The sequence below is a fragment of the Cupressus sempervirens genome, chromosome 8 (assembly GCF_028749045.1).
Source record: "Cupressus sempervirens isolate cs-2001-9-10 chromosome 8, ASM2874904v1, whole genome shotgun sequence".
Classification (NCBI taxonomy): domain Eukaryota; kingdom Viridiplantae; phylum Streptophyta; class Pinopsida; order Cupressales; family Cupressaceae; genus Cupressus; species Cupressus sempervirens.
Window position 1 is genome coordinate 475,452,736 of NC_143125.1, and position 288,358 is coordinate 475,741,093.

The window sequence follows — 288,358 nt, forward strand, 5'->3', positions numbered from 1 at the left end:
CATCTAAAACCTCTAATCAAAAAATATTTATTTGTTGATAAGGGATTTTCCCTAGTCAAACCCCAATTTAGGAATTAACCTTGAATTGAAATAACTAAATTGCAAAAATGTAAAGCAAATGTATAGATGCACGATACAATAGTTGGATCTCTCAAATCAAATGCAATGAGCTCTCTTTACCAATTGGATTACATCAAGAATGCAGATGAATGGATATATAGTATGCAACAAAGGACCATGAATAGATTGAGGGAGATCTTGATGATAAACTCCTTCAATTGCTTGAATGCTTGAATCCTAATGGAGGAATTCAATTGAAAATTCTTAAAGGCCTAAATGCTTGAGAACTTGAGTGCTTGAGTGTTAGTGTGTGTGAATGCTTGTGTGTACTTCATAGATGCAAAATGGATCAAATGGATGGGTTTATAAAGGGCTCATAATTAACTTTCTCTTTAAGGATAACTTACCTCAAATTTTGCACCATGCATAAACCTAGACTCAGGATATAAGAAGGGGAACCAAGATAGGGCCTATATCCTTGATAGGGAAAGGATGCACTATGTCTCTTATAGGGAAGGGATGTACTATTTCTCTAACAATTAGGGCCCCAAACCCTAGGAGCACCCTCATGGTCCCAAAATAGGTCCTAAATTATAGAAATTAGGTACAATTTACAAGATATGATCATTATAGTGTGAAAAATATATTTTGAAGTATTGGATGAAGGAAAGCGAGGACCTAAGTGGTTAGTTCCTACCTCGATCTGTATACCATGAAAATAGGAGCATTAAAGAGAATTAATTAGGTCTTACACAAATTTCACCTACAAGAAAAGAGAAGAAATGGGAAGAAAAAAGGAGAGATGCAAGGAGATGATGATCTTACATTAAATAGGTGTTGAATTGTCATTATGTTGAAGTTATTCCAATTTAAGAGCATACATTTATCCCCCACTTTAGCAAGAGTGTGGATTCAATCCAAACTATTGGTAAAGTAGAGTAAAAAAAAAAAGATAACCTTATCATAATCAAGGAGAAAAAGGATCCATCAAACCCCCAAGGGTTCCAATCTTTGCTAACTCCAAGATTATAACTGTCATTATGTTGAAGTTCTTCCAATTTAAGAGCATACAATTACCCCCCACTTTAGCAAGAGTGTGGATTCAATCCAAACTATTGGTAAAGTAGAGTAAAAAAAAAAAGATAACCTTATCATAATCAAGGAGAAAAAGGATCCATCAAACCCCTAAGGGTTTCAGTCTTTGCTAACTCCAAGATCATAATAAGAGAGAGATCAATGAGATCATAATAAGAGAGAGATGAATGACTGAAAGAAGTAGAGAGAGAAGTCATGTAATTAATTCACCAATAAGAAATGTAAATCTCATTGTGAATCATAAAGAGAAAAAAAATGAAAAATGTGTTACCCATGTATGGGACATAGTATGTTAGCTTAAATGTATTACCTATATACAAGATTTAGAAAAATCTTATGCATTGCCTATAAATAAGATTTATCATATATGTGTCTAGATGTGTTACCAATATATTATATTTAGTGAGCTTTTATACATTACCATATATGAGATTTAGCATGTGCTTTTAAAAAGAGGGATAAAGTAGCAATGAATATAGTTAAGGATAATCTAGGAAGAATACCAAACATCTAGGGATAAAGTCTCTAATCCATACTTATAATTCATGTGTACTACTCCATGAGAATTATTTTAGAATGTACAAGGTTTGGTCAAATGGTCTAGCAAGTGTATATATCATGCTAATCAACCAAATCCAAGACTTGAAGAGTAATTGGCCCTAGAAAGATTTGGTATGCTAGTGTACTCTACATGAAAAATATATGAGAATAAGGGGACCATTTATTCCCCCCTCCCTACCCCTTAAGATGGAATAATAATTTCTTATTTTGGAATCTTAGGAAAATAATGAAGAAGGATAGAACAATTCCAATATCAAGATAGTATCCACAAGAAACACCAGTCTAGACCAAAGAGGTAACAACTATTAGAAATGTTTAGAATAACTGAGAGGGGGGGTGAATTAGTTACTCAAGATCAATATGTACCACTTGAACCACTTGAAAAATTAAACAATAAACACTTCACTATTCTTCTTATCCTTCTATTGCTCGATCTAAACTATAAAACTATCATAAACATAACTTGAATTAGATAATGAAAACATTATCAAATGTAAACACACAATGAGCATTCATCATAGTTTTGACACTAGGATTTTACATGAAAACCCAATTTGGGAAAAACCACCAGCAACATGTTACTCTTTTTCACTCTTTTGAAGTGAGCTCTATTAGGATCCAACCCTATTAAAGGTTACAAAACACATTGTTTAATGTGACCTGGTTAGAGGATTTAATCACCCTATTAGGAGTGGTCTTGTAAGAGGACTTTGATCATTCCATTAAGAATGTCACATAGTTAAAGGATTTACACATACTATTTTGTCTTCAAATGATTGTTAGGGCAAACTCTATTAAAAGGATTTCAATAAAAATTGTTTACACGTAAAGAAAATAATAGGTTTTGGTTTGTGTGATTATAATTCACTTTTGTAGGTTCATATTTATGTTTAGTCCTTATGTTGGTTTACTAATAATCCTTTCATTGATATCTCTGATCTTGATTTTCTTGGACACCATTCAAGCAGTTAGTCCACTCCTCTCATCAACACTTAATCCTTATACTCTAATGTACTTATCAATAATATCATCTTATCTGCAAGCTTTCTTTATTAGCCTCGCATTCACTCACACTCTTATGCATTTCTGATCAACCTTGCTCTATGTGTCTCTTTTCACATACAAGATTTGTACATATACACTCATACACACTACACCCACCCACCCACCCACACACACACACACAGAGATTGTTTAGCTTTGTATCTCTTTAAATAGGTAATTCTTCCTTTACTATTTTCTATATCCACCGTAGATCTTAGGGTTTATGATCAGGTTCAACTCGATTCACTATATCCATCCATCTTCTTGATCTTCTTCTAGAAACTTCTCTAGAATTTCTCTGTTAGGTCTTTATCTAATCTTCTCCTTGAATTTAATGATCCAAGTCATCAATCTTATCTTCAACATGGTTTATATCTCCCAATAAATCAACTAAGTCATCTTGATCTCATGATTTCCTTCAATTCATTCTTATACTGTCATTCAGTAATCTCTAAATGCTGGCACTCCATCATCACCGAAATACTTGGTCAATGTAAAGCTTTCAGACTCAGCATCCACTGTCTTGTTTGGTTGATGCTAATTCTTAGTCAATACTATATTTTATTGGCACTAACTATAGCTCAATTGACACTAGCATTACTCGAAACTAATTGTATTTTATACTTCTGCTCGGCTCGGCTTAGCTTTCTTGACATAAATAATCACTTTTCTTTATGAAAGGTTATCTAATCAAACGTCCATTTTAACTTCCTTTTTATAACTCAACCTTTCCTCTAGGTGCTATTGTTATGATAAATTTCGCAAATCCTCTTCATCAATCAAATAGATATGACATTTAGATTAGGTAACAATATATCTTATCATTAGATTTGACATCAATGACAAAACAATGATTGTTCCAATTGTAAGTTTTCAACAACAACTCCTATGAGGCCATGGAAGGGTAGAATTCAATGAGACATCATGCAAGAAGTGAAAAATATAACTCCTTGAAAAGGATATCTTACTATTATGAGGATCCAAGGTAAGCAATCCATTTACCAAGAAAACCCACTTGGCAATAATACAAGATTAGATGTGACATGGTAAACAAATAATACACACCCAAAGGAAATAGTGGATCCTTGAGAAAATGAGAAAGATAGATAGGGTTCCCTTCCCCCCAAGTGATAAACAAAGGGAAAATATGACCTATTGTGCCACTCACAAACTTAGAGCAACATAATAGGTACCTTGATTTTATTTAAAGAAATGAGAATTAACATAAATCTCATCATACAGATATATTTGAATAACCTTATTATTAATGAGTTATTGAGTCTTGTAATATAAAGCATGAGAATCATTAGTAGAGTGATAATGGTAATGATGATACATGCAAAATGGAATATTTATAAATTGTTGAGTATGTTTATTTCTATGTTTAGGTCTAGTAATTACCTTAGCATAAAGAAGCTAGGGGGAAAAAAATTCAAGATTAATAGAAAATAAAAAAGGAGAGGATGTGGAAAAAGAATCACTTTGTTGCACACATCCTAATGTATGAGAGAGAATGGTATTTAAAGAATGTTTATGGCCACCATCACCTAGGGGTGTACAATTTTTACCATTAGGTTTGGTAGATTCCTCGTGAATGGTAGTAGAAACTATATTAATAAAAGAGGAGTTGGTTAATTTATCATGAATGAAATTTCATTAACACTATACTCTAAAATTAAAGTTAGATTATAACCTAATGTACCCAAATAATCTTGATATAGAATGAAAGATGAAGGGTCATTTTTAGTTTCAGGTTCCTTTTCTTCCTATATAGGAGGAGAAACCCAATCATATTCCATATTTAAATAAGGATCAAGTGCATCATCATCATAAAGAGTATACATATGATTGTTATAAACAAACCTAACCTTTAAATGAAAAGTTGAAGGAATATTATGCATAGATTATGGCCCAGGTATTCTTAAGAGATGGTTATAAGTGAGATGTATAGGCATAACATGTATTGGAGTATTCAATATCACAAAACCAACTTTCTTAGGTAGCATTGTAATACCAAAATATATCTTAGAAATGTTATCAAATCCTCAAACATGAATGTTATATATTTGAATAGTAGAAAGATCAATGTCCATAACCTTTAACATATCCATACTACAAATATTCAAACCAAATCCATTATCAATCAAAGTCTAATATACGGTAGTTGTGTTACCAATTACCAAAGATTTTCACAATTACATAATACCCCCACCAAGATTTCTCTTTGGTAATTGTGATACCAAATAATAATCCAACCAAGATCATAAAAAACATGAGGTGGAGGAGGAAGAATCTATTGAGAAGGTGGAAGAAAAGTAGTAGGTTGATGATTATTCCTTTTACAAAAGGTGTGAGAAACCACTTGATAATATAAAGGAGCACTAGATTTTGCATTAATATTTCTTTGAGGGCACCCTTTTGTTGGAAATATGGTTAGTTAGATATCTAGTGAGTTTTCAATTATGGCAACATGTATTCAACATTTAATTTATGCATTTATAGATAGAAAATTGTCTAAGAGTTAGACAGTTTGTAGCAGTACAAAGACAAATATGATGTGTATGGATGACACACTTTGAGCTAGCTTATGCACATTTGAGGATAGCTTTATGACAATGTCATAATGACATGGTTAAGTGTGTGGATGTGTATGGTCAATATGACACAAGTTATAGTCAAAATAAGTATGCCTTAAGGAATTATTTTGGTAACAAAATAATTACTAAGTCATGATGACCTAACTTTGCAGATATTAATCTATAAGATATTTTATATTATGTCAAGCATGTGAAGACATGAAGGCCAATTGAGCATAGAATTATTAATTTATGATGAATAAGTAAAGATCTTATCTTGCGCAAAGAATGTGGAAGTTGATGTGGTGACATATGATATGTGAACTATTGTACAAACAACTTGAAAGATATATGAGCCTTATGTGATGCGAGATCTGATGTATAATTAGAGAAAGTGTGAATTATAGCAATGAGAAAGTATTGCATGTATATCTATTCTTATGAAGAGCTTTATTGTATAATTGCATGTTAGGGTAGTGAGCTCTTCTTGCATACATTTTATTTTTTCTACCAACTCTTAATAGGGTTGAGGCTTCTAACAAGACCTAGTCCTTTAACAAGGACTTGAGACACTATATGTACTTCATAGACTCCTAATAGGGTCAAGATCCTTAACATGATTCTTTTGTTTAGTAGAGCATATAGTGGGTATTGTCCCCACTGGGGGTTTCCCTAGTTAACAAATAATGGTGTTATGAGTTATCTATGTGTATGGTTATATTTACTATTAAAAATTATTAGTTTACTTTCATATGGAAGTTATAACGTAATTAACAATATTTAGTTGTGCGAAAAAGTTTGTGGAATATCGATTCACCCCCCCACTCTCAGTATTAGCTATTTCTAACAATTGGTATCAGAGCATAGTTACTCTAAAGATGCTTAATAGCTTGAGTAAGATCCCTATAGATATGGAATGGTTAAAGATAAAACTTAAAGAAGCTCTTGAATAGATTGACCTTCTTAAGGAAGAAAGAGATAACCTGACCTGAAAGATAGGTACGAAGATGCAAAATTTACGTTGGGAAACTGAAGGACAAGATTGATGATCTGAAATATAATAAGGAATCAAATGTGTAGACTAGTGATAATGATGAAGTAGGAAATCTCAAGAAAGAAAGTGAGATCTTGAAGCATGAGTTGAAAATTATGGAACTTAAGTTGAGTCTTAAGAAAGATGGTAGTAAGAGTGCACCTATCTGAAATATGAGAATGCCAACCTTAGATCCCAGTTGAATCAAGTAAGATCTGAATTAAATTCTATTAAGATTGAACATGCAAAATTAGAAAAGTACAATACCATTGTGAAAGGAGAATTGACACAAGCTAAGCAGCAGTTAGAGAAACTTTATTCTAGTAGTGAGAAAATTTATGAACGAATATTTCACTAGAGACCTTCTTATGATAAGACAAGACTTAGATATCTTATTGGAGAGAAATCAACCAAGAAAGTAAATTAGAAGAGAACTAGATCCAGTTGTTAAATCCCCTAAAGAATCTGATATGAGTAAAGTAGAATCAAGCACAACTACTGAAGTATCAAAGGAGATTGAATTGGTTGATTTGTCTATGAAACATGATGAGCCTAAGAAAATAGAGCAAGTTAATAAACCTAACCAAGATGAACCACCCAAGGAATTCAAACATGAGTTTAGAGGTAGAGGTTTCATATGCAATGAATTTGGTCATATGAAAAGAGATTGCATAGGTAAGTCTTTTACACCTATTACTAATTTCTATTGTTATAATTATCATGGTTACGGTCAAGCAGTAGATTGTAAGAAACCTAAGTTTGATGGCAATAATGAAACTAGTAGAATGTTTAGGAATACTAACCTTGCAGGTAATGAAAGAGGAAGATCACAAAGTAGATATAATGATGGAGGAAGATTAGATGGAGAAAATAAACAATTTGTATGTTACAAGTGTAACAATATTAGACACATTGCAAGGAATTACAAAGCACTTGATAGTTAGAATAGAACTAATCAAAGGAGGAATGCACCTATATGTTAGTTATGTAATAACTTTAGACACACAACAAGATATTGTAAAATGGGCAGAAGGAACTTTAACAAGAATCTAACACAGTGCAAGGTAGGAGAATCTCCAAAGGAGATGTCCAAACCCCCAACAAATAACCACACACCAGAAACACAACAAAAAAGTAACAACAATGCAAGATCTGATACTAAATCACAACTCTTTATTCATAAATAACTAATTACATGCAATATGCCTAGTTGTAAGGCCTTTCAGGTTAGGTCAAAATATAGAAAACAATTATAATATTAGTTCTGCAGGATCCCACAAGATCCAACTTACAATCCCAATCCCAACTAGTTCAAATCCACAACTGGTTAAGAACATAAAGAAGAATCCACACTTGTAGCCTTAGGTCTGTATATGAGCAATGTTAGTATGCTAATAGAAACCAAATTTAAATAAAGCTTCTACAAACTAAACAAAATTCATAAACTTCAAGATAGACTAAGATAAGCTCTCAATTGAGAATATGAGCCATTAATGGGCTCTCTCAATAAGAAGCTCTCTTGTTGAGTGGTTTTGTCTAAATAGATAGGATGTATGCTCAAGCTTATGCTTCAAAAAGGGCTTCAAATGGAGTTGTAATTTGGGTGTGAGTGTATGGTTTTGATGTAAAATGGCTTCTTAAAATGGCATTATGACTTTACTTCATGGATTGTGTTATTTTGCAAAGGGGAAGGATCCAATTTATAGGCAAGAGGCTTGAGGGATTGAGGGCTAAGATGCAAGGATGGGAAAAAGCTCATGGAGGGCTCAGATTGCATGAGAAGAGAGCACATGGATTGTGCTTCCTTACAGCCAATCAGGGAGTGACACATGTCATAGGGTGAGAGGATGGAGGAAAGGGGAATGATGAGTCAACAAAGGAGGCTTAATGGGATAAAATATTCATAAAGACCCTCATAATGGCTTGTAAGAGCAATAAAAGGGCTTGGAAGAGTCATTTATGGCCTAGTGGGCTTCATAAAGTTTTATGGTTGGGATATTTTGAAGGAGATGAGAGGAATTTCGACTTGGGCTTGATTAGAAAGGTTTTAAGCTTGCTTAGGATTGTGCAAATGATTAGAGGATGGATTAAGATGGTTTAGGATTAGCTTAGGGATAGGCAAGTGGATGGCATTTAATGAGGGTGGGTGAAGGAGGAGATATTTGTTAACTTTGGCTTGGGTTAGTAAGTTTTAACCCATGTTTAGGGAATGTGACAAGGTTAGGAGGGGATTAGGATTAGGTTTAAAGACATCTTCTAGAAGAGTCTAGACTTTGGATGAGGATAAAGACTTTTTAGAAGAGTCTAGAACTTCCTAGGATGAGGATGAAGACTTTCTAGAAGAGTCTAGAACTTTCTTAGGATGAGGATAAATTAGATTTTTAGGAAATAAATAAAGTTTTATTTATTTCAAGGGTTTGGGTTGTGGAGATATTTATTAAAACTTTTTTAATAAACATGAGGATTAATATTTAATCTTAATTAAATATTTTGAGTTGGGATTAGGGGTAGGAAATGATGGGATTAGCCTTTAATCAAAATTAAAGAAGGATTAGAAGATTTTGGAAGAGGTTAGTGGTCTTAAAGAAATTGGCCAAGTTTTGGGCAAAAAATAAATTTTTTATTTATTTTGGGTTTTTTGGTCAATTTATTAATTAAATAATTAATAAATAAGGAAATAATGTTTAAATAAGATTTAAACATTTTTGGGAGGGATTCCTTAATTAAATATTTTTAATTAAGATAAAAGGATTTAATGGCATAAAAATAAATTAATTAATTAAATAAACAATTAATTAATAAATGATGATGTCATCAAAAAAATTTCAAAAAATAAAAATACTTTATTTTCTAAAGGTTTTTAGGTGTCTACAAGGTCCACTAAGGAATCCTCTAGTTCTCAAGTCATAGCCCTAGCTCTTCAAAATTTGCATCTACACTTCATCCCCTTCTCCAAAATGGATGATCACAATGCTCCTCCTACTCTACCTAAAGACTCCACAAGACCCCCTACTTATACGAGCAACTAAGCCACAAGTCAGCCTAGTTCATTACAAGCTAAATTAAATCCCTTACATTAAATATATGTTGAGCCACAATTTGGCTACAACACAAATTAAATACCCCTACATAAGTTAAATACTAAAAGTCAGCTCATAGACAACTCAAAACCAATAAAAACCAAGACAATGTCGAGTGTCCGCAAAACCAAGCTGAGCACCAGTAAATTCACAAGCACCGTCGAGCTCCAAGACCTTGCCGAGCTCCAAGACCATGTCAAGATCCCAAGCATTGCTAAGCATCACAGTTTATGTTGAGCTCCCATGCATAAACCGTGTCCAATAGCTATCGAGTACCACTCCTTTGGTGATCGATTCCACAACTTATAAACCAAATGCCCCCAACATGCATGATTGCAAGAAAGACTAGGATGCTCCTGCATCATTTCTCCATGTGGAGACTCTATAAATCTATTCTGGATAGTTAAGGGGTGATTCATCACATTGCTTTTATACTAATTGACAATAGTGCTTGTAGCAAGGATATGCACATCTTTTAACAAGGAGAGGTTGAGAGAAAAGCTATTTTTCTATCTCTTTCGAGTGGGGGGTCCACTATCAAGAGAAAAATAAGTTGTAACATGACAATGGTGTTAGAATTCTTTGGAATAACTAAGAGGGGGGGTGAATTAGTTATCCAAGGTGCAGATGTACAAATAAACTTTTCACATCTTAGTGAACCCATATCTATAAAATCTTATTATGCATATATCCATTAGATCATACAATACATAAACATTGTAAGTTACTATCCTAGGTCAAAATAAAATTTGCAAAAATGTAAACATGAAACATAAGAGATTCAATAACACATTTGACACATGGATTTTACATGGAAACCCAATTTGGGAAAAACCAAACATGCTACTAATTCTCACTCTTTTGAAGTGATGCCCTATAGAAGGCCAACCCTGTTAAAGGTTACAATACACACAGTTAAATGTGACCTAGTTAGAGAATTTTAATCACCCTATTAGGAGTGAGCCTTGTTAGAGGACTTTAGAGAATTCAAACTCTTAAGCCTTCTTGCTTTGCATGCCAATTGTAGTCTCTTATTTTTAGCTACTGAATGAAGAAAATGCCCAGACTCCTTGTCTTTCTTAGGTTCTCACACATGACAACCTTTACTTTTGACCAACTCTCTTTATAAGTAGAGATTTAAGATCGTTTTTCATTTAACCTCAATTGTTCATTTGGTAGGATACAATGAATCTATCCACTTTTCCATTTGGCTCCTCTAGAAACTTCTTCTTCAATCCTTTTTCAATTCACCACAAAAATAGTTTACCTTTAATTTTGTGTCGTCAACTCATCATTGTTATCTTTTGCATGCTTCACACAGTTCAAGAAAACAAAATAGTCAGCTCAGATTCATCAAATCTATGATTTAACATGAATAATGGCACTTGACATCAATATGCTATCACTTGGATTCCATACTATTCTTCCATTAGTTTACTCGGCAAACACTAAAGTTTATTGATGCTTGACATCAACTAAACTTTACTCGACTTATGCTAAGTTCACTCGGCATACACTGAATCTTCACTTTGTTTGGCTCCAACTGATTTTTTGCTTAGCTTGCACTAACTTTTCTCGGCACCTACAATCCACTCGATCAAGCTTTGCAAACACAATTCTTCTTACTTGTTCTTTTAGACTTAATTAGTCCATCCAACCTTTGTAGCCTTAAGTGGATAAACAATACACTATATCATCACTATCTTAATTGATCTTTGTACTCCTTTTTCATACGATAACTCAACCTTTCCTCTAGGTGTTCTTGTTATCTTATTTGATGAAATCCTCTCCATTAATCAAACAAATGATAGTATTCAAATCAACTAAGTAGTTGTCTTAGCAGAAAATAACAGGTTTGACATCAGTGACAAGACAATGATTATTCCATTATAGGTTCTTCTCTTCAAAACAATCTCATATCAACAATCTCCCTCTTTGGCATTGATGGCAAAACAATATCAACAACAATACAAAAAATAAAATAATTCCTTGTATTGAAATTTCTCCCTCTATCAGCTTTTGTATAGGCTACAAAATTTTGTTCTGATCAACAAACAATCAACTCTTTATGTTCCTATATCTCCCTTTTACTAGGCAGATGTATTTCTTTTCTATCTTTTCTCCCTCTTTGGTAAACAATAGGTACACTATCTCCCTCAAAGTAGATATTACAAATATTTCTCATTCTTTCTCCCTTTTCTATCTCTTCTCCCTTCTGTTATATCTCCCTCTTTGACAACAATGCTAAAGACTTGTCATCTCAACATGCATATGTTAACAATTTTAGTTTCTCCCCTTGTCACCTTACTTGTGACTGATCTATTGTTCCAGCTCTTTGATTACTTTAGGCAGCTCCTAAAGTAAGATCCACTGCATCAAGTTGTAAGACACAACATCTAGCTTGGTTGATGCAAGGCACTACTTATGCTTCTTAAGTAGCTTTGGATAGGGGTATTAGCCATAGTTTACCTCTTAGATACTCATGAGCATCCTTAGGTAATGCTTTTGTGAAGATATAAGCTATCTTCTCCTTTGTATTCACATATTCCATCTTCACTTCTTTGTCTTGAACTGAGTCTTTCAAGTAGTGATACTTGATTGCAATGTGCTTAGTATTTGCATGCATCACAGGGTTCTTTGGTATACTTATAACATTTGTATTATCACAAGTTCAATGATTTCTTCCTTCATACCTTTGAGTAGCTATTTGATCCATACAATGTTTGCACAATTTACTATAGCAACCACATATTTAGCTCCAGTAGTAGATTGAGATGCAATTTTGTTTCTTGTTGGTCCAGGCAACCAACCTCTTTCCAAAGAAAAATACTCCTCCACTAGTGCTCTTTCTATCATCAATGTTTCCAGCCCAATCAACATCAGTGTAGGCTCTTAACTCAAACTTCTCATTTTTATTATAGTATAAACCATAGTCTTTTGTTCCTTTCAGATATCTCATCATTCTCTTAAAAACCAACAAATGATTCTCCTTAGGATAAGCAGATAATCTTGCAAAAATCCCAATAGATAATGTAATATCAAGTCTTCTATGTACTACATATTCCAATTTTCCAATCATAGACCCGTACAATGTTTGATTCACATTAGATGATCATCATTCTTTGACAACTTGTGTCCTATCACCATGGGTGTGCTAATTGGTTTGAATCTTCCAATCCAAAAAAATTCAATATTTCCTTCACATACTTAGACTGAGTGATGTATATACCATATTTCATCTGATATACTTACAAAACAACAAAGAACTTAATCTCTCCAAACATATACATCTCAAATTATTTCTTCATTTTATTTGCAAATGCTTTACATAATCCATCTTGACCTCCAAATATGATATTATCAACAAAAATATCAGTGAGCTATCAGATTTCCACAATCCATCAATGTTGAAATTTGCTATCTGGATTTGATTGTGTGACCAATTTTTTACATCAACATTTCGAATCACACTCTGTGATCCATCATCAGGATGCATAGAATAGTAAAATATCTTTACCTCCTTCTATCTTCAAGTACAGATTGTTGTTATCATCAGTCTTCTCAAATCCAATCTTCACGAGATAATTGTGAAGCCTTTCATACCATGCTCTTGGAGCTTGCTTTAAACCATATAAACCTTTGTGTAGTCTTCATACAATGTTCTTGTTGTTAGCACCAAAAAATCCTTATGACTATTCTATAGAGACCACTTCTTCTAATATTTCATTTAGAAATGCTAACTTCACATTTGTTTGATAAACTTTGAAACCTTTGTATGCAGAGTAAGCTAGAAGAGTTCTTCCTTCTTCTAATCTTGCAACAGGGGCAAGTGTTTCTCCATAGTCTATCCCTTCTTCTTGTGCATACCCCTTGCAAACTAATCTTACCTTATTTCTCGTGACTTCACTATTTTCATCTAACTTATTTCTGTACACCCACTTGGTTCCAATCACATTCTTATCCTTTGGTCTAGGAACTACAGTCCATGTCTTGTTCTTCTCAATCTATTCATCTCTTCTTCCATGGCTTTACTCCAGCCCATAATGTCTAAGGCATCTTTTACTGAATTAGGTTCATGCATGTTCAAAAAACATGTGTCACTTCTTATCATTTTTCTTATCATTGGTCTAGCATCTCTATCTCCAATAATTTGTTTAGCAGGGTGATGTCTTTTGACATTCTTTGACAATCTTGGTTCTACTCTACTTTCCTAATTAGGTCTATCAACTTCTGAATTACTGTGTACTTCTCTATTAGGTAATTCAACATTTCTTTCATGTACACTAATCTTAGAATCAGAATGTGTCTCAGCTTCCACATGCAACTCGACACCTAATTGTAGCTCGGTTCTTGAATGCAACTTGGAAATCATTGAAACTTGTTGATTTGCAACTTGATTTACAACATCTTCATCAGTAGGCACACCTTCGTAAAAGTATACAAAAGATTTGTATTCCTCTGGTTCCTTCATAGGTTCAACCTCATGTACCTCTGTATATTCATCAAACTTCACATTTGCACTTTCCACAACTTTGTTAGTGTTAGTATTTAAACAATTATAAGCTTTACTTCTTGTGGAATAGACAAGGAATATACCTTCTTTACTTTTAGCATCTAATTTACCATTCCTCAAATCTTTAAGACTGTGGCACTTGTTTCCAAATGCCTTAAAATATTTTACATTGGGTGAGCATTCATACCATAATTCAAAAGGTGTTGAATGAGTACCTTTCTTGACTTGCACACGGTTCAAGGTATAGATAGTTGTGGTTATAGCCTCTCTCCAACATTTCAAAGCAACATTCTTCTCCATCATGAGTGTCCTAGCACAGTCCATTATAGATCTCTTCCTCCTTTCAATAATCCCATTTTGTGGAGGGGTCCTAGGTGTAGATGTCTGTCTTTTGATTCCTATGTCATTACAAAACATCTCAAACTCATTTGATGTAAATTCTCCTCCTCTGTCAGATCTCAGACATTTTAAGCTTTTTCCTGTCTCCTTCTCAAATCTTGCTAAGTACCCCTTAAACATTTGAAAAGCATTAGATTTTTGTTTTAGAACCATAATTGCCATCATCCTAGAATAATCATCAACAAATTACATAATGTGCTAGTCACCCTTGTAGCTTTTCACTTCAATTGGTCCACACAATTCAGTATGAACAATCTCCAAAATTCCCTTAGAGGTGCAAGTCTTACTTTTAAAACTAGATTTTGTCATCTTGCCTAATTGACATTGTTTGCACATTATATTGCCAAGTTTCTTCAGTTTAGGAAAACCTCTGACTCTCTTCATGTTACTGGTACTAACCAAGTTATGAAAATTAACATGACATAATCTCTTGTGCCATAACCACACATCATCAAATTCTACAAAAAGACAAGTAGCATCATTCATATCAAGATAAAATAGATTACCTCTAGTTTGACCACCTTTCCCAATTAGTTTCTCATCAGTGTCATAGATCTTAGCTATCTTGTTCTCAAACTCAACCTTGCAACCTGAACTATTTAGTTATGACACACTCAACAAATTATAGTTAAGTCCTTCAACATAATAAGCATTGCCACACAAAATGTTTTATGTGAGCTTGATAGATCCGTTTCCTTTTATCAGACATGGTGCATCATTACCAAACCTTACACTATTTCCATTATAATGATTTAGGGTAATGGACTTACTTTTATCTCTAGTCATATTATGTGAACACCCACTATCAATGATCCATCTATCACTTTTGTTCACATAAGACACTAGTGCAATTGCCTCGTCAAAATCAGAATCATCCTTCATCGCAACATACACCACATCATCATCATCATCATCAAATCCATCTTTTGTTTCCTCCTCTACAATGTAGCTAGACTTCTTGCCTTTGTCTTTGTAATCTTTTTTGTCCTCATCTCTTTTACTTCTATATATGTCTCCACTTCTATTGTTCTTCTTCTTTGGACATCTAGCAACAATATGACTAACCTCATTACAATTAAAACACATGATAGGTAACTTACCTTTAAATTTTCCTTTGCCTCTATGAAATCTCCTTACTAGCAGTGCTTCAAGTTGTTCTACATCCTCCTCATCTGTGTCACTATCATTGGAAACATATTTGACCTTTTTTTTCTCCTCCTTAGGTTCCTTTGATGAGAACTTAGCTTTTGAAGCAAATTCAACATTGTCAGGTTTGAAATTATCAAAATTAGAGAGGTCAAAAGTAATGATCCTACCTACCAAAGCTTCCAGAGTTAGATTTGAACCTAGTATTCATCTCAATCCTTGTATGGTAGAAACTCTAATAGCATAGATGGGTAGCTATGTTCTCGGTACTTTACTCAGTACAATATCATCATCAATAATACCATTAGATCCTCTTATAAAATTAACAATATCTTTTTATTCTAGATCAATATTGAGCAACATTCTCACCTTCTTGCATTCTCATATCATCAAATTTACCTCTAAGACTTTCAGATTTGGCTCTTAAGACATTTGTGTCTCCTCCATGAATGGTGCATAGAGTATCCCACATCTCCTTTGCAAAATCACAATCCTTGATGTCATCAAACTTAGCATAACTTAGGGTAGAGGCAATCTCCAACATTGCATAATTTGTTCTTTCTTCTTTTTTAGATCATCAACAGTTAGGGCTCCAACAGGATCAACATGCTCAGTGATGAGGTAGATTGTGCATGGTCTCCAAGACCTCTTAGATGTAGCTTCATCAGACTTTTCCATGCAGGGAAGTTCTCCTTGTTAAGCTTGGGTACCTCTCTTTTTGACATATTGATCTTTTGCTTCTAGTACCTTCAAACTAGTCCTCTCAAGCAGATGACTCTAATAGAAATTGTTGAAATTCTTTAGAATAACTGAGAGTGGGGGGGGGTGTGTTGAATCAATTATCCAAGGTCTAGATATAAAACTTTTCACAACTTAGTGAACCCATATACATAAAACCTTATTATGTATGCATCCATTAGATCATACAATACTTAAACTTTGTAGGTTACCATCCTAGGTCAAAATAACTTTGCAAAAATGTAAACATGAAACATAATAGATTCAATAACACATTTGACACATGGATTTTATGTGGAAACCCAATTTGGGAAAAACCACCAATAACATGCTACTAATTCCCACTCTTTTGAAGTGATGCCCCGTGAAAGGGCAACCCTGTTAAAGGTTACAATACACACTGTTAAACGTAACCTAGTTAGAGGATTTCAATCACTTTGTTAGGAGTGAGCCTTGTTAGAGGACTATTGACCATTCACTTTGAATGTCACTCGGTTAAAGGATTTATAAATAACTGTTAGGTGTTGCAACCTTAATCTAAAGGATTTACCCTCGACTGATATAATGACTCAAAAGTAACATTAAGGCTTGATCTAACAATAAATTACAACTCACTTCTAGATTATAGATCTTTATTTCAGTCATCCATTTTTCTTAGCTTTCACACACTTAGCTCTGATAGCTTGTTCACCCTTCAAACATTCATACTCTAAAGCCTTCTTGCTTTGTATGCCAATTGTAGTCTCTTCTGTTTGGCCATTGAATGAAGCAAATACCCTAGACTCCTTGTCTTTCTTAGGTTCTTGCACATGACAACCTTTTCTTTTGACCAACTCTCTCTATAAATAGAGATTTAAGATCTTTTACCATTTAACCTCAATCGTCCATTTTAGGATTAGGTAGGATACAATGAATCTACTCACTTTTCTATTTGGTTCCTCTAGAAACATCTTCTTCAATCCTCTTTGAATTCACCATAAAATGATTTACCTTGAATGTTGTGCCACCAACTCATCATAGTTATCTTCCACATGCTTCACACAGTTCAAGAAAATAAAATAGTTAGCTGAGATTTGTCAAATCTATGATTTAACATGAATATTGGCACTCAACATCAATATGTTGTCACTTGGCTTCCATATTGTTCTTTCACTCATCTTCCATTAGTTTACTTGGCAAACACTAAAGTTTACTGATTTTTGACATCAACTAAACTTTACTCGGCTTACACTAAGTTGACTCGGCATACATTGAATCTTTACTTTGCTCAGCTCCAACTGTTTTTGCTTGACTTGCACTAACTTTGCTTGGCACCTACTGTCCACTCAATCAAGCTTGACAAACACAATTCTTCTTACTTGTTCTTCTAGACTTAATTAGTGCATCAAACCTTTGCAGCCTTAAGTAGATAAACAATAAACTATATCATCACTGCCTTAACTGATCTTTGTACTCCTTTTTCATACCATAACTCAACCTTTCCTCTAGGTGCTCTTGTTATCTTATTTGATCAGTCCCTCTCCATTAATCAAACAAATGATAGTACTCAAATCAATTAAGCAATTGTCTTACCAACAAATAGTAGGTTTGACATCAGTGACAAGACAATGATTTTTCAATTACAGGTTCTTCTCTTCAAAATAATCTCATATCAACATACGACCAGAGAGTGAAAATGGTACAAATCTCACCGTATCCCCATTAGGATCCTTTTCACATCTAACAATTTTTTTGTTCATATGTAACCTATCTAGTCTGCAATAAATTCTTTTGTCCCTCATTTGAAAATTAGATCATGTATACCATATGCTATACTGGTCTCCTTTTGTCTTGTAGTGGGATCAGAGAGTTTTAGTTTATTAATCATTCTATTCTAATAGAACTATTTATTACCTTTCCATTTAAATTTGACACCTTCAATTTTGTCCCGAGCCCTTTTAATCATGTTAAAGTCATCGAAAATCAATGAAGGAACATCTTTAAGCTAAAACTTTTTTTCCATAACTCTATCCTTTCATTGTAATTGTTGGGGCAGTAGACTGAGAAAATATAAAACTACTCTCCATTATGATTAAAGATAATCCAAATATCCCTATTACAAGAGGACACTCCTCATTCCTTTAAAAACTTACTCCATTTAGGTCCTACAAGGATGGATATGCTTCCTATCCCTTTAGGGTGGGAAGAAAAATAGGTCTTAACATCTTTCCAAATACACTTCAAGGCAATCGCAAGGGAAAATCCTACAACCTTGACCTCTTGCATCGTGAAAATGTCAATATCCTTACTCATCATAAGAAATTTTTTTATAATATATTTCCTGGCAATAGACTCTTGTCCTCTAACATTCCAAGTAGCACACTTTAGGTTCCACATGTTTCTAATCTGTTACTCAGTATCTATGAGGGTTCATAAGTTCTTGAAGCACTCTAAGATCTTTGTTCTAGGGATCTTAGTAAGCTTGGAGTTCCCACTTGTCAATTTAGGCCTCCCTCTTTTCCTTCTAGAGATTCTACCTTCCACTATGTTTTTATCTTCACTAGGTCTAATATTGCTCAAACTTTTCTTTTTTACTTCTACTGTTGAGATTAGATGCACTAAAAATAAAGGGACCCCTTTCATAATCAGGTTTCAACAATCATCAATTTAACCTTAATAGGTACAAGATTAGGATTAGGGGCATCATCCATACCTAAACTTACAAGGGCACTACTTTTGACTTGATATTGCCATAGGTTAGGAGGTGGTGGGAGAGGAGAAGGTGCAAGGATTACTACCATAGAAAAACCACTATCATTTAAAGCATTGCTCTTAATCTCTATCACTTCCTCCAACTCCTTGATGACCAATTCTTTCATTTTATCACAAGATTGAAGTCTATCATCCTTGACTATATTAACTACAATAGATTCACATCCATATTTATCATTTAATTTGACACCATCACTTAGTCGATCTCATTTTAGGTTCTTTGTGGCATTATCTAGGGTAGCAACCCGCCCTTCATAATCAAGTGCTATGTCTAGCATTTCACTTGAGGTTTGTATGGTGTTCCCAATCCTAAACTTCTGTAAATGGGAAATGACATGTTTGTTTGCATTCAATTGCGGGGGATCATTCTTCCTTATAAGATAAGCTTTCTTGCTAATCCTTATAAGGGAGATTTGTTGCGCATTCTACACTCTGTACCTGGGCATTCGAGGACGTAGAATAATCCTGAAATCAATCTCATCAGGGGGAGGGAGGTTATTCAACTACTCATGGATAGGAGGGGTTGAGTATTTCACCACATAGGGGTGAGAAAATTGGACTTTAAGGGCATTTAGAAAGGCTCAAAGAGCGTTTGCATTCTCAACTTGGAGTTGTCCAGAATGGAAAGTTTCCAAAGCAATTTTTTTTTACAAAGGCCTCGAACTGTTAGCACCTTTGAGTGGGATTAGTTTATGTTTGTCAACCAAATCATCTTTTATTTTGGGTAGAGGGGGAGGTTTCCTTTTAAGAATGAAGCAATCTACTCTTCTATATCCCTCTTTTTTACAAATTAAACATGCATTGAGACCCCCCAAAAAGGTAAGAGGGCAGTAGATAAGGTTCTCTTTCAAGTCTAACCATAAATTATCATGGATATTAAGACCTAGGTAGATATAGAATAGAACTCCAATGTCCATATTCAAAATGAGGGTATTAGATTCGTCAATGTGCAACACATTCCCAATTGGTTCCGAAGCACAAGGGAGGATATTTCATAAGAAAGGCGAAAGGTTCCCCATAGTCAACCATCTAGGACAAGAAAGCACTAAAATTTCATTATTTACAACATCAATGACCAAGGGAGAGCCTCAACTCATATCTCCCAACTTTCTAGAATTGCCTCTCAACGATAAGTTTTTACGAGTTAGGGTTAGTAAAAAGTAATAAAAAAGCCCTTTTTGTAACATTTGGTAGTAAAAAAATGATAACCAAACTTTTTACCCCAGACAAAATGAAACCATTCATTTAGAAAATTTCTTGATGGTAGTTTAGATACGTCCACACAACCAAAAAGATTGTTGTGCTTCTTAATTTACCTATTTCCTCTTCTATCGCTAGAACCATTTGTGGGTTTGGATGAATGATAATGTCAACAACATGGTTAGATACTTTACCTCCACCTCCTATCCTGGTTTAGATCCATCCATTTCTGCCTCCTTTTTGATAAATTTGACACATACTGGAATATCTTTTCAACCCTCAACTGCTTGCTTGAAAGATTTTGCTCCGTCGTTTCCTATCAATTGCGATACCGGTTGGTTAGGATTTTCCCAATTAGTAGGTTTATCATCTCCAACAACTTGTTTGCTCTGCGAATTAGATTGAATGATAGGGGCATTAAACTCACCTATTAATGGCGGTCTCCAGTTGGCACTTGGAAACATTGTACTTATGATTGGATGAAAAGTGTGGAGGATAACTCTACTTTGTCATAATTGTAGAGCCACCTTCCACGATTTCTCCATTTTATAACATATTAGTAAAATAATAATAAATATTTATAATAAAAGATAAAAATAATACATTAATAAATTTTAGGTTAATAAAAGTTTGTATAAACCAAAAACAATTTTATTCATTTTTATTGTTATTTTTAATCATATAACGTATTATTATTTAAATAATAATAAAGAAATACAATTAAAGATTAAAAAAAGTAGACTAAAAATTTATATTACATAAAAATTGATGTAAAAGTCCTCGGTTAGTTTAATGAAAAAGGAAAGTGACAAATACGATCACAATACAAAAAATAATACGATCATTTTATCGGTTAGTTTAAGGGATCTTATGGTGGTCCTTTAGACTGAAAAGATCTTTTATTTCGAAAGTGCAAACACACGTAGAATGGTGGGAATATGTTCCGATTTTCCCAGGGGCAACATTAATTTGGACCAGCCAAAACTTGAGCTGGCAACTATGCAACTATTATAATATTGTTTAACGCCTGCACCTAAAGAAGTTCGAGTAAAATCAGAAGAAACTTCAACGACTCCTGCTGACCCAGTAATATGGCATTTTTCTTTATAAAAATGACTCAACTGCAGACTGAAAAGGCCAAAGGAGTCAACTCCAACTTTTCCTCAATTGAATGTATGCCTGGAATGAGATCCCCGAAGTCTGCTCTTACGCTAGTTTCTAGCATTATGTTTCTGTGAGAAGGCGAATAAAGAGTATGAGGTAGCAATAGATTTCAAGGAAGAAAAATGGGCGAGGTTGATGTGGGAGAGAGGTCTCTGGCCTTGACACCAACATGGTCTCTGGCCACTGTCTTCACAGTTTTTGTGGCTCTTTCTCTCTTGGTGGAACGTTCTATATACCATTTAAGCCAGGTAAGTAATGCTTTGGAAAATTTACTTTAATCAGCAGCGTTGTCAGGTTATGTATTAATGGCATTACTAGAAAATAGCTCAATACCAGTACCCACATTGATTCAGAAATGGCCCAATTTGATGGGCATCGAGAGTTTGGAGTGCCTTAGTGGGGTGTGGGGCTGAACAAGGGACACATGTTCATCCGTGTGCCCCAACTAACATCTAGCTAATATACCCGATTTTCAGTACTCCGCAACTCCACTTACCCATTTTTGTTTGTAGTCCACGGTTTCATTTTCATGACAAGCTTTCTGGTATTTATGAACTTCATTGTGGTGTTGAGATTTGAACCAGGTCACTCTCATGGGAAGAGGGCCCTTTATCTTCAAACCTCAACTCTTTGGACAGACAGATTGTAAATTAATTGTAGCTCCTGGTTTCTAAATTTTTGGGATAGAGTATAAGACTTGTTTTTTGTAGGATTGGATCGGAGCTTGTTCAGATTTCCTCACAGCTGTATGGTAGGGACAGGAACAAGGGAAGAGCCAAATTGTTTTACTCGAAGCCAGAAGTAATTGAACTGATCTGGTGAATGCTATGGTGGGTTGGAAGTTTGTCTGGATATCCTTTGGCTTAGAAGCAATACCAGAATCAGGATTTAATTTCACTGCGGCGGGATTAAAAAATTAAAGCATTTCCTTCCTTTTTAACTCTCCATATAATCTCAGTGGTCTCAATACTCCACAACCTCTGGCTTGCTTTCTTGTTGCATCACACTTGTTCTTGGGTTACTCTGATACCGATGAGTCCTTCAGTATTACGCTATAAAGCTTTCAATTACGTATTCTAACGACTCATTTTTTCTTTTCCGTTATTTTTCGTTCAGATTTTTTTTTTAATGCTAGAAGTGATATATTTCTAAATCATTGGACTGTGAAGGCTGACTATATATTCCTTCGTATCTGCTAACGAATGCGAGCTTTCTGCGCGCACACAGTTAAAAGTAAACAAAAATCAATGTGCTAAACTACGGAAATGTTCAGCAACTTAACACTCTTACGTTGGGACTTGAAAGTATCTGAGAATTCATCACGACGAAATAAAAAAAATATGTTTCAAATCTCGTGAAACAACTTATCAGATTGTCAGTGCGTACTACCACATTAGTAATGACTCTATCCTAAAGCTCTTCCAGCTGCTACATCATTAGTTGCTTGACCACAACTGATCATGCACCATTTGTAATCGTAGGTCTCTGTGCATGCTCAGTTGCACTTCATTTGCAGTCAAAGCTCCTCCTTTCTGGAGGTGATGAATTTCCATAGATTCATGAAGCTAGTGTCGACACCTTTGCTAGTTTCCTTTACATAGAGCTGCAGACGGAGCTGGGCGGCCTTTGTATTTGTTGTTTGTATGCCATGACTCTTCCTGTGAAGTGAGAAACTGCCTGCTTTTTGCTCTGCTCGTTGCGGTTGCTCAGCAAAACTTGTGATGCGTGCTGCACTGTTATTACCTTCTTCGATAACTAGAATGCGTGGTAACTTTTTCACCTAATACTGAGAACAGGATACTTTATAGTTTGGAGACATCCACCAATCATTGGTTTTAGAAGGTCAGCTTTAATATTTTGAAAATTTTATATACAGTGGCCATTTTTTCAAAGATGTGAGATTCCTGGATTCAAGGAATTGTGGAAAAGACATTTGAAGTCTTCAAGTCTTATCTTGGTGCTAAGACTTTCAATTCATTTCAGCGAGATGGTAGAGTCAATTCAGTGTTGGAATTGATGTTATCTAAAAGTATCTACAATATCAATAGATACTGACAAACAAGGAAGCTTAATAAGTAGAATGATATTAGTCTTAGCCAGTGCTGGAATTCCTTAGATTGTATTCTCTCGGATGCCATCTGATTTTGAATTTGTTTGGTTTCATCTTCAAGGTTCAATCCTAATTTATGGTTATCAAGTTGCCTGAGCTCAAACTCAACTGCAGAGAAGTCTCTAGCAGGGGTTGTATACCAGCCACTGGAGGCCAGACAATCTTGGTGACCTGGGAATTACTCCTATTTGGGGGAGTCATGACAGCAGCCCTGTAATTGCAAAATCTTAATAGTCTCATCTCTAGACACACCTGACGAGAGTGTTTTCCATTACCAAGTAGGAATTGGTTTGAAGATAGAATCAAACCCATTTTAATAGTTAATACTAATACTCTGCCTCATATGCTTGGCCACTGGCTCTTGTTTATTTCTCTATGGCTGGAGGCCCTATGTTATAGTACAAGTCTGTGATACTTTTACTTTTCCCGATGTCTCTCTACGGACTTTGTGCCAAATATTTTCAATCATTTTTATTCAATGATCGAATCAAATGATTTTAAGTGCTTTTATAATGCCAATAGAAATTCAGTCAAGCTCTTTTGCTTATAACTGTTTACCCAGCATCAAAATGGTCCGCATCAACTGGGTATTTTTTTCCTATAAGGATATAACCTGTAATGTGGACCATTTTTAACAATGGGGAAGTTTCTTTCTTTTTATCATTCTTCATGTCACCAAGGTTTCTATTGTGTGTTATTGAGTAAATTGATCATTCTCCCGGATTTACTCTTTTTGAAAGCATCTTACAGATTTTTTCGTTCTTGCAGTGGTTGCATAAAAGCAAACGGAAGCCTCTGTTTGAAGCAGTGGAGAAGATGAAAGCAGGTTTGATTCATCAAAAAAATAGTTTGAGTCTTGAACAATATTCTAAAAAATCTATCTTCCCCATTGAACTGATTATATGTTTAAAATCTCCACGTATGAGGGAGATTAAATTCAGATATCTGATTTTATGATAGCCCAAAAAAGAATGGCTTGCCCATTTTAATTGGAGATGTTACCATGTCAGTGTAGAAATCCTATATATTATTTTTATTATGATATTCTACTCATTATATTAGTTTGTATCATTAATATTGCTTACTTCCCTTTCATTGATGGCTTCTTGTGGAACAGAGCTAATGTTATTGGGCTTTATATCTCTGATGCTGACTGTCACATCAAGTTCAATTACAAACTTTTGCATTGAATCAAAGTACTATAATACCAACTTCTCTCCATGCACACGATCTGAGATTGAAGGAAGTGACATATCTAATGGGTCTACATCCCATGGACACAAGCAGCTGGATTATACTGTTCACAGTTCATCGAGGCGTGTTCTGAGTAGTGCAATGCAAAATAACTGCAAACACGTAAAACATCATTAATTGATCTTATTTCTGCAATCAGGATATATTGAGTGATTCTTGGACTCTATAAATAAATTTCATGCAATAAGACATTACTCAGCGCAATGTATAATTCAACCAAGCATATAGGATAAGTATTTCAGATGTTTTGCTGCATTTGTACTGATACAATGTGGTAAGGGAGAAATATTAGTTTCAAAAATTGCTTGGTTATGCTTTCATCTATTTCTAACATTAACTTCATTCTTTGTGCATGCTTCTGAATGGAATCAAGTGACCTGACGAAAACAATTTACAGTTGTTGTCTTTAAGAACATTGCATTGTAAACATGCTTATTCATATTTGTTCTTTATAATGCAGGGTTATGAGCCTTTTGTTTCATTTGAAGGTCTTGAGCAACTGCATCGATTTATATTTATCATGGCAATCACACACGTATTTTATAGTTGCTTGACCATGCTTCTGGCTGTAGTCAAGGTTCGGGTGCTCATCTGTTTACTAAATGCAACTGAAGAGAAAATATAATTCCTCTTTGTCTTGACTGATCATTTTATTCAAAACATTCCAATTTTTTTTTTTAATTGTATCATGTAAAATTATCTTACGTTGGTTAAGGATGGAATATATATTTTCAATATATTATGATTAGATAAAATTTTCAGCTATTTCCCTGCCAAAACAAAGAATCATGTTTTAACAAAGTTATAGATTTCCACTATCCCATTTATCATATTCTCCAAGTTAAAAGATCACCTTTTTAGAAAAAAAGTAAAGCCAGATAAATTATTATACACAGTAAAACATTATAAAATAAAATGGTTCAACTGTCTTAGCTTGCACCTAGACAGGCATCCATTATTTTGTGCTCCTCTTTTTATCTCTTGAACGGTTCTCTGTGATGACCTGACCTGCAACCTCTCAGGTTTGCATTTCAGGCCCCAACGATTTTTCACTTCTTTTCTTCTCCTGCTTTGTAAGAGTGTCTCCCTGAAAAGTAAAGTTGTAACTTTAGCCTTTATTGTGGAAGCTTAAATTTTGTGACTAATGTCTGGCCATGATAGATGAAATAATCTAAGAGCGTCTTCGCGTACTATTGTTTCTATAATTCCTCTTCGTTCCTCTCAAATGATCCCTGGAAAACATTTTTCCACTTCCACAACCATTAATTTTTCTCAATTTCGTAATGTATTAAGGAAGCTATTTTGGCCTGAAGGGAACTATCTGTTTTTTGTTTTTTTTGTTTTGAACCATTATGTAACATACCAAATCCAACTACCCAAAAAATAATAGGCTATTAATGAAATTTTTTAAGGAAAAAAGGAAATTATATTAAAATAACAGAAGTAACTGCTAAAATGAACGATAAATCCTGCTTTCCTTTGCTTTCCAACTTAATGTGTCTCTTTGCATTTATTGCTGTTACTATTAGGTGTGAATGTTTCCTGTACTCTTTACCTAAATGTATTTTTTATAATGGTCTGTTTATAAAAAGACTGAATTTTGCCTTTTCCATAATGCAGCATATCTTTCCGTAAGTAGCTTTAATAGATGTACTTATCAATTAGGCCTTTTGTTTTCTATTTCAAGGTGTGTATCCAATCACTCTAGAGTCTACGCTCCAAATTAATTTGAAATTAATTTTGAGAAGTCTCTTCTTTTTAATTTTTCATTGTTTAATCATTTGGCTAATAAATTTTCATTGAGGTTCTTCACAATCCTGCATACTCAACTTGTAGTTCCAACAATGTTTTGCACCCTCAGAACTCTAGATAAATTCTTATTATGGGTGTCTTCTGCTAAGGCATACTCTTAAGGTCAATAAATCCTTTCTTCTATAAGCATCTTGCTAATTATTGTGTGGACTATGAAGGTATATTATGCATGCTGTCCAATATAATCTGTTTTTTAGAGTTCTTTTACAATTTGTTAAATTACATTACACCATGAGTTGTAAATGACATATTGATGGTTTACTTCAGATTTAATGAATCAAGAACCTATATACTAGCGCCCAACTCCTTAATTTTCTAATATCTAAAATTGATGTGCCTAATCAAGAGCTAGTTTACTTTAGCTTGAAATCTTATCAATAGAAGATTGTATCTATGTATAAATTGTATGGAACAGACAATTTATCCTGTATATTTGAAAATGGCTAATGCTATGTGGTATCTTGAATTTTAGTCTTCACTATCTGAGTTTTCTCAAATACAAGGTTTCTAATGATTATCACAAATATTGCTATCAGAATCAGATTTGTGAGTGTACTTAAAGTAGTAAATAAATTGCCCCGATTCTTTTTTTTCCCTACATTTTCCAGTGGCGATTCTTAGATGCGAAAGCCTAGATTAATTCATCAAGGAATGTTTATTTGCAGATATATACATGGAGGCAATGGGAAAATGAAGCCCATTTTGAAACATATAATAGTTTGACAGGTACTTTTAGACATTTCATTGGAACTTATTTAAGGTTGCTAAGTATTTAGTATACTGTATATTATATAAGTTAAATTGGCAAAAGTTTCATTTTACATGCTTTTGTCAGTTTACCTTTAGAATGACAGGAACAATGGGTTATTTTACATTTGTATGTTTTCAGAATATTTACTTTCATTTTAACATTTTAAATTTCTTATTCTAGCAATAATGCTTTTCCAACATTTTGAATTCATAGGCAGAAAGTGAATACAATTTGTTAAGGACAGGAAGCATTTTGCAGTTGGAATCCAAAACCATTTTCCTTCTTGAATGTAACAACAGATACTGATCACCACATAAACTAAAATTACGCATTCGAATGGCAATGAAGGCATATAACAAGCCACTGCTTTTGGAAAGCTGATGATCATCAGGTGTCGCAGATAATAGTGAACAGATGGCTATCTTATGAACTTATCTTGGAACATTTATTAACATTCTGCTATCTCAATGGTGTGTTTAAGAGGCATGGCCACAAAGTACTTAACTATTGCATTCATCTGACACTTGAGAAGGATTTTCATCTTTTTTTAAGATAAAGCAGTGAGGATTCTATTGGGGCCTGCTTCCTTGAAATGCAAAGCACAATTCATTACAATTACTGGCAAAAATAAAAGCAACAAGCTACAAACATAGGGGCAAAAAGAACTAAAAATGTGTCTTTAGTCTGTCTCAGATCATCTCAGACAAGCACTAAAATGAAATGGAAATGAGAACTCATTAGCAACACTGCTACAGAGTTCAATATTAAAAATGGGATCTCAGCGCCATTCTCATTGATATTTTACATTATATATTGTATTCTATAAACTTTTTGTTTTGGAGAGAACTGGTTAGAATCATCCTCTCCAAAATTCTTGTTATTTGTCCTGATCTCTGAGGTGAATTCTCCCTCTGATTTAGAATGGACCTGGCTCTAGGAGCCCCAGCTTTTCTGAATATTCTACCTGATTGTTAGATGATATGGCTAACAGGTTCAGTGTTTTCTCTTTATTGAAATTTTCTGAAACAGCATCTTGTGAGGTATCAACACCTTTCTAAATATACTCATCCTTGTTGTGCACATCATTTGTTGTTTTACCATTTCCAGAATCACTAAACTGTTGTGCTTCAGCTATAGAGCTGTGTTCCTTTCCTTTTCTGTTTCTTCTTCGTTGCTGTTTTGAGCACAACCTAGAAAACATCCAATCAGCTGGTGTTGAGGATTTGTATTCTTCCACCGTGTATTACACCCCGAGGGTCTTTTGGGACTTACATTCCACAGCCATGTTTCCTGCATAAAAACAATTCCAGCAATAAAATGGGAATTTTTTTGTTATCATAAGCTGATTCCAGACTTCATTTCCTACTTTCAGCCCAATTCTTTTAGGCAGGTCGTTAGAGAAATCCATCTCTACTAGAATCCTGGATGTGACTGTAAATGTGTGCCTTGGTGTTGCTAGCCCCACTTAAGTTCACTTGCCTACAGTAACACCTATATTATTTAATGTAGATTGCAACATTGTTCTTGTTGAGAAGAGATCGAACATAGATATGGCATGATTTTTTACCATTTAAAATATTGGTTGATACAATCAAGCATTGGGCTTCCCGTACAACTTGACTATAGTATAAAGTATTCTCCATCATTTGAAGGAAACAATTTTTAAAAGCCATTAGACATTTTGTAAAGTAGCAGTTTTTACCACCTGAATGGGGCTTGAGTTCACAGTTATAAAGTTTGCATAATTTCTCCCAAAGAATGCAGCCTTTTAAGTCAAGACTGTTTTAGTATTTTCTATGCTCATTGCTGACAACATAGAAGTCATCTTTTACCTTATAATTTTCTAAGAAACTCACTTTCGGAATCTTTCTTGTGCATTGAATTGTAAACTCACTAGCAACCATTACATTAAGGCCTTCCAGTGTCTTTAGTTTTTTATGTATATTTTTGCAACAACTCCTTCATCAATGAATTATCAGTTGCTCTAGAGTCATTGTGCACAATAATCCATTGTCTGCATAGAACTTCATAGACTTATGAAAGTTTATGTTTTGGACTCTTGGAGCAATAAAAAGTTTGGCAAGAGCACCTTCTGAAGTATCTTTTCTTCTCCTTCTTCTTGTAAAGGCTCTTCTTCGTCGCTTTCTTGTTCTAACAGTCCACCTCTTGATTATTCATCTGAAACTACCTCATATAATGTATTTGTCCCTCTTTGAGACATCTATGGCTTTTTACCCATGACTCTTTGCATGAGAATCAAAATTTCTTACTCAATTTATTTTTGCCTATCTTCTTTCCTTCAAGGAATTTTCTTACCTCTTTGGGAAGGCTTCTTTCGAAGGAATGTTTTTTTTCTGGAATTTGCTCTTCAAAATGAAAGACTCAAGGGCTAAGAATCATTTTATAGCTTTTTGTAGAGATGGAGGCTCATAGGGTTTGAGTCTTTTGACTAAACCTTTAAGGGTTTAATCAATCCTTAAATGAGCAACACAATGTTCTTTCAATAATGTTATGTAATGATGCATTCCTTGAGCTTTTTCAACTCTTGAAAATGAACTACAGGGACATTCGGATCAAATCTAGCAATAAGTCTTTTGTTGAATTTATCACAGGAGTTGATAAGTTTGTGCCCTTGAGTAATTAGCATTTGATACCACCATTTATTTTCTGTACCCTCAAGAAGGAAAATGAGAAATTTGGTTGCCTTATCTTCCATCATTGGCCCAAGTGGCAGGCACATGTCAAACTTCTAAAATCCAAGTTCTACTTGTACACCTGCTACATTCATCAAAAGTAGGAAATGAACCTGTTTAAGTATGTTTCAAATCTCTCTAGGTAGCTCGAGGTCGTCCAAAGGAGGAAATGATAACTTATTCAAGGATGTTATAATCTCTCTAAACAGCATGATCAAGGCCTATTTCAAGACCTCCATATTCATAAAATTTGTGACTGACATTTACTTTGGATCTCCTCTGGAAGAGCTCTGTACTTAAGCATAGTAAAGTGCAATTTATTCCACAACCAGATTCTAAGCTTCAATATCAAGAACCTCTTCCTCTCTACGAAGGTGACATATTATTCTTTACCTCCTTTGGAAGAGTTCTTTACTGGAGTATAACAAGCTCTGATGTCATCCACAATTGGATTCTAAGCATCAACATCAAAACTCTCTTCTTCCTTGTCAAGGAAAGTAAGTTGGAAAGGTTTAGAAGCTGAATCAGTGATAGTCCTTTGAGTGTAACTGATATTGGGATACCTAGTCCGAAAAGTGCTTCCTTTACCATTTTGATGTCTAGGCTGTAAAGTTCAATGCTCGTTATTGGTGGAGAGTAACTAAACTAGTAATCTGTATATGTAAGTATCTTGAACAATCTTCAATTCAATTTCTTATAAATATATATGTATTTCTGATCTGAAATAAATGCCTTATATTATAAGTATTGATTTTCCTTTTGTCTTTGTACTGATACAGTTATATATGTATGTGCAGATCTGAATTAGTCTGAGATGCAATTGCCTTTTTAATTGATTGATTCAGAATTGAAAAAAATTCATGCAATATATATAAGTATGCATTGAGATATGTTTATGTAGGGGTATGACCCTACGTAACCATACCCCAATGCATAACTTAGTAAGCACTGATCAAGATACCGATTCACTTCATTATAATCACAGCCTTAACTAATGATTGGTGACAGTTCATGGTATCCGTTATACTCAACACCCGATACTGATCTCATTCGATACATATTATCTCATTCGATATATAGATTCGATCGGTTAGTATTACAAGGTTTTGATATTACATATTTATATGTGTGTGTGTGTGTGTGAATAATCGGATTAAATATACATCAAATATATGTATATATATTGCTTCAATTAGCATGAAGCTAATATATTTAACACTCCCTCTTTAACAAGAAGGGAATTGAAGGAATTATAACACAAGGTTATACACCGCTTAAAATGTGGTCAATTATGGTGTTCGGCGAAATCCGCCCTGAAGAACAAGATAACACTTACTTTAACACTTTTGGTGTTAGAAGATAGATCAAATATAAATAAGGTTGTCACCTTATAATAGTGATCTTACACAAGAAAGATCGTCACCTTTCATAACACAAGTTTGCAAACAATCTAATTTCAATTAGTCAAGAATATATTAATTTACAAATGTACTTACAAATTTGTCATATCAAGTTTACCTTTGAAGTACACTATTTTCAACTTTGCCAGAGGCTTGGTGAAAATGTTTGCATTTGCTCATTTGTGCTGATATAAATCAGCTTGATAACATTTCTGTCAACCATGTCTCTTATATAATGATAAGGAGTCTTGATGTGCTTCGATCGATTGTGGAAAATAGGATTTGTAGAAAGCTTGAGGCAACTCTAGTAATCACAATGAATCACTGTAGGACTTAGTTGTTTTCCAAAGAGTCCAAATAATAGCTTTCTCAGCGATATTGCTTTGGGTGCTCCCATGGAGGCTGCCATGTACTCAGCTTTGGTAGAACTCAAGAGGACTGTTGGTTGTTTTCTATTGAACCAACCCAATCAGAATCAATATATCCTTCAAGTTTGATCTCTACATTTTTGTACTTCAAACCAAGACCAATAGTGCCACGTACATATCTCAAGATATGTTTGGCAGCCATCAAATGAGTCTTCTTTGGTTTAGACATAAAATGACTTAAAACATTTGTGGCATAGCAGATATCAAGTCTAGTATTTACAAGATACATAAATGATCGAATGATCTGTCTCTAAAGAGTGGGGTCAATAGGATTTGAATTCACAACTTCTTCTTTTAGTTTGTGTAGATTAGTTTCCATTGGAGTTGTTAGAGGTTTCTTGTCCATCATTCCAAATCTAGTCAAGATGTCCTGAGTGTACTTCCCTTGATTTAGAAAAATACGATCTTTCTTTTGACAGATTTTTAGGCCTAAAAAATAGTGTAGTAGGCCTAAATCCTTCATTTCAAATTCAGCTATAAAATCTTGTTTGCATCTTTCAATCAAGTGATCATTACCTGTTATCAATAGATCATCAACGTATAAAACAAGTATTAACATGTCATCATTAGAAATTTTGAAGTAGATGTTAGGATCAGCTTCATTCTTTGAGTATCCTTGTTTGGTGAGGTAGCTATCTATCCTTTCATACCAAGCTTGAGGTGCTTGTTTGAGGCCATAGAGAGATTTCTTGAGTTTACATACATATTTATCCTTATCTTTTATAGCAAAATTTTCAGGTTGTCCAATATATACTTCTTCATTTATGACACCATTTAGGAATGCGGTCTTGGCATTTATTTGATGTATCTTCCATCTTTTGGATGCTGCAATTTCAATAATTGTTCTTATGGAAGTGTAGCAAGCAACTGGAGCAAAAGTTTCCTTATAATCAATACTTGCCTTCTAAGAAAAGCCCCGAGCAACAAACCTTGCTATATGCTTTTCAATCTGCCATTAGAAGCGTATTTTATTTTGTATAACCATTTTGATGAAACAACTGATTTGTCTTTTGGTCTATTTACAATATCCCAAACATCATTTTGTAATGTAGATTGATATTCCTCAACCGTAGCATCTTTCCAAGCTTGATAGGTTAGAGCTTCAATAGTTGACCATTCAGATTTAGTAAGCTCAGTTACTAACGAGGTGTAACAAGATTTGTTTCTAGTTTTCTTGCTTTCCCTGGAAATTTCCTCTGCTTCAACATTATTTTCTTCAATCATTTTCCTTGCCCATAATGGCCTTATCTTGATATTAATGATGTCTCTATTATCTATATCTGGTAATGATTCATTCTCTTCTAATATGTTCTCCCTCTGAATTTCAGTTTGTAGATTTTCATCTAAGTCTGTGATGTGCTCATCTTTTGTACTTGTAGATAGTTTTAAAGCAGTGTTTTCTTCAAATATGATATCTCTGCTCACTTCAACTGATCTTTGTCCAGGTACATAGACTCTATACCCTTTGAAGTTCTCATTGTACCCAACAAATATTCCTTTCTTCTCGAATGGTTCTAACTTGGTACTTTTTTCTTTAGGTATGTGAATGTAAACAAAGCAACCGAATATTCTAAGATGACTTAAGTCAAGTTTAGTTCCTGTAAAAAATTCTTCAGGAGTCATGATTTCTAGTATTGAGTGTGGACATCTATTTTGAATGTATACGGCTGTATTGGTGGCCTCTACCCAAAATGAGAAATGTAAATTTTGATCATGAAGCATGGCTTTTGTTGCTTCAACAATGGTTCTATTTTTTCTTTCTACTACCCCATTCTGTTGAGGATTATAAGTTACTGTATACTCCCTCTTAATCCCAACAGAGATCCAATAAGATTTGAAATTTTCAAAAGTATATTCTTCTCCATTGTTTGATAGTAGCGTTTTAATTCGTTTTTGATGTTTGATTTTCCACTATTTCTTTGAACTCTTTAAATTTTGATAGCACCTCATTTGATTCTTTGACCTTTAAAAAATAGATCTAGGTTTTCCTAGAGAGATCATCAATGAATATTATGTAGTAAGAGATTTAGATTTGTGTTCACTAGGAGGAAAAGGTCTTTTTATATTCTTTCCTAAAGCAAATTTTTAACAAGTGCCTATATGTTTTGACTTTAAGCTAGGTGTTCCAGTGGTGATTTTTTCTGTATTTGGAAGTGAACTGAATCCAGTATGTCCAAGCCTTCTATGCCATACTTCATTGGAATTTGTCACTTAATGGCTTAGAGCTTGCTTTTGAATGTTGCATAGTTTATATAGGGTCCCGTCTCTAGTCCCTATGGTGATAGCATTCTTGGGATTAGTGTTTTTAGGCTAGTACAATACTTTCTCTTCATTGAAGGTGACTAGAAACCCTTTATCAACAAGTCCAGAGATCGATACTAGATTTCTTTTTATGCCTGGTACGAAAATAAGATCTTTCAATTTTAGTGTAACCCCAGTTCTTAGTTGTATAGAATAGGTCCCAATTCCTTTTATTGGATATGCGGAGTTGTCTCCAATGGTGACTCCTTCAGTGAGATAATTTCCAAAAGTTTCAAAGTTATCTCTGAATCCTGTTATATGTCGGGATGCACCGCTATCTATTATCTACTATAATGTTCCCGATTTTGGCAAGTCTATGCAGTTGATGGAGTTAGCTCATCATAGCGACCCTCGTGAGTTGACGGGGTGTTTTGGGGTTCCCAGTTGTGGAATTATTATTTTTAGTAAGTCTATTTTTGGCAGTGCAGTGGATGGCTTTGGCAGTTGGTCGTCATGTGCAGTAAATAAGGTTAATAATTGCATGAGCTCTTATTTATTCAAGTTGCATTATTATGATGATATTTATATTATTATAATAATGACATTAAGAGATATTTCTAAAAAGTATGTTGGAAAGTTTCAAGTGGTGAGTTCTTTTGGGAAACTTCCACAATTTCAGAAGTGAATTTTTTTAGGAAACTTTGGCCAATGAAAGATTATAAATGAGAGCTCATTTCATTGGGAAAGGGCGCTTGGATATATATTTGCTTTTGTTACCTTTGTGGCTTTCCTAAGTTCTGAATTGTGTGCCCTTGTTGAAGTATAAGGGTTTTTGAGTTTTTGAAGATTGTTTGAAATCACTGTTGAGGTAAAGTGATTTGGTCATTGGTTGGATCTCCTTACTGTATTTATCTGTGGCCAGGAGATATCATTTGTGCAAAATAATCTTGATTATCATATCTTCTTGATTGGTTGACTGGCCAAGGGTTTGTGAGATTCTGGGATTTATCTCTGAATATTGCTACTGTATAGCAATTTGTCAACTTCTCCAACTGTTTGATTTGTGTCTTAAGGAGAATTGTGTGAAGGAAGAATTTAATGAATGGTGAAGAGAGATAGGGGTTGAAAATCTGTTATTAATTTGCTGTGACAGTAAAGAAAATCAGCATTGGGAATTTAGAAGTTGCCGATAGATATTTGGGAGCAGCGTTCTTGTTTGTGGTGATCAAACTGGGTGCATCTTGAGCTGATACCATTATCCTAGGTCTAGAGGCATCATATATCAGGTCTGCAATTCGTAGCCAATTGCCTGAGGACTGTCCTAACAGCTGCACGCAATCCCGTAACCCAGGCGCCCATCACTCACCTGCGATCTGCCATTATTGATCAGTGTTTAACTCATTTCATAGACGTCAGACCTCTTGCGATATCGGTCTCATCCAACAATCAAGTGGGTCAACATCCAATTTGTGTGAGGGTCAATGTGCTGTGTGGGCAGTTATCATGCGACCTCTTTACCAGGTTATACATTGTTTTTTTTTAATAAAAAAAACAGAAAGTATTTTGTGGCTGTGTATCTTTCTTCCCTCTACCGTGATATTGAGAATAAAGGGAAAAGATTATTAGAATAATACCATCTGTTGCCACTTTTTAATAATTAAATAAATCGGTCAACAATTGTATAGCTGGCAACATACAAGGAAATAAGAGAAGTGTTCTTGTACATTGATTAGATAAATTCTGTTTGTCTATGTGCATTTAATTGTTATAAGAAATCAAAGGAATTTGTATGTTTCAAGGAACCAAGGAGTTAAACTATAAATTTTTTTAAGAAACATAGACGAAATTCTTTACACCTAGCTAGTTATCAGATTGAGCCAGGTTGGGCTTTTTAAATCTAAACATTTTCGTTGGATTTCATCTCACTTGATAGAGCAGCATAAAATAACAAACTTTCATCTTTTGTTTCATCTAAGGAAGCTAGGATTTTTTCCCTTTCTGGACAATTTCTGAAAGTAATTCCGAATTTCATACACTAATAATATTGAACTTTAGAGAAGTCATTTCTTTTCTAATTATTATTTCCTTTCCTTTGTTGTTGGAGACTGAGAAAAGAGCTTGATTTTCTCCCTCTTGATTTGAAATGATCACTGTCGAAATTAGACTTGATTCTTCTAATGTACAATCATTCTTTAGTTGATCAAAGGCTGGTATTGAGGGTTTGCTAACAACTTGAATGAATTCTTCCCAAGATATAGGTAATCCTCTAAGTGTTATTATGGATAGTTCTTTGTCTTCTACTTTGCTTCCAATAGAAGATAGATGATTCTTTATTTCAGACCTTTTTCCAAAATAGGATGAAATTGACTCTCCTTTATTCATTTTTGTATTTGTTAGTTGATTTTATAATGTAATTGATTTGCTAGAGTTGTTGATTTCAAACATATCCTTAATTGTCTTGAATACTTCAAATGCCTTTTTAAGATTTGAGATGGATGGAAGAATATGATCTTTTAGTCAATCAACAATGATTTTCATGGCTTTATTATTTCGTCTTTTCCAAGTGGCCTTTTCTGCCTCATCTTCAGGTATTGGAATATCTGATTCAATAAATGATTCTAGTTCTAATTCTTTGAGAATTGTTATAATTCAAATTTTCCATGAGAAGAAATTTGCTGCTCCTTCCAGCCTATCCTCTACTCTAACATTGTTTGACATGTTTGTCACTTTTGTTTCAAAAATTTACATTTAGAAGTCTCTCTACCAATTAGGCTCCGATACCATGTAAAGTTGAATGATCGTTTATTGGTGGAGACTAACTAAACTAATAATCTGTATATCTAAGTATCTTGAACAATCTTCAATTCAATTTCTTATAAATATATATGTATTTCTGATCTGAAATAAATGTTCTTATATAATAAGTATTGATTTTCCTTTTGTCTTCGTACTGATACAGTTTTATATGTATGTGTAGATCTGAATTAGTCTGAGATGCAATTGCCTTTTTAATTGATTGATTCAGAATTCAGAAATTCATGCAATATATATATATATATATATCTATATGTATGCGTTGAGATATGTTTACGTAGGGTTATGTAGGGGCATGACCCTACGTAACCATACCCCAATGCATAACTTAGTAAGCATCGGTCAAGATACAGATTCACTTCATTATAATCACTGCCTTAACTATGACTGGTGGACAGTTCATGGTATCGGTTGTACTCAACACTTGATAGTAATCTCATTCGATACATATTATCTCATTCAGTATATTATCTCATTCGATATATAGATTAGTGTTACAAGGTTTTGATATATATATATATATATGAGAGACTATGAAAGCATACGAGTTAAATATGTTGTCTGGCGAACTGGGTAGTTGGATGGTTATGGGTACAGGTATGGCTGTGTCGCTTCATTGGCACCGTGTTGGATGTTATAAATATCACATACAGTTATGTAATTGGCATCATGTTGGTATTGAATATTATTACTTTGTACGGAAGCATTTGATGAAAGAATAATACTTTATTTTGTTAAGTTATATGTTTATTACCTATTCACCTACATGCTGAACATTTGGCATCGTTGCTATTTCAAATCCAGAGTGGTAGTGAATGAAGCCGAGGATAAATGGGAATATCTATACCAGACAACCGAAAAACTAATGATGAGGATGAGACAAAATTCTTGGAAGGCGAGCATGAGGCGATTGAGAACTTCCAAATCCTGTACCGTGTAAGCCTCAAAACCTTCGTACAGAGAGAAGCCATGGAAAACGAGGTTACACAGGATACTGTGTGGGATGCCATGCATGTGTTAGTTCGGGATTTTTTTTCCTTAGAGTTGCCATCTCTTTTCTTTAGTTTTGGTTCACTCGTGTTTTCAAATGGTTATTATGAACCATTGGTTCTGCTAAGTGTCAAATGCAATTTGAGGTCCAATAACCCCTTTTTTAGTTGTCCATCCACGAACCTTGGTCCTTTCCATCCCTCAAAGCCTATTGTTGACCAAGTTTGTTCCTCAGTTCTCCTTTGTAAGCATAGTGATTGAGGTCATGTTTCAAGTTTTGATTTTTTTTAATAACTCTTGAACCTCTTGTACCCTTTGTACCATTTGAACTAAGTTCAAAAGGTTCAACACTTGAACTCATTTTTCGGTCTTCATGCAATATTATTGGTGGGCCCTAGCCTTACGTGCCACGGAGTTCAATTCTTAGAAGATGTGCTACAACTAAACACCTCGTCAGGTCTGATACACTCGTGTGTGACTTCATTTATGAAGAAGTAGTAAATTGGAGTAAGGCAATCATTAAATATCATGCCGAGATTTATTTTTAAAGGGCAAAAATGGAAATTTGGCACATGCGGAGGTAACATATCATTTAAGTTACTCGCTTTATATTTAATGACAAGCATCACATCATCCTATTCTTGCGGCATGTGTATTTTATATTTTCCTTCCCATGATTAATGCCTTGTCTTTGTTGTGGAGTATGTTTGAGTAAGATTTCCCTTTTTCGAAAACACAATTTCTTCAGTTGGTTAAGTGTCAGCAACAGGAAACTGAGGAAGGAGAACCACCTTTCGTAGTTGTCATAATTTCTGCTCTTCAGGTAAGTCTTGTATTCTTTGACTCTTTTTTCACCTGTTAGTAAAAAGATTGTGTTTTGCTTCTTTAATTTTCAAGCAACGAGAAGGAATTTTGAATCATGAAGTCAACTCTGCACATTTTTGGGAATACTTGCAGTCTGTATAGTAAGTCACCCATTGTATCAGACACAGACCTTTTAGGAGTGGACCTAGGAGTGGTAACAAAAAGATTGTGTGAGAAACTTGCAGAGCCCTTTTCCACCAAAGTCTTGGATACTAATTTTCTCATGGCCTCCACCTTCCCGCTTGCATACCCATGTCCGAAACTTGTTCAGGAATGTATTCAGAGGTATGATATCCCTAGTGGAAATATTCTGAGGAAGGATAGAAGTATATTGTTGAGTATCTCTAGGGAAACCGTGTCCAAATTGATTCATCTTGAAGAGTAAGAATTTGCAGATTCGCCTCCTGCTTTATCATTGGCTAGATTCTTAGAAAAGTCCAATGTTTGTAGAAATATCATTGTGAAGAGCTGGACTGAAAATCCTTACAAAGGTGGCTCGAGGTTGCCTAAAATTCTCAAGAAAGGTCAAATGACCTCACAGGTTCATGATGTCATGGTCTTGCTACACCAAATTTGTGGTTCTCTGGATGTGTCTTCTTTTGAAGAATGGATGTATTTTTATGTTCAGATTGTTTTGAGAGGGTCTCAATTCCTAGACTGGGTCGAATTGATTGCTAGCTCTGTGAGAAACCAGCTCAGAGGAGCTTTAAGCACGAAGAAACATTTCTATATGTCTTCATACTTAATATATATGCTGGCCAGTATTCAAGATTTGAAGTATCTACCTCATGAACCTTGGACAGAAAACATCACTATATATAGCTACTACCCTGTGTTACATAGGGACAAGGTCTTGGAAATTTTTAGGAAAGTTCACAACATTTTCTCAAGAAAATTGTGTTTTGAAATAAAAGGTTCTCCTCACCGTATATTCTCTTCTGAATCTCGGAAATTTGTTCAATCTTTTGGTAGCATTTACATCCAATTCCCTAAGTTCACTTACGTAAGGGTAGGTGGTTTTGATGAAGAACCTTTAAGACTGTAGTCGGAATAAAGTAACTATTACGTTTAGTACTTGTTAAAGCTAGTCGAGTTGGGTAGTTAGGAGGTGAGGGAATGCATTGGTTGGTTGGAAACCAATCGAGCCTTCTATAAGTACTTGGAATATTGTCAATGTACTCATGTTGATTTTTGGTATTAATAAAGAAACCATTTCCTTGCCTATGGTATTATGGTATGAATGGCATATCCTATGTTTTACTTCATATGTATCTTGATTGGGTTATTCTATATGGTTAGCATAGCATATCTCTGTGAACTTGAGTGATATTTCCACTCTACATTTTTGGTACCATTGCCTAAGTTTGAACCTGGAGGTCGGCAGGATGGAGTAATGGGAAGGCCCTTTGTGTTGCTCATCCAAGTAAGAAATAGTGATGGGGAAGAGGAGGAAATAACTAGGGAAGATCAATTGACATGTGATCTGGTAACAACCTGGGAAGTTGTGGTCGATCAATACGTACAGAGGGAAGTCCGTGAGAGAATAGTCCTTGAAGGTATGGTACGCGACGAACTTTTGATGCCACCAACAGTGTACGATCTCCTGGGAGAGATCCCTCATCTGTTAGCATGCAATTTGTTACGAGTGGAAGAGGAAAGAGCCGAGACACAAATGGAACGGAGGAGACAACAAGTACTACAACAATTTGCGGAAAGGAGGACCAGGGAACGCGAAGAACGTGAAAATTCCAAAAAAGGAAACAAACAATAAAACTATTCATGCCGCTGATTCCAAACATATATCCCAGGCGGGTACAAGGAGAAGAAACAGAGGAAGTCGCCTTGAGGATACTACGTCTCCAAAAGTAGGAGGAGAGACGTCGTGACTTGAAGAAAGGACAAGGGGATTCGACGAGAATCCAAGAAGTGTTGATTGAGCATACAATCAAAGGTATAAAAAATCTGGTTATCTCGGAGAACTAGGAAGGAAGTTGGGATATAGAAATCCAGAGACACTTGCAGGGAGAGATCTCCGACAGGAGCAAAGGAAGAAGAGGATACTTTCAATAGTTCCTCCTCAAGAACGAACTTCCAGTCAGGAGGCAGTGTTCCATGGGGAGGAGGTGTTCCATCCGGAAGAAGTGTTTCGACAGGAGGGAAAAAGCTTCACATAATGGCAATAGACAAACAAAAATTACCAAGGTTCACAAGGGACGGCTCGGAGGACCCTGCTTGTTACTGTAAAACATGTATAACCATATGGCAAGCAAATGGACAAAGTGACGCAGCAGAATGGTTAAAAGCCTTCTCGGCCACAGTAAGGGGTATTGCCATTGATTGGTATACTGATTTGGAGGCAACAAAGAAAAGCACATGGAATAATATCCGCACAACCTTTGATGAAGAATTCAAAATCCTGAGGGATGATGATGAAATAGTAATGGAGATTTATAACACGAGAGAAGGGAAAAGTGAATTCGTTAAAGCCTATAGTAGAAGAATGAAAGAGCTGATAGGGATGCTAGACAACAAGCTGGCATATGGACTAAAGAAACGATGGTTCATCGAAGGATTAACACCGTCCCTCAGGAAAAAGATGAAGAGAGTCCCACCATCGACCTTTGGGGATGTGTGTACCCGTGCCATGGACATAGAAAGCGAGAGTAAAACTTCCAAGGCAAGAAGGCATGGAAGTGTGAGTGAAAGTTTGGAGAAGAGCGAAGAAGAATCCAAAACCATTTAAGCCTTGAGAAAAGACCTGAGGCGATTGATGAAGGAAGTGGTAGGGAGTAAAGAAGAAAAGAAAGAAGGGAGAGAACTTTGGTGTATCGAGTGTGAAAAAGGCCATACAAAAGGAGCATTCCCGAAGAAAGCATTTTGTGAGATTTGTCAGGTACTAGGGTACACAATTAAAGATTACCCCTACAATTTAAAAACAAGGAGCGCTCAAGTATTCTTGACCCAAGAGGGGCAATCTACACCCCTCTCCACTCCGCTGAAGAACACAAATACAAAAGCCTCACCAGGAGGATACAAAAATAACAGGCGAGGAAGTAATAATAATAGCAACAATAACAACAACAACAATACACCATGACGGCCACTCTAGTATGATTCTAAGGGGAGGCCGATGATTCAATATAGTAGATGCAATGAATGGGGACATTTTGCATGAGATTGTCAAAGTGAAGGTGGACAAAATGGAGGAATGCTCTGTAAATGGTGTGGGCCAGGCAATTGTGAGGATACAAATTGCCCGAGACAGAAGGGGGTAAATATGCTAGACATTAAAGATCCAGAAGGTGAGATTCTTGTAGTCACTAGGATGCAAGCTAGAAAATTAACCTATCTAGATGCTACTACGGAGACCGAAAGATTTCAGGAAGCAAAGAAAGGCATTCAAGATAGCATGGGAGAGGAAGGAAAGACAAAGCTGGAAAAGCCTACTTCCAGTAGGGGTGTAGCAAATATTGTGCGACAAGTACTAGAAACTACTATGCGAGTGAAAATAGGTGATTTATTAGAAACATTACCCCAATTGTAGGTAGCACTAACACAAGGGGCAAACCCGGAAGGGATAACCTCAAAGAAAGAGAAGGAAGGAGAAGAATGGACAGAAGACAATACCCTGTTCACCATAGGAATGGGGAGAACACTAGCGGTAGTAGAGATGGAGATACTAGGGTGCAAGCTCTCAAATACTATTCTTGATGGAGGTTCCAGCGTAAATGTCTTATCAGAAGAAACATGAAAGGAAATAGGGAAACCTACACTCTAGCCATTGACATTTCAACTAGTGGGAGCGAACCAAAATGGAATCAAGAGTATAGGAACGTTGATGGGACAAAAAGTCATAGTTGGTACACAACAATTTTTTCTCGATTTTGTGGTCATCACCTTGGAGAAGAAAGGGTACGATGCTCTATTAGGAAGAGGATGGTTGGTTGCAGCAAAAGCTCCCCATAACTGGAAACATAACACTCTATCTGTTGAGTCCGAAGGTAGAAAGTATATCATAGATCTCAAGAACCAGTCAGTAAGTCAGGACTTGGCATCATACTCCAAAGGATAAGACTATGGAGGGATGGAACTAGATGAGGAAGGAGTACTTAGATTAGGGCAATGCTCAGAAAACGACACAAGTTCCCTTAATGGATTATTTCACTGGCAGATGGGAGATTATGAAGTTTTCCATGAGGAATGTAATATGCTGGAAGACCAAGAATCTAAGTCGGAGGAACGATACCCAGAAGGGCGTACATAGAGTATAAGGAAGGGGTGACAACCCTCAACAAGATACCTGCACACATTTTTGAAAAAAAGGTGGAATATGGAGAGGCCAAACTCCAGGCTCTAAACCTCGAAGAAGCAGATCAACCTAAAGAAATATGGATAGGAGATGAGTGGGACCTAGTGTTGAAGGCGGCAACCCTTAGAATCTTCTTGGAGTATAAGGACGTCTTTGCTTGGACGTACAAGGACTTGAAGGGAGTACCCTCAGAACTATGTGTCCATTGGATTCCATTGGTACATAGAGCAAGACCAGTGCAAAAAAGGCCTTATAGAATGAATAAAAACTATGCAGAAAGGGTCGGGGAAGAAATCACAAAGATGTTAGAAACAGGGATAATATTCAAAGTACAAACAAGTGAATGGGTATCTCCTATAGTCATATCACTCAAGGATGGTGCTCAAATTCAGATAGGTGTAAATTTCAGATGTTTGAATGCGGTGACAATAAAAGACCCATTCCCCATTTCGTTTACTAATAGGCTAATAGCATTTTGGAGGAGGTAGCTGGCCATGAGATGTAATCCTTCATGAATAGATTTTCAGGATACAATCAGATTAGAATTGTAGAGGAAGATAGGCTAAAAACTACATTTGTGGTTGAAGACGGGGTATATGCCTATAATAGGATGCCCTTTAGACTATGCAATGCACTAGTCATGTTCCAGAGGATCATACTACATATCTTCGATGGCATGTCTGTGGGGAATTTTAAAGCATTCTTAGATTACTAGTCGGTTTATAGTGGGCAGGAGCAACACCTTAAAATTCTTGGAGAATGCACGAAGAAATGTCGAAGAGCAAGATTAGCCCTAAATCCGAAAAAGTGCAAGTTCATGGTTTCACATGGGAGACTTCTTGGGCATATTGTGTGCAAAGAAGGATTGAAGACAGATCTTGATAAGATCAAGGTGATTTTGGAAATGGAAGTGCCGTCCAATATAACAGGGATCAAATCATTCCTGGGTCATGTAGGATACTATAGAAGGTTTATAAAAGGATTTGCCAAAGTATCAGTGCCACCGGAGAAGTTAACCAGGAAAGGAGAGCAGTTTGGGTGGAAGGAAGAGCAGGAAGACACCTTCCAAGAACTGAAGAAAGATTAGTTGGGGCCCCTATCCTCATATATCTCGACTAGGACAAAGAATTCCGTGTCCATGTGGATGCCTCCAATTATGCAATAGGTGCCACCTTGGCACAAACAGGGAATGAAAGGCTGGATCATCCTATATATTTTGCAAGTAGGCTTCTATCTAAAGTAGAGCATAACTACAATACCACGGAGCGAGAAGCATTAGGTATGGTGTGTGCAGTACATAAATTAAGACATTACTTACTAGCTACACCCTTTACATTTTTTGTTGACCACCAAGCACTAATGTACTTAGTAAACAAAACTGATGATCCAAGGGAGAGTAAGTGGATGGCTAATTCTACTACAAGAGTTTACATTTAAAATCATACTTCGGCCAAGAAAAACTCGTGATTGCTGATCAATTGTCAAGGATCAAGTCAGAAGAAGCCTCGGGTAATGGGGTGTGAGGATTTTCCAGATGCACACTTATTTCAGATTGCAGCGTTACCTCAATGGTATGAAAAAATTGGACAGTACTTATCAACAACAACCTTTCCAAAAGAAATGCCTACAATGGAAAGAAGAAAAGTTTCCTTAAAAAGCAACACATTCCAACTAATTGAAGGGTTATTGTACAAAATGGGACCGGACGAAATATTGAGGAGATGTGTGATGGAGGAAGAAATTCCAGGTGTTCTAAATGAATCCCATGAAGGGATGGCAGGAGGTCACATGGGACCATATACTATGGTGAGGAAGGTACTCTTGGCAGTACTCTGGTGGCCGACATTGTTTGCAGATGTGAGGGAATGGGTATTGAGTTGTGACATTTGTCAGAGAGTAGGAAAACCACTCAAAAGAGTCTTCATGCCACTATTTCTGTCACAACCACAAGAATTATTTGAACGGTGGGGACTAGACTTTGTAGGACCCTTATCGGTAAGCAAAAGTCATCGGTGTAAGTACATAGTGGTGGCAACAAAGTACTTAACGAAATGGGCTGAAGTACGGATCCTTCCAGATAACACGGCTTTCAGCACTGGCAGATTTCTGTATGAGCAAATAGTCACGAGATTCGAGATTCCACTCCAGCTGACAAGTGATAGAGGAGTACATTTTGTGAATCATACCATCAGGAGGATGACAAGTGAGTATAAAAATTTTCATTACTTCTCGAGTCCTTATTATCCAAAAGAAAATGGCCAAGTAGAGGCCACAAACAAAGTAATAGTGTCAATCCTATATAAAACTTGTGGAGTAGAAGGGCAAGATTGGGAAGAACGAATTTCAACGGTAGTCTGGGCATACAAGACTACGTATAAGGCCACTATTGGACACACTCCCTTTTATTTTATGTACAAATGGGAGGCCATGGTGCCGATGGAACATATAGTACCAAGTTTACGAGTAGCAATCCAAAACAGATTGGGTGATGAGGAGAGCCTCAAGGAAAGACTATGTACTTTACTCAAATTGGATGAAAGGAGAACATTTGCTCAATGGAGTATAGAGGTGACCTAGCGAAGGCAAAATTTTTGGCATGACAAGCATTTGAAGAAAATGAATTTTAAACAAGGACAACTGGTACTAAGATATAATGGAAAAAAATGAAATAATGGCTAGGACCATTTAGAATATCAGAAATAAAGGAGAATGGAGCAATAAAGTTATCTACTTTAGAGAATAAACCTATTAGAGACCTAGTAAATGGGTCTAAGTTAAAAACATGAGAAAAGAAATAAATTGGCAAGTAGCTATTTTATAAGTACGGAAGAGGAACAAGTACGAAAAGCAAAAAGTGCAAGTGACAAAGGAGAAAAAATTAAACCAAGTCCTTATAAAGAGATAGAGTCACAAAACATCACCATACTTGACGGAGAAGTAGAGGAAGAAGCAGCTGAGAGAACAACCGTATGGACTTTCGTACAACAAGAGCAAAGGGTGGACAAACAAAGATATTCCAGACAATAGCCATACGAAAGAATTGGTTACGGAAGAAGGCGTCCGTACGCCATATGACAACAGGCATCAGGTGGTGACTCCGTACGGTAGACATAGACATCTGTGCAAGGACATTCAGAATCCATACAAGAGGTAGAAAAGGTTGTACGACAGGTATCCATATGGCAGTAGGCACCCATAGCTGTACGACAACCATAGACATCCATACAAGTACGAGAGAAATCCGTACAGGAGGCAGACATAGACATTCGTACAAGTACAAGGGGACAAAAGGCAGAAGAGTTTGTATGTGAGGAGTTCGTAGAAGCATCCATATGTGAGGAGTTTGTATGATAGGAGTGTGTAGTGGAAGCATCCGTACGAAATTCTGTGCTAGGGAGGTTATCTGTACTCGTGGAAGATTCTGTATAGTTTGTATGACAGGAGACATTAAAAGGAAAAGCTACTGCTGCACTTCTCATCTCTGAGACAGGAAGAAACTTAGGGTCTTACGGTGACAATCTATATACACGTACTTCAGTGCTATATGTGGAAGTTTGTTACAAGCAATCACATCACAAGAAAAGTTGGTACAGGTGGCATATACAAACAGTTAAAGAAATCTTGGAATTGATGCCTCAACACACAATGGTGAAATTAAGCATAGGAAATCCAAGCAGAGGAAACATTATTGACTCCAAAAAGAAGAAACTTGTAGCACTGAAAGCAAAAAAGGAGATAAGGAAGACGACAAAAAGCAAAGGGAAAATGACACAGAAAATCATAATCACGGCTGAGAATATTACATTTGAAAGTGTGATGGGAAGCGAGTGCAGGGCTTGGTGGGAGAAAGCAGAAGCAGATCATCCTTTGGAAAGGGCGTTGTGCACAGCAGAGGTAGACAAAATAATTTTCATGCCAGTTTTTGAATTAAAAGAGTTTGAACCTATACTATAGAATTTAGTCACAGGTTACGAGAAATCATGTCATAAATATATAGTATAGTATTTCTAGCAATAGTGATAGTTTCTTATTCAACAGAAGAAATAAGTAGGGTTTTTGGAATTCCCAATAGAGGACAGGAACTAGAAAAAAACCCCTATGACAGTAGAAGACAAGAAGTGGTTGAAACTAATGTACGGAAAAGATCTTACAAGTCTGGAATGGGAAGGAATTTTGAAGAATAGTAGGGGTCTCAAGAAATTTTTTATTGCAAATGATGAATGGCGATGTATTGTAGATTTGGTGAAAAGTAAGCTCACTGCGGGCAGCCGCACTTCTGACATTGCCCTTTGGATGTTGCTTGTAGTGGATGGACTGTATAAAGGACATGCGTATAACTGGGCTAAATTCCTTTCTGATAGACTTCGGAATTCATAGAGTTGAAACACAAAGCCTTTTACATGCCTTATCATGCTGTGTCCTTATTTTTAGAAGCAGTACGCACTCAGGTGAGTAGTGAGCACTGAGGGACACTGGTATCGGCTAATAGAGTAGAACCCTACAAGTCGGCTATGACATACTGGCTCCGTTTGGATACCATGGGCGCAGGATCTCACAATGGAGCAAACCAAAGAAAAAGAAACTGAAACAAACAGTGGTGATTGAAGAGGATGAAGAGAGTTTAGAAGAGGAGGGCAACGATATAGAGTCATCTTCCTCAAACTCATAGGAGGTAGAAATCCGCCTAAGTCTCCTGTAGAGTGGCCACTTCCAATTCAGATATTAGAATCCCTAGAGATTTACCATAACATGACTAGTGATCCCAAAAGAGCTACTATGGCAGATATTTCTGAACCAAATCAAGGAAGAGTTGAGGAAGGAGCTGGCGACAGGCAAAAAGTTCCGACGGGGGAGCTTCCAAAATGTCACTTTCAAGGTTAGCACCATTAATTTATCCAGAACAACAGTCCTGTACTAAAGTAATAGATTTGAGATGCCAAACAAAGTGTGCACATAAAGTGAGGTTGCAAACACCTCTCGGCCTGGAGGTAGTACATCTAGTTACTCTCGTGGTACAGCCAATAAGAGCAGTAGTAGGAGCAATGGATAAATAGCAAGGGGAAATTCACACTCAGGAAAGTATGACGGTTGGGGCTATGGCGAATAAGGTCTTGGAGGAGGTTGATAGGTTACTTGAGGAAGAAGGCATGGTGTCTTCCCCTTTACTAGTAGTTGCTGAGGAACAAGTAGAGATACAAAGCGAGCGTGGGGAACCTTCGGACACGGCTTCTTTTGTAGCCAAGGCAGAGTTGTGTCTCACAGAGTTGCAGGCCATGGAACATTCTACTAGAGAGCTCATACAGCAGGCTAGGTCTTCAAATCTGGAGGCTGTCATAATAGAAGCAAAAGCATTGGCCGTGTTTATGCAGATTGGCTACCATACAGAGCGGGGACTATTGGGGCCTCCCCAAGAGTGCAGGCCCTAGTTGGCTTGCCAACTTGATTCTCACTGAGATACACACCACACATATTTATCATTTCACTTGAGATTCAAAGCATCGATGTCCACTAATTGTGGGCCTAGTAAACTAGTAGCCTCCACTTCCTCCAATGCATGCCGAACCTACCTTGCACCTGAGTGAATAGCCTACGATAGTACTAAGATATCGAGGCGGGTGAGATAGGTGGGTGGGAAATCCTAATCTATGCATGCCTAGGGCCTACCATTCTATAGGCTACAAGATCAATCCCCTACTTTCTCTATAGGCGACTTCAACTGGTCCTGCAGAGGCATAAGAAATCTTGATCAACCGGGAGAACAACTATAGATAGTTGCCCTACAGGCCAAAACCTACCTATCATTAGCGGGGCCGGTTTCATCACCACCATATTTCTTCGCCTCCCCCTAAATATATAAATTGGTCCCCCCTTTCCATCAATAGGGCAAATTCTCTGGAGGGTGGATATTCAAAGGACATAGCCACTACGTAGACAAGTAGTTTTATCATTTCCAGTGGATAGGAACACTCATCGCCGCTCATGGAAACTCTTGCAGCTATAGAAGTTGTCTTTTGAGGAACCTTCTTGGAACTTCAACAGAAAAAAAAGCCTGGCTAAAGCATGGGGGTTGGAAAGGCAGAATCTTCAACATCAATGGGAAGCCAAGAAAGTTGCAATGTAGGAAGCCTAGAAAACAGAGAAAGCTGAATTGGAAGGCAAGATCCCCAAATCGGAAGCCAAGAAGATGGATGCTTTAAGGGTATTGTAGGGTGTTCGTGCAAAACAAAAGACAGCTGAAAGGGATCTGCAATGGCTACGGGGAGCTCTGAGCATAGGGATGTCCTCCCATCCTTATTCTTCTTGAAGTCAAAGTTCTTTTTGTTGTTTTCATGTTTAGCAAATGACTTCTTTTTTTTGGGGGATAGATGTAGTCGGAATAAAGTAACTATTACATTTAGTACTTGTTAAAGCTAGTTGGGCTGGGTAGTTAGGAGGTGAGGGAATGTGTCGGTTGGTTTCCAACCAACCGACCCTTCTATAAGTACTTGGAATATTGTCAATGTCCTCATGTTGATTGTTGGTTTTAATAAAAAAATCATTTCCTCGCCTATGGTATTATGGTCTGAATGATATATCCTATGTTTTACTTCATACGTATCTTGATTGGGTTATTCTGTATGGTTAGCATAGCATATTCTATGAACTTGAGTGATATTTCCACTCTACAAAGACTCCCTAGATTTGCCCTTGATTGTTTCATTTGGCGGAGGTATCTCAACAATTAATTTCAGTCATAAACAAGTTTTCTATTGATGAGGTTTTTGATGTCATTTTCCAGCTCAAACTAGGCAAATTAACCTGCAGGAGCATGGAGGATGCTACATGCATAAGCTTAGATTTAATAAACTTTCATCTTGGGTCATATCATGCTAGGCAAAACTTTGATAGTACAAGGATTTCTCATGTCCTTGATATTGAAGACTTTTGGGAGGACTGTGCAGATGAACTAGAGGTTTGGAGGAGAGAATATAGCATGCTCACCATTTCTCAAATTAAGCTCTTCCATTTAGATTTGAATATAGATCTTTTCGATATTAAAGAAGACAAAGTAGATTCAATGGGCACTCAAATAACCGAGTCTTTGATTTCTAGCAAAGCTATTATAAAATGTGATTCTGAGGAAGAAGACAATATTATTGAAAGAACAAAGACTGTGCTTGAGAGAACAAATTCTTGGTTAATAATGAAAAAGACCCAACATGCTGGAAAATCAATTGACTCCTGTTCTAATGTTCATTCCAAATCTGCAGGTAGTAGGAGATCAACAAGGATTAACAGGACGCAGGTCAATAACCCTCCCCTGGTGCAAAAAGCTTGTTCTAAAAATCGAACCAAGATGGCAATGCCTATTGGGTCCAGTGAAGCTATTCAGGTTGATAGTGAACTTGACAAGGATTTGGGGGGTATGCTCATTGATAATCTTCAACGGGTCCAAATGACTGTGGGAACCTCTCCTCAAAGGATAGAAAATTTGAATACTCCAATTAAAGGCAGTGAATCTCAAAAAGTTCTTGATTCCACTCCAAATTGTTTGGTGGCCTCAGTAAACAAAAAGAGGAGCCTAGTTCCAGTTTGCTTTCCTGTCGACAACATTGTGAGTAGATATACTACCAGAACCTCAAAATCCAAAAGAACTAAGAGTTTAGCCCGGTTAGTGTTTGACTAGGAAACAGGCAACGACATTGCTGAGGTAGCCATTTATAATCACAAAGGCGATATAGGTGCGTTGGATTTGAATAATTTTGAGATTACTCGCACCAATTTGGGAGTGATAAATCGGGAGATAAAGGAGCATTGGGTAGAATCATCCGCTAAGCAAATTATCCTGCAATCACAGAAGGATGGTATTGAAAAGAGGAAATTGAAGGCAAAAATCCATACCTTGGCGGAATATATAAGATCATTAACAGGGCAGGGTTCAGCAACTGATGGTTCATCTTAGCCCACATTTGATCCCAGTGCACCCGAAAATCAACAATTGATGAATGATCTAAAGGGGAAAGTCATAATTTTTGTCATCCATAATTGGATAGACTATGTGATGAATCTGCTTACCAAGTTTATACGAGAAATATATACTCTTGTTGAAGTTGTGATGGGTGAGGCTCGTATACAAATGACAGTATGGAAAGTAGAATCCAAAAGATTATCGGTTATGGTTACTCAGCTAGCAGATGTGGAAGAATATGGTCTAGATAAATTCCTGGAGGAAAACCCATTACAGTTGGTGGATGCAGGGCTGATCTATATTTTGTGAAAGAACATAGCTTGTCGAGTCTCTAATTATAGTTTTGCCATCTCCCATATACAGTCTTTCGAAAAGGAGTTCAAGGCGATTCAGGACGATGTGAATAAAGATTTGTAGACCATCAGTTCGACTCCTTTGGCACCTTTCAAAGAAGGAGGTTTAGATGTAGAAGCATTGGTTAAGCACTATGAAGAACCCCTAAAGGCGATAAAAGATGGGGTTGACTTGACCATGGCAGACCTTACTAAACTTGCTAAAATAGAAACTATGATCAACATGTGCAACCCCAACTCCCAGAATATCTAGATGGAGTCACCAAAATGAAACAGGATAGGGACACATGGAAGAACCGCTTGCAAAGCATAAAGAGCCCAAACAAGAATGCCATGTCAAAATTCATAGGTACATACAGAGTCTGGAAGCTTGCACAAGAACCTTCTACCCAGGATGATGATGAGGAAGAAGAATAGTCGCTAAAGAAGTACGATGATCATTCTCTTTAGAGAATCTTTGCCTTATGTTCTTTTAAAGTTCTAGTTTTAAATTAGTTACTTCTGGGGTCTGCGTACCCATTGAAAAACTTAGTTATTTTAATTGTTCTTTCTAAACTGTCTGAGAATCGGGTTTTAATGGAGATTCTTGGACATCACTTTATTTAAGCTAGAAACTCAATAGTGTTAGAGGTTGGCAGTTTTTGATGGATATCATACTGTGAACTATAAATCTATTTTAGTCATTGTGTGAATGTGGTTTGGAGTTTTCCAGCATTATATTTGAACAGGATTTTTTTTGGATGAAAAAGATATATATATATTCAAGGATTGTATGCTTTGGATTGTTCTCTCTCAATTTAGTACTGAATTGGTATTGTAGTATTGGGTCTCTTTTTGATGTTGGATACTTATATGGTGCATATGTTAGATAATCCTTTTATTACATATTTCTTTCAAATAAGTAATTGATAGAGAAACTATGTGTTCTCTCTGTTTTATCCAGTTTTTGATTTATTTAGTTGCTACTATTTGATTATCCCTCTATCCAAGAATAGATGGGAAGCCTTATAACTTTGTGGTCAAAAGTAATCCTTGTTTAAGAGAATGTTTTCATTGAAAATCTAATAAGGGAGCTGAACCTTACTAAAATTCAGAGAGGAATTAAAGAAGATAGTATTCCTCAACTGTTGGAAGATTCTATTTGTCTTATGAATTTGGGATTAGAGGCTTTTGATTATTTGTTTTCTTAAAAGACAAATTTGTTCACCAACAACATGCAAGCCCAACAATGAGCAGGTTCCTAGACCAAGTCCCCTGTTTAATTGCACAAGCATTCCTATCGCAGAAGAGACGCAGGGAAGAAGTGGAGCAAGAGGAAAGTCGTCAACAAATCCTTGAGAATTTCTATGTGGAGAGAGATGCACGGCATTGCAAAACTAAACCATGAGCTTTTGAGCCATGGTACCAAGAGCATTCAAGAGTCTGTAACTGTCGCATGAGTCGACCACATGATGTATACAAAGTGAATAAATAAGAGTGTTCTGTTTTTTTAGTAATGGTTATGTCAAATGCCCAACCTCTAAATAAAAATAGGAACTTAAGGAAGAATATCCAAGCTGAACGAAGGCGGCGACCAAGACAACTTGCTGAAGAGGACTGTGGGGTAGTTGGAAGAATCGCCAAGTGTGGTAGAAGGCAACCAAGTGAGTGGCGCAGGAACCACCGAAGGGTACCACAGTTCGCCTGAACGATGGGTACGGAGCAACGAGGAGTTGCTTGAGGAAACACGACATAGATTAAATGTGTTCGAGGAGACAAGGAAACAATTTCTACATTCATCCCGTACACCATTGCGAGAGGGAACCCGTAAAGTAGGAAAGGAAGTGAGGCCAACAAGGACATCGGGGCACAAGTGTGTGTTAGAGGGACACTACACGGTAGTCAGAGTAACCCACTGGGACCAATTCCCAACAGTTCTAGGACACAATCGAGTGGTAGACACGCAAATGGTCATCAGAGGACGAGAAACACAATGTCTTAGAAACAAAAACTCCCGAAGTTCATAGGCAATAGGAAGGAAGACCTCGTACGACATTGCTGTACATGTGAAACCATATGGACCGCTAACTCGGTCATAGATGTGGACGAGTGGTTGCAACAGTTTCCAGCCAACCTATGGGGTGATGGATTGGTTTTTTGATATGGACAAGGCGAAGATCAACAAATGGGACAATCTCAAAAAAGAATTCAAGCAGAATTTCGACTGCTGCGGGATGACAATGAGGTTGTCGCCGAGATCTACAATTGCAAACAAGGGAAAAAGGAAAACATATGAGCCTACAATCAAAGGCTCAAGGATCTTCTTAGTAGGATGGGTACTCAACCCGTCAATGAATTAAAGAAATGGTGGTTCATAGGACTTCGGGGGCACTGAGAAGGAAGATGAAGATAGTCCCACCTACATCGTACACATATGCCTATGATCGTGCCATGAACTTGGAAAGTAAGGGCAAGACGAAAAAGAAAAAGAAAAAGAAGAGTAAATCCTCATCCTCCTCTGAGAGCAATGAGTCCTTTGAAGAGGAAAGTAGTGCCGACAACAACGAAGAACCCAACAAGAAGGTACATACCCTCCAAAAGGACATGGAGCGGATGATGAAGGAGTTCAAGTCCATGAAGGGAACCACTAGCCATACAAAGAAGGAAGAAATATGGTGTACTGATTGTAAAGAGAAAGGACACACAAGGGGAGCATGTCCTAAGAAGGCGATGTGCGATATTTGTTAGGTTTTGGGTCATTCTACAAAGGAGTGCCCCTATAACATAAAGCTACGGAGCCAACAAATACTCTTCACACAGGAACAACCATCCACCTCTAGCACTAATAATGAGATGCAGGGGAACAACAACAATGCCACATCCAATGGCTACAGAAACAACTGCTTTGTGTTTTGTGTTTGCTTGCCAATTTTCTCCTCTTTGGAGAAGTCACAAGTTCTTTCCCAAGAACTTGTTGCTTCACTTGATGCGAAACCATCATCACGTTTCACATTCTGTTTTCGTGTCACAACACCTCACCTCTCATTCAATGAATGCGATTACATGTTTATCATCTCATTCACCATTCGCACATGCATGTAATCTCATTTTTCATTTCCATTTTCACTCATCTCACTTTTTGCATCCATTTGCATGACACGATTACACGAAATGCCTTACTTGTAATTGCATCCAAAAGGTCCGATTTTGATTAAAAGTTACTTTTTGAAAAGTCAAAAAGATGCCACTTTCATCTCCCATGTACTTTGACTTCCTCTTTTCACCAAAAGTGATTGTAAAGCTCATTATCCCTTTTCCATTTTCCATTTCCATTCCTCCATATGCGTTTGTCCCTCCATGAGAAAATACATGTTTCCGCATCTTTCCGTGCTTTCCATCTCATCCTCCATTCACATTTACATGTGAAGTGAATCCTCCATCTGCATTTGCATGTCATCCCACCTTTCATCTCCCGTTACATGTTGCACTTACATGTACTCATTTTTCATGCAATAATGCCTTGAAAACCCTAAGTCACGTTTGCAAATCAGCAATTTTCATTTGCTGCTATTCCCATGCATTCCACCTTCACACATTCTCATTTCATTCCATTTCATTCCATCTTCCATTCTTCCACCTTCATAACACTTCATTTCTCTTTCCGTTCATTTCATTTTCATCCATTGCATATGCATATGAATTCTTTGAGATCATTTCGTTGGATCTACTAAGTCTCCAGTTTGTTTCAAAATCTTTGTTGATCACAAATCAACTTGTATGGTGATTTCATCTAATGATGTATTTATGTTTTGGGATTTTTGTGTTGTAGTACAATCACAAGAAATGTCCTCACTGTCAAAATCCAAAGGCAAAATGAAATATCAATATGATAAAGAATTGGCTCATGCAGCTCCTTCATTAGTCATATCTATTTTCGATAACGTGATGGACACAAAAATTGGTCATGTGGGCGTGGCTGATTTTCTACAAAGAGTTGAAACTCCAGTTGGTCAAGAAATGAAGCGTATCAAGAGAAGCAACATTCACCTGATGTCTACATTTCGTATGGTGGCCATAGAACCTGATTTCGTTTATGGATGTGCATGGCGGTTTACTCCAAAGACGAAGACTATCAAAGACGTTAACGACAAGGTTATTATTAGCCTTGATCCTGAAGTCATTGAACAAATCTTCATAGTTCCACATAAAGAAGAATGTGCATATTTGACTAAGGAATCATCTTTGGCATGCTGGAATGGGAAAACAGGTGATTATCAGAAGTATGTCAGCCTTTAATGGTTAGACAATAAAAGAAGCAACTTCTCCAGATGGCCAAAGATTATTCATCGGTCTAACTTCAAGCAAGAATATAAGGATATCATCATCCTTCTTAGCAAAATTTGTGGTCTTAAAGATTCTACTGATTTCGAACCATGGATGTATAAGTTCATGTTTCAAATCATGGAGAATAAAGAACACATCTTTTGGGGAGAGCTCATCAGCACTGCACTTTGCCAACAGATATGCAATGTGGGAACTTAGGTACCCTTCTACATGAATTCTTACCTTGTTTACATTGCTGCTGCTATGGGATCTTTCTCTGGTCTTTCAACCAAGGGAGATCATCTTCAAGTTCTTGCTTGGGATTACTATGACCAAATCACTTTGGCAAATAGTAAATTTCATTACAGAAGAGTCCAAGATGCTTTCTTTGGGCATTTCCGGTGCTTGTTGAATAAACAGTTATATGTCAAAAGAGTATTTGATGCAACATGGAAGAAGGTGAACCAATACGGCTGTATTTTTATTCAGTTTCCCACTTTCACATACTTGAGAGTCGGATATTTCAAAGGTGAGCCATATACCTTACCTAGGTATGCTACAGATCGAATTATCTTGATGGAGCTGCTAGATAGCTCATGGATGGGCAAAGTGATCAAGATGCTATGCATAGGCCTGATTTTGACATTACCTCAACTAAACCTTTATATATTGGCAACTATTCGATCATTTCTATGCCTAAAGCAAAGAACATGGAAGCAGAGTTGCAATTGATCACCTCGAAGAAGTTCAAGGCTAGATTTGACTTTGACTATTGTGAGATGAATTCTCAAATAAAAAGAGCTTACACTCATCTTCATTGCAATGAAGACATCTGGATTGATATGAGGACAGAGTTTGACATCATGAAGATGGACTATTGTAGATTAACCCTACAATAGATAATCGATCTTAACATGTTGGAGATCCTTTTAGATTTTCAAGTTGAAGATGATGGCAACATCTTTGATCTGGAATTTCATCAAGCCGGCTTTGATAAGAAGTGTCCTTTTCTTATTCAATGGCAACAAGAGGAAGGTACATCTATCATGGATAGATTTCAATCCATTTTAGCAAACACCAACAAATGGTTGAAAAATAAAGACCTTAAAAGAGTAAATCCTAAGATGGGCTTGGATTGTAGAAGTTTTGGTCCTCCTGGCAGGAAGGCACAGCTGGAAATCACATGGAAAGATGGTGCTTCATCTTCTGATGCTAAGGGTTTCCTCAAATTCAAATTGAAGGGCGGAAAAGGAGCTAAAACATCTCAAATCTCAGAACCAATTCAAGAATCAGAGGAAGAATCAGAAGAAGAATTGGAAACAGAATCTGATAAAGAAGATTCAGATGAAGAAGGGGAAATCATGATCATATCTTCTCCAAAGTCTGCACAAACTTGTGCACCGTCTATACATGAAGAGCCATTTTTGCATGAAGTAGATGACGATGTGGATTCATTTTCCACGATTTTCACTCCTATTCCAGTCTTGGAAGTCAATACAAAGGCTCTTCCTATTTTTTCTGCTACTCCTTGCATTCCTGCAAATGAACAATATGAACATTTAGCAAATGTGTTTGAGGATTTTCCGACTCTTACCAGTGGTTTCCCAACTTGATACATCTTTGATAGGTTTTGAGCTTTTCATGATAGTCTTCTCAGCATATTCCTATGCCTTCAGTTGTGCAAACTGAATTTTGTTCTATTACAACGGAAATACAATCAGGATCAATGCCAATGATCTCTACTGTCTCTACTTCTACGGATGAGGGCTTCAACCTGCCTACATGGTTGAGCAAAATAACAACGAAGAGGAGAAAAGTGGTTGTTTCTCCAAACAATCTCCTTGTTAAGAAGACCAAATCAAATCTTTGAAAGATAAGATTGTTTCCCGAATTTTGGTTGATTTAGATAAAACCAAATTTGTTGAAGTTGTTGAGCCCCTGGTGCACAAACCTGTTGAGGAACTTACTCGTTTTGATTACAAGTTTACTAAGGTTGAAATCGGAAAGCAATCATGTTTGAGTTGTTTGCAAGATGATCAAGATGCATTGTCTAATGTAGCAAAGAGTAATCATGAGCTCTGGGAAAAGAAAAATCAACTGAAACAGGAGGTCTCTCGTCTGAACGAAGTCATTCGACAACAATCCTCTCAGAGTGTTGTTATGTCTCAAACATCTAAGGAGAGAAGGTTGATTGAAGCCGCCAAGTCTTGGATACAAGAAATCATTTCTAAAGGAGTTCGAGCCATCACAGAGACATTTGCAGTTCTTAGGTGCGTCAAAGAGATGAATGAAATGGAGCGAAACTTAATTTCTTCTTTGACTCAAGAAGTGGATAACTTGAAGGAAATCTTTGATGATTGGGATGAAATGGTAAAATTTGATCTGCATGCCATGGTCTCATGTGACATTCTTCAATCATGTGAAATGTTCTTTAGATTTCAAGGGCTCATTGGTTACAAAGAGGAAACATTGAGGAAGTTGATCAAAAAGTTGCAGGTGGCCTTTGGAGATTGTCAAGCAGTTGAAACAAGTGTTACCTGTTAAGAAAATAACTTGTATAATCTACAGGTCGATAGGTATAGATCGTGCCTTATTTCTTCTTGTTTTTACATCCTCTATTGAATGACATTTGTATTATTTAAATTCTCTAAGTCGGCGTTTAGTAATTAGTCACAGGTCTTAACTAAAGTTTAGTTAACTGTCAAACTAATTAGTCTTATCTTGATCGTCGGCACCTGTATAGAGAATATAAATAGTACAAATGTCATTCAATAGAGGATGTAAAAACAAGAAGAAATAAGGCACGATTTGTACCTATCGACCTATAGATTATTTTTGATAGGTCTTTCTTGGACTTTCCATTCTTCTGATTTCCTTTATTTTTCTTGAAATGCTTTTTCTTGCCTTTATATGAGTTGGTATTAAGAACATGAAGTTCTTCATCTTCCACTTTAGGTTTACCTCCTTTCTTTAATTTTCTTGATTCTTTCTGAAGATAATCATTCTTAAGTCTGTTAAAATTCGGAAGCTGATCTCGAGCACTTATTCCTTGTGCAAATGTTTCCCATGATTCTGGCAGTCCATCTAAGGCCACGAGTGTTAGTTCGGTGTCATTTATGATGGTTTCTATGCTTGCCAATTCATCTCTAATACCAACAACTCTTAGAAAACAGGAGTTGATTGATTCTCCTTTCTTTATTTGGATGTGATTTAGTTGTCTCTTTAGTGCAAGGACCATCGTTTCATTATTTACTTCAAATGCATTTCGTAATGCATTCATCATATCGTAGGCAGTTAGGTGTTTTGTAAGCATAGGTACGATGTTATTCTTAACTCCATCCAAGATGATTTGAATGGCTTTCCTATTTCCATTGGACCATATGGATTTGTGAGGTTCAACAGGTGGCTGTTTGGATGCTCCATCAACAAATTGTCCAGAAAACTCCAAACAACAAGCAAATTGCACAAATATTGTTAGAGAAGAAGAAACTTATGATCTGGAGAATCGTGTTTTGTATTCTTCCTTATCAAATGAAATCTCAAATAAGGCATGGGTAATAGATAGTGGATCCTCCAGGCATATAACAGGATACAAAGAAACTCTAGATTTCTTGTCCGAGAAAGTCAATGGTGAAGTTACTATTGGTGATAACTCCGCACATTCAATTAAAGGGATTGGTAGCTGCACTTTGAAGCTAAAAACAGGAAATACTCTCCTTCTGAAAGATGTACTATATGTACCAGGAATAAAAAGGAATCTAATATCAATTACAGCGTTAGAAGGTCATGGTCACAATGTTGCATTCATGGATGGCAAAGTACTAACTTGGGCTAAGAATTCTTCCATCAAGAAAGCTAAAGTAACTGGTCAATGAAAGGGATATTTGTATGAACTAAATATAGAACCCATTCAAGCTCTTGTTCACAAAGCAAAAGATTCAAACGAAATATGGCACAGAAGATTAGGGCACCTAAACTTTAAAACCTTATCTACTATGGAAAAGATGGTTCCCGTATTACCAAAATTAAAACAAGATCACCTTAGTATTTGCAAAGGGTGTGCCCTAGGTAAAAGTACTAGAAGACTTTTTCATGATAGTACTAAAAAAACAAATAATGTACTTGAATTAATTCATTTAGATTTATGTGGATCCATGTCTGTTCCCTCTCTTGGAGGATTTTGGTATTATGTCTTGTTCATAGATGACTTCTCTAGGAAGACATGGATTTACTTTTTAAAATGCAAAGAATCAGAAGAAATCTTACAAAGATTTAAGGAATTCAAAGCATTAACTGAAAATTTTTCAGGACATAAAATTAAAACCCTTAAAACAGATAATGGAGGAGAATATACCTCAGATTTGTTTAAATTTTTTTATAAAGAATCAGGGATCAAGAGGTAGTATACTGTTCCTTATAACCCTGAACAAAATGGGGTAGCTAAAAGGAAAAACATGACAATTATAGAAGCTGCTAGGGCTATGATTTTTGACCAAAATCTAGAATACTATCTTTGGGTAAAAGCCTCTTGTATTGCTGTATACATCCAAAACAGAAGCCCTCACTCCTATCTTAAAGATAAGACCCCCGAAGAAGTATTTACTAAAATAAAACCTAATATAAGTCATCTCAGAATCTTTGGATGTCCTGTATACATTCATGTGCCAAAAGAAAAGAGAACCAAATTGGAACCATCTGGGAGGAAGTGTATCTTTGTAGGGTATAGTGAAATTTCTAAAGCATATAGAATTTTCATACCTGGACAGAAAACTATTGAACTGAGCAGGGATGTAGTCTTTGAGGAAGATCTTGCATTTAAAAAGGCAATAAATTCTTATGAACCCTCTCCTTTAGCAAATTCTGAAAGCATAAGTGAGTTTGAATCCCAGAGGGAGAACTTAGAAGAGGTTGAAGATGAAGTAAACCTTGAAGAAAGTTCAAAGAAAAGGACACTTTGGGCCACTAAAACAGTTGAAGCAGCTCAAGATTTTGCTGCACCTTTAGGATCAGTCAGAGAAAGTAAAAGACCTAAAAGATTTTCTGGTTATACAGCAAATATGATTGATTTATCCAAAACAGAGCCAATAATCCTTTTGATGCTATTAAACATCCCGCCTGGAAAGAAGCTATGATAGAAGAATATCAATCAATTATGAAGAACGATGTTTGGGAAATAGTTCCAAGGCCAAAAGGAAAATCCATTGTTTCTTCAAAATGGATATTCAAAATAAAGCATGCTGCTGATGGAAGTATTGAGAAATATAAAGTTAGATTTGTAGCCAGAGGTTTTTCTTAGAAAGAAGGAATTGATTATGAAGAAACCTTTGCTCCTATCGCTAGATATACTACTGTTAGAGCTGTCTTAGCAATTGCCGCATCTAAGGGATGGAAGGTACATCAAATGGATGTAAAGACAACATTTCTCAATGGAAAGATTTCAGAAGAAGTCTATATAGAGCAACCTGAAGGATTTGAAACCCATGATCCAAATGCCTTTGTCTGTCGACTCAAGAAAGCTCTTTATGGGCTTAAACAGGTTCCCAGGGCTTGGTATGAAAGGATTGATAAATATCTCATTGGCTTAGGATTCTCTAAGAATGAAGCCGATCCAAACTTGTATTATAAAAGGGATAAAGATGGTATGGTAATATTGATATTGTATGTTGATGATTTATTAATCACAGGTGATGATCATCTTATAGATCAGTGCAAGAAAGATCTTATCAAAGAATTCGAGATGAAAGACTTGGGTCTTCTCCATTATTTCCTAGGATTGGAAGTGCAACAGAATGCTGATAGTATCATACTGAATCAAAGGAAGTACACTTTAGATATCTCGAAGAAATTCGGAATGTAGAACTGCAAGTCCATGTCCTCTCCAATGGAGACCAATTTGCATAAACTTAAAGAAGGAGCTGCAGAATCACCTCCAATAGATTCTACTCTCTACAGGCAGATAATTGGGTCTCTGATGTACCTAGTAAATACAAGACCTGATATTTGCTATGCGGTTAATGCTTTAAGTCAGTTTATGTGTGAACCTAAGGAGATTCACCTAGTTGCTGTTAAACACATTATGAGATACCTACAAGGTACTCTTAATTATGGACTCAAGTATGAGAGAGTTGCTTTAGATTTGTATGGATTCACCGATTCAGATTGGGGTGGAAGTGTTAAAGACAGGAAAAGTACTTCAGGATGTTGTTTCAGTTTAGTATCAGCCACGATTTCATGGATATGCAGAAAACAGTCTTCAGTAGCTCAGAGCTCCACATATGCTGAATACATTGCTGCAGCAATGTCTTCTCGAGAAGCAGTATGGTTGAGAAAGTTGCTTGTGGGATTCTTTGGGCAAGCCATGAATCCTACGATCATTCATTGTGATAATCAAAGTTCCATCAAGCTCTCGGTGAATCCAGTTTTTCATGATAGATCATAGCATATTGAAATTCCTTACCATTATGTAAGAGATATGGTAGATAGGAATTTTGTGAAATAGGAATACATTTGTACTGTAGATCAGACAGCAGATATACTCACCGAACCCCTATCTAGAGTAAAGATAGAACATTTCAGAAAGAGACTTGGTATGGTTGAGTTGTAATTCATTTTTGTACTATTTGATTATTAATAAAATGATAAATTTTATTTTGTCAGGCTATTGACTGTTATGGGCTCCACCATATGTAATCATTATTTAAGAGGTGACGATCTTTGAAATAATGAATACTTGTACAATAGGCATTATGAGAGGTGACGATCTCTTAGATAATGTCCTAACAATAGATTTTACTGTAAGATCCAGGGGAATTTTAGATCGTCTTGTGGCATTGACATGTTCATGGGTCACAAATTGGATAAAGAAAGAATTTTAGAAATTCTTTAGTTTTATCTTGTATTCTGGTAGATCTTAAATTCAGGATCTAGTTGTGATTTAGAAATACCAGTTTCTATGAGTCACGACGTGTGTCTTATCACTAGTAGCAGTGATTTATCATATTATGGGTTTAGTAATATGACTTTGTATCATGTGTTTTATGATACTATGTATTAAAAAGAAATAGACAGATATAGAGTATTAATTCTTGCCTAACATTTGTATTGATGTTGCTCGATATAATATCTCTCTGTAGGATTATCACGTTAAGAGAGAGTGTTAAGAAAATAACCTGTATAATCTATAGGTCGTTAGGTACAAATCGTGCCTTATTTCTTCTTGTTTTTACATCCTCTATTGAATGACATTTGTATTATTTATATTCTCTATACAGGTGCTGGTGATCAGGATAAGACTAATTAGTTTGACAGTTAACTAAACTTTAGTTAAGACCTGTGACTAATTACTAGACCTTGACTTAGAGAATTTAAACTAATAGGTGTATGTCAAGGGTTATGTCCCTTAAGGGACACACCCTTCAATGAGGATATTTAGGCAGGTAATGTATGCAGTTTTAGAACACACAGAATATAACCAGTCTAGACTAAAAGCATATATAACCTATCGGGTTCATTACATTGATTTCACAAATCAGGTTGAGATTATCTCAGTAATACAGTCTTCTCAGTATTCAGCATATTCAGACCTGTACATCAGTATTTGATCAGGGTTGAGTCTCAACTAGTTTTAGATCCTTATCCTAGAATTTTGTCATAAGAATCTGCAGAAAAATTTACATTACTTGTGATTTGGAATAGATGGGATGCCATGTTACTGATGAATCTGGTAATCTTATTGCAGCAGAGAGAGTAAACTCAGAATATACAATCAGGATCAATGCTGATGTAGATTTTGAAGACTTTGGTTTGCATACAATGAACACGTTTCTCTTGTATAAATCCTTGATAAAACATTTGTTGGATACTATGGCAGCAAATTCCAAAGTTGTGCAATCAGCGTATGCAAATGTAGTGAGAGTAGAAGCCATATCAAAGACCATGAAAATTGTTGAATTTCCCATAGTGCGTGACATCATTGTCAAATTCAAGGCATTGAGAAAAAATCTCTAAGATTGTTGTTTTTGTTTTTATTTCATATTAGTAGTTGTAAAGAATGCATTACATGAAAAAGTGTAATTACATGTAATGCGAGTTACATGTATGTAAAAGGATGTAATGCAAGTCGCATGTAACCCTTTATTTTCTCTTGTAGTTAGACTAGGTCAAAGTTTGTTGAGTTGCTTCCACTCTTTCCTCCACCTTTTTCTTAACTCTTGTGCCTATATAAAGGAGTGCCTCCTCATTGTAAAATTATCTTTATGCAAGAGAGCTCTGGAGAAATTGTGCCAGTAGAACTTTCTTTGTGTAAGCACTATTTTGAGAGAAAGTGAATACAAAGGAGCATTTGGTACTTAACTTTGATTAAGTGAGATTGTTGATAGCATGAGTTATAAGCTTTGTTTATAATTCATCTAAGTTGTCTTTGATTCATGTTATCTTGTGTTCTTGATAATTGTATCTCGTGAATTGGATAGAAAAGAGTTAAGAAGCAATTGGAGCCAGAGCTTTGACCAGGAGCAATTGTGAAAGTATATAGCTAGAAGCTTTGTCTATAGCTTATATATTCTTTTTAATTCGCAAAATAGTTAAGTTATTTTCCCTTTTAGGAGTCTTTGTGCCCTAATTGTAAAGCTTTTCCATATAGAAGTACGACCAGACTTAGAGCCAAATTGGTACATTTTTAGCTAGCCTTTGAGTTAGTGAAAGTTTATCAGTATCACTATTTTCAGCTCTTGATAGAAGTGTAGTTAGAGATTCACCCTTCCCATTACTCACTCCATGAGTAAGTGATTCTTTTTTGAAATTTAAGAAGGAAGGATATTGGTAACATCCATTTTACAAAATCTCTCGACTTCTTCCTTACCTTGAGTTGATCTAAGGAACGGTGAGAAGGGGGAGCCTTCCCTTTAAGGTAGGAGAGACTTTATCTCATACGCTGTGGTTGGTCATCCTATTTTGCGACTAAATTTTTATCCAAAATTGTCGGCTGCAAAATATCCACCCAACAGACAACATTAATGTTGATGGATTGGTGCACGTGTAAGGTGATGGAGGATGTTCAGGCCGATGGAGATGGAGATAACAATGTTGAACTCTCAATATTGTTGTTAGGCTAGGAGTGCTCGTGGACCCCGTGTCGGACCCATGTTGGGAGTGTGTTGGTTTTGCCCCTTGGGCTTGGAGTCCTTGTTGGGCTTCCGTGTTTGCCATTCTTGGGTGTTGGATTTGGGGACGAGGTCCCCTAGATTTGTGTCTTCACTAGTTTGTAGCTTCAGTCAAAAGATAAATATGACCTATCAAAAAATACCGTAAAATTCTCCTTCTCTGATCATAATTATCCATGAGCTATAAGCTGGCCTTCGTTAAATAATCATTCTTCTTAAGTGACTTCACTTTTTTGGGAATGGAAACTAAATCTTTCCATATGTTCATTTGATTTGTATTAATGCTAAAGCTTGCTAAAGCGCTGATGAGTTTATTGCCTTTAGTAAACACATGCTTAAAAACAACTGTGTCAATATGATTAGCAACAATGATGGCATCTTTTATGAAACTTTTTTCTAATTAATTTCCCTTTTTCCATTGCCTCATTTACCTATAGAAAAAAGGCTAATGGTCATCAATGAACTTACACGTGAGAAGAGTTTATAACATGATTATTATCAATTTCTATTTTGCTACAACAAAGTTATGTTTAGTGTGTTGCATTCATGCTACACAAAATACATTGATTAGTTTTTTTGTGAAGGCTCTTTTTATTGAGGTAGTAGGTGGCATGGAAAGCCAAAAGCTTTGGTTTGGAGTGCTTTTGGTTAGTTACAGGGCTTTGTGAAGAGTGCGACAAGCATCAATGGAGTTCTCAATGTAGTGTAGAATGAAGTGAGGTTTCTTAAATAGGTTTTCTCTCTACATTGTTGGATTTGCTAGGAGACTTAAGCAGACATTTGCAATTGAATATTTTTCTGCCCTTTTTTTTGTCAAAGTTTAGGGAGTAGATGGGCTGAACAATACTAGTATATTGCACATAGTTCTTATATCCTAGATGACGAAGCTTAGAAATTGGAAGGTATCATTGTAGATCCTATGGTGCGGGAACAAGTAGGTTTGCATAAAGTTTTTCTTTTGAAGGAAATGTATCCATGTAATGTCCCCATTTTTAGCAGGTTCCTACAGTTGGCCAAGTCAGTTCACCATCGCAACCCTCATGAGCTAGCAGTGGGATTTGAGGGTCTTAGTTGTGTGGTTATAGGCTTTCCAACAGCCTATGATGTGTTTTGGCTTTGTTTGAGGGACTTACTATTTATAGTAAGTCAATCTGTTGGTTCCGATGAGCTCAGTTGAGTTAGAGGAGGTGGAGGATGCTCTTAGTTTTTATTTTGGGCTTCCAGTTTGAGCTCCAAAAATCTTGGAGGGAGCGTCTATTTATAGTAAGTCACCCCATCAGGTTCATTCATCATCTTTCATCATTAGGATCACTTTGGTGTTGTCATATTTTGATTCTGATGCCTCTTTAGTTGTTTTCGCAAGACGGGTGAATTATTATTATTATTCATATAAATACGTTGAGGTTGCTATTTTTGATAGTGTTGTTGGTTGGTCACCTCAGTATTATAGCTCGTTGGAACCGGGACAAAATTTTATAAATCGTGGGAACAAGAAATAGTGGCCTTACAGATCAGAATTTTAAGTTATGGTGGAAAAGGTCATTTTCAGAGCCAAAAGCAATTAATAAATCAGATTTTATGGCACTTTATTATATTTTAATGTTGTGTGTGGGAAGCTTCTTAAGTGAAGTTCATTTGGGAAACTTTGTGCCATTTGGAGATTATAAATATGAGCCCATTTGATGAGTAAAGCATCCAATTATTTGATTATCTTATTTTGCTCTTGTTGTCTTTGTGACATTTCTGAGTCTGAAGTTTGTACCGTTGCTGAAGTATAAGGGTTTGAGATCTATAGCTGAAGTATTGTAGATTTAATTCTGAGAATCCACAACTGAGGTATTGTGGACTTTTGAGTTTTGTTATCATCTCCTCTTTCTGTATTAACTGTGGCTAAGGAGCATTTATACAATTGAAAATTATAATTTCTCTGTTGTTGGATGAGGGTTTAGTTTGTAGATTGGAGTTTGTTTTGGGAAGCATTTGTAAGGGTAGATTGTGAACGCTAGATTGAAATTGGACAAAGCGGCTTTTAGTTTGACTTTGCAATTACATTCTATGGCAAAGACCAGTTTTTTAATTTGTTAAATTCAATAGATATTACATAATTTGAAAGTAAACAGGCTTGCTTCAAATTCTTATTTATAATTAGCCAACTAAATTCCATTTTCATTATATTGCTATATGGTTTGTTGATGAATGAATTCAGAGGCTGGTGTGAATCATTTCAGAATTGTTTATTGGCATTTGGTATTTATTTATGCAAAACTTATAAGGCCAAAATTAAATGAATTTGTAATCAATTTCTTGTACATCTTGATATTGTGTTTGAAAATTTAAGACATCATATATTCAGTGGTAATTGGGTTGCTTGTCGAATGTTTGACAAAATGTCAAACCATTGAAATGTGAAAGAAATTGATGTTTGATTTTGCTATAACCAGAGAGGGTTATTACAATGGTATCAGAGTGGTTTCCTGCCAGCCTACAGGAATTGGGCTTAGTTTTCATTTTGTTCGGTGCTGACTTTGAATATTTTCAAATTTGATTACTAGAGTGACCCACACTTTAATTTCTCCAGCTATGGATAGACATAGGACTGACAGTTCTAGAGATCAATGGAGGAATGAGGAATTTAGCATAAAAATGAATGCTTTGCAGGAGAGCATGGAGAAACTTAAGCTTCATCAACAGAGGTTGGCGAAGAGCTTGTCAGATCCAGTGACAGTTGAGAGGGCGACAAGGTATATGGTTTCTGCCTTTAGAAGGTCAACATTGAGGTTGCAGGGAAAGAAGCTTGAGTTTTCCTCGACAGGTATCTGTGATGATGACGTTCCTTCATTTAGTATGACACCTGCTAGTCCTATCCGCAGTATAGATGATGGACTAGTTTTGCAGGGACATGTGGTTGTGCTTGTGATGGATAGGAGCACTGAGCTTCAACAGGTTGAGGCTCCCAAAGTAGTCACTATGGTTAGTTTAGAGGTAGTTGATGATGTTGTTATTGACTTGTCAAACTCACCGGAGGAGGGAGTTGTTATTGGCGACTTATATGTCAGCTATTGTAGTGTTGCTCCAGTACATGAGGCAGTTGCTTCCTTAGGTGGGACTAAGGCACGTATGGAGTCACTCAACTATGATGTTGGTGATATAGGTGTCACAACGAAGTCGGGAGATGTGGATGCATATGGTATGGACACATCTGATGATACTATGAGCTGCATTGGGTATGGCTTCGAGGAGGTTTTTGATGAGTCCCAGGATTGATGTTTACATGATCTTACATTTGAGGTGGAAGCTGAGACATGCGAGGAAATTGATATTGCGAGGGCTTCCATTTCTTCGGATGAGGAGTTGGTTGAGGTACCTAGTAGTTGTATCTTGCATGTGGAGTTGTGCAAGGTTGATGGCACACGTATGAGTGATCTTGTGGTGGGCAGTTCTGATTCAGTTTCTTATCACAGTGCAGTTAGTGAGACAGAGAGATTGCATAGGAGTCAGGGGTTACAAAGACATCATGTGACTAGTCAGCTGAAGGAGAGTGATAGTGACATTTCTTCATCTCTTGGGCATCATGATGTTGTCTATTAGATGCTAGCTACATCTAATTGGGGTGCTCCTATTACTGATGAGCACGGTGATAGTACTCTTTCTCTAGTAGAGGTTCATACACTTCAAGAAGCTGTTAGGATCTTGAAGCATAATTACTCGCGGCTAGTTGCTGGTCGGGATTACCTTCTGGAGTGGGGTAGCACCTATCATGAGACATTGTTAGAGAAAGAGGAGGTGGTGGAGCTCACCCAAGAGCTTGAGGTGACTGTGGACTCTCTTCAATGTACTCAGTGGGCTCTTCAAGAGTCATAGTCACGATTGGATGAGGTGACCGTGGAGTTGGAGCATGTTTGTACCACACCAGCCCCAGATCCAGTTCTATTGCATATTGTGGCTGGTGGTGAGTTTGCTTCTACAGTTGGGGATGATGGACGTGATGATGTGGCCGACACATCTATGGGTGCAGTAGATACAGATGAGATGAGAGTATCAGGGGAGTTGGACTCCCATGCTGATTCGCTTCCTTCTACTGGAAGCGAATCTATTTCTTCATCTCATACAGCTAATAGCATTGGATAGTTGGAAGTGCCACATTTTCAGAGGGATCAACTATGGGTCGTAGGGGAGCAGGTTGATGCTTCCATATATAATTTCTACTGCATAGAGTTCTTCATGGAGTATTTGTTGGAGAGTTCAGATGTGAGGGAGGATTCATACAGAATGTTTGAGGGTACTCTCTCTGAGGCTCTCGTACTATTTAGAGGTTGGTGGGAAAGATTGTAGAGACTCTGTCTACTATTTTTCCCCATAGGAATTTCGAGGTTGGGTTTGCTGAGAGGGTTGCTCAGGATCCTTCTCGACCAATAGTTCGGAGTCAGAGATTGGGGCCATCTTCTAATTCCTTATTTGATGATGATGAGCCCTTGATAGAGGTCGGGAGTTTTTATCGGCATTACACTATAAGGAGTGCTCATCACTTTTCTTTTGACCCATAGGTAGAGGACTTGGTTTCATGTCGGTGTGGGTTGGCTCCAGTTTCATACCATCCATTATGGCATGGGTTAGCACCATCTTTTGTAGATGGGATTGATAGCTGCAAGTTAGACCCCTTGCAGTATCTACACACCCGAGACAGTTTGGCAGAGGTTAGTGTTGGTGGTAGTGTTTCAATTACCTATGGTTGTTACCATCTCCACAATGCAGTTGGGTGTGAGTATTAGTTTGATGGGGACTTAGGTGTGGACAAAGTTGGTATTTTAGTTGGATTGAGTTTCGATGGTTTGTCATTATCATCAACGTCTACAGTTAGTTTCCAAATGATTCTGTCATTCATATCAGTTATTTGGGTGTTGATGCTACAAGAGTTTCTTGTACACAACAGGGATACGCAGTTCTACCTTTGGGATCCAAGGCGATTGTGATGTTCATTTTGCTTCGGGATTGCTTTGGGACAAGCAATCTTAGGGAGGGAGGACTGTAATGTCCCCATTTTTAGCAGGTTCCTACAGTTGGCCAGGTCAGTTCACCATTGCGACCCTCGTGAGCTGGCAATGGGATTTGAGGGTCTCAGTTGTGTGGTTATAGGTTTTCCAGTAGCCTATGGTGTGTTTTGGCTCTGTTTGAGGGACTTACTATTTATAGTAAGTCAATCTGTTGGTTCCGATGAGTTCAGTTGAGTTAGAGTTGGAGGATGCTCTCAATTTTTATTTCGGGCTTCCAGTTTGAGCTCTAAGAATCTTGGAGGGAGCGTCTATTTATAGTAAGTCACCCCGTCAAGTTCATTCATCATCTTTCATCATCAAGATCACTTTGTTGTTGTCAGATTTTGATTCTAATGCCTCTTTAGTTGTTTTCGCAAGATGAGTGAATTATTATTTTTACTCATATAAATACACTGAGGTTGCTATTTTTGATAGTGTTGTTGGTTGGTCACCTCAGTATCATAGCTCGTTGGAACCAGGACAAAAAGTTTTAAATTATGGTAACAAGAGACAATGGCCTTACGTGTCAAAACTTTAAGTTATGGTGGAAAAGGTCATTTTCAAAGCCAAAAGCAATTAATAAATCAGATTATAATGGCACTTTATTATATTTTCATGTTGTGTGTAGGAAGCTTCTTAAGTGAAGTTCATTTGGGAAACTTTGTGCCATTTTGAGATTATAAATATGAGCCCATTTGATGAGTAAAGCATCCAATTATTTTATTATCTTATTTTGCTTTTGTTGTCTTTGTGACATTTCTGAGTTTGAAGTTTGTGCCCTTGCTGAAGTATAAGGGTTTGGGATCTACAATTGAAGTATTGTAGATTTAATTTCGAGAATCCACAACTGAGGTATTGTGGACTTTTGAGTTTTATTATCATCTCCTCTTTCTATATTAATTGTGTTTGAGGAGCATTTATACAATTGAATATTATAATTTCTCTGTTGCTGGACGAGGGTTTAGTCTGCAGATTGGAGTTTGTTTTGGGCAGCATTTGTAAGGGTAGATTGTGAATGCCAGATTGAAATTGGACCAGGCAGCTTTCAGTTTGACTTTGCAATTACATTCTACGGCAAAGACTAGGTTCTTAATTTGTAAAATTCAGTTAATATTACATATTTTGAAAGTAAGCAGGCTGGCTTGAAATTCTGATTTATAATCAGCCAACAATTAAATTCCATTTTCATAATATTGCTATATGGTTTGTTGATGAATGAATTCAAAGGCTGGTGTGAATCATTTCAGAATTGTTTATTGGCATTTGATATTTATTTATGCAAAACTTATAAGGCCAAAATTAAATGAATTTGTGATAAGTTTTCTGTACATCCTGATATTGTGTTTGAAAATTGAAGACATCATATATTCACTGGTAATTGGGCTGCTTGCCAAGTGTTTGACAAAATGTCAAACCATTGAAATGTGAAAAAAATTGATGCTTAATTTAGCTGTAACTAGACAGGGTTATTACAATCAACTTAGAGGGGGAGTAGACTATTATAGAGGGGTGCACTTAATTTCTGGAGAGTGTCCTTGGGTTTTGCAAGGCTTCCTCTATTGTCTTTTCATTAAAAGTATGAGTATCTTGCCCTTTTTAGCCAAGACCTATCTCTACATATTGAAATTTTATGGGTCAGCCTTGGGTATGTAATATGTATGCCTTGAGATCTAGAGTCTTCTCAACCAACTGACAGTCTTCAAGTATGGGATTACTAGGGCTATTGGGAAAGGTTTTTTGGAGCTTGGGATTTTGGAGATTGAGAAAGGTGACACTCTTGCTCTAGTGTAAATGTGTTGTGTGAGGTGGTTTCATACACCCCTTTTTGTGGTTTGTCTATGTTTTAGCTGGGACTCGAAGAGCTGTTATGTTTTTTTCCTTGTCTTGATTGGTCTACAGCTTTAAACTTTTTAGCATTGTTGGAATCATCTTTCTAAAAGGTCATGTAGCCATATTGAACACACAACTAATATATCAAAAATGTATCAACAAAATTTACTTAGTTGTATGCATATTCATGTTGTATGTAACAAGATTGATTGGTGCTGTTTCCAGTCTAATAAATTTCATTGGAATGGTGTTTTGCTTCTTAACTGACGAGACTTAGCTGCATCAATGTAAACTCTTCTAGAGAGCACCAGGGAATTGACCATGAAGCGGCAAATAACATTTGTAGAATTTTACACTTCAAGTTCAAATTCATGGAGCAGGAATAGATTCTTTGTTTGGGTGGTAAGATTATTCATCTTGAGGCCCAATGACTTTTGGACTTCTGGTAAATTACTTCCAAATATTAGGGATCAAATCCATGTTTTTCTTTTTTGCATTTCACAAACTAGTGGCTATAAATTTTCTTCTAACAGTTTCAATTGTAAATATGCAGACATGTTTCTTTCGCCAATTTGGCAAATCAGTGACGCGGGCTGATTACGTAAGTCTTAGATTTGGCTTCATAACGGTAAGTTCAGAATGATCCTTCAACTACTTCGCTCAATATGCACGCATTATAGTTCCTCAAGAGTTTAATTGTAAGAGTGATTTTGATTTTGAGCTGGTAAGGCTCAAGGGTCGAAGGTATGCACTCGCTGTTCTGAACAATCATCATACAATTCTTCAAAATTGCTTGTAAACTTCAACAAACATCAGAAGATGAGTCTTACCTTTGTTATTCTTCTCCTTGAATCTCTCTCTTCTCATGAAGCCAGTCTTGTCTCTTTTTGCGAGTTAATTACTGTATACTTTTTTATCTGTAACATTAGCGCAAATCAGTCATCATCTCTATATACATTTTAAAATGTTTTAGAACTCTGCAAAAAACTTAACAGATCCTTGACTTGTATTTTCTTAATGAATTATTTCAGTCTCCTTAAAGTTGTAAAATTGTTGTAAACGTTTCTTAGTATATTATTTTGATTTTCTCCGTGATGGTTATGTTTGAGCAAACAAAAATATTTTATTGTCAAACAGATTTATGTTTTGAATTATGCATATTAAATATCCTGTTTTTTCTTGACATAAAATAATCTAATTTATGCTGCAGAATCATAACTTGACATTAAAGTATGATTTTCATAGTTATATGATCCATTCTATGGAGGATGAGTTCAAAGAAATAGTTGGAATCAGGTAGGCGGCATTTATCCTTAATCAAAATGTTGGCTATGGAAATGTTAGTTCATGGAGCTGCTGTTTCATCTTTTAATTTCAGATTTATGACACGTTTTTAACTTTTTAAGAATGTCACTAAATCTATATATATTAATCAAATTCATGTGGAATCTTGTGAGCAGTGCACCACTCTGGGGTTTTGTTATAGCTTTTATGCTATGCAATGTGAATGGTGAGTTTATGCTCTAAATTTATTTTTTGATATTGTGCTTTGTATGTTATATCGTTATTCATTAAAAAAAATGTCCAGCTTTCAGAATAGTTCATTGGGAGACTAAGCAAATCTAGTGAGTTTCTATTTCCTGTTTGCACAAAGATAGTAATGTTGCATTCAATAGCTGTAGGATATAAATTGTATATTTATTATTACAGTATTGTCAGATTTTCTTCTTGAATAAATTGGTTTATAAAATTTGAAATTCATTCTCATAGCCAGTTTTCTGATAATGCAGGGTCCAATCTGTACTTCTGGATATCTATTATCCCTATTACAGTAAGTAGACTCATAATAGAGTATGCTCCAATAAATTTTAATTTCTGAGAGTTATTCCTTAAGTATTAGTACTCCAGAAGTATTAATTTTAGTAAATGTGCATGTAGCTTGTCCTTCTTGTGGGAGCAAAGCTACAGCATGTAATTGCAACACTTGCCTTAGAGAATACAGGAATAAGTGAATCTTTTGTGGGCACAAAATTGAAACCTCGTGATGAACTCTTTTGGTTCAACAGGCCAGAGTTGCTTCTATCATTGATCCATTTCATTCTCTTTCAGGTATTTAAGAGATAGGAGATAGAGTTTTATTTATTTATTATTATTATCGTATGTATCATGTATTTAGAAGAAGACTAATGTGCTCTTTGGTGTGTCTTTTGTAGAATGCATTTGAATTGGCTTCCTTCTTTTGGTTTTGGGTATGTACTTTGTTTTTCTTATTAAAGGTTGTTGTTTTCCTATTGACACTTTTTGTCCGTTTACCATGGATATTCTGAACTTCTAAGATTATTGTCATTCGTTGTGTTCAACTTCAACAATTACTTTCTCATAGTGTTTTTGTTGAAAGATTCTATACGAATGCATCTTTGAGATCAACCCTTATACTTTGGTTCATGTTTGCACTTCTGCACTTTTGCAGTGGCAATTTGGTTATGATTCTTGTTTTCTCCATCATCACCTGCTTGTATATATACGTCTAGTATTGGGGTATGAAGTCAGCTGAAGCCTCATTTTTGTAATATCCTTTTCTTTATGGAAGATATGGTTCTTTTGTTTATTGGTTCTATTTTAGTATCTTATTGTAATATGGATAAACAGGTTTTCTGGACAATTCCTATGCAGCTACAGTACCTTACCACTCTATGCACTTGTCACTCAGGTATCCCTAAGCTTTATATGTGCAAAAGAGATATGTGTCAAGAAATTTCATTGCTTCTACTTGGTTGTTCCCATCATTTCATATTCTCTTTTCAAAAGCCATCCTTGTGTTAATTTCTCAATTGGATTTTTTCTGAGTGTCAAGCTTTGTAGAACTACGATTCTTGCACTCCTTGATTTCCGTATTTGGGGTTTTTTAGGCACACTTTGGAGTTCTGGTCCATTTTTAAATCCTAGTTTGAATGTTTCAGCATTCCTATACTATTTGTAGGAAATAAATTTGGAAAATATGAATAATAGAAATAAATATGGGGGCATTTGCTGACTGAGACAGGTTGCAACATGCAAATTTAAATCTGAACACGAGTACTCACAGAATGACAGTTTTGTAAATTGTATTGACAAAATAAGATTGAAAGAAATGCATATTATAAAGCTTTCCTGGATACCTTGTTATATCCTCAATGGAAAAGGGAACCTGACTTAACCATGATTTTAACTTTTATGAATCCTAGCTTGATAAAAAAATGACTTTAAATAGTAACAATAATGCTAGGATCAAGTACTAAAATGAAATAATATCTCTATTATGGGCAATCTCTCAAGAGATATGAGAGATAAAAGATATTGAGCTTTACTTTTACATATAAACAACATAAATGTTGAGGAATGAACGCATGACCACTAACAAATATACCCCAAATCATTACACCAAACAATGCGACTTTACAAAGCATAAGAATGAGTATGTGAACTTTTTGTCTTTTTTCTTTTCTTTGAAGCCCTTACATTTTGGGGATGTTTTTTAAAATCATCACTAGTTTGGATATTTTCACATGAATTGTTCATTTTCAAGCTTGGAGTCTTCCATGAGTATCATTCCACTTGATCTTCTAAGACTAGATTGTCTTATTATGCAACTCTCACTTCTTTCTTGATTATCCCTTCTAGCTCCAAGACAAGCTTTACATATTCATCTTTGGCTAGCCTTTTTGCTTTCTGTACAATGCAAGCTACCACCATTGTTGTAGACATGACACATTGAACACAAAGTGAGATCTGTCAGAATCATTGTTGCTGTTACATTAAAAGCTCGAGCTGTCAATGAAAGTCACAACAACCAGAGACAAGGATCCGCAGGAGGTGGTTAAGCACTTGTCACAAATCCATTAGTCTACAAACAATACCTCCACCTAGAGGGGGCGGAGGCACCAACCTCCCAACAACATCTTCCATTATTTGGGATATAAAATGTATGTCACTTCTTAGATCTAAGCTAGAACCTTGTATGATGGATAGTTCTATGGTAGGAGCTTTTGTTTTCCCTCAACCTATAGTGTCGCTTGTGTGGATGTTATAGTATAAACATCAGAATCCCCACTTCAAAGCTACACTTTGTCTTCAATTACTTTTCTTGTTGCTTCAATTGGTTGACATTCATAGGCATATTGTCCTTCAACTATATTTGTATGTTTGAGATCTCTTTTAATGTGTCTTTTAGCTTAAAGGATCTAATCCCATTGAATTAATGAGTACATTCCAATATGGACTTAAATGGGGACATTTGTATGGTGGGCTGGTATGTAGCATCATAGTTGAAAAACTTGGACTCGCCTCAGACCCGCCATACCAAAAAATTGGACTTAGGCTTGTAAACCAAGTAAGGACTTGACAAGGACTCTGCAAAAGAAAATAACCATAGTTTTTTACAAAAATGCTACATTGCCAGTTAAAATTTAGGTTCAAGTTTGGTGTTAACTTTTAAAGAACCGGTTCGTCGATAGGGCACAATATTCGAAAAGCATTTGGGTTCGTTAGTACAAAAAACATTTAAAATATATATACATACATATTTATGCATCCTAGAAGTATGAGTTAAGATAAGAATGTCATGTAGTATCATAAAAAAAATTTAAACAACAAAAACACCATAAACTTGTAATCACAACATCATGAATCATGATCATACCATCATAGCATCATATACTTCAAGCTCAACATGACAGATTTAAAACATTGAAATGTCAACTGATAAATCACAACATCAAGTTCAAGTTTTCAAGTTCAACTAATGGATTAAAAATTTATTGATATTCGTCCAAGTTGTCCCTCTTGGACTCCTTGGTTCGATCGACCGTTCTGTATAGCTCGGTGGTTTGAGGACCTTCTCTTCTTGCTTCAGATTGGGCCTCTATAGAGTGTGTTTAGACGTTGCTTTTACGACGTATCATTAGATGTCACATACTCACCCCCCACAACATTGTCTTGGCCAAGTTTAGAGCTCATCCTTTCAAACTTACGGCCATTTTTGACTTGATCTGGTTTGTCCATCGGCTTCAAGGCTTTAGGGATTCGGTTGTCGATCGACACAAATACTCTCATTTGGCATATTGTTCTTTTGTTACTGTTATGAGATTTGACACTAGCACTAGATCTCGCTATTGGTACGCCCAGGCCATCTCTTTGTTGAGTTCGATCGGGATTGAGATTAATCGTCTTCCTCCTTATCAGTTCTCGCTGGATGCTCCTGCTTACCTCCTTTCCTCAGGGCAGGAGTTGAATGAGCATGTCAGACAGGATATCTATAGACACTACATTATCACTACCTAGCGTAATCCTTCGGTGGATTATGTCTAAAGATGGCCTTTTATGCTGAGCATTTTCTTGAGATTCAGAATGGTATTATTGTTCGCCCTGCGTACCTTTATCGACGTTGGATTCATGCCTTGCGTTTCCCTTTGGGCTCCTTCAAAGTTGGCTCCCACCATCTTCGGGTTTAGACCGATCACCATATGGATAGAGGGGACCGGATCTGTCGATTGTGTACTTTGGCAGAGGTTGAGATTGAGACTCAATTTATATTTCGCTGTCCTATCTACTATGAGATCAGAGGGAGATTTTACTGCCTTTTTAGAGATTGCTTTTCTCTTTTAGCGTTCTTCAACTATATTGACTAGTGACCCCTTGCACTTTACCTACGGGAGGCCACCCAACTCCGTGAGCATACTCTGCAGTCACTCATACCTCAGGGCCATATCTCAGACCAGCGCATCACCGCCTTTTTCTCCCCCCTGTCTCCACCACGGGGCGCATAAAGGCCATCTAGTATCACTCGCTTCAGATCGGTCGAACACTGCACCAGTCTTTCCAGGCAGCGACACTCCTCCAAGGTTCTCGACAATGATTAAGGCTCTAGATCGTCCACGGTTATACCCTTCTGTGACTGATTTCTTTGTACCAAGGAAGGATCCTTAGTCCTTACCTTGGTTTTTCTAGTTTCGCGTCTTGTTTTGTTTCTTCTCAGACACCATTTGGTGCTCTTGCTTTGTTCGGCTCTTTTGTTTGTATGCTCAGTCCCATAAATTTTTGTTGTTTTTTGTTGGACATTAATATTTTTATCTTATCATCTTCTTCTTCTATTTGACATTAGTTGATTGACGAGCAGTGCTAAGGCCAATAGGATCAGCTGCACGAATAACATTATTGGTGTTAAAATTTTCAAATTCAGCAAGTACAAGCTAAGAAGTGGAAACATCCAAGTTTGCAAACTCTACATTTATATCCCAGATCTTCATCTTCCCTTCTTTGTATTCCTTATTCTTGTGTGAGACGAGATGCAAGTTGCAATGCATACATACGAAGTTGTGTGCTCTTTTTGATTGCAACCTATTGTGCTCTATTGAGTGGATGAAAGATTATGTGCTCCAATTTATTTTTGATGCAAATGAATTAGTAACCTATGAAGACAAGATAAAGTAAACAATTAAAATAAAATTATTAATCTTGTAAAATAAAAATTACTAGCAATTTATGAAGACCAAGTAAACTAAAACTTTTAAAATAAAACTTGTGATATACTTTTGATTGCAAGGGGCTGCAACGTTTGGAATTTTTGGCAATGAAGGTACCACCAACTATGTGGATTCTTCCTAAATGATGACGAACAACATTGTTACTTAGACCTCTTGCATTCACAAACTCTATTAACTCATCTATAATAAAATCTCGTATGTCATCATCATGAAAGAATCTTTCAAATGCTGCCTTGTACCCATCAGACACTTTTAAATCTCTATATGGTGGCAGCCTTCCAAATAGATCAATATATTGGGTGCTATAATATTTTTGTGTCAATGCATAGACAAGCAAATGTAGAGAAGTGGTCATCTTGTTCCATCGTTCTACAAAATTGCTTGCAATTGTTTGAAGAAGTCCTCCTCAGGATACTCCACATGTTCGTGCTATAATATTTTTGTGTCAATGCATAGAAGAGAAAATGTAGAGAAGTGGTCATCTTGTTCCATCGTTCTACAAAATTGCTTGCAATTGTTTGAAGAAGTTCTCAGGATACTCCACATGTTCCCACCATGAGTCATCCAATATCCTTTGCGCAATTTTGGTTGCCCTTGTAGTGTTGCTTTGCCTACATATGGACCAATTATTGCTGACTACCATATTGCAATGCCACTTTCACTTGCATAAATCATCTCAAGACAATTAAGTTCGATGCAAAATGGGTCTCTGCAACCTATAATGGAAAATGGAGAAAAACAAATACAACTATTAGAGACATACTTTAAAAAAGAATACACATTACACAATCAAATTGTGAAAATCAGAAATTATAAAATACTAATTATGTTTGTAAATAAATTACAACTATAAGTTCAAGTTCACTTACCTTCAATAGCTCCAAATGTGAGAATAATCTGAATATTCCTTGAGTCATGTTTGTTTTCTTGCATTTTGTCACCATAAAATGTAGGTAACAATATGAATATTTTTCAACTTAGTTTTGTTTTTCTTTGAGTTGATTCATTATTCAATTGGCCGACATTAATCAACCAATTGACCCCAACTGATATAATGAATCTTTTTACTGAAGGCTTTCGTCAAGTCCTTTTAGTTTTTCTGTTTGTTGAGCCTATGTTTGATTTTTGAAGCCTTTAACGTACTTTTTTGTGTGTTTCTGAGTGCGTTTTTGTTTTCTTTTGATCTTTTGATTTTTCTCTAATCATTGCTTTCAGTTTTCCCTTCGATTTGGTATATCTTAGAGCTTAATCGGGCTTGGTAGTCAAAAGATATGACCATTTTAGTGCCCAAAAATTGGACTCTCTAGATGCAATTGCATGATTTAAAAAATCATGTTATATTTTCAAGTTGACATTCACTTTTTGAAAAATATAACATAAATTCACTTTATGTTATGTTTTTAAGTTACTTCATCATTTAAATTTACCACTTAAGTTACTTTATTAACTATTTAGTTTGATTTATTTTTGAGTTACTTTATGTTTTATTTAAAACATCTAAGTTAAATATTACTTTTTGAAATGATATTTGCACATAGTAACTAAAGTATATAGTGTAAATGTTATTTTCGACCCAATTAAGTGATGTTATCTCAAAAATCAATTAGATATGTGCTTATTTTATCACTTAAGTTGTGCATATACATGTTTTCCAACCCATTTATATGTAAATGCCTCTAAAGAATGCGATTTTGCACTAGAGAGTCATTTTGAAATACTAAAACATGTAAATGCATGTAATTTAAAACATGCAATGGGTCTCCTAGAATGCGATTTGCATCTAAAGGCTCAAAGACATGAAAATGCATTGTTTTTAAAATATGCAATGACCCTTGGAGAGTGTGATTTTGCACTACTTTTATTATTGTACAATTTTTAAAGCATGCGGAGGCAATTCTAGAGTGCGATTTGCATAAGAGACCAAATCTCATGCATTTTAAAACATGCAAATGCCCTTCTAGAGTGCGATTTGCACTAAAACATGTAAATATGCAAATTCATATTTAGAGTCCAATTTTAAACATGTAAATGCGTATTTGAAATATGTAATGGACTTCTAAGAGTCCATTTACATGTAAATGCACTTCCAACCAATGGATTTTATATGTAATGTGTCTTGGAGAATCTGATTTTGTATTCAAAACTCATGTAATCACCCTCCAAGACATCGTTTTTGCACTCCAAAGACAAAAATGTCCATAAACACACGGCATGTATTACATATTTTAAATATGTAATGAGGTCTTGAGAGTGTGATTTGCACTTCCAGCCATCATATGAATACATCTTAAACATGTAAAAGCATCCATAGACCCCAATTTGCCATTTCAACACATGCAAATGCTAGTGGAGACTACGATTTGCATTCCCAAGAAAAAACGGCTCGAATACATGCATTTTTAGGGCATGTTTTTGCTTAAAACGCCCAGAAATTTGGGTTTTCATTTACGTTTTTTCATTTTGGAGCCAAGTTTTTACACTTAGATCCATGTGTTAGCATTTAGGGAAGACATTTTTGCATTCACAAGTCAAAAATGACCAATATATATGCATTTTGGAGACCACAATTTTGCATCTTGAAGCCAAAAATGACTCATGTTCATGCATATGGAGGGCACGTTTTTGTCAAGAACGCCCAGATTTCTTCCTTTTTAAGCCATGAAATCCATCAAAAGGGGGCATTTTTTAGTTTTAATGCATGTACATGCATTTGGGGCTCATGATTCTGCATATTAAAGACAAAAATGACCCAGATTTTTGCATTTTAGAGCCACGTTTCTGCAAAAACGACCTAGATTTTTGCATGAAAAGGGCACGTTTTTGTTAAAACACTCAGAAAATGGCATTTCCAGCCCATACGTTTGGATCAATAGGGGCATTTTTGAGTTTTAATGCTTGCTAGCACCTTTGTGAATCACGTTTTTGAGTTTCCTTGAAAAAACCAATTCATGACATTGCTGCTTGAGACCACATTTTTGTTCAAAAAATGTCCAAATGCACGTGTTCTTCAAAAACATTTACCTATTGAAGGTTTGAGATCACGTTTTTGGGCATTTACACGCAAAAACGTCTCATACAAAGCCATCATTTGCAAGGATTCAAAAGGTCAAAGAGTTTGTTAGAAATTCGAAATTGGAGGAGAAACTTTCTTTCAAACCTATCGATCTTCCACATTTGGCTCTTTGGGCTCCAAGTAAGTTGAAGTTTTCAATCCTTTGCTATTTCATTGCATATTTCCATTCATCTTTGTACATTTGTCCAAAGATATGCCATGTATTGTGCAATTTTTCTTTAAATAAGATGATAACTTCCATTTATGAGTGTTTGGAATTTCCCAAATTCTAAATTCAAATTTGTATAAGAAAGCAACTTGTTTTTTTGACATGTTTGAGTCAAAAACCAAAGGTATGCTTTTGTTTTGTTTTTAGTTTCATTTGTTGTTTGCTTGTTTTGTTTTCCTCCCTTTTGAAGAGGTTGCAAGTTCTTTGCCAAGAATGTGAGAGCATTTTCACTCCATTCCACTTTCCATCTTTTCATACAATTGCATTATATCATATTCCACTAATGCTTGCTAAAGCAAATTGTACCCATTTTCCAATATACGCAAATACATTCATTTTCATTTACATGTAATCTCATGCTTCATCCACATTTACATGTAATCTCATCCTCCATCCACATTCACATGTGATTCCATCCTCCAAACCTAATTACATGTTTACATTCAGTAATAAATATATGTAAATCACTTTACTTGTAATTACATCTAAAGAAACATGGTAAAGGGCACACTTTTAAACACCAATGTTGTCATTTGTACACATCCACATGCATCCCAACTTGGATTCTTGGCCATACCCACAAAAGCCCATCTTTGCTCATATGCGATTCACCCTTGAGAGTCTGATTTTGGCCCTTTTCGCCCAAATACATATGTTTTCTGGTTCATTTCCAACCATCATATGTGTTTCATAAGTATCTAATCCATACTTCGAACACTTGTCTCTCATGGATTCGTCATTGTAACTCAAATCGCAAATTTTTTATGGATCCAATCTCATTGGAAGATGTTTTCATCTTCATGTTGCCGCATACTTTTCAAGATATGTCAAAACTTCTTCAAAGAATGAAGACATCCAATAAAGAAGGCGTGCTTCGAATGTAAAGAAGCAGTAATTCATTTGGTCTCCATTTTACCAATGACTGTCCGAGAACCCGAGTTTGTGTGGGAATGCGCCAAACACTTTGCTTTCAAAAAAAAAAGTTTTAGATGCTGGTGGAAAAGTTGTTTCAAGTTTACATCCGGACATCATAGAGAAGGTGTTCAAAGTGTCAAAGACTCCAAAATGTGCCAATCTACAAAGAAGAATTCACGACAACTGTCGAATGAGGAAAAACTTGATCACATCAAGTTTTCAAAATGACAACTAGAAACTCATCAAAGAGAATGCAGTGGGGCAAAATACAAGAATTCCCAATCCCACGATTATCACGGACTACAAGGCTTTTGTTGATAGTCTACAGGATGGATTCATTCAGAATCAACAGTTTCAACATTCTCTTCAAGTGTTTTCCAGCTTTGTAGATGCAGAAGATGGATTGCATGCAATCCGATCATATGTAACTCAAATGCATATAATCGCATGTGATTTGATTGCATGTCCTCATGACATGTAATCCAATAATTCTTCTCACCTAGTTTTACCGGGTCAAAGTTGGTTGAGTTGCTCCCACTTTTTTCTCCACTCCTTTGCCTATATAAAGGAGTGCCCTCTCATTGTAAAAATCATCTTTTGTTTTATGCAAGAAAGCTCTGTCAAACTTGTGCAAGTGTAACTTTGATTGCGTTGTACCAAATTGGGAGAAAAGTGAATAAAAGAAGCAATTGGATTCAAAGATTTGACTGGAAGCAATTGTAATAGAGAAAATTAGAAGCTTTGATTGTAATTTGTGCGTATTGTTTTTTATTCATATTATTATCGTGTTAAAAAATAGAGCATAGTGATTTAAGAAGCAATCGGAGCCGAAGCTTTGACTAGGAGCGGATGTGGTAATACATAGACTAGAAATTTTGACTGTAGCTTGTGTTACCATCTCAAATTCATGAAAAATGGTTAGCATTTCACTACTTCTAGAAGTCTTTGTGCCCTAATGGTAGAGGTTTTTCTCATAAATTAGACAAACAAGACTTAGAACCAAACCCGTACACTTTCAATCAGCCTTTGAGTTGGTGTTGGTTTATCGGTATTACCATTTAGAACTTTAGATAGAAGTGTAGTTAGAGGTTTCATCTTGCCCATTCCTCGCTCCGCGGGTAAGTGGATTATTTTCTAAAACTTTAGAGGAAAGAATATTGGTAATACCCTTTACAAAATCTCTCAACTTCTTGCTTACCTTTAGTTGATCCAAGGAACGGTGAGAAGGGGGAGCCTTCCCTTTTAGGTAGAAGAGACATTGTCTCATACATTATGGCTGGTCATCCTATTTTGCAACTAGATTTTAACAAAACTGTTGGTTGCAAAATATCCACCCAACAATGTGGTGATTCATGATGAACATTTAAATGTTCTCAACCTCTTTATACACCTCTTTGATTCACCAATTTTATTCCTAACCTTTTCTAGCATAAGATTTGAGTGAGTGGACCACACAAGGTGTCCAAAAGATACGTTGATATTGCTCTTCAACCAACAAACCGACAACTCTATAATTCTTTGTGTTGTCCATTATGACTTGGACAACATTTCTAGTTGTGACTTGCTGAATGACAAAGATGGAAATATCATAAATAAATGACCCATCTTTTACTTGACCCTCATAATCCATGGATTTCAAAAACATTGCTTTTTTAAGGCACACCGCTATTGCATTGATCAAGGGATGATTTCTTGCATCTTTCCACCAATTTGCAACACTCAATACCCCTATCTCAATCCATGAATCCCTTACAAGCTTCAATGTATCCTCAATCTCCTTGACCTCTCTATCTAGCAAGATGGTTCATACTCTCATTAATGGGGCCCTTCTACTCTCTTAGAGTGTTATTGACATGTTTCAACATCTTCTATTATTGGGAGAAAACAACACTAAAAGGCAGCCCATTTACATAAAAGTATCTTGCCACATCAATGTTGGCAATTTGCCAACTTTCATTTTGTAATACAATTCCAATGACCCCTTTCTTTTGTATGTAACAAGTGCTTTAGTTTCAGTAACAGGGCCAGCTATGGTAGTATAAAAGGGGTGGTCTTCTATCACAATATTTGTAGAGGGGTCTTGTATTCACTTTGCTTTGTTTTTAGTTTTATGGCTAATGGTTGTATTTTTTCTATGTGCTCTTTCTTCTATTGCTTTACGCTCCACAATATATCTTAATATTGTTTCATTTGGTATGGAGCACCTTTCTTGACGATGAGTTGATTCTCATTCTTCAAGATCAAAGTCCCTATCTTTGTCCTCCATTTCATCGAGAATCATCCAGTGTTGCTGCTTCTATTGCTTCTCTCTCTAATTCTGCTAGATCTTCTTCATTAAGGATTGCATCATCACTATCATTTTGTTCATTAATGGTCCAATTATCATATGGGTCTATTTTGTCCAAGTGAATGGCTTCATGTGAAACACCCTCCAATTTTCAAGTGTGAAGGCTGAGGCTGTACCAAACGAAGACAAGATCATTGAGGCGCTTCTGGGTTGACATATTTCTCTTCTTCATGTGAATGCTCTCAAATAAACTTCGACTCCGCTCACCCCTAGAAGCACTACATGGCTGGGACAAAATATGAATGGCTATCTTTTGAAGATTAGGCATGTTAACACCATAATTCTTCCACCATAAATCTACCAAAAACATTTAGTAATATTAAAAATTTATAATTGAGTAAAAAATGCAAAAAATTAACAATTGTTATCAAGTTCCTAAATTTTTCTTGTAGTATTGAGCTAATTTTTTGACGTGGTTGTTTTTCTCTCATGCCCCCCCCCCCAGGAATAACCTCTGCTACCAGTACTTATCCTATTTCTTATACATCCCAATAGGCGAAGGAGACAAATTAAATGGTATGTTTGGGGGATATCTTATAAATATTATTATTCGATGGGTTAAAGGTGTATCTCAACACTTCTTAATAAAATATTCCTGCCCCTTCCGTATTATTATTATCCTGTCAGTGTTTTCCTTTGTATTGGTTATGTAGAATCTAAGTCATGAGTCTCACTTGGTGCCACACTACTTGGGTGATTTTGCTGGAGTTTATCGGGTTATTATGATAGCAGAGTTATGTGGCATTTTTGATAGAATGTCCAAATGATGGCAAGCTCTAGCTTCCACCGTTACTGTTGTCGTTTCATAATGTAAGTCTTTCCCATATGTCTCCCCTGGATGGTTATGAGTGGTTTTGCGAAGGGATGGAGGTACTCGATACAAAAGTTCTATGTTTTGGTTATGCTTTGATGGTCCTAGTGACTATGAAACTTCTTGGAGACGATATCCTCTTAGATTAGGATTGGATGCAGCCCTAATCAATGAATGTGGATTCACTGCAGGATTCACTAGTGGATTGAGCAAGTGCATTGAAGAGATTTTAGGAAGTTAGTTGAGTGTACACAAGATTCTAAATGCAATCTCATTAAGAATGGTGAATGAAGACATTCCCCCAAATAAATTTTACATTTCTCTAACATAATTCACTATTTGATTGGCCAATCCATATATGAATCCTTTTACTGAAGGCTCTCGTCAAGTCTTTTATATTTTTTCAGTTGATTAGCCTATACTTGATTTTGAGGCCTTCAAAGTCGTGTTTTTGAGTGTTTGTTTAGATTGCTTTAGTCTTTTTTTTTTCCTTCAATCTCTTGCTTTCAGGTTTTCCTTTGATTCAATGTCTTGAGGCTTAATCGGAATTATCAGTCACAAGCTATCAAGGTTTAAGTGCCTAAAAATGGGTTCTCAAAGTCCGATTGCATATTTAAAATGTTGACCTTATATACTAATATTGAGTTGCACTTTTTGAAAAATATAACTTAAAATAATTTTTATGTTATGTTTTTAGGTTACTTTATCACTTTAGATTAATCATTTAAGTGATGTAAGTCATTATAGTGTACTTTATAGTCTAATTTAGTGTTGAGATTTACTTTAATATTTTATTTAAACACATTTAAGTGAAATGTTACTTTTTGAAACATATTTGCACATCATATGTGAAATATATAGCGTAAATATGATATTTGACCCCATTAAGTGCTATTTGCTCAATAAATCAATTAGACATGTACTAAATAGAAAACTTAAGTGATGCAACTTCATTACATGTTCTTTTTTGAAATGAGTTACATGTAAATACATCTAAAGAACCCAATTTTGGTTGGATATGTAACTGCATTGCATATTTAAAACATGCAATCACTCCTAGAGGGTCCGATTTTGGCTTGGAGGTAGAGTTTTGGTCAAAATACATGTAAGTGTATAACATGCAATTTTGTCACCACAAAATGCAGTTAAGAGTACGAAACTTTTTCAAACTAGTTTCACATTTTTCTAAGTTGAATTTGTTATTTGATTACTTAATGTTGATTGATCAATCAACTCCAATTCACATAGCAAATCCTTTTACGAAAGGCTTTCGTCAAGTCTTTTTTTTCTGTTTGTCGAGCTTGTGCTTGATTTTTGAGGCCGTCATCATCCTTTTCTTCATTTTTGAGTGTGTTTCTTGGTTTTTAGTCATTTGGTTTTGTTCAAGTCATTGCTTTTGGTTTTCCCTTCGATTTGATCTATCTTAGGGCTTAATCCAAGTTGGTAATCAAAAAATATGGCCATTTTAGTGCCCAAAAAGTGGACCTTTTTGATGTAACTACACAAATTAACAATATCATTTTATATATTTAATTTGACATTCACTTTTTGAAAAATATAACTAAAATTCACCTTTTGTTATGTTTTTAAGTTACTTTATCAACTAAATTTTCACTTAAAGTAACTATAGTCCACTTTATGTTATATTTTTAAGTTGAGTTGCTTTTTGATTTTTTACTTAAGTGATTATATTAACTATATAGTTCAATTTAATTTTTGACATTTAAATCAAATGCTCTAGTAAATATTATTTGTTAAATTATATTTACACATTATATTGTTAATATTATAATGTAAATATAATTTCTGCCCCACTTAAGTAATATTTTATCAAAATTAAATTGCGATTGCTTATTAAAATCACTTAAATGTGTAAAAATCACTTAAAAGTGGACCTTTTTCATGTCATTACATGTAAAAATCACTTAAAAGTGGATGTTTTTGATGCCATGCATGTAAACTTACTTAAAATGTGCAATGACATGAGAAAAATGAGCTACATGTGTTATATGCATATGCACCCAAAATGTGAACTTTTGTCTTGAGTTCCATATGCATGTAACTTAAACATGTCTTTACACTAGAAAGGTGAGTTTTTGCACCGAAGACATGTATTTGCACTTCCCAAACCCATTTTTGGGCAAAAAGCATGTCTTTAAAACATGCATATGCACCAAAAAGGTGCGTTTTTGCCTTCGAAGAGCCCATTAAAACATGTAATGGCTTCTAAAAGGTGCGTTTTGCTTCATATGACATTTTTAAAACATGCTATCACCTCTAAAAGGTGCTTTTTGCATTGAAACATATGTATTTGATCTTGAAAAATCCATTTTTGTAAAAACTTAATGCATTTGGCCCCAAAGAACACATTTTTGATGATTTTGCTTGGATTCTTCCACGAAATTTCTTCAAATCTTCTCCCTTAGGGTCGTTTTTGCAAATCTAAGTGTTTCCAAGCATTAAACATTGAGATCTCATGCAAAAAGAAGTCTTTTTTGACTTCATTCAAGGGTACATTTTGGTGAAGAAGGCCTGAAATTTGTCATTTTGGCTCACATTTTTGCTTGGAAAAGAGGCGTTTTGGCACATAAATCCATCTTTGATCCACCAAAGGGCACGTTTTTGCATTCAAATGACAAAAACGACTTGCAAACATGCAGATTTGATATACATTTTTTCCCAAAAACGTCCCATGATCATGCATTTGTTAAAAATGTTGGAAGTTCAATCAATCTTACGGCACATTTTTGGCATTGTGCATCAAAAATGCCTCATTTGCTGACCCTTATGGATTTCTCTTGCAAAGTTTGAAAAGGTCTAACATTGTTGGAGAATTTTCCAATATTGGAGTTTTTCCCTCCATTTTTGGCACATAATCATCATGGAAGTGGACATTTTCCTTCTTGTTAATTAATTTGCTCCTATCTTGCTGATTTTATGCACATTTTAGCTTGATGATTTACACTTGTTGATTTTATTGCGATGGAAAGTGTATTTTTCTTGAAATGGTTCATTTTCATGTTTTGGTTTTTTCCCAACTCCAAATTCGAAATTGCATATTGAAGTGTTTTGCTTGTTGACATGTTTGAGTCTTTTGCCAAAGGTACGTTCTTCTTTCGAGGTTTTTGTTTTTGTGTTTTGTGTGTTTGCTTTTGGTTTTCCTCCATTTCGGAGAAGTTGCAAGTTCTTTCCCAAGAACTTGGTCATGTTCCACTTCACTCTACTTTCCATTTCATGCAAGAGCATCATTTCATTCCATTTCCATCTTTCCATGTCACAACACTTCGCATCTAATTCGTCAAATGCGATTACATGTATTTCATCTCATTCATCATCCACACATATATGTAATCTCATTTTCCATTTCTATTTCCACTCATCTGTAATGTCCCAGTCCTCGTTGAGATCAGACAATGGATGAAATGGTTTTACTTGTGCGGGAGAATATAGATGGTGAACATACGAATAGCCACAGAGGCCGTACAGAATGCAAAGGAGGGGTCGTACGGGTGCAAAGAGAGGCCGTATGTATGCAAGGAGAGGTCGTATGAATGCAAGGAGAGGTTGTAAGGTTGGGTGTTTGGCAACGTATGGTGGCTTGTGAACTGGCCGTACGGTATAGTCTATACAATCTCAGGATGCTTGTCGTACGGTATAATAGGAGAGCCCTACAGATATTAGGCACACAAACTGAGATAGGGGGGTGAAGTGTTATGTGTCCTGAGTGTAGACGGGTATGGGAAGATTTGATTGAGATCTATGCTGTACAAGTAATCATGAATATATCAGCCAAAGCCAACAAACGTTCGTGCCAGGCAATGGCCGTACGGAAGATGTTGCCTTAAGATTGTATTTGCCAAAGACACTTAACAACGCTAGTATGGAAGAACATTCACAAATTGATAAGTATTTGCAAATAATGATGGCACTCCAATTTTTGTCAGATACAGACTGAGATGAACACTGACGGAATAGGGTAAGGATGAAATCCCACCGAAATCGCACGAGCCAAATAGGGAAGGTCTTTCACTTCAGAAATGGCGAATTACAGAGAACCCTAAACAGGAGTTCGTAGTAAAGAAAAATATATTCCAAAGCATACCTAAGACTTCCTACAAGCCGTGCTTAAATACCTGTCGGGAAACCATTCCGAGGGTGTACAAAGATAGCGGACGATGACACAAACTTCGAACACAAAAATAAAAAGTGGGACCAAGATAAATTAAATCAATCGGCCCATTACAAAGTTTAATTTATTTTTATAATGGGGAAATTACAGTCCTCCCGTCCCAAAGTTTGCTCGTCTTCAAGCAAATGCAGTGCCAGATGCTAGAGAATGTGCTTGCCTTCCCACATTGCGTCATCCAACGGTAGGTGTCGCCAGCGTACCAAGTATTCCTTCGCAATGTGGTTCCATAAGGTCTTTTCACGTACTTCGAGGATCTCGACAGGTTCCAAAATGAGCTTTCCTTCTTCGTTGAGTGGCAGAAGGTCAGTAGCAACTGTGATGTTTTGCCCTATTGCTTTCTTCAGATAGGAAACATGGAAGACGTTATGAATGCGGCTTCCCTCCGAGAGTTCTAGTTCATAGGCTACCTCACCAATGTGGCGAACCACGAGATAGGGGCCATAAAATCATGGCTTCAATTTTTTCTTTCCTGTTCCCTTTAATGAAGATTGCCAGTACGACTGGAGTCGAAGATAGACCAAATCCCCCACTTCGAAACTCCTCTCTATTCAGTGCTTGTCGACGTACATCTTCTATTGATTTTGTGCACGCTGTAGGTTTTCTTTCAAGCCCCTTAGTATGTCCTATGCTTCCTGAAGCCAGTCCCTCGCCCTTGGTGCACAACTGTCACCCAAAACTATGTCGATGAAGGAGAGGGGTTCCTACCCATACAGAGCTTTGAATGGTGTCATCCCCATAGACATGTGATATGTGGTGTTGTAGCAATATTCCCCTAGATGGATCCATTTTACCCACGCTTATTGTGCTAAGACGTAGTTCCGAAGGTAGCCTTCAAGCCATTTGTTCACAATCTCGGTTTGACTGTTCGTTTGCGGGTGGTAACTTGTGCTTGGTGATAATTTTGTCCTTGCCATTGGAAACAATTCTGTCCAGAATATACTGACACATCGTCCATCCCGATCACTGACAATGTTTCGGGGTAATCCGTGCAGACGAAAGACTTATCTAAAAAACAGATCGGCAATTTGTGTCGCCTGTAGGTCTGAGGGGATGGCGAAGAAATGTGCATACTTTGTTAATCTGTCAACCACCACGAAGATACAATCCTTTCCATTCACCTTGGGAAGACCTGTTATGAAGTCCATTGATATACTTTCCCACTTATGTTTGAGAATTGGCAAAGGTTGTAGCAGCTCGGTAGGAAGAGTGTGCTTAGACTTATTTTGTTGGCAGACCATACATTCTCTTACATATTGCAACACGTCCCCTTTAAGTCCTTTCCATGAAAACCTCTCCTGAAGACTTTTGTAAGATTTGAGAAAACTTGGGTGCCCAGCCAAAGGTGAGTCGTGCATTTCCTTCAAGATCTTCTACTTCAATTTGAATTCTGGTACCAGGTATATCCGGTCTTTATAGTAGATGATGTCATCCACCACTTTGTACCGATCGTCGTAGGTGTGGCCATCCATTATTTCACAAGCAAATGTATTTTTGGAATATTCCACTAACAGATGCGCCTTCCAGTCAGCGGAAATCTGATCTAGTGAGTAGATGGTGGGTTTTCGGGACAAGGCATTTGCAACCATATTGTTTTTCCCTTTCACATATTCAATATCAAAATCAAAAGCTTGAACTTTGCTTACCCATTTCTGTTGCTGTTCATTCAAGTCCCGTTGCTTCAGAAAATATCTCAAGCTGTTGTGATCCACACAGACGACAAACTTGACACCTACCAAATACTGTCGGAACTTGGTTAGTGCATGTACGATGGCCAACATTTCTTTGTCGTAGATGAAATATAGGCGTTTTGCTGGCATAAGCTTCATGCTCTCATAAGCAATGGGATGTCTATCTTGCATCAATAGGGCTCCAATGCCTTCCCTGGATGCATCGCACTCCAAAATGAATGGTTGGGTGAAGTCAGGTAGTGCCAGCATGGGACAAGTGCTCATGGCCTCTTTCAGCTTATCAAAGGTGAGTTGTGCCTTTTCATTCCACTGAAATGACCCCTTCTTTGTCAGATCTATTAAAGGTGCACTGAGCTGGGAGAGTCCTTTAATGAACCTCCTGTAGTAACTGCACAGTCCAAAGAATCCTCGCAAATCCATGGGTAATTTTGGGGGAGGCCACTTGAGGATAGCCTGAATCTCCTCCTGATGCACTTGAACTCCATATTTACTGACGACATGCCCCAAGTACAATATTTCTGTCATACCAAATTCACATTTGACTACTTGGCAAACAAGGACTGTTCTTCCATGATCCTTAGAATTTCATTCAGATGCTTCTCCCATGACCTGCTATAAATAAGAAGATCATCAAAGAATACCAATAAATACTTATGCAATTGTTTGTTGAAAATGCGGTTCATGCACGACTGAAATGTAGTAGGTGCATTGGTCAATCCGAATGGCATGACTAGAAACTCATAATGTCCATAGTGACAACGGAAAGCCGTTTTCTCCACATCTTCCCTGATGCGGATTTGATGGTATCTTGAACGGAGATCTATTTTTGAGAAATAGACTGCACCATGCAGTTCATCCAGCAGCTCATCTATCCTTGGAATTGGATATCTGTTCTTTATTGTTTTTTTGTTCAATGCGCGGTAGTCCACACATATGCACATAGTCTCGTCCTTCTTTTTGACCAAGACCACAGATGACACGAATGGGCTAGAACTAGGATGGATCCATCCTCTCTAGCAATTCCTGAATCATCCTTTCGATCTCATCTCTTAATTTCTTGGGATGGCAGTACAGTGTAGTTATGATCGGCTTTGTCCCTAATTCCAACTCGATAGTGTGTTCAAACCCTCGGTGAGGTGGTATGCTAAGAGGAATATCCATGAAAACTTTTTCATGTCTACTTAAAATATCTTGGAGCTCATCATCCTATGGAGGTGTTCTTTGCCCTTTAATAGGTTTCGCCGAGATAAAACAATGTGCAACGCACACAACGTCATCATGCCGGAAGATTGCCTCCATCCGATGCGCAGAAAATTCCTTCGGACCTTCATTTGCCATTCCTTAGAGGACAACCTTCTTCCCGTCAACCACAAAAGTGAAATACATCCGTTTGAAACTCTGAGTGTATTCATCAAGGGTCTCCATCCACTATATGCCAAGAATAACTTCCATGTCAACCAGGTCCACTATGAAGAAGTCCTTAGTCACCGTGTGATTTGCCATTGTGATGCTCAGTTGAGGAGCAAGGTGCATGCAGGGCAGGAAAGTCTCTTCGGCTACCTTGACCTAAAAGCCTGCGTGCGCCTCCGTAGGGAGACTTCTTTGTCTTACCAAGGATGAGTTGATGAAATTTAGAATAGCGCCGCTATCCAACATCATCGTAACCCTTTGTCCTTGAAGGGTACCTCGTACACAAAAAACTGTGCACCTCGGGCTGCCAGCCAATGCAATGGCTCCTCCGCGCTGTACCAAAGCTGCAATTCTCTCTGTACGGTTCAGAATGATGTTGATGTCATGGTGGGGTTGGTTATCTTCGGTTGGCATTTCTTCTTGTTCGTCCTCATCATCGGACACGACCTCAATATAATGGATCTTCCCCTTTCCGAGGCATCGGTGACCCAACTCCCAAGGTCCCTTCCAGTTGAAACACAATTTCTTCCTTCGGAGTTCCTATTTGGTAGCTTCATCCAATGACAGCTTCTTGGGCGGAGGTTTGTCCCGCGGAAACGTCGGCGGTTTAGGATGTGAGTAACTTCGAGAGGATGAGGATGATGTCGACGACGATGCCATACTACGTGCTTTAGTGATTGCTTCCAATAGGGTAGCCGAATTGAATCCTTTCACCCAACCTTTCAGAGGTTCAGTCAATGTGTCCATGAAGAGCACTACCCACCTTTCGGAAATGTCCGTGACCAAAACAGAGAGTTTCTGAAATTCTGCAATGAACTGATCTACTGATCCAGTTTGTCTTAGTTGCGCCAAATCTTTGAAACTAAGCTCTGGATCTTTACCATCAAATCCGTTCTATCAATCTCTCCGTGAATTCCGCATAAGTCTTTATTTGATTATGCCCTAATGTGATGGTGCCGTGTTGCCACCATTCGTGTGCAACTCCCTCCAAGTGTAATGCGGCAAATTTGATTGCTTCTTCTTCTGGCATAGGATTCAACTAGAAGTAGGTATTGGCTTTCATAACCCACGCTTACGCTGATATGGAACCCAATCCTTCAATGGAGATAGATTTACCTTATTCAACTTCCTCTTGAGATCATCATTAAAGTATCCTCTGTTTTTGCCTCCCGAATATCTCATTCTCAAATCTGCATAATCTTTGTAGGATATATCTTCTTCAAGGTTTGCATTCCAGTCTTCTCTCATCTCTTTGAAAGTTGCTTGTCTCCCTCCGTGTTGTGCTTTTGTCCGTGGTGGAAAAGTCGGCATGGAAGGTTGAGAGCGTGCTAGCTGAGGGATTGATTTCCCCAACACTGAGTCCGCGCTGTGACCATTTTGTTCTCCGCCAACTTCTTGAGAGTTTCTTCCATAAGTTGCTACGTGTCAGTGATCTGTGCTTGATTCCTGGCAAGTTCCCTCAAAAGAGACACAAGTTCGGTAGCGGTCGGTTCCCGTTCGTCAGCCATTTGATCAACGAAATGTGTCCTTCTCTTTCAGCTATAAACTCTCATTCACTGTCCACAGGCTGGTAGGATCGAAGCACTTTGATACCACTATAATGTCCCAGTCCTCATTGAGATCAGGTGATGGATGAAATGGTTTACTTATGCGGGAGAATATAGATGGTGAACATATGAACAGCCACAGAGGCCGTACGGAATGCAAAGGAGAGGTCGTACGGATGCAAGGAGAGGTTGTACGTATGCAAGGAGAGGTTGTATGGTTGGGTGTTTGGTAACGTACAATGACTTGTGAAGTAGTCGTACGATATAGTTTGTACGGTCTCAGGATGCTTGCCATACGGTATAACAGGAGAGTCGTACGGATATCAAGTGCACAAACTGAGACAGGAGGGTGAAGCGTTATGTGTCCTGAGTGTAGACGGGTATGGGAAGATTTGATTGAGATCTATGCCATACAAGTAATCATCAATATATCAACTAAAGCCAACAAACGTTCGTGCCAGGCAATGGCCGTACGAAAGATGTTGCCTTAAGATTGTATTTGCCAAAGACACTTAACAACGCTAGTATGGAAGAACATTCACAAATTGATAAGTATTTGCAAATAATGATGGCACTCCAATTTTTGCTAGATATAGACTGAGATGAACACCAACAGAATAGGGTGAGGATGGAATCCCATCGAAACCGCACGAGCCAAAATAGGGAAGGTCTTCCACTTCCGAAATGGCGAATTACAGAGAACCCTAAACAGGAGTTCGCAGTACAGAAAAATATAATCCAAAGCATACCTAGGACTTCCTACAAGCCGTGCTTAAATACCCGTCGAGAAACCATTCCGGGGGTGTACAAAGATAGCCGACGGTGACACAAACTTCGAACACAAAAGTAAAAAATGGGACCGAGATAAATTAAATCAATTGGCCTATTACAAAGTTTAATTTATTTTTATAATGGGGACATTACATCATCTCACTTTCTGCATCCATTCACACGACATGATTACATAAAAAGTCTTTTGTGTAATTGCATCTCGAAAACCCGTTGTTGACTTAAAGTCACTTTTTAAAAGGTCACAAATGTCATGTGCATGTTGTCCCATGTACTTTGACTTCAACTTTCCACAAAGACGACTATAAAGTTCTTTTCACCTCAAGCTTCGTTTCATTTCCATCTTTTCATATGCACTTACGCCTCCATGAGCAAATACATGTTAGTCCACATCTTGTGGCAATACACACTTCGCATCTCATCCATTGTCTGCACTTACATATAAGCTCATTCTTCGTCTGCATTCGCATATAATCTCACTTTCCATTCCTCGTTACATGTTGCATTTACATGTAATCCACTTTCCATGTAATAACATCTTGAAAACCTAAGTCACTTTTTTAGAAATTAGCAATCTTCATTCATACGCATTCCCATGCATCCCACCTTCACACATCCATTTCCTTCCATTTTCACTTTCATAATGTTTCATTCCATCTTCCATTTTCATCCACTACATATGTATGATGTCTCTTTTTGAGATCTCATTGAGTCTACAAAGTATCTAATCCATACTCGAACCTTTGTTGCCGATCAAGAATCAACCTTTATGGTGATTTCCTCTGATGATGTATTTATGTTTTAGGATTTTTGTGTTGCAGCACAAGTGCAATAGATGCCCTCACCATCTAAAGCTAAGTGCAAAATGAAATACTAGTTTGATAAAGAGTTGGCTCATGCAATTCCATCTCAAGTCACATCCATTCTTGATAACATGTTAGACACAAAAATTGGACACGTGGACATGACTGATTTTCTACAAAGAATAGAAACCCCTGTTGGTTATGAGATGAAAGGTATCAAGAGAAGTCATATTCACTTGGTATCTACGTTTCCTATGGCTGCCATTGACCTTGAGTTTGTTCTCGGATGTGTAAAGCATTTCAGTCGAAAGTCAAAGACGATCAAGGATGCCGATGGTAGAGTTGTTATTAGTCTTGATCTAGAAGTTATCGAGCAATTTTTTAAAGTACCACATAATATAGAATGCGTAGATCTAACCAAAGAATCATCTTTGGAAATATGGAATGATAAGAAGGGAGATTATCCGAAATATGTAAATCAATACTAGTTAGATACCAAGAGGAACAACTTCTCGACATGGCCAAAGACCGTTCACAGGTTAATTTCAAGCAGGAGTACAATGATCTTATCATTTTTCTCAGTAGGGTTTGTGGTCTTAAAGGTTCCACCGATTTTGAACCATGGATGTACAAATTCATCTTCCAGATTATGGAGAATAAAGAACATATCTTTTGGGGAGAACTAATTAGTACATCACTCTATCAACAATTGCTCAATGTAGGGACTTCAGTGCCTTTCTACATGAATTCCTAACTTGTTTATATTGCTTTTGTTGTGGGACCTTTCTCTGGACTCTCAACCAAAGGAGATCGTCTCCAAATTTCAGTTTTGGATTACTATGATCAGATCACTCTAGCTAATAGTAAGTTCAATTTCAGAAGAGTTCAGGATGCTTTCTTTAGGCATTTTTGGTGTTTGCTTGATAGATAGTTATTTATCAAAAGGGTATCTGATGAAGTTTGGGAAAAGGTAAATCAGTATGGTTCTATCTTTGTCCAGTTTCCAACTTTTACTTACTTAAGGGTTGGACATTTTAAAGGTGAGTCATATACCTTACCTAGGTATGCTACTAATAAAATCATTTTTATGGAATTAGCTAGACAACTCATGGAAGTTCAGTCTGATCAACATGCTTTGCATATGCCAAGTTTTCGTATTTCTTCAGCTAAGCCCTTGGTAATTCATAATTATTTGATCAATTCTGTACATAAAGCAAAAAATATGGAAGTAGAATTGCAGCTGATCACTTTGAAGAAATTCAAAGTCAGATTTGACTTTTATTATAGAGATGAATTCTCAAATCAAGAGAGTTTTCACACATGTTCATCACATTGATGATGTTTGGATTGACATGCAAACAAAACTGGATATAATGAAAATGGATTACTGTAGATTAACTTTGTAGCAAATTATTGACCTTAACATGCTTGAGATCCCATCGGATTTCCAAATTGAAGATGATGACAATGTTTTTGATCCCGAATATCATCAAGCAGGTTTTGATAAAAGATGCCCTTTTCCCATTCAATGACAGCTCAAGGAAGGTACATCCATTCTTGATAGATTTCAATCCATTTTAGCAAACACCAAGAAGTGGCTGAAAATTAAAGGTCTAAAAAGGGTTAATCCGAAATTGGGTTTGGATTGTGGAAGCTTTGGTTCTCCTGGAAGGAAGTCATAGCTGGAAATAATAGGTAAAGATGGAGCTTCTTCTGATGCAAAGAAGTCTCTTAAAGTCAAGTTGAATCGCAGAAAGGGATCTAAATCATCTTAGATCTCAGAACTAGTTCAGGAATCAGAGGAGGAATTAGAGACAGAATCAGATGAAGAAGATGAGGAAGAAGGGGAAGTTATGATCATATCTCCTGTAAGACTTGCACAGACTCATGCACCATCCATGCATGAGGCACCTTTTTTGGATGAGATAGATGATGATGTGGATTCATTTTTAACTGTTTTCACACCAATTCCAATTTTGGAAGTCAACATGTTGGCTCTTCCTATTTCTTTAGTCGCACCTCTCATTTTAGCAAATGAACAATATGAACATTTGGGAAGTGTGTTCGAAGATTTTCCAACTCTTACAAAGAGTCAAGTTTCTCAACTTGATACATCTCTGACAGGTTTTGAGTTATTCATGACAAAATCCTCTCATCATGAACCTATGAATAGAGACATGTGGGCTGAATCTTGCTCAATCACAATGGAGATACAATCATGATCAATGCCAATGGTCTCCACTGTACCTGTTTCCACAGATGAAAGTTTCAGCTTGCTTGCATGGTTGAGTAGGATCACAATGAAGAGAAGGAAAGTGGTTGTACCTCTGGATAATCTCCCTGTAAAGAAAACTAAGTCCAAATCTTTAAAATATAAGATTGTTTCAAGGATCTTAGTTAATTTTGAGAAAACCAAGTTTGTAGAAGTTGTTGAGCCACTAGTGGACAAACCTGTTGAAGAACTTACCCGTTCTGATTACAAGTTCACTAAGGTAGAAATTAGGAAACAATCACGTTTGAGTTGCTTGCAAGATGCATTGGCTAATGTGTCAAAAAGTAATCATGAATTATGGGAAAAGAAGAGTCAACTCAAATAGGTGGTTGCTTGCCTAAATGAAGTCATTAGGCAATAATCTTCTCAAAGTGTTGTTATTGTGTCTTAGACATCCAAGGAAAGAAAGCTGATTGAAGCTGCTAAGTCTTGGATAGGGGAAGTCATTTCTAAAGGAGTTCGAGCCATTACAGAAACATTTACAGTTCTTAAGCGTATCAAAGATATGAATGACATGGAGCAAGGCTTGATTTCTTCCTTGACTCAAGAAGCGGATGATTTGAAAGATATTCTCAATGACTGGGATGAGATTGCTAAATTTGATTTAGATGTCATGGTTTCATGGGACATTCTTCCATCCTATGAAATGTTCTTCAGGTATCAAGGGCTTATGGGTTATAAAGAAGAAACATTGAGAAAACTAGTTATAAAGTTGTAGACAGCTCTTGGAGATTGTAAGATGATAGAAACAGGTTTTACATGTGATTTAGAGAAAATGGGATGTCAGATTCTTGACAAACATGGTAATTTGATTGTAGTTAAAAGAAAAAGTTCAGAATATACAATCATGATCAATGCTGATTTAGATTTTGAGTGTTTTGGTTCTCACATGATGAACAAGTTTGTGTTTTATAAATCTTCGACAAAACACTTGTTAGATTCTCTGACGACAAATTCTAAGGTTGTGCAATCAGCATATGCAGATGCAGTAAGGATAGAGGCAATATCGGAGACAATGGAGATTTTTGATTTTCCTACAGTGCATGATGTTATCATCAAGTTCAAGGCATTAAAAAACAATCTTTAAGATTGTTATTTTGTTTTTATTTATGTTTGTAGATTAAAGAGGATGCATTGCATGAAAAAGATGTAATTACATGTAATGCTAGTTGCATGTAACCCAATAATTTCTCTTCTAGTTAGACTTTGTCAAGGTTGGTTGAGTTGCTCCCACTTTTTCCTCCATCTTTTTCTCAACTCCGGTGCCTATATAAAAGAGTGCCCCCTCATGGTAAAATCACCTTTTATTGTATGCAAGAGAGCTCTAGAGAAATTGTGCCAGAAAAACTTTGTTTGTGCAACACGATTTTGATAGAAAAGTGAATACAAAGAAGCAATTGAGACTTAACTTTGATTAAGTGAGGTTGTTACTTGTGCGAATTACAAGCTTTGTCTGTGATTTTCTTATGTTATCTTTGGTTTATGTGATCTTGTGTTCTTGATAATTGAGTATAAAAAGAGTTAAAAAGCAATTGGAGCTGGAGCTTTGACTAGGAGCAATTGTGGAGATATATAGTTAGAAGCTTTGTCTGTAGCTTATTCCTCTTTCTTGATTCACAACATAGTTAAGATATCTTTACTTTTGGAAGTCTTTGTGCCCTATTAGTAAAGCTTATTCATATAGAATTACGACCGGACTTAGAGCCAAACTAGTACACTTTCAGCTAGACTTTGAGTTAGTGTTGGTTTATCGGTATCATCGTTTCCAACTATTAGATAGAAGTGTAGTTAGAGAGTTCATCTTGCCCATTACTCGCTCCATGGGTAAGTGGATTCTTTCCTGAAAGCTAAAAAGAAAGAATATTGGTAACACCTTTTTACAAAATCTCTCAACTTCTTTCTTACCTTGAGTTGATCTAAGGAATAGTGAGAAGAGGGAGCCTTCCCTTTAAGGTAAGAGAGACTTTGTCTCACACGCTGTGGCTGTTCATCCTATTTTGCGACTGGATTTTACCCAAAACTGTTAGTTGCGAAATATCTACCCAACACAAGGCAACAAAACATGACATGCAATGGGCCCTTCTAACCTCGGTTTTGGTCTATGGATGGGTTTCATGACTTTGCCTTGCACTTTTAAACTTGCATTTAATCATTCTAAACCGGATTTTGCATTGGGATCTAAAAATGTCACATGTAATGGCATGTAGAGAGTGTGATTCCCTTCTAAAGTTCAAATGCATGACATGCTAAAACCTCTCAAGACCCTGATTTTGCTTTTAATAGAACTTACATGCATTAACATTGCATTTTTAAAATGTGTGATTGCATCTTGAGAGTTTTTTTTTGCAAAGGACGAGTTATGGTCAAAAGCGTGGAAAACAATACATGCATCTTGCTCTTCTAACCCCAATTTTGAGTCTTGCATGTAGAAACGCAGCATGTAATTGCTCCTCAAGACCCCGATTTTCTCTAAGTTGTCAACTTGCATTGACATTGCATATTTGAAACATGCAAATGCCCTTGGAGAGTACAATTTCATCTTGCACTAAAAATGCTGCTTGTAAATGCATTTGTTTAATTCTATGCAACCCGTTTTTACTTTGTATGCATATACATGACATGTTTTTGGTCTCCAAAAGTCCGTTTTTGCTCTCCAAGGGAAAGCATTTGGACTTGAGCAATACAAATGCACATTTAAAACATGCTAAGAGGCTTGGAGAACCCAATTTACATCGAAGATGTGCATTTCCATAAAAAAGGGTCACATGTAATGCCTCTCGAAGAGTGCAATTTGGGTTGTAATACACGCGACTTACATTTGCCTTGTACTTTCTCTTCATGTGTTTGGAGGTAGAGACATGATCTGCCTTAAAAGAGTGGAGTTACATCAAACACATGACATGTATTAGCCTCCAAAGAACCCAATTTGGATTTGGGAAGGAAGTATATGCATTTATCTTGCAAATTTAATACATGTGTTTGACTCTTAAGACCCTGATTTGCTGCTCCAAAGCCAAAACGTTGATGCAACAAGGCATTCTAAACCTGACCTTGCATAAAATATTGGAGGGAAAACCTTTTCAAGACATTTGCATCAACTATAGGCACGTGCGTTTGCCCATGGAGACCACAATTTGTTTTGTAGATGCATTTTCAAACATGGAAATCATTCCCACAAGTATGATCTGCACTTAGGATTGCATTTGCAAGTTCATTGAGAACATCTTGCGCATTTGTTTGCATCTTCTAAACCAGATTTTAGGCCAAGGTTTAAATCATTCAAAAACTTTGGGTCATTGCATGCAAATACATTTGGAGAACCTGATTACGGAGAGAACAAGTTCTTCCAAACTTCTTCCAAATTTTGCCCATTTCTCTCCATGTAAGTGTGAGGCTTCGATTTCGCTTGCATTTCTTGCTTGTTTTGCTAATTTGTTGCATTCTTTGGCTTTTTTTTATCCATTTGTTCAAATGCAGCCCTATTTTTTTACATCAAGTTATTAAATAAGTTTGAAACCTTCATTTTTATTGCAAATGCAAAAGCTCAACCTCAAAAAGGAAACTGCATGCAAAGTGAAATTTTCGAGTTTCTCAAAGTTTGAGTCAAAGCAAGAGTTATGTTTGTCTTTCATTTTCAATTTTTGTATGTATAATTTGTTGCTTGTTTTGGTTTGTGTTTGGAGAAAGTTGAAGATTTCACCCAAGAATGCAAGTGCATTTCCATGCTTTCATCTTCTATGTCAATCCATTTTCTAAATACATTCCAATTCCATATTCCTTCACTTGCAATCGCATCTCATAAGCCAGATTGCATATTTACCTCAAATAAGAATGATGAATTTTTACCACGTGTAATTACCAATGTTGATTGGGGATGCGTCCCCAGTATATTTTTTGTCGTCCCCATCTTGGAAATGTCTCGGAGATGTGGGGACACCTAGGGGACTTTGAGTTTGACTTCTAGAACAAATTGGACTTTGACTCTCAAAGTAACACAAATTTGGCATATGAATTTTGCTGATTCTTATATTTTAAGGTTCTATTATGTATAAGTACATGCTTTATCTGTGTTTTCATATAAATATTTTAAATTTCTCTATATATTTAAATTTTTCTATTGTTATATAGTCGCCCCCATTTGCCCTCACCCCCACTAAACAATTGTCGTCCCGGAAACTCGGGGGAACATGGGTAATTACCTCATATAAACCTAATTTTGGTCATTTTGGCCAAAAACACAAGCTGTCCCATTCATTTCCATCCTTCAAAAGTGCTCACTAAGAATCTAAACCATACTATAAACACCTATCCTTCATAGATCTGACATTGCAACTCAAAATCCCACAATTTTCATGGAATCCGATGATGTTTTTCCTCTTTAGAATTCTTGTGTTGCAGTGAACTCTTCAAGTCAAGATATGTCAAAATTTCATTAAAGAAAAGAGACATACTGTCAAGAAGAAATGCTTTGAATCAAAAGAAGCAATGTAAAGGTCCCCGCTTTTCCAATGACAGCCTTAGGACTCAAGCTCGTGTGGGAATGCGCCAAAGCACTTCAAAAAATGAACAAGAGAGAAATCAATTGAAGATGTTGACGGGAAAGTTATTCCGAATTTACATCTAGACATCATTGAGAAGGTTTTCAAAGTGTCAAAAACTCCAAAATGTGCAAATCTAACAAAGAAGAATTCACAACTGTAGAATGGGGAAAAACTTGATTACATCAAGTTTTTAGATGATAGCTGGCAATTTGTCAAAGAGAATGCAGTGACATGGAATACAATAATTCTCGATTCAGAGACCATCCATGATTGCATCGTCAAGTACAAAGTATTTGGCGATAATCTACAGGATTGATTCAACAGTTTCAACTTTTTCTTTAAGAGCATTTTTCAGTTTTGTAGTTGCCGAAGATAGATTGTGTGTAATCTAATTGAATGTAATCCGATTACACAAACCTTCAGTGCATGTAACCTAATAAATATTCTTTTTCTAGTTTGACTGAGTTAAGGTTGTTGACATGCTCCCATCTTTTTCTCCTTTTTCTCACTCCATTTTCCTATTTAAAGGAATGCCCCCCTCATTGTAAAAAGTTAAAACCATCTTTTATTTTATACAAGAGAGCTCTGCCAAACTTGTGTAAGCATAACTTTGATTGTGTAGTACCAATTTGGAAGAAAAGTGAATACAAAGAAGCAATTGGATTCAAAGCTTTGACTAGAAGCAATTGTGATAGAGCAAATTAGAAGCTTTGACTATGATTTGTGTCTATTGTTTTTTATTCATATTACTATTGTATGTTTATTAGAGCGAGTAAAAGAAACAATTGTTGTTGAAGCTTTAACTGGGAGCAATTGTGGTAATATAAGGCTAGAAGCCTTGACTATAGGTTATATTACTGTCTGATATTCATGCACTTTGTTAGGATTGAGTAACTTTCATGTCTTTGAACTGAAATAACTTATTGGATTATACTTTTGGAAGTCTTTGTGCCCCAATAATAGTGATTTACTTTTATAGCATAGAACAACTGGACTTAGATTCAAGTCAGTACGATTTCAATCAGCCTTTGGTAGTGTTTCCGATTTCTAGTTAGAAGTGTCGTTTAGAGGTTCTTCTTGCCCATTACCCGATCCACGAGTAAGTAAATTATTTCCTGAAACAAGAGGAAAGAATATTAGTAACACCCTTCAAAGTACCTCTTGTTGTCCTACATTTTGTCATTACAAAATGTTGGTAACAACACGAAACTTTTCCAAGCTAGTTTCACGTTTCTCTAAGCTTGAATTTGATATGTAATTGTTTAATGTTGATCGATTGATCCATTTCAATTCAAATATCAAATTGTTTTACTGAGGGCCTTCGTCAAGTGTTTTACGTTTTGTTTTTTGTCGAATGTTTCATTTTCCTCTTAGATTTGGTCTAACCTAGAGGTCAATTGGAGTTGTTAGTCAAGAGTTATGCTTGTTTTAGTACCTCAAAAGTGGACATTTTAGGTGCAATAGCACAAATTAAAAGTATGATGTTATATTTTCAATTTGATATTCACTTTTTGAAAAATATAACATTATATTCATTTTTTGTTATGTTTTTAAGTTACTTTTACTTTTATTTTATAACTTAAAGTGACTTTAGTGCACTTTATATTATAATTTCAAGTTGAGTTACTTTTTAATTTTTCACTTAAAGTAACTATATAACTATATAATTTCATCTTAATTTTTGGTTTTAAAAACCAAATGATTATTTAATGTTACTTTAAAATGATGTTTATGTATTATATTTCATAATATAATAAGTAAATATTGTTTATGACCCATTTTGTAACATTTTTATAATTTTAAGTGAATTGAATAACTTAAAGTCTTCATAAGTGGACATTTAATATGTAAATGCATGTAAACTCCATCAAAAGTGAACTTTTTACATGCTATTGCATCTAAAGTTTACTTTGGTGGACCTTTTTGATGTCATTACATCAAAAGTTCATCATAAGTGGACCTTTTTGATGCTATGACATGAAAACTGAAGTTTTCATGTTTTTGCATCTAAAAGGTGAGATGTAACCTAAAATATGCAAGTGATCCAAAAAGGTCCGATTTTAATGACTTGCATGTTTTAATACATTTTATGCACCCAAAAAGGTCTGATTTTACTTGGTTGCATATTTTAAAACATGCTTTGCATCCCAAAAGGTCCGATTTCAACTCGTTGCATGTTTTAAAATGTGTTCTGCCCTCCAAAATCTCCGATTTTTAAGGAATGCATGCATTGCTACCCAAGAACCCGATTTTTCTCATTGTGAGAGATTTACTTGGTGGATTTGCATGAAATTTTCTCCATTCAAGGCATTTTTACTTGGCAATGAGTTTCCTTGCATCAAAAATGGATTTAATATGTTGAAAATCGTTTTTGGGAGCTCAATCCTAGGGCATGTTTTTGAAGAAAACTCCAAATATCTCCATTTTTTATCAATGTTTTTGCATGAGGATGAATCGATTTGCTCTTATTTGGTGATTACATTGCATGAGTTAACATTTTTGGTGTTTAAACACCAAATCAATTTACCCAAGCTCCTTGACAAAACACGTTTTTTTGCCAAAAACATCCCATGAGTTTTTATTTGCAAAAACGTTGGATCTTGGAGTGTTTTTAGGGCACGTTTGGCATCTTCTAACAAGAAATCCTTGTTTGCTGCCCTCTCCCATTCGAATTTGCAAAGTTGGAAAGTCTTACCATTTTTGGAGAATTTTTCAACATTGGAGCATCTTTTTCTTTCATTTTTGGCACTTAATCTTCATATAAGTGGACTTCTTCTTCCTTGCTATTTAATTCATGCTTATCTTGCTGATTTTATGCATGAAACTACTTGATGGTTGCCACTTGTGAAAATCTTTGCCATGGAAAGTGCATTTTTCCTTTAAATATGAAGTTTTTATTTATTTTCATGTTTTTAGTTCTTTCCCAAGTCCCAATTTCGAATTTGAGTTTTGAAGTGCTTTGCTTCTTGGCATGTTTGAGTTATTTTTCGAAGGTACTTTTTTTTTTTGTGTTTTGTGTTTGCTTGCCGATTTTCTCCACTTGAAGAAATTGCAAGTTCTTTCCCAAGAACTTGTTTTTGCTTCATTACATGCAAAAGCATCGTCATATTCCACATTCTGTTTCCATGTCACAACACTTCATCTCTCACTCAACGAAATGCGATTACATGTTTTTCATTTCATTTGCCATCCACATATGCATGTAATCCCATTTTCCTCTTCCACTTTCACCCATCTCACTTTTCGCTTCCATTCACACGACATGATTACACGAAATGTCTTACATGTAATTGCATCCAAAAGGTCTGATTTTGATTAAAAGTCACATGTTGAAAAGTCAAAAAGATGTCATTTTCACTTCCCATGTATTTTTCCTTTTCACCAAAAGTGGCTATAAAATTCATTATCTCACTTCCATTTTCCGTTTTCCATCCCTTCATATGCATTTGCGCTTTCGTGAGAAAATACATGTTTTCGCATCTTTCCATGCTTTCCATCTTGACCTTCATTCTCACATACATGTGAAGTGTATTCTTCATCAGCATTCGCATCTCATTTCACCCTCCACCTCCCGTTACATGTTGCATTTACATGTACTCATTTTTCATACAATAATGCCTTGAAAATGCTAAGTCACTTTAAAATCAGCAATTTTCATTTGTACGCATTCTCATGTGTTTCACCTTCACGCATTCTCATTCCATTCCATTTCATTTCATATTCCATTTTCTCACTTTCATTTCATTCCATTTCACTTTCCGTTCCATTGCATATGCATATGTTTTCTCTATGAAGTCATTTTGACGGATTTGTGAAGTCTCCAATCCATTTTTGAATCTTCACTGCTGATTCGGAATTCACTTGTATGAAGATCCCTTATGATGATGTATTTATGTTTTGAGATTTTTGTGTTGTAGCGCAAGTACAAGACATGTCCTCGCCCTCCAAATCCAAAGGCAAAATGAAATATCAATATGATAAAGAATTGGCTTATGCAGCTCCTTCAGTCATATCTATTTTGGATAACGTGTTGGATACAAAGATTGGTCATGTTGATGCGGCTGATTTTCTACAAAGAGTTGAGGCTCCGGCTAATCATGAAATGAAACGCATTAGGAGAAGCAACATTCATTTGGTATCCACGTTTCCTATGGCGGCTATAGAACCTAACTTCATTTATGGATGTGCACGACGGTTTACTCCCAAGACGAAAACTATCAAAGATGCTGACGGCAAGGTTATTGTTAGCCTAGATCCTGAGGTTATAGAACAAATCTTCAAGGTTCCACATAAATCAGAATGTGCTGATTTGACTAAAGGATCATCATTGGTTAGTTGGAATGAGCAAAAGAGTAGTTATCAAAAGTATATCAACCTTTATTGGTTAGACACTAAAAGAAGCAATTTCTCTAGATGGCTAAAGACTGTTCATCGGTGAAATTTTAAACAAGAGTATAAGGATCTCATTATCCTTCTTAGTCGGATTTGTGGCCTTAAAGATTCTACTGATTATGAGCCATGGATGTATAAGTTTATGTTTTAAATTATAGAGAATAAAGAACATATCTTTTGGGGAGAACTTATCAGTACTGTGCTTTGCCAACAAATATGTCATGTGGGGACATCAATACCTTTTTACATGAATTCTTATCTAGATTACATCGTTGCTGCTATGAGATCTTTTTCTGGTCTTTCTACCAAGGGAGATCGTCTTCAGGTTCCTATTTGAGATTACTATGATCAAATCACTTTGGCAAATAGTAAGTTACATTATAGAAGAGTCCAAGATGTCTTCTTCGGACATTTTCGGTGCTTGTTTGATAAGCAGTTGATTATCAAAAGAGTATCTGATGCAGCATAGGAGAAGGTGAATCAATATGGCTGTATTTTTCTTCAGTTTCCCACTTTCACATACTTGAGAGTTGGATATTTCAAAGGAGAGTTGTATACCTTACCTAGGTATGCTACAGATCAAATCATCCTGATGGAGTTAGCTAGATAGCTCATGGATGTGTAGAGTGATCAGCATGCTTTACATAGGCCTGGTTTTGGCATTATCTCAGCTAAGCCTTTGGCTATTGGCAATTATTCAATCATTTCTGTGCTTAAAGCAAAGAATATGGAAGTAGAGTTGCAGTTGATCACCTTGAAGAAGTTCAAGGCCAGATTTGATTTTGACTATCGAGAAATGAATTCTCAGATGAAAAGAGCCTACACTCATGTTCATCGCATCAAAGACATCTGGATAGATATGAGGACAAAACTTGACATCATGAAGATAGATTACTGCAAATTAACCTTGCAACAAATAATTGATCTTAACATGTTATAAATCCCTTCATATTTCCAAGTTGAAGATGATGGCGACATTCTTGATCCGGAGTTTCATCAAGCCGACTTTGATAAGAAATGCCCTTTTCCTATCTGATGGAAACAAAAGGAAGGTGCATCTATCATGGACAGATTTCAATCCATCCTAGTAAAACACTAACAAATGGTTGAAAAGCAAAGGCCTTAAAAGAGTAAATCCTAAGATGGGCTTGGATTGTGGAAGTTTTGGTCCTCCTAGCAGAAATTCACAATTGGAGATTACAGGGAAAGATGGTGCCTTATCTTCTAATGCTAAGGGTTCCCTCAAATTCAAATTGAAGGGTGGAAAAGGAACAAAATCATCTCAAGTTCCTAAGCCAATTCAAGAATCAGTAGCAGAATCAGAAGAAGAATTGGAAACAAAATCTGATAAAGAAGATTCAGATGAAGAAGGGGAAATCATGATCATATCTCCTCCAAATCCTGCACAAGCCTGTACATCTTCTATACATGAAGAACCTTTTTTGCATGAGGTTGATAATGACGTGGATTCATTTTCCATTGTTTTCACTCCTTCCATTCTAGTCTTGGAGGTTAATATCATGGCTCTTCCTATTTCTTCTGTTGCTCCTCGCGTCCCTGCACATGAACAATATGATCACTTAGCAAATGTGTTTGAAGATTTTCCGACACTTACCAATGGTCAAGTTTCCCAACTTGTTACATCATTGACAAAATTTGAACTTTTCATGATGGAGTCTTCTCAACATGTTCCTATGCCTTCAGCGGTACAGATTGAATCTTGCTCAGTCACTACGGATATACAATCTAGATCAATGCCAATGGTCTCCATTGTGCCTGCTTTTGTAGATAAAAGTTGCAGCCTGCTTGCATGGTTGAGTAAAATAACAACAACGAGAAGGAAAGTGGTTGTTCCTCCCGACAATCTTCCTGTTAAGAAGACAATCCAAATCTTTGAAAGATTAGATTGTTTCCACAATTTTGGTTGATTTTGATAAAACCAAATTTGTCGAGGTTGTTGAGCCCTTGGTAGATAAACCTGTTGAAGAACTTACTCGTTTTGACTACAAAATTACTAAGGTTGAAGTTGGAAAGCAATCACGTTTGGGTTGTTTGCAAGATGCTCAAGATGCATTGGCCAATGTATCAAAAAGCAATCATGAGCTTTGGGAAAAGAAGAATCGGCTAAAACAGGAGATTTCTCGTTCGAATGAGGTTATTCAGAAACAATCTTCTCAAAGTGTTGTTGTTATGTCTCAAACGTCTAAAGAGAGAAGGCTGATTGAAGTTGCCAAGTCTTGGATATAGGAAATCATTTCTGAAGGAGTTCGAGCCATCATAGAGACATTTGCACTTCTTAAGCATGTCAAAGAGATGAATGAAATGGAGCAAAACTTAATTTTTTCCTTGACTCTAGAAGTAGATAACTTGAAAGAATCCTTGACGATTGGGATGAAATGGTGAAATTTGATTTGGATGTCTTGGTTTCATGTGACATTCTTCTGTCATGTGAAATGTTCTTTAGATTTCAAGGGCTCATTGGTTACAAAGAGGAGACATTAAGGAAGCTGATCACAAAGTTGCAAGTGGCTTTTGGAGATTGTCAAGCAGTTGAAACAAGTGTCACTTATGATTTGGAACAAATGGGATGTCATGTTACAAATGAATCTGGTAATCTTAGTGCAACAGAGATAGTAAATTCAAAATATACCAACAGGATCAATGCTGATGTAGATTCTAAAGATTTTGGTTCACATATGATGAACAAGTTTGTTTTCTATAAATCCTTGACAAAACACTTGTTAGACACTACTGCAGCAAGTTCCAAAGTTGTGCGATCAGCATATGAAAATGTAGTGAGAGTTGAAGCCATATTGAAGACCATGGAAATTGTTGATCTTCCCATAGTGCGTGACATCATTGTCAAATTCAAGGCACTAAGAAACAATCTCTAAGATTGTTGTTTTGTTTTTATTTTATGTTAGTAGTTGTAAATAATGTATTACATGAAAAAACATAATTACATGTAATGCGAGTTACATGTATGTAAAAGGAAGTAATGCGAGTTGCATGTAACCTTATATTTTCTCTTGTAGTTAGACTAGGTCAAAGTTGGTTGAGTTGCTCCTACTTTTTCCTCCATCTTTTGCTCAACTCCTGTGCCTATATAAAGGAGTGTCCCCTCATTGTAAAATTATCATTATCTTTTATGCAACTTTGGAGAAATTGTGCCAGTAGAACTTTGTTTTGTGTAAGCACTATTTTGAGAGAAAGTGAATGCAAAGGAGCATTTGAGACTTAGCTTTAATTAAGTGAGATTGTTATTTGTGTAAATTGTAAGCTTTGTCTATAATTCATCCAAGTTGTCTTTGATTCATGTTATCTTGTGTTATTGGTAATTGTATCTCGTGAATTGAATAGAAAATAGTTAAGAAGCAATTGAAGCCAGAGCTTTTGACCAGGAGCAATTGTGAAAGTGTATAGCTAGAAGCTTTGTCTGTAGCTCATATTTTCTTCTTTATTCGCAAAATAGCTAAGTATTCTTAGTTTTAGGAGTATTTGTGCCCTAATTGTAAAGTTTTTCCATATAGAAGCACGACCAGACTTAGAGCCAAACCGGTACATTTTTAGCTAGCTTTTGAGTTAGTAAAGGTTTATCGGTATGACTGTTTGCAGCTCTTGATAGAAGTGTAGTGAGAGATTCACCCTACCCATTACTCGCTCCATGAGTAAGTGGATTCTTTTTTGAAAGTTAAGAAGAAAGGATATTGGTAACACCCTTTTTACAAATTCTTTCGACTTATTGCTTACCTTGAGTTGATCCAAGGAACGGTGAGAAGGGGGAGCCTTCCCTTTAAGGTAGGAGAGACTCTGCCTCACACACTGTGGCTGGTCATCCTATTTTGCAACTAGATTTTTACCCAAAACTGTCAGTTGCAATATATCCACCCAAAAACTCTAACTTCTTTCTTACCTTGCGTTGATCCAAGGAATAGGGAGAAGGGGGAACCTTCCCTTTAAGGTAGGAGAGACTTTGTCTCACACGTTGTGGCTGGTCATCCTATTTTGTGACTGAATTTGCGCAAACTGTTGGTTGCAAAATATCCACCCAATAGTTTTTGGTGACTCTACTAGGGACATGATGCACATTTGAGAGCCTCGTGCTTTCATTTGAAGCACACCTGTGTCCTTTTTCATTGAAAATATTCATTGTAATCTTATTTCTTGTAATTGTTTCAAGCATTTACCAAGGACATGTAAATGGTCCAAGGTCCTTGGGGAATGCTTTTGGACCATTGAATCTAACTCCGCCTCTACATGTTCTCAATGACTCTCGAAGGAATTTTCCCAATTTCATCGGTGATGAACAACATCCCAATGAGCATATTGTTGCTCACTACATTGCATGCGGTGTTCATAGTGTTGGATATGAGGACGTGTCTATAAGGTTGTTTGTGGAAACTCTTCAAGGCGTGGCTGTTGATTGGTTTTATCATAGACCACCACATACTATTACGAACTAGGCTACTCTCATAGCCAAGTTTGAGGAAAGGTTCAAGCCACTTGCAGGTGCTCATGTGTTGTTGGCCCAACTTCTCAGCTAAAGAAGTCATCTCATGTGCCTATGCATGAATTCGTTGCTCATTTTAACAAATTGACACGAAGAATTCCAATTGTTGCTCAACCTACAATTGCAAATTCGAAGTGTTTCTCTGTCAATGCTCAAATTCTTAAAGTCAGTTTTCTATTAAGAAGAGCAGCCCCAACTACTCTTGTAGTTACACAAACATTGGTGATTGAAACTGATGATGATCTTTTTCTTGCTAGAAAGATAAGAATGGAAGCAAGTGGGTTCGAAGAAAGTCATCATTCTTCTAATTCATCTTCTTTGAGTACAAGGATGGATCCTGTAGTGCGAAGGTTAGCAAATGAGTTATTTTCCCTCAGAAGGTAAATAGCCCAAGGTATGATCTTCGTTCCTGGCGAAGATGTACAAAGGAGACATTTTCCTACTGTTCCTCGTAATTCTATTGTTGGGAATTAGCAAAAGTTAGTTTCACCATCAAAGAAGCTTGCAATTGAGGAACCATTAGTAATGACAACAGTAAAGCATCCTATATCTGAAGCTAGTGATGTTGCTATCCTCTTCTAGGAAAAGGAAGGAGACATAGCTGGCAACTCTCATATCTGGTGTGCGCAGATTCAGAATGCCAGAGATGAAAAGATGAGGAAGGAAATTTTTTCTTCCAATGTTCAAAATAATCATGTTATAAAAGGGGACATGCAAGCACGTTCTAATTAAGTTGAAGATGATTTATTTGTGTCTCAAGGTCATGAACTTGAGTACACTATGCATAGATGTTCTATCTCAAAGCTTGTAAAGGAATTTTTCATAAACAATGAAGACTTTCCCAAGTCAGAAGTTTGTGAGCAGTATATTGAGGTAGGGAGTGCGGGAATGTCATTATTGAAATCACATGAACAAGATCTTCTTGATCATCTAGAGGTGTTGGTGATTGATGAATTAGTTAAGCAAGTTGTGGTTGGCAAGAAGAGTACAAAATTTGTTCAATCAAGGGGATGTCTAATCCGACATCTTGCTTGGTTGGAGGCCAACAGAAAGCTAGACATTTCACATGTACTTGAACCTGAAAATACTATTGAAGAAGAAGCAAAAGAAGCATTTTCAGTTCTAGATGAGCAGTTTCGATTCATGGACCAATCTTGGAGCAGCAATAGTAAATACACATGAGAAATACAAAGTTCAAGCCCAAACCTAGCTTGGAACAGCAATACCAATGAGGCCACAAATGGGGGACTTATCCCCTTATTACAAAGTTGAAGCTCAAACTTGTGAGCAAATTAGATCAGCAAGGGCACAAACCCACAATCACAATGACTTATCAAGGGTTTGAACCTGGGTGGGGATAACAACCCCACCACTTAACCAACACATTAAGTGGTGAAACCCAAGATTTTAATTATTTCAATTATTATTGTAGTTTGAATATTTTCTTGTCAGCTTGTGTTATTGGATTTGGCAAGAATGTCCACTATACTGTTGTGGGTCTAGTATGGATCCCAGATGCTTATGGGTTTTCCCCCGGCTACAACTTCAGTCCAGTACAAAAGAACCCGACTTTGCATTTTTGGCTTTGAAAATATGCTCTCTTTGTTCTCATTTGAGGGATATATTCTATTTGGTATCATTGTTCATTTAAACAATGCCATGACAAATGGAGATATTGATTTGCCATTCCACTACAAAAATATTTGATATACTATAAATTATTATATTTTATACTATGTTGTTTTGGGCATTCTTAGTCGACAAGAACTCCAAAGTGTATTAGAAGGATGTAAAGTTTGCATCAATGGAAACCTTGAAAAATAAGTATATGTCGAGCAACCTGGAGAGTTCCAGTCAGCAGAAATCAGGACTTTCCCTACAAATTGACTCAAATAGGCTCCTAGAGCTTGGTATGCTCGATTGGATTCATACACATTACAGCAAGGATCTAGAGGAGTTATTGCGGATAGAAATCTATACATAAAAAAACAGATGATGATCCATTGATTGTGGTTGAATATATAGATGATATCATATTTTGTAAAGAGCCTTGCCAGATCTTTCACCAACTGTGTAGAAGAAATGATGTGTTTGTGTTTTGACAATATATGATTGTTTTTTATTTTTTCAAAATATATATTTCTTTTGAATTTTCTTAGAAATTAAAATGATTGCAATGTAAGGGAATTGAAAATGTAATTCAATATTTGGACACCAAGCTTATTCATTCATATTTAAAAGCAAAAGATCACCATGCAAGGAAGATATATTTTTTGTAACACTTAATTTATTTCCAGAATATATATATGAACTTGGAAAGTCTGAAAAAGGGTGTTGATAACCACCAATGATAATTGCAGTCACCAAACTCTGTCTCAGCTTAGACATGGATGCTAGTAATTGTATTGTGGCTCTTTAATAAGCAAAAGTGAGCCAATTAATTGAGGTGCAGGCTCTATGCTGAAGTCACAGCCTTACCAAACTTCCAATGCTGCCAAGTAAGGGGTTCTAATGAGGGGTGCTCCCCTTAAAACCATAAACTGATAACGGAAACAAAGAAACAACAGTCAATGCGAGAACAAAATATGGACTTCTTATTTGCACCGCAAATGCGGAATTACAAATTCTCAAGTACAATATGCTAACTCACATGGGCGCTTTCATTAGAAGAATCTGCAAGACAAGCTGCAAACTATCACCTAGAGCTGCCCTAGACAATGTTCGGGCCTTTCTTAAATAGGCAATTTTATGCCGCCCGGGAAGGTTCTAAACATTGAAACTTAATACCTAGTGTCGATAGACCCTAACAGTACATATAGAGTCGGCCAAATACATCTTTGACAATTATTTTAGATATTTCGGGTAGCCCAACTTTGAAAGGCCATAACTCACAAATCATTGCTCCGATTGGCTATTATAACCACTTTTCAGAAATGCCAGCTCTTGATCTATAGGCTTACAACTACGTTAGTGCCCTTCCGTCGAGTTTTCGGATCTCATCCGGGCACTCTAAGGCCTCCAACGGTGAGCCTGAAGATTTTTCAGCAAATTTTTACACTGAAAATCCGCAATAACTTTTTCGATACATATGCTTGAGCAATGAAATATTTATGGTAGGCTTACAACTCTAAAATGAACCTTCCTGTAGAAGATGAGAACATTCTGAGCTCATATGAAAAACTTACTAAAAATAGCAAGTTCCCATAAATAGTAACCACTTTGTCTATTAGTCCTTATTAAAATAGAAAAGACTGAAATACAAATATTTTTGGGGTGATGCAAAATTGCTCTTACACCCAGGATGCTCTTGCATCGACACCCAAGGTAATTTGAAAAGTGACTCCGTCACGTCTCAGATGTTCAGAGAAAAACCAAGACGGTTAACCTCCTCCTTTGCTAGCCATAATGAATCCTCTACCGGCCTCCCTTTCCATTTGACTAGATATTCCTCATAAGTTCTGTTCCTTGTACTTTTGCCAACACGATTGTCTAGTATCTCCTCAATCTCCTTTGTAGCCAAACTAGTTGCTGGAATACTCCACTATGTTTCTGTAACTTCATCTCCATCACCTCCTTCATAGTACTCTGTCAAATCTGAAATATTAAATACTGGTGAAATATTTAATTCAACAGGCAACTCCACTTCATAAGCATTTCCAAAGTCATGCCTTTTCACTATCCTGCACGGGCGAAACTTCTTCATCTTCAGCTTATTATAGGTACCCACTGAAAAACGCTCCTTCCTCAAATTAACCATGACGTCATCTCCAATTTGAAATTCCTTATACCTCATTTTCACATCTGCCTTAGCCTTATACTGTGTATTCATCTTTATGATGTGCTTCCTCACCTCCTCATGGATGTTCTTCAAATGTTTAGCAAAATCTTCTGCTTTAGCACTACTTCTCTCCTTTATCCAACTGCCTCAATTCGGAAGCATTTCTGGGACTACTCCCATATACAATCTGAAATGATGATTTACCGATACTCCTGTTGATAGAATTATTATATGCAAATTCTGCCTATAGTAAAATCAGATCCCATCCTTTTGGTTTGTCTCCAACCAAACATCTCTACAAGTTTCCCAAATTGCGATTCACAAATTTTGCCTGTCCATCAGTTTGTGGATGATGTGATGAACTGAACTTCAAATCTGTCTTCAACGTCTTCCACAATGTACGCCAGAAATACCCAACCAATTTGGTATCTCGATTTGAAACAATACTCTTTGGTAGGCCATGTAGTTACACTTCTCTGAAAAACAATTCTGCTACATGAACATCATCACTAGTCTTCTTGTAAGGAATAAAATATGCCATCTTTGAAAACCTGTCAACTACCACAAAAATAGAATCATGCCCACACTGAGTCCTCGGTAATCTAAGAACAAAATCCATACTGACATTCTCCCACGGCTTCCCTAGTACAGGTAATAACTGATACAATTTTGTATTCTACTTCACTCCTTTCGCCATCTGACATACTCTACACCAAACTTCTTCACATCTTGCTGCAACTGTGGCCAATAATAATTCTCAGCAACCAAAGCTATGGTTTTATCCGTGCCAAAATGTCCAACCAATCCTCCACTATGCTTCTCCTTGATGAGATTCTCTCTCATTGAACTTTTAGGAATGCACAATTGGCTTCCTTCGAACAACATACTATCTTAGATCATGAAATCCAATCACCTTGTCCTGTCAAGTGTAACAAGTTCTGTACAAGCCTTCCACGCTTCACCAAAATCAGGATCATCTAGATACAAAGTACCGAGTTCCTTGAACCCAACCACCTCTATCTGCATTTTTGTCAACAAAAATTGTCTTCTACTAAGAGCATCTGCAACTTTGTTAGACTTCCCACTCATGTGTTTCAAATTAAATGTATAACATTCCAAAAGCTCAACCCACTTTAAATGCCTTTGGTTCAATTTTCTTTGACTATTCAAATATTGCAAAGCTTGATGATCAGTATACAAAACAAACTCCTTAGGAAGAAGATAGTGTCTCCACTTCTTGAATGCTTGAATTATAGCATAAAATTCCTGATCATAAACAAAATATTTTCTTTTTGCATCATTCAACTTCTCACTGAAATAAGCAATAGGTCTACCTTCTTGGCTCGAAACAGTTCCTATTTCAGTACCACTAGCATCACAGTCTACTTGAAACACCTTGTTAAAATCAGGAAGTGCTAAAATAGGCTACTTAGTAACTTTTTGTTTCAACAGATTAAAAATCTTATCTGCTCCTACAGTCCATTTAAACTCTTTCCTATCCCCTCTCATTGTTTCATTCAAGGGTCCACAAATACTACTAAAACATTTTATGAACTTTCTGTAAAATGTAGCCAGTCCATGAAAAGATCTTACCTCTATCACACTCCTTGGAGCAGGCTATTCAAGGATAGCCTTCACTTTCTCTAGATCCATTTTCAGACCTTCTACCGAGACAACAAATCCCAGGTACACCAACTCCTTTACAAAACTGCACTTCTTCAAGTTTATCAGCAACTTTTTTCCCCTCAACTTATCAAACACCTTGCGAATATGGGTCAAATGTTCCTCCAATGTCTTACTAAAGATCAATATATCATCTAGGTAAACAATGACAAACTTACCCAGAAATTCTTTCAGTACCTCATTCATGAGCCTCATGAAAGTGCTCAGTGCATTGGTTAGCCCAAAAGGCATGACTAACGACTCATACAGTCCTTCCCTTGTCTTAAAAGCAGTCTTCCACTCATCACTTTCTCTGATACAAATCTAATGGTATTTACTCTTCAGATCTATCTTCGTGAAATACTCAGCTCCACTCAAACAGTCCATAATATCATCCATCATTGGCAATAGAAATGTATACTGGATTGTGATCTTGTTGATAGCGTGAGAATCTATGCACATTCTCCATTCTCCATTTTTCTTTGGTGCTAATATTGCTGGTACAACACATGGACTTAGACTCTCTCGAATCAACCCCTTCTGTAACAACTCATGAACTTGTCTATTCAACTCTTCACTTTCTGTTGGTGTCATTTTGTGTGCTGCTTTATTCGACAAACTGGCTCCTGGAACCAAATCCATCTGATGACTGCTCTTCCTCATTGGGGGCAATCCATCAGGTACATTATCTGATGCAATATCAGAAAATTCTCCCAACATATCTGCAACTTTAGCAGGTACCTCGTCTACTTCTTTAGTATCTTTTGGAATTATAGCAAAACACACATGCTCACGCTTCATACCTTTGAGAATCTCTTTTCCATCAACAAAACATATTCTGGCAGCAACTACATACCTTTTCTTTTTTATTCTTCAATGGTTTCAACTTATGTTTCACTCCATCCTTGGTCAGAGTGTAGGTATTTGCTTGCCCATCGTGTAAAACATGCTTGTCAAACTGCCACAACCTTCCCAACAACATATAACATATGTACATAGGTATGACATCACATAGTACCTCATCCTGGTAGCTTCCAATCTTGAACTTCACTGAGCATTGCTCATTGACCATAACCTAGTGGTCATCTTGCACCCAAGCAATACGATATGGACACGGGTGTTTCTATCTCTTTAGCTTCAACTTGGTGACCATCGTTTCCGACACTAGATTGTCAGTACTTCCACAATCAATGATTACATCCCAACACTTATCTTCACATCTACACCTTGTGCGAAACAAACTCCTTCTTTGATCAGGTTCATTCTCACCACTCAGTAGGACTCTTCTGTTAACTAGGACTTCTTCTCTTTCAGCATCTTTAGAATGTGAGGATTTGGCATCTTCATCAACATGTGCAACTCTAGCCGGGCCTTCGGTTCTTCAATTTGTCCTTCCTTGGCGCTGGGTACATTCAAATGCTCTATGCCCTTCTTCTCCGCAGTGAAAACATTTCCCATGGAAGCTTCCTCTTCTAGATCCTTGTCCTCTGCCTCTTCCTTTCTAATCTCTATTGTTCTAATCATGAAAACGCTTGGAATTGTTTCCCCTTTGGTTCTGATTGCTACTTTCAGCCTCATCCTTGTTCTTTTGATCATCATTACGGCCTCCATAAGATCGTCCGCTAGATCTTCCACCATGACCTCTTCCATTGTTCTTATTGTCAAACTTCTTGCTCAGTTTCTCCTCGACTCTTAGGGTAAACTGGTATGCCTCCTCAATACTGTTCATTCAAACTAGACTCAACTCGTCCTGAATGCTTGGCCTTAACCCATTAAGATAACAGATGACTTTCTCCTTATCAGCTTCTGCATGGTCAGTTCTAATGAGAACTTGGTAGAACTCTTCGATATACTCTTGAATAGATTTTCTTGCTTGCTTCATTCCTTGCATCTTCTTCAATAAATCAAGCTCATAATCCATAAGAATGAATTGTCTCTTCATTTTAGCTATCATCCGGTCCCATCTAGTGATTTTGTCCTTTCCCTTTCTATTTCTCTCCAACTAAACCTCTTGCCACTATATCTTTGCATGTCCCTTTAGTTTTGCCTTTGCAAACTTGACCCTATCCGGATTCTCAATATCTTCATACTCAAAATACTCCTCTGGTTCATTGATCCAATCAATTAGCTCTTCTGGGTTATAATTTCCTGAAAATACGGGAACCTCAAACTTAGGTCTTTTTCCAATCTTGGGGATGGCCCTAAAAAGCCTCTCTTCTTCTGGGTTTAGAACTGCCTTTGCTCTGGCATTTCCTCTACTTCGTCCTCATCCTCGCTTTCATCTCTCATAGGAAGATTTATTCCTCTTCGCATTTGTTCTTCCAATGCTTGCATTTGCCTTTGGAGGGCTCAGAAACCCTCAGGGGTAACACCTACAGCTCTTCCGCCACACTCTCTTCGTGGAGGCATTTTCGCACTTCCACTGAAACCCTAGTGCAAACTGCCTCATAATCAGCGACCTGTCTACACACACAGCCCAAACCACGGTCCTGGTGCGAACTACCTCAAAATCGACGAATCTGTCCACACACTCAAGAACTCTAGCTCTTATACCACTTGGTGAGGGGTGCTCTCTTTAAAACCATAAACTCATAACAGAAACAAAGAAACAACAGTCAATGCGAGAACAAAATATGGACTTCTTATTTGCACCACAAATGTAGAATTACAAAATTCTCAAGTGTAATATGCTAACCCACATGGTCGCCTTCATTGCAAGAATCTGCAAAACAAGCTGTGAACTATCACCCAGAGCTGTCCTAGATGATATTCGGGTCTTTCTTAAATAGACAATTTTATGCCGCTGGGAAGGTTCTAAATGTTGAAACTTAATACCTAGAGCCGACAAACCCTAACAATACATATAGAGTTGGCCAAATACATCTTTGACAATTATTTTAGATATTTCAGGTAGCCCAACTTTGAAAGGCCATAACTTACAAACCGTTGCTCCGACTGGCTATTATAACCACTTTTCGGAAATGCCAGCTTCTGATGTACAGGCTATAATAACGGTGAGCTTGAAGATTTTTCCACCGAAAATCTGCAATAACTTCTCTGATAGTTATGCTTGAGCAATGAGATTTTTATGGTAGGCTTACAACTCTAAAATGAACCTTCTTGTAGAAAATGAGAACATTCTGAGCTCATATGACAAACTTACTAAAAATAACAAGTTCCTATAAATAGTAACCACCCTGTCTATTAGTCCTTATTAAAGTAGAAAAGACTGAAATACAAATATTTTTGGGGTGATGCAAGATTGCTCTTACACCCAGGATGCTCCTGCATCAAGTTTTCTTTAGAATTGAGGCAACCACAGAACAATACAAACACAACCTAATGCAATCAGCTGCAATTAGACTTATTAATCTGACCAAATATCGATTAGTGGTGGAGATCCAAATCTAATCACTTGCACAAACACGCCTCACAAATGCTTCTCCTTAATGCTGCATGAAAGAGTCGTAACCAAGTGCAATTCATTGATGATTGATCAACCAACTCAATGTGCTAATTACTTAGAAGAATTTACAATTCTTCCAGCTACAATCCTCTCAAACCATAGGCCATATGAACACCAATTTCAACCAAATTCATCAACAAGCAAAAATCATGCTAATTAAGGATGGATTGATTTTCTGTTTAAGAGCTGCGTTTATAAAAATTGATCCCAGTAGCTTCTCTATTGCACAAAAGCTAGTATCTTCTTAAATCAAAACTTTGCTTTTGGTTGCACATTTGAATTTGAATTTGAATTAATTACAAATTAATCCTCATAGACGCCATAATGCATTATATAGATCCATGATAGGAATCTTACTGTATCTTAATATATCTAGGCCTGTTATCATGCAAGCAGTATGCATGGTGGCAAGATTTCAAGCAGCTCCAAAAGAAACACATGCATAGGCAGTAAAGAGGATATTCAAATACTTGAGTATGATGGACTATGGTTTATGGTATCCAAGGAGTGATTGTTTCATTCTAGTTGCATATACAGATATTCATTGGGCAGTTTGTGCTTATGACAAAAAAGCGCTAGTGGTGGAGCAGTCTTTCAAGGAGACATTAGTTTCATGGCATAGTAAGAAACAAGACTTTGTGTCACTTTCTACTTTGGAGGTAGAATGCATTGTAGTCGTATCTTGTTGCAGTCAATTGTTATGGACAAAGTAAGCCTTGGAGGATATCAAGATGGAATATAATAATCATATTCCCCTTCTTTGTAATAAGACAAGTGCTATCAACATCTCAAATAATTTTGTAATGCATAAAAAACTAAGCACATATTAATCAGTTATCACTTCTTAAGGGAGAAAGTTGTAGAGCAAGAGGTCAAATTGGATTATTTCAGTAGAAAGCATCAAATTGTATATATCTTTACAAAACCTCTTCCCAAGGAGACATTTGAGCTTCTTAGTCAAAAACTAGGAATAATAGCTTCTTCTCACCAAGCCTTTGAGTCAGAGTAATTGTCTTGTAGGGCATGACAATATTTTATATCCTTGGAAGCATGAGTTTCATACACCCTTTATCATTGATGTCAAAGGGGTAGAAATGAAGCAAATTAATAAAGGGGGAGAGAAAAATTTGGAGACATGTTGAGCTGCACATTAAGAAAGAAATGTACGTCGAAGAGGCACAATGCTTAACACGAAATGCCAAATTTTCTTGTTGTTGTGTTGACTAAGTGTTGCCATTAATGATAATGGGGGAAATTGTTGACCACAAATGTTGTCATTGATGTCAATGTATGTCATTAATGCTAGGATATAAGATTGAAGGAGTGTTCACCATAGGGGAAATTGTTTTTTTGCAAAGATATCGCACATGATGTCAAAAGTTGTGATGCAAAGTTGCAATATTGTCAAGGTTCAATCTGATCGTTGTAGAAGGTTTCTCATGTATCACACCTACGAAAAAGATATGAAAATGTTGGACATGACATTGTAGATAAGTTAGTGTGCTTAGATAAGGCGTTTTGATCAGTTTGGGCCGTGCAATCAATTCTCCATGCACTTTGTTCAGGGTTTACATGCTTTATCCCTAAAACCCTAGGTTATAACTTGATGGCATGAGGACTTTTAACATAATTGCTTGTTGATTGTATTCAGCCCATTGTTGGTTGCTTCAATCATGATTCATTAAAGCCTTCAATCTTATAATCTTTATTTAAGGAGCCCGGGATCATTAAGGGTATGACTCCCTCATGGGAGAGCCTAGGATCATGAATGTTGTCTTTAGGATTTTCCACTGCTTGATCTCACTTTTTTTTGGTTTCGTAGTCTATTTCAGACCCGAGCTAAGGTTTCTACAAGTTTGTGGTCTTGTCTAAAGTTGGTGTCCAGGGTTTTTCATAACCAATGTTTTCTCTGGAAGTCTTTTTGTTTGTATGGCTTTTCATGGAAATTTGTGGGCATTTTAGAATTCTTTTGCAACACCATCTACACTTCCCACAATGTCTATGTTTAGATTTCTATGACGAGTGCAAAGGTGTTTTTTGGGTCGCATTTTTGGTTTGAAGTTTTTTCGCTTGCAAAATTGGAAGTTTCTCTGAGTCATGACAAGATTTTTGAGCTTTTTTTGAACCCACATCTTTATATTCATGTTTTTTGGTTCATTTTTTAAATATGAGTCCGCACACCTTTAATTGAAGGTTTTTTGCAAAATGAATCATGCTTGTTATGTGTGTAGAGGGTTTTTGGCTCACATTTTGTTTTCTTAGCTCATGCATAGGGTATAGTAAAGGACAGTCAAGGTTCTTAGACCACATGTACATATTTTTCGGGCCTTTCTTTGTTTTTGTTCACCGGCTCTATGAATGAACAATGGTAAGCAATAGATCTCTATGGTGGCTCTCAAACACAAGCTAGGGTTTTGGTTCTGATTTTTTTTTTGCTAGAAACATTAGTAGATTGCCCCATTCCTTTCGTGATAAGGGTTTAATTTTCGATTTTTGGAGCTAGGTTTTGCATTAATTTTTTCTACAAAAATCGTGAGGTTTATCAGTAATGAAGGGTTTATGTGTTGGCTTCCCTGACAATCTATTAATTTTTTAAGTTGGCCTAAACATGGTTGTTCTTAGGTTTATAGTGATTTATAGAAAATATCCCCTTCCATGCTCCTATGGGATTTATGGAAAGAAAGGAATAGAAGAATTTGTTGTAATGAAAGGATGGCTCTAACATCGTTTCTTAATAAATTGGAGGCATGCATTATTGAGGTAGCTAGCAATAATCTAGAAACTCATATAAGGAGGAAGGTTCTTTTTCATACTAGGATGCAAAAATGCGTAAAAATTGGTTTAATCTAATTAATCCACCAATGACCGACACAAAATCCAACAAGATCACTAGGACAAAATGTAAATGGGAATCTCCTCCAACAGGATGGTCAAACTTAAGTTTTGATGGGGCCTCTAGGGGTAATCTAGGACTAGCAGGCTTAGGATGTATTATTTGTTCAGATAATGGATCATGCTTAACGAAATGCACCAAGCCCTTAGGAGTAATGTCTAATAACTTGTCAACATTAGAGGCCCTGATTGAAAGCTTATCTCTTAGTAGAGAGATGGGTATTAATAGATTAGCAATCGAAGGTGATTCACAAATTATCCTAAATGTGTTCCGAAAAAGAGAGACCCCAAACTGGATTCTTAGTTCTAAACTTCAATATGCTCTAACCATAGTTGATAAATTTGAAGAGACAATCATAAAACATATTAATAGGGAAGGTAATAAAGAAGTGGATAATCTTGCTAATCAAGGAGCAGATGGAGAAGAGATTCTAGATCCAATATTATAAATTAGATACTTGCTCTAGGCTATTGCTAGCTTTGAATAGTTAGATTATTCTAAATGCTTTAGGACAGTAGTACTCCTAATGAGGACACTAAATTCTAAACTTGAATAAGTTCTAAGATAATTGATAAATCTGAAGATACTAGCATTCAAAATATATACTGAGAAGGAAATAGATTAGCAAATACATTAGCAAATAAAGGAGCAGATGATGAGGACTCTTTGTTAAAGAATTATTAGCTCTTCTAATCCTAAATCCAATTCTTAGAGTTAAAGCAAACAATTACAAATCTTAACTATATTATCCAGGCATAGGAAGAAAACCAATTAACTGAATGATCTGTATCTAGAGTTGGAGATTTTCTAACTTAGCATTTGTTTTGCACGACATAAATTATTTCAAACAATAAGAGATTGATTTATTAATTTCCTTTGTTATGTATTTTTCTCTTCTAATGAATAAAAATAAATAAGATTACATGGATTTATTTTTCTCCTTCCTCTTTATATCATTTATTAAATAGAGTAAACTCTAACAACGATCGTGGCCAAGAACAAGTGTATGCAGACTTTTTCAAGATAAAGAAGGATATCGTATAAAGAGGGAAGATAGAGAAGAATCGTAAAGGAAGGAAAAGCTATTTAGATCATAATATAGAAGTATCTCGAAAGTCTTGGGTTAGAGTCTACTAAAGCCTAATAAATAATAATAACTAATTACAACACATAATAATTAATCTTGGCTTCGGCCTCTTACCAATCAAAAAAAGGAGGGTTTATGTGTTGGCCACTTTCTTGTTCGTAGTGGGTTTTATAATTTTTCCCTTAAAAAAATATTTGATGGTTTTATGATATTTCCTTGGAAATATTATTCGATGGGTTTTTATAAAATTTTCATTAAAAAATTATACTGGGTTTGATCAATTTTCTCCTAAGAAATTGCATCTAGCTTTGATTGATTTTTATCTCAAAAATTGTGTTTAGTTTTTAAAAATTTTCTCCTTCAAAATCATTCCCAAGTTCTATAAATATCAAAGTTGCTTGTTTGCATGGGATTTTGTTTGATGGGTTTTACAATCTACTCCTAAAAAAATGATCTGTTTCAATGTCTGGGTTTTCCCTGATTTTGTCCCCCAAGACATGGGCTCTCATTTGGAGGGTGTCCTAAAAAAATATGTTCGGTGTTCCTGTTTTAGGACTTTTTTAAAATGATGATTTGTAAACTATAGTTTCAGGGTTTGCCATTTTTTTCACAAAGTCATTGTTTCAGGGTCTTGTTTATAGCTGATCTCAGAGGGACAATTTTTAGTTTTTCCAACATCAGGTTGGATGAAATTTGATACTCTTGGTCATTAATATTCTGCAGATCTAGGGAAGGTCTCAACAATAGCAGAGTGTCTTGAAGAGAAGTAGCCTTCTTTGCATTTATGATCAAAAGACCTGTAGATTGTGTCTTTTTCAGGCTAGTACAATGACCATTAAGGAAGGGTTATGAAGAAGAATAAAATCAAGAGTAAGATAAGGGAGAATGAGTTAGAGAAAAGAAAGAATCCTCTCAAGCTGGCACATTCCGCCATCCTCCAAGGATTCGTAATCCTCAAGCCATCCCAAATTCTGCCTTACATCCATAGCAACTGAAACTCAAAGAAAGCCCCTAAAATCTACATTGTGAAGAATTAAAAATGAAGAGGTGAAGAGTATAAGGGATGAAATCAAATTTGAGAAAGCAAGAGAAAGGATTCCAAATCCTCTCAATTGCTTGATCTTTGCCCTGTTTTGGCAGAGGAAACTAAATGAAACCTTCAAGATGGTGCAAGGAAGAAGAAAATAAAGCATAATAAAATGGAAAAGAGGATATATTGGTAAATTTAGACATTGAGTTTGGAAAAATCAAAAGTTAATTCCTTGAAGGATGGTGGATTTTACCATCCTCCAAGGATACACTATCCTCTGATCTACCTAAATTTTTCGCACCCAACAAGAGGAATCCTCAAGCCTCCTTGATTTTCGTCCTTGCATTCATAAGGATCAAAACATGCATCAAGTCTCCAAGTTTGAAGGGAAGAGTAAACAACATTGAGGAAGTGAGTGAATTTGACCAAGTAACCAAGGTAATTCCTTGAAGGATGGTGTATACCACCATATTTGAAGGATTCTTAATCTTCCATCATGCCCAAATCCCCCCAGGAGATGGAGAAGACCTATGAAAGGAGGAGAAGGTGCAATTTAATTAACGATTGATGAAAAAGAAAAACGTCTTTGATTCCCCATGTAAGTCGTCCTGCATTAGGAAAGAGAAGAAGATTAATCAAATGTTTTAATTGGTTGAAAAGACTAAGTCGACCCCTTCTAATGACGTGTCTTTTCAATTTTTTGTTCACCTATAAAAAGAGGGAAATAATGATTCATTTCAACACCAAATAAGAGCAAATCCATCTCTTCTTTTAGTGACAATTTCTTCCTTCTTAAGGTAGCAAACTATTGTCTTGAGAGAACAGTGGAATATCTTCCAAAAGCAGCGAGTTATCTCCTTTATAGGCAGTGAGGTATCTTGAGAAGGAGAGAATTACTGAAGGAAACATCAAAGCTATCTTGTAAAAGCAATAATCTTATCTTGTCAACAATTTGAAACATTAAGAGACATCAATTTTGGATACTTGGCAATTTTTCTCAAAAAAATATAGAGGTAAGGTGGTTAAAAAGGTGAAATCTGGGAATTTTATTTATTGAAAGACTTATTTATTTTCCAGATTTTAAGAGAACTTCATTTCAAATTGCAAAATTAGTGATATTTTGTCAATAAATTTAGAATAACAGGCAATTGAATCTAAAATTCAATAAGTTAAACATGCATTTTTTTTTTAGTTTTCTTATGAAACATTATTAGAACATCATAAAAGAAGACTAGCTGATTCTCAAGTATAATTATTATTGACTTAGGCTTGATTGAATTGCTTTAGATGAAACATTTTCAAAATAATACCTAGTCTCCTAATAATGTTTAAAATTCAAAGCTAATGGTGAAAACTTTCCCGGCAAGGGCAAGCATGTTAGGAGCCAAGACTAGAAATTCAAAGACTGGTAGGCAAGCTCAAGTGAGAAATGACACCAAAGACATGATTCCTGAGACAAGTTGCACCATGAAGAATAAGAAGATTGAGGATACCAATCTAGGACCTGTCAACATGCTTCAAGTGAGGGATATAATGTATAGAAGGAATCCTTGTAGGATGACAAGAAGAATGGTAAAAAATGGAGTAGAGCAAGCAACTTCTTTTTTCCTCCTACGGTGCAAAGCATTACAATCCTCAAAAGAAGGAAATCCACTTTGGAAAGGACAAGAGGATAGAAACTCTCAACGTACCTTATCATAAGGTTGGAGCCTACATCACAAAGGAGCAAGCTTTGAAAAACTACAATGATCCAGTGGATGCATGACGAAGAACATTAATGGGGAATGACAAGTTCAAACACGGAATCATCATTCCAAGATTTTGAAGTTGTCCAAGCTAGCCAAATCAAAATTTAAGGAGGATTATGGTGACCTCATCGTCATGTTGAGCAAGGTAATGGGAGAGTCTTAGTGGCCTATCTTTGAACCTTGGATGTTCTACTTTATGGACAAGATATGTAGGGGAGAAGTGATGTTTGAATGGGCTAAAATAATCAGTGACAACCTTGACCTCCAATTAAGGATGATAAAGGGCACAAAGGCATTTTTCATTATCTCCTATTTGGTTTACATGTTGGCCATACTTTTCAAATTTCAAGGATTAACAAGCTTGGGAAGATGTGGAGCTGCTATAGGAGAATTTCTAGTGCATGAATGTTACCCATAGCTACATCTTCACAACAAGAAGAATTTCAAGATTCTTATTGATGCATTTGCAATGAGAATTGTTAGAGAACGACAAGAGGCTCCACATGTGAGACTATTTGAAGAGGCCAAAAAAGTGATCAAGAAGTATGGGTCACGGTGCATCCTATACCCCAAATTCACATATATTTGAGTATTAGGAAGTACATGTTGTCCAAGGAAGCTACCAAGATATCCTTCAAACAAATTGGTGATCATGGAAGTGTCAAGGCAATTTATTTTCTATGAAAAGATTCAAAAAGTCAAACATAAGCCAAGGGTTGAGTTCCACTTCAATCTTGGAAGTGAGACTTGTCCATCACAAGTAGTGGCTGAGGCAATATAATAGGAATTTGACTTCTATAGACTAGGATATTATGAGGCAAAAGAAAATCTTGATCCTGAGAAGAAGATCAAAAGAGTGTATGGAAATATATATCTCTACATCCCACGCTTAGAAGATTATTGGGAAAATGCAAAGGATGATTTGGAAATCAAGAAATGGAAGTTCTCAAGGCTAACAGTGGACATGATTACAAAATACAAATGGAAGAAAATCCAAGTTCCTGATCAAGTGGAGGAAGGTGAAAACATCATTAGAAGAGATTTCAAGACCGCCACAAATTAGGAATTGGAGGGGATTGATTGGCATGATGGTAAAGAGATCAACTTAGATTCGCTAGATAGGAAGATGACAAGTTTAGTAAGAAGAGAAGTCCCATTGTCATATGAGATGATGAAAGAGGTAGAAGAAGTTGAGGAAGAGTCATCCAAGAAGCCTCAAACATCAAATGGACAACAAGGTGAAGTCAACAAGAAAAGGAAAAGTGTTGGAAAAGCTCCACTAAATAAGAATTTGAATGATAAGGAGATAAATGATTGAGGGGCCACTATGTCATGTCCCCAAATTTTCGGAGGCAGTCTGATTAATTAATTTGATTAACTTGGTTGTCCAAAATAATGAATATTTTATGAGGACGACTAATTAATCATTTTAATTAAATAAATAAGTGATATTAAGTTAATTACTTATAAAGTTATCGAATAAATAAATATTAAAAGGGTAACTTTATATTTAATTAATTTAATAAAGTGACTTGGATTATAAAAATATTTAATAAAGTCACTTAAGAGATAAAATCAGAAATGTTCTAGAAGTCTCTGGAGAAGGTGGAGAGAAAAGAATAAATAGGCACCCCGGGGCTCCATTCTAATAAAAACAGTTGTTTATTTCTCTCTTGTTATCAGATTGTGATTCAATCACATGTGCATTGTGGAACCCAGAGTTTTCGCAATTGTCACAGTTGGCCATTGAGAACGATAACTCTCAATAGGTACGCAATTTTGAGGGTGTGAAATATCATCTGAATTATTGCAGATTGGAGGTGACATTCAGTCATTTCATCGGGGCGGTAATCTGTGGTTTATAGCCAAAATTTTGGAGGAATATTCTGAGAATTGAGTTTTGAAGATATAAGTTATTCACAAGGTTTTTACAGGATCAGTTATAAAGCGACTTCTTGAGCAATTTGCAGTATGAACAGATCAATTTCCTAGACAACCTTCCCGCAGCATTTCCATCCATCATCAAGGCCGAAGTCTGGTCCGATCAGCAAAGATTATGTTATAGGAGATAATTTGTATAGAAGCCGTTCTAGAGTTATTTGCACAAAACAGACTAGAAGATTGAATGCGTCATTGAATTAATCGTCAGCTACGAAACTCTTCATTGCGACCTAGCCAAGTGCGGGTTTCAATATCACGGGTCATGAAACAGAGTCTACCGCACTCAAGGTATATATAACGGTCGATCCATTGTAATCATTAAAGACGCGTTAGTTTGGGAACAAGACTGAAGGAGTAGCAGAGGAGTGATTGGACACGGGTTAAATATTTTGCTAGGTCTATTCTTGACTCCATGTTACCGCAAGCAGAGGTCGCGATTCATTAAATCGCAGGTGGCAGACGTTACCCTATATCAAGCCGAAGATGGAACGAGTTAATTGATAAAGGTGTCGTTTTTAATATGTGAAACCAGAATTGGCATATTCGTAGTCGCAGGGATTCGGAATTGAAGACGAATATTATCTTTGAAAACCCGAAGGAACACGTATATATGATGTTCGACTATGAAAGACGAAACGCATATGCACCAAAGGGTTTAACAGGTGTCGATTACATTAAGGTCTTCAGTTTTCTTTGTTAACATCCCTGACAAAGACGGAGTTATCACCAATATCACATTCATCATATCGGAAGGGCAGCTTTATCCGATTGATGTGCAAGTTCGGTGGACTGGACGACATTTCCAGTTTGTGTGCAAATTTGGCCAGACGTCTTGCTCCATGTACCTGCGATCTCCATAACGAATTATGGCATAGAGAAATTGCATTAAAAACTTCCTATGGTAAGTGATGGACAGGATCGCTTGGTGCTATATCAGAAACCGGCCCATCAGCGTATTATTACCCAGGTCTCAATTCTTTCAGTGTGCAGTAAGTTAGCAGTGGATTATGGTTATCATTATAACATTTGATTGTAATTCCTCCCTGAACATTGAAGGTATGATTTTATATTGCATTTGATACGTCTATATTAATTGGTGAATCTTTTTGAGGAATTACTCTTTCATGGCAAATCCCATAGTGTATTGATTTTCGTAGTACAACTTTGACTACAAAAATAGAATTTGACATCAGTTCATCACTGGTTCTTAACAACCTTGCTTGCTAATTGTTTGACAAAATGTCAAACCGTTGTAGTTTAGTATTTTGGTGTTTAAAGAGACAATAATCCGTAGGGGTTATTTCAGTGGTATCAGAGCGGCATTCCTGCCATCCTGTTGGGTAGAAAATATTTAATGCAACCATATTCAGATATTATTTTCAGGAGAACAACACTTAAGGGCAGAGATATGGGTGAAAGACAGCCACAGAGTCCTCCGAGAGTCTCCAGAGTTGATGCAACCAGAGAATTTTACAGAAGCATGACTACCGGACAACAAGAAATAGCTCAGTCACTACAGGCTTTGATTACTTTAATGGAAAGAGTTGCTCAAGGTAAAGGTACACCGGATCATGAAATTAGAAGTGTGACAGGCTCACAGGGGCGCAAATCATGGGCAGCGAATAGGCCTACTCATCCCACTTCCCTAAGGGAAGAGGCTCAGGAGAGAGGAGAAGATGATTTGCCGGATGATCTTAGAGCTGCTATTGCAGAATGGCAGACATTACCCCCGCATGTGCGTAAACTATTGAACTTTGATCGATATCTGAATCGACGGCGGGAACATATGAGGAACGGCCACCAGAGCAAAGGAAAAAAGGAACAAGGGATCTCTACCAGTGAGGTATCAAGAAACCTTTACAAGGAGTTTGCAGCAGTTGATGACCAGCATATAGCCGAATCTAGGGAGGACAAAAATCAAACTCACTTGGAGGAAGATGTTGGGCGCACCATATTTCAGGAGGTAGTGGGAATGGATATTATGCAGATTGATAGTAACTCCCAACTTGATACTCAAGTTGAGACAGTTGTATACAGGTTTCCCAAGGGTGGTGTCTCAGGTATTCAGGGTGGTTTGGTTCTGACAGGCAATGATTACAGTGAAATGAGTTCAGATGATGATAAGGATGTTGATGATGAGATACCAGGTAGAGTTGAGCAGACATTGTGTATTCATGATTTTGCTGAGAGAGAGTACCAGGATCAGTTAGATGCTTCGTCACATGAGGATGAGAATGGCTGTACTTCTCATGATTTATCCAGCCAGCTAAAGGTGAGCGAAGACAGTATTGTTACTTTATTATCTCATCATGACAAGATGCGGGACTTGTTAGAGGATCACATCCAGATGATTCAGTTACAGGATAGACAAAAAAGAGTCCAGGCAAAGTTCTCTTGTGTTGACTTACAGACAATTAGAGAAGGAATGGGAACGATGAAGTTAAGTTATTTATACCTTCTATCAGATCGTGACCATCTTCTTAGACTTGTCAAAGATTTTTCAGATGCCTTGAGGAGGAAGGAGGAGAAAGTTGTCAAGCTTTCTCGCGAGCTTGAGGATACTCGAGCAACTTTGGTAAATACTCCATTGGCATTACAGGACTGGGAGAGACATGAAAATGTGCATGGCATGGAGCTAAGCTTAGTTCCATCTTGCACGCCTGACACTCAGCTTTCTACATTTGACGGATCATATGTGGTTGCTGATAATGTGAGGACGATATCAGACAGGTATATGAAGTTAGCTGGTATTGGTCACATTACTCAGGTAAGTAGTTTGCTTGAGTTACCAGCTGTTTCTTGTATATGGAGTCGGGAATGTTTCAGCAGCATTTGGGATTCAATTGAATGGAGATCGTTAACACTTTATGGTAGCAATGAGTGTTTAAATACTATCATGGACTGGATTAGCCAAATACTTGGTGTTGTCTTTCTTTGTGCCAGCAGCTTTACCGATGTTGGTATTAGTCTTTATACACCGTTGTTGGGTTTGGTTCATATATGTAGACGACCATTCTTGCTGAAAGGTGTTGAAGATTTTTCATATTTGGCAGTGTGTACAGATGAGTCCCAGGATCATTTTGGCCTTGCTGACATCCAGGGGGATGAAATGGACAATTTTGAAGATTCAGCTTCTTTGACAAATTCTTTGGGTACAGAGGAGTTAGACAGTAGTACTACAGATTGTGACACTCTGGATGTGGATATGAGTTTTGGAGATGATTCGCGAGATATGGATGATAATATTGAGGATACTCCTCTAGACAGAGCTCCAGAAGAGGCTTGTAGGAGACAGTTCAGCCAGAGCCGTCATGTGACTAGCCAGTTGAAAGTTAGTGAGCAAGACATTGCTATCGCTTGTAAGCATTTTGATACTGCTCGTCAATTGTTGGCTGTTACTGGTTGGGGCACTTCTATGATGGATGAATCTACCGGTGGTTACTTTTCTTTGGCAGAGACTCATGCCTTGCATGAAGCTGTCCGGATTTTGAAGCAGGATTACTTACGATTGGTAGCCGACCGTAACCACCTGGTTGAGTGGGGGAGTACAGCCTATGAGGCACTCTTGGATCGTGAAGAGGAGGTGAGTGAGCTTTCCCGGGAGCTCATAGCGACTACTGAGGCTTTAGAGGACACACGGCGGGATCTACAGAAGTCGCAGTTTCAGTTAAGGGAGGTGACCGTGGAGTTGGAGCATTTGCGGTCAAAACCAGCCCCAGACCCAGTTCACCTGACCATTGAGGTGGATGTTGGTGAGTACACTCTTGCAGTTGCTACTGAGGAGCATATTGTTGAGGCTGACACACACATTCAGGATTTAGAAGTAGCTGGTCTTAATGAGTTTGAGACACCAATAGAGTCAAGTCTCCAGATTGATTCTTCTCAGATAAATGATAGTATGGTTCAGTTGAGGATGCCACCTTTACAGGAGGATCAGTTGTGGTGTGCAGGGGAGTATGTTGACGCTTCCTCGTACAATTTTTACTGCACTGAGCCGTTCATGGAATATTTGCTGGAGAGTGCACGTATTCATCGGGATTCGCATAAAGTGACAGAAGGTGTTCTTATCCAAGATACTAGTGTTATTTGCAGATTGGTTGAGAAGATTATAGGGGTCTTTTCTACTATGCTACCTCCCAGGGATCTCGAGGAGCGGTTTGTTGAGCAGAGTGCACAGGATGCTAATCAACCTACAGCTACTCGGAGTCTGAAATTGGAGTCATCTATTGATTCTCAGTTCAGCGATGGAGAGCCAGTAGCAGAATCTGGAGGTTCTTACCGGTATTATGCGGTAAGGTACGCTCATCATTTTTCTTTTGACCTAGAGATAGAAGATTTGATTTCACGCAGGTTGAAATCAGCTCCAGTTTCTTACCATCCATTATGGGATGGATTGGCACCATCTTTTGAAAATAGAATTGGTAGTTGCAAGTTACACAGCCTGCTGTATCGACACACCCGACACAGTTTATCAGAGATTGGTTTTGATGGCAGTGACTCAGGTATCTATTGTTATCGTCATATCCACAGTGCAGTTGGGTGTAGGTGTCAATTGGACAGGGACTTGAGTATTGATAGAATCAATGTTTCAGTTGGTTTGAGTCCTACAGAAAGGTTTTTTCTATCGCCATCTACAGTTGGTTTACAAATGATTTCATCAGAATTGTCAGTTGTTTGGATGTTGAAGCTGATGGTATTGATGATTTCTCCACGGGAGTATGGTGAGGATTGGGATATTACACAGGTTGTCATTTGGGATCCAGGCGGATTGTTTGAGCTCATGGTTCAGCCATTGCTTGGGGACAAGCAATTTCAGGAAGGGCGGACTGTCATGTCCCCAAATTTTCGGAGGCAGTCTGATTAATTAATTTGATTAACTTGGTTGTCCAAAATAATGAATATTTTATGAGGACGACTAATTAATCATTTTAATTAAATAAATAAGTGATATTAAGTTAATTACTTATAAAGTTATCAAATAAATAAATATTAAAAGGGTAACTTTATATTTAATTAATTTAATAAAGTGACTTGGATTATAAAAATATTTAATAAAGTCACTTAAGAGATAAAATCAGAAATGTTCTAGAAGTCTCTGGAGAAGGTGGAGAGAAAAGAATAAATAGGCACCCCGGGGCTCCATTCTAATAAAAGCAGTTGTTTATTTCTCTCTTGTTATCAGATTGTGATTCAATCACATGTGCATTGTGGAACCTAGGGTTTTCGCAATTGTCACAGTTGGCCATTGAGAACGATAACTCTCAATAGGTACGCAATTTTGAGGGTGTGAAATATCATCTGAATTATTGCAGATTGGAGGTGACATTCAGTCATTTCATCGGGGCGGTAATCTGTGGTTTATAGCCAAAATTTTGGAGGAATATTATGAGAATTGAGTTTTGAAGATATTAGTTATTCACAAGGTTTTTACAGGATCAGTTATAAAGCGACTTCTTGAGCAATTTGCAGTATGAACAGATTAGTTTCCTAGACAACCTTCCCGCAGCATTTCCATCCATCATCAGGGCCGAAGTCTGGTCCGATCAGCAAAGATTATGTTATAGGAGATAATTTGTATAGAAGCCGTTCTGGAGTTATTTGCACAAAACAGACTAGAAGATTGAATGCGTCATTGAATTAATCGTCAGCTACGAAACTCTTCATTGCGACCTAGCCAAGTGCGGGTTTCAATATCACGGGTCATGAAACGGAGTCTGCCGCACTCAAGGTATATATAACAGTCGATCCATTGTAATCATTAAAGACGCGTTAGTTTGGGAACAAGACTGAAGGAGTAGCGAAGGAGTGATTGGACACGGGTTAAATATTTTGCTAGGTCTGTTCTTGACTCCATGTTACCGCAAGCAGAGGTCGCGATTCATTATATCGCAGGTGGCAGACGTTACCCTATATCAAGCCGAAGATGGAACGAGTTAATTGATAAAGGTGTCGTTTTTAATATGTGAAACTGGAATTGGCATATTCGTAGCCGCAGGGATTCGGAATTGAAGACGAATATTATCTTTGAAAACCCGAAGGAACACGTATATATGATGTTCGACTATGAAAGACGAAACGCATATGCACCAAAGGGTTTAACAGGTGTCGATTACATTAAGGTCTTCAGTTTTCTTTGTTAACATCCCTGAAAAAGACGGAGTTATCACCAATATCACATTCATCATATCGGAAGGGCAGCTTTATCCGATTGATGTGCAAGTTCGGTGGACTGGACGGCATTTCCAGTTTGTGTGCAAATTTGGCCAGACGTCTTGCTCCATGTACCTGCGATCTCCATAACGAATTATGGCGTAGAGAAGTTGCATTAAAAACTTCCTATGGTAAGTGATGGACAGGATCGCTTGGTGCTATATCAGAAACCGGCCCATCAGCGTATTATTACCCAGGTCTCAATTCTTTCATTGTGCAGTAAGTTAGCTGTGGATTATGGTTATCATTATAACATTTGATTGTAATTCCTCCCTGAACATTGAAGGTATGATTTTATATTGCATTTGATACGTCTATATTAAGTGGTGAATCTTTTTGAGGAATTACTCTTTCATGGCAAATCCCATAGTGTATTGATTTTCGTAGTACAACTCTGACTACAAAAATAGAATTTGACATCAGTTCATCACTGGTTCTTAACAACCTTGCTTGCTAATTGTTTGACAAAATGTCAAACCGTTGAAGTTTAGTATTTTGGTGTTTAAAGAGACAATAATCCGTAGGGGTTATTTCACACTAGCCAAGAAGCCATCTCAGGAAAGTGCTACTTCAAAACAAAGAAATAATATGTCACCCAAAAGAAATGAAGTGAATCAAGTGGTTGTCTTCGAATTCTAGAATAGTGTTAGCCAAATCTCCTTAGGATATTCTCCCTTGAGTCCAAGTGAGATGGAAGGAAACATTCCCCCACAGAAAGAGAACGAAGAAGAGATGATAGATGGTGAAGGATGGTGAAATCCCACCCTCAAGTGGAGGTCCAAGCGAAGACATAGCAATCATCCCAATTGAAGATCAAAACAGAGAGGAGCCCAACAATGGATTAGGGGAATGCACAACACCCGCATGGTTGAGAGATAACAATACAAGGAAAATAGATTGTAGAACAAAAACCAATTGAGAACATTGAAGATATTGTGCAAAATCTTGGAGAGGAGAAAGAGAGTCAAGTTGTAGGAAGATTGGCTAAGGTAATTAGAGATGATTCAGATACTCGCGAGATCCAAATTATCATTCCAAAGGTGGATAAGACAGGGACAACATCCAATTATGAAATTATTGAACATGAAATGGGAGCTACCATAAAGAAGCAAGAATTTAAGGAGGCCCATGATGCTCTTTTGGAAGATAAAGTGAACAAGGAAGTTGCAATGAAAAAGAAGTACAAGCAGGAAACTCAAAGCTACAGAGAATACTTCAAGCATGTCTTCAAGCCTAACCAGCAAAGAGATCACACATTTGTACCACCTCAATGCCTCACCCTTGAAGGGAATTAATAGATAATGCAAATAGTTCTAGGATGTCATTCTAGGAGACACAAGCTTGGATGGAAGATGTTGTACAAGAGGTGATTGCCTTTCTTCCAAGATTCTTGAGGCAATATCAAGCACTTAGAGAAAGATTTCAAACTTTGGATAAACTTTGAGAAAAATTCCAACCTATTAGAGAGAGAACTATGCCTCAGTTGCAAGCAATGACATAGCTCTCTGAGAAACTATTAGAAAAGAGCAAGGTGATAAAGGCAAATGGAATGAAAGATGTAACTGAATGGTACTTTGCTTTGATCCATATGCAAGGTACATTGGAGAGAATAGGGAATGATTTTACCATCTTGGTTCCTCCATCCAGACGATGAGTGAAGAAGCTAGGGAAGTAGTGACAGTAACATTTCAGTTTGGCAAGGAAAGGGAGAAAACATAAACTTGAAAATTCTGAAGGATAAATTGAGGACTTATAGCCTTGAGGATAATGGCACCACCAAGAGAGAGCAATTGAGAAGATTTTCAACCTTTATATTCATGACTTCAATTCAGGTCAATACACCAGATTAGGAGAATACTATTTCGGGAAGCAAAACATAGATTAACATAGTGGATTGGAAATTGCAAAAGGAACCCATACCTCCAATGAATGAGCTCAACATCTTGTCCAAGTTCATTGAATTGTCAAAGAGAGAAAAAACAAAGGAAACTATCTTCTAAAACAAGATTTTATGTAAGCCTGAGTGGTAAATAATTTTTTTATTGGGTGTTGGATTAGGTGCTTAATTCTGATTGGCCCAAGCTTTGGTGCCATTTGACTAGTTATCATGCCTTTGTAATTTTACTATTGGCCCATTTTGAGGTGACTTAATCTCATTTGTTGATAGGATGACAACCCTAATTAGGGTTTGTAGGAGTTAATCTAGGTTGTTGATTCTGATATAATCTGAAAATTACAACAAATAAATTTATGTAAGAAAATATCAAATTACCAGAATATCAAGAATGAATCATGCTGTATTGGCATAGGAAAATATCAAATAACCTGAATATCGAGAATAAATAAATGACTAAAATCAACCTCCTTTTATAACCCTTTGGGATCTATCTAAAAGGTGTATTTTTATAATCTTTTAATAACTTTCCAAAAATCCATCATATTTTATCTCATTGTGAAGTGATTATTATTATAATTTACTTTTGAACTATATGAGTCATTGTATAATTAAAAAGAACTAGATTTCCACACAACCACCAAACTGCAGAAAATATCAAAATGATCAAAATATGAATCTTGACCTTGCCGAAATAACTACAAGCTCTTAGGATAACAAACTTTATGAAAATGTATGCTTTCCAAAAATAGAATCTTCTCTATTTGGAGAGCTCCTAAAATGTCAAGATTGCATTCAAAACATACCATTGGACTCATCTTGATTTCCTAAGCTCATTGCCATTGTCAGAACTCATTTCCCAAAAAGATTGGTGCTCTCTAAAAAAGTTGGAGTTCTTGAAGATACTAGGAAGGCCATGAAAAAGGAGCATTAAAGACATTGCCTTTTTACTTAAACAATGACACCAACGCTAGAGATGAAGGATCAAAATGTAAGTGATATAATAATATATTATGTGCCTAAGTCGATAACAATCTTTCATATGATCCTTTCTCTAGGGTTGTCCCACCGTTGTGCACAATAAAATGTTCCTCTATCTTTAATGCGTTATGAGGCAATGCCATTTGTAGTTTGGATCTTTCTTGATTAGCAAAGTGCATCTACTATGAACTCGGACTACGTTCAACCAGGTAAAATGAAAGTCCTTACCTTGTGGTTTATATGTGGAGACTATGAACTTATGTTGGTATTCCAAATAGTTAGACGACATAGTTCTTAGCTATAGTAGAGAATATATTTTTAGAGGTTGCAGACGTTATTCGTAAGCTATGGTTCATGAATAATGCTGCATACAAACAAATTGATCTTATAGCACTACTTGCAACTCTTATTGTATAATGTTTTTTTCTGTATATATAAATGCTAAGTTGCATGGGTACCTCCCCCCTCGCACCAAGAAAAGTTTGAACCGGTTCACAGTTTTGGTCCGATTCGGACTTGGTTCAACCAAGGTATTGTTTTTTCCCAGCGGGTTCGATTGGGGTTCAAATTGGGATCGAACCCAGGTGAACCAACACCAAAAAGTTCGGACCCAGAGCAAACTCGCAGCAAACTGGACCCCATGGACAGCTGGAAAGTATTTTTTAGGCAAAAATTAAATGTTTTTTGGCATCCACAACCCTATAAGTTGTTATGAATTGCTTTTGGTGGCCTCTCATTGTCATTTTATTACAAAGATTGAAGATTGAAGAACTTTGAATATTAATAGATTTTCCTTCCATTAGTTAAACAATGAACATGAAACAATGATACTTGAACTTGATATTTTAAAGATTTTGAATCGTTGATGTTGAAGTTGATTGAACCATGTTACTATATGATGTTATGATCACTATGATTACAAGTTTAACTGTTTATGGTGTTTTAAAGTTTTTGTTGTTTAAATGTGGTTATGCTACTATGCTACATTCTAGTTTTAACTCATGCTTCATAAAATATATATATATATATAATTTTAAATGTTTTTGTACTAATGAACCAAAGCCCTTTCCAAAAATTTGACGAACTTGCGAACTGGATCTCGAACTTTGAACTTGGAACCAAACCTGACTGGCAACTTAGCATAAATGACATGCATAAAAAGCATTGCAACAACCCAATTTTCAACCAAGAAAATAACAATATTTGGTCTTGAGGAACTTGTATGCAAATTGCTATTGAAATTATCACCAGGCTAAATACAGAGGACGGTTTATGACAATTATTTGCCATGATCTTGTTTTTGTCTCTCTTTCTATGTCTCTACTTCTGTACACAAACACATCATAGCCAGGAACTAGCACATCTGAATTTTAATATTTTTCACTCATTCATTTAGTACATCCTTTCCTGCATGTTCCCAGAATTATGGGGCAGAAACAAAGGCTTTACCCATTTTCTGACATACCTCAAGAGCCCAGTATCATTAGAGGTATCAGATGTTATAAACTTCATTGTCCAAAATCATTCTTTTTGAAGTTTGGTGTCGGTTATGCAATTTCTGCTTCATTTACAAACTTTCCTCAGGACCTTTGAACCAAAATTTAAAATACAATTAGAACCTGTGACTGGAATCAGGGTAATATATGGTATGTATAAAATTTAAATACAAATTCTTTATTGTGGATTTTGATGTCAACTTTGCTACAGATGGGAACAAATTACAAGGCAGCATTAATACCGCCCAGAATTAGAGAAACTCTTAATGGGTTGGGGAAAGCAGCAAAGAAGAAAAGAAGGCTGAATGCTGTCATGGATGATCAAACTGCGGTAAGTTTCAAAAGGAGCACCACACAAACAAGCATAGAGAGTCATAACACCATTTGCACTGACAGCTACAATGGTGGCTCCTGCAAGCAGATAGATGGTGGTGATCATTCTAGAAATGACCAAATGGAGATTGAAATGCAGGCAAACAATGCAGCAGCAATCATATGCCCAAACAACTACAATGAAGGATCCCATAATCAGATAGATGGCTGCGGTCGTTCCAGAAATGACCAAATGGCGATAGAATTGGAGGAAAACAGCGCAGCACAAAACATCTGCCTAAAGAGCTGTAGTGAAGGCTCCTCTAATCAGATAGATGATGGTAATCATTCTATGCATGAACAAATCGAAATTGAAATGAAGGCACACAGTACAGCATCTATGGTTGTAACTTCAGGTTTGAATGAAGATAGGCAGGATTCCCCAAAATCAAAATTCCTAAAACAGTAAATAAAACATGCACGTCATATTGATTTTACAAAAAATCTATTTTCAGTCAGGACTGATGATAGGATTGAAGAGTAAGCAAAGTTCATATCCATATCTGAATTTTCGCTGTTCAATCCTAGATTTTTTCACTCTACTTGTAAATATCATCTTATGTCATTCAGAACAAAATTGTATTTGGTGGTAACATGTACATGACATTAATACCTGGGTCTTATTCTTTTAGTTGATTTTATTTTACCACTTAACAATATGCCTGTGGACAGTAAAGAAGATGATACTAAATAGTTACATTGTATTCATGTGGGATTTAATAGATTAAAAAAAAACCATTGGAATTGAAGTGTCTTTGACATTGAATAATTGCCTTTGTCTTACAAATAATTGCTGCACTTCTATCATCTTTAGTCTTCTTCCATTTTTGTTTATCTAATTGCTGGACTGAACTAATGGATTATGTAGGTTACGTGCTTCTTTTAATAACTTAGGCTATTTTGTGGATATTGTAAAGTTTAAATTATTTTTAAAACATCTTTATACAATTAAGTGGAACTTTCTTTGTGGAAATAATTTTTTCTTGTTATAAAACAGCCCTCTCCCGAATTTTTTTTTGTGGGTTACATAGTTTGTTCTTTTCTCATCGATTTTTACAAATGAGCATATGATTAAACATACATACTGATTGTAATTATAACATTCTTCTAGTAAAAGCTGAAATCATATGTAAAAGCAACAAAACTCAAAGCGTTTTGCGTTGAATCCACCTAAAAAGCCCCATATAACGGCCATTATGTAAAAATACCTTCTTGACCTAAAAGAAGCAACGTTGGACTAATGAGTTATAGGGTATAACTACTGCGAATGAGGCCGACAGTTTCATGGCCCTATTGGGCTTTTGCATTTGTGTATCATGTATAGTAAGGTAAAACTAATAAGACCGTACACGATAAATATTTTTTAAATCGTACATATAACACTTAAATTGATTAATAAATTATCAAAAATTATTATATGCAATTTAGTATTTTATTTAATAATACAAATAAAGCTGATAAATTACGTTATTTAAAAAAATATATTTTTTGATTTGGATGATTATATATGTTTCTGTTTTGATTATTACATATCCCAGAATATGTAATTTTAAAACTTGTTTTATTAATACATATTTTTATATCTGAATAATATTAATAAAATCAACTATATATGAATTCAGAAATTCTTTTAATTTATTTGAGAATTTTAGATTTATAATTAATCTTGTTTTATTCATACATGTTTTTATATCATAATTATATTAATTTAGATTTTTTTAGAGTAAAATATATGAATTTAGAAATTCTTTTAATTTGAGAATTTTAGATTTATAATTATTTATTGATGTTATATACTTTTTATCACAAATCGGTTTCTATTTGTAAGAATATTTTTGAAATAATACAATTTTTTAAATTTTTAGACTGTGGCCTCTTATACAAAATTATATTAGTATAAAAAAAAAGTATATTTAAATTGTAAACAAATTTTAAATTATTTATATATTAAAGAAATTTGACAATCAATATTTTTCTTAAAATGTAAACTGAAGGGTATTAAAATGCTCAAACTAAAAAAAAACTATTCTATAATGTGAACAAAAATGTTAATTTTCAAATCTACTTCAACTCCTAATTCTGTACATTCGTGTCATCGACATTTCTCTAAAGATGGAATTTGGTCATGAATAAAAGGAAATGGAGGAACAAAGTCATGCATCGACCCTTATGCACTTAAACCAGGAATAGGAATCTACTAGAAAGAGAAGATCTTGTCGCAAGCTTAGCGCCCTAGGTTTTCAAGGGTTTTCCAAAAATCATTTTCAATCCTCCTTAGATGTCATTAGGCATGTGTGTGGCTTTTAGGGCTCTAGTACCATCAAACCCAGAAGAGTGGGTGGAATTTGTACTATTCCCCATTCCTCTTCAAGCCCAAAATTTGCTACAAGGGAAAATTATCTAAAACTGGGGCACAAAGAATTAGTTGTGCCTTCTTATCAGGCTGAGGGTATCCATCTCATTTTGGTTTACAAATTTGCCTGTGGACTACAGGACATCTACTCTCACTTGAGTGCTTTTGCAAAATGGTAGGGTTGCAAGTCAATATAAGTAAGACTAAAATCATGTTTTTTCTAAAAGTAGAAAACAACATCAGCATATAAGTTCTATTTTGAGGGCAGGGTTCTTGAGGAAGTTGTGGAGTATAAATACCTTGGTATTGACTTCAACAAGAGCCTAAACTGGGAAGGTTGTAGAAAGAAAAGAGTTTTAGGATGGTGGAAGGCTCTTTATGCACTCCAAAATAGGTGTCATGATGCAGAGGTTTGGGATTGGAAAACTACTCAAACTTTGTTTGGGCTTCTTGTGTTATTGGTAGTACTCTATGGATGTGAAATATGGGCCAGCAACACTTTATCCTTAAAATGGAAACAAATTGAGGGGATCCAAAAACGTTGTATCACAAGCAAGTTCAAGATCAAAAACATTGTCTCATATGATATCATGCTTAGTGAAGTGGGAGTCGTCCCTATCAAGGCTCTTGCTATGGTTTGCCCCATTAGCTATCTTAAAAGAATTGAAAAAATGTGTGCGAGTAGGTGGCCCAAAGTGGTCATTGATGATATTTTATGCAAATGTAAAAAGATATGGATGCAACAAAACATCAAGTGGATGAAAAAATGGAATATTCTTTTCAATATGCGTCCCACCAAAAATAAAGAAATTAAGACCTTTGTTATGAAAAAATTCTAAAAGTGTAATTGGGGAAAGGGGCTCAGAAGGAAAACGACTTATTACATCAGCGAGTTCAACACTACATATGATCAACTCCAAAAGGCATAAATAGAGGCTAACATTTCTTGGAGAACTAAAACTCTTATTGCTCAGCTTAGAACCAACTCTCATCAGCTCCAATGTGAGACTAGGTGGTGGAAGAGGCCAAAAGAGCCTTGGGAAGAGAGAGTTTGCACATTTTGCAATTGTGGGAAGGTGGAAACTAAACAACACTTTATTTTAGAATGTGATGCATACAACATGATCGAATTTGTGGATATTATATCTAACAACTCTTGGCATGACTTATTCAACAAGGAGAATGTTGAACAATTGGGTGAGCTCATCATCAACTTGCACAGAAAAAGAACCGAATTACTTAAGTCGGTTTATTAGTGGGAAGGTTGTCCCATAGGCTATGCTTAGCCTCGTGGACATTAAAATTTCATCTATCTATCAGGTATCAATGGTGTGAGACAATTTGATGAGAAGCCCATCCATGAAAAATGGATGCAAGTCCCATCGAGGGTTCTTGCCTCATCAATCTTTCCAAGGGTCAATAACCAAACTTAGGGCCTTTACAAATGGAACCAACTGCCTCAAAACAAGGCACAAAGAAATCCCCACAAATTGTGCTAAAGTGGGAATAGGATACAACAAATTTGAAAGGAACCTAATCATGAAAATCTTAGGAAAGCCCCAATGCCGTTATCTTCCAATTCAACTAGTCAAAAAGTTGGCATTTCTAAATTAGGAAGATATTGACGTGGCTAGGGTTTTGAATGAAACCGATGGAAACATTGATCGATACTATCATAAATTAAGAAAAATTGGATTGATGGCCATGTGGAATAGTCCTAATTCATGCATGAAAGGGATGGGAAAATGGTGGAAATAATCTTTCGACAATCATGTATCACTCACAGTACTAGGAAATTCCTTATGTTGGAGTGTAAAATAGAAAAACTTAAAGAACTAATTCTAAATAATATCAAACTATATTACAATGCTTACTATTTTTTTCTTTTTTGAGTGGTCTCCGAATTTTAATGCGCAAAATTTCTCCCCTAAGATATGCCCCACTTGGCTTAGTCTAGAACACATACCTTCTAAAAAAACTAAATGGGATACCCTTAAACAATTAGTATGGGTACATTTTTAGGCTTTGAGTCACCTAGCTATGACACATGAGAAGTTAAAATTTTAGTAGACTTGAATACCCTTTGCAAAAACAAGGTGACAATTTCTCCACCATTTTTTGTAGTTATGAGATCCATCCTAGATCCTAACTAGGACTAATAGATAATGATATAGTAAAATGGTTTGAGGTATTTGTTAATCTTTCAAAGGAGCAGTTTTGTCTTCCCACATACTAAGTGGAAGGATAATAATAACACTATTGTTAAACTGGCAGGCAAAGGAGGAGGTTTTGAATTAATCACAAACAAAGGAAGGAAAGATTTTGATTTCCTATTATCAACCAGCAGGGGTTTCCATATGCCCATAGTAACACAACATATAGAAGATGAAATAAATATATAGATAGTTAGAGAATCAAAGGCAATTAATATAGATAATAAGGAAGAAGTCATCAAAAAAGTATAAGCCAACATGAGTATATTATCCAATCTTATTCAAGAACTAATAATGGTACAAGAGGAAGTGAGGGAAGATATAAAGAAGTGACACTCAATGAGAAATGAGGATCTATGGGCTCATAAGAACAAAGACCAATTAGCCTACGAAAATAATATCCCCCAATTCAAGGTTAATAGTCCTAACGAGGCTTGTTGGGTGGATATTTTGCAACTGACAATTTTTGAAAATAGGATAACCAGCCACAACATGTGATACAAAGTCTCTCCTACCTTAAGGGTAAGGCTCCTCCTCATCATTGCTCCTTAGATCAACTCAAGGTAAGCAAGAAGTCAGAGGTATGTTGAAGGGTGTTACTAATATTATTTCCTCTTGTTTCAGGAAAGAATCCACTTAATTGTGGAGTAGGTAATGGGCAAGTAGAACCTCTAAACTACACTTCTATCAAGAAATTGGAAATAGTGATGTCGATAAACAAACACCAACTTAAAGGCTAATTTGAAAGCATATACCAACTTGGATCTAAGTCCAGTTGTTCTACACTATAAAAGTAAATCACTACTATTGGGGTGCAAAGACATCTAGAAGTAGATGATTTCTACACTATAATCCTATAAGTTATTTCAGTTCAAAGACATGAAAGTAACTTAAACTTAATGAAGTGTATGAATATCAGACAATAATATAACCTACAATCAAAGCTTCTCATCTTATATTACCACAATTTCTCATAGCCAAAGCTTCGGCTCCAATTGTTTTATTTACTCACTTACTCTAATAAACATACAATAGTATCATGAATCAAAGAGGATGAGTTTATTTTGAGAAGTGGAAAGAATGGCTCCCACTTAAGCTCACACTGCATTTCAAACTACAGTTGTTCTCGCACATCATCCTCTCGCTACATCTGGTGCATTTGGGGGTGTTGCTTGTGAGAAGGCCTCTACCCATGTTGTTGTGCATCCTAGTGGGTCTTCTGGTTTGTCTCAAACGACTCTCTCTAGATCTTCGGTTGCTACGGGTAGGTCTGTGATTTCTTATGTGGATGTGGTCACTTTTGAGGCAAGTCTCGATGGTCTTGCCTCTGTTGGGAGAGGGGGACTCTATCCTTTGGTTGTGTGTGTCTCTGTTAGTAGCCTCGTTGTGGTGAATCTTGATTCTGAAACTATTGATGAGATCTCCAAAAATGTGGAGGATTACTCTTCTACTATTGATATTTTTTGTTTTAGGGGTTTTTGGCCCTCTCTTTTGGATTTACATGCTTGGTTTTCCAAACATTGGTAACTAATCATAACTGATGCAGCTCAGATTTACCTTGTGGCAAGGGGTTTTTTATTGTAAAATTTTTGAATGATGTAGATAGGAAAACCATCTTCTATAATAGTTGTTTCTCTTGGGAGGAGAGGTTTCCCCTGATGGCCAAACCTTGGTATCAAGGATTTGATCCGGCTACTGAATCCTTTAATAAGATACCTTTATGGTTAAGATTGTCAAATCTTCCACTTCACCTTTGGCTGCATTTAGTCTTGGAGTTTGTGGGGGAGGTCATTGGGGATTTCTAGATGGTTGATTCAGAGTCTTTTGATGTGTTTAAGACGACGTATGCTCGCATTCTTGTGGAGGTTGATGTTTCTAAGGGTCTCCCTAAATAGATTACTTTGGCTTCTCCAAATGGTTCTTGATTATGAGGGTACTCCTTTCAAATGTAGGAAATGTCACAAGACTATTCATCTCGTTGTGTAGTGTTCATCTGATAAGGTTAGATTGAAGAAATCACCTTCTTGGTGGTTGGGGGTTTCAAACCATCATTATACGCGAAAAGTTTCCAAGGATGGGGATGGGGTGGATTGCTCACCTCAGAATGCTCTCTTTTTGGCATATGATAATGTTGTTGTGCTTGGTGATACAGATGTTGTCTCTATGGTAGCTTTGGATCAGATTGCTAAGGTTGTCCCTTCTTTTGTTGATGTTGGAGCTGGTTCAACTGGCTTTTCTCCTATTGTTGTGGGTATCGATGCCCATGTTTCTGCTATGAGGGTTTTGGGGGTTAGTAGTGGTGCTACCCCTTTCCCTCCTACGGATTCTCTTGCAATCTTCCCTGGTTCTTAAGGTTTATCTCTAGATTGGCAAATGGCTGCTAAGAAGGTGGAGGATGGATGGACATCAGTTAAAGGAAAAAAAAGTCAAATCCTCCAAACCTTCATTTGATATGTCTTTATGTTCTCAAAAAACTAGACCGAAATGTAAATCTTGATGGTCATTTGTTTATTTATGGGCTAGTTTGTAGCCCTCTTGTTGGGAACTATGGTGTGTCCCTCTAGTTTTTTGGGTGGTGCTCCACAATTGTGTTAAGATCCTTCATTGCTATATCTTTCTTTTCTCTTTGTAAAAGGTTTTGGGTTCTTTCAATGCCTGTTTTTTCTTAATCAAAACATGAATCAAAGACAATAGACACAAATTAGACTCAAAGCTTCTAATTTTCTCTATCACAATTACTTCCTGTCAAAGCTTTGAATCCAATTGCTTCTATGTATTCACTTTTCTTCCAAATTGGTACTACACAATCAAAGTTATGCTTCGACAAGTTTGGCAAAGGTCTCTTGCATAAAATAAAAGATGATTTTACAGTGAGGGAGTACTCCTTATATATGAAAAAGGAGTGAGAGAAGGAAAAAAGGGTAGGAGAGACTCAACCACCTTGACTAAGTCAAAGTAGGAAAGAATACTTATTGGATTGCTTGCATTGAAAGTTCATGTAATTAGATTGCATGTAATCAGATTACACAAAATCCATCTTTTGCAACTATAAAACTGAAAATGCTTTTGAAGAAAAAGTTGAAATTATTGAATGAATCTTGTAGATTACCAACAAAGTCTTTGTAATTGAAGATGCAATCGTAAATGATTGCAAGATCAAGAATTCTTGTATTTTGTACCACCACATTCACTCTGATAATCATGGTGTTGTTTCTTTCAATAGCCCCCTAATTCTCTTTGATGAATTGTTGATTGCCATTTGAAAAATTGATGCAGTCAAGCTTTTCTCATTTCACAATTGTTGTGAATTATCCTTTTTCAGACTTGCACGCTTTGATCTTTTGGTACTTTGAAGACCTTCTCAATTATGTCCAGATGCAAACTTAGAACAACTTTCCTGTTAGCATCTTTAATTGATTTTATTTTATTTTATTTTCAGATCAAAATGCTTGGCACATTCCCACAGGAACTCAAGTTCCAAGGTTGTCATTGGGAAACTAGAGACCATATGAATAATCAATTCTTAAGAATCAAAACATGTCTTCTCAATAGAATGTCTCTGTTCTTTAAAGAAATTTTGACATATCTTGACTTGAAGAGTTCATTGCAACATGAGATTTCTGAAGAGGGAAAACATCTTTCAATGTGATTTAATCCATGAGGGCTTTTAGATTTTGAGTCTCAATGATGGATCGACAAGGGATGGGTGTTTGAAGTATGGATTAGATACTTATTGAACACTTTTGAAAGCTGGAAATGAATGGAACAGCTTGCATTTTGGCCAAAATTGGGATTTGGATGGTGGATTGGATGTGGGATAAATTAGGTTTTGTTTTGGATGACTAAGATTACAAGTTAGAAGCATATTGATGTGTGTAAAGTGAGATTTTTGGTGTTTAAAAATGTAATTTTTTACCAAGGTCGGACATAGGAGATGCAATTACATGTGTAGGAATATGGAGTTTGGATGTATTTAGATGATGGATTGAACATGGAAGATGAAAGCATGGAAATACACTTGCATTCTGGAGGCAAGATCTCCAACTTTTCTCCAAATACAAGCAACAATATTTGTACAAATACTTTTTAAAAAATATATATGCCTCTTGCTTTGCTCCTCAACCTTTGATAAACTCCAAAACTTCACTTTGCATGCAATTTTATTTTTGAAATGGAAGACTTGGAGAGCAATGAGAAAATTTTGGAAGAAGTTTGGATGAACTTGTTCTCTCCAAAATCGCGTTCTCCAATTGTGTTTGCATGAAATGACGAAATATCTTTAAAAAAATCAAACTTTAGCTTCAAATCATGGTTGTAAGATGCAAATGTGTGCATGTATTTGATGCAAAAGTCTCAAGACACTCCTTCTTTCCACGTTTCATGCCAAATCGGGTTTAGAATGCCCCATTGCATCAACATTTTTGGCTTTGAAGCAACAAATTAGGGTCTTGAGGAGCAAACACATGTATTAAATATGCAAGGTAAATGCATATACTTCCTTCACAAGTCCAAACTAGATTCGTTAGAGGATAATACATGCAACATTTTTTATGTTAATTCATTTCAAGGCAAATCATGGTCTTGGAGCCTCTTTACATGAAACGCCTCCTTGAGGATTCAAATAGGGGTCTCTAACTCCAAATGCATTAAGAGAAAATGCAAGGAAAATATATATTACTTGTTTTACAACCCAAATCAGATTTTCCAAGAGGTATTACATGTGATGTTTTTGGTGAAAATGCATGCCCTCAATGTAAATCAGGTTCTCTAGATGCATATGCATGTTTTAAATATGCATTTGTAATGCATGCATTTGGGCATTTGCACTCCAAGAGTGAGAATGGGGTTGGAGTGAAAACAGGGTCTCCAAGTTGCATTGCATGTCATGCACTTGCATATAGAGAAAAATCACACTCTCCGAGCTCAAACACATGAAGGAAATGACCAAGATAAATGCATGTATTTGACTTGAAAGCCAAAATCACACTCTCTACTTGCCATTGCATGTGACATTTTTAGATGCAAATACAAATTGAGTTTTAGAATGATCAAATGCAAGTTTATAATGTGCAAGGAAAATGCATATAACCCATCTAAAGACCAAAATTGGGATTAGAAGGGCCCATTGCATGTCATATTTTTATGACTTGTATTTACATGTTATGTGCTTACATGTATTTTGACCAGAAGTTGGTTCCTTTGGAAAATCAGACTCTCTAGGAGTGATTGCATGTTTTAAATATGCAATGCATTTACATATCCAAGCCAAAATTGGGTTCTCTAGATGAATTTAAATGTAACTTATTTTAAAAAGGAGCATGTAATGAAGTTTCAACACTCAAATTTTCTATTTAGCACATGTCTAATTGATTTATTGAGAAAATATTACTTAAAGGGGTCATATATCTCATTTACACTATATTTTACATATTATGTGTAAATATGCACAAAAAGTGACATTTCACTTAAATATTTTTAAAATCAAACATTAAAGTAAATCTCAACATTAAATTAGACTATAATGTGCATAAAGTCACTAAAGTGGAAAATTAAAATGTGGTTCAACATTAAATTATAGCATAAGGTGCACTATAATGACTTTAATCACTTAAGTGATAAAGTAACTTAAAAACATAACATAAAATAATTTTAAGTTATATTTTTCAAAAAGTGCAACTCAATATTAGAATATAAGGTCAATATTCTAAATATACAACTGAACTTGGAGAACCCACTTTTTAGGCACTTAAACCTTGATATCTTTTGATTGATAACTCTGATTAAGCCCCAAGAGATATGGAATCGAAAGCAAGAGATTGAAGGAAACAAAAATACTAAAATAATCTAAACAAATACTCAAAATACAAAAGGACTTTGAAGATCTCAAAAATCAAGTATAGGCTAATAAACTGGAAAAAAGAAAAAGACTTGACAAGAGCATTCAATAAAAGGAATCCTTATATGAATTCAGAACTATTGATTGATCAACTTGGCCAATCAAATAGTGAATTATTTAATAGAAATGTGAAACTTAATTGGAAAAGTTTCATAATGTTGCCTACATTTAGTGGTGACAAAATGGAAGAGAACAAGATGGAAAAAGAGATAGAGAAATCTTCAAATAGAGGATCTAATAAAATTTAAATGGAGTTAGAAGCCATTTATAGTGTTTTGAATCTAGATAACCCTATTGACAAAGATTTAATCATAAAAGAAATTATGTTTACAAGTCAAGCAAGGAAAACACAGATAGTAGACAACATAGTCACATATGAAGAAGCAGAAATCATAAATGCTTCAAAGGAGGTACAGGAGAATGATTAGAAGGGATGAAGGAAATGAATTCCAAATTATGGTAAATCCTTATAAAAAAGACACTAGAAATCCCTAGCAGAATTAAGATTTCAAGATCGGCTGGCAGACAAATAGGCAATGCTTACTTCTATCTTTAACAATGGAAAGGGGAAGTGCCTTCCCTCTAAGCCATGAAACTAACATCATGGAATGTTAGGGGCCTAAATGCCCCCTAAAAAATAATGTTTTCTCAAACGCTACCTCAAAACAATGGACTTAGAGATTTTTCTAATTCAAAAAACTAAGCTATCATCAGAGGCAGTGAATTTTTTAAAAAAGAAAATAGGTATATGGCTAGGAGAGTTCATACATGCACAAGGATAATTTGGTGGCATGTTAACCCTTTGGGATCCTAGAAAATTTAGGTTTGAAATCTTGATTAAAAGAATAAGTTGGTTGGGTGGTTGGCTTAGAAGAACATATATTAATCTAAAGTTCTATTTGATCAATATATATGTTCCAATCTCTACCATTGGGAAAAAGCTAGTCTAGAATGAAATCGGAACTCTTTTTAGCAGATAGACAATTGCAATACTATAATAGGTGGGGATTTCAATGCCCAACTATATAGAATAGAGAAAATGGGGGGACTTTCATATGAACCACAATCCCTTGAAGACTTCGAAATTGGGTTAACATCAACAACATATTATATATGCAACTACAAAATGGCAATTTCACATGAAATAATAAGAGGGACGGTGTCAATTTTGTAGTGGAAAAATTGGACAAATTCCTATTCAAAGGAGATTTGAGCTCCTTTAATTATACTTTTTCAACTTCAATTCTAAATTTAGGAGATCATATTGTTTGCCTATAACATTAGAGATCATAGATGAAAGCAAACTGGTAAAGTGTCCATTTAAGTTTGAAAATATGTGGTTTTTGGATGAAAATTCAATGGAACCCCCGAAAGAGTGGTGGAAGGAATGCACTTTTGAAGGTTCAAAGCTATTTTTGCTTTATCTCAAAGTTGGAACATATTAAAAAAAATGTCTTGGAATGGAATAGAACTTAGTTTTAAAACATTTTGGAAGAAAAACTAGAAGTAGAAAAATAATTAAAAGAATTAGAAGAAAAAATAATGGAGGATGGAATGAATGATTTAAGTTATGTCAAAGAAAAATTGCTAATAGAAAAACATAAAGATATTTTTTGAAAAGAAGTCTTCTGCAAACAAAAATCTAGTTAAGTTTGTCTTTCAGAGGGAGATAACAATACTAAATTCTTTCATAACAACACTAAATTTAGAAGAAGCATTAACATAATCATGAAGATTAAAAAGAATGAAGGTATAATAAAAGAGAACTCTATGGAAATTAGGAAAACTATATTATATTTTTTCAACTCCCTATACAATCGAGTAAATAGATTAGATCTATTAGCACAAACTAGGATACTGAACAATAACCCCAAAATTATAACTGATGTTGAAAATAAACTTCTCAATCAAAGTCTATCCATAGAAGAGGTTGAGAAACCCCTCTTTAAACTCCACCCTAATAAATCCTGAGTCCACATGGTTTCTAGGCTATCTTCTTTCAGAAATGTTGGCACTTTCTTAGATATGAATTATGGGAAGCCATTGAAAATTCTAGAAGAGTGGGTCATTTCTTAATAAAGGTCAATAATACTTTTTTAGCTCTTATTCTGAAAAAGAACAAAGTAGAGAGTCCAAGCAATTTTAGACCAATATCATTATCCAATGCAATATATAAAGTTGTATCCAAGGAATTTGCCAATAGATTTAAATCTTTGTTGGGCAAAATAATCTCAAAAGAATAAAGAAGTTTTGTTCCACGAAGATCTATCTTTGATGGAACTATAATCATTCAATAACTAGTTCATTTAGTCCAACAAACAAAAGAACCTAGTATGCTAATCAAGTTAGATATACAAAAAGTGTATGCTAGGGTTGATTGGAGATTCCTTTGCAAATGCTTGGAAGCATTCAACTTCTCAAAAAAATGGATTAACCTAATTTACAATTGCATTTCAACACCCAAATTTTCAGTCATCATTAATAGATTCCTAGAAGGATTCTTTGAAATCTTAAGAGGACTAAGGCAAGGGGATCCATTGTCCTCATTCTTATTTTTGATAATGGCAAAAGAATTTGGGAGAAGCATCAAGAAGGAAAACTTGGAAGGTCAAATTATAGGCATTAAAATAAATGACAGAGTAGATAATGTAACCTATCAACAATTTGCAAATGATACAAGCCTACCAAGTAAAAGTTGTATTTGAGAAGCCAAAAGTTACAACCAAATCTTAGAGGAGTATAAAAAAGCCTTAGGCCAAAAGGTCAATGTTGAAAATATGATTTTTTTTCTTAACACCCAAGGGAATATAACCTCAAGAACCAGCCAAGTTTTAGGCTTCATGATAGGGAACTTTCCTTGTTGATGTCTAGGCATTCCAATTGAGAAAGGTATAAGGGTGTCTAAATATTGGAACCCCATCTAAGGTAAGATAAATCATAGTTGGAAAGGGAAATGGCTTACAAATACAAGCATAGATACTATGATAAAATTAGTTCTCTCAACTTTACCTACCTATTAAATGTCATGTATTCCCTTATCTAGTGAAGCTAAACAAAATTTAGAGAAAAAACTCATATAATTCTTCTAGTAGGGAACACCGGACAAGAGAAAAATAGTTCTTATTAAATGGGATCAAATTTGCCAACTTTGAAGCAAGAGGGAGTAGGTATTAAGAATATGCTTAATCAAACTTTGGCACCAGGGGCCAAACTTGTATGGAGATTATATAAGGAAAATGATAGGAAATGGGCTAGAATGATATACAATAAATACTTGGAAGGAGATGATAGTATTGGTACTTTTAGAACAAAGAATCCACCAAATGGATCTAGAGTATAAAACTTTAGAAATGTAGAGACTCCATATCAGAAGATCTAACCTGGGGTATAGGATTGGGGGATTCAACTCATTTTGGGGAAGATTCTTGGGGTGGTTACCCTAGTATTGAAAAATCATTAATCCATAAAAGAAGTATAGAAATTGGAAAAGGTGTTTGGGGTGGTAAGCTTCACGCTATATTTGTCTTCTGCATGAAAGCTAGGATTGGGCTAGCAATGGAAAAGTTTAGCTAGCACCCTACTAGCTAACATTGAAAAACATGAAATAGTAGAAATTTTAGAAGCAAGAGTTCTCAACCCTAAGAATAAGCTTGATAAACTAATTTGGAGTAAGTCTAATTCAAGTGAATACATTATCAAGGAAGGTTATAGAGTGATTGATAAAACTTGTATAACCCCCCTCTCAAACCTCCCATACATCTTAGCTAGAAAAAGAATTATCTCCTAAAAGATAGTACATTCCTATGGACCACCATGCAAGAAAGGATATTAATAGCCTATTGGTTTCAAAAATTAGGTTTTGAAGGACCCTCTAGATGCCCATTATGTGAACATCGTGAGGAAAATGTAAACGATATTTCATGGGATTGCCATTTTTCTAAACAATGTTGGCAATTACTATCACAAACAATAGGGTGATAATTAACCTTTGCTAATAATTTCATAAACAACACCAAATTTTAGCCCACTTTTCACTATAATAATAAATTTGGATTATTATGGAATGTCTCTCTATCCATCATAGCCTAGAAAATTTAGAAGGAAAGAAATAGGAGAATGTTTCATGATAAGAAATTGAGTGTGGAGAATATTATAAACTAAATTGAAGATTGCATCTCTGAAGTAGCTAATAATAGAATTAGAAACAAAAACAATTTTAAAGTTTCTTTCAGTGGACTGAAGAAAATAGGGGAAAAAAAAAAAAACTAAATGGTCAGGTAGTACCTAACCACTATGGAAAATGCGGGAAAGCTAGCTTAGAGGAAAGGTTGCCTCCAGAAATAGGTTAGTATATATTAAACTTTGATGGAGCTAAATGAGTTTAGGTGTGGTAAGCATAGGAAGAATAATTCATGATCATAATAGTAATTCTATTCTTCTCTATGGAAAACCAATAGGAAAAACTTCAAAAAAAATAGCAGAGTCAAAAGCTTTATTGAAAGGATTTAGAGATGTATAGATCTGGGTATTCAAAACATGGTAATAGAAGGAGACTCACAAGTAATTATTAACGTAGCTTAGGAAAGGCATGTAATACCCCTAAATTGGCACATTGGTATTCTGAACCAATTTCAGGACATCGATCTTACAATATTTATTTGTTGATCAAATTTAAGTGCTATTGTACTAGGCATTTTTTATTCTGATCATCTCTACTTGACCTAATTGCCAAATGCAAAAAATACTAATGTGTATTAATTACATACTTTATTTAATTCCTAAATATTGATTGAAATTAGCTAAATTAATCTCCTAATTTAATTAATTTAATTATAAGTCTTTATTACTTTAAATAAATTAAAGCCACCCTTTTTAGCTAATACACATAAAATATGAATTAAAATACATTGATTTAATTAAATATACATATCATAAGTGTTGAAAGTAATTATTTTAATTAATTAGAATATTTTATTATGATGTCATGTTTGAATGGATCAATATTCTTTCCTAATTCATCTCATATGAAAAAGGAATTAAATTTATTGATTAAATTAAATATGCTTATCATAATTGTTGAAACTAACTATTTAATTAATTAGAAAAATAATTATGAGCACATATTTGAATGGATCAATGTTATCTCCTATTTTATCTCATTCAACTCCATAAAAATGGAGGACTCAATCTCACATTCAATTTGAACCGTACACTCGGTTTAATCTTGACCATCGATCGAGTTCAAGATTCTATAAAAAGAGACCCCCAGCCTCTCATTTGGAAGGATGCACATGAAGAGTATCAAATCATTGTTGGATTGATCACTCAAGTGCTTTGTATTTGAATCTCTTTTGTTGTACATGCTCATCATTTAGACTAAAATGCATTAATTTAGCTTTAAGTGATTTTCATTGTTCTTAGATTAATTTGAAAATCATCTAGATTAATTCTTAATCTTTGCAATAAAAAACATATATTAGATTTGCATTTGCATTCATAAATCCTTCATACTAGTTTGGTCTAGGTGTTGAACTCTCGATTCTGAGAGTGAATAGTAAAACCCCTTCTAGTTAGAAGGCAACAGATTGCCTTGTGTAGACATACCGAATGAATAATCTCATATTCATTTTGGGATGTTATTGAAAAATAATGATCATGTTGAAGTGTATGTGGAATTAGAGGTCCATATTTAACACTCACAAGGCCAAACAACCAATTAGATCAACTCTAAATTAGCTCAAGTTTGCAATATGTTAAATCTTTTTCAAAATTATTTAGTTTCCCAAATATATAGAGAAGGGAACTATTTGGAAGACTCTTTAGCTAATAAAGGGGCGGATGGGGTTAATGTTTTAGAACTACCCTAGACTCTAAATCATGATGATTTTAACAAGCATTTATATTTATGCTCGATGTTTTATTAATCATGATTACTTTAGTCACTGGTAGTAGACACATGCCTTTTTTAACATTATTTCTACATCTATGTGTAATCATGATTACAACTTTGGAGCTTATTTTTCGTGCTTCACTTTTTAGTTCCCTCCCATTTCATCATAACAAGCTTTCAAGGATTTTTGGACTCTTTTAAATATACGAGTTCATCTTTCTTGGGTCATCTTTTTCTTTCTAGCTTAAGTCATGGAAACTAGCATCTGAGTTGTTCATCTTTTCAAACTTAGGCAAATGGGCTTCAGGGGTAAAATCTTCCCGAAATGATGGAATCACATCCTTAATGATGTAGATGATTTGACTAGGAGGGTTGTAGAATTGGCAATTGGGTAACCCCATTTTTATTGTAGTTATACATATCATTGGAATGTTGATGTTATAGGCTCTTTTGCAGCTTGCATAATATATGGCAATTTTTGAAAGAAATTGATCATTAGCCTTTGCAAGATGATCTTTAAAGAAAACCTTTAAGGGGGTCTAGAGAACATGATATATAGAATCAATGACTAGAAATAAATCCCCAACCCAGAACTCTATATGAATGTTGATGTGGGCATGTTGGAAGAACCAAAGGACATAACTAGGAAACCCATTATTACTTTCAAGAATACAGAAATTTCTAAGCTTCATTAGGGGGAAATGAAATGAAACATCCACATTTTTCTTAGGTGGATGAAGGTGGTCCCTTCTCAAGGTTCTATGTGGCTCTTTCACTATTTATCAGTAGAAGGTTATGTGGTACTAAAGGAAGTCAAGAACCTAGACATAGAATAGCATAGACCGATCCTCCCTACTATTTTGAAGAAAATCAAAGCGAGTGATCCTATAGTGGTGGTGGATTCTACAGAAGAAGGTGAATCTGACAACCTCATAGTCTTACTTTGACAAAGTTAACATGGTCCTATGTTTGTGTAAACAAGGAATAGTGGGTTATTTTAATTTTTGTTAACCTCTAGTTAAATTGGTTTTTTTAATAATACTTTGGCTATGGAGAAACTTTGATACTCTTAAATCTAAATAATACACTTTCATAATATACTAATATTTTATATTCATTTTCCTATCTAGTGTATTGATGATCTTGACTTTGGTTTTTCTATTGGATCACTTCCTATCTATGGTTCCATTTTTCCTTGTTTTCTTTGTGTGTGTGTGTGTGTGTGTGTGTGTGTGTGTGTGTGTGTGTGTGTGTTTGTGCGCACATGTTTGTGCACGTGTACATATGTGAGAGAGAGAGTGTGTGTGTGTGTGTGTGTGTGTTTTTTTTTTTCTTCTTAACTAGTTAGATCTTTATTTTGTGTTTCCTTTCCTCTATGTTTTGATGCTTTTTAGATGTGTTGGTGTAAATAAGTATTTACTTATTAGACTTACTTAAGTTTACTTAGGTTAATGCATTATTTAATTATTTTGCATTATTTTATTTGTGAGACACTTAGGAGTTTGTGTACTCTTGTGAGTTGTCTTGATGACATCACAGGGGTCCGCACCTCTTTTAAGCACATGTTGTCTACAACACAAGAATCTTCTACACACATATGATACTTTGTCATTCTTATCCATTCATCTAGAATGTTGGATAAGGTGCTTGGCTGTCTTATCTCCTGGTTGTTTCTAGAGACATTGTAGGTGCTTCTTGAGAGGCCTTTATATACAGGCACTCCTAGTGTGTTGAACATCACATTCTGAACAGAGCAATGTATTCAGACATACTCTGATTAATTGATCATATCCATTTTTGGTCTACAATTGTGCTTGTGTTTGAGTTCTTAGTTCTTGGGTGAATTTTTCCCTTAGGCAAATTCTTACATGGTAGAAAAATTTGACAAGACTCCATGAGATCAATCAATGAACCCCCAAAGAATCAAAGAACCCCCCTTGAAAAAGATGTTGTTGGCACTTGAAAGCCACTTGCCAATTTAGGGCCTATTTCTGAAAGTTGTATTTCTGTCTACAAAACCTATAATGTGATTGCAGATCTGGAAAGTAGACAAAAAAATGCACTTTTAAAAAAAATAGAACCTGATTTGGAGTCCAGATGAGCCTGTACAAAGCATTTTAAGTGGCAAAATTTGAGATTTTGGAGTTGTAGAAAAATTTTTAAATAGAGATCTCAAACCATCTGCACCAATGTGTAGATCACGAAATCCTACCCCAAAACAAAAAAAAATTGCTCGAAAAAGGAGTTTGTATGAGGAAGATATCATTGTTTGAAAATTGCTGTTGCTGTTTTTTTTTTGAATCGCCGCTGCGCCTCTAAAAACAAATCACTCTAGATTTTGCCTCAGATGTCCGATTTGGATGAAACAAAATCTGATTTGGGAGTTTTTGGACCTTCTAAATGTAATGCAAATAGCAGATTTGCACCAACAAGCTTCAATCTTCACCTGCAAAAAATCTCTCCTATGGCCCTATGGCCAAATTTTTTCTGAAAAATAATGCAAATCCAAAAAAAGAGCAGAGATGCAGATGAAAAAAAGTGTAGATCTGAAAATTAAATGTACAGATCTGAAATGATCATATACCAATTTTGCAAATCGGTCCTTCAGGTGCCGGTATGCAAAAAAAATTGCCTCACAATCGACTTTGGCTTAGGGTCGGCATCTTTGTAGCCAATTTTCACCAAATCAGCGTTCCAGATGCAATGGTGAGGTCAGATCTGATGCTGGACACTCCCAATTTCTGCGATACTCCAGAGTCAGGCTGCGGCGATGAAGCAAGATGATGGTCTCGAACGGCTATGTGATGAGAAAATCTCCAAGTTGCTCTGATACCATGTAAGAATTTGCCTAAGGAAAAAATTCACTCAGGAACTAAGAACTCAAACACAAGCACACAGTAGACCAAAGTAGATATGATCACATTTTGAATAGAGTAATGTATTCGGACATACTCTAATTAATTGATCATATCTACTTTGGTCTACTGTGTGCTTGTGTTTGAGTTCTTAGTTCCTGGGTGAATTTTGCCCTTAGGAAAATTCTTACAAGATGGATAGCCTTTTTTCATCTTGTATATGTATGTATATATCCTCAACATAAATCTTTGTCTCTATAGGATTGGAGGTTTTTCTTCTTTCAGTGTAGTGGTTGGTTCTAAGCCTAATTAGTTCTTCTATCCTATTTTTCCTTATCTCTCGATGAATTATTTTTGTTCTTTGTTGTTTATTAGATCATTAAATTTCATGTTCTATGGAATGGACTTATGTGGAAATTATTGTATTTTATCTCTTTTTGCTCATAGAAATCAATATTTTTCTAGAATTATAAGAGCAGGCAGGGATGATGGTCTTACCTTTAGAACTAATAATGTATTTCCTGCTATCTCTATGTCTTGGATATTTGGATTATCTTTGGTATCATTTTTCAATGTTCTTCATATCTAGTTTTGGAACTAGTTTATCTTTGCTAGCTGGAGGTTGTTACAAGTTAGGGTTGTCATTGCACCAAAGATCGACTTGTTAGGGCCTGATACAACCACTAGACTTATAGAACATAGGAGGTGGTTGAGTCATGTCATGAATCTCAAAGGGGAACGTTGGCGGTTAGTCCAACAATCCCCCCTCAACATTATATGAGGAGATTCAAACTATAACCAAGTTCTGATACCACTTGTTACAAGCTAGGGTTGTCGTCGCACCAAAAGATTGAGTTGTTAATGCCCAATACAACCACTAGACTTATAGAACACAAGAGGCGGTTAAGCCATGTCACGAATCTCAAAGGGGAACATTGGCGATTAGTCCAACAGAGGCTTCTGCTTCAGGCTAATTTTTTCTAGACATATCTTACTAAAAGATACTTGTAAACTTTTTTTTCCGAATTATGTTTCATCTAGGAAGATGAGTAAGTATGGTAATGGAGGTATTTTATAATCTCTTTCAATACTTATTGATTTATAATAACTGAGAAAGTATGTTTTAAGATTCAAAGCATTATGTTAAATTCATATATCATCTACAACAAATTATATAGCCAGTGTGTGTGTATATATATATATATATAATTATTATTATTATTATTATTCTTTCTTTCTTTCTTTCTTTGTGAATATTTGATTTGATAATGATATTCATTCTGCTAGATTAAAAGGGCTTCTTCTAATAAGTGTATAATTGTCATTGCTAATTAAAGAATGGGTCTCTCTTTAAATTTTTATTTATGATCTTATGTGGGTGGGTTGGTGGATAGTTAGATACTAAGTATTTAATCTATGAAGATCGTGCTTTAAACATGTTTATAGTAAATCCATTTATCATTATGTTAATCCTAATGTTTTACATGAGAAATTTAGGTAAAAAAAAATTTTAACATGTAAAATGAGCCAGGTTCACTCAAGCAGTATCTCACTAAATATATAATAAATTTGGCTAATGATATTATGGTATGCAACTCAATCCTATTCTCTTTCGTAAGTCATTTTGTTATAGGCTTTCATCACTAACATTGATCTTAGCCAAGGCAGTATGCAAGCACAAACAATATTTCTATTATGAGGAGATCCAATGAGGAAAATCATTGTAGTCCAGATTGTTGATTATATCAAAGAAAATATATACATCCAATTATGTATAAATAGGGGCAAGGTTTTATTATTCCATTGTAAAGGAAGGTATGTCTTCCAAGTCCTTTGAAGAGTAAGAGGCAAATGTAATAAGATTAATGTTTGATATCATGAAATATAAGGGAAGGAATGCCTTCATAAAACCCTCTAGTATAAAATAGGGGAAACTATACCAATTTGTATACAAGGAACTTGTGCATGAGTTTTCTTCCCCATTCTTTTTCTCTTGGTACCTGCACTTTGAATGGGGAAAACTATTAGATAACTAAGAGGGAGGACGAATCAGTTAAACCAGTTATCCTACATGCCTTAAAATACTTTTCCATAATCTTAATTCTTTAAACTTTTAGAGCTCTAGCCTAGTAACATTATTTAACATCATAACTTAAATTGATTTAAACTTTGCATCTAACTGTCATCTTCATATACCAGGTATGAGGTTAAATTTTTATGTGGATACCAAATTGCAACAATAAATAGTAAACATGCAACACAATAAGCATTCACACAAGTTTGACACAAGTATTTGATGTGGAAACCCTATTAATGGAAAAACTATCTGGGAATCGACAACCCAAAAAAATTACTCTTCTGAAGTGAGCTCTGTTAGGAGCCAACCTCATTAAAGGTTACAAACACATTGTTAATGTAACCTTGTTAGAGGATTTTCGCCAAAGACCATCTAGACCTTATCATTCCCAAAATATCTATATAGTGGTCTGATTTAAAGGACTTACAAAATACTCAACATAATGTCCCCATATAATGGATTTGCAAATAAGAATGTTGGGTCCACTCTGTTAAGAGATTTCTCGCTACAATGGTTAGAGAATAACATTGAAATGATCTATTAGGTTTAGCGCAACCTTGCTTGTTCAAATCTCTCTATCGCTCAATCTCTTTCCCCTTTCTTCGTTGTAATCCCTTCTCAATGATCCACTCACTCAAACATCAACTTAGCACTTCTATTTCTTGATCTTCACAATATAATATAACTCAGTTATCCTTTAGCTATCAATCTCCTTCAACTTGACAAACAATAATGAACAATGTGTCTATCCCTTAAATAGAAAACGTCTTGTTGTTCCTCTAGAATCTTCCAAGTTTTGTCACTTAATCACAATCATCAAATCTTCATTAAGCTCAAATTCATTGAATCTAAACACTTAAGTAATACATCTTCACCTTGAATTGTGTGCTTCAATTCATATCATCAATTTTCTTCATTAGATCTTCTTTGAATTTTTCATTTGTTCATCTCATAAATATTTCCATCCTTATCTTTGAAACTTCTTGAACAATCTTTGTTTTTACCAAATGTCAGTCTCAAATTAAATATTTTCCAAATTGTTCTTCCTTTTCATTACTCAATTAACATTACATCTACTCGGTCAATACTAGAATCGGTCAACACTGTAACTACTCTATCAATACTAGACATTCTTCACTTCTTTCTCAAGTGCTTAGTGACAACTATAATAGCTCAGTTAATACTTGAATTCTTCATTCATTGATCAAACTTTCTTGTGTATACATGGTCTCAACACTTAATCAAATCATGTAAAACAATCAAAAGAACATTATACTATCAGAGTCTAACTCATTCAAGTGCCCATTTAATACCATACACTTATAAACTCTTACATCATCATTATACTTTCTTCAAATCCTCTTCATCAATCAAATGATATGGCACTCTGTTGAATTAGCATAATGTCTCACCAATTAAGGTTTGACATCAATGACAACATAACAACTGATATGACTCTTTCACATGCATTAATAATATTATCAGTTGGGGCTAACAATCTCCCCCTTCAGCATTGATGGAAACACATACATTACACTATATATCATTTAGACATTATGAAACAATAAACCATCAGATACCAACACATCTTCATCTCTGTATCTTCACTCAGGTTCTCTACAACATTATGATCTCTACGTTATGTTTGATTCTCTTGATTTGCAACATATTCTCACCCTTTGGATATACTTCATGCATCATCAACATCATTCAACATCATCTCCCATCAACATTATACTTCATACATATGTTCATAGGCATCATCTCCCCCTTTACTCATTCGCTCCCTTTGACTATACAAGACTTCATTGTTTCATGCACTTCACTGATCACTCTAATTCTTCTGTAGGCAATCTCTCCCTTTACCGATACTCTCCCCTTTGGAAAAAATGTCAAAGGTAACTACAAGTTTAAGTGAGAAACTTATAAAAGCTTGTATCTATACCTTGTACCTTGCATGTATTGAATATATTTGCTTCATTACAACCACTTTGAGAACTCTAGGAATAGTCCTAAAGAGTGAACTCTTGCATCAACTCCATAAAGATATTCTGATCATCTATGAGTTGATGCAACATGCATCCATGCTCAGTAATCTTGGATAGGGGAAGGACCCCTAACTTGCCTCTCAAATGTTGAAAAGCATCATTAAGCAATAGTTTTGTGAATATATCAACAATCTTCTCCTTAGACTTCACATACTCCAATCTATTTTTTTTTTCTTGAACTTACTCCCTCAAGTAGTGATACTTGATAATATGTCCTTGTTTTTTGCATGCATCATAGGATTCTTTGATATGTTAATAGTACTTATATTGTCACAATATATAGTAATAGGTTGGTGACTTCCTCTTGCATACCTTTCAACATTGCTTAATCCATACACTATTTGAATAATAAACAACAACAACATACCCAGCTTCAGTAGTAAACTAGGAAATACAACTTTGTTTCTTACTTCTCCATGTAACCAACCTTTCTCCTAAAGATAAATCTCTACCACTAACATATCCTACTCAATCAACATCAATATAAACTCTTAGCTCAAAATCACCATCTTTGTTATACCATAATCCATAGTCTTCTATTCCTTTCAAATATTTGAATATTCTCTTTACTGCAATGACGTATTTGCTTAAGATTAAATGAAAACTTTGCAACTATACCAATTACAAGTGTAATATCAGGTTGATTGTTTACAACATATTGCAACTTTCCAATCATTGAATTGTAGTGTGTTTCATTCACTTCAATAGTGTTACCTTTGTTAAACAATTTACAACTAGTGACCATAGGGGTGCCAACTGGCCTTGATGCATCCATGCCATATGTTTTAAATATCTCCTTTATGTACTTACATTGAGTCACATATATACCACCTTTTGTTTGATGAACTTGTAAACCAATGAAGAACTTACTCTCAGCAAACATAGATATTTCAAACTCTTACTCATCTGATATGTAATTGACTTGCATAACAAATCATTGCCACTAAATATTATATCATCAACAAATATTTTTGCAATCAGTACCTTATGTTCATCTTCACTTTTCAAGTACAGGTTATTGTTTTCACTTGTTCTAACAAATACAAGTATGATCAAATATGGAAGCAATATTTCATACCATGCTCTTGATGTTTGCTTCAATCCATATAATGCTTTGTTCAGTTTACATACCAGGTGCTTCTGATTTGGTTCCACAAATCCTTCAAGTTGTTCAATATAGACCTCTTCCTCCATAATTCCATTTAGAAAAGAAGACCTAACCTCCATTTGATAAACTTTGAATCTCTTGTAAGTTTCATATGTCAATAGTGTTCAAACTCCTTCCAATCTAGCAATAGGTGCAAAGGTCTCACCATAGTAAATTCCTTCTTGTGCATAACCTTTACAAACAAGTCTAGACTTTTTCCTCACAACTTCTCCTTTATCATTCAATTTATTTAAGAATATCCATTTTGTTCCAATTGCATTTTGTCTTTGGGTCTTAGTACCAGTGTACATATATTGCTCTTTTCATTTTGATCTATCTTCTCATTCGTAGCATTGATTCAATCATCATTCTCAAGTGCATCCCTCATAGTTCTAGGTTCAAATTCAACAATAAAACATGTATTGTCCTTCAACTTAATTCTTGTCATGACTCTATCACTCATGTCTCCAATTACTTGATCTTTTGAATGGTGCCTTCTCACATACTTTTCTAAAACAAGCTTGGTTATGTGTTTCCGTCATTATCATCACTCGGTTGGGGTCCAACATTCTACTTGGGACATTTTATTTGTGATTTGGGTAATGAAGGCAATTTCTCAATAGCTCTTTATTGTTACACAGTGTACCATTATAATTACTTAGTCATGTGGGCGGGTGCATTATCAGGTGCATCATCTTGAACATAGAAAAAATTGTTGTAATCTATAAGTTCTTTCTTGCTCTTTTTATCATTTTTATCTACAAACTCATCAATCCTTACATTTGCACTTTCAATCATTGTGTCACTCACTTTATTGAAACATTTATAAGTCTTGCTCCTAGTAGAGTAACCTAGGAATATACCTCCATTACCTTTTGAATCAAATTTTTCATTTCTTGCATCTTTATGAATATAACACCTACTTCCATATATTTTAAAATAACTTACATTCAGTGTATGACCATACTAGAGTTCATAGCGTGTCTTGCTCATTCCTTTCTTCAAATGAACTCGATTGAGGGTGTAAACAGCGATGCTCACAGCTTTCCTATAGAACATTTGTAAAACTCGTTTTTCAATTAGTAGTGTTCTAGCATAATCAACAATAGATTTGTTCTTTCTCTCTGCAATTCCATTATGTTATGGTGTCCTTGGTGCTGACAATTGTCTCTTAATTCCATGCTCAATGCAATAGGAACTAAACTCATTAGACATAAACTCACCACCTCTATTAGATCTCAAACATTTTAATTGTTTAGCAGTTTCCTTCTCAGCTCTAGCCTTATACCATTTGAACATTTGAAATGCATCATATTTAATTTTTAGAAGCATAACTATCATCATCTTTGAATAGTCATCAACAAACAAAATAAATTATCTATCACCTTAATAACTCTCAACTTTTATGGGACCACACAAGTCAGTGTGAACCAACTCAAGAATATCATTAGATGAGTATAACTTACTTGAAAATAGACTGTCATCTTACCAAGTTGACATCATTTTGAGCATGCAGCATGAATATTTATTTACTTGTGCAGAATTTTTCAATTTAAAATTAGGGAAAGAAGTAAAGAACTTATACTTCACGGGTTGTTATCTTCTTTGTGTTAATTGTACAGAGACATTTCAGGTATACTCAAATCTCTGTACAGGTGGAAGATCATTAGGAACTCAACATTAGATCAATGAGCAATCAGAAGCAATGGGAGTTTGGAATGATTTTAGGAGAGTAGAAGAGTTTTCTGGATCAACTCTGCACTTGCTGTAATATTATTATTCTTGCATGATGATGGCTAAGTAGAGTTCTGCATGCGACTGGTTTCCCGTGATCTTTCTAAAAAGCAAGTGTTTGTGAGATGAGAATTGAATCGTTAAAAATAGTTATTTTATCATCTTTTGAACTATTTGTACATAAACTTGGTGCTTCCATATTACGAAGCTACAAAAGCATTTAGGTACATCACATGTGAAATACAGTAACACAAGCAATGATGGTTCCACTAGCACTGCTCCGAAATATGCATCACCTTCTTAAAGGACAATGTGCCCTTCCATTATTAATGAGAATAAATAATTAATAGTGAGAAAACATTTTTATACAACTGCAAAAGGTCATTACATTCACATCTCTAATGTCCTGGTAATGTCAACCCCTTTAGAATGAAGGATCTAGCAGTCCCTCCATGTCAGCTGAAATATGAGCTCTTATATTTCTGAAATTTGCGATTGGAGTTATCTTGGACCAGCACCAAGGCCAACATGCATAACGCATTTTTGATAGACTAATCTGCTCACCTCTACTATCAAACTCCTCAAATTGCCTAGTCAATTCATCAATCCTTTCTCTAAATGCAGCAGCCCTCCTATCTGCCAAGTTTAGTGATCTCTCTGCAGCATCCCGAGCTGCCATAGCTGCAAGTACCAAATTTTCCTTTAACTTAATCCTGCTGTTCGCACTGTCTAAAGAATATTTCATCTCTTCCAAATCCTGCTTGAGTGCAGATATCTGTGAACAGAGTAGAGCATAGCTAAAAGATCATAACTGAAGGCAATCACTAGTAGATCAAAAAAATTAACAAAAATTATGGTATGCTATTTCCAACTTCTAGGAACTCTGTTACCAAAGAAGCACCTCAATTGACTAGCTATAACAAGTACCCAAACTTGTGTTCAATTATTTGATAATACTAAAACACTGATAGAAATACAATTTCAAAATTATCTATTGCTCAATAAAAATTTGATACTTAAGGATACTAACTTTTCTATATAAACATTTTTCTTGAAGATTGGCTTATACATGTTTTGCGTTCAACATCAAAACTACATAATTTTTTTTAACAAACTAATAGTCTAATATGCCTATCTTTAGAAATAATTACGTAAAACATGCTGAGAGATATCAATATGGAGGTAGCCATTTCTATTACTTGCATTATCTTTCTTTCTTTATTTTATGTTTACTAAAATAAGCATTTTTAATATTGTAATAAAAATTACTTATTATCTTGGTTGAAAGCATATAAGCTGAGTGAAGGATATCATCCTTTTGAGGAAGAGGATGAGGTGGGGAATTACCAGTGTGCAGAATTCTTTTTTTCAGACAGCAGCCTTAGGAAAGCAGATAGACCACTGGCAACGCAGGGGGGCTACAGGCGCTCCTACAGCTCCAGAAGCTCCGGAAAAAGAAAAGCTGAGGACCAGGATGTCTCTGCAACTGGAAGAGCCTTGTGCTCCAAGAGGAAGAGCTCTGCGTCCAGGAGATCATTGCATTCGAAGAAGAAGAACTAAATCTCTGTTACAAGCTTCGGCTGGTGCCAGATAAGATGCCTGGTATTTTGGTTTCTTTTGAGGTGAGTAGTAGTTTTAAAAGGATTTGATCTGTGGTAGACCGTAGGAGGGTCCAAGGGTTTTTTGGTGTTTTACAGATTGAAGTTAACTGAATGTTCTGAAAACTCTTCCTCTATGAAGGATACAGAAATGATGGTGTCTGGTCTGGCTATCTCTTCATATAACCAGCTTTATATTACAGTAGTTTTGGGATGTAAAACCTCTTAGGTTTATCTTTATGTTTAATCTAATTTGATAACTAAAATAGCAAGTGATTATATATTTAAATAAATTAAAATATATACTAGTAAGTAATATTTTTGCAATAATCTGTATAATATAGGACTTCGGTCTCGGGCAAGACTGGAGGTTTTTTTACTTCGTTCTTTCCTACCAGTGCCCGTCTGAACGGAGAACTCTGTAAACTCATTTTTATTCATCTAATATAATACAAGGCTTCGTCCGTTTACTGATCAAATATATATATATATATGTGCACAATAATTATTCATTTTAAATTTTAAATTTATTTTTTTTCAAATTAATAATATTATTGTAAGAGTTATTTTGTGGCATTTATAGGGGAGGTCTCTGACAAGCTTCTTAAGACAATGATCACATCTGGCCATTGAATGGTGGCCAATGCCAAGCAGACTATTCTTGTGAATAAATTTATTAAGGTTTGCCATAGATATCAAGTGAACACGGATATGATGGCCATGTTCTTGGCCATCATCTAGATGGTGGGGAATCAAAGGATGGTATTTTGGTGTTCTGCAGAAACTCTTCAAGAAGCCCTACTTGGGTGAACTTGGGGTGTCCTAATGTTGACCAGGCACATTTGTCCCCCATGACTACCATATGGTTAAGTGCCAAGGGGAAGAAGTGAAAAAGTTGCCTCTGATCACTACCACGGAGCTGGTGTCATGTGACGGAAGGACAGTCATTGCCACGAACATTGTGTTCCTCAAAAAGTTTACAGGCATTATGAAGAATGAAGGTGATAGCTGGGTGCAGGGGTATTTGAAGAATGAAAGCCTTGCCAGTAAAGATGGAAAGGATGACGAGCTTGGACCCAACACAATGGATGATAGTGGGGACGCTGCTAGTATGCTGAATCCACTGAGCACTGATGTGTTGGCTGCCCATAAAAACTCGGCCCAGGTTGCCCTGTGAAGGCCAATGCAAAAAAGTTTATAAAGAAGAAACCAAGGTGTAGTGGCCTGGGGGTTCCCTAAAATTTTGTTGATATCATCTATAGCTTATCTTGTTTGTCCAACAGTAAGCATAGTTGAAATTATGAAACTGTTTTGGGGAGGGGGAAGGGGAAACGGAGGTTGCATAGTCACAGCAATAACATGCTTATGCCTAAATGGCTGGTCTGTAGGGGGCTTATGGCAGGCTTTCATGCCACATCAACCATGAATAATGTACTATGCTTTTTAGATTCTAATTCAATGGGGGGTACACCTAGCAGCTACTCACCTATTTAAAAAAATCATAAAAAATATTCTGAGAAACAAAAATTATTTTCATTTTAAATTCATCATCAGATATTTTACTTTTTCATATGGATCTAATTTTAGTATTTATCTAAATTTAGATCACAAATACTTTTATTTATACTTTATTTTTATAAGATGTTTGTGTAAAACTATGAGCTATTTTATTTACTTCAACAGTTATTTTATAGTTGTAAGATTGTTTTGTTTTATTTCATTTTGTCCACTAATATCTATTTTATGATTTTTATTTTTTATTTTTATTATTTTTATGTGAGCTCTTTAATATTTTTTTGTTAACATGCTCACATTTCACCCCTTGCTGCCACTATAGTCACGCCTCTCATGTAAAAAACATGAAGGCCAAAATAAATAGGACCTGAAGGCAGGCCAACCATACATAAAATAAGAACAGAAACATTTAAGGACCAAATGGAGGAAGCATCCCAAAAATATCATTGGAAAGGTTTGAACTAGGTTTTTATGCAACTGAGCATTGATCAGAAAGTAATGGCAAAACTACACAAGACATTTAACTTTTCAAGTAGAAGAAAAAATGGTGCATGCTGGTTAATACATTAAGTAAAAGTATAACAAGGAGAGCCTTTCAATCAAAAGCATACAAAAACCAGAAAGAACTCTCAAACATATGCAAATCATTTCAACATGTGTGTAGAATTCAAAGAAAGAAATGCAAAAAAAAATTGAAACATAGATTGCAGGATCAACAGAACCTTGCATCATGAATGCAGCTACTGGATATAAACTCCCATACTGCAGATACAAAAACTTGAGGATAACGTTTTTAGAATCAACAAATACAGCAATCCATTTCCTGCCTTTCTTCCAACCTTATTTCAAATAATTGGAATGATTCTGGGCATATAAAGTTGGCTTTTGTTTTATAACATCTTCAACAACAAGAAAAGATGGATTATAAGGTATCTGGGAACATTCCTCTTGGGAGATGCAGAGACATATATTCTGACTCGTACTGGCATTGTATGCTAATCTGGTAGTCTTACAAGGGGAATAAATTCTAATTATTTTCAGTCTTAGCAGTCTGAGTGGTATGGCTTAAGGAGGAAATTCTCCTGAGTATTTCTTATCTGTGAAAAGTTTGCATAGATGTCGGACTAACACAAGGAGCAGCAAAATTGACTATATATTCTGTAAAAGTAAATGTATTTCAAGGAAATGTTGTCTGTTTAAAATAACAGAACTTCTAAACTGGTTAAAGTGAGCAAAGCAGGCGAAGGATATAAATGGGAATATAGAACCATCAAATTACAACAAGAATCCTTAATTAAATATATATTCGACAAAGCACCTTCAAGGATTGAGAATGAGATGAAGACTTCTTATACTATTTGCTTAAAAGCAACCTACTTGATTTAGGATATTTCGATAGGAACATTGTATGCGCCTACAGATATGGATAGGATTATTCAAAAATTAATAATCTTGCTAAGATAGTATAGATAAGCATTATGGTTATAAATGGCAATCTAAACTGAGAACTGGATATATGCAAGGACTAGATATTATGGATTCTTGTATAACTGGATTTTAGGCAAAATCTTAATTTTAATTTAAATCCTATCTTATTACCACTTGGTATAAAAATGAACAGGAATATTAAAATACATGATCAGATCCACTCTACTGTTTAAAAGCTAAATGACATTAATAAACATGACTTGAATTTCCCATCTATATTAATAATGACATTAAATACTAGAGAGATGAGATAATTTCTGGATGATTACTGGATGGAATATGTTATATGGGTACTGATATGTGCCAACAAGGTTTGCAAGATATTTGTGATGTGTTAGTAGCAATCAGGTGCTTCAGAATATAGTTGGAAATGGTAAGCAGCTAGGTAGAGATGACTCAGCAATTGAAGTAAACTGGAACTCAGGAAATGAAGGACTACATATAGCAGCAGCGACTTTAAAGGAAATTTGAGTTTCATCCTATATTTGTATTATAAACCCTGTATCAAATTATCCTCCATTAAAGGCAGTATTCATAAGATTATTTTTGAATATTTTGGAGCTATACCGGGAGGTTTTCTTTGCCTGACTCTTTCCTCCCGGTCTCCTAGTGAGTCGGTTTGTATTTTAGGATAATGTTAATAATAAATAATTCTCAGCTATGGCCCATTACCTAACCAAAAATATATATGTACTAAGTTACCGATTCTTCCGCAGGGGCCCTAGATGCAGATTCTCATCCGGTGGGCTCATGTGGCATATGTATTGGATTTCACTGAGCTCATCATGACTATGCTCCGCTTTTCTGATACAGATGCACCTTGCTTGGGGATGTGTATGATGGCATGGACACCATGGTTGAGAAGGTAAAACATTCTATACAAGCACATGAGAGTGACCCCACACAAAGCGAAGCCTTATGCAATCAAGTGGAAGCAATCATCCATCATCGTTGGAATAAGATGACTACCCCATTGCACCTCCTTGCATATGCCTTATCTCCTAGGTACTATAGTGAGGAGGTACTTGGTATGCCGGGTAGAGTTGCACCATTTTTGGATGAGGAGGTTGTTGAGGGGTGCCACAAAGCTCTTACAAGACTCTTCCCACTGGAAGAAATGCATGAAAAAGTGAGGGTAGAATTTGGGCTGTTTGCTTCAGGGTTAAAGCACTCTCCATTTGCACTGAAGGACCAAAATAGAATGGGAGTTATCCCATGGTGGTACATGTATGGTCAACTTTTCAAGCATCTTCAACCTCTTGCAATCAAGGTCCTATCACAAGTAAGTTTTTAATTTTGTTTTGTTTTATGTTTACACTTGCATCCTAGAATTTAGTGTTTCGCACATTGTTTAAAATTAATTTTCTTTTCATTTGTACGTTTTGTGAGCACTATCTAAGTTGCTAGTTCTTTTGCTGCTGAAAGGAATTGGAGTACATACTCCATCCATTCAGTGAAGCGCAAACAGTTGGGCTCCAAGAAAGCTAAGGACTTGGTCTTTGTCCACACCAACTTACATCTTTTGTCACCTAAGAATGATCATTACAAGGAAGGGACAACAAAACTTTGGGATGTAGCCCCTGAGTGTGTGGATTTGGTTGCAACACTTCATGATTTCACTACAATCAGAGATCGTGCTGATGATAGCGGGGCACGTGGTGCATCTGCCATAAGTAGAACCATGTTTGGTTCAAATGATCTTTCAGCAGTTGGAGATGATGATGAGAATGTGGATTTTCTTGCGAATCCTTATGATTCAGACTCTGATGCATATTAGTTGATTGAATAATCATTAACTAAGTTTTTATTTTGTTGGAATCTTGAACATGACCTATTGGAAATTATTGTCTAAGACCAAACTCTAATGTTGGACAAGCACATATTGATATATCATAAGAATTTTGAAATATCTTGAATTTTGATAAAGGGTGAAGTATCATAGTCATACTATCAAATGATTTGTTTTTGTATATTTCTTGCATTTCTTTGCATATGTGTGTGTGTGTGTGTGTGTATACACACATTTCCTCCCGCATCCGCATCCCAATAAAAATATTTCCCTGCATCCCATATCCGCTTCCAGGATCTGTATCCGAATCAATAACTTAGCATATAGCATTTCTTTTAGAAGCAGCAACAAAAAATGGTTTTTCCTAAAATAGCTCTAAAATGGTTACAAAGGAAATTGGGTCTTGAGAAGAAGGGTCACTGAGTTGTTTTCATTTTCATTTTCTCTGAGAAAAACTTGAGTTCATGTTTCTTGAAAACAAAAAACATCTTATGATAACAATTTCGAAAATAAAAATTCTCCTGGCTGGATATGGTCATATCCCCCTGACACATGGCTGCTGCATGCTCACTTCCCTCTGTATGTTTGGTAAAATGGATATATTTGATGCATTTTGAGGAAGTTTTAATTGCTAGATGTTGTTAATGCAATTTTGTTGAAGATTACATTATTTAGGAGGATGTTTGAGGTTTTTGTGAGTTGTACTTGCTATTCCAGGAGCATTACATTCTATTTCAGACCTAAAGTAGTACATTATATCCTATTAGTCTGATCTACATCAATCCTAAGCAGAAATAATAATGTTTTCAGCATTATTTCAATTTGGTTCTATTGGTGTGTATTCAAGTAGTGGCTACAGTTGTGTGGTTGGTTTTTCTAGCATCTTATCAGCAGCATAATAGTTTTATTTTTGTGGCTGTGGTGTTTTGATCAGCACATCTTCATCCTTGTTTGGCATTGCAAAGTTCCATAGACCCTTGTGAGCTTATATTCTCCTGTTATATATTTTCATGAGCTAATACATTGTGTTGCAGCAGTGTTCATTTATGATTGGGCCTGATATTGCAGTTGATTACAGCAGTTTCTTATCTTTGTCATATTGTAATGCATTTTCTATCTACTTTGCAAACTTTGGATGTTAATATCACCACAGATTATCAATTGAATGCATTTCATATTGTTGGATTAATCGGTGTTGCCTTGAATTTGTTATTTTTCATTCTTTTTTCCATACCAACTATTTGCAACTCTTAGTTTTTAGTTTTCCCTCAAATGTTATCAAAAGTATTATGTTGTTAGCTTATTTGTGAAGCTTTGGAATCTCTGTCAGCTTGTGAAAAGGTTCTCACAACCCCCTTAACTTTTGACAAAGTTCCCACAATCTTATTGAAACCTAGCCATCCTACTGCAAACTTCTTGTTCAAAAAGAGCAAAAAGTTTGAGTCAAAGTTCTGGAAATTAAGTCAAAATCCAATTAACTGATCCTTAATTGAAGAGAAACATATTAAAAGTTGATAATGGCAATTCCACAAGGTTTCAAAACTCATTTCACACCCCAAACGATGTTGTCACAACCACATCGAAGCATGACAAGGTTTACACAACCATGTCAAAATGTGAAGCACTATTTAGCAGTGTTACACAGGGACTCGCACCCCCCTCCCAAACCTCGGAGTACCCGTCCCCGAGATGTCCCCGCACCAGGTACTCACGTACCCAAGTACCCCCACCTCCGCCATTCCGCAACCATGCTGCCGCTAGTCTGGGGACTTGGATTTCTATTTGACTTCTATTTTTTGAATGTTACTATTGGGTATATAATATGTTACTATGTTGAATGTCCAATGGTTTTAGTTCATGTTGCAATTTGGCTATGTTCAAGTATTTTAATTTGGTATGTTCTATTTAAACATCATTTCATAATAAGCATTTCAAGTTCTATATATATACTATACAACACTCCTGCCTGCCCCGTCCTCCCCTTGCCACCATCCCTTGGCCGTCCCCCGCCGTCCTGAAAGTGAGGCCCATTTTCCCCGCGTCCCGGAAACTCGTTCTGACGTCTCGCCATCTCGACACACCCCAGTACTAGGGTAACATTGCTATTTAAGAAATTCAAGAACAAAGCAAAAATTTTAAAAATGAAGACTTGGGTCTGCATCAGAAAGATGCCTTACAAGGTGTTTTGGAGCCTGTTGAAGATTTTGAAACCCATGTCAGAATTCAACAACACATCAATTGGAGACCAATGAACTATTCATTACCACAGTCAAGCAAATGAAATTTTCTAGAGATGGCATGTCAATAATTGAATAATGTAAGAAGCTATTTTGTAAAGAGAAAATAAACTATTGCAACTTCAACATATGGTTCTAAAACAATTGTTGAGGGGTGATAAGGTTTCAAAAAACCCACAAATCTCCAACAATTAAATTGAAAGGCGACTTATTTTCAAAGTTTCTAACAGAACCAAGGATTACCAATATGGTGGGAGCAAACACATGCACTATTAATGTGCCACCAAGATCAAGGACATTGAGTGCAAGCCAAAATAATAAGGCAAGATGCAAAGAAGGTATTTTAGCAAGCAATTGTCGAGAGAAATGAATGAAGCAAGAAGCTATGCAAGAAGCATTGCAATGCAATACAAAATGGAAGTGATTTCAAATGTAAAGATACACAACTATTTTCTACTCTCGTATAGCTTATAGAGGAAGGAATTTCAGTTGTTAAAATCATTTTTATGAAATCTTGCCCGATACAGAATTGCGTACTAGAAATAAATATTCCTCCAAATTTGCTTCTTGTGTGTTACATATTTACAATACATAATTTGCCTCGTGTAATATGATTTTGACAAAACTAAAGCACAAATATTTGGGATATGAGAAAATGTCTAGTTTAGAGAGCACCCTACTCAAATTTGGGATACACATAAATCTCAAAGTATTCTAGAAGAGAGAATGTTGAAAATAGATCTCCAATCACACAAAAATTGCTATGTAGTATATAGTGCAATGTTGCAGGTGGTTGGTTTTCCGATGGCTACATAGTGCACAGAGTTAGTTCTAGAATGCATCAAGCACCATGACCCCCAAACTCAAGTGCCAAAATTGCAGATGATATAGTAATTGTTAGGTTGGAGGTAAAAATATTTCAGCCCATGCGTCAGTTTATCACTAAAATGTGGTCCAAATTTTATGGATAGTATTGTTGTTGAGAGATTTCTAAAGGATAAGTATCCCACTATGTTTTGAAGCCCAATGTAGCACATTGTCTCAATTTAATCCTAAATGAAATTGGAAAATTTAGAAGGGTTAAGCATGTATTAAAAAGGGCCCATCCAATTACCAAAATTATATACAACCGCAAAAGGGAGTTAAGTGCGAGGCATACATTATAAAAGACGACAAACTTGTTCATTTAGAGATGATACAATTTTCTAATTTCCTTGCACTGCAAACTCTTTGCAATTAGAATATGAATTCAAAATGTATTTTCCTTTCAACTGAGTGGATTGGTTCTAGCTTTGGCAATCAAATGGATGGCAAGACAACCACGGCGAACTTCATTTTGTAGAGATTTATTAAGTAGATGCAGAACAAATTGTTTTCCAAAGCCAATAATCAAAGTTTTTAGACTAGTCAACAAGGATAAATCCCTTTGGGTTATCTATATCAAGCTATGGATAGGTCCAAAGAGGTTCTTAAGATGGAAAACAAGGGTAGGCACAAGTCATTGTGGAAAATAATTGACGATATTTGGGGTTGACCAACACATTTCGCCCTCCATGCCACAAGGTGCTATCTTGATTCACCATTGTACTAGTCTGCCTCATTTCAAGACAATGCAAAGGTCATCCAGACCCTCTTCAAAAGAATGTAAAGATTGATAACTGACCCAAAGTATTTCAATGCAGCTATGATAGAGTTGCCCATACACAACCAAGCAAGGGTTTTTTTCCTCCAATGATTATGCCATAAAGGTAGAATGACCAAGGTGGGTTCCTTTAATTTTTTATGATTTACCTATATTGTAACTACGCGTATTACAGCTATTAAATTTTGACAAAGTTGCAAATGACATATTCTAGATAAAATTTGTGATTTTTCAGCACTAACGAGCAATTTTTAGAAAGGAAGCCCAAAGTCTTTGGTTGGTAATTCATGTTTTGAGCCACCAATGTAACTTATACACCAATGAGCACACTGTGTGTCAGAACATGTACATTCCATGAAATGCAACTATCGACTCGACAATGTATGAAGGATTTGGTGTTCTATCACCACAACCTCTACCTTAGACTGAAAAAATAAACTGGGGATAGAGAAAACTTGCAATTGAACTTCTAAATTCTAAATTATTGTTGTAAACAATTTCTAAAATTAATTTCTATTTCTCTAGAACTGATCTCATCTACCTCAATAACAGAAAAACTTGCAATTGTACTTCTAAATTCTAAATTATTGTTCTAAACAATTTCCAAAACTAATTTCTAATTCTCTAGAACTTATCTCATCTACCTCAATAACTTGTACATTCAATTTGATAACATCAGGTATCATAAAAGAAGATCAATCAATTGACCTTGACAAGATCGATCCAAATTCCAAACAAATTGCAAATAGGGCAACTTTTTTATGAAGACAAGTTCTTTTTATCTTGGTAGACATAAGGATGGATCAATCTAGGAGACAAATAGACCCTTGAACTTCATCGTCATGATCTATAGCTCCTACTGTAGCAATAGCAACAAGAATCATTGTCTCCCTACGCTTTTTATTACTTTCTAGGTTGATTTCATAAAAAGCAGATTGTGAATGATTTTCAATTTCAAACTTTCAAGCCAAACTATGTAATAATGTACAATGTAATTGGCAATCTGAAAATTAAGGAAACAAACAGATTCCAAAATTCATGGCGTAACTTTTCATTTCCTTTCTGCAATTAAATTGCCTTTTTTTATTAAAAAACCGCAGGTTTTCCTCTCTTTATATTCTGTAGTTTTTGGGATGCAAATTAGTTGAGACAAATTTAATATTCTGGTTTTCATATTTATTCCCTGGAAAGATTTTTGCAATAATATGCTTTAAACTATCAATGCTACTTTTTTCGAATGTGAATACTAAATAAGCTTGCTAGCACTGCGAGCTTATTTACTGTTATACAGGAAGAATATAAAGAAGTCTCCTTTCCATGAACACAGACAGTTTAAAGTGGTTATAGACTCCTTGGTACATTTTGACTTTAATGATATACACTCTGTTTACATTTGGTATATTCATATGATAATTGACAATCCAAACAATTGCCTAGGGATCTACAAGGTGAAATGTAAGGAAAGACAGCATATGTTCACTATGAACTCTGACAAGCACAACAATATAAGAAAATTTGGATACCTCTGCTTGGCACTCCTCCATGACAGTTTTTCCAGCTTCTGCTTCTAGCTCACAGGCCTTCCTCCATCTGGTTATGTCTTCTTCTGCCACTGTAATATCCTTCATGAGACCTTCAACCTTTCAAGATGACAGAGTGGATAAATTAATCATTTGTTCCTAATGAAACCTATCCCTACAAACTTCATAAATAAACATCTACCAATTACCACCATATAAATTGAAGATTAAAATGAAAACATTGATATTTTTCCATTTCTTTTAAAACTAGCATATGAATACACAGAATATCCAAAAATGTTAATTACATTTCCTGTTAGTGCAATTTCCCTCTCTTCAAGTTCTTTAACACATAACTTATGTTTTGCCAGATCTTGAGCTTGGCTTGCTGAAAGTTCTCTTAAATGGTCAACTTCTTCTCTGAAATATGACAGCAAAATGAAATTAAAGTGAAATGTTTAGCAACTAATGAATGATATATAACTTCAAGAATGTGTAAGATGCCTTACTCCAACAAAGAATATATTTCAAGTGTGTCACATATTGCTTAGCTTCAATTTCACAAGCTACACAAATATATATAAAAACAAAGCAAGCATAAAAATAGTTAGTGAGAATAGATATTATGATTTTGCAAAGATCTTCACCCCTTATGAGATGCTTTTGTTGTCAAAACACATACCTTGAAGCTTCCAAAGAATGCCGCAGTTCTGTTATTTCATGTCGCATAGTTTTTACTATATTTTCCATAGAAGAAGCCTGTGTTGAAAAATAAAAATAGAGTATTAAGTCCATGCTTTCCTGCACATGCTTTCCTGCCAAATAAACTGATAAGATTAACATCTAATACTATATTTATGTGAGCATACTAATAGAAGGAAGAGTGATGAGATAGAAAAAGTTATCAACATGCCTAATCTTAACTACCACATTGTCGTTTCTGAACTAAACATAGATAATAAAATGGTCATTCCTAAGACATAATAATTCAGCTCATGGAATGTCACACCCCACCATGAAGGATATCAATGTCTTAAAAAATTCAAGACTTCACAATTTTCCCAAGTAGAATGATCAGAAAGCATTATGAATGAACAGCAAACAGTGATGGGCTTAATGATAAATAGCAATCGGAATATTAAACAATGAAGCAATCTTAATCAAAGAAAACTTAAAAGGAACTAAATTCTTTTAAAACAGCAATCCATAAAGCCATGTGAATACATTGTGACAATTAATAAAGGTGCATCAAGGAGGAGACCCAACCCCTCACAAAAGGGCAGCCATCCCAAAGGTCACACATCTTGAGGAGAATGAGAAGATATAAAGCCACAACGGGATAGGAGTGAAAAAGGGCATGGAGGATTATAAATAGAGATTTAATACATATAGCAATCAATTAAAAGAAGTGGGTGCACATTTGTTATATCAAGAAAACATTGGGGAGAAGAACATCCACAGATTTGAACATCTCAGCAGTCATCCAAATCAGGCAAAGATCATTGTGAACAGAACATACAACACAAAGGATCAGACTGGAAGAAGTCATCTCTAGAAATATTATTATGAAATTATTCTCAAAGGGACATTGAACATCATAAGAAAGTAGATGATATTGAACAAACCAATTGATAAATTGAACCATTCAGCAATAAGCATTCATTCAAAGGAGTGGCAATAGCATTGAAGAAGGAAACAGTATCAAATCAGATCTATCTATATCACACTAGCAGACTAAAAGGCATGAATTAGGGCAGTCCCGGAAAGGGGACATGACATGGAAGAACAAAGACTTGGTAAAGCTTTTACAGAACCACCCACATATGGTTTGCATTTCATTCCAATTTTGGAGCTCAATATTGTTGGAATTTAGTGATCTTTTAACAATTTGTTCTGTTCACCATCATTTCATTTTGTGTCTCAGGTGGCATAGACCTGGTAATTCTTGAAAAAAGAAGAAAGTTTTGACATGTATAAAATAAAAATTGGAATTGCAAAATTGAGGTATTTGACAAATCGATTTCAATTTCAAGTATTTATAAGAGACACAAGGAAATAAGTTCAAGATTTAGGAAAAAAACTGAACAATCAAATTCTTGAAGAAGAAAAGTTATATTCAAGATCTGCGACTGAATGTGAAGATCAGTTTAGTGCCAAACTGAGTTTATGAATAATGTAACCTAGACCTAGGATTGCAACATAGCTTGGAATGAGAAGGTCGGTCATTACTTGATAAATTATCAATCGAAGTCCAGGACAAAGGCAATTAAATTTAAATAAGGAAAAGGTTGCAGAATGAGCTCAACTGGTAAAAGTTTTGCGCCTTTCAAAAAGGAAACCAAATTCAGAGTTAAAATCTTCTAAAATATCATATCTACTGCATTTGGTGTGGAATGCCTCGAAAGATGGAGCAAGGCATATTTTAAAGGTGGACTTGACAAAAGAGATACTAATATAATCGAATTGTTTCTGGATTCAACTGTATATATATTTTTGAATCAACATTTCAGATCGCACTCTGTGATCCATCATCAGGGATGAAGGAGAGCAAAGTGAGCAACTGTAAGAGAATGTTTTGAAAAAAAATGAAAACGTTGCATACTAAAAATGGATGAATAGAAGTGATTGTGTAGAAGGGAGTAAACAAGAGCCCCTTTAGTTGTATCATCTAAGCTAAAAGTCATCACTAATTACAGTAGAAATCATATCACTCTTGTAAACAGTACAAACTCAATAGTCTGAGTTCTGCATACTTGGCAAAAGGAATCTCTCTGCCTGATTGAAGTATAGCTGAAGACGAAAAGAAACTTCTCTATGGACCTACTCTAGGGTTGTTAATAATTCTCCTCCGAGAAGTCAGACTCGGGAATGCTGAAATACACAACTTTTGAAGACATGTCAATAAATTTGGCAAAATCAAATGGCTTAACATTACAAATAAGCCTGCTAACCTACTTAACACTATTAAATGAAAAATCGGAGACCTTCATACCAGACTGAAAGCATCCTCTTCCCCTTCATTGCTATCATTCTCTGGCGTAGGAGGCTTGCCCCCACTCTCAACCTTAAACCCAAATCCAACCCTCTGCAACCCTCTTTCTGCAATCTGAAAAATTGCCGCTGCACCGCCTCCCTTTGACTTCGAAAAAGCCTTCTCAACTGCCTCTTTTTCTGCCAAAGCACTTCTGAGCAAAGTACTAATATCCCTATTCTCCTCTGTTAAACTTATTATACTATTCTCTAATTCTTTCTTTTCTTTCCGCGCATTTTTCTGGTAGTCTTTAAACGTGGCCTCGGCAGAAGCAGCAAGCTTGGACACTGCCCTTACCCTATCCAGGCAATCTTCTAAACTCCCCTCAATACACAATTCGTCTGAAATTGATTTTAGTTCAGAAATTAATTCATTCTTCTCTGGTTGATCGGACTTTGGGTTATCGCGCATCATATTCAATAACTTGTCAAGGCACTCTTGAGCTTTGGAAATGTCAGCCAAAATGGGATTCTGAGATTCCATTTGTTTGCGAAGATGGTTCCCCTGCATTGAGGTTTCATATAATTTCTGGCCAAGTTCTTCATTTTCTCTGATTACATCCTCCAAATCCCTTTCTCGGCTGATGTCCATAGCATGAGCTGAGTCAGGCTAGCCTTAAAGAATTTATTGTCATAATCATCGAGGTGCTGCTTCCTCTGCATAGCAATGCCATCATAATTGATCGTTTCAAAAAGACCTGCAGGAAAATAAAATATATATTTTCGAGATCTTTCCATGTTTTCCAATCTACCAGTCAAATTACAGGACAAGTCAAACGAGAGCTTGCTTGTTAGGAATAGGGAGAAAAGCTCACTGCAGTTCGAATCACGAAATACCCGCCATATTTAAGAAAAGCTCGCTTACGCCATCTCCTCTTTTTAATTCTGATAAAAATTAAGCCAGCCATTCGACATTCGATATATGTAATTTATTGAATGTATTGTTTAGGATATAAATCAATGGAATGCTATCCCGTTTGAAATTTAATAGATTTAAATTATATTATGTTTGAAATTTTGAATTTGATATCATATTAAAATTCAATATGACTATATTTTAGATTATGTGTTGGAATTAAAATATATTTTTAGATAGAATTTGAAAGTTTTTACTAAAGATAATAAATAGTTGATTAGTGGAAAATATCTATGGATACAAGTTGGTTCAATTTTGAATGTTATTTTATAATATTGTATTGTTGTTTGTGTGACATATGTAATAATAGATAAGTAATAGCTTCAAATGAAATGTGCATCTGTTCATAAGGGTTCAAATGTAATTGAAACAAAATATTTGAATTAAGGAGAGAGTTAGGCTTCATTACCAATAGGGATAGATCTAAAGATGGAGATTGATAGATGTGTGTAGAGAAGGAGAGAGTTATGGAGAAAAAGGGAGGGAGATGTTGAGAGAGAAATAACAAAGCAATCAATAAAGATGGAAGAGATAAATTAATAAATGAGAGAGGGGATCAATATAAGATTGATAGAGATAGAGATAGGAGGCGTTATATATCTAGAGAGAGAGAGGGACTAGTGAAAGGAGGACAGATTGGAAGAGATATAGAGGGGCATAGAGAGAAAGGGAGAGAGATGAGAAAGGGAGAGAGAGGGAGAAGAGGGGGAGAAAGAGAGAGAGATAAGTAAAGAGGGAGAGGGAGATATATGTACATATAGAGAGGGGATAGGAAATATAACAAAGCATCCTAAAGAATCTAAAACGTTGTTTGATGAGGAAGCCTCTTAGTCTAGGGCACCTTTCACCATAAGACAACATTTTTAGCTCTGGATTTCAATTACAATTTCTTCTTTCAAGTAAATTCAATATTTGAACTTTTGTGTTTGCTTCCAATTCTATATTTATCTTTTTATGTTGAATATTATCATATTTTCACCATTACCTATTAGGGTAAGGTGTATTAACCTTTCAATCCATAGTCATTCATATGTTTCACCTTCTTTGGAAAGTGTTTTCTAAGACATGTAGAAAAATATTAATTATTTCTACTTTATGGATACTTTAAATTGCATGTCTATGAGTTAAACATGGAAAGATGATAAGAATTTCCTATTCAAATATTGTTTTGAAGTAAATCTATTTCCTTATTTATCGATTATGATTTGTAACATTAGGAAACTTTTTGTGTATTGAACCAAGGTATGAAGTTCCAAAATTTTCATTTATATAAAGTCTTTAACCATTTCTCTATAAATCTTTATACACCATGAAGGATTGTTCAATTTCCTACTTATATTAATTTAAAAACAGATCTAACATTGATCTAAGCCAAAGGAGAAGGTTTGCGAGAGAATATAAAGTATCATTGACAAAAGGATAAGCTCGTAAAGACATGAACGAAGGAGGATGGAATTAAATTATATTTGTAAGAGAAGGTATTGTAGACACCCAAAAGTGGACTTACTTGTGAGTTCAAATTTAATGCACTAATTATTCTTCTATTAATTATGGGTTCTAAATCGTTAATTAATCATCTTATTTCCTCTATAATCAAATCTTTGCATCATTTAATCATTCCCTAATTTTAATTAAATAATCAAATTTATTTAATTATTTAACCTTTAATTAATTGTTCATTATTAGTTAATTAAATTCAATTTCCCATAATTTAAATAATAATTATTGATCATTTAAATTAACTAATTTACTCCTCTTTATTAAATTAATTTTTTTATTTAATTTAATTTCATCTTTATTTCTTTCAATTTCAATTTCAATCAATTTCCATTTAATTTCAACTACTTTTATCTTTCAAATTTAATTGAATTTTTAATTCAATTAAATATTCTAAAATCTAAAAAATTAATTTTATGAGGAATTATAAAATCTAAAAATTAGAAAATCTTCATAAACTAAAAAATTAGTTTTTCTAAAAATCCAAAATCACAAATGATTTTAAAGTTTTCATTTTCAATTTTTGGAAACTTTATCTCTCCAAAAATTGAAAATATCTCAAAGTTTATCCTTTGTCTTTTTCGGTTTAAAATTGGAAACTTTCCAATTATTCATCTAGACTCTTTCATCCTCATCTGTTGATTGTAATGCCTACCCCTAGTTTAGTTTTATCTTTCTTGTAGGCTTTTAGGAGTAAGCCTAAGTCTAGGGGGAGTGGATGTAATGCCTACCCCTACTTGACTTTTTTGTTGTAGTGTCGGATTCTTTTAGGTCAGTTTTATGATTATGCTTTATAATTATTGGTGCTTGGTTACCAGATTTGATTAGATGTCATTTCATACTCAGTTGAATTATGTAATGAGCTACTTGAGTTATTTAGTTATTTTATATGTTCATGATTGTTTTGAGGATGATATATATGTTCATTTAATGACTTTCAGTTATCTTGTAATGATTAGTAGATGGATGATTTGAATGTAGTTCTTATGGTTACTTACCTCATACTTGCATGTGTATGGTGTACCTATTTGTTTTACTTTATGATTGGCATTCCTGATGTGGTTGAGGAAGGGAGTCGTAGTCACCTGCTAGTCAGGATCTACATGATGTACCACTTCTTACCATTTCCTATTTAGTTTAGAATATATGTGTATGTACATGCGTGGATTTTATGCAAATTGCAGGTGCCAGGTATCGACTTCCCTGAATTGTCAGGATGAGTGTACCCTATCATAGTATTTCAATGTTATAAGTAGGGAGATAACTCTTGAGTCCAAATCCTAACCTAAGCCAATTGTCCTAGAAAGTAGAATAAGTACCTGTGTTGTTTACCCTTCTAAATTCATCAAGTGACGTGAATTCATAACTTTGACCCAGTAATTTGACTTTATGTTTTGTCTTTCGATTGAGTTGTCATATTTGGTTTTGTGGGTCTGTGATGATTTTCTATTTTAATTAAAACATATTAAAAGACAATTTAATGATTTAATTTAATAGAAATTATTTATAAAGAAATTTGATATTTAGTTATATTTAACTAGCTTAGATATCTTTATACATCTATATAATATACGCCGAGAGATATCAAGCTCAAGGCGCCTATTTCAATAAATAGTCATTGAGAACATATAGGTGCCTCGAGCTTGATATCTCTCAGCATATTTTAGATAGATGTATAAAGATATCTAAGCTAGTAGCATCCACAGCGCAACATGTAAAATTGAAATCTATTAAATTTTTTTAATCTGAAATATTCTTTTTATAGCATGATGCTTATCATATTCATTATGTTTTATAGATATTGAAATATAGTATATACAATGCGTACAATTAATCTCTTTCTAGAGATTTGAGTCATTCCTCCTCTACTTTGTTTTTCACAAGTTGCTTCCCTGTCTTCATCTTTTCATAACAATCATAAGAAAATGGTGGTAAAATTCGAAGTCCATCCAAAGACTTAACTTGTGATATAGCAACAAATGTTAGTAATGTCCTTTCTCTTGGTCCAATGTCAACTGATGCCTTGGAAAGTGTTAATCCCTGCGATTTATGGATAGTTAATGCCCAAGCCAAACATAAGGACAATTGACGTGTGTACCCTCTTTGTATTGGAGAAATGGGAATTAATTTGGGAGCTCCATCTTCAAATGGCATTCTAGAATAATTGTCAAATTCAACCATAACATATGTTGGTGGATCTGGTGGGGGGTTTGTATATGATATTTTGAATGTATCCCAAAGCTCCATTGACAAGACCCACTTCAATCCATGAATTAGATGTTAACATGACCCTTGCATCATTAGCAAGTAATAATTCAATATCCAGTTCATCATTTTGACCTCCCCTTGGATTAGTACTTCCTTCTTTTGATGCAATGTTGGGGGCAACTAGTTTTTTTAGTGAATGTAATTTCTATCTATTATGGTTATGAACTTTATCATTTGTTACAAATAAATGAATATTATTATCAAATTCCTCAACATTTTGGGGCAATGAAACATTTGTCCTTGTCATTAATAATTTCCAATCATCTATAGTTGGAGTTGCATCTCATATATTAGTAAGTAATTGGCGAAAACTTTTTTGGTCTTCACTTTCACCTTCTTGTCTGAACACTTTATCTAAAGTAACAATAGTCTTGATCCATCTCCATTATTGGACACGCAGATACATATTCATTTGCATCCAAATCAAATTCCATATGAGCTGAGTTTAGCTGATCAAAGATGTTATCATATGAATTGGATGTAAGCTCACTAAGCGCATTTTCATCAATTTGAACATCTATGTAGAACTTATCATTTCTTATTTTAAATTGAAGTGCTCTATAAACCCTCTCTTTATTGATTGTAAAATTATAACTTGTTCCACATTGATCCTTCTTGTGAACAATGATAATAGGTAAATCTTTTATTCGATGTGGTAAGATTTTGGCTATTTCTCTTACTTCTTGTGGAAAACTTATGGTGTGCCCTTTATATTTAAATTGACCTCTAGTTGCATGTGTAACTTGAAAAATGGGGTTGATATGTGTTGTCAACATTTCTTCTATTTGTGTCAAATTAGAAAGTTCTAATGGTTGTGGATCGAGATCCATGTTGTTTGATGTTGAAAATCGATGTTCATTCTTTTCTTATTGACATCGATGAAAAATAGGGCCTTGAGGGACTCATACAACCTTCATTGCAAGATAACTTTCTTGACAAATGTAGCACATACTTAGCATTGCCAATTTATCTAGTCCATTTTGAAACATTATTTGTAATGTCCTCAAGTCAATCCCATTATTTTCAACAGTATTGATTGTCCCCTCATCCATTCTAGTTTGTGTTCTCTTCAATTGTCTTTGTCTTCTTATTTGAGATGTCAACTCCTGTTGTAAATTATAATTGCCTAAATCAATATTCATAAGATCCTCTACTTGATCACTTGGTGTTCGTAGAACATGATCTATTGTCATAGAATTCATCCCATCAGAACTAAATTCACCATTTTCATGAGATCGAGCTTTTCCTTGATTCAATTCATGTTTACATAGTTGAATTTGTTGTTTTTCTCTTTCATTCAATTCATCTAGGTCGATAGCTCTTTTTGTTTGTCTTCTCGCTATATTTTGATTATCCTAAGATGTTTGTGTACAATGCGCTCTCATCTCATCTACATGTTCTCTCATTTCTTCTTCGATCTCTTCCACTATCATAGCTGCCCTACACTGGACATGTCTTTTTGTATCAAGTTAGTTTTGATGATTTCTTTCTTCTCTTTCTGCATTAGTCATTTGTTCACGTCATTTTCTCATATAATTTCGTGCATATTCTCTATGTTGTATTTATTGCTCTTCATTTCTAGGACTTGTAGCTTCCTCTCTTTGAGTATTATTCCTTTGTTCATTTCATTGTCTCATATAATTCTAAGCATATTCTCTTCGATATTGTCTATGTTGCTCTTCATTCTCAAAATTTAGTATTGGACAAGGCATTCTAGGATTGACCAAGGCCAAGCTAGTGCAAGTATTAAAGTGGGAGATGAACAAATAAGTATAAGTGTATTAATGTTTGTAGTAAATGAGTAATAATGAAGAATACGTAAAATATATGTAAATGAAATTTATATAAATATATATACACAAAGATGAAAGAAATTGTTGAAAGAACTTGACTTGCAAAAAATATACCATCTATCAATACTTAGTTGTATTAGAATATTTCATTAACATAAAATATAAAATGACATGAATATTCAAATTATATAGTTAAAAAATTTGTAAATATCCATTTACAATGTATAAAAGGAAACCTCTTTTATTGCAGGTTAGTGCTTTTGACAATCTTCATATATTTCTTATTCACATATAATTATAAGCACAATTTGTTTTTAACTTGAGTTGTAAAGAACTTGCTCATTTAGAAGAGATATCATAAGTTCAAATTCTATTAAAAAATATGATATGCATATCTTATTTATAGTTAATTAAAAATCACCTTCAAAAAATTAATAATAGTCCCATATTACTATAACTCATTTATAAACCTATTTATAAATTATTTATATCAGATTTGTTCATTTCTCTTCATGACTAAGTTAAACCTTATAATATTGTATGCATATACTTGTAAAACCCCTTGGGGATAATATTTGATTTATTTTGTTTTAATACTCAACTTTAGGACCATTGCGCCAGCTACATAAATTTGGACTACGATGATTTATTTATTTTTATTTCTTAGTTTTATGTGTAGTTCCAGTTTGCAAATTGTTTGTCAAAGTATATCAAGAATACATACAATAGAAATGAAATGCCCAAGTATGATGTTCCTTCAAAATAGCTAATAACAGTACATTCTGCCTGTAGCCAACAATTTAAAAGGAGATACTTTCAGAGGCTTTCTAGAGAACGTACAATGAATGTTGTACTTTGTTGTTGGTGAAAGCTATTTATAAACCTATTTATAAATGATTTATATAAGATTTGTTCCATTCTCTTCATGGCTATGTTAAACCTTATAATATTGTATGCATATACTTGTAAAAACCCTTGGGGATAATCTATGATTTATTTTGTTTTAATACTCAACTTTAGGACCATTGTGCCGGCTACAAGAATTTGGGAAGCTGTGATTTATTTATTTTTATTTCTCTTGTCTTTTTAAAGTTTTATATGTAGTTCTAGTTTGCAAATTGTTTGTCAATATTAATTTTACAGATGTGACGATACATCATTAATTTTACAGGATGTGACGATACATCGGGTTTGAATTTTCAATATTAAAAAGTTAATAGTTGGCCTTGCATTTTCAATATTAAAAAGTTAATAGTCAGCCTTAAATTTTCAATATGAAAAAGTTAACATTAACACGGTCACAACACTTCAGTTCCCCATTCTGCCACTGTAGGTTACGCCTCTCGGCGTAATTAATTAAATAAAGAAATTATATTTAAAGATTTTATCAAAGTTCTAATTTTGGCATTTTATATTTATTTTATTTAATAATAATTTATTTAAGAGTTTATTTTAATAATAAACTCTAAATAACATTATTAGTTAAATTAATAAATATTATATTAAAAACATCTCACAAATTAATAAGAGAGAGTAAGCAATTATTTAATAAAGTTTATTTTAATTAAATTGCATAAAGTGTATGCATGAAATTAAAATATAATAAATTAATTAAAGGGAGAAAGAAAATTAATTTAAATAAAGATATTTTGTAATTAAATATCTAAAAGTACATGCATGAAAATGTAAAAGATAATAAAATATTAAAAGAAATTGATCAACGAGTTTCCTCGCGTGATTGCACAATCAGAGCCCTAAATTTAGGAGAGAACTCTTTATTTGAGATTGGAAGCTCATTTTGCAAGAACAAGAATTTTGGAGAAGCAATTTTGAGGGAAAGAAGTTTTTAGAGGAAAGGGATTTTCTTGCATTCTTTGTGTGATTGCATGTTTGCGGGTTAGCATCAAATTCAAGTAGAATCTAGGTTTTAATTTTGCAATAGTTTTATTTTTCCAATCTTCTATCTGCTTCATGTCTAGATAGATTCGTTCTCAGATAATTGTTGATTTCTTTAATAAAAGCCTATTGTGAAATTGAGTTTATTTCCATTTCAAAGTTATCTGTGTTTGATGAATGAAATTTTTGGAAAACCCTCGTGCTTGTAAATTTTAATCAATTGGGTGTTTTAATTTTAATTTTAATTTAGAATGTAAATTCGATTGGTTTATCTAGATTTCCCTATCAAAGTATTGTTCACAATTTTTTATTAAAAATAATTATATATATTGTTGGTGTAAATAAGTATTTACTTATTACACTTACTTAAGTTTACTTAGGTTAATGCATATTATAATTATTTTACATTATTTTATTATTTTATTTAGGTGAGACACTTAGGAGTTTGTGTACTCTCATGAGTTATGCAACTGTAATTATGCACATGGTGTCTACAACAAAGGAGCTTGCATCATTCACTGAGTTGTCATGTTGACAACACAATTATTCGCACTCCTAATTTAGCACATGTTGTCTACACCACTGATTTGCATGCTACACCATTGTAGGCTTTCCTCACATCATCACACTTAATTTCGTGCTTAATGGAGGATAACCCATATCTGGTGGACATGTGCATCATGATGCTGACTTCTATACATTCTAGAAGCTCTCTTGAGGCCTTTATATACAAACACTCCTAGTGTACTCTTAATGTGGGATATGGCATATTGAATGAATATCATCATTCTGATCATACTCTCTCTATTAGTGTTGTGCTTGTGTTTGAGTTCCTTGGTCTTGGGTGAATTCTAGTCTAAGCCAAATTCTTACATGGTATCAGAGCTGAGGGAGATTCTCTACACATAGCCATTCGAGACCGTTCATGCTTCAGCACCTTGACCCGAAAATGGAGAATCTGCAAAAATTAAGAGCGTCTAGAGCTAGATCTAACCTTACTATTGTGTCTGAAGCATCGATTCAGTGAAGATCGACTATAAATTTTCCTATGCTAGGTGAAAGTTGATCGTGAGGCAAAAAAAATTCGCAAATTGGAACCCAGAGGCCCCAATTTGCAGTCAGGCATGATCATTCTTGAATCTACTTAATTGTATGTTTAGATTTGAATTAATTTTCTTCTGCAATTTATTTTCCAAACTGTTATTTTCAGATTTATTAGTTGCACATGCAAAGAAATTTTTTTTAGCTGAAACGGGCAGTGACACCCTGGCTCGGCTATGTAATTTTGGTCAAATTATCAGTTACTTTGCAAGGTATTAATCAATTAATCTATGGCCTCATTTATTAATTCTACGGGCATCCTAAATCCAGCCACAACGCTCAACCCTCATCACACCAATGAGAGCCCCCACATCCGATGGCTTCCTTTGTAATGGGACCCGCAGCCTCGACTATTTAAATTGGCCATAGGTCTATCCCACGACCAATGTGGGATTAACCCACAAAATTTTGGTAGCACCCACACAGTTTCCAGCAAACAAAAATAGAATCTCTGGCATCACTGTATTTACATTCTCCCACCAGATGTGAATAGTTTACCAGGCACCGAAAGTGCAAACTCTGGTAGCAGCAAAATAAAATTGGCCCCCCACAACTATAGTCCAGCAACAGCGAAGAATATTTCGGTTACTGCAGACACATTCCGGCATTGGAAATTTTAATCCTTTTGATGACTACCGCCTGAAACGTGACCTTCACTCACTCGCCCACACTATCAGCAAGGCTGCCACAGGATATTAGGTGATTCACTAGTGTGTTCGCACTGTCATCATCTACAGGAACCAATCTCTTACCGCCATGTGGACACGTGTACACGTCAAATGCCTGCACAGTACAATAGGCCACATCACGACCAAACTAAGACCTGTCATCATCCACATCACCAGACACGTCAGTGTATAGATTTTTTTGCCTATCATGGCTGTACAGTTCTATACGATGATGACATCATCACTGACTAAGTTGTCACTAACATCATCCAGTTCGAGAGCTTAAAATTGACAACCATTTGACCATCATTCCTTGCCAAATTTGAACTGCTGCGATGACTATATGACTATCAAATTTAACCCTGTCTTTCATTGATGCAACCCCTCTATAGATTGATTTTGGTTTTTGCAGTCTGACTTCGGGAGGCCATAACTCGGACATTTGGACTCCAAATTAGGTGCAATTTTTTTTGAAATTGGGTAGAATTTCCTAAGTTTTTTAGTGGTGTAGATATTTTCTAGTTTTGGTGCAAGGATTTGTTAGATTTTTTTTTTTTGTGGTGACTGTACCTGCATAATCTTGCATTTTGCAACTTCAAACACTCTGCACGAGCACATTTGGAGTCGAAAATAGGTTTTTTTTTTTTTGAAAGTACATTATTTTTCATCTACTTTCCAGATCTACTATTAGATTATAAGGTTGTGTCGACAAAAGTGTCACTTTCAGCAATAGGGTCTTTCTTTGCTTTGTAATGCTTCAGAATTGTAGCACATTGTAAAGTTTCAGATTTGTAATCCATATAGAGGTTGTAACAAGCAAAATCAGAAGCTCGTGAAGGCCAAAATTGGCAGGTGGCCCATTGTAATCACACTACTAATAAAGTGCCCAAAGCATCTATTTTGGGGGGGTTTCTTGATTTAGTGAAAAGGGGGGGTGTTCTTGGTGTTGTGTTCTCTCTTTTCTACACTTTTCTTTCATTTTCTGCATTATGGAAAGCTTTAAGTTTCCTAAATTAACTCCTCATAACTATGCTACATGGTCCATCAAAATATTGTATCACTTAATGCATAATGGAGTTTCACAATATGTAGATGGTACTCTTCCTAAACCAATAGGTGATAATGTATTAGCTAGTGATATTTTAACTTGGGTAGCAATGGACAGGAAAGCCCTAGGTGATATATGTTTGGGGGTTGATGATAATATCATGTATCAAATTAAGAAGTGTTTTACATCCAAGGAAGCTTGGGATACCCTTGAAAACCTTTATGGTAAAGTGTTTGAAGAGTATGTTTTCAAAATTGAAGATGAGCTTGTCTCCTTAGATTCTAAGTCATATGATTCAATATAGGATTTCATCATCAAGGTGAATGAACTAAGGAAAAAGCTCATTGATTGTGGGAGTTCTATCAAAGATGGTAGAATGATCTATCTCATTCATAACAAGCTGCCATCAATGTATTTCACATTTGTATCTTCTTTTAACACCTCAAAGACTACCTTAGGGTCTGCCTACAAGAAAGTCACTTTTGATGAATATGCTAAACTGTTGGATGATGAAGAAAAGAAGTTGAAATCAATGGGGATTCTCAAATCACCTCAGTCTAAAGCATTAGTGGCCAACAATGAGGGTTCTCATAATTCAGCTGGACAGTCTTCAAATAAAGGAAAGGGTAAGAAGAAATGGAAGAGCAAATCAAAGGATGCAGGAAAGACAACACCACAATCTAATCAACAAGGCAAGTCCTCAAATTCCAACAAGAAGGGGGACAACAATAAGGAGAAGAATAAGTCTGCTTATTGCAAGAAATTGGGTCATGAAGAGCATGAGTGTTATCTTAAAAAGATTGATGAGTTGACCAACATCATGAAGAAACATAATGTTCCATTGCCTAATGCTTATAAGGATAAAGGGTCTTCTTTAGATTCAAAGGGAAAAGGGCAAGCACTCATGGCTAATTCAAACTCTTCAAAGGAATGGATATTTAACTCAGGTGCCTCTTATCAGATGGCTTCTTCAAAGGAGGATTTTTCTTCAATAAAGCAGTCCAAGGTATCACACATCTTCATGGGAGATGATAGCAAAATGGAAGTTGAAGGAAAAGGAAATGTGGAAATGGAAAATGGAGAGTTTTAAGATGTTCTCTATGTTCCAAACCTAAGTTCAAATCTCCTATCAATCTACCAAATCACTCACCTCAGAGATCGACATAGAGTCAAGTTCCTTCCAGACTCAGTACAAGTGCACAATCTTAAAGATGATTCCTTGGTTGCAGTGGGGAAAGTGAATCATAACAAGAGGTTGTACTCTTTCTCCCATTTTGTGCCCAAGTCTCCATCAAAGGCCTTGTTAACACAATCAAATTCAACCATGCAATTATGACATCAGTGGTATGGTCATCTTGACTTCCGCTATTTTCAACAACTTTGCACATACAGAATGGTCAAAGTTCTACCTCAAATCAACTTTTCTAAGGGTGAATGTTCAATAGATTCAATGGATATGCATCCAGAGGGGAAGTTACAGAGAGGGAAGTCTTCAAGAGCACTAGGTGTTCTACAGATGGTTCACATGGTATTAGTAGGTCCTTTTGCATTTAGCTAGGGTCACTACATATTGATCTTTGTTGATGACTTTTCAATATACACTTGGGTCTACTTTCTTCATAACAAGAATGAAGTGTTGGACAAGTTTCTAGCCTTCAAGACTCATGTTGAATGGAAATCCAGGAAAGCCATCAAAGTAGTCTGAATGGATAATGGAAGCATGTATGTGAACAAAAGACTTATGGACTTTTGCAGACTCGAGGGCATTGATCTTTAAACTCCTCTAGCATTCAGTCCGCATAAGACAGATGTTGCAGCTTTGAGGATCCAAACTCTTAAGTCTATGGAAAGTTGCATGATATAAGCCAAGTCTCTAGATCCATCATTAGAAGTCCAAGCAATCTCAAGTGCCACTCACATTCTTAACAGGTCTCCTCATCCAACCTTGGATGGCAAAACTCCTTTTGAGGCATGGTGCGGCAGAAAACCTATTGTGACACACTTTAGAGTCTTTGATTGTCCTACATGGGAAAACAAATATTCTAGGGATTGCAAGGCATAGTCATCTCAGCCTTGTACTTTCATTGGTTATGAAGACAATGTGAAGGCATACAGACTATTGGATTTTGAGACACATCAAATTTTTGTGGAGAAGGATGTTCACTTTGAGGAAAGTTCACCCAACTTGTCCTCTACTCTCCGCACATCATATTGTGTGGAAACTGATAGTGACACCAGTGATAGTGCTTCAGTAGGATTAGACATGTGGGGTTCTATCAATAGTTGTAGTGAGAGGTTACTACATTAGTTCAATCCACATGCATATATAGCCATAGTGATAGGTCCAGAACAACAAGGTACATCCAATTTTCTAGATACAGGTTAAGTGACAGATTTGGGGGACAATATTGATGATTTGCCTCTTCTTCTTGATGCAGAAGTTCCTTCTTCAGTTGTCACAAGGGTTCTGTCTGACTCTCTTGTTCATTCTCTACATGATCGATCCTCACTGGTTGAAGTGATTGTGGATACTTATGATCAGCAGTTGTAGCAGGGTTCTTCATTAGTTGCAGAGACAGACAACTCTTTGAAATAGGTTCTTCAGCTAGTTGAGAAGATTTTAGAGACATCACTTATCTATGGGATTCTTTACATGCACAACGAAAGCGTCTCATTTGTACCTTTGGTATTGTTTCTTCCTAAGGGGAGGAACACCATTCTGCAATCTTGGATCAACTTATTTATCGGAGCAGTCACTATTCAACATTCTTCTTTTGGGGGGGGGGGGGGGGGGGGGCGAGCCTATCTTGTCTCTCTTCCTCTTCTCATCATTCTCTTATGTATATACTAGATGTATGTCATAATGGGAAGGTCTTGATTACTCCATCCATCCATGCATCCCTATTTATCTCTCTTTTTAGGGGAGGATTTTTCCCACGAGGTTTTCCCTCTTTCTCCACTTTATGAGAGATTGCATATCATTATGTACATAGGTACCTAACACGACCTAGTAGCTAGGACCCATTCTGCATTGCATCCTAGTTTTTGTAAGCTTAAGGGAATTCCCCTAAGTTGCACTTAAGGGGGGTTGTTGGTGTAAATAATTATTTACTTATTACACTTACTTAATTTTACTTAGGTTAATGCATTATTTTATTATTTTATTTAGGTGAGACACTTAGGGGTTTGTATACTCTCATGAGTTACGCAACTCTAATTATGTACATGGTGTCTACAACATAGGAGTTTGCATCATTCACTGAGTTGTCATGTTGACAACATAGTTATTCGCACTCTTAATTTAGCACATGTTGTCTACACCACTGATTTGTGTGCTACACCATTGTAGGCTTATTCTCACATCATCGCACTTAATTCCATGCTTAATGGAGGATAACCCATATCTGGTAGACATGTGCCTAGTTGTATGACTTATCATGATGCTAACTTCTATGCATTCTAGAAACTCTCCTAAGGCCTTTATATACAGGAACTCCTAGTGTACTCTTAATGTGGGATATGGCATATTGAATGAATATTGTCATTCTTATCATACTCTCTCTATTGGTCTACTGTTGTGCTTGTGTTTGAGTTCCTTGATCTTGGGTGAAGTTTTGCCTAAGCCAAATTCTTACATATATAATAATAATATAAAAAATATTGTTTAGGGGCGTGGCTACCAAACCCCCCACCCCCTCTTCGTACCTAGCTGCAACAGCAACTGTTGTGCATGTAGCAATAGTCTGTTGCAGTCACAACAGAGCTGCCTATAGTAGCCGCCAATGATGGTAGGCTGACGGGCCTTAAAACATTCCAAAACTTTGTTTTTAAATTTAAATTTATTCAAAATTTATTTTATTTAAATTTAAATTTTAATATGTACAAATTTTAATTTGATTAAAATTTAATTATTAATAGTTTATTATTATTAAATTTTATGATTTATTAAATATTTTTAATTAAGGTATAAATTAGTAGTAATTGAATTAATTAATATTATTATTAATTAATCAATTTTTTAATTGGAAATTAATGGAAATTATTTAATAAATTCTTTTTATTATTTAATAATTTAAATAATTACTAGTTAATTATTTAATATATAATCCTAATAAAGATGATAATTTTGTGAGTTTGTGGTAATTGGGTGATCGAATTTAAAAGTGGAAATGGGTTATATTATAGGGGAAATTTATAAAATTTATAAAGTCGAAAACTTAGAAATAAAAACCTAAACTCTTATGTTTTGATAATATTGAACTATGAAACAATGTTTAAATGACTTTGTATGAATTGTTGAATTGGTTGGGATTTTAGTGAATTCAAAAACCATAGTGAATTTGGCAACTAGAGAAATGGAAATTGAAACCCTGATTGATATCGAAAACATTATGAACTGCAATACTTGAAAATGAAAATGAGAACTTGAAAACTTATAGTGAAAATTAAACCTTGATGTTTTCAAAACCTTATGAATTATGAAAATGACTTTTGATGTACTCTTTATGATGTGTGATTTATTGATGTTGGGTTTCGAGGTTGACTTAGCTTGGCTAGTAAGGATGTTTACTAGAGGCTTGGGGGTTTGTGTTGTGATGTCATAATGATGTTTTAATTATGATCTTTTATACCCAACCATGGGGATGTGTCATGTGTGCTCTATGCTGAGTTGATCAGATGTTTTGTTATTGCCTTTCAGTTTCTCTTGTGTAGCACTGAAGTGAATGGTATGACCTTTCTAATATAACCTTTGAGTCTTCGATCAATTATCCTTGATTGCTTCCTAGTTTATTGTATAGGAGTGAGGTGATTAAATGATTTGTTTGTTTGGTGATGTCATGTTATGACATAGATTTGGTTTATGTGTACTTGTTTTTGGACCAGTCCTGTTAGGATGATTGTATTGGTGGAATCTGTGATTATGATCAATAATATTTCAATGATTTCCAATTGCTTTTTTAAGAACTGATGTGTGGTTTATGGTCATTTGAGATCTTTTGCTTTTGCTGAGTTTAGGGTAGGTTTTATGTATGCCATGTTGGGAAGTGGCTTGCAATGGAGGCTGAGGCCCTAAATAGGCTGACAGGTAACCCATTGTAGGTTATTTTAATAAGTGATAACATTTTATTAAATGGGTTTAAAATGGATTAATAAGATAATGGTACCACAGAAAGTCACTAGGGGGTCCAAAGTATTAAAAGACTACCGTGGTAACCTTAGAGCTGACTTGTTAGTATGACTTGTTTGTACAAAAAGATACTGATACCACATAGAGGCACTAGGAGGCCCAAAGTATTAAAAGACTACCATGGTAACCTTAGAGTTGGCTCATGTGATGACACTTGCCCACTTGCATAGTAGATTTCCTACATGTCTGTGTTGCCTTTGGGATTAGTTGATACTTGTATCTTGGTACCCTTTGAGATAGTTTGCTTTCAAGTGATTTCTTGAACCTAGATGTTGGTTTTTGACTTTTGAGTTTGTTATCTGTTTGAGACTTGAGTTTATCTCCTCAGTGTGGTGGGAGTGGGTCATTTAGGTTCTATGAGGTTGGCTGGTAGTGCTTTTTTACTTTTACCATTGAGATCCAATAGTTCGATGTCATGGTTGGAGTTCCCTGTTCTGTATTCTCTTTCATTTTGTTTCTTATGTACTATGATAGATGGTTGTACTATATTGTATTGTATTTTATTTCATATATCTTACAAGATGATGTAATCTATTTCATGATGTATATTATTTCAGCCTCTCATACCTTGTGACTTGTATAGCAGATGATTGTGCATTGTGTTTATTTTCAAGTGGCATCCTATAATTGTATATTATTTAAATGGATTTGTACTTGTAGTTATTCTTTAATATGGATATGTTATGTATTGGATTTAGTATTAATTAAACCTTAAATGTGAGTTAATATCATGGGATTCTTAAAGAGATGTAATCTGTTTATGATGGTTGTTGTGTATGTGAGTTAATGCTTCTACTATTATTTTATCTCTTATTGTTATTGCTTCTGCTATATTATTGTATGTTGTTGTTTACATCATTATATATATATATATATATATATATATATATATATATATATATGTTTGGAAAACTTAGTGAAACTTTAGGTTAATTTTTTATGGGTCACCTGGTGGGGTGTTACATTGATCATGATTTTCCCAAATTGATTTCAACTGTTTATGGATTTCCAAAAAATCTATATAAACTACCCTCCTATCTCACAATTTCATCATTGAATTTCACATCGAACCACTGTCAGTTTTCTATCATCTTGTTATCATTTGAAATCATATTTCTCAGAGCTAGGAGTCTAAGTGTTGCCAAAATCACAATTGAGTGCACACTTCATACAATTAAAGAGAAGCAACAGAAGCTTAGAGTATTTGATTGGTTTGCATAATTTATTGTGCATTCCAATTATCTAATATTTATTATTTTGTTGTTAATAGACTCATGTTTGGTAGCTTATTTGATTTCATTACTAGATCATTTGATACTACTAACCCTCATTTATTGAGCGTGCATATTTAAGCCTATGCATTTTGGTGAACCCGGCTTGAATCCGATAGCCCCAATAGGACCAAATTATCAAATTTCAAAGATTTGGCCATATCTCTCAAACTACATAGAATTTATTTATGAAAATTTTTCGCCAGTTCCCACTGACATAAAGAGACTAAAATTTTAAAAAATAGAAATTTTAGGATTTGTTTTTTTGTTTTTTAATGATTCTTCATTAAAAAAATTAATATGTGCACAAATTAAAGAATATTTATGAATTTCTTACATTTTTGGAAATTTCTTAAGATTATAAAGGGGGTCTATTCTCTGTGATTTTATTTTTGATGACAAATAATAGCTAAAATAAATAGATCTTTCAAAACTGGTCTATTTTGACAAATTGGGTCCCTAGGCCACAAATGGTAATATTTTTTAAAAATTCTGACATTTTTGGGAAGATAACTAATTTTAAATAGGGGTTTCTTCTTTTCACTTCTATTTTCTTGAACCAACAATATATAAAAAACTTGCATCTTTATGACTGGGTTGAAAATCATGTTAAATATGGAGTAAAATATCAATTTATGTGTTTATCCTTTCTGAAGTCCATTTTTTTTTTTTTTCATATTTATATCCTTCACTTGTCTAATCTTGTTTTGGACTAACATATGTGGAAGGTCTTATGGATGCTAAGGATTTGGAAAGATTGCCCTAGTATGTGCAAAAAATAAAACAATCTAAAAAATGTGCTTAGGCTTGCCTAGCTTTGAGTCAAGTAGGCATCATAACTTTTCTATGTGTCATTTCTTTGTGGCATTTTTAAGTTCATGATTTAATCAATCACTTTTCCTTCTAAGGAATGAACAAACATTAAAATTAAAGCCTTTTATTTTCCAGTAGATAAGGCTTGGAAAGAACAACAATGTTTGTTGTGTTTGGAGGCTAAAACTAGTAGGGGTATGCTCTCATCCTTTTGGATGATCATACTCCTAGACCTACTCTTAGTTTTATTTCATTTATTTTAGTAGGTGGTATAAAACCTTAGGGGCACACCTCCCAAGACTTGCCTTAACGAGGCCGGTGAGAGGGAAAGTTAAGAGTGGGAATAACTTCTTTAATCACAATATTCTGACAAAGAGCATGTAATAACTTTCCTCTAGTATTCCTTATGGATTGCACAAAACCTCCTTGGCATTGGCGGAAAGCTCTTGGAAGAGAGGTAAAAGTAGGATCTTTAAACAAAAATCCTAACTATATGCTTGTTAATCAGTAACCACCTTTTGGCGATGTCCAAACCAAATTGAACTTAGGCATATTTTTTGGAATCTATTGTTGCAAAATACATGTAAAAAAAATCTAGAACATTCATTGAATGTTTATCTCTCAGAACTATTGATTGGAGTGATTGTTGTGCTTATTTATTTTGTTGTTAAATTCAAAATTTCATGTTGTAAGTGTCATCAAATGACCTTAAAATAATATATCAAGGTTTACTATCAAAGATCCCAGATCCTTAGAACTAGGAGATCACAATCAAAACATCAACAAGTCTAAATCATAGAGACACAAATTTCTCTAGTAGACATCAATTCAAAAGACACTTTAACATCATAATCACTACAACAACAATTTGAATCATGCTCCAAACACTCCAAATCAATATCAAGATGCCTCTTTCATACCCTTTTGGTCAAAGCCTACTCATGCAATCTTAAACAAGGAACAACCTAGATGACATATACTTCAATTCATTTCCCACCCATGATGAGGAATACAATATTGACTATTATGATGACATAGACCCTTTTGTCTAGTTAGAAAGTTTCCTCAAGATGACATAACAATATTGGAAAATGAGTATCATAATGCAACAAATGTAAGACCTCTAAACCCATATAGATGATCTTAAAATTCAAAAGCAACCAAAATCTTACACCATGAAGGATATATATCCCTACACTAATAATTAATCAATCAATATGCCTCTAATCAAATCGCATGTCAATGAACATCTATGTACTTCATCGAATCCACTATCAAGGATTTCTTAAACAAATAAAATTGAAAATATGTCATTCTTTGGACATCAATCACGCATGGTCAAGAAGAAACTTGTTGCACCACATGTTTGTTGGAATATTCAAATATGGAAAGAATACTTATGAGAGGGGAGGGGGGGGGGGTTGGTGAATCAGAAGTATCACACTTTAGCCAATAAAACTTTTAACTGAAAGTAAATTGCACACATGTAAATACATCAAGTAAACATGAAACTAAACACATGCATCAACAACTCATAACACTGGAATTTGGTAACCCAGAAACCCTCTAGGAATAAGAAGGTAAAACTGGGGTGGGGATGATACCCACAAAAATTACTGCAGCAATATTGTTCAACCACTTCTGATGGTCTTCCCTGTTAAAGGCCTGCCCTGTTAAAGGCTTTACACTGTATTAATAGTGACCTAGTTAAAGGCTTTTCAAACACTTTACATAAAGTGTCACCCTATTAAAGGATTTAATCACCAAATTAAAGGATCTATGAAGTAGCTGTTAAGCTAACCTATCACCATAGGATTTTCATTCTAATACAATTGCTAGAAAGTATTAGGTATAATGAACCTAATAGATTACAATCCTTGATTGTTGAATGTAGGCACCTTTTCTTCTTTCTCTGATCTTGATCCTTTGTGATCAGATAACCCTCACTTCTAAAAATAGATTTTTCTTGTGCACCCTTGTATGTCCAGTCATACATTTACAATGAAATTTTTTCTTCCTTATAAAGACATTTGAGGATTTAGGGTTAGGTATGGATCTATGATCCATATTCAATCTTCATTTTCAGCTTATTATTTGCACTTCTTCTATTGGTTGTATGCCTTCATCATTATTCTTATTGGCTGCATGTAGATTGCATAGGAAAAATAAAAGATTCGATCTCATCATCAAATCCTTTGAGATTTACCTTATGTCGGTTGTAAAAATGGTTTACATCATAATTTGTGCAATTACAAACTCTTATGCTGATATTCTGAGTTACTCAACTCCTGAAGTATTGCTGATACTCGGCACATGCTGTTTCCTGGATAGCTCGGCACCTAAACAAAATTGTATCACTCAGCACCTTATGTTGCTCAGCACTTGTTAACACTGGACACTTTATGTTGCTCGACACTTATTAACACTCGGCACTTTATGTTGCTCGACACTTACACTTCACTCGGTATCTGATCTTCACTCGGCATCTGAAAACTACTCGGCACATGAAGATCACTCGGCACCTGAAGTCTTTCCTAACTCGGCATTTGTTGTGGCTCGGCATGCATGGTGTACTTGGCTCCAATGTGGAATGTGATTAAGTGTGTTGGCACTCAGGTGTTAAAAACCATTATGAGGTTAACAATCTCCCCCTTTGACATGAGTGACAAAAACACTTACCTAACCTTATGAGTACATTTACTAATCTGATTGGTATATACAGAGTTTAAAAAAAACTTGATCAAAATTGGTAGCTTACAATATATATACCTCAAAAATTTTGTAACTCCCCCTGAGTTGATTGTGCCTTGTCTGTATATCATGCTCCTCCTTTGTATCTTTTCTCCCCCATTAATTCATCTCATAATATCTGTATCTCCCCCTATTATGTCTCTTTTCTCCCCCTTTTTGACACTTATGTCAAAGAATGTTTAAGGGTTAAGACCATATTTAGCCAAAAATGTATTGTTTACCTCCATAATTATCCTAAGAGCTATATCCCAATTGTTCAAAGCAATTTCCAGTGACTTATGCTGGATGGCAGTCTCGGTAGCAAGATGAATAAGTCCATTTGATGTAGAAAGATTTGGGTCTTTCTTGAGAATAGTTTCAGCATATACTTGCTCTTTATGGAGTATCTCTAAATGTGGGGTAATGGAGGATTGGAGCTGTATTAATTTGGCCTTGATATTAGCCTCATCTACTGTTAATACAACTATTTCTTTGTGAGTGTGAAGCGATTAAGCAAAATGCTTCTCACTTTGAGCTAGATCTTTAGGTAGTTGTATGCTTGAAATGTTTAAATTTCTTTCCAAGCTCAGTATCTTTTGGCTTGTTTCTTGTGTGAAGTATGAAAAATCACACAACTTTTTGTACAATGAGAATATATTCTCGAGTACCTTTTTCACTTTATCAATAAGCTTTACCAATTCAACTTGTGAAAGTGCAATTTGACTTGATATTTTCTCATTCACTTTCCCCTAAAATTTTCTTTCTGACCATTCCATAAGTTTTGCATTTGTTTCTAGGTCTTCATTTGTCACCTGGTCAACAATATCTGTTAATTGCTCTGTGATATGCTTTGACTCATCTGGTGATTGCACACTGAAGGCTTCCATAAAGATGTCCTTAATCTCATATAGTGTTTCCTTTTGTTTATACTTCTTCCTGAGTATCTCCTATCTTTTCCTTCTATTCAGTGCATCCTGCACCTCATTGATTTGATCAATGGTTATTGATTTTGAGTCATAGCTCGGTATGACTATTTCCTCATCTAATTCAAGGTCTCCATAGTGAAGTACCCTTGCAACTCTGGTAGTACTAGATGTTGGTACAAATATTTGCAATGGCTAGTGTAAAGGAGTTCCGGAGGTAGGCAAATCTATTAATGTTTGTATTGCCTCTTATTCTTTAGGGGTTTTCACTATTTCCTCCTCCTTCTATCTACCATGATCAATTATTGTAATCTTGGGAAGTGCACCTTGTGTTTGTGCTATAGGATCAGATGTAATAGTCTGTCCTATTTGTTCTGTTCCTTTTTCTACAGTTGCACTTGGCTTTTGTATTGTAGCATCAACTATGCTTGTTGGCATTTGAAATTGACTACTAGTAGTTTTAGAGATGATAAAAGGTGGTTCTTGTGGATTCACCTTATCTTTGCCTGTACTTTCTACTAGTTTTTGCAATTCATCTATACTAACAAATACTAGATCTGCACATAATATTTCTTGTTGTGTAGATTGGTCAAGAATTCTTTTAAGATCTTCTGTAGTTAATGGATTGATATTCTGAACAGAAGTATCAGGAACATCAGTAATAGTTACAGTGTCTGCAGGTGAGATGGATGCTTGAGGAGGGCTAGGGGGTGGCAATTGTGTGTCTTTCACACTCTGATTTGGTTGCTGCTCTTACTCAGCTATTGCCATTATATCCTATTTTTGAGTTTGTTCCTCCTCTCCATCTTTCTTTTCTTCTTCCTTCTTCTCTTCTTCTCTTTTCTTTTGTTCTTCTTCTTTCCTCTCTTCTTCTCTTTTCTTTTCTTCATCTTCTTTCCTTTCTTCTTCTCTTTTCTTTTCTTCATCTTTTTTCCTTTTTCTCCTCTCATCTATTGGTACAACAACTTCTTCCTTGTATTCTTCTTCAAGAAAATCTTCAATCTTTTTGTACAAGTTTTTCCATGATTTCATTGTTCTTGGAACAATTTCTTCCATCCTGTTTTGGAGTATGAAGAATGCCCTGTATTTAGGTGTAAACCTATTATTGTGCCTTTTGACTGCATTCTTTACTTGTCCCTTAGTCAAATCCAGCAATACACTTGCTAGGGTTGATTCCCTCATCTCCTTCTCCATTTTCAAATAGAAATGCCATCTGTCTTCTACAATTTTTGACAGTTCTTTTGGCAATTGTCCATCTAATTCAAGTGGAGTGTACTTGAACTGTGCCATCGTTCCATAAACTGTTTCTTCTATCTTATTCTGTTCTTCTTTAGTAAATTTACTAAAATCAACTTTATTTAAATTACTTAAGTCACCATTTCTAATCTTTTTACATAAGGTATCAACTGAAGAATAGCTTACCTTTTCAGATTGGTCTTCTTCATTAGTGTCAGGTTGAGCCACATATCTTCTTCTTTTCCTTGGCTCTTCCTATGTTTCCTTGATTTGTTTCTTCTTTGCAACTTCATCTTTGGCCTTTTGAGTGGAGGCCCTTGTTGTAGCTTGTGTTGTTGGCTTTTGAGGTGATGGCATGGCAGCTTTCTTTGATCTGGGCTTAGCCGAAGGCTGTTCTGTTGCCTTTCTCTTCTTTGGCTCAGCGTCAGTTGGTGCTTCCTTGGCTTCTTCTTCCTCTGCACCTTCCTCCTTGTCTTCTCCAAGAACTTGAGTTAATTCCATTGGCCCTTGTTCTTGCTCATCTTCATCATCACTGTCATCTTCTTCTTCTTTTGCTTCAGCCTTAATTTCTTTACCAAATTTCTTCTTAATCTTCTTTAATAATTTGTCTTTCTTCTTCAATGTGGAAGCAGTTTTTAATTCCATGTTTATCTTTGATCTTACCACATCATAAGTGCCAAAATGTGAAGCACTTTTATCTGTTTCTTCTGCCAATAATGTAGTTATTGTTGCAGATGCCTCATCAATATTAATTTCATATCCAAATGGCCTTAGCCATCTCACTCTTGGTATTACTGCTTGAATATAGGTAAAATCAATGTCAACTAAGAAACATATATCATTAGTATGTTTTTCTACTAAGGAAACTGGTATCCTTGATCTTTGCTTCATGGATTTCTTGAAATCCTCAAAATAGCTTGTCATCAAGGTATCAAAATTTTCTCCCATTTGCTCTATATATTCATTAATTTGGGCAATGATGGTTCTGTCATTCCTCCATGCCACTTTGCCAAAAGAAGGAAACTCATTCTGAATATAAAAGAATATGCAAACTAGGATTGCTCCAAATTTGCATTGAGTGCCCTTTTTTCTTCTTATGGCAGCTAGGTTTTCATTGATCTGTTGTAGTTGTAGTTCTGCAAGATCATAAGTATGATCCTTTTTCACCAATTTGTAGCCCATCTATTGCAATACATGGTACACTGTTGAGTCTACTAGATTGATAGAATTTATGGGCAATGACTCTAACAACAAACTCAACTAGAGGATCCTGTATGGTGTGAATTTTCATTCCTCTTTTGTTCCACTGGGCACCAGTGTTCTTTTCAATAACCTCCTTTGATTCACTTCTCAGGGTTTTGTAGCGATCTAGGGTTGGGTACCCTGTTACTCTATGAATGCATGAATTCTGCTCAGCACAAGTCTAACTCATTCTATTTTGAATACGACGGGAAGGCTCAAAACTCAGGTTAAACCCTTTCTTTCAACAATTTTGAATTCATCTTTTAAGACTCCATCTACACACAATTTCTCATAAGCTTGTCTTATTTCCATGTCTCCTAGGGCTCTTATCTTACAGTTGTAACATTTTCTCACATCTTGGACCATTACAACTTTTGGGGGAGTTTGGGAGAGAGCACCAGTTGGGTCATTTTTGTAGGCAACTTCAGGAATAGGACGGAAATCAGGTTGCTTGACCTCATTTGAAACTAACTGTACTTCAAAAGACTCTTTTTCCTCAGTTTTCTTCGAACTTGACACCATTTATGCAAACTAGGGTTTTCAAAACAAAAGAATATGAAACTATGTAGCTTGGCACAAATGAAAATACCTCAAGATCGATGAAAAATGTGTTGAATGCAGTTGTAATCTGCTTGATATGCTGGATTCTTGCTATGAAGTCACTCAGATCTCTTTCTTCTTCTTTGCTCTTTGATCGCGATGAGCAAAATTGATTGAAATCATGATAATATACCCTATTTCCATCACATTAAATGCTCAACTGCCAACTTGGCTTTTGAAGAAATTTTAACCTAACTCATCTTGCCCTATATTTCCACTTTACTCAGCTTCCATTGGAGTTATCCAACCCGGCATCAGTTATCAGCTCGATCACTGTTGGGAGCTCGGCATCTGTTGGAGTTTAACTCGATATCCAAAGACGGCTCGGCAATAACATTTAGTTTTTGTCTTGACATCTTGTTTCATGTAGGTTTATACTTTGCTTAGCTTCTTTGTCTTGGGACTGATGTGTGATATAGCTTTGTATATCAATCCTGTGTACTTCTCATGCTTAGTTTGATGAAGTCTGATCACTTGACCCATTGGGTGAAGTGATCCCTCCACTTGATGTGTTGCACTTATCTTTCTTTTTCCAAGTCTTGTTCATTTGCCCCCTTATCTTTTCGACATCAAACTTTTGTTTTCCTTTGTTTTCTTCAATCTTGGGTGCATTTGATCTTGTAGGACAGTTTCTGCTGATATGACCAATTTTCAAACAACTGAAACATGTAGTTTGATTCAACCATCTTTTGTAGTTTCCTCTGAAATGTGTTCTTATGCAGTTCTGTGGTATATGTCCATATTCTTGACAATAATGACAACTATATCTGGTATTGTAATCCCAATGATAATGACTTTCATTCCCTTCTGTTTTTGCTAGTTGATTTGATGTCCACATAGGTTTTGATCTGCATTCAAATGCCCTATGTCCATACTTTTTGCAATTATAACAATGTCCATCAAATCTCTGAGTCCTTGTGCAATTTTGTGTCATATGTCCTTGCATGTTGCACTTGTGACAAAAACTCCTATTTTTGGGTGTGTTTGATTGATTGAATCTTCTACTCCTGCACACATTAGCTGTATGCCCCTTCTTATTATAGTGATGACAAGTGGGTTTTGAATTCTTACCTTTATCACTTCTTTGTTTAGCACTCTTTGATGATTCCCAACTTCAGTGCTATTGTATCCTAGTCCTGATGTATCATGGGCAAATTTTGGAGATTTCAGCAACTGTTCAAAATACTTGATCGCTTCACTTGACTTGTTGAGATTCTCTGCTACCTCTTTTTCTCTATTCAATTCATTTTGCATTTGTTCATTCTGCATCTTCAAAATAGAGATCTCAATATCTTTTACATTGAGTTCATGATGAAGGTTCATCATTTGGGCAAGTGTATCCATTTGCATGTTTGAGATCCTTGTCAATTCAGTACATTTTTCTTCAAGTCTGTTTGCAAGATTTCTTTTGTCATTTTCCATCATCACTTTATCTTCAACTTCTCTTTTCTTGTGTTCAGTAATTTCACATATCATTATGGCCTATGATTCATGTTCCATCTTGAGAGAGCTTATCTCCTCTGCTTGAATTTTATTTTTTTCCATCAGTTCTGCTATTGCTGCATCAAACTCTTTAGTCTCTCTGTTGGAAAATATGTTGGTGGTATCAATCTCCTTGTAGTGTATATCATTTTCAGCTATGGCTAGATCCTTTTTTTTAATGAGTTTCTCAACTTGTTTCTAAATTCCTCCAAGCTGTGTAGAGCAAGTTGCACATCTATCACCTAATTTTCAATGATCTTTCCAAGTTTGAAAGCTTCCATCTTTAGATCTTTTCCTCCAAGCTGTTAGGCTTTTCCTTGTGAGAATTTGGATGCTCTGATACCAATTGTTGGAATATTCAAATATGGAAAGAATACTTATGAGAGGGGGGGGGGCATGAATCAGAAGTATCACACTTTAGCCAATAAATTTTTTAACTAAAAGTAAATTGCATGCATGTAAATACATCAAGTAAACATGAAACTAAACACATGCATCAACAACTCATAACACTGGAATTTGGTAACCTAGAAACCCTCTAGGAATAAGAAGGTAAAACTGGGGTGGGGATGATACCCACAAAAATTACTGCAACAATATTGTTCAACCACTTCTGATGGTCTGCCCTGTTAAAGGCCTGCCCTATTAAAGGCTTTACACTATATTAATAGTGACCTGGTTAAAGGCTTTTCAAACACTTTACATGAAGTGTCACCCTGTTAAAGGATTTAATCACCTAATTAAAGGATCTACGAAGTAGCTGTTAAGCTAACCTATCACCATAGGATTTTCATTCTAATACAATTGCTAGAAAGTATTAGGTATAATGAACCTGATAGATTACTATCCTTGATTGCTGAATGCAGGCACCTTTTCCGCTTTCTCTGATCTTGATCCTTTGTGATTAGATAACCCTCGCTTTTGAAAATAGATTTTTCTTGTGCACCCTTGTATGTCCAGTCATACATTTACAATGAAATTTTGTCTTCCTTATAAAGACATTTGAGGATTTAGGGTTAGGTATGGATCTACGATCCATATTCAATCTTCATTTTTCGCTTATTATTTGCACTTCTTCTATTGGTTGCATGCCTTCATCATTATTCTTATTGGCTGCATGTAGATTGCATAGGAAAAATAAAAGATTCAATCTCATCATTAAATCCTTCGAGATTTACCTTATGTCGGCTGTAAAAATGGTTTACATCATAATTTGTGCAATTACAAACTCTTATGCTGATATTCTGAGTTACTCGACTCTTGAAGTATTGCTGATACTCGTCACATGTTGTTTCTTGGATAGCTCGGCACCTAAACAAAATTGTATCACTCGGCACCTTATGTTGCTCAGCACTTGTTAACACTCAGCACTTTATGTTGCTCGACACTTATTAACACTTGGCACTTTATGTTGCTCGACACTTACACTTCACTCGGTATCTAATCTTCACTCAGCATCTGAAAACTACTTGGCACATGAAGATCACTCAGCACCTGAAGTCTTTCCTAACTTGGCATTTGTTGTGGCTCGACATGCATGGTGTACTTGGCTCCAATGTGGAATGTGATTAAGTGTGTTGGCACTTAGGTGTCAAAAACCATTATGAGGTTAACAATGTTCAAGCATCAAATGCTTTATAAAATGCAAATATCAATGTGGAATCATCAACAAGATTGCCCAACCAACAAAAATTCCAATCTAGTCCTTTTAATTGTTTCCAAAAAAATTTGGTTGATAACCATCTAATTATTGTTCAAGAGAATCTGAATCATCTACTCATCTCTAGCAATGACACTTATGCCTCCCATGATTAAATTATCCTTCAAAAAGCCTCTATAATACCCACTAGTCCTCCATCTCCTAAAATGTCACAAGAGGAATCTATTCCATTTCTAACAAAAGATATATCCAGTAATAAGACTTCCCAATGGCTATCCACAATGGACTTCCAAGTTAATCTCTTTGATGATGTGATTCCCTTCTACAACTCAATTATCTTAAATCTGGTGCCACCATATGCTCCATTCCCAGGTAAACCCATCTCAGAGAATGCCATTCAAATTCAATCTCCCTCATGTAAAAATATTGAAACCCCTCAATAATATTCCTTTCATACCCTATGTCAAGAGGATAATCAAAATCATGAAGATACGAGTCTTGAAACAAATCAAGATCAAGATCCCAATAATCACCACAACTGTCCAATTTTTTACCAAGAACCCATCTTTTTGAAGCCTTGTGAAGATTCCACCATCCATGTATGTCCTATCAATGATGATCCCCATCTATACAAAGACAAAAGTGTCATTCCAAAATTTATAGACCCTCCACTTCTTATTCCTAAGAAAGATTGTGAAATCCTATCCATTTTTCCAAATGATTCTATTCATAGTCAGGAAAAACTCACCTTTAAAATGGAGTCCAATAATCACTTTCCAAGTCAAGATCAGAGTACCATTTCACCTTCATGTCCACCGCAAGATCCCATCCTCTCTCCAAATCCTCCTCATGATCCTATCATTTCCTCATCTCCATGTCCTGATCCTCCATACCTTCCACAATATCCTATCCTACCAAATAAGCATATCACTCCTCCTATTGCATTGCCAAATCCAATTATTTCTCCTGATCCCCCTCATTATCCAAGAAAATATATGCAAGTTGTTCATGAACCCAATACATGTCAAATAGCCTCATCTACTTCCATCAAGTCTAGTCTACTTCAAGATCCTATTATTTCTTCCATATTATATCCACCTCAAAGGGACTTGCATTTTCTAGGAAGTATCCTACTAGTCAAAAGCATTATCAAGTCAAAGGGTTCCACCTCCATGGAAAAAGTTTATCAAAACCCTTCTATATCAAATAAAATTCCAATGATCCTGACCATTCCATTAGCTACAAAGCTCATTCTAGGGATTGGTTTCCCTTCCAAATCTAAATCCAAATTTATTCCTCCCCCTTCACCCCTTCCATCCATATTAGGTCCATATATTCCTCCATCCACTAGTTTACAATCCACTTACCCTTTCTTAAATCAAAGTCAGAAAAGGCACACATCTTGAAGAACCTTCCATCCATTCAAAAGGCCTCCATATCATTTATATCCACCCATTAATCCTAAATCCTTGGGAAACAACTTGAATGCCAAAAATAGAAATAAAAAACTTAAAAATCCACATCCATCAAAGAATCAATGTGTCATATCAAATCAACATGTTTATCAAAACAAAAAAGAATCCAAAAGTTCAAAATGGCCCATTGAACAAAAAGAAATATCAAAGATAATTTGGGTTCCTAAATCCCTTGTTGAAGCAATATGTTCTAAAGGGTCACAGAGAAAAGAAAATTCAAGAATTATGTGGATTTCCAAGTTTCTCATAAGAGATGTGCTTACTAAAGAAAAATTTAAGTTGGTGTTAACCATTTTCCTCCCCTTCATAAAATTTAAATATCTAGGATGACAACCATGTCTATGTTCATTTGTTTATTCATTAATTGCAATGCATGCCTAATAGGGATACGAAAAAACCTTATTTATTTTATATCCCTAATAAGTCTTATAAAAAAATCATATCATAGGAGGCATTTTAGTTGTGATGATGCAATTACTCATTTTTTCTCTGTCATTCCAATTTAAGGCTTAATTGTCATAGGGGCTGCGAAGGTCTGATATGGTCAATTCCACAATTAGTGTAGTTTCATAGCTATTAGTGCTAGCATTCAAATTCAGGTCACAAATGAGCGACTCATCGTCCATCATATGATCATGAATTAATTATGCCTAAATGATTTTAAGTTTGGTTTTTTTTTTCTCACATGCAATTAAGGTTAGCCTAGTGGTGGTGACATAACGATGGATAAGTGTCAGCAATCTAAGAGGTTATGGAGCATCGAAGGAAGAAATGTCTCAAAGGCCCATGATCAATCACAATCGTCAAATCTTAGTTGATCAATGCTTGGCATTTCCCCACTTTTCAAAGATGCAAGAAGTTTAACTAAAGTGGGAAAGCGAGTGTTCACCATGTGTCATGGTGGGACTGAACTCAGCTGTGAGCCACAAAAGAGCAATGCGTCAAAGCATTTTGGCAGAATGGCAGTGTCTGATTGTTTGAGGATGTTGACTATGCTAAGAGAATTTCAATTATATTGTGATCGTCAGATCTTGTTAGATTAACAACTGTCATATTCTCACTTTTTGAAGTTGCACAATGTTTAGCCAAAGTGAGAATACAAGCAGTGGGCATGTGTCTCAGTGGACCCCAATTCATTAGATCCTTCATCACATCATTGTAGACAGTATTAGGCTAAAATGGTTTTAAGTTATGATGTTGAGATTCAAGGAAGCAATAAAGTTTGAGGGGTTTCACATCTTTGCACATAGTTGAGGTTAACCTAGGGTCAATATGGCAAGGTCATGAAATACCTTGTTTGCATTATCACAGGTGTCTAAACTACAATCAAGTTTTAAGTTGCGACAGTGCGAATGGTGGTGCTAATAGTTAAAGATCCTAGCAATCGTAGTGTCACATGCATTTCATCATAACCAGAGATTAAGTCACGAGGCTGCAAACTTGTGATGGTGGTTAGCCTAACCATGTTCACAATATCATAGGGTTAAAACATGCCTAATGTCTAACGGTCATGAAGGGGCAAAAAAGATAAAATGAATAGTTTTGCATCATCTCATAGTTAAAAGATTGTTAGATCCAAATCATGACAATGGTATGAGAAGGCCAATTTCATGTTGTTCATAGGGTTGTTGCAATTAGGGGGTTAAAGTGATAAAGATTTGTGAAGCAATGATAAGGCATAAAGTAGGAGGGTTGTAGTTTCACAGAGCCAAACAATTAATATAGAAGATAGGTTGCGAAGCTATAAACAGTTGTGAGCATAGGTCAATGAGATAGTTAGAATGTTGAGTGAGGTGGTGCAATATTTCAAGGGTATGAGGCCATGTGCCAGAGGAATGGTTGAATTCAGTTGACTTGTCGATGTAGCTAATCTAGCATGATATAAATGTAGTCCATGCAGTAGTTGGAAGGATTAAGGAGAGATAATTTGTTTGTTTGTAATAATTTTGGGTGTCCTCAACGCTATCGCACTCTATGCTTCTTAAATTCTTATCATGATCGATTTGGCTTTGATTTGATCTCTTCAGGCTGTGTGCACTCCTTTTCTTGCTCATTCTGTCAAGTCCATCAAGCAATTGCACTTCATGATCAGATTTTCTTTGACTCTCAATTTTCGCTCATCTGCAATCCAATTCCATGGTCGATAAAGTTAAACTCAAGGTTGTATCTAGGTTATTCTTGCACCCTATAAAGTAAAGTTTTGTTGTTGTTCAATCAACCTCTTTTTTTCTAGTCTTCTATAGATATTCTCTATAAATGTTCTTGCCTCTTATTCAATAGAAATTATTGTTGTCATATCCATTCTTAGCCAATATAAATCACTATTGAATATGTGTCATCTAGTTATATCTCATTTTTCTGGATTTATTTTGGGCAATTGCAATACCATATGATCTTTGTTCATTTTAGCTAACTAATATGCCAAGTGGACCTATTGTATTCCTTCTATGGTTATGTTACCTTCTTGACTTTTTTTATGGTATTAAGATTGAAGGAATATAGATAGTGGTATGTCTTGTGAGGTCTATTTAATTCTAGTACAATTATCAGGAAGAAGTAGATCAACATACTATTTAGTGTATCACCCCCTCTAGATTAGAATAGGTAATTTGACTTTCATGCAATTCCTTCTTCCTTTTCCTCTCAAGAAGTAGTAAGTTGTACCCCGATAGTAAGGAAGTCGACCTTCTCCAGAGATTAAATCTCTGATTGCAAAGTCCCACACTTTTGAGATTGTTTCCATGTTACATGAGGTCTCTTAAGGGTCATACCTTAAGCAAGGGTGCACACTTACATGTCAACAGTTGGCATTCAAGACTCCCAAGGCTTCCTCAAGTTTACCATCCAAATAGCTTTCATCCACTTTGAAATCTATTTTGGCTCCTTATCCCCCCAAATCAAAATACATAATCAATTTCCCTTCAAATCCAATATGCATAGCCATTCCTCCATCTAATAAAAAATCTCCTTTTCCTCCATCACTTCATCACCTTTCAAGGTGTGTGCCAATGTTGACCCTATCAGCCTTTCCATATAATCCTATACAAGTATACCAATACCCCATCTATTATCCAACTCCTATGCTCCAACCTTCTAGCCATTCTATCCAATTTCATCCAACCATCCATTTCATCTCTTTTGTTCTTTACCCTACCAACATCTTTGAGATTTAAGAACACTATCCAAGGAAATGATGCTCAAGTCCTCCCCTATGAACCATCATGTGTCCATCATCTTCTAGAAAAAGTCAAAAAAGGAAAAAAGAAAAAAAAAGAAATCAAGAGAAATTATTTTGTCTAATAATGAAAACCTAGCAAATAGGCGCTTTAGATAAGTACCATGATGAAAGCCTAAAAAACATGTGCTTTGGATAAGTACCACGATGAAAACCTAGCAAACGGGCATCATGCATACATCATGAACTTATTGCATTCCATACTTGGGGGTACATTTTATCCATGTAATCCTATCATATAACTTCCCTTTCATTTTCTCCATTATCCTATGTCCCTCATATCCCTTATCTTATCAACATCCATACTCATTTTTTCCCAACTTTGATGTTGACAAGGCTTTGACTACCCATGAAAGTATCATATGTCCTATCTACTTCATTTTGTCCATATCCTTCTAGACCATATCCATTATCCTATCCACATCCCTTTGGTCCATATCCATTATCCCATCCATATCCCTTTGGTCCAGATTACTTATCTTATCACAACCTTCAATCCATATCCCTTATCTTGTCCATTCTTGATCTCATTCCACCTATTGTTATCCTATCCAAATCCCTCTCTTGATCTTGATAGAAAAATATAAGAACATTAAAAATGCAAACATGTTTTCAACATCCCCTTGACATGTACATTCCTACATTCCATGCCAATCAATTCACCATATCATCACCCTATCTTGTCATGTTCAATCCTTAAGCTTGTCAAAAATATGGTATCATATCCTATAGATAGTCCTTAACATCCAAACATCTCCAAGTCATACTAAGGAACCTTTGGAATTCATCCATCTACCAATCCATCCATCAATACCTTGCCTTGCTAGACATTTGGGGCAGTCTTAAAGTCTTGAAAATTTCAAAAATATTCAAAAAAATTGTTGAAAAAGAAGATTATTGAAGTATAGAAATGAAGGAGATTGTAGAAACCTATCATGGAACAATCATTATTTTTTCATTGATGTCAAACCTGCTACTTTTTGGTAAGACATTTCTAATTTGGTTTGAATGCTATCATTTGATTGCTTGATGAAGAAGATTTGAAAAGAAAGGATGACAAGAGTACCTAAAGAAAGGTTGACTTATATGGTGTATAAAATGAGCACTAAGACCAAGTAAGACTTTGATGATATATTGTATTGTTTATCAACTTAAGGCTAAAATGAAAGGATACTTGAGCAAAGACAAGAAGAAGACTAAGCAAAGATATGTGTTTGCCAAGCTTGACTAAGAAAATAGTGCAAGTCAAGCAACTTAGTTTAGATCGAGTAGAAAGTTAGTTGTGGCCGAGCAAAGTGAAATCTAGTATGTGCCAAGCTAAGGAAGTTTAGTATGTGTCAAGCACTAATAAAACTTAGTTTGTGTTGAGCATCAAAAAATGAGACCAATGACCAAGTGAAGACTTGGTTCATGTCGAGCAACCTAGTGTTGATCGAGCATCAGAAGATAGTTATTGCCAAGCAAACAACATGTTATTTTCAAGTGACAATATAAAGAATTTGATGAAGATTTGACAAATTTGAGCTAACAAAGTTTGTTTCTTGAATTGTATGAAGTGTGTTGAAGATAAGTATGATGAGCTAGTGGCACATAATTCAAGATAAACCATTTGAAGATGATTTTGAAGAGGATTGTAAGAGAAGTTTCTATAAGGGAAGAAAATGGAAAAGAGGGATGTTTACATGAATTTGACCTAACCCTAAGATGGAAAATTGTTATGAAGTGAAAAAAGATCAAAATTTTCTATATAAGGAGATAACAAGCCAGGAGAAAAGTGTTAGAGTGTGAACCAAAGATAGACATGAAGGCTTGAGGTGTTGCTTGATATGGTGGCCAAAGCAATGAACTTGCAGTTGACATACTAAGCATAAATGCTTAAGGAGGTCAAGGCTTGAAGAGTGCAAAAGCAATTAGAGATGAAGGGAAATGAATGCCAAGTAGAATGGAGAGCTAAATAATACATCTTTAATATACAAGTGAGTTATTTTGTTATCAAATCAAGTCCTGTTGTTACTTTCTAACAATTGTATCAGTATGGATAAATTCTTTGGATTAAGGTTGACCTAACAATCATATGTAAATCCTTTAATCAGGGGACATTCTAATGGAATGTTCTAAAATACTCTAATAAGGCTCACTGCTAATAGGGTGATTGAAATCCTTAAATCAAGGTCACATTTAACAGTGTGCATTGTAACCTTTAACAGGTTGGCTCCTCATAGGGTTCACTTTAGAAGACTGAAAATTGGTAGCATGTTACTGGTGGTTTTTCCCAAATTGGGTTTCCATGTTAAATCATTGTGTCAATTTGTGTGATTGAATTTATGACATTTCATTTTTACATTTTTGCAAAGTTCAATTGACTTAGGATAGTAATATACTAATGTTTGAGATATTGGATGATCTAATCAATGCATGCACATGTATTTGTTAAGTATTGAAAAGTTTTATTTGTACATTTGGACCTTGGATAATTGATTCACCCCCCCTCTCAATCATTCTAAATTATTCCAACAAAAATTTCCTAGAAAAATCTTCAAAAACATGCAAAAAATGTTATGAAAACATTCTTCGAAAACATTCAAAAATTTTTCCTAAAAAAACTAATAAAAAACATCATATACAATCCTGAAAAATTTTCCAAAAAAAAAAAAAAACACATCAAAATCCTTGCAATATCTTTGTCAAAAAGCCAAAAAATGTGATAAAATATTCAAATCAAAGCAATGAGCTTGACAAACTAACAATGGACTCATGAGACACATCACTCAATCAAATTAATGATCAATAAGGTTATTGACAAAGTCTTTTATTTTAGTCCATTATTGATTTATCTTTCACGATCATGTTCCTATGTTCCTCAAGGATGCCACTAAGTAATGAGAGAGGCTATGATGGTTCATCATCTTATTTTATTTTCTATTTGGGGAGTGTTTACATAAAATTTTGGGGCAAGGATGATGTAGGGCGAATGTGATAAGAATTGTCACGCATCTAGCAGCTGCACACACCCATGATTTGAGACAACCTAGAATGATATTGAAACATTCCTTGTTTGTTTTCTTCTTATTAATTATAGATAGTATTAATATTTAGATGGTCAATATCTGGGTGCACTTATATCTCTTTCTTTTCAATAAAAGCATGATGATGAAAACTTGTGAAAAATATCTAGCAACAACTCAATACATCATCTAATGTGATTGCAAAACATCAATTATTCTAAGTTATATCTCCTAAATCATTCTTCTAGGTCATCCATGCTTCTCGCTAACATTTCTTCTATAAATCAAATCAGTCTATCCAAATGTTATCAATCAATATACTATCATATATCTTATATAGGATATATCTTTCCTGAAAATAGACGTTGTCTCTTGTCTTATACAGGGTATATTTTCCCTAAAACTAGATAATATCCCTAGTCTTATACATGATGAGTCCTTCCTAAAGCTAGAACTAATTATTGTTAAGCAACTTTTATCAATCAAGCAATCATCATCATCTAACTAAGGGTTTACTTCTTACTAACTATTTTTCTCTTTCATCATTTCATCTAAGATTTCTCATCTTCTATCGAGAGATCATTCATGCCTTTCTTGCAAAAATAATCTATTGAGGGGGCATATAGTCCACTTGCTATCACTGGGGCAAGTGGGGGCAGAAACTAATATGAAATTCTTTGATACAATGCTCATAATCACATTATATCAAATTGTTGGAATTCTTTAAAATTATTGGGGGGCGGGGGTGTGTTGAATTAGTTATCCAAGGTCCAGATGTACAAATAAAAAATTTCATAGCTTAGTGAACCCATATTCATAAAACATATCCATGCATGCATCCATTAGATCATACAATCACTTCAACTTGTAGATTACAGTTCTAGGTCAAAACAACTTTGCAGAAATGTAAACATGAAACATAACAGATTCAATAACACATTTGACACTAGGATTTTACATGGAAACCCAATTTGGGAAAACCCACAACTAACATGCTACTCAATCTCACTCTTTTGAAATGATGCCCTATGAAAGGGTAACCCTATTGAAGGTTACAATACACATTGTTAAATGTGGATTGGTTAGAGGATTTCAATCACCCTATTAAGAATGAGCCTTTTTAGAAGACTTTAGATTATTCACTTGGAATGTCACCTGGCTAAAGGATTACAAATGACTGTTAGGTCAACCTTAATCCAAAGGATTTACCCTAGACTGGTACAATGATTAGAAAGTAACAATAAGGCTTGATTTGATAACAAATTACAACTCCCTTTCAGATTACAGATCTCTATTTCAATCCTCCATTCTGCTTGGCTTTCAAACACTTCAACTCTAATAGCTTGTTCACCCTTCAAGCATTCATACTCTTAATCCTTCTTTCTTTGCTTGCCAATAGCAGTCTCTTATGTTTCGTCTCTGAATGAAGCAATACCTTAGACCTCTTGTCTAACTTAGGTTCTTGAACATTGACCAACGTTTCTTTTGACTAGCCATTTCTATAAATAAAAAAAATAAGATATTTTATTGTTCATCCTCTATCATCCATTTTAAGATTAGGTAGGATTAGGTAGGATTCAATGAATCTACCCATCTTTTCATTTGAGTTCCTTCTAGAAACTTCTCCTTTAATCCTCTTTGAATTTGTCTCAAAATAGTTTACCATGAATTTTGTGCCACTAACTCATCATAGTTATCTTCCACACACTTCAAAAAATCAAGAAAATAAAATAGTCAACTTAGATTCATCAAATCCTTAATTTAACATGAATACTAGCACTCGGCATATATATATTGTCACTTGACTTCCAAATTGTTCTTCCACTTGTCTTCAACTAGATTACTCAACAAATACTAAATTTTACTGGTGCTCAACATTAACTAAACTTTGCTAGGCTTACACTATATCACTTGACATACATTGAACTTTCACTTTACTCAGCTCCACCTAATTTTTTGCTCAGCTTGCACTAGCTTTTCTCGATACCTACTATCTACTCAATCAAGCTTGGCATACTCAATTATTCTTACTTGTTCTTTTAGAGTTAATTAGTGTATCCATCATCTGTAGCCTTAAGTAGATAATCAATGCACTATAACACCACTGTCATAACTAATCTTTGTACTCATTTTACATACCATAACTCACCCCTTCCTCTAGGTGCTTTTGTTATCCCATTTGATCAAAACCTCCTCATCAATCAAACAATGATAGTACTCAAATCAACTAAGCAGTTGTCTTACCATTAAGTAGCAAGTTTGACATTAGTGACAAAACAATGATTGAACCACATTCTCATACTTGTATCAATCTGTTTTCAACAATCTCCTTCTTTGGCATTGATGGAAAACCAATACCAACAACAATAGCAAAAAGAAAATAATTCTTTGTATTGAAATCTCTCCCTCTATCGACAACATTTATCTTCTTTATAAGCTACAAAATTTTGTTATGATCAATAGAAAATTAACTCATCCTTATGACTCCCTCTTGATCACTTCCTCATTCTAATTTTTAGGTATCTACCTATGTCTATGTTGTTCTTATATCTCCCTCAAAACTATCTCCCTCTTACTAGGGATGTATGTCTTTTAATCATTTCTCCCTTTGTAGTATATCATCAGGTACACTATCTCCCTTTGAGTAGATATTCCATGTTTCTTCCTTTGATTGGTAGTACTCTTTCTCCTTTTCTTTTTTCCCTTTCTTTTCAAAATTCTATATCTCCCTCTTTGACAACAATGCCAAAGGCTTGTCATCTCAACATATAGATATGAACATTTTCAGTTACTCCCTCTGTCACCTAGCTTGTGACTGATCTGTAACTCCAACTCTTTAATTACTTTAGGCAGCTCCTAAAGTAAGATCCACTACATCAATGTGTAACATATGTTAATCATTTTAGTTAATGCAGGGCACTTCTCATAATTCTTAATTAGCCTTGGATAGGGGTATCACCCCTAATTTACCTCTTAGATACTGATGAGCATCCTTAAGTAATGCTTTTGTGAAGATATCAACTATTTTCTCTTTTGTATTCACATATTCTATCTTCACCTCTTTGCCTTGAACTAACCCTCTCAAGTAATGATATTTAATTGCAATGTGCTTAGTCTTTGTATGCATCATAGGGTACTTTGGAATATTTATAGATCACAATAAAGTATCATAGGTTCAGTTATTTTCTCCTTCATACCTTTTAGTAGTTGTTTGATCCATACAATGCTTTTACAATTTACTATAACAACAACATATTCAACTTCAATGGTAGATTGAGATATATAGTTTTGTTTTTTGCTAGTCCACGTAATTGTTGGAAATGATTGAAAAGATAATCAGGGAGATTGTTGGAAATGATTGAAGAGATCATACATAAAAAGTAATGAAACTGGTAAAGAATGTTCTTAATCATTGTTTTGTCATTGATGTCAAACTTGCTACTTGTAGGAATGATAATTGCTTTAGTGATCCAAATACTATTAATTGGTTGATTGACAAGAAGGAGGCAATCAATAAGATGTAACTAGAACACCTAGAGAAAGGTTGAAGTTATGATGTTATAATGAAGTACAAAGATAAGCTAAGGCATTGATGAAATAGTGTATTGCTGACATACTCTAAGACATAGAGAATGAGCACACTAAAACACACCAAAGATGTAAGGTTTTAGCTAAGTCATTTGTAAAGTCTAACTAAGTTTATTAGAGAGAGATCCGAGCAAGCTAGTTAGTGCCGAATAGATTCCTAGTTGAAGCCGAGCAAGTTTAACTTCAGTGTGTGCCGAGTCAAGATATCAGATGCTGAGCGAAGATCAGATGCCGAGCGAAGATCAGGTACCGAGCAGGATTCAAGTGCCGAGTGAAGATCAAATGTCGAGTAGGATTCAATTGTCGAGTAACACAGAAAGTGCCGAGTGAAGATCAGATGCCGAGCAGGATACAAGTGCCGAGTAATACAGAGGTGCCGAGCATCAGTAAACCAATAATGCCAAGTTGTTGCATTATTTCAAAGATTGAAGATTCGCCAGATCTGAGCTGACAAGGTTGTTATCTAGAATTCTATGAATCAAATAGAAGATAAAAGTAATGAGCTGGTGGCACAAAACACCATGTAAAACATTTTTGGAGAATACAACTGGACTTTAGACAAAGTCTCTAGATAAGAGCAAGATATGGGGTAGATACATTGTACCCTACCTAATTTACCTAAAACCCTAAAGTTGGAGAGGAAGAATCGAGCGAGAAAGGGACTCCAAGTTTTTATTTAAGGAGTCATAAGGTCACGAAGCAAAAGGGAAGTAGGTCAAGCATGAAAGCATAAAGTGTTGAAGGAGGTGCTAAGGAGTAAGAGAGAACAATTACTCTACTTCAAGAGATGACCACAAATATGGTTGCATTGGTATGATGAGTAAGAAGACTCAAGGAGACAAAGCTTGAGATGACAAGCTGTCAGAGCTGAAGTGATTAAAAGCCAAGAAAAGGATTGAACTGAAGTGTGATCTGAAATCTGCAAAATATGTTGTAAGTTGTATCAGATCAAAAAGCCATTATTGTTACTTTCTAGCAATTGTAACAGATAGTTGAAATCCTATGGACTTAGGTTGGTTTAATAGCCATGTTGTAAATCCTTTAACAAGGTGACATTCCAAGAGAATGTTCTAAAGTCCTTTGACCAGGCCCATTCCTAACAGTATGGTGAAATCCTCTAACAAGGTCACATTTAATAGTGTGTTGTAAACCTTTAAAAGGGCATCACTTTAGAAGAGTGAGAATTAAGTAGCATGTTACTGGTGATTTTTTCCAAATTGGGTTTCCACGTAAATCACTATGTCATGAGTTGATCTTGCATGTTTTATCCCTGCATGTTGATTTGCTGTAACTTGCTAAGATGATTGATTTAAGCTTGGATGGATGAAAAGTTTATGGATTCACTATTTTTTGTAAAAAAAGTATTATTAGGGCATTTAGACCCTGGATAACTGATTCACCCCCCCCCCCCCCCCCCCCTCTCAGTTATTCTAAAGAATTCTAACAATTGGTATTAGAGCTTTGCTGCTGACTTAGTTTAAAGGGGCTAGAAGCAGAAAAAGATCAAAATGCCTAAGAGAGAAGTTCCCAAGCTCAAAAAAGACAACTTTGTTGCATGGAAAAGTTTGATGAAGCTACATCTTGGATCCATAGGAGATTATGCCCAAAATTCAATTGTTACTGAACATGTTGATCCAACTAGTACTCTTACTGCAAAAGATTTGAAAAACAAACAAGAACACAATTAGACAATGCTAGAGATTGCTTCAACACTCAACTATGCCGAATTCAATGATATCAAAGGATGTGACACTGCATTCAAAATGTGGAAAGCCCTATTAGACATCTATGGAGGAGATCGGAATGTCCAAAGAACAAAAAGAGAAAGCCTCAGAGGAAAGTTTGATGATATGAAAATGGAGGAAAGTGAGAATGTTGCTCAGTATGGTGCTAGAATAAAGGAAGTGGTAAGTGCAATAAGATGTTTAAGTGGTAAATTGGATGAAGATACTGTTAATAGTAAGTTCTTAAGAACCTTGCCCCCTATCTATTCTATTAGAGTATCAACAATCCAAGAACTAAGATGTGTACCGGGAAACAATCTAAGTTTTGAAGGTATAGTGGGTAGACTCATTGCATTTGAGTTATTTGTCTTTGACAACTACAGACCTGAGAATGTTGAATCTGCTTTCAAGGCCAAGCTATCACTAAAAGATTTTGAACAAGTAAAATCAAAGAAAAAAAGAAAAATGAAACATGTATCTAGTGACAGTAGCACTGATGAGGAAGATGTGGAACAATTGGAAGCATTAATAGCTAAAAGATTTCATAGAGGCAAAGGAAAATTCAAAGGTAAGATGCCTATCATTTGTTTCAATTACAATGAAGTAGGACATATTGCTAAAAGGTGTACACAGAAAAAGGATTACAAGGAAGGCAACAAGTACAAATACAGAATAGAAGATGATAAGAGAGATTACAAAGACAAAGGCAAGAAGTGCTATATTGTTGAAAAGAACTCTGATGATAATGATGATGAAGTTGTTTATGTAGCCATGAAGGACCAATTTGATGAAGAAGAACCTAAAACACTGGTAATATGTATGAACAAGAATGACAGATGGATCATAGACAGTGGATGCTCACATCACATGACAGAAGACAAAAGTAAGTTTGTTAACTTTACACAGTATGATGAAAATAGTGTTAGATTTGGTAATGATGCTCCATGTCAAATAAAAGGAAAAGGATCCATTAAGCTTACAGAAAAAATTTCATGTGATAATGCATACTATGTTGAAGGACTAAACTACAATTTGCTGAGTGTCTCACAGTTAGGAAATGTAGGATGCAAAGTAGAATTTGGAAACAAAACTACAAAAATCTATGATACTGATGGTAAACTGATAGGAAAAGGAGATCAAACAAGAAGTAATCTATTTTACCTTGATATGGATGATGTTTCTTGTTTTGTTGCAAAATTTCATGATGAATGGTTATGGCATAGAAGGCTATGTCATGTCAACTTTGACAATCTAGTCAATATTAGTAAAATGAAGAAAGTTAGAGGTTTACCTAAACTGAAGAAGCCTGACAATATCATGTGCAAACAATGTCAGCTAGAAAAGATGAAAAAGTCAAGTTTCAAAAGTAAAAACTATACATCTAAAGAAGTACTTGAGTTAGTCCATACTGACTTATGTGGTCCAATGGAAGTATAAAGCTACAAATGAGATAAATATATAATGCTGTTTGTTGATGACTATTCTAGGATGATGACTGTTTTGTTCTTAAAAAAAAATATGATGCTTTTCAAATATTTAAGTGGCATGTGCTAGAGTTGAAAAGGAAACAGGAAAGAGTTTGAAATGCCTAAGATCAGATAGAGGTGGTGAATTCACATCAAATAAATTTGAGATATTTTGTAATGAAAAAGGAATCAAGAGACAAATGTTAGCTTTTAGAACTCCCCCATAGAATGAAATTGCTGGAAGAAGAAATAGATCTATGGTTGACTGTGCCAGAACATTAATGATGGAAAAGACTGTTGCTTTAAAATACTGGAGAGAAGCTATAAGTGTAGTTGTTCATACACTGAACTGGGTACAAGTCAAGAAAGGTACAAATACAACACCTTTTGAATTATGGTATGGTCACTCACCCAATGTAAAACATTTCAAAGTAATTTGGTTGCAAATGCTTTATCCTTAAAGATGCTAGAAATGGAAAATTTGATGCAAAAAGTGATGAAGGCATATTCCTTGGTTACTCCACTAGAAGTAAAGCATATAAGTGTTTGAATACTAACACTAACAAAATTGTGGAAAGTGCAAATGTAAACTTTGATGAGCATACAAAAGTCCAAGTTAAAGAACCAAAGAGAATGAATGAATACAGAACCTTTGTGTATTCTCATGAAGGAATGCCTTTTGATGAGGATGTTGTCAATCAAATTGAGATTCAAAAACAAATTTTAATTTCAGTCGAATCACAACCAGTGAATGCCGAGTTACATTCAGAAGCCAAGTTGCAACATGAAGAAAATGCACAATCTGATTCTGAAGTTAGTACACATGAAAGAGATGAAGAACAACCTGACAACTCAGTACATAGTGACCCTAAATCTAAAAGATCAAACATGGAAACAAGGACAGAACCAAGATTGTCCAAATATGTAAAAAGACATCACCCTGCTGAATAGATAATTGGTGACAAAGATGCAAGACCAATGACAAGGAATAGACTAAGACATGAATCATGTCTGATCAGCAAAATTGAACCTAAGACAATATATGGTGCATTACAAGATGATGACTGGTATAAAGCTATGGAAGAAGAGATTGATCAAATAAAGAAGAACAAAACCTAGAGTTTGGTTCCCAAACCAGTTAACAAGAATGTGATTGGCACCAAGTGGGTATTCCAAAACAAGCTAGATGAGAATGGTGAGATTACTAGAAACAAAGCTAGACTAGTATGCAAGGGTTATGCTCAAGAAGAAGGATTAGACTATGGGGAAACATTCACCCCTATTGCTAGAATGGAAGGAGTAAGAACTTTACTTGCATATGCTGCATATAAAGGTTTTAAAGTCTATCAAATGAATGTAAAGTCTTCTTTTTTAAATGGTATATTGGAAGAGGAAGTCTATATTGAACAACTAGAGGGATTTGTTGATGAGAACAACAGGGATATGGTTTGTAAATTACATAAAGCACTCTATGGTTTGAAACAAGCACCTAAAGCATGGTATGCGAGACTTCACAAATATCTAGTGCAAATAGGATTTGAAAGAATTGATGATAACAACAACATCTATATCAAATCAGAAGAAGGTAAGGATATTATTGTATCTGAAATCTTTGTGGATGACATAGTTTTTGGAGGAAAGGAAGTCCTTTGCAAAGTTTTTGCTGACAAAATGAAACATGAGTTTGAGATGTCTATTTTTGGAGAGATCAAATTTTTTGTTGGATTGCAAGTACATCAACTAAAGCATGGTATATTTGTGACACAATCAAAGTACATCAAAGAGATACTTAAAACATTTGGATTGGAGGAGTCCAAACCAGTCAACACACCAATGGAAACAAAAAATAAGCTATCCAAAAATGATGTATCAGCTAAAGTCAGTCAAACAATGTACAGATCCATGATTGGAAAACTACAATATGTTGTACATAGCAGACCAGGCATAGCATTAGCAGTTGGAATAGTGGCTAGATTCTCTGTTAATCCCAAAGAAAATCATCTCATAGCAGTAAAAAGAATAATGAGGTATCTTAAAGGAACTGATAATTTTGGTCTATATTACAAAAAGAATGAGCATTTTGAGCTCAATGCATATACAGATGCAGATTGGGGAGTCAACATTGATGACAGAAAAAGCACAAGTGGAGGTGCATTATTTTTAGGTAAAAGGATAGTTACTTGGACTAGTAAGAAAAAAACATGCACATCCCACCCCACTGCAGAATCAGAATATGTGGCAACAACAGTCAATTGCACAAACATTGTGTGGCTCACACATGTATTGAAAGGAATGAAGGAAGAGGTAACCAAACCTGTGATATTGTATTGTGATAATACAAGTGCTATAAACATATCCAAGAATCCAGTAATGCATGCAAAAACCAAGCATATTGCAATAAAGTATCACTATTTCAGAGAATTGGTAGAAGACAAACAAGTGAAATTGGAGTACATTCATACAAAGGAACAAACTGCAGATATGTTCACAAAACCATTGCCCAAGGATGCTTACGAATATCTTAGAGGCAAGTTGGGGATAATGCCCCTAACTCAAGTAGTGTAAAACAACAAGGAAGCTGCCCTGCATCAACAAGAACAAATCATTGAAATATCAGAAGAATGATGCAGAGGATGATAGAAGGAGCAGAAACTCCAAATTAGTCAAAAGCATGATGACAGAGGGAGAAGACTTCAGAGCCAAAGCTTATATTTTGCATGATAAAGATGCTACATCTTTGGCATTTATGTCAAAGAGGGAGATATATGTAGAAACTGATCAATACAAAGCAAGAGGGAGATATATATGAAAGAGGGAGATATATGAGATCAGTAGCAAGAATGCAACAGTCAAGAAAGAAGTAGAAAACGTATATAATTTTGGTGGTAACTAAGTTGATTAATTGATCAGTTTGGTTTTCCATCAATACCAAAGAGGGAGATTGTTGGAAATGATTGAAAAGATAATGAGGGAGATTGTTGGAAACGATTGAAGAGATCATACATAAAAAGTAATGGAACTGGTAAAGAATGTTCTCAATTATTGTTTTGTCATTGATGTCAAATTTTCTACTTGCAGGAATGACAATTGCTTTAGTGATCCAAATACTATCAATTGGTTGATTGACAAGAAGGAGGCAATCAATAAGATGTAACTAGAACACCTAGATAAAGGTTGAAGTTATGATGTTATAATGAAGTACAAAGATTAGCTAAGCCATTGATGAAACAGTGTATTGATGACATACTATAAGACACAGAGAATGGGCACACTAAAGCACACCAAAGATGTAAGGTTTTAGCTAAGTCATTTGTAAAGTCTAACTAAGTTTATTAGAGAGAGAGCCGAGCAAGCTAGTTAGTGCCGAAAAGATTCCTAGTTGAAGCTGAGCAAGTTCAACTTCAGTATGTGCCGAGTCAAGATATCAAGTGCCAAGTAAACATCAGATGCCGAGCAAAGATCAGGTGCCAAGCAAGATTCAAGTGCCGAGTAACACAGAAAGTGTTGAGTGAAGATTAGATGCCGAGTAGGATTCAAGTGTTGAGTAACACAAAAAGTGCCGAGTGAAGATCAGATGCCGAGTAGGATACAAGAGCCGAGTAACACAGAGGTGCCGAGCATCAGTAAACCAATAATGCCAAGTTGTTGCATTATTTCAAAGATCAAAGATTCTCTAGATTTGAGCCGACAAGGTTGTTATCTAGAATTTTTTGAATCAAATAGAAGATAAGAGTAATGAGCTAGTGGTACAAAACACCATGTAAAACATTTTTGGAGAATACAATTGGACTTTAGATGAAGTCTCTAGATAAGAGCAAGATATGGCATAGATACATTGTACCCTACCTAATCTACCTGAAACCCTAAAGTTTGAGAGGAAGAATCAAGCGGGAAAGGGACTCTAGATTTCTATTTAAGGAGTGATAAGGTCACGAAGAAAAAGGGAAGTAGGTCAAGCATGAAAGCATAAAGTGCTGAAGGAGGTGCTAAGGAGTAAGAGAGAATAGTTACTCTGCTTCAACAGATGACCACGAATATGGTTGCATTGGTATGATGAGTAAAAAGACTCAAGGAGAAAAAGCTTGAGATGAAAAGCTATCAGAGCTGAAGTGATTAAAAGCCAAGCAAAGGATTGAACTGAAGTGTGATCTAAAATCTGCAAAATATGTTGTAAGTTGTATCAGATCAAAAAGCCATTATTGTTAGTCTCTAGCAATTGTAACATATAGTTTAAATCCTATGGACTTAGGTTGGTTTAATAGCCATATTGTAAATCCTTTAACAAGGTGACATTCCAAGAGAATGTTCTAAAGTCCTTTGACTAGGCCCATTCCTAACAGTATGGTGAAATCCTCTAACAAGGTCACATTTAACAGTGTGGTGTAAGCCTTTAATAGGGCAGGCTTTTAACAAGGCATCACTTTAGAAGAGTGAGAATTAAGTAGCATGTTACTGGTGGTTTTTTTCAAATTGGGTTTCCACGTAAATCACTGTGTCATGAGTTGATCTTGCATGTTTTATCCCTGCATGTTGATTTGCTGTAACTTGCTAAGATGATTGATTTAAGCTTAGATGGATGAAAAGTTTATGGATTCACTATAATTTGTAAAAAAGTATTATTAGGGCATTTAGACCTTGGATAAATGATTCAACCCCCCCCTCTCAGTTATTCTAAAGAATTCTAACAGTAACCAACCTTTTTCATAAGAAAAATGCTCCTCCACTAGTGCTCTTTCTCTCATCAATATTTCTAGCCTTGCCAACATCAGTGTAGGCTTTCAACTCAAACTTCACATTTTTCTTGTAGTATAGACCATAGCCTTCTATTCCTTATAGATGTCTCATTATTCTCTTAACATCCATCAAATGATTCTCCCTAGGATTAGCAGAGAATCTTGCAACTATCCCATTAGATAATGTAATATCAGATATTCTATGCACTACATATTGTAATTTGCCAATCATAGACCTATACAATGTTTAATTCACCTTAGCTGAATCATCACTCTTTGACAATTTGTGTCATTGTCACCATAGGTGTGCTTACTGGCTTGGAATCTTCCAATCCAAAAGTTTTTAGTATCTCCTTTACATATTTAGATCGAGTAATGTATATACCATATTTCATTTGATGTACTTGTTGTTGTCCTACATTTTGTCACCACAAAATGTTGGTAATAGCACGAAAGTTTTTCAAGCTAGTTTTGTGTTTCTCTAAGCTTGAATTTGATATTCAATTGCTTGAAGTTGATCAATCAATCCATTTCAATTCATATATCAAATCATTTTACTGAAGGCCTTCATGAGCCTTTGCTTGATTTTTGAAGCCTTCATCATCCGTTCTTTGATTTTAAGTTTGTGTTTATTTGTTTTTAGTCATTTTATTTTTCTCATGTCATTCCTTTCACTTTTCCCTTCAATTTAGTCTAACCTAGAGGTCAATCGGCGTTGTCAGTCAAGAGTTATGCCCATTTTAGTGCTTTAAAAGTAGATTTTTTGAGTGCAACGACACTAACTAAAAATATGATGTTATATTTTCAATTTGACTTTCACTTTTTGAAAAATATAACTTATATTCACTTTTTGTTATGTTTTTAAGTTACTTTAACTTTAAATTTTTAACTTAAAGTGACTATAGTGCACTTTATATTATAATTTTAAGTTGAGTTACTTTTTAATTTCTCTCTTAAAGTAACTATATAACTACATCATTTTAGTTTAATTTTTGGTTTTAAAAATTAAATGTTTATTTAAATGTTACTTTTAAATAATGTTTATATGTTATATTTCTAAATATGATAAATAAATATTGTTTATGGCCTATTTTGTAACATTTTTATAATTTTAAGTGAATTAAATGACTTAAAGTCTTCATAAGTGGACATTTTATATGCAATAACATGTAAAATCCATCAAAAGTGGACATTTTACATGTGTTTGCATATAAGGTTCAACTTGTTATCAAAAGTGGACCTTTTTGGTGTGATTGCATCGAAAGTGAAGTTTTTATGTCTTTGCATTTAAAAAGTGAGATGTAACTTAAAATATCCACCAAATACTTGTAAACCCACAAAGAAATTGATCTCTCCAAACATAGACATCTCAAATTCTTTCTTCATTTCATTTGACAAAGCTTTACATAAAGTATCTTAACCTCCAAATGTGATATCATCAACACAAAATTCAGATAGTAAAATACATTTTCCTTTTTTTGTCTTTAAGTATAGATTGTTGTTATCACCAGTATAGATTGTTGTTATCACCAGTCCTCTTAAATCCAATCTTCACAAGATATTTTTTTAGCCTTTCATACCATGCTCTTGGTGCTTTCTTCAAACCATATAAAGCTTTGTGTAGTCTATATATCATGTTTTTGTTGTTAGCATCAACAAATGCTTCTAGCTGTTCTATATAGACCTCTTCTTCCAATATGTCATTCAGAAATGCAGATTTAACATCTATTTGATAAACTTTGAAACCTTTATATGCAGAGGAAGTAAGAAGAGTTCTTACTCATTTTAATCTTGCAACATGAGTGAATGTTTCTCCATAGTCTATCCCTTCTTCTTGTGCATACCCCTTGAAAACTAATCTTACCTTATTCCTTGTGACTTCACCATTTTCATCTAACTTGTTTTTGTACACCCACTTGGTCCCAATCACATTTTTATCTTCACGTCGAGAAACTAGAGCCAATATCTTATTCTTCTCAATCTGTTCAATCTCTTCTTTCATGGCTTTACTCTAGTCCACATATTCTAAGGCATCTTTGATTGTTTTAGGTTTACACATGCTAAGCAAACATGTATCACTTTTTAGTTTGTTCCTTGTCATTGGTCTTGCAACTTTATCTCCAATAATTTTTGCAATAAGGTGATTTCTTTTGACATACTTTGACAATCTTGGTTCTGCTCTATCTTTCTCATCAGGTCTTTCAACTTTTGAATCACTATGTACTTCTCTATTAGGAAATTCAACATCTCTTTCATGTACACTAATCTTAGAATCAGAATGCACCTCAGCTTCATTCTGCAACTTGGCACTTGATTGTAGCTCTATTCCTAAATGCAACTCAAGATTCATGTATGTGGCTCGACAGTCACTTAAACTTCTTGTTGATTTGCAATTTGATTTACAACATTTTCATCGACAGACATACCTTCATAAAAGTATACAAAAAATTTGTATTCCTCTGGTTCCTTCATAGGTTCAACCTCATGAATTTTTGTACATTCATCAAATTTCATATTTGCACTTTTCTCAACTTTTTTAGTGTTAGTATTTAAACACATATAAGATTTACTTCTGATGGAATAGCCAAGGAATATACCTTCTTCACTTTTTGCATCTAATTTACCATTCCTGAAATTTTTGAGAATATAATTCTTGCTTCCAAATACCTTAAAATATTTTACATTGGGTGAGTATCCATACCATAGTTCAAAAGGTGTTGAGTGAGTACCTTTCTTGAATTGCACATGGTTCAAGGTATAGATAGTTGTACTTACAACCTCTCTTCAATATTTTAAAGCAACATTCTTCTCCATCATGAGTGTCATAACATAGTCCATTACAATTTTATTCCTCCTTTCATCAGTTTCATTTTGTGGAGGTGTCATAGGGAAAATGTTTGTCTTTTGATTCCTCTATCATTATAAAATATCTCAAACTCATTGATGTAAATTCTCCTCCTCTATCAAATCTCAAACATTTTAGGCTTTTACCTATTTCCTTCTCAACTCTTGCTAAGTACCACTTAAACATTTGGAAAGCATTAGATTTTTGTTTCAGAAACATAACCATCATCATCCTAGAATAATCATCAACAAATAGCATAATGTAATTATCACATTTGTAGCTTTGCACATCAATTGGTCCACACAAGTCAGTATGGACAATCTCCAAAATTCCTTTAGAGGTGTGAGTCTTACTCTTAAAACTAGACTTTGTTATTTTGCTTAACTGACATTGTTTGCAAATTATATTGTCAGGTTTCTTCAACTTAGACAAACCTTTGACTCTTCTCATGTTACTGATACTAACCAAGTTATAAAAATTAACATGACATAACCTCTTGTGCCATAACCACACATCATCAAATTCTACAACTAGACAAGTAGCATCATTCATATTAAGGTAGAATAGATTACTTCTAGTTTGATCACCTTTTCCCATTAGTTTTCCATTAGTATTATATATCTTAGCTATCTTGTTCTCAAACTCAACCTTGCAACCTGAACTATTTAGCTGTGACACACTCAACAAATTATAGTTAAGTCCTTCAGCATAATAATCATTGTCACATAAAATATTTTCTGTAAGTTTGATAGATCCTTTTCCTTTTATTAGACAGGGTGCATCATTACCAAACCTTACACTATTTCCATCATAATAATTCAAGGTAATGAACTTACTTTTATCTCTAGTCATGTGATGTGAACATACACTATCAATGATCCATTTGTCATTCTTGTTCATAGAAGACACTAGTGTAATTGCCTCATCCTCATCAGAATCATCCTTCATTTCAACATACACCACTTCATCATCATGATCGTCAAATCCATCTTTGGTTTCCTCTTCTACAATGTAGAAAAACTTATTGCCTTTTTATTTGTAATCTTTGTTGTCCTCATCTCTTCTACTTTTGTACTTGTCTCCACCTCTATTGTTCTTCTCTAGACATCTAGCAGTAATATGACTAACCTCAATGCAATTAAAACACATGATAGGTAACTTACCTTTGAATTTGCCTTTACCTTTATGAAATCTCCTTGCTAGTAGTGCTTCAAGCTATTCCACATCCTCCTCATCTCTATCACTATCAATGGAAACATATTTCACCTTTTTATTCTTCTTCTCATTAGGTTCCTTCAATGATAGCTTAGCTTTGAAAGTAGATTCAAAATTTTAAGATTTGAAGTTGTCAAAATTAGCTAACTCAAAAGAAGTGAGCCTACTTACTAGACCTTCAAGAGTCAGATTAGAACTTGGTATACATCTCTGTTCTTGTATTGTAGAAACTCTAATAACATAGATAGGAAATAATGTTCTCAAAACTTTTCTTTATACAGTATCATCATCTATCTTACCAGTAGATCCTCTTATAGCATTAACAACATCTTTTATCCTACAGCAATATTGAGCAACATTCTCACCTTCTTGCATCCTCATATCATCGAACCTACCTCTAAGACTTTCAAATATAGCTCTAAAAACATTTGCATCTCCTCCATAGATGGTATGAAGAGTATCCCATATCTTCTTTGCACTATCACAACCCTTGATGTCATCAAACTTGACATAGCTTAGGGCAGAGGAAATCTTGAACATTGCCTAATTATGTTCTTTCTTCTTTTTCATAGCTTCAATAGTTAGGGCTCTAGTAGGAACAATATGCTCAATGGCAATGGTAGATTGTGCATGGTCTCCAAGACCTCCTAGGTGTAGGTTCATTAGAATTTTCCATGCAGGAAAGTTGTCCCTGTTAAGCTTGGGTACCTCTCTTTTTGACATCTTGATCTTGTGCTTCTAGTACCTTCAAACTAGTCCTCTTAAGTAGATGAATCTGATACCAATTGTTGGAATTATGTAGAACAACTAAGAGGGGGGGGGGTGTGAATTAGTTATCCAAGGTCCAGATGTATAAATACAACTTTTTATAGCTTAGTGAACCCATACCCATAAAACATATTCATGCGTGCATCCATTAGATCATACAATCACTTAAACTTGTAGATTACTATTCTAGATCACAACAACTTTGTAGAAATGTAAACATGAAACATAACATATTCAATAACACATTTGACACTAGGATTTTACATGGAAACCCAATTTGGGAAAAGCCACCAGTAATATGCTACTCATTCTCACTCTTCTGAAGTGATACCCTATGAAAGGCCAACCTTGTTAAAGGTTACAATACACATTATTAAATGCGATCTAATTAGAGGATTTCAATCACCCTATTAGGAACGAGTCTTGTTAGATGGACTTTAGATCTTTCATTTGGAATGTCACCCAGTTAAAAGATTTACAAATGACTGTTAGGTCAACCTTAATCCAAAGGATTTACCCTAGACTAGTACAATGATTAGAAAGTAATAGTAAAGCTTGATCTAATAACAAATTACAACTCATTTGTAGATTATAGATCTCTATTTCAATCTCTAGTCATCTTGGCTTTTACACACTTCAACTTTGATAACTTGTTCACCCTTCAAGAATTCATAATCTCAAGCCTTCTTGCTTTTCTTTCCAATAAAAATCTCTTCTGTTCGGTCTCTGAATGAAGCAATACCTTAGACCTCTTATCTAACTTAGGTTCTTGAACATTGACCAACCTTGCTTCTGACTAGCCATCTCTATAAATAGAAAATTAAGATCTTTTGTTGGTCATCCTCTATCATCCATTTTAGGGTTAGGTAGGATTCAATTGTTGGAAATATAATAAGGAAAGTAAACTCTGAGGGGGTAGAGGGTGAATCAACACTTAAAAATTCAACCTTAAAATAATTCACCACACATCCATCCCAAAAATTTTATATGTGAACTAAAATACCAAATTAAGCATATACATTCATAGGATGAAAGTAAAAAGTTCAACACATGTATGACACCAAATATTTGGTTACCTAGAAACCCTCCAAGAAGAAGGTAAAAATGGGGTGGAGATGACACCCACAAATCTCCACTACTATAGTAATAAAGTGTATTGAATGAATTTTATAATGTTTTGATCATGAAAAATGATCTACCCTATGAAAGGTCTTCTTTGTTAAAGGCTTACAAGATTGTTAGATCTTATCTTGTTAAAGTATTTCAACACCCTATTAGAAGTGTGCTTAGTAAAAGGACTTTAACTTACAATGAAGTAAGCACCCTATTAAGGAATTTACAATAACCTGTTAAGACTACTCTGTTAAGATATTTAACTTATTCAACTATTAGAATGTCTTAGCAATGATCCTTTGGTTAACGCTCTATTACTTGATGATAGATCACCTCTTTCCTAATGTGTACTTAATCCTTTCTAATCAGATGTATCTCTATTGTCCACTAATTCCTTTCCTCTATTCTCCTCTAACTGATTTTGCTATGTATCACAACTCCTTAGTCACCATGAATGCTTTGTTTGTGCATGCAAACTTCTCTCTTTTCTCATTACAACATGAATAAAAAGTTTAGGGTTTTTCCTCTTTAAGAAGACCTAGGTGACTTAGGGTTAGGTGTAAATCAACACTTGTGATTCACCCATATTGTTGCTTAATCCTTTCCTTTTTTTGATTGGATGCATGCAATGCATAGGGATTCACAATAAATATTTGTTCTTATCATCTAAGATCGCAAAACAATCTTTAAGTCGGCTAAAAAATGGTTTATATAAAAGTTTGTGCCATTACAAACAACTATGTCAAAATTGTATAACTTGGCACTTGAAGTCCGTAATGCTCGACATCAACTACAACTTTAGTGTTCTAACTCGACCTTTGAATGACTCAATATCCTTTGATCACTCAAAATTTGAATAACTCGACACATCTTATCTACTCAGTACCTGAGTGACTTGACACTTTACTAGTTACTTAGCACATACTAAATATCTCTCGCTTGATATATACTAACTGACAACTTATGCTTGGCATGCATTACTTGTTTGGCATGAACTAAGTAAATGACTTAAGTATATTGTCACTCATATGTCAAAACCAATCTAAGATTAACAATCTCCCCCTTTGACATGAGTGGAAAAATACTTGGTCATGCATGAATAACCTTAAGCCTTTCAAGCATAACTCATATAATATCCACTTATATACAAAGTTTCAAAACTTCAAATTTTGCAAAATCTTATGACTCATCAATCATACCTCAAAATTCATTAACTCCCCTTGAGTTAATCGTGTTGGTTTGTATCTAAACCAAAACCATTCCTCCTACTGTGTAGATTTGCATAAGCTAATTTGTGTACTCTGTTTCTATCATTAACTCCCCCTTTCTCAAAAATAGTAGCTCCCCCAAAAATATTATCTCTCCCATACTTATTTTTCTCTTATTTATCCTCCTTTTAGATACTTATGTCAAAGGGTTATACACTTATAGTATGTTTGTCCAAAAATGTTTTATGGACTTCAAGCATAATTTTCGAAGCAGTATCCCAATTGTCACAAGCTACCTCCAATGATTTTATTTGGATGGCTAGATTGGCAGCAAGGTGTACTAAGCCTTCATGAGTAGAAATATACAAATCTTTTTTCATGAGTGTTTTAGCAAAGGCTAGTTCCTTATGCATTATCTCCATATGTGGAGTTAGTATAGACTAGATGTTGATCAATTCAGCCTTTATGTTTGCTTCATCTACATGTAGCACTGCTAACTACCTCTAGGAGTTTAGAAGATTCTTGAAATGTTTCTCACTTTGGGCTAAAGACCTTGGTAGAGTTATGCCAATTGGCTACATATGAATCTTCAAATTTATTATGTGGCTTCTGACTTCCTATGTGAAAAGTGTTGGATTGCACAATTTGGTGTAGAAAGAGAAAATGTTCTCTAGTACCTTCTTCACATTGTCAACTTTGGTTGCTAACTAAACCTATGATAGTGCAATAGCACTTGACATCTTTTCATTAACCTTATTTTGAAACTTTCTTTCAGACCATTCAAGTAATTTCACATTTGAATCCATGTCTATTTCATTAACCTTCTCAGCTAAGTTGGTTAACTGCTTAATGATAGGCTTTGTTTCTTCTGGTGCTGGCAAGCTAAATGCATCAAGAAAAATTTCCTTGATATCTATCAAAGCTTGCTTTTGCCTATGCTCCCTTCTAAGTAGTTCCTAGTTTTTCTTCTTTGCAAGAGCATCCTATAGTATGTTCATCTATTCAATAGTGATGGTTGCAAGATCAAACTTTGGCAACTCAATCACTTCATCCAAGTTTACATCATCAAATGATGTAACTTCATCTACCTTGGATATGCTTGGACTTGGCCTTGATTATTATAAAGGTATAGCTTCTATACTCAGCCTATGAAGATCTTGAATTGGAGGAGTAGCAGTTTTAGGAAAAGTCACCAATGTTTGTATTGTTAGTTGCTCCTTAGGTTTTGTAGTCAAACCTAGCTCTTTAGTCTTCTCCTCTGCTTGCTCTACATTCTCAGTTGCACCTTGATCTTGTGTTGTAGGTGAAAGAGTAACATCCTATCTTGTTTGTGTTTGTGTTCCTCCATTCTCTACTTTTTCATCTTTTTTCTCTCCATTTGTCTCATCCTTGTCATTTTATTTTTCCTTTTGATTGCCGGATACTAGAGCACTTTGTACCAATGTACTGATAGTAGAAGTTGATGTCTCCTTCCTTTGATATACTACAATAGATAATGTAGCTTGTACCATGGTGGATTGAGGAGGGGTTGTAGATGTCTCTTGTTTCTAAATTTCCTCCCCTGCAGATGCCTTGTCTACCTTTTCAATCTCATCAACACTTACTAGTATAGGATTTTCACAAAGTTTTGCCTGGGTAGTGGATTCTATCAGTACCTTCTTCAAGTATTCCTTTGTAAGGGGGTTGGTGTTCTGAGTGATAGTATCAGAAAAATCCTTAAACTTTATAGTATTAGTGTTTATATTCAACCCATTTTGAGGACTAGCACTCGACACCAGTGTATCTAGTACACTCTATTCTATCTGTTGCTCAACCTCAGTTGGGGCATGTGTGTCTGTGTTCATTTTAGTGCCTTGCACAATTGTATATTTTTTAATGTCTTCTTTGGTAACCTCAATTACTTGTTGTTGTTGATATTTTCCTCAAATACCTCAATAGGTGTCTACCCTATTGCCTTAGGTGCTGTCAAACCATATAATGACTTCCGCAATTGGGTGGTCTTCTGTACAACATCCTTAATATTATTCTAAAATATGTTGAATTCTCTATATTTAGGTGCAAATTTTTCTATGTGCTTATTTATTTCCTTTGTCATTGCTGCCCTATCCAATTCTAGAATCACTTGTGCAAGTGTAGTCTCTCTAATTTGTCTTTCTATATTGAGACTATATTGCCACTTTTGCTCAACTCTATCATATAGATCTTTTGGTAATGAGTTGCAAATCTTAATCAGAGTCTATTTGAATGTTTTCATCATGACATATATTGACTCCTCTTCTTGGTTCATCTCAATTTTTCCAAGTTTATCAAACTCAATATGTGTGAAACTAGATAAGTCAACATTTTTCTTAATGTTTTCACATTTATTGTCTAAATCTAAGGAAGGACTGTGACTTACCACTTTGAATCGGTTGTTGTCATCAGATTATGTCCTCTCTTCACTAGATTCAACTAGAGCATTATACTTTCTCCTTGTTCTCTTCTCAGGATCTTCTTCTTTACTAGGTGATCTAGCCCTCTTCTCTTTTGGCTTTTCTTCTTCTTGAGCCATTTTAGTAGTAGCTCTTGTGCTTTCTCTAGTAGTAGGAACTATAGGCTTAGGTTGTGTGGGTTTTGCAACCTTCTTTTGCTTGCTCATTGCTAGAGTCTTAACTTTTCTCTTCTTTTTCTTAGTGTTTTTAGGTGCTTCACTGGCTTCTTCTCCCTTAGCACCTTCTTCAATTTCTACCTCTTCTTCTTGATCATCACCTTGAACTTGAGTAATGACCATTGGTGCTTGGGTAGGTACATATTCACCTTCTTCATCATCATCATCATCTTCTTCTTCTACCCCCTCATCAAATTTCTCTTTGAGTTTCTTTACCATTTTATTCTTCTTTTTCATAACTAAGGCAATATTTAAATCCATTGTAATTTTAGATTTAGCCACATCATAATTTTCAAAGGTTGTAGCCTTCTTATCTATTTCTTGTGCAAGTAATGTTGTAATAGTTGCAGAGGCTTCATTTACATTAATCTCATAGCCTAGTGGTCTTAGCCATCTTACTCTTGGGACTGCAACCTACACACATGTGAAATTAGCGTCAACTAGAAAGAAAACATCGTTGAAATGTTTCTCAACTAGTTAAAATGGTATCCTCAATCTTTTCTTCATTGACTTCTTAAAATCTTCAAAGTAGCTAGTCATTACAAACTCAAAATTTTCTCCAAGTTGTTTAATAAATTCACTTATTTGCACTGCAACAAATTTGTTTGTCTTCCATGCAACTTTACAAAAATAGGGAATGTATTATGTACATAGAAGAATATACATACAAGAATTGAACCAAATTTTCATAGTGCACTCTTGGTCTTCCTTATTGCTCCCACATTTTCTGACAATTGTTGCAACTACAACTCAGCAAGGTCATAAGTATGATCCTTCTTAACTATCTTGTAGCCCATGTCAACAACAATACAAGGTGCACTATTTAGCCTACTAGATTGATAGAATTTTTGTGCTATAATGCTTACTACAAAATCAATTAGGGGATATGAGATAGTGCCAATTTTCATTCCTTTTTTGTTCCACATTGCCCCTATATTCTTCTCAATAACTTATTTTTGCATCACTCCTCATGGTTTTAGGTAGGTCTAGGGTTGGATAATCTATTACTCTATGTACAATCTTCTTTGTGATTTCACCAGTCCATTTTCCAACCATATAGAATTATCATAGATTCTGCTCAGTACTATATTTATTCATTCTATTTTGAAGATGTTGGGGAAAGCTAGGGCACAGGTTAACCCTTTTCTCTCTACAATTTTGAATTCATCTTTCAATACTCCATTTTTTCATAGTTTCACATAGGTTTCTCTAATCTCCATGTCACCTATGCTACCCACCTTGCATGTGTAGCAACATCTCACATTTTGAATCATTAAAACTTGTGGTGGTATCATCTATAACACACCAAATGGATCTTGCTTGTAAGCAATATTAGGAATAACTCTAAATTTTGGTCATTTGATCGCATTTCTTATCAATTATAGATTTAAAACTTCCTTACCCTCTTTAACCTTAGGAGCTAAAGAACTAGATGTAATAATGAAAACCTAGGGTTTGCGAAAATTCAAACTACATAGCTCAACACATGATAAATACCTTTGTAAATATGCTGAGATGGTGTCGATCAACTATTGTATCCTATTTGCAAATGCTTGGAATGATCTCTTCAATTTTCCTTTATCTCTTCATGCTCTTCTTCAAATTTGAATGATGTCAAATGAGTAGAAATTGATTATACAACCATTAAAATGTTGCATTTAATGCTAAATGCTTACACAACTGTAAGTTTGGTTTCAATAGAAATTCTCACTCACTGGACTTCCATGTGATTTTCCCCATGCTTAGATACTACTATGAGCTTGAACAACACTATCACCTTTGGTAGTTCAACATCAGCTAACATTTGACTTGGCAGCTAAAGTGTAACTCTTCATGCTCGATAGTAACATGAAAAATGACAAAATTTAAAGATTTCTTTCAGATTCTTAACAACACTTTGCATCTTCCTCCATGCAAATATATTATTTTTAGAACTACATCCTTGGAACTGATCTATAGTATGGCCTTTAAGTATCATTTCCACACATACCTCTTGATTGCTTAATTGAAGGTGGTGTGATCACTTGAACCATTGGGTGAAGTGATCCCATCTAAACTTGATGTGCTGCAATCTTCCTTTCTCTTCCATGTCTTGTTCATATCATCTTTGAAATTTTCAACATTTGCCTTTCCTTTGCCTTTTTTGAACTCACTACTTGGTGCCTTTGACCTTGTTGGACAATTCCTACTTAAGTGACCAGTCTTTGAACAACTAAAGCATGTAGTTTGACTCAACCATCTTTTGTAGTCACTTTTGAAATGTGTTCTTATGCAATTTTTAGCAACATGTCCATACTCTTAACAATAGTGTCAACTATAACTAGCATTATAATCCCAATTATAAGAGTTGCCATTGTGCTTTACCTTTGTTTGCTTGTTTGATGACCATTTAGGCTTGGATATGGACTCATATTCTCTTTGTCCATACTTCTAATAGTTACAATAATATCCTTCAAATCTTTGTGTGCTTATGGTCTTGGTTCTACATTCATGTGCATGATGTCCTTGTTTGTTGCATTTGTGGTAATGACCCATGAACTTCTGCTTAGGATTCTAATTTGCAATCTTGCTCCTGCAAACATTGGTAGTATGACCTATCTTACCACAATTATGACAAGTTGGTTTGGAGTTCTTACCTTTGTTACTTCTTTCTTCACCACTTTTTGACGATTCTCCTTCTTTAGTACTAGTGTAAACCAATCCAAAAGTATCACTATTGGATCTAGGAGATCTCATCAATTTCTCAAAGTACTTGATAGCTTCACTATGTTTGATGAAACTTTCAATAAACTCTTTTTCTCTCTTCAGATCAATTTTTAGTTGTTCGTTCTGCAACTCTAGTGTTGTGATCTCAATATCTTTTCCATTTAGTTCATGATTTGTAATCATCTTTTGATTAACTGTTTCCAATTGCATGTGAGTAATCCTATTTACCTTTGATGTTATCTCTTCCAGTCTATTGGTCAATATCCTTTTTCATCTTCAATCATGACTTTTTCCTCTTCAACTTTCTTCTTTTTCTTGGTCACCTCACACAACAATACTGATTGGACTTCTTGTTCTCTCTTGAGAATTTCGACCTCTTCAATTAGAGCTCCATTCTTTTCTATCAAATTTGCAACTGCTACATCAAATTCACTTGTGTTTCCATCTACAAACAATTCAATAGTGTCAATCTTTTGGTAATGTGTGCCATTCTCTTCATTAGCTATTTCCTTCTCTTCAATGACCGCTTTAACTCATTTCTTTCTTTATTTAGTTGATGTAGGGCAAGTTGTATTTCAATCTTCTGATTCTCAACAGTCTTTCCCAACTTGTAGAATTCCATCTCCAAGATCTTTCCTCAAAGCTTTACTTTGAGAAAACCTTACTCTGATACCAATTACTGGAAATACAATAGTGAAAGTAAACCCTGAGAGAGGAGGTAGGTAAATCAACACTTAAAAATTCAACCTTAAAATCATTCACCACACATCCATCTCACAATTTATATATGTAAATCAAAATACCAAATTAAGCATATACATCCATAGCATGAAAGCAAAAACATTCAGCACATGTATGACACTAGATATTTGGTTACCCAGAAACCCTCCAAGAAGAAGGTAAAAGTGTTGGAAATATTCAAGATATGATAGGTTACTGAGAGGGGAGGGGTGAATTAGTAACCTTAAAACTTTTTATTAATTTACCACACATCCATCTATGCTACTGCATGCATTAGTTCTGAAACATAAAACAATCATTACATAAGAGAACACAATATTTTGGTGACCCAGAAACCTTCCAAATAGAAAGTAAAACTGGGGAGGGGATGATACCCAAAAAACTTCAATACTACAATATAAAGTTGGCCTGTTAAGGCTTACATTGACCACTTCTTTTGATCTACCCTGTTAGGAGCACAAAGGACTACTAGGTCCACCTTGTTAGAGGATTCGCAAACATACAATGAAGTATGCACTCTGTTAGGAGATTTGTATAAAGACTGTTAAGTCTACCTTGTTAAAGGATTTAGAAAAATGATTCACCTATTAGGATAAAGTAGTGGATCTACTTTCAACTGATTTATGATAAGATCCTTTATGCACTGATCATCTCATGTGAGGGATATAACTTTTCAGTCTCTGAATTGACCTTGCTGTGTTCCTTGAACTGTTGTTGATAATCTTTTGCATATACTTCACATTACTTTGCTATTTTTTTTATTCATTTTATCATGTTTGATATCTTACAATAAATCTTACATATATACCTTTCAAATTTACAAAATCAAAAGGTCGGCCAAAATACAAGTAAAGAAATACATTACAGAGTTGGCCCAATAGTAAATAACTCGGGTTCACTAAACTAAATTGGTGACCTTCTGATACATGGTGTCCATTGCATTACTCAGAATCATCATGCACTTGGTAGAAGTGAAGGCTATGTTCATACTAATCACTCGATGCAATTCTGAACTTGGTAACCATTGGTGACTCGGTAGATGTAGTGTCACTTAGTAGATACTACACACTGAGTTTACCTTGCTTCACTTGATAAACACTAAATCTTTCATCACTTGGTTTGCACTAAATCTTCATGACACAAACTTACTGCTTGGTAGACACTCTAAAGCACAATAGATATTGAGAAGCTTGGTCGACACTGTTGGACTTCACATTGTCTGTATTTGCTTAGTAGCCACTGTCTGCTCGGTGTAAACTACTGAACTGCTAAGCTTACAAGGTAACCACTGGATGCTCGATAAGCATTCAAAATTGAGTAAGTGTTGTCACTATTGAAAAAAAAATCATAATGCCAAAAATCTCCCCCTTTGGCATTAGTAACAAAAACACTTATGAACCAAAACTTATGTTAACTGACATTCTGATTTACTCTATTATTTACATACCTTACATATCTCTTCCATACATATTGCATGCGTAGCTTTTATCTGTACAATGTCTCTCTTACTCCTTTTACTTTCTTTTCCTGTACAACTCATACTCCTAATGCCAACAATCTTATCTCCCCCTTTTTGATAATAATGCCAAAGAACATATATACAATAAATTTAAATAGAGACACCAAAATGATAGAGAAATTCAGAGTGTACCTTGAGAATAAGAGACAATGTCTTATCCCGATTATCTTGCAAAATTTTGCAGGTGGAGAGAGCCACTTGAACATCTGCAGAAAGTTCAATCATATGATCAGCTATTGAAAAATTGCTATCATGAATCAATGTTTTTGAATAGGCAATATGTCTCTACTTTTGGTCCATGACTGGAAGAATCATATTTTGAATGTCAATTAATGTAGACCTTATTTTGGCTTCTTCTCTAAGTAACTTTGCCTACATTTCAGACAAAAATTTCACCTTCATGTGATGAGATGAGCTTGAACTATGGTCAAGCTACAACTTTTGAGCACTATCCTTCATTTCCACATCTATCTTATTTAATTTTTCTTTGACCTCTTTGGTGTACTCGGTAACATCACAGAGCTTGTCAAAAAGTGATGTTACATTTGTAAATGCTTGCTCAAGGTTGCTCAAAATTGAAGATAATTCAACTTGCTTTATTGCAATGTGCTCAAGCACCTTATTGTCAAATTTCTTTTCTGCCTTTTTAATGAGTTTCTCTTGCCCAGAGGTGTCCTCATTGAAATTATTTACAACCTCTTCTAATTGCAACAAAATGTGTTGAGATGGATCAACATCAACACCAATGGCTTCAGTAATTATGTTTTTAGCATTTTCAATTATAGTATATTCTCTGTCCCTTTCTTCTATGAGTTGCTTCTGCCTTGCCTTCTACTCTAAAAGATGACTAACCATTCTCATTTCATTGGCTGAGGTAGTGTCCAAATCTATCTTGGGAATAATGATTTCTTTATCCAAGTCTATGTCTTCATCAATTTGCTTCCCAATAAGAAGAAGTTTTAGAGGAGTCTTAAGTTTTACTTCAGTGCTTACTTCCTTGGATTTAGAAATAGAAATGATAGTTGACATAGATGGACTAACAAAAAAAACTTGAATTGGTGCAACTAGAGGAAAGCTGAGAGAAGTACCGATTGTGCCCAAAATTGGTGTGCTTCCCAAAAATGATGTAAAAATAGGAATATCTATAACTGGAGTTCTAACAGTGGTAGACAAAATTGTAGAATGAACTGTTGAACTTACTGTACATGGAATAGAGGAGGTTGACATAGTTGAGATGATCTAACTGATTGCTCAGGTGTTGATGAAGAAAGCTGCAACTCGGTAGATGGAGTAATTAATACTTGCATAGAAGATGCTTGGAGCTATGGTGTAGCAGGAGTAGATGATGCTTCTGATGTGGATGTAGTCAATCCTGCTGAAGCTATCTCCAACCCTGATGATGATGTTGTCTTAGGTGGAGAGTGAGGAAGGGAAGCAATGACTTGTGTTGCAATCTTCATTGGGTCATCTTCTTTATCCTCTTCCTCCTTGTCTTCCTCTTCAGCTTCTTCCCCTTTCTCTTCATCATCAAACCTTAGTGCCTGATCATCAGTAGCACTTGGAGTGCTATCATCTTCTTCATCACTACTATCACCATCATCATCCTTGATCACAACTAGATCATTACTGGGCTTATGCAGATGATAGATGTACTTCCACATGTTTGTTACATCTCTTACAACATGCTCAATATCCTTAATTAGAATCAAACATGTGTGAAATCTAATCATCATTTTACCTTCGTTGTTCTTCATGGCTACCTTTATTTCTTCCTCAATAGGATTCAATAAAAGATTCTTGAAGGATTGTTCATATATGTCCTTTGCTATTTGAGTGGCTGACTCCCACCTTGGTTGCAGTCTTACCAATAGTTCTTTTGAGATTTGAGGGGCAATCTAGTCTAGGGAATACTTCCATTTTCCCATCTTGGTAAGTACCAGTTCCTTAATCTGCATCTTCTCTGCATCAGTTCTAGTTTCAAATTTTAAATCTTTGAAATTTTTGATGCCAGCTCCCTCTTCCATCTATTTCAATCTTTCTTGGAAGGTAAGTTGGGGCTTATTGAATACTACTTCATCTTTATTCTTACCCTTGCCTCTCCTGGTGAAAATAGTTGTGGAGGCCTTCGGGGGTTTTGTGATGATGACCCTTCCTTTCTTCTTTGCTAGCTCTCCCTCTTTCTCTAATTCTTCCTCTTTATTTTTTGGTTCCTACTCCTCTTCTTCATCCTCACCTTTTCCCTTAGTAATAATTAAAGGCTCGGTAGTAGTTTTCATCTTAGCAACCTTTCTTTTACCTTTGTTGATTACTTGGGGAAGTTTAATCTCTAATTCTATTCTAGCTTTTTCCTCATCATAGGTCCCAAAAATTGGTTGCTTGGGATCTACTGGCTCATTTACCAGTGCTTCAATGATATCCTTAGTTTCATCAATGTTTACCACATAAGGTAGAGGTTTCACCCATGCAACTCAGGGCTTGACTGCCTGAATGTATACTCTGTTGCAGTTTACCATGAAACACACATAATCTTTGTAATCCTCAACAAGTTTAGGAGGAATCTTGAACCTATTGTTCATCCTTTCCTTGAAGTCTTCAAAATAGTTATCCATTATACTATCAAAATTTACACCCAATTCGGCTATAAACTCATTAATTTGATATAGAATGGGAACATCCTTTCTCCATATGATAGAACCTTTGGAGGGAAATAATTTTTGTACATAAAAGAATAAAAATGTTAACAAAGAACCAAATTTATAGGGGTTATTCTTGGATGATTTGATGCTATCCATGTTCTTGTTCAGTTGCCTTAGCAATAGGTCAGACAGGTCATATTCACAATTCTTCTTCACAACTTTAAATGCTAGGTCTATGACCTCACATGACACACTGTTCAAATGACTAAAACTATAAATCTTTTGAGCAATTACATGAATTCCATATCTCAGTTCTACATTGGTAACGATGCTAATCTTTAAGCCTCTGTCATCCCACTCGGCTAGGGTTTTCTTTTGAAGTTCATCCCGAACTAGGGTTTTGGTAGATTTAGCTTTGCTAAGAATAGGAAGGCTAGTAATCTTGTGAATCATCTTCTTAGTGATTAATACAGGTTGCTCCAACCATAACTGACCATTGTGAACACGACTGAGAATATATCTAATCCATTTTTTTTGAAAGCTTCTTGGTAGATGAGATATGTGGGTCAACCCTTTTGTTTCCAAATGTTTATGTTTGGGTTTCAGTGAGCCATCAACACACATTTCCTTCTAACGTGATATCCATTTCTAGGGTTTTTATTTCTTGAATTGAACATTTGAAATGAGTTCAAATATCGTTGATCAGAAGTACCTTTGGTGGAATTTGTGACTATGTGTCATTAGGGTCGAGTGCCTCTGTTACTACGAGAACCAACTTGAAGTTTGGTGCTTTCCATTCTACACCCTTGACCAACATTTCTGATCCATGTTTCACCTTACTGGTGCTTGTGCTTGCGGAAGCCATTGTTTCTCGGTAAGTGATGAAAATCTTCAAACAAATTCCTTAACTGCAAATTCACTCAAAATCGCTCGATGTTGCTTGAATGCACCTGGAAATATTTTTTCTCTAAGGATATGATGAAAAATGAAGTTGAATTTCGCTCATTTTGATGAAAAGTTCACCATTAATGCTAGGTACCATATTGTTGTAATGTGTGATAGACTATCATCCACTAACCTAACTCGACAAGAGTATCAACTCGGTAGACAAACAAAATTCCTTTTACTCCTGATCTCACTCAGTAAGGTCTACAGTCAACTTACCTCGGTAGAGTTTGCTACACTTGGTGAAAGATAACTTTTCTGTGATCCTGGTATATCTGGAATACTGATTGGATCATTTACATTCCTCACATTTCTTGGAACTGCTTATGATTTCCTCACTGAGTACAATTCCAACACATTCTTAGGAATTTAGTTTGAGGGGATGGAGTCACCCACTTCTTGAGTGACTTCACTTCCATGATTTGAGCTTGTTTCTTTAGTGGATTTAGGAATCCATTTCTGCCTTATTTGTTTCCTTATGTTGTTAGCCCTTGCTTTCTTTTCATCTTCAATTTTACCTATATTCATGCAGTTTTTAGCTATATGACCAATTTCAATGCATGTATAACACCTTAGAGTAGTGTCCTTCTTCCTTAGGTGATGCCTTGCACAATTTATACCAATGTGTCATATTCTCCACAATAATGATATTTGCACCAGGTATTGTAGTCCCATCCAAATATTACCTTTACAAGTCGTTCAGTTGGATTGAATGTTTTGGATCTGCATTGAGATGCCTTGTGACCACACTTCTTGCATTTGTGACAATTACCTTCAAATTTTGGTTTCTCCTTGCATTCATTGGCTTTGTGACCATGCTGATTATAGTTATAGCACTTTGCATTAAATTTTCCTTTTCCATAGCTCCAGCATTTGTTTGATGGATGACCAATTTTTCCACAATGATTACATGACGGTTTTAGATTCCTTTTTGCACCTTGCTTGGAAGATTCACCTTGTTCTTCATTGTATCCAAGTCCTACTTTATCTTTTTTCTTATGAAGATTCTGTTCATTCTGTTGAATCAGTTGATTCATGTCTTCTTGTGACTTCATCATTCTTTTATTGATTTATTTTTTCAATATTTAGGTCACTCTTTAATTTTTCAACAATTTTCTTTTCACGTCTTAGTTCTCTCAATATTCTTTCATTAATTTCCCTTTCAAAATTTAGATCACTTCTTATTCTTTCATTTTGTGCTTTGAGAATCTTGATTTCTTCATTTGATCCAGAGATTTGATCAATGAGGTCTTCATGCTAATTGGATTGATTATTTGTTGCCTCTAGGTCTTCATTTTCCTTGTTTCTTTGTTCCAAAATTTCACATAGCCTGATTGATTGGATTTATTGTTCTCTTTTAAGTTTTCTTACTTATTCCTGCAAAGAGCCATTCTTTGCTATGAGTTCCTTGATTGCCTCATTAGCTTTATCTGAGCTGCTTGATGGTAAAAGGTCTTCAATCTTTTCTTTAACATACTGATCGTCATTCATTTATCTTGCGAGTTCCTTCCTTCTTTTCAGGGATTGGGAAAGATGCTCCTTTGCTTCTTTGAGTTGAGCCATGGCCTTCTCTAGATCTAGCTTTTCATTCTCAATTGCCTTGTCAAGTCTGAATATCTCCATTTGTCTTTTAGATCTTTGCTCAAGCTGCCAAACTTTTATCCTGAGAACCACAAAGCTCTGATACCAATTGTTGGAAATATTCAAGATATGATAGGTTATTGAGAGGGGAGGGGTGAATCAGTAACCTTAAAACTTTTTATTAATTTACCACACATCCATCTATGCTACTACATGCATTAGTTTTGAAACATAAAACAATCATTACACAAGAGAACACAATATTTTGGTGACCCATAAACCTTCCAAATAGAAAGTAAAACTGGGGTGGGGATGATACCAACAAAACTTCAATACTAAAGTATAAAGTTGGCCTATTAAGGCTTACATTGACCACTTCTAGTGATCTGCCCTATTAGGAGCACAAAGGATTGCTAGGTCCACCTTGTTAGAGGATTTGCAAACATACAATGAAGTATGTACTCTGTTAGGAGATTTGTACAAAGACTGTTAAGTTTACCTTGTTAAAGGATTTAGAAAACTGATTCACCTATTAGGATGAAGCAGTGGATCTTCTTTCAACTGATTTATGATAAGATCCTTTATGCACCGATTACCTCATGTGATGGATATAACTTTTTAGTCTCTGAATTGACCTTGCTGTGTTCCTTGAACTGCTGCTGATAATCTTTCACATATACTTCACATTACTTTGCTATTATTATTTTATTCATTTCATCATGTTTGATATCTTACAATACATCTTACATATATACCTTTCAAATTTACAAAATCACAAGATTGGCCAAAATACAAGTAAACAAATACATTACAGAGTCGACCCAATAGTAAATAACTTGGGTTCACTGAACTAACTTGGTGGCCTTCTGATACACAACGTCCACTACATTACTCAACATCATCATGCACTCGGTAGAAGTGAAGGCTCCATTCATACTAATCACTCGATGCAGTTATGAACTCAGTAACCACTGGTGACTATGTAGATGTAGTGTCACTCAATAGATACTGCACATTGAGTTTACCTTTCTTCACTCAACAAACACTGAATCTTTCATTGCTCAGTTTTCCCTGAATCTTCATGACACAAACTTACTTCTTGGTAGACACTGTGAAGCATTGTAGATACTAAGAAGCTTGGTAGACACTATTGGACTTCACATTGTTTGTATTTGCTCTGTAGCCATTGTCTGCTCGGTGTAAACTGCCGAACTGCTAAGCTTACAAGGTAACCACTAGATGCTCGGTAATCATTTAGAATTGAGTAAGTGTTGTCACTAATGAAAAAAAAATCATAATGCCAACAAAAAGTGGGGTGGGGATGACACCCACAAATCTCCACTATTGCAGTAATAAAGTGTATCCAATGAAGGTTAGAATATTTTGATCATGAAACATGATTTGCCATGTGAAAGGTCTGCCATGTTAAAGGCTCACAAGATTGTTAGATCTTACCCTATTAAAAGATTTTAACACCCTATTAGAAGCATGCCTAGTAAAAGGACTTTAAATTACAATGAAGTAAGCACCATGATAAAGGATTTACAACAGCCTGTTAAGACTACTCTATTAAGAGATTTAATTAATTCACCTGTTAGAATATCTTAGCAATGACCTTCGATTAGAACTTTGTTGCTTGATGATAGATCACCTCTTTCCTGATGTGTACTTGATCCTTTCTGATAAGATGTATCTCTATTGTCTTCTAATTCCTTTCCTCTGTTCTCCTCTAACTAATTTTGCTATGTATCACAACTCCTTAGTCACCATGAATGCTCTATTTGTGCATGAAAACTTCTCTCTTTTATCATTACTATATTCATAAAACATTTAGGGTTTGTCCTCCTTAAGAAGAATTAGGTGACTTAGGGTTAGGTATAAATCAAAGATTGTGATTCACCCATATTGCCGCTTAATCCTTCCCTTTTTTAGATTGGATGCATGTATTACATAGGGATTCACAATAAAAATTTGTTCTTGTCATCTAAGATCACAAAATAATCCTTAAGTCAACTAAAAAATGATTTACATAGAAGTTTGTGACATTACAAATAACTATGTCAAAATTGTATAACATGACACTTAGAGTCCCTGATGCTCGACATCAACTGCAACTTCAATGTTGTAACTCAACCTCTGAATGACTCGACACCCATTGATCACTCGATATTTGAATAACTCAGCACATACTATTTGCTCGACACTTGAGTGACTTGGCACTTACTAGTGACTCAACACATACCAAATATCTCTTGCTTGACATATACTATATGAAAACTTATGCTTGACATGTATTACTTGTTTGGCATGAGCTAAGTAAATGACTTAAGTATATTGTCACTCATATGTCAGAAAGAATCTGAGATTGACATCAATGAATCTATCCATCTTTTCATTTGAGTCCCTTCTAGAAACTTCTCCTTCAATCCTCTTTGAATTTGTCTCAAAATGGTTTACCATGAATGTTGTGCCACCAACTCATCATAGCTATCTTCCACACACTTCATATAATTCAAAAAAACAAAATAGTCGGCTCAGATTCGTCAAATCCACAATTTGACATAATACAGGCACTTGACATCAATATGCTATCACTTGGCTTCCAAACTATTCTTCCCCTCATCTTCAACTAGATAACTCAAAAAACACTAAATTTTATTATTGCTCAAAATCAACTAAACTTTGCTCGACTTATACTGTATCACTTGGCATACACTGAACTTTCACTTTACTCGTCTCCAACTAATTTTTTGCTTATTTCGAACTAATTTTGTTTAGTACCTACTATCCACTCGGTCAAGCTTGATAGACTCAATTCTTCTTACTGGTTCTTCTAGACTTAATTAGTGTATCCATCCTCTGTAGCCTTAAGTAGATAATTAATGCACTATAACATCATTGTCTTAAGTGATTGTTGTACTCCTTTTACATTCCATAACTCAACCCTTCCTCTAGGTGCTTTTGTTATCTCATTTGATCAAAACCTCCTCATCAATCAAACAAATCATAGTACTCAAATCAACTAAGCAATTGTCTTACCAACAAGTAGTAGGTTTGACATCAGTGAATAAACAATGACTAAAACACATTCTCATACTTGTATCAATCTATTTTCAACACAAATAGGGGCAAATGTGGACACCTAAAAATGAACTTACTTGCAAGTTCAGATTTAATGCACTAATTATTATTCTGTTAATTATGGGTTCTAAATCGTTACTTATTCATCTTATTTCCTCTATAATCAAATCTTTGCATCATTTAATCATTTCCTAATTTTAATTAAATAATTTATTTTATTTTACTATTTAACCTTTAATTAAATTCAATTTCAATTATTGGTTAATTAAATTCAATTTCCCATAATTTAAATAATAGTTATTGATTATTTAACTAATTTATTCCTCTTTATTTAATTAAATTAAATTTCATCTTTATTTCTTTCAATTTCAATTTCGATCAATGTCCATTTAATTTTAATTAATTTCATCTTTCAAATTTAATTGAATTTTTAATTCAATTAAATCTTCTAAAATCTAAAAAAATAATTTTATGAGGAATTATAAAATTGAAAAATTAGAAAATCTTCATAAACTAAATAATCATTTTTTCTGAAAATCCAAAATTAGAAATGATTTAAAAGTTTCCATTGTCAAATTTTGGAAATTTTATCTCTCCAAAAATTGAAAATATCTCACATTTTATCCTCTGTCTTTTTTGATTTAAAATTGTAAACTTTCCAATTATTCCTCTAGTCTCTTTCATCCTTGTCCATTGATCATGATTTTCCCAAGTTGATCTCAACCATTTATGGGTTTTCATAAAATCTATATAAACAACCCTCCTATCTCACAATTTCATCAATGGATTTCACATTGAACCTCTGTTAGTTTTCTATCATCTTGCTATCATTTGAAATCATGTATTTTTATCATATTTCTTAGAGCTTAGTGTCTAACTGCTACCAAAATCACAACTGAGTGGACACTTCATATGATGAAAGAGAAGCAATAAAAGCTTGAAACAATCTTTCAATTTACATGTTTGATTATTTGCTAATTTTTGACTGATTATACTTCTTATTTTGTTGTTATTAGGGTTGAATAATTTTGTTAGTTTATCATTTTGAATAAATTGGTGCTACTAACTTTTTTGTTTTAGTCTTGTAGATTTCTCCTACGACAAGTATAACTTCTCAAAGTCCCCAGTTAAAAAAGGGGAAAATGTATCTAATAAAGATATAATTGATTGCTAAAATTAGTGATTAAAAAACAAAGAATTTATTTCTAAAAATATACATGTAAGGGAAGGTATACCTTTCCAAAGTCCCCTTTTATATCAAGGGTAATTGTATTCATCATAGTTCATAGGGAACTTATGCCCTAGGCTACACTTAGGGTTTTCTTCCCCAGTCTTTTCCCCCTAGTGCTTGTACTTTGAACCAAGCAAAAAACATATTTGTAATATTTTTCAAAAATTAATAAAATATTTTGGCAATAGCCTTTTATTGATAAAAAAATATGGAAAGGCAATAAATATAAAAAAACATAGATATTTACACTCTATATAATGTCTATAATGAGACATGAAGGGTCATGCATAAGGATACCAAGTTTGGAAAGAGAAAGAGTGTTTGTTATCTATGCAATCATCACAAGTTATCGAGCACATGACATGTGTAGAACATGTTTGTCTTTAGGTTTAGTGTCCATGAGGAGTCACTTAAAGAGTTCTTTATTATGCCTATTTACTATTCATTTACAAAGGCATGAGTTTTTGTAAGTACTTTTGGCCCCCTTTTTTGAGAATATGGCAGTGGTTTTTTCACTCCCATTTGGCTATATATTGGAGGAAAGGGATAGTTGTTTAATCATCAATTAATCTTAGTTTCCAGGTATCTCTAAGATCATTTGGAGAAATTTTGTGAAGCGTATTATTGTAGTGTTCTTTCTTTTGAAGGATGATAATATACTTGCCTTCACTCTGTAGTGGTTTTTTTCCCTAAAGTTATTTTCCACATAAATATAGTGTCCCTTTTGGCACGGTTGATTTTATATTTATGTTAAAATAATGTAGTCACATGTTTAATTTATATTTGGTATAAAAAAATTGTGTTTTTTATCACATTAAAAAAGTTCATATTTCAAGCTTTCTTCATCTTGTTTCTCAACATTACCTAGATCCACATACCCATAATCAAATCATACCCAATCATACCAAATCAAAAGAAGAGGAGTTAGAACCAACTCCTACCTCTCCCAGTGGACTAAATTTGAGCCTAATCAATTGTTCCAAATAAATGTCTCATAATTGGAATTGATGAATGAATGATTTCCTAATTTATTTTTTTATAGGCTTAAGACCACATTTTCATCCTTTTCATTTTGATCAAATTGACAAATCTCACAATATTTTAATTTAGATGTTCATATTTAAGATTATTTTGATTAAAAATATTAGATATAGAGGCATTGATTTAATTTAATCTTTATCTCTAATGTGTTTGAATTCATTTTGCTATCTCATATTACTTAGTCAAGTGTGGCCGGTTAGCTTAATACCTTAGTAACAAGGGATTCAAAATCCTTTCATAATGATTCTATGGTCAGACAACATCATGTGTTTTACCTAAAATAGTATACTAACTTCATTTAATTTGTCAACCTGAGAGCGTAAACTTGAGATGGTGACTGCAAAGCATATGTTCTAATTCTTCTTTAAGTCATTACAACTAAAGCAAAGGAAATGTTGAAGGAAACCTATGCTAGAAACTAAAACAGCTTAACTCAAAGCTGAAAGTAATGAAAAAAATGGTAGAGCAGTGGAGAAAAGGGTTCCCAAACAAGTTTGCAGAGGGTTTCAGTAAACAAGGTAGAAATTTTCAAAACTCGGGAAGGTTTGAGTCATTTAGGAGACATCAAGGTTTGAGATATTAGGGAAATGACATTGGGAGATGGTACAAAGGTAGTAGTTTTTTTCAAGATAAGTTTTAGTGGAAAAATTGGGACAACACAATGGAGGAAAATGGCAAAAAGAGGGAGAAAGGCAACATTTCAATGGATAGAGAAGTCATCTAGTGTAAAGGCTCACATTTGTTAACTTGGGGGGAAAAGTGGTTTTTGAAGATATTGCAAAGAGATTAAGGAAACCATAGATAGTAGTTAAAAAAGAGAAGTAGATGATAGAGGATCAAAAAATGACAAGGTGTATAGTTGAGAGGGTGGTGTTAGATTTGGGTCCAATGAAGGAGAAGGAGATTTTTCATGAAAATAATGCTTTCTTTATGAAACAGGGAGGTCCATGACCTGCAATAGGGAAAATAAAAGTGTGGTGTGATGAGAAATGGGGAAAGGTGAAAGATTTTAAGACCCTAGAGAATGGGTTCTACATGGTTATGGTGGAGATGGCTCAAGATAGAGATTGGATTATAAATGGTAGACCATATTTTTTGGAGGGTTTTGGGTTTTACATGAAAATGTGGGTCCCAAACTTTGATCTGACATAGGAAATAATAAGGAAATTCCCTCTATGGGTGGGCTTGAGAAATTTTCCTCAGGAATATTGGAATGAACATTGTTATAAGGAGATTGGGAATAAAATGGGTACATTTATTAAGGCTATGGAAATGATGGACAAGGAAACACTACAAATGTTTCCAAGAATATGCATAATGTGGAATGACTGCCACCCTTTACCAAAAATGGTGGAGATGTTCTATGAGGAATAGTATGGAGACAACTTATGTCAATGGAAGAAGGTTTGATGGCATGTGAGCATCGTTTGGGAGAGGAACATGATTCAAAAAGCTATAAGCAAGAGGGCTGCTAGAAAGGGAAAGAGGAGGAAAAACTATTAAATAAGATGGTTAAGATGGCTAAAACAAAAGAAAAGGTACATGGAGAGTCAGAGAAGTTCTCAAAAGGGGTTGAGATAGAGGTGGAAAGCTTAATTATGTGGAAAACCAAAGAAAATAACTATCAAGAAAGTGAAAAAAGTGTGGTGGATTTAAGGGGGGGTTGGAGTAGGGTATTGGTTCTAGAGGAGATGTGGATAGCATTTTAGAGTAGGTCCTCCAGTAGGAAAAGGAAAGGCTTGAGGATCAGAACATGAAAGGCTTTGATAGAGAAGTGGGAAATGAAGAAGTGAATGGACTTAGAGGGAACTTTGAGGGGGGGGGAGGGGATGGGTAAAATAAGGGAGGAACAAACTACTCTTATTTTCCAAGAGGAACCTCAAACACCGAAAAGTAATATGGTAAGGGAAGAAGATGAGGTTATAAGGGATGAGGAAACACAAAATAGGTGGGAGGAAGATGAAGAATTTAGAACAATTTTAGAAGGGGAAGAACATAGAGGTTTTGGAAGAAGATGATTGGAAAACTACAATATGTTGTACATAGCAAACCAGACATAGCATTAGTAGTTGGAATAGTGGCTAGATTCTCTGCTAATCCCAAAGAGAACCATCTCAAAGCAGTAAAAAGAATAATGAGATATCTTAAAGGAAATGATGACTTTGGTCTATATTATAAAAAAAATGAAAAGTTTGAGCTCAATGCATACACAGATGCAGATTGGAGAGGTAATATTGATGACAAAAAAAGCACAAGTGGAGGAGCGCTATTTTTAGGAAAAAGATTAGTTACTTGGACAGCAAGAAGCAAATATGCACATCTCAGTCCACTGCAGAATCAAAATATGTGGCAGAAGCAATCAATTGCACAAATATTGTGTGGCTCACACATTTATTGAAAGGAATGAAAGAAGAGATAACCAAACCTGTGATATTGTATTGTGACAACACAAGTGCTATAAACATATCCAAGAATCCAATAATGCATGCAAAAACAAAGCATATTGCAATCAAGTATCACTATGTCAGAGAACTGGTAGAAGACAAACAAGTGAAGATGGAGTATATTCACACAAAGGAACAAATTGCAGATATCTTCACCAAACCATTGCCCAAGGATGCTTATGAATATCTAAGAGGCAAGTAAAGGGTAATGCCCCTAACTCAAGCAGTTTAAAGCAACAAAGACGCTGCCTTGCATCAACAAGAGTAGATCATTGAAATATCAGAAGAAGTGATGTAGAGGATGACAACAGAAATAAGAAACTCCAAATCAATCGCAAGCATGGTGACAGAGGGAGAAAATATGAGATGCAAAGTCTATATTTCACATATTAAAGATGCTACATCTTTGGCATTTATGTCAAAGAGGGAGATATGAAGAAATTGATCAAAATAAACAAAATAAGAGAGAGATACTCATAAGGGAGTTATATATGAAAGAGGGCTGATCAAAATTAAAAAAATAAGAGAGAGATACTCATAAGGGAGTTATATATGAAAGAGGGAGACTTATGAGAAAATAAAGGTAAAGATATATGATCAGTAGTAAAACTACAACAAAAGAGAGAGAAACAAAAAGTGGCAGAAAAATGTATGTAATTTTGATGGTAACTAAGTTGATCAAATGATCAGTTTGGTTTGCTATCAATGCCAAAGAGGGAGAGTGTTGGAAATGATTGAATAAGAATGATGGAACTGGCAAAGAATGTTTTCAATCATTTTTTTGTCACTGATGTCAAACTTGCTACTTGGGGGAATGACAATTGTTTTAGTGATCCAAATACTATCAATTGGTTGATTGACAAGGAGGCGGCAATCAATAAGATGTAACTAGAGTACCTAGAGAAAGGTTGAAGTTATGATGTTGTAATGAAGTACAAGGATCAGCTAAGCCATTGATGAAATAGTGTATTTTTGACATATTCTAAGATATATATAATAGACACATTAAAGAATATCAAAGATGCAAGGGTTTAGCTATGTTATTTGTGACAGCCTAACTAAGTTCATAAGAGAATGCCGAGCAAGCCTAGTTAGTGCCAAACAGATTCTTAGTTGAAGCCAAGCAAGTTCACTTTTAGAGTGTGCCAAGTAGATATCAAGTGCCGAGCAGAAAATAAGTGTCGAGTAAATATTAAGTGCCGAGCAGAAAACAAGTGATGAGTAAACATCAAGTGCCGAGCAAGAAACAAGTGCCAAGTAAAGATATAGATGCCGAGCAAGAAACAAGTGCCGAGTAACATAGAACAAGCCGAGTATCAGTAAACCAATAATGTTGAGTTGCTGTATTATTATGAAATCAAAGATTTACTAGATCTAAGCTAACAAGGTTGTTACCTAGAAGTTTGTAAACCAGATAGAAGATAAGAGTGATGAGCTGGTGGCACAGAACACCATGTAAAATGGTTTTTAGCGAATACAACTAGATGCTAGACAAGGTTTCTAGATGAAAAAGAAATATAGGGTAGATGCATTGTATCATACCTAATCAATTTGAAACCCTAAAATTGGAGAGGGAAAATTGAGCGAAAAAGATATTTCAGATTTCTATTTAGGAAGTCATAAGGTCACGAAGCAGTAGTGTGGTGGTGGTGAGAAATTATGAAAGCATGAGATAAGGAGAAAGAGAGAAAAGAATACTCTATTTCACTGGATGACCACATATATGATTGCATTGGTATGATGAGTAAAGAAGACTCAAGGGAAAAAAGCTTGAGAGGAAGACAAGCTAATAGAACTAAAGTGATTAAAAGCCAAGCAAAGGATTGAACTGAAGTGTGATCTGTAATCTGCAAGTTATGTTGTAAGTTGTATCAAATCAAAGCCATTTTTGTTACTTTCTAGCAATTGTAACAGTTAAGATAAATCCTATGGACTTAGGTTGGTTTAATAGCCATATTGTAAATCCTTTAACAAGGTGACATTCCAAGTGAATGTTTCAAAGTCCTTTAACCAGGCCCATTCCTAACAGTTTGGTGAAATCCTCTAACAAGGTCACATTTAACAATGTGTTGTAGCCTTTAACAAGGTAGGCTTGTCATAGGGCATACCATCAGAAGTGGTTAAAATCAATTGCGTAGTTATTTTGTGGGTATCATCCGCACCCTAGTTTTACCTTCTTATTCTTGGATGGTTTTTGGGTTATCAAATTCTCAAAGTTATGGTGTGATGCATGTTTAATTTTCTTAGTTGCTTCAATATTTAAATTGCATGCATGATAAGTTCAATTATGCACCATTAAGGATTTGTAGAGAAAAAGGGAAAAAGTTTTGTTATGGCATTTGGAACTTGAATAACTGATTCACCCCCCCCTCTCAGTTATTCTAAAGAATTATAGCAATTGGTATTAGAGCCTCGACTGCTGATTTAGTTTAAAAGGACCAGAAGCAGAAAAGATCAAAATGCCTAAGAGAGAAGCTCCCAAGCTCAACAAAGACAACTTTGTTGCTTGACAAAGCTTGATGAAGCTACATCTTGGATCCATAGGAGATTATGCTCTAAATTCAATTGATACTGAACATGTTGATCCAACAGGTGCTCCTACTACAGAAGATTTAAAAAACAAACAAGAACACAATCAAACAATGCTGGAAATTGCTTCTGCACTCAACTAAGCTGAATTTGATGATATCAAAGGATGTGACACTGCATTCAAAATGTGGAAAGCCCTATTTGATATTTATGGAGGAGATCAAAATGTCCAAAGAGAAAAAAGAGAAAGTCTCAGAGGAAAGTTCAATGATATGAAAATGGAAGAAGGTGAGAATGTTGTTCAGTATGCTGCTAGAATAAAGGAAGTGGTAAGTGCAATAAGATTCTTGAATGGTCAATTAGATGATGATACTATTAATAGTAAGTTTTTAATAACCTTTCTTCCTATCTATGCTATTAGAGTATCGGCTATACAAGAGCTAAGATGTGTGTCAGGAAACAATCTAAGTTTTGAAGGCATAGTAGGTAGACTCACTGCACTTGAGTTATCTAACTTTAACAACTATAGACCTAAGAATGTTGAATATGCTTTCAAATCCAAGCTATCATTAAAAGATACTGATAAGGTGAAATCAAAGAAAGAAAGAAGAAAGATGAAATATGTATCCAGTGACAGTAGCACTGATGAGGAAGATGTGGAACAATTGGAAGCACTACTAGCTAGAAGATTTCACAAAGGTAAAGGAAGATTCAAAGGTAAGATGCCTATCATTTGTTCTAATTGCAATAAAGTAGGACATATTGCTGCAAGGTGTACACAGAAAAAGGAATACAAGGAAGGCAACAAGTACAAAAATAGAAGAGAAGATGACAAGAGAGATTACAAAGACAAAGGCAAGAAGTGCTATATTGCTAAAGAGGATTCTGATGATAATGATGATGAAGTTGTTTATGTGGCCATGAAGGACCAATCTGATGAAGAAGATCCAAAAGCACTAGTAACATGCATGAACAATAATGATAAATGGATCATAGATAGTGGATGCTCACATCACATGACAGGAGACAAAAGTAAGTTTGTTAACTTTACTCAGTATGATGGAAATTGTGTTAGATTTCGTAATGATGCTCCATGTCAAGTCAAAGAAAAAGGTTCCATTAAGCTTACAAAACAAATTTCATGTGATAATACATACTATGTTGAAGGACTAAACTACAATTTGCTAAGTGTCTCATAGTTAGGCAATGTAGGTTGCAAAGTAGAATTTGGAAATAAAACTACAAAAATCTATGATACTGATGGTAGACTGATAGGAAAAGGAGATCAGACAAGAAGTAATCTATTTTATCTTGATCTGGAAAATACCTCTTGTCTTGTTGCAAAATTTGATGATGTATGGTTATGGCATAGAAGGCTATGTCATGTCAACTTTGATAATCTTGTCAATATCAGTAGAATGAAGAAAGTCAGAGGTTTACCCAAACTGAAGAAACTTGACAATATCATGTGCAAACAATGTTAGCTAGGAAAGATGACCAAGTCAAGTTTCAAAAGTAAAAACTGTACATCTAAAGAAGTACTTGAGTTAGTCCATACTGACTTATGTGGTCTAATGGAAGTACAAAGCTACAAAGGAGACAAATATATAATGTTGTTTGTTGATGATTATTCCAAGATGATGACTGTTATGTTTTTAAAGCAAAAATCTGATGCTTTTCAAATGTTTAAGTGGTATGTGGCTAGAGTTGAAAAGGAAACAGGAAAAAGTTTGAAATGCCTGAGATCAGACAGAGGTGGTGAATTTACATCAAATGAATTCGAGATATTCTGCAATGACAAAGGAATCAAGAGAAAAACATCAGCTCCAAGAACTCCCCCATAAAATGGAATTGTTGAAAGAAGAAATAGATCTATGATTGACTGTGCCAGAATATTAATGATGGAAAAGACTGTTGCTCTAAAATATTGGAGAGAAGTTGTAAGTGTGGCTATTCATACACTGAACTAAGTACAAGTCAAGAAAGGTACAAATGCAACACCTTTTGAATTATGGTATGGTCACTCACCCAATGTAAAGCATTTCAAAGTATTTGGCTACAAATTTTTTATCCTTAAAGATGCTAGAAATGGAAAATTTGATGCAAAAAGTGATGAAGGCATATTCCTTGGTTACTCCACTAGAAGTAAAGCATACAAGTGTTTAAATACTAACATTGACAAAATTGTGGAAAGTGCAAATGTAAACTTTGATGAGCATGTAGATGTCCAAGTTGAAAAACCAAAGAAAATGGATGACTACAGAACCTTCATGTATTCTTATGAAGGAATGCACATTGACAAAGATACCATCAATCAAACTAGGATTCAACAACAAGTTTTAGTTTCAGCCAACTCACAACCAGTGAATGCTGAGTTGCATTCAAAAGTCGAGTTGCAAAATGAAGAAAATGCTCATTCTGACTCTAAAGTCAATACATATGATAGAGATGTAGAGCTACTTGAAAATGAAGTACACAATGATCCTGAATTTGAAAGATCAAATATGGAAACAAGGATAGAACCAAGATTGTCCAAATATGTGAAAAGGCATCACCTTGCTGAACAGATAATTGGTGACAAAGATGCAAGACCAATGACAAGGAATAGACTAAGAAATGAATCATGTCTACTAAGAAAAACTAAACCTAAGACAGTGTATGATGCATTACAAGATGGTGACTAGTATAAACCTATGGAAGAAGAAATTGATCAAATAAAGAAGAACAAAACTTGGAGTTTAGTTTCCAGACTAGTTGACAAAAATGTGATTGGTACCAAATGGGTATTTAGAAACAAGTTAGATGAGAATGGAGAAATTACCAGAAACAAAGCCAGACTAGTATGTAAAGTTTATGCTCAAGAAGAAGGATTAGACTATGGGGAAACATTTGCTCCTGTTGCAAGAATGGAAGGAGTAAGAACTTTACTTGCATATGCTGCATATAAAGGTTTTAAAGTCTATCAGATGGATGTAAAATCTACTTTTTTGAATGGTATATTGGAAGAGGAAGTCTACATTGAACAACCGGATGGTTTTGTTGATGAAAACAACAAAAATATGGTTTGTAAACTAAATAAAGCACTCTATGGTCTGAAACAAGCACCTAGAGTATGGTATGAGAGACTTCACACGTATCTAGTGCAAATTAGATTTGAAAGAACTAATGACAATAACAACATGTACATCAAATCAGAAGAAGGTAAGGACATTATTGTATTTGAAATCTTTGTAGATGACATAGTGTTTGGAGGAAAGGAAGTGCTTTGCAAAAGTTTTGTTGACAAGATGAAACATAAATTTGAAATGTCTATGTTTGAAGAAATCAAATTTTTTGTTGGTTTACAAGTACATCAACTAAAACATGGTATATTTATGACACAATTAAAGTACATCAAAGAGATTCTTAAAACATTTGGATTAGAAGATTCCAAACCTGTCAGCACACCAATGGCAACATGACATAAGCTATCCAAAAATGATGTATCGGCTGAAGTTAATCAAAAAATGGACAGATCCATGATTGGAAAACTACAATATGTTGTACATAGCAGACCAGACATAGCATTAATAGTTGGAATAGTGGCTAGATTCTCTGCTAATCCTAAAGAGAACCATCTCAAAGTAGTAAAAAGAATAGTGAGATATCTTAAAGGAACTGATGACTTTGGTCTATATTATAAAAAGAATGAAAATTTTGATCTCAATGCATACACAGATGCAGATTGGGGAGGTAACATTGATGACGAAAAAAGCACAAGTGGAGGAGCACTATTTTTAGGAAAAATATTAGTTACTTGGACCAGCAAGAAGAAAACATGTACATCTCAGTCCACTGTAGAATCAGAATACATGGCAACAGTAGTCAATTGCACAAACATTGTGTGGCTCACATATTTATTGAAAGGAATGAAAGAAGAGATAACCAAACTTGTGATATTGTATTGTGACAACAAAAGTGCTATAAACATATCCAAGAATCCAGTAATGCATGTAAAAACCAAGCATATTGCAATCAAGTATCACTATGTCAGAGAACTGGTAGAAGACAAACAAGTGAAGATGGAGTATATTCACACAAAGGAACAAATTGCAGCTATCTTCACCAAACCATTTCCCAAGGATGCTTATGAATATCTAAGAGGCAAGTTAAGGGTAATGCCCCTAACTCAAGCAATTTAAAGCAACAAAGATGTTGCCCTGCATCAACAAGAGTAGATCATTGAAATATCAGAAGAAGTGATGCAGAAGATGACAACGGAAATAAGAAACTCCAAATCAGTCACAAGCATGGTGACAGAGGGAGAAAATATGAGATGCGAAGTCTATATTTCACATATTAAAGATGCTACATCTTTGGCATTTATGTCAAAGAGGGAGATATGAAGAAACTGATCAAAATAAACAAAATAAGAGAGAGATACTCATAAGGGAGTTATATATGAAAGAGGGCTGATCAAAATAAAAAAAATAAGAGAGAGATACCCATAAGGGAGTTATATATGAAAGAGGGAGACTTATGAGAAACTAAAAGGTAAAGATATATGATTAATAGTAAAACTATAGCAAAAGAGGGAGAAACAAAAAGTGGTAGAAAAATGTATGTAATTTTGATGGTAACTAAGTTGATCAAATGATCAGTTTGGTTTGCCATCAATGCCAAAGAGGGAGATTATTGGAAATGATTGAATAAGAATGATAGAACTGGCAAAGAATGTTTTCACTCATTGTTTTGTCATTGATGTCAAACTTGCTACTTGTAGGAATGACAATTGTTTTAGTGATCCAAATACTATCAATTGGTTGATTGACAAGGAGGCGGCAATCAATAAGATGTAACTAGAGTACCTAGAGAAAGGTTGAAGTTATGATGTTGTAATGAAGTACAAGGATCAGCTAAGCCATTGATGAAATAGTGTATTGTTGACATATGCTAAGATACATATAATAGACACATTAAAGCATATCGATGATACAAGGGTTTTGCTATGTTATTTGTGACAACCTAACTAAGTTCATAAGAGAATGCCAAGCAAGCCTAGTTAGTGTCAAACAGATTCTTAGTTGAAGCTGAGCAAGTTCACTTTTAGAGTGTGTCGAGTAAATATCAAGTGCTGAGCAGAAAACAAGTGCCGAGTAAATATTAAATGCTGAGCAAAAAACAAGTGACGAGTAAACATCAAGTGCCGAGCAAGAAACAAGTGCCAAGTAAAGATATAGATGCCGAGAAAGAAACAAGTGCTGAGTAGCTTAGAACAAGTTGAGTATTAGTAAACCAATAATGCTGAGTTGCTGCATTATTTTGAAATTGAAGATTTGCTAGATCTGAGCCGACAAGGTTGTTACCTAGAAGTTTGTAAACCAGATAGAAGATAAGAGTGATGAGCTGGTGGCACAGAACACCATGTAAAATGATTTTTAGTGAATACAACTAGATGCTAGACAAGGTTTCTAGATGAAGAAGAAATATAGGGTAGATACATTGTATCCTACCTAATCAATTTGAAACCCTAAAATTGGAGAGGGAGAATTAAGCGAGAAAGATATTTCAGATTTTTATTTAAGAAGCCATAAGGTCACGAAGCAATAGTGTGGTCGTGGCGAGAAAGTATGAAAGCATGAGCTAAGGAGAAAGAGAGAAAAGAATACTCTGTTTCGTTGGATGACCACATATATGATTACATTGGTATGATGAGTAAAGAAGACTCAAGGGAACAAAGCTTGAGAGGAAGACAAGCTAATAGAACTGAAGTGATTAAAAGCCAAGCAAAGGATTGAACTGAAGTGTGATCTGTAATCTGCAAGTTATGTTGTAAGTTGTATCAAATCAAAGCCATTGTTGTTACTTTCTAGCAATTGTAACAATTAAGATAAATCCTATGGACTTAGGTTGGTTTAATAGCCATATTGTAAATCCTTTAACAGGGTGACATTCCAAGTGAATGTTCCAAAGTCCTTTAACCAAGCCCATTCCTAACAGTTTGGTGAAATCCTCTAACAAGGTCACATTTAACAATGTGTTGTAGCCTTTAACAAGGCAGGCTTCTCACAGGGAAGACCATCAGAAGTGGTTAAAATCAATTGCACAGTTATTTTGTGGGTATCATCCGCACCCTAGTTTTACCTTCTTATTCTTGGAGGGTTTTTGGGTTATCAAATTCTCAAAGTTATGGTGTGATGCATGTTTACTTTTTTTAGTTGTTTCAATATTTAAATTGCATGCATGATAAGTTCAGTTATGCACCATTAAGGATTTGTAGAGAAAAAGGGAAAAAGTTTTATTATGGCATTTGGACCTTGAATAATTGATTCACCCCCTCCTCTCAGTTATTCTAAATAATTATAATAGTTATAAGGGATGAGGAAACACAAAAGAGGTGGGAGGAAGATGAAGGATTTAGGACAGTTTCATAAGGGGAAGAAGATATAGGTTTTGGGGAGGTGTTTAAAGACATTGAAATCTCCCCAATTAGAAATCTAAAAGGTAGATGTAGAGATTCAAGCTCGGAGGAGAGGTCAAATAAGGAAGAATTGGAAATGGATTTTGTAGGGGAAGAGGATTACCTAGGATTGGAGGAGAACATGACCCTCAAAGAAAAAAGAACTATGGAAAAATTGGAAAATAAAAAGCTTAAAGTACAGTTAAGGGAGAGTGAAAAGAGGGGGAGAACACTAAATTCTCTATTACAAATTGTAGGGAGTGCAAGGGGCCAAAGTAAATTAAAAATGGGAAGGGGGAAGAACCCTTCTCGGAAGGGATGAAGATCCTCTCATGGAATGTTAGGGGTTGTAATGCCCTTGACAAGATGCGCTTGATCAAGAGAGGCCTTGATTAAGCAAAACTAGATATGGTTCTCTTTCAAGAAACAAAGATAAAAAGTAAGGATGTGGAAGGTGTAAAAAATAAGTTTGTAAAATGGAAATGTGAATGGGTTGTTGTAGAAGGAGTTTCACGGGCATAAGTGTCTTATGGAAGGAGGATTCAGTGGCTAGGGTTGTAATGCAGAAGGAGAAAAATTGGCAATGGATCAAGGTAAGTTCAAAATAATTAAGGTTTGATCTCAATATTGTCAATGTGTATGGACCAATTCAGAGTAGGGATAACAGAGAGTTATGGAAAGCTTTAACAAAAGTTTTAGAAATTCTACAAGATTAAAATCACAATTTTGGGAGGAGATTTTAGCGCCATTCTTTACCCCGAGGAGAAAAGAGGGGAAAGGAGCTAGAGAACATCCAAACATGAGGATTTTTCAGCTTTTGTGACTAATAATGGTTTAGTGAACATTCTTTTTAAGTAGGGGGAATTCACTTGGAATAACAAAAGACCATGATTTGTGAATATTGCTAAAAATCTAGATAGGTTCCTTTTCGGTGGTGATTGGACATAGGTGGAGTGGATGGTAGATGCTGAAATCCTACCTATTCATGGATCTAACCAGTTTCCAATTAGTGTGAGAATTCAGGAAGAGTGCTCTCCTAATAGATGTCTGTTCAAATTTGGAGCAATGTGGATGAAGGAAAATGGTTTTAAGGAGATGGTAGAATAGTGGTGGAGAGAGGCCCCTATCTTGGAAGGAAACACAACTTTCATTTAAAAAAAAAAAGCTACAACATATAAAAGGAAATTTAAAGGTTTGGAATAGGGAATCTTTCCAAAATCTTTTTAGGAAAAATTTAAATAAGAGGATCATCCAACAAGGAAAGAATGAGGAGGACTTTGAAGAAGAAAAGAAGCTAAAATAGAATATGAATAAATCCTAAGAAGAGAAAAAGTGTTTTGGAGGCAGAAATCAAGAGAAACATGGCTAAAACAAGGTGATAGAAATACAAAGTTTTTCCACAATTTAGTTAAAGTTAGAAGAGCTCATAATAAGATTTTCTCCATAAAAAATGTGGATGGTTTAGTGGTAAATTATCTAGAGGCAATTAAGAGATAGGCTATAGTCTTTTTCAAGGAATAAGGAAGGATAGAGGAAGAAAGTGAGCCCTTAGAAGAAGAGGTTTTGGAGTGTTTCCCAGAGTGGGTTATAGAGATGAAAAATGTAATGTTGAATGCAATAGTGACTATAGAAGAAGTAAAAAAGGCTCTTTGGGGATTAGGTAAGGATAAAATCCTAGGGCTGGATGGCTTCACAAGAAGTTTTTTTAGACTCATGTGAGATTTAATAGGGGGTGAAGTGTGGGAAATGGTTGAGGAATCTATGTGTGGGGGCTTTGTTTTGAAAGACATCAACAATACTTTCATTGCTCTAGTGCTAAAGAAAGAGGAATGTAGTACTTTCAAGGAATTTAGACCTATTTCTTTGTGCAATATTTTGTATAAAATCATCTCAAAGGTGATTGAAAATAGGTTAAACTTGGTCCTAAATGATGTCATTTCAAAGGAACAAAGTGGTTTTTCTCTAGGTAGATCTATTTTTGAAGGGGTGATAATAGCCCATGAAATGATCCATTCTATAAGAGTATAGAAACTTAGTAAACTAATGGTGAAATTAGATATAAGGAGGGCCTATGATGAGGTTAAGAAGGAAGCTTTGTTTAAAGTTTTAAAAAAAATTGGTTTCAGTGAGGAATGGGCTAGATGGGTTAATGGTGGTTTAAGTTTTGTCAAATTTATAGTTTTGGTGAATGGTAGTCCCCAAGGCTTCTTTGAGCTAGAAAAAGGCATAAAACAAGGGGATCCATTATCTACATTTCTTTTTATTATTTCAGTAGAAGTTTTAGGGAGATTGATTCAAGAGAAAAGAGTTAGGGGTCTGTGGAAAGGAGTCAGAGTGGCAAGAGGAGTGGACCCTAGCTCTCATCTTCAATTTGTGGATGACACTTTTCTTATAGGGGAAGTTTTAGAGTAGGAAGCAAGATTGATGAAAAAAGGTGTTAGAAATTTATGGGAAAGTTTTAGGGAAAAAAATCAATCGGGCAAAATTACAAATATTCTTTTTCAATAATCCTATAAATAAAAGAATGGCTATAGGCAAAATTCTAAACATTAATCAAGGTTTACTTCCATGTAGGTATTTGGGGATCCCATTGTTTCATGGAAGAAACAAAAGTGATGTATGTAAGGATTTGGTTGAAAAATGTTTTAGAAAAATAAAAGGATGGAAGGGTAAATGGTTGTCTTTGGTAGGGAGAATCCTGATGCTAAAATAGTTGTCTCTACAGTGCCTATTTTTTCAATGATGTGCCTAAAAATTCCAAAAAAAGTGATTAATATGGTGGAAAATAGATGTGAAGATTCTTCTGGAGTGGAGTAGGGGATTGTAAAAAATGACCATTATCAAAGTGGGAAAAAGTTTGCAGACCAAAAACATATGGGGGAGCTAGAATTAGAGATTGGAATATTATGAATACTACCTTGCGAGAAAAATTAGTTTGGCAGATGGTAAGTGATGCTGATCAGATTTGGACAAAAATTCTAAAGGAAAAATACCTGGATTCAAATGAGGACGTAAGGATTTTAATAATCCAAAACCCATTGAAAGGGTTGACAATTTGGAATTTTATTTTATCATGTAGACATGTTATTATAGACCATATTTCATGGGTTATAGTAGATGGTAATCAAGCAAAGTTCTAGGAGGATTCATGGAATGATTATAAAAAATTAGATGAAGAATGTCAGGATAGAGAGTTGAAACAAAAACTTTGTGAGTCATGGGGAAGGAGTATAAAGGATGGGATCCTTGCCAAAGTGTGGAAATGGAATGATTGGAGGGTGGAAGGCCTATCATAGAGGCAAAAACAATCTCTAAAGGAGATTCTTTGCCAAAGGAAAGTCTAAATTATTGATAGAAGGGATAAGATAAGCTGGTGTGTGGAAGCCTTTGGGAAGTTCTCAGTGAAGCTTGGTTATGAATTCATTGAAAAAAAAGATGAGGTCTATTTTGAAGCAGGGGACCTATGCGGAATAAAGAAATATTACCTAAGGTTGGAACTTTCTCTTAGTTAGCTATCCAAGGAAGGATATTGACAGCGGATAAAACAAGGAGATATGGTTTTCAGGGACCAACAAAGTGTGTTATGTGTGAGAGAGAGGAAGAAAGTGTTGATCATCTATTGCTAAATTGTGATGTTGCAACTAGATGTTGGAATTATATTCAAGGGAAATTGGGATGGTCTGGACCATGGTACCCCTCTCTTACGAATTTCTTCTTGTCATGGCCTAGGATGAATAGGAGAAATATTCTTGAATGTGTGTGGAGGGTAGTTCCTTCAATAGTTATATGGGAGGTGTGGAAGGAGAGAAATAGGAGAATTTTCTAGGAAGTGATAGAAACTTTGGACCAACTCTTGCAAAGGATTGACCACTTGATAGAAGAAGTTGTTAGTGCTACTTTGTCTAGGAAAAAATTGTTAGAGTGTGTTAATGAGGTGCGATAGAGCTATTTAGAAGGAATGGACTTGGATCAAAATTGGACAAGCTAGAGCACAGGGGAAGATGTTTTCAAAGATGAATAAGAGGGAAAAAGCAAGGTGGGAAGCTTCGAGAGAAGGTTCAACTAAAGTAAATTTTGAAGGGGCAGCCAAGGGCAATCTAGGAAACTCAAGGGCAAGATGCATAGTTAGAGATCATTTAGGGGAGACAATGGCCTTCGACGCAAATAAACTTTTGGATGGAACAAATAATGAAGCTAAATTTTAGGCTACACTATTGACAATTCAATGTGCAAAGAAGGTGGGTGGAGTTAAGGTGATTTTGGAAGGTGACTCTATGGTAGTAGTGTAGGCATTACAAAACAACTTGATCTTAGCTTGGCACTTAGGTAATATTTTGTTCTGTGTCAATGAGAGAGTTAAAATTATTGGAGGATTTTATGACTTGCCATGTTTATCAAGAGGCCAATTGAGAAGTGAACCAACTTTCAAAATGGGCATCAAAATTTTTGGCAGAGGGAGTGTTTAGTTTTGAATGGTGTAGTCATTGGGAAGGAGTTTTGGATAATGATTAAGGAAAAAGTGAAGAACTTTTTATTTATGAGGTAAATGATAACAAGAAAATGATGTTAGAAAGGACTATCAGAAAAAGTAAGTTTTTAGATTTGGAAGATTTGTAATTAATGTTCACATGATGGAAGGCTACAAGATGAATAGTAAATTCTAATTTTGGTGAAAGCGACAGAAAAGAGTGAAACTATGGACAAGCTATAAAGAAAGTAGTTTGAAAAAGATTTTTAGTGGCAATTTGAAAGAAGCGTAAAGTGAAACTATGGACAAGCTATAAAGAAAGTAGTTTGAAAAAGATTTTTTAACAAGATGAATAGTAAATTCTAATTTTGGTGAAAGCGGCAGAAAAGAAGCGTAAAGTGAAACTATGGAAAGCGGAAAAATGATGATTTTTAGTGGCAATTTGAAAGAAGCGTAAAGTGAAACTATGGACAAGCTATAAAGAAAGTAGTTTGAAAAAGATTTTTTAACAAGATGAATAGTAAATTCTAATTTTGGTGAAAGTGGCAGAAAAGAGTGAAAGGATGGAGGCTACCTTTACTTTCAAAATGTGAGACAACTATAAGAATTTTCCTTAGGGAAAAATTCACCCAAGATCAAAGAACTCAAGCACAAGCACAATAGTAGACCAAAAAGAGCATGATCAAAATATCAATATGTATTCAATTCAATATATCACCGAGTACACTAGGAGTGCCTATATATAAAAGCCTCTAGAATGCTACTAGAATGCATAGGTATCATCAACATGATAAGTCATACAACCAGGCACATGTCCACCAAGTGTGGGTTATCCTCCATTAAGCATAGGAGTAAGTGCGATGATGAGAAGATAAGCCTACAAAGGTGTAGCATGCAAATTAATGTTGTAGACACCATGTGCTAAAAATAGGAGTGCAAATAACTATGTTCTCTACATGACAACTCACTTAATGATGCAAAATCTAGTGTTGTAGACACCATGTGCTGAATTAGAGTTGTTTACTTCTATGTTTTCAACATGAAAACTCATAAAAGTACACAAACTCCTAAGTGTCTCACAAAATAAATAATAAAATAATGCATTAACCTAAGCAAACTTAAATAAGTGTAAATAGTAAATACATATTTACACCAACAAAAACAAAAGGTTTTGTTTGGCCTAGTTCATAACTAGAGGCTAAAGTTGTTGCTGAAATGTCCAACACAAGGAGTGGTGGAAGCTATAAAGGAAACAATGGGGGAATTGTTTCAAAACTTGACCCACCATTGGAAAATTAATAGTGACATAGTGACAATGGTGATGACTTGGGGTCTAGAATTGGCATTTCCAAAAAGGGAGGTTAAATGGGTAATAAAAATTCTTTTCCCTGAGGATTTGATAGTCGGGATTGATTCCCTATTAGAGTGGGCATGGCTAGGACAAGGGTATTATATTGAATATTTTGAAAACATAGAGGAGGGCCAGGCTCAAGGGAAATTTGAGTTTGTTTAGTGGTCAACAGGGGTGGATAAAGAAGCCTACAAAGTCAAGATTAAGGTGGCTTGGCAATGGGTGGTGGAGAAAATTAAAACTTTCAAGGAGAGGGAGGGAAGGAAGGTGACGGGATTCCTTATGACCCATCCAAAGTAGCGAAGAAGTGTAGGAAATAGAAGGAGGTTCTGAGTTGTGAGAGTCTAATTCCTAGTAAGGTTGGAATATCGAAATAAAGAGTTGATGGTTTTTGAAATTTTGTAGCTTTTCACTAAGAAAGCCGATAGAAGAAAATGGAATTTCATTTTTTGCAAATGAACAACACAAAAACTAGGCAGATTTGAGTAAGCCCCAATTTTGAGAAGAGCTTGACCATGGGTAGAAAAGAGATAATGGAGGAGCTAGTGTAATGTTTGAACAGAGGACAGATATGGAAAAGGAAGGTAGGATAATCAATAGAGCTTTGAGGGGGGATTCATGTCATAGGAAGTTTGTAGGTTTTGGTTCAAAGTAAAGAAAGGATAGATGATGTTGATGATTAATGGCCTTGTTGTAATTTAATTGGGTAAAGGTTTTATGTAAAGATGTATAGCCTGTAAAAAGGGGCAATAGTTGATTAGTGCAGAAATGATTAGTAGAATGTAGGCAAATGTTATAAGTATGTTATAAGTGTAAAGGAAGGGTAAGGCTAACTAAGAAAGCCTATGTTTTTGTTGATGTAAAAATCCTTTATTTTAATAAATTGATAAATTATTACCGACCAAAAAAAGAAGCTTAAAGTAATGCTATAAACAATAAACCTATCTATGCACCTATGCTCCAAGAATAATTCACTAATTCTATTATCAATGGCTATAGGGGCAACACAATTCTACCTTGCAAGGAAACAAACAAGGAAATGAAATCTATTCTAACAAAATAGTTCACTCACCAAGTGGGACCCCTTGGATGAGTGAACAGAAAAGATAATCAAGATAAGAGAAATAAACTTGAAGAAATATTACACTTGATTAAAAAAAAATCAGACTCTACTGCTACAAAAATCAACTTATCCTATTCTTCTTCCAAAACTACGCTCAAAGCTACAATAGTCATTTTTTAAAAGAAACTACAACTACTTCCTAACACTATGATCACTCCATTTATGAGGATCAGTTATAAACTCATAAAGTTTGAAACAAAAATGTCATTAACCATAGATAAATCCTCCAAGAATATAGCAAGTTGTGGAAGCTACATTCGAGTGCTACAATAACAGAAAGCATATAATGAATTGCTCCACTTGTGATGGTTTAGCAATCTAATTGGCTTTGAATTTAATGCTAAGGTGTTGATCTTTGAATATATGTGACAAGTACCTACAAAACATTCAATGCACACACAACTTACACATACATATATTTATTTCATCATCAATATTAGAGAAAAGGTGCATAGTTCAAATTACCACTCTTGCCAATCCCATGGCTTTAGGAGGAAAACTACCCAAGACATAACATAAATGGAGAAACATTTATTAGCATGTAAAATTACTTCATAATATATTTCTATCCATAGATTCAAGAAAATCTAGCATAATTGAACTATCCATACTTCTACTTCATGTCTTAACATATATATAACACATACATAAAAACATAAGTTCAACTTAAAACCATAAAGTCATGAATATTTTTGCAAGATAACTACTTGAAAACAAGATAAAAGAACTTTAAAAAATAGCCTTTTGGAGGTCCATCATTCCCTCCAACTGAGCTATTGTTGGTCCCCAACAACCATGAAGTTTTTGATTCTAGCCTAAATTCTCCAATTAATAGTTGTTCTCTCCCCTAGCTCATTCTTAACATAGTCAAAGTATCCATAATTTTCCTTGAGCCTTCTCCATCAATGAACTTCTATTGTTATATCATGATCCCCTGCATTTTCATTCACTACTAGTAGTGGTTGCAAGAGAATGGGAGGTTGATAACTCAATGGAAGCTAATATTTGCACCAACTCCTTCCCAAATCGATATACCATGAAATTTTGATAGTAGAAAGAGTTATTTTTTAAGGAGAGCGGGGTTCTCTTATCTTTAGGTCATGTGAAATCTATGTCCACCTCTGTTTAGAGAGACAATTATTGTCTCAACATCTCGATATGAATAGTGCTCCCAATCTGCAAAGACTTGTTCTCTGACTAAGCATACTTTACTAGCTCTATCAGGGTTGCCTAGAATAGAAATCCAATCCAAAAATGTTCATCTAGAGTGTTGAACTTCTGGTCTCATGAATAGAGGAACTATCATTTCATTATCCTTGTAAGGTGCAACTTGATGTTCCCTACTTATCTCATTCTACATCCACAACATCACTTCTCTCCATTGCACATCCCCTATATAAAGGAGTGAGTTCCACTCTGTGTCATTAGGCATTTCCAAATTATGGAGATATAATTCACACAATAAATTCTTCAAAGGTATTAGAATAGATTGGAATGCATCATAAAAATCATGTGGAGTTCAAATGGAGGGATTAAGCCCTTCAAAAATTCTAGTCAATTTGAAATTTACAAGTTGTTCTTTAAGAAAAAATGCATACTCTAGTGATGGTGATCTTGATTCCATTAGTTTAGGAATCAATTTTCATGTCCCCTTTTCAAATATTTAAAAATAATAATATTTGCTAATGCAGGCAGGCCCAAAAAAGGTGAAGTTTCAACAAAAGGGGCTAATATTTGGAAACCAATGGACTAATAAATAAAAATTATTATTAAAATATATTTTATTAACCCCTCTTGGATGTGAGTTAGGGTTATGCCCTCTTTTAAGGGATTTGGAGGCATTTTGGGCTCATTCCAGAACTTGATTTTCACTTATTGCTTTATTGTTCTTCAAATGCTACCAAACCTGTGGAGAAGGATACCCAAAGATGGGAGTTTGTAGGTTTATAGGAAGGCTAAAGATGGGATTTTGAAGCCATTCCATGTGAAAGCTAATGCAGAGTTTGCCCTTGTGCTGAACAGTGCAAATTTGTGGGTTTTCGGGTGTGTTTTTTGTAAGAGTTTGGTGTTTTCGGTTGAGTATTTCATATCAGTTTGGGTTGCTACTGTATTTAAGACTTTAAGATGTTAAAATAGAGCTGAATATATGTATTGGTATGTGGTTAAACTTCTGAGATAGATTATTAGTATTTTTGTGGTGTTTTCGAGCATTTTTGTGTTAATTTCGGGAGCCCGATGAGCATAGTTTTTGTCCTACGTGTGTGAGATGTTGTGTAAATGCTATACAGATCTGGAAATGTAATTTTTTAAGCCATTATGCTGCTGAAATTTCTGTAAAAATTTTTATTTTCAGATTTATTAATAATATGTGAAGTTGTGAAGTTTTTGGCACTATTTTGGACATACCCGATTTGGGGTTTATTGAGAAATTGCTGGATCTTTGTAATATTGGTTGTTTGATTTTGAAAATCTGATTAGAGGCTTGAAATATCATAAAAAATTAGAAAAAGAGACATTTCAGTGGTATCAAAGCTATGATCTTGCCAACCTGAGGGTTTGTAGAAGTTTGCATGCAACCAAGTGAAAGAGAAAAGAGATATTTGCAGCGAGAAAAGAATAAAGAAATTTTGATCAAACCTCCAGTTAAAAGTAAAAGTACAAAATCCAAGGAAGGAAAAAGAATGGCTGATCAAGATGAGATGGTAAAGAAATTTTTTCAAGACATCCAAAATACTCAGAAGCAAACAATGGACAGTTTGGCAGAAACTAGAGAGGCTTTGCGGATATTGATAGAAAAACTGCAAGGAGTTGCATCTATTAATGAGAAAGGGAGCACTTCAAAGGATCCAAGAAATCTAAAACCCACACCCTCTAAATCAACAAAAACTATTTTCCTGCATGCAGATGAGCCACGAGTACCAAATCTAGCCCTTAATCTTGTGGAAGAGGTTATAGGTAACTTGATTGCATTAAGAGCTACTTACAATGGCTTAGATGATGACTTTTGCAGTTCGGTTCCTTTTAGAGAATATGTGGATATGATGAACAATTTGATGCTAATGAAAGAGAATAGGAGGGAGCATGACATAAGTGGAAGAGAGCTCAAAAATAAAATAAGCAAGTTTACAGCACCTACTTTTGATGGAACAAATAAAATTTCAGCTAGAGCATGGCTACAAAAATTACAGTCTTTCTTCACACTTAACCCCATGAAGGAGAGTGATGCTGTTCAATTTGCAAGTCTACATTTGGAAGATGCAGCCTATGATTGGTGGTATCATGGAATGACTACTCAAGGTCATGATCAGGTAACTACATTTGATGATTTTAGTCAAAGAGTGATAGATAGATTTGACCTCAAGGATGATGAAGAGTACTTTAAAGAATTGTCAAAGTTGAAGCAAACCAAATTAGTTAATGAGTATATAGAAGAGTTTCAAAAAGTGGCTGTTATGGTACCTGATATGAGTGAAAAGAGGATTGTTTATATTTTTCTTGATGATTTAGAAGATTCTGTTAAGGGTTTGGTTAAGGCTTTCTCACCCTCAACCTTACAAGAAGCTATCAAAAGAAGCTTGCAACTTGAAACTTGCATGCCTATGAAACCAATCACTAATCAAAAACCCCCAAATCTTTGGCAACATAAGAGGAATTTTCTAAAAAAGACTTTCCCAACACTACCACCAAAAGATGTGATAAATGTGGCAAAAAAGAAGGTAGATGAAGAGACTAGGAGTGAATTACGAAGGAAAAAGCTTTGTTTTACTTGTAGAGAACCATGGGTTCCAGGACACAGATGTTTGGGGAAAGGTCAAGTGCACTATATTGAAGTTGCTTTAGAATTTGATTCAGATCAGCATGAGGAATTTCATGACACTAAGGAGGAGGTAGAAAAAGAGAAAGAAAAATAAATCAGCAAGGATGGCACTTTAGTAGCATTATTAGGAGTCCCAAGATACCATCCCTTTTGAATTTGAGGGGTACTAGTAGGGCAAAGGTTGACACTTCTTCTTGATAGTGGGGCAACTTACAATTTTATTGATGAGGGATTTGTCATGAAAAGAAGGCTTAAAGCAGAAGATTTTGAAGGATTCAATGTTACTATATCTAATGGATTCACTATGCCTTGCACACGAGTGGTGAAACAACTCAAGATGACCTTAGGAGATTATGAGTTATGTGATGAATTCTATGTTGTTGGCATTGGGGAGATAGATCTTGTATTGTGTGTTCAATGGTTGCACTCTATTGGAGGCTATTACATGAACCATCAAACTATGGAGTTTAAATTTCATTCCAATGGGAAAGAAGTCTTATTGAGAGGCTTATCAAATGGAGCACCTAAGGTGGTCTCTATAAAGATGATGGAGAGGACTTTTCGAAGAGGACAAGTAGCATGGGCAGCAAGAGTCATAATCCATCCAACAAGCTCTCCAAAGATTCAAGGTAATTTCCATTTTGAAATTCAAAATATTCTTGATAAGCATAGTATAGTTTTCAATGACTTACCTCTAGGATTACCACCAGATAGAGGTTTTGAGCATGTTATAGAGTTAGAATAGGGTACCAAACTAGTTATAACAACCCCATACCGCCATCCAAGAGGTTATAAGGAAGAAATTGAAAAAACTCTTAAGGAACTCCTGGATATGGGATTCATAAGGCCTAGCTCTAGTCCATTTGCATCATCTATGGTACTTGTCAAGAAAAAGGATGGTACAATGAGAAAGTGTATAGACAACAGGGCTCTAAACAAGAAGTTCATAAAAAATAGGTATCCCATACCACGCATAGATGAACTCATTGATGAGTTACATGGTGCTGTATACTTCTCAAAAATTGACTTAAGATCAGGGTACCATCAAATCCGAATGAGGGGTGAAGATGTGAAAAAGATTGCTTTCAGATGTCACTATGGGCACTTTGAATTTCTTGTTATGCCATTTGGCCTCACTAATGCACCTGCAACATTCCAATCTTGTATGAATAAGGTATTCATCCAACATCTTCAAAAATTTGTTTTGGTATTTTTTGATGATATCTTGATTTACAGTAAAACATGGGAAGAGCATCTAAAGCACATTGACACTATTTTGGGAATCTTGGAGCAACAATATTTCTATGCTAAGCTATCTAAATGTGAGTTTGGTTTGATAGAGATCCTATATTTGGGACATATTATAAGTTCTAAAGGAGTATAGGTTGATCAACAAAAAATTTAGGCAATTTTAGATTGGCCTCCACCCACTAATCTTACATAGTTGAGAGGTTTCTTTGGGTTGTGTAGTGACTATAGGAGATTTTCCAAGGGATTTTCTCAGCTTGCTGCCCCCTTGACTGATTTGACAAAGAAAGGAGCTTTTGTTTGGACAGAAGAGGCACAAAAAATATTTGATAAGCTTAAGAAGGTAATGAGTTCATGCCCTGTGCTTGCAATTCCAAATTTCTCTTTACCTTTTGTTATTGAATGTGATGCTTTTGGAGAAGGTATAGGGGTTCTCCTAACTCAAAGGGGACATCCAATAGCATTTGAGAGTAGAAAACTAAATCAATCAAAGAAATGTTACTACATCTATGATAAGGAAATGTTGGCAATCATGCATGCACTTCATAAGTTTAGACAATATTTGGTATGCGGGAGATTCATTGTAAAGATAGACCATAATAGCCTTAGGTTCTTCTTGAACCAAAGGGATTTGAATGATCATAAAAAAAAATGGGTAATCAAATTGCAAGCTTATGATTTTGATCTTGAATACATGAAAGGAAAGAATAATGTGGTTGCTGATGCTCTCTCAAGAAAGCCCACTCTGTGTTCCTTAACATCTATCTTTGCTGATTGGAAAGTCTCCATAATTTTAGAGTATGCTAAAGATTCCTTTGCCACCAAGATTTTGGATAAGTTAGTGGATGATAATAGGTACAAGGTTGTTGATGAATTGATTTATTACAAGAACAAGATCTTCTTAGTGCCAGGATAAAAAACTAAGGAGAGGATATTGAGGGCCTTTCATGACACACCTTTGGTTGGTCACCAGGGATACTTCAAGACATATAGAAAAATTTGAGAGTGGTTTTCATGGAAGGGTATGAAGGAGGATGTCCTTAAACACATTAAGGAATGTATGGTATGCCAACAAAGCAAGAGTGAGCAAAATTTTCTTGCAGGGTTGTTGTAGCCACTTCCTATTCCTGAACAAAAATGGGAAAGTATTTCCATGGACTTCATCACCGGGTTGCCCAAGGTTCAAAGTAAGGATTTCATAAATGTGGTGGTAGATAGACTAAGTATGCACATTTCTTTCCTATCACATCTGATTTCAAGGCATCACAAGTGGCCAAATTGTTCTTCAAGGAGATTTTTAGATTACATGGCTTGCCTAGAAACATTATCAGTGACCGGGACAGTAGATTCCTCAGCTCTTTTTGGAAGGAGCTCTTTCATTTGGTAGGAACTAAACTCACACCCAGTACTAGCTATCACCCTCAAACAGATGGACAAACAAAGATAGTTAATAAATGGATAGAGGGATATTTGAGAAACTATGTTTCAAATCAACAACATGCTTGGGTGAAATGGTTGTACCTAGGGGAGTATTGTTACGATACATCTCATCACATGTCTATTGGTATGCCTCCTTTTTGTGCTCTTTATGGTTATGATGCCCTTTCCTTTGTTGATTTAGTACTTTTAGATACCAGAGTACCTGTAGCAAGTGATTTCATCAAGCAAAGCCAAGACATAATAAGGTCCCTCAAGGATAATCTACAGCATGCACAGAACCAACAAAAATTGTATGTTAATAGGAAAAGGACTGAAAGATCTTTTGAGGTGGGAGATTTGGTATTTTTTAGGTTGCAACCATATAAGCAAAGCACCTTGAAGAGGAGTGGGGCAGAGAAACTCAAGCCAAGGTTCTATGGGCCTTATAAGATCACCAAGAAGGTAGGAGAGGTAGCTTATGAATTGGAGCTCCCACCAAACAAAAAAATACATAATGTTTTCCATGTATCTTTCTTGAAGAAGGTTCTAGGCCAGAAGACCATAGTATCTACAAAATTACTACCTCTTGATGATGAAGGGAAATTAGTTTTGATACCAGAAGAGATTTTGGATACAAGGGAGAAAAGATTGAGAAACAGGAGCATCATAGAGCATTTGGTCAAATGGAAAGGATTACCACTGGAGGATGCAACTTGGGAAGGAGCACATATTCTTGAACATTACAATCTTCATTTCTTGAGGACAATAAATATTTGGGAGGGGAGGACTTGTCATGTCCCCTTTTCAAATATTTAAAAATAATAATCTTTGCTAATGTAGGCAGGCCCAAAAAAGGTGAAGTTTCCGTAAAAAGGGCTAATCTTTGGAAACCAATGGACTAATAAATAAAAAATATTATTAAAATATGTTTTATTAAACCCTCTTGGATATGAGTTAGGGTTATGCCCTCTTTTAAGGGATTTGGAGGCATTTTGGGCTCATTCTAAAACTTGATTTTTGCTTATTGCTTTGTTGTTCTTTAGAGGCTGCCAAACCTGTGGAGAAGGAGACCCAAGGATGGGAGTTTGCAAGTTTTCAAGAAGTCTAAGGATGAGATTTTGAAGCCATTCCATGTGAAAGCTCATGCAGAGTTTGCCCTTGTGCTGAACAGTGCCAATTTGTGGGTTTTCGAGTGTGTTTTTTTGTAAGAGTTTGGTGTTTTCAGTTGAGTATTTCATATCAATTTGGGTTGCTACTATATTTCAGACTTTAAGATGTTAAAATAGAGCTGAATATATGTATTGGGATGTGGTTAAACTTTTGAGATAGATTGTTAGTATTTTTGCGGTGTTTCTGGGCATTTTTGTGTTAATTTTGAGAGCCCGATGAGCATAGTTTTTGTCCTACGTTTGTGAGCTATTGTGTAAATGCTATAAAAATCTGGAAATGTCATTTTGTAGGCCGTTATGCTGCTGAAATTTTTGTAAAAATGTTCATTTTCAGATTTATTAATAATATGTGAAGTTGTGAAGTTTTTGGCACTATTTCGGACATACTTGATTTGGGGTTTATTGAGAAATTGGTGGATCTTTTTAATATTGGTTGTTTGATTTTGAAAATATGATTAGAGGCTTGAAATATCATAAAAAATTAGAAAAAGGGACATTTCATCAATCCTATGACTTGTTCAATCCTCCTTTTTAAAAATTCATTATGGTATGAGCTCTACTTCAACTGATAACTTTATTCATCAATAACATGTTTCAATTTTTTTTGTTTCCAACTTCCTTTGAGCTCTTTTCCATAATAATTATTGGAACAAATTGATCCATATGAACAAAGGTGTAGACAGATTGGGTGGTGGCAATGGTTCTTGGTTAAAAATGTCTATCCAATTAGATGTTGGATGAGGAATTTTGTTGGCACTTTATGGCATAGAGCATTCTCCTTTCCTTATAACAAGCATTGCCACCACATTCTCTTCCTTACTAGATTCAACTGCTGATGTAGCCAATGTATCTAGTCCATCCTGATTGAGCTTCTCCATTACTTCCTCAACAATATCTTGCCTAAATTTTGGATAGTCCTTAGAAGGAAGGTCTTCTGAATTCTCACCAGTATCCTACATAATAGGAATTTCTTCAAACTCCTTAGATTCTTTAGTATCATTAGACTCCTTATCACTATCAACAAGTAGACAATTAACACTAAGGTCAACTTCATGTTGTGAACTTTGGTTATTGCACTCATTATCAGTGGCTATATTTTGTTGCAATTTTCCTTCTGAAGAGGACTCCTTCTCAAGCTTAGAAGACTCTAGGTTAACCATTAGAATAGAGATTTTAGTAAACCTATTTCCTTTAGAAATCCTTTCACTTCACCTCATAGGAGGTGTAGATAGACATGGAGGATTCTTTCATTTCCTCTTGCTTGTAGACATTTCTACCGTAGGTGCTTCAAGAGGTTTTTTTGAAGCGTCCTCCTCTTGTGAGTGCGGGATTTCATTAATATTACTTTCAACATCAGGTTATTTTTCTAATTTCTCCTTTACATTCCATAGCTTTACCTTTACCTTCCCTAATAGTAGTGCTAGTCTTAATAAGCAATGGGGTCTTGGGGGCATTAGCAACTTCTCTATTTTTGCTTTTCTTTTTGCTAGAAATAGAGGCATCAAATTTATAAATCCTCTTCTTAGTTGGTCTAGAATTGGAGGGAGAGGCTTTAGGAATGTTTTTAGACTTTAGAATAATCTTACAAAAATAGTGGATGTCCTTTCCCTTCATCCAACACCCTAGCCTCTAGGGCCAACCAATCTAGGCTCTACCTTATTTAACTGCAAAAACTCTTCCCATGTTCCAATTGGTTGTTTGTTTAATTCCCTTTCCACAACTAATTTTATCAAACAATGATGGGAGATAGACTGATCCTTTCCTAATTTTACTAAAGAAGTTTTCTTCTTAACAATGTTAAATAGGATATTGGGAAGATTTACCTATCTATAATCATGCCACAGATGAGCTAGAATCTTGAAATGTAGGGCATGTAGGTATTTGTAATGACCTTCACAAGTGAAGTATTGAATCATAAATGTTACTAGCTAGATAAACTCCAAGGGCAAAGATAATTTGGAGGTGCCCTACTTCTTGTCAATGTCTAGTAGAGGGTCAAGATGCACACTGAACTATGTCCTAGTTGTACGTAGGTCAAAATCTTGTACCTAATTTTCTCCTTGTTTGGGTAACCCAGTGACTTCAACCACCACATATTCTATAAATTTAGTTCTAAGGCCCTTAACCATTGCAAAACCATCCTTGAAGGTTCTCATAAATTGAAGAACAACCTCATCAAATCCCTTAAGACTAAGGTAGTAATCTAACCATCCTCTTCTCCTGAACATCTTGCAACTGGCTGTGTCACCCAACAAAACCTTGTGATCAATTGGCTCATATCTCTAAAGATTTTCACCCATTATTATGCACAACAAAATTTTGCAAAAATTGTGGTGTTTTCAGAGCTCAACTATGGTGAATTAACAAAGTTTACAGTGTTATGGCACCGGACAAAGAAAATGACATACTATTACTATGTGCTTCTTAAAGATTTTTAATGCACGAAATCTCATGATATCCTTCCTTACATCAAGTTTCATAATTTTTCACTCATGTACAGGTATACCACCCCAAACATGTTGCTAATTATCATTAAAAGTTAAGCTCAAATTTTAATGTCCTTAATTTCCTTAATGATGTAATCATGAAAGAACAAGTCATCAACATGTGATCTCATAAGACAATAACTTTTAAAGTTTACATGCGATTCTTAAGTATATCCTTTAAAATAGGGTTAACTCTCCTCTAAGGCTATTAGTCAAGTTTGAAGTTAGGAATGATGTAAATCTTGTGAGTGGAAAGCATAGGGTCTAGTCTTTTCATGTCCATGTAGTCCGAAACAAATTCTTTTTGATTCTCATGTAGTAAATGCAACATAATTTTCTAATGGGAAGATGATAAGGCATTATCTACATTCAACTCCCTTTCTGGACCAACTTCCATCTTAATAACTTTATCTGTCATGAATAACTTGTCAACAAGAGAAGAATTCATCTCATGAGGTAATAATGAGTGAAGGAATTTTGAAGCCTCTAAATGCTGAGGTATGTTCAAAGGTCATAATATGGCTTCTAAGATGCAGTTAGCCCGAGGACACACTTGAGACTACACTCCATATTCATTCATGATAATGGATGCAATTATCTCATCTTCTTCTCAAGAGGTTACAAATGACTCTCAACCTATCATCATTAGTTGATGGATGGAATTGAGCTCTGAATCATCATCGCCCAAGTCTAGCCATATTACTTGGTCATCTAGAAATAGTGGCTAAGTAGGGGAGTGTAAAGTTAGGTTCTTAGTATGGATACCATTGGATATTATCATCTTTCCAGACCACCAAGCTATATAGGCATCTGCAATGGCTAACCATAGTCACCCTAAAATTAAAGGATATCCACCCAAGTTAGCCTTTGGGGAAAGGACAACAAAGTCTACTAGATACTTCCAAGAGTTTAAGGTGACTATGACATCTTCTATCATCCCATCTAGCTTGATAGTAGAATTATCAATAAGATGAAGTATGGTTGTTATTTCTCTGATACAAATGATATGTAATCAAGACAATACCTCCTTTGTCATGATGTTTATAGATTCTCCTAAGTCAACTAAAGCATTTTGAACTTGCATCCCATGAATAGTGATAATAACCACATGACTCCCAGGGTCAAAATATTTAGGTACAACTAATTTCTCCAACATTAAATTAGAAAATTGTCCTAAGTCATGAATAGTTTATGGATCATTCTTCTTTCTTCCTGGCTATTTGATATATGCTTCCTTAATAGCTTTGGTACAGGCAAGGACTTCCTTGATAGCATCAAGTAATGGTATTTGTACTATCATTTGCTTTAGCTGATTGAGAAAATCAATTACTCTACATTTTTTTGTAAGTTGGCCTTGTTCCATTAACCTATGAGGAAATGGAGGTTCTTTGGCTACAAGAGTGCTGATTTGACACATCTATCTCTTCAGTTGGGGAATCTTCAACTTTAGTTATTATAGGCTTTTGGGGTAAAAGAAGAGTAGTTCCTAACCTTAAGTGGATATCATTCAAGGAAATAACATAGCTTTTTTTGTTGTGATGGCTATTTGGTATTATTGGAATTAAGATTAGGATAAACTAGTAGTTGAGTCTGCTTAGGAATATTAGTGGCTTTAGGAGGAGGCATTAGAGTTTGCTACTGAGGTGGTGGCATTAAGGTTTGCTGACTAGGTTAGGTATTCCAATTTTGGTTTTGCTACCAACCTTGCTAAGGTTGTTGCTAACCTTGTTGGGGTTGTTTCCAATTATTATTTCCACTAAAACCAATATTTTTCCATTGATTTTTACTCTTTTAACTTTGAAGAGGATCTTGTGGTACACCTTTTCTTTAAGCCCATGGCCTTCATTGAGAAATGTTGAAAATCTCTCCATTTTCATCAATGGCTTTAAAATTAGTAGGCATTGGTTGTGTCTCTAGGCTTGCAATAAACTTGCATCTAGAGTGCCTTTTGTTTTCTCTAAAACATGGATAGTATTCAACTAACATGGCTTCAACTTCATCCTTCTTCCTTCTTGCCTACATGGTATCCAATTGAGTGGCTACATCATTAATGATGTCTTGTTTGAAATCTAACAACAAATTGGATATTTCCATCTTTGATACTCCTACACTGCCATTAGACTTATGTATACTCTACCTTCATTCATAGTGGCCTTGAAATAATTCAAATATATACTCTATATATTAGTGTTGTTTTTCTGAGTGATATCTCCCCCTACCATAAGATCTAGAGCACCAAGACTTCCATAATTCACATCTCTAAGAAAAAAATATTTCTTTAATTCCTCATTGAATTGATGCTTTGTGTTACTCTGCAGGTTGAACATGAACTATGAAACATAGTCTTCCAAGGTTTCATTATCCTTTTGGGACATTTTGAAAAATATCTTGCCCTTTCAAATCTCAACCCCTGCAATATTCTTTATACTTTATAAGAAACAAGTTGCTCATTACAAGACAATCTGCTACAACATTTGCACCCAACCTCATGAACCATCTCAGAGCAACTTCCTTTAGGGTGGATGGAAACAACTTTAGCTTGTGAGCATTAGTTGCATAGTCATAACTTTTGCAAAGGATATCAAACTCAAAGAGGAAGGTCTTAGGGTCTTCAATAATTAGGCCATAGAACTTGAGAAGTGCAACAAAAGGTACATTCTTCAAGTTTTGATTACCTTTCTAAGGAGGTATAGGAAAAGGAAATGTAGGCTAAGGCTAAGCCATTCTTGGAGGAGGACCTGGTAGTGGTGGTTGGTAGATAGCAAGGGCAAGTGGGTTATCTTTGTATTTAGGTTTAGTAGAAAGATCATTCAAATGCAAAGATTCTTCAAAGTGAGGGTATTTGTTATTGAGCAATAATGAATGGATTTTCAAAAGGTTCTTCTTCTTTGTTCTCGCTGTGAAGTCCATTAGGCTTAGGATTAAAAATGTCTTCCTGAATATTACGGGGAAGAAATCTCCCAAGGAGATCTCTTCTTCTATGCATGCAAAATAATGTAAAATTTAAAATAACATAATGACTTCAAGGTTGAACTATATTGACACCTTCATTGGTAATGATGCTAAAAATGGTTGGTCAGCTTAATACCTTAGTAACAAGGGATTGGACATCCTTTCATAGTGATTCTATGGTAAAAAAACATCATGTGTTTTACCTAAAATAGTATACTAACTTCATTTAATTTGATAAGTAGGAGATAATTTCCACAACAAGTCAAATTGTGATATTGCTATCAGGATTTAACTATGCAATTTTTGAGTCAAACTCAAACTTCATTTAATTTGTCAACCTAGAAGTGTGAACTTGAGATGGTGACTGGAAAGTATATTCTCTAATTCTTCCTTAAGTCATTACAACTAAAGCAAAGGAAACGTTGAAGGAAACCTATTCTAGAGGTTGAAACAACAACTTAGCTCAAAGCTTAAAGTAATGTTGCAAATAATAAACCTATGTATGCACCTATGCTGCAAGAATAGTTTACTAATTTTTTTATCAATGGCTATAGGAGCAATGTAATTCTACCTTGCAAGGAAACAAAAAAGGAAATGAAATCTATTCTAACATAACAGTTCACTCACCAAGTGGGCCTGCTTGGATAAGTGAACAAAAAAGATAATCAAGATTAGAGAAATAAACTTGAACTGCTCATTCTATTCATTCATGGTGAAAGATTACACTTGATTAAAAATAGTATCACACTCTACTACTATGAAAAGCAACTTATCCTATTCTTCTTCCAAAACTATGCTCAAAGCTATAATAGTTGTTATTTAAAGGAAAACACAACTATTTTCTAACTCTATGATCACTCCATTAAGAAGGGACAATTACAGACCCATAGATTTTGAAATAGAAACGTCATTAACCACAAATAAATCCTCTAGGAATATAAAAAGTTATGGAAGCTACATTCGAGCACTGCAACAAAAAAAAAGAATATAATGACTTGCTCCACTTGTGATAGTTAAGCAATTTGGTTGGCTCTGACTTTAGTGCTAAGGTGTTGATCTTTGAATATCCACGACAAGTACCTACAAAAAAATTGATGTGCACAAAAATTTTCACATACATATATTTATTTCATCATCAATACTAGAGAAAAGGTACAAAGTTCAAATTACCACTCTTGCAAATTCTATGGCTACATGAGGAAAACTACCCAAGACAACATAAATGGGGAAACATTTATCAACATGTAACGTTACTTCATTATACCATTTCTATCCATAGACTCAAGCAAATATAACATATTTGAACTATTCATACTTCTACTTCATGTCTTAACATACATATAACATATACATAAAAACATAAGTTCATCTTCTTAAAACCATAAAGTCATGACTATTTTTGCAAGATAATTGCTTGAAAACAAGATAAAAAGAACTTAGAACAATGGCCTTTTGGAGGCCCATCAAATTGGTCAAGTGATCATATCATTTCCATATCTACAAATTTTAATCTATTTCTCATTAATTGTATCATTTCTATAAATTTCTATCCCAAGTTAAATGTATGCATTATCACTTGCAATGAATGTTGTTAATATAATTTAGGGCATTAAAAGCATAAACCAATTTCTTTATCCTTACTTCTATAGCTTCCAGTATTTGTTTCCAATTAGAAATTATGTAAATTTTAGAGTTGAAATTTTTTATGAGTTTCATAACTTATTGTTTTGAAACTAAGATCCTTGTGAGAATAAGTTACACACTTGTTGCCATGGTTCTCGTACCTATCAAATTGTGAAAATTCTACCTTTTTGAGTCAAAACAAGTTTGAAATTTTCAAACTTCAAGATTTAAAAGAGCCAATTAGATTGTATTTTTAATTATTTTATGATCTTGATGCTTCCAATTTGTCTCCAGCTCCACCCAACACTTCAAATTTCCAAAATCTGCCATATGAGTCTCAAATTATGGCAGATTAATGAAAGGTGCCAAAACACATATTTTTTGAAGGAACATTTACCTTTAAAAATTTATGAGGTTAAGGTAAAAGGTTCAAAATGCATGTTTCCATTCAAAATATTGACCTCTCATACCAAAAAGAGTTAAAAAAAAATCCCAAACATACATTCTGAACCCTAAACCTTAACCTCCAAAAATAAAAAAGGTTAAGCTTGATGCTCAAAACATGTGTTTTGGAGACAGTTATCAACCTCTTTGCTCCTTTGATGGATGTTTAGAATTTAGAGATGAATTAACTCAAAGGGATGATAAGAGGCATGTGTGATGGAAATTACATATATTGGTAAGAAACAAACACATATGTTCCCACTTGTAGGAAGTCACCATTACCTTGAGAAAAATAGTGTGCATGAAAAGATTGAACCATTATGTTTAACACATTAGAGAATGAGCATCATGGTCAGGTAAAAATCCTCAAATATTTACTTTGATATTGGCACATGACATACCAAGCTCAAGATTTAGTGTGAGCTCTTCTCAAATACAATGGATAGGTAGATATCCCATGTCACTGCTAGAAGGAGGTCAAATGGATTTATGGATGCTAATTTATATATGGAGCATAGATGAAGAATGCACACCCCCAGCTTGTGACATGTCATTCCTTAATGACTTAGAGTTTATACATGAGAAGGAGTGTTTGATATGATAAGGGAGTACTATACAAGGTCTAGTCTACACAATGATCAATGCAAGATGAAATGTTTAGAGCAATCATTGGAGAGTTGAAAGTCTTAGAAAGTGTGCAATGACCCAAACCTAACCTCTAGCCGACAAAAAAATTACATGACATTTGAGAATCA

General features: G+C 35.3%; 2 protein-coding genes across 3 annotated transcripts; one reads left to right on the forward strand and one right to left on the reverse strand.

Annotated features, from left to right (window-relative positions):
• Nucleotides 1–21,033: 21,033 nt before the first annotated feature.
• Nucleotides 21,034–140,973, forward strand: LOC149543297 (MLO-like protein 14). 2 transcript variants are annotated; one of them, XM_089798134.1, is made up of 15 exons: nucleotides 21,034–21,608; nucleotides 24,239–24,296; nucleotides 24,588–24,826; nucleotides 25,185–25,301; nucleotides 27,202–27,262; nucleotides 71,952–72,052; nucleotides 72,204–72,278; nucleotides 72,861–72,946; nucleotides 73,111–73,160; nucleotides 73,441–73,481; nucleotides 73,589–73,759; nucleotides 73,864–73,899; nucleotides 74,121–74,188; nucleotides 74,300–74,360; nucleotides 140,064–140,973. In XM_089798134.1, the coding sequence occupies exons 1-15, from the start codon at nucleotides 21,483–21,485 to the stop codon at nucleotides 140,631–140,633; spliced, it is 1,860 nt and encodes a 619-aa protein (XP_089654260.1). In that variant the 5' UTR covers nucleotides 21,034–21,482; the 3' UTR covers nucleotides 140,634–140,973. The 2 variants fall into 2 exon arrangements, with proteins under 2 accessions (XP_089654260.1, XP_089654261.1); XM_089798135.1 differs by lacking the exon at nucleotides 25,185–25,301 and having other exon boundaries at nucleotides 21,236–21,608.
• A 25,596-nt stretch (nucleotides 140,974–166,569) lies between these two features.
• LOC149543298 (uncharacterized protein At3g49055-like) lies at nucleotides 166,570–181,961 on the reverse strand. The gene is made up of 5 exons (XM_089798136.1): nucleotides 181,219–181,961; nucleotides 178,909–178,985; nucleotides 178,535–178,646; nucleotides 178,230–178,346; nucleotides 166,570–167,212 (listed from the first exon to the last, which is right to left on the reverse strand). The coding sequence occupies exons 1-5, from the start codon at nucleotides 181,846–181,848 to the stop codon at nucleotides 166,862–166,864; spliced, it is 1,287 nt and encodes a 428-aa protein (XP_089654262.1). The 5' UTR covers nucleotides 181,849–181,961; the 3' UTR covers nucleotides 166,570–166,861.
• Between the last annotated feature and the right edge of the window lie 106,397 nt (nucleotides 181,962–288,358).

Bases quoted from the DNA above. Each gene is read 5' to 3' on its own strand.
- LOC149543297 (XM_089798134.1), top strand. From the start codon at position 21,483: ATGGGCGAGGTTGATGTGGGAGAGAGGTCTCTGGCCTTGACACCAACA. The intron at 73,161-73,440 runs GTGAGTTTATGC...CTGATAATGCAG, and splicing joins TATGCTATGCAATGTGAATG to GGTCCAATCTGTACTTCTGG. The intron at 74,361-140,063 runs GTATCCCTAAGC...ACTTTGCTACAG, and splicing joins TCTATGCACTTGTCACTCAG to ATGGGAACAAATTACAAGGC.
- LOC149543298 (XM_089798136.1), bottom strand. From the start codon at position 181,848: ATGGACATCAGCCGAGAAAGGGATTTGGAGGATGTAATCAGAGAAAAT. The intron at 178,347-178,534 runs GTAATTAACATT...TCATCTTGAAAG, and splicing joins AAATTGCACTAACAGGAAAT to GTTGAAGGTCTCATGAAGGA. The intron at 167,213-178,229 runs GTATCCAAATTT...CTCTGTTCACAG, and splicing joins TGGAGGAGTGCCAAGCAGAG to ATATCTGCACTCAAGCAGGA.